Genomic DNA, 285774 nt, shown 5'->3' with positions numbered 1-285774 from the left:
CAACTTGGAATATCCACACCAATCTCATCTTCAGCCTGGTAATCTGCTCCTTGAAGCTTGCTCTCAAATTTTGGTGGTCCTTGGTACCTTTTGTACCCTGAGTAATGTTTTCTTTCTTTTTGTCCACATATTCCCAGGGCTTAGCATACTGCCTGCCATTTTATTTGCATAAATGAGAGAAGGAAGGAAACTTTGGGTGGTGGGCTGCTATTAAATTTTATTGGTAGGTGATCAGTAATGATCTTCAAGGGACTGGTTTTAATACAGAGGAGGTACTGAAAGCCACTTGCAGTAGGTTGAAGAATGAGTAGGAATTAAAGAATTAAGAGACATGAACGGCCAAGGCATTTGATGAAGAGATGATGACAACACAATTTCAGAGGCCAAATTAGAATTCAAGCAGCTTCCTGCCTCCCCACCCCTCCACCTGCCCCGCAGGAAGCCATAAGCCTGTTAGAAGTCAGAGAAGACAAAACTGCCTGGAAAAGGAAATTTGAACAAGAAAGCCGAATTCAATCAAGAGCACGTGTGGAGGTTTACTCATAGAAAGAGGGATATTGTTTCCTCCAAGAAGTTAATAGTAGCAAATACGAGAGAGGGTTTCGATATTAAAAACAAGAAATCTTCTCTTTATTTAGCATATATATTTTATTTAAGTATGGTGGTGGTTTAGTCGCTAAGTCATGTCCAACTCTTGCGACCCCATGACTATAGCCCACCAGGCTCCTCTGTCCGTGGGATTCTCCAGGCAAGATCACTGGAGTGGGTTGCCATTTCCTTCTCCATTTATTTAAATATAGTTGACTTAAAATATTTCAGGTGCAGAGCAAGGTGATTCAGTTATACATAAGACAAGAAATTTTAAGAGAACCCATAAGCTCAGTATAAAGAGGAGGCCAGGGGTAGCCTCAGGGTTTGGAGCTTAACAACAGACAAAATGTTTAATTAGCACTTAGGAAAATGTAGCAGGAAGGTTTAAAAAAAATGGATAAAAAGTGGTAAACAAGTAGCAAGGGCCTAGTTGAGGTTAGCGTATATCTGAAATGGACCCAATCAGAATACTTTGATGTCGTCCCCAAATACTTAACAGTCTTACAGCGAAGAAAGGCAAGCAGACAGTAGAGAGTACCCGGACTTTTAGGAAATAGACATGTCAGAAAACCCTGGGGTTGGTGCTCTGGGAGAGTGGGGCTCTTACCACCAGGTTCAGACCCAGAGAAGGCCAGCAGTAGGGTATTCTTAAGCCATGCGCTGGTCTCCTGGGGCAGGGCTTGGTGCCAATGAGGTTGTGCACGTGCACTAAACAGCCTCTTCTCAGGGCAGAGCCGAACAGGAGGTTGGTGGTGGTGGTGCCATACCAACCAAGAAGTTGGACCTCTCCCTGGTCCCAAGGGTTGCTTCCAACATTTAGGATTTTATGATTATATTAGGATTGCTGTAGAAGTTGACAATCCCCAGAATTCAAAACTGAGTGTGAAATGTAATAGACTATATGCAGAATTATTAAAATAAAATTCACAATAATCAAATTTCATATGTTGGTTTTCTTCCAGGGGTTTCTGTGTTCTCTCGTAAATAGTATCCCCTTAATTCTTTTTTTTTTTTTTTCCACTCAAAATATTTCTTGAGCCAGAGGTACTAGGCTATGATACGCTCTAGGGATACAGTTGGTTTTAAAACAGACATAGGTCCTTCTTTCTTAGAATTCATCCTTGAGTGATAGTGCTGACCATTGAACAAACAGTCCAGCAGTGACCATGCACTCATATCAAAAATCAGAGGAAGGAATTCTCTGGTGGTTCAGTGGTCAGGGCTCTAGGCTTCCATTCATGGGGTCTGGGGTTTGATCCCTGGTCAGGGAATTAAGCCCTGGAGAAGGAAATGGCAACCCACTCCAGTCCTCTTGCCTGGAAAATTCCAGGGGCAGAGGAGTCTGGCAGGCTACAGTCCATGGGGTTGCAAAGAGTTGAACACAACTGAGCGTGCTTGCACATCAGGGAATTAAGAGCCCACAAGCTTTGTGGCTTGGCCGAGAAAAAGAGTGCAGAAGAATATGTTTATCACCCTAGGGTAAGGAAAGTGTTTATAAGCAAAATGTAAGACCCAAAAGGAACAATACTGATTCATTTACTAAATCTAAATTTAAAACTTATAAAACAAACACTATAAACAAAATTAGATCAACAATAGGCTAGGGGAGAATCCTTGCCTCCTATGTATTAATAACCATAATCTAGCTGAGAACCCCCTGAAATGAAACAACAAAAAGTGCTACTGCTGAGTCCATGGCCTTGGGAAGACTGCCCTACCAGTGCCGGCCTCTTCATCCACACATCAAGATCTTTATGCTCATGTGGCCGTGAGGTTTGAATGAAATATTGTGAATGAGCATGCTTTGAAAAGGAAGTACAATGCAAATGCAAAGAAAGAGTGTGTAACGATTTACTGCTAATGTGCTTTCTTCTCCTGAAATACTGCTGTCACATGGCAGGCTGGTGGCTGGGAACGTGCGCGTACGCTTATGGTCATGTGGATTTCGTCAGTGTCAGTCAAGGAGCCTCCCAGACAGCCCTCCACAGGCCACACTGCATGTGGCTGTCACTCCCCCTGAGAATGGCACCCACAGTTTCCTTTCAAGAAGGCCTTCAGTTTAAGTGACTTCTAGGTTTGAATTCTGCTACCAACCCTCCTGGAGAAAAGCCACTGCTTTGGGTTTGATTGCCTCAGACAATCAAGATGACAGCTTTGAGTAATTACCCTTATTATATTTGACACTTAAAGAGCTTCTAATCATAAGCAGCTGTTGTGATAACCACTGTTATTCCAGGTTTTCATGTTGGGAGCAGATGCCCCTACACAGTATATGGAAGGGTATCTAAAGTGTGTTTCAGAATCCTGTATCTAAGAAGACTTTTAGGGACCACCAAATGTGTCCTTATATATCAAAGAAGGCTGGGACATCCCTGGTGGTTCAGTGACTAAGACTCTGTGCTTCCAATGCAGAAGGTATGGGTTCAATCCCTGGTCAGAGGACTAATATCCCACATGCAGCCAAAAAAAAAAAAAAGAAGGCTGAATTGTAACCCCACATAGATGGATGAATATTTTGCTTATTTATCCCTTGAATTTACATTTTACTAAGTACCCACCAGCTCAGTTCAATTCAGTCGGTCATTCGTGTCCGACTCTTTGTGACCCACCAGCTAGAATGCCCTAAAAGAAAGGAAAGGATGTGTTCTCAACCACTAAAGAAATCACAGGTTCAAAGGGGAGACTGACATCAATATTTCTTAAAGCATTTTGAATGAGAAATATAAGACATAATAGGAAGTACATAAAACCTAGATGTGCGCAGTGATCTAGTAACATGGTGGAGGGAGGGATTGGATCAGTATTGGAAGGACAAGGCCAACTTCCCCGGGGAAGAAACACAGAAGCTGGGCTTCAAAGGATGAGTAGGGCTTGCTAAGTGAAGACCAAAGGTTTGAAGGAGGGCACAAAGGACAGAGAGGATATGACATTCCAAGCAGAGGAGGCGGCAGGTGCAGGACACTTGAGAAAGGCATAGGAGGACTTACTTGGTGGTGTGGGAGTAGCAAGAAGTGGCACTGGAAAGGTAGGTGGCGGCCAGGTTTTGAAAGGCCTTGCTTGACCACCATGCTAAAGAGTGTGGATTTTCTTTTGTAGTCAGTGTGAAGGAGTCTTTTCATGTCTTAGAAAGGTAATTTGGATTGTATTGTACCAAAAGCATTGGAAAAGAAAAACAAGATGTAGTGTCTGTGTTGCTCAGTGGTGTCCGATGGACTGTAGCCCACCAGGCTCCACTGTCCACGGAATTCTCCAAGCAAGAATAGTGGAGTGGATTGCCAATTCCTTCTCCAAGGGATCTTCCAGACCCAGGGATTGAACTTGCATCTCCTGCATTGGCAGTTGGGTATTTTACCACTGCACCACCTGGGAAGCCCCAGACATAATGAAACCAGTTAAAACACGATTGCTGAATTGGAAGATTCGGTGCCGGGGTCCAGCCCCGGTGGAGTCAGGGGTTTCGAAGGGGAGAGGGCATTGGCGATCAGGAAACAGCAGCTTATTTAAATGTTAATTAAAGATATAAAGAGTGGTTAAATAAGGATAGCTCAGTGAGAAAATTTAATGGAGAAAAGAGGCTGAATAATTCAGCCAGAAGGTGAGAGAAAGAACAACATGGGGAGACCAAGCTTCGGTGAACAAGGCCCACACTTTATTTTCCAAAGTAGTTTTTATACCTAAGTTGTGCATAGAGGATAATGGGGGAAGGGGTAGAGTCATGCAGTAAGCCAGGCTTTCTTCCTGCAAACTTATCATATGCAAAAGTTTAGGTGATTTGCATCATCTTCTGGCCCAGAGGCCTGTTAACATTTTAAGACCCTTTCTTCAGAAAACTTATTTTTCTCTAAAGGTGATTAGTCAGGCGCCACCCTCCAAAAGCATTAGATAAAGTTGCATTCCTATAGGGCAAAGGTGTGGTGGACTATAACAAGAAAAAGAATTAACTCAAGGGTCCAAGGTTACAAACATTAAAGCTACTACTTAACACCAATTATATTAATCAATACACTGCCAGGAACACAGCAGGTAAGGGATATGGAAACTTAGCAGCAAACATTGGCCCAACAAGTGAAAAACCCTTCACCAATACAATTTCTAATCAATCTTTTAACTGCTCAAAGGAATCTGTATTTAGACAGTTTAGAACATCTCATGCCTCTCACAGTTGGGAGGCTCTAAACAATCATATGTGGCGGAAAAACCTATTCAGGCAGGCTAGAGGACTTCCAAAGGAGTTTGTAGGTTGAAACACTGTCACACCCAGGATTATTAACTGGACCTGTAAGTTAACTCTTTTTTCAGAGAGAGGTAGCGGGCGACAGCCCCCTGTAAAGTCAGAGGTGTAGGTGTGAGCACAAAGCAGAAAGTAGACAGACTCTGGTTTTGGGGGTAGATGTTCGAGAATTTCCAGGGGGACTCCTGAGGCTCGATCCCGCCTTTGCGTATGCCGAGCCTCCTTCCTCATGACCTTTGCCACGGGCGGAGCTCCTGCTCCCGGCAATTCGGGTTGACATTTATACACTATTGATACTGTGTATAAAATAGATAACTAATGAGAACCTAACATATAGCACAGAGAACTCTACTTAATGCTCTGTGGTGAGTAAAAGGGGAAGGAAGTAAAAAAAGAGCAGATATATGTATCTGTATAGCTGATTCACTTTTGCTGTACAGCAGAAAGTAACACAACATTGTAAAGCAACTATACTCCAATAAAAATTTAAAAAGAAATCATGAAAATTGTAAAAACTACTGAGAATAAGCCAGACGCAAAAGGGCAAATATTATATGATTCCACTTGCATGAGGGGCCTAACATAGTCAGAACCATAGAGAAAGTAGGATACTGATTACTAGGGCCTGGGGAAAGGGGGTGAGGAGTTTCTGTTGAATGGGTACCATTTCAGTTTGGGATGATGAGAAAGTTCTGAAGATGGATAGCACAGCAGTGTGAATGTACTCCATGCCACTGAACTGTATACTCAGAAAGGGTTCAAATGGTAAATTTTATGTTATGCATATTTGGCTTTTAAAAAAAAGAAAAACAAAGCATTTGTCCTGGTAAGAAAGTGCACATGAATCTGAATTGAAATAATGAGTTTAAAGAGAAAAAAAATAATTAAATTTTCCCCCTGTAAGAGTGATTTAAGTTGAGAAGACATTCCTGAGAGGTAATTGGCAGGACTTGTGTCTGGGTGAAAAGATCAAGGAAGAAGGAAGCAGAGATGACAGAGGTCTTTGGTTTCTACACAGCTGTGTGTGTATTGGCTGAAGAGGAAGGGAAGGAGGAGTTTGATGCTGGGTGATATCATCTACAGTGGACAAAATACATGAGTTCATGCACACACGTGCACGTGCACACACACACATATCAGGGAAGAGCATAGAGTTAGAGATGACACTTCAGGGTGGGTAGTATGGAACTGGAATCATTCAGGGATGAGTGAGGAGAAAAAAACAAAAAGCGAACCATAAGCAGGCTTTTGGAGAACACCAGCTTTGTGAGACTGGAGGACACAGACAGAAAAGAAGAACCAGGGTGGGGAAATGGCTTTATGGAAGCGAAGAGAGGAAAGAGTGTCATGGTCAATTAGGTCAAACGCTATGGAGGTTAGTTAGGATGAAGACAACACAGTTGGCAGACTAGATGTTTGGGGTCACTGATGACCTTTTTGGAGGGAAGGTAGCCGAGCGATCACAGCGGGGCAAGAAGTGCATGGGGTGTAAGGACATGGACGTGGTCAGCGGAGAGTAATTTCTCAGAAACACGTGTGAGATTCTTCATCTCCTTTGCAAATAACACTAGAGGTTTTATCATTAACCCTCACTCTTAATTGTATATGGCTTCACACGTCTGAGTTCAGTGAGAAGCCCACTCAGCAGGGTGAGGAAAGCTGAGGGTGGGGCTGGGAGTTGAGGCCCACTCTGCTCTGCCTGCGCATTTGAGCACAGACTCCCAGGAGGCAGAGAATCCTAAATGCAAGCCGGCTCCCAGGTGGTTATGAAGGTGCGTGTGTCAGGGTGGAATGACAGGACCGACTCATTCACAGCGCGCCAGCAGGATTTGTAACCCATCAGTGGACATGGGGTGTGTAGGCCTCCTTTTGTGTGTGTGCCCGGGGCTGCCCACGTCAAGGGTGCAGGGTCCCCCAGCCGTGCTCCTGACATGGGCAGACAGCCTGTCTTCTTTCTAGAGGTTTATAGGGACACAGAGTATCCTGTTCCTCATTCATCCTCATATCCTTAGGACATCTTCTTCCTTAAGTTCAGTTCCCTTAAGGCACAGGATGCGGTGAGTTAGAAAGATCTTTCTGTTAACATGGTGAACACTGCTGACGGGGACAGAGCCTGCAGTTGGATCTCGGCTGGGTGCTTGCTCTCTCCAGCCCATCCTAGGAGAGGTCTGGATTGGGCCCCACAGATGATGGGATGGAGAAGACAGGACGGATGGCTGAGTGAGCGACAGCTCCGTCTCCCACCTCGCTCACCAAAGAACCCGGGGTGGGGATGGGGGTGGGGGGAACGGGGAAAAGTCTCCACACGGCAGCCTGCCTAGGATACCTCCTTGCAGGTGGAGGGGGAGCCCAGGGCAGCAGGGATCATGCTGCTGCCCCTCCCAGCTTTCCGGGGATCCCGGCTCTCCTGGGTCCCAGCCCCGGGGAGGTGTGTCTTCTGAGACCTGAGCAGAGCGCAGGCCACTTGGCCCCTGGAGCTGCTGGCAGGGCCCCTGGTGAAGACTCCAGAGGGGAGACTCCGGCCTGCCAGTTGGCCTGAGGAGGCCTCCCTGGGATGAAGGATGAAGTGGGAGAGAAGGGAGGGAGGGAGATGTGAAGGACCCAGGATGCCATCTGTAGGGGCCCACTGCGGGGTTGAGTGTCTTGGCGCTCAGCGCTGTCTTGCTTTCCTGACTTGGATGTTTACTCTGCCTCTGGGGGGAGGGTGGACCTCCTCCCCCGTCTTCACCGGACTCAGGGATGGGCGCTTTCTCCTGCGGCATGTCCCTCCACTGCTTTCCCCTGCCTTTGAGGATAAAAGCCAGCAAGGGCAGTCTGCTGCCTGTTCTAGCCAATTTCCAGTCACTCATGGCACTCCCCACTCCTGTATCACCACGAACCCGTTTACCATCTAATGAGAGGCACTGATTGGCTATGGGAGTGAGGTCTGTTCACCCTGTCCCCCTGTCATCAGGCAAATGGAGTCCAGGTAGCCATCCGGTCACTGGGCATCGAGTGGGAAGAAAGGCCGGGACGTGGGGCCTTGAGGGAGCCCGCTCAAAGCCCAGGCACGGCTGAGAGCCTGGGTGCATAGGAGGAGTCAGCCAGCACCGCGGGCAGGGCAGGAGGGCGGCCGACAGGAGGCTGCTCCAGGGGAGGAAGCCCACCTCTGCAGGAGCTGAGTGATGTTGGCCACTGACAAGGGAAAACTGAGCTGGAGGACCCTAAGTCACCAGTAGAAAATATGGGGGCAAGAAACCGGTTACCAGATCCAGACTCTGGGCCACAGACAGCACTCAGCCCATCACTCCCTGGTGGTGGTGGTTTAGTTGCTGTCGTGTCTGACTCTTTGTGACCCCATGGACTGTAGCCTGCCAGGCTCCTCTGTCCATGGGATTCTCCAGGCAAGAATACTAGAGTGGGTTGCCATTTACTTCTCCAGGGGATCTTCCTGACCCCGGGGTTGAACCCGAGTCTCCTGTAGTGCAGGCAGATTCTTTACCAACAGAGCTATGAGGGAAGCCCACCACTTCCTGGCCTGAAGGAAAAATTCCATTATGGTAGCTTGACCTCAGAGTGACCAGGACTGCCACCTTGGTGGACTGCCCAGGCCTTCAGGCACAAAGATCAGGGCATGGTTCAGCTTGAGACATTCCCTCTGAAAGCCCCAGCTTATAGGGGTGGTGAGTTGATGGAATAAAGGGCAGGAAGGTAGCTCTGCGTCCCCAGTCCAGCCCTGTCCATCAGTCCCACATGCTTCTTCCTGTGTAGGGCCACCTCCCTGGGTAGTACCTGGGGAGAGCAGAGAGAAGAGGGCTGGTCCTCGGGGAGGCACTTGGGAGCCAGGAGTGGTTTTGTGGGCTTCCCTTGGGGCCACAGATGTCGCATGTCAAGCCCTTTTGGCACCTTCCAGTCAGCTTGCCTTTCCTCCCCACTCCAGGATGTCAGCACCATGGACAGGACTCAAGCCCAGAGCTGGGGAGGTGAGAAGTGTTCAGGGTTCAGACCAGGTGGAGCGAGATGGTGATGATTTCTCCACTGGGTGTCACTGCTCCCCTTGTTCTCCATTACACGGGCTCCGCCTGACTGCAAGTTCATGACGCAAAGGAGGCCCCTCCCTCTCCGCCAAGTAGGGAACAGGGAAGGAATTATCTGGGTCAGTCCGGAGAAGACTGGCTGGGAGCCCAGCAATGGCTTTTTAGTCTTTGATGCTACTTAGGAGGCAGGACCCCACTTGACCTCAGTGGTAAGATTAGGGTCGGTTGCACTCACTGCCCTGCGGAAAACATCCTCGGAGGGCTCAAGGGTTCCGTGAGGCCCTGGCCAGTCACAGTGCGCTGGCCCACCCTCAGGGACTCCAGATTTCAGCACTGCCTCCCCAGGGACAGAGCAGCACAGTGCAGCCTGTTACCTGACACCCCATTCAGCACCGCGGCCCAGAGAGTGGCTGAGCCTGCCTCGGTGATGTCAGAGCTGAAAGGAGAAAGGCAGTGGCCTGGGCCCTGGGGCTTGTTAGAAGGACTCAGAGGAAATGCCAGAACTAAGAGAACTCATGTCCAAGAGAACAGCCTGCCAGTCCTGCAGAAATCATATTTCTGAGCAGAAAAACCCACAGGCATTTGTATCACTGCTGCTGCTGCTAAGTCACTTCAGTCGTGTCCGACTCTGTGCGACCCCACAGACGGCAGCCCACCAGGCTCCCCCGTCCCTGGGATTCTCCAGGCAAGAACACTGGAGTGGGTTGCCATTTCCTTCTCCAATGCATGAAAGTGAAAAGTGAAAGTGAAGTCACTCAGTCGGGTCTGACCCTTAGCGACCCCATGGACTGCAGCCCACCAGGCTCCTCCGTCCATGGGATTTTCCAGGCAAGAGTGCTGGAGTGGGGTGCCATTTGTATCACAGAGCATCCCAAATGATCTCGGAAGTCACTTGGCAGTTCCCACTGTCCCCAAGTCAGGATGTGTGTCTGTTTCATCTTCATTGGCTAGGCCTAGAGCTGAATGAGGGGCTTCCCAGGTGGTGCTAGTGGTGAAGAACCCGCCTACCAAAGTAGGAGACATAAGAGACAAATGTTTGATCCCTGGATGGGGAAGATCCCCTGGAGGACAGCATGGCAGCCCACTCCAGTATTCTTGCCTGGAGAATCCCATGGACAGAGAAGCCTGGCGGGCTACAGTCCACAGGGTTGCAAAGAGTCAGACATGACTGAAGGGACTTAGCATGGATGCAGAGCTGAGTGAAACAATTTTTGTATCTCTATGCCAGGAAACAGTTATGGAAGAAAGTGTGTCATCAAGTGTAAAATCAGCCAAAGTTCCATCCGCTGGGACCATGACCTGGTTTCACCCCCAACAGAGCCAGCCTTTGACTGGCTATGGGAGCCGCCTCAATGGGGGCACATGGGACAACAGAAGAGGGAGCGGGTGGGCGTGCAGCTTCTGCGCCTTCAGCCCCACCCGCTCCAGTCCTCCCTGCACAGCCTCCCCCACCCCTCCCTGAACCCACAAGATCCGCACAGAGGCCACCCTCCCGGCAGGACATCTTTCTTTGTTCCCTCCAAAATCCATTTTGTTGGTTTTTTTTTTCATTCAAGTCATCTAAAGGGCTAAGGGCACAAATTGGGTTCCCAGAGTGGTCACTGGCCTGAGAACACTTTTCTAAGCTAATTACTGGAGGTGTGATGACGGTCCAGAGTGCCAGGCTGTTTCTCTGCTGGGGAGCAGGATACTGTGTTGCTGTTGCATGAAAACAACTCCCTCTGGGTTCAGCAGACAATAGGGGTCAGGGCTTCACTGCCAGAAGGGTGCCTTGTGAGGCTGCTGGTCGCCATGTCTGAGGCAGGAGGGAAGGTCAGGCCTGAGTGACAGGTCCCTCAAGAGGCTCTCACACAAGGGTTCTCCTGGCCTGGGTCCTAGTTTATTCAAATGCTCCTGCCATGACGTGGTCATTTTATGCCACTCTAATTCTGATTTGCCAGGCTTCTGAGCCTCCATGTACATTTTTAGAGTGTCTGGTTTCAGACTAAAAAAATTTGGAGAGGGGGAGCCTTGTAGTATATGGGATCTTAGTTCCTTGACCAAGGATTGAATCCATGTCCCCTCAGTGGAAGCATGGAGTCCTAAGTACTGGACCCTCAGGGAAGTCCTTCAGCCTAAAATTTAACATGCCTGCCCCAGACACATACTTTTACTGAAAGAGGTGTGGTAGGGTTGCTTGCCACTCAAAAACTAATCAACAGGCCAGGTTAGTGGAGAGGAGAGTTTGCTTTATTTCAGATGCCAGCAACTGGTGAGGGGCGGGGGGCAGATATCTGTGCAAAAGCCAGCTTCACCCTCACCCCCTAAAAAGCAGAGGTGAGAGCTTTTATAGACAGTTGGGGATGATGGGGCTTCATGCAGAAACAGCACCGCCATCTTTAACAGTCATCTTCAGATTGGTCATCAGTGGTCTGACCAGCATCATCTTGGTTGTTTTAGGTACAATTAACCTTCAGTTCCAGGGTCCATTTGTTCCTATTTCTTTGTGTCCAACTCAGAATTGTGGCGGCTCGTGTCCTGGGTACAGTCTGGTCATCATGTGGTTAACTTTCCCACCTGGCATTCCAGTACCTGTAAGACAGCTCCCAGGCTATGGCTCAGAATATTATCTATAGCCCTTTAGAAAGAACTCAAAGTCCTTGACTCTGCTTAATGACTACGTTTTTAGTCTCCTTTTGACTGTTCTCCTTTGTCTTTATATATTCTCATTTCTCTGATTAAATTATTCTTTGACTAGAGATTCTCCACTGACAGAAGGCAGGCAGAGGACATGGAAGGGGGGGGCAAGGACCATCAGACCCTGCTCTGTTTCACTGGCACTGAATCTACTGTTACAATGCCTTTTGATTTCTACCTGCTCTGCTCCATCATTTCACGTTTATCATCCTTCCCCTGCCCCCATCCTCCAAATACACTCACGGCATCCACCAGAGACCCTCTTGGTCATTGAGGGTGTCCTGGCCACTGAAGTCATTTCTCCCAGACTGTCTTAGGAGAAGTGTGCTTGACTTGATGACTCTGGACTTCTTAGACCCCCTCTGGGGACTTCTGAACCTACCCCTCAGATTCTTCTGAGTGTCGGTCCAGGAAGTGGCATTGCTCGGGAAACTTGTTCACATGTCCAGCAGCGATCAGAGTGGCTCTGAGATTTTTTCCAGGACACCAGACACAGAGTGGATGAGGGTCTAGCTCTTTGCACTTTCCTGATCCTGGGAAAGAAAAAAAAAGTCAAAACTGAAACCAGACAGTATCAGAAGGAGGGTGTGTAGACTTATGCAGGTGTGTGCAAGTTTTCTGAAAGGAAACTTCCATGAGACACGGACCTGACTAGACCTCCAAGTTCAGCCTGGGTGGCTCACTCTTCAATTACCCTCAACAGAACTGCCCTCTCCCACACCCCCCTCCTGTTTATAGTTTTCAGAGCTGTTGACACAATGTAATAGTTTCCCTCTCCTCCTTCTCCACAAAGCCAACTCACTAAGCCTGATTGTGCTGCTGCTTTTTGGGGGGTTGCAGTGGGGGTGAAGGGCAGGGATCTTAGTTCCCCAGCCAGGGTTTGAACCCATGCCCTTGGCAGTAAGAGTGCAAAGTCATAACCTCTGGACCACCAGGAGATTCCCTGTGCTGCTGCTTTGGTATCAGCAGCTGTGTCTCACCCCCCACTTCCCAGCCCTCTACACACCTTGCTCCTACCCAGAGCAGATCTGAGGGAAGGAAGGAAGCAGACATAAGTAAGGACTGACTTTTGTGACTGTTCAGTTGGATCCCAGACCAAAAGCCAGGTGACTAAGAAGTAGGCCCTCAAGCCCCAGGGCCGTCCTGAGCCGTCTAGCAGCCACTCTCCCCTGAGATCTCTGGTGCTTTCCCTCCCTCCTATCTCAGCTCCAACAGCAGTCTATTTTGTCCCACCAAAGTGCAAAGCTTGTTTAGAAAGGATGGCAAAGAAAAGTTCTAGTTCAGACTCACTTCTCTCTCCCAAAAGTCTCCTATGGTCCTTCTCCATGGGCCCTTTCCAGGGAAGAAGTGTCATTACAAAGGTGTGTGTGTGTGTGCTCAGTGGCTCAGTTGTGTCCAACTATTTGCTTCCCCATGGGCTTTGCTCACCAGTCTCCTCTGTCCGTGGGATTCTCCAGTCAAGAATACTAGAGTGGGTTGCCATTTCCTACTCCAGGGGATCATCCCAACCTAGGGATTGAACCTGAGTCTCTTACATCTCCTGCATTGGCAGGCAGATTCCTTATCACTGTGCCACTTGGGAAGCCCTCATTACAAAGGTGGCAAATGTAATACCCCTGAGGAGCTGCTCTGGTGAGCAGTGGGCTCTTGAGAAACTCCAAACCTCTCCATCCAGCATCATATTAACTGTCAGTTCAGTCAGTTCAGTCGCTCAGTCGTGTCCGACTCTTTGTGACCCCATGAATTGCAGCACGCCAGGCCTCCCTGTCCATCACCAACTCCTGGAGCTTGCTCAAACTCATGTCCATCGAGTCAGTGATACCATCCAACCATCTCATCCTCTGTCGTCCCCTTCTCCTCCTGCCCTCTATCTTTCCCAGCATCAGGGTCTTTTCCAATGAGTCAGCTCTTCACATCAGGTGGCCAAAGTATTGGAGTTTCAGCTTCAACATCAGTCCTTCCAATGAACACCCAGGACTGACCTCCTCTAGGATGGACTGGTTGGATCTCCTCAAGAGTCTTCTCCAACACCACAGTTCAAAAGCATCAATTCTTCTGTGCTCAGCATATTAACTGTATTTTCTTATTTTCTGGCATCTGGGGCTCACAGAAAGGCTGCCCCATGGAAGAGGAGGTATTGGAGTCTCCACCTCTTTGTGGACAAGAGTTCAAAGTCACAACTTAATGACTGAGACATACTGAATATGTCTGGAGAATGTGATTCAATCCGACTGTTCTTCGCAGAGGAGCTACTGTTGTGCGCCACTCAGAGTGATGGGGAGTGGTGAGCCATGGGGCTCTGAGAAGGCAAGTTGTGAAAGCCATCATAGGCCATGCCAAGGATTCACTTTACTGTAACCTTGGGGTACAGGTGAGTCAGGAAGAGTTTTAAAAAGGAGAATGACAAGACTAGATTTATGTTTTAAGAGATGACTCAATGAAGTTAACTTAGATGAAATTAATATAATACATTTGCTACTCCTGGACAACTGGACACACATGTGATGCATTTAGGAGGTGAATTGGACAGGACTTGAGAAGGACTGCGTATGGTGGACTGAGCTCTGGCTTGGTGTTGGTGGACATTAGTGTCCTTCACTGAGATGAGATGTGTGTGTCCTTGGAACCTTAGTTTCTTCTATAGTTATTTCCAGAGTTCATCATCTAGAATCCTTCCAGAAACTTCTCTGCAAGAAGATGAAGGGAAAAAAGAGAGAAGCAGTATTTACCCTGGTGGGCTCTGAAGTCAGCTACTGATATTTTGCCAGACCGGCATTCAGAGAAGGACTGAGTTCACATGGATCTTGGTCAGAGCTGGGCAGAAACCACCCCTGATGCCCACCTGGTGTGCCTCACAGGAGGAGCATTTTGATATGTAGCCCAAGCTCTGCTGCTTCTCAGTCTCCTTATAAATGTTTAACGGGAAGATGGATACCATGTGCAGGAAGTATTTAGGTCAAACACCTATTGAGAGAGATTGAGCAAAGAAAAGGCCAGAGGCTAAAGCCACTCTTTTCTTGTAAATCAAATCACAAGGGAATTCCACACATGCCAGATGGTCTTAGTCTATTTGGGCTGTAATAACAGAAATACCATAGACTGAGTGGCTTTAACAACAGTTCTGGAGGCCGAAAGTCCAAGATCAAGGTGCTGGTGGGCTCAGTGTCTGGTGAGGACCTGCTTACTGGTTCACAGGCAGTCATCTTCCTGCTGTGTCCTCACAGGCCAGAAGGGGTGAAGGAACTCTCTGGTGTCTCTTTAAAAAGGGCGTTAACTCCATTTATGAGGGCTCCACCCTTACATCCTAATCACTCCCTCAAAGGCCCCCACTTCCAAAGACCATCATGTTGGGCATCAGGATTCAACATATGAATTTGGGGGGAGCACAAGAGCACAGATCTTAGAAGGTCTCTGGCCCTAGGCTCCCACCCCCCACCCCTCGCTGCCATCAACCCCTGGATAGCAGAAGAGCTGCAATGGAGCCCAGTGCCAAGACACCACTGTCTCCAGTGTAACACTGGGGATGGTGCAAAGAACGGCCAACCATGGGCATCTCCATGATATCTATTCCCTGATTCAAGCTGGAAGGTGGAGTGTGGGGAAGACACTCACTCACTCTGCTTTGTCCGTGGCTCACACAACCACAGTTGCTACTCCTGGAGCAATTTTCTACTTGTGTAAAGCATCAGCCCTCCTCCTTAAGGTTTCCATAACAAGACTGAATTCCTATAAAAAAAAAAATGTAGGTGGGCAAAGAGGAAAAAACATTCATTTTTTTTTGTGACCCTCCATTCTACTAGGATGGTAGATGTTCAACCTTTCCAGCTGGGGTTTCCCCCTTTCCTGGAGTTTGTGGCTAAGTTCGGGAGCACATGGGTCATGCCAGGGCTTTAGGAGAGGCCCCATTTGGCCTCGAGTCACTTGTGCTCAGGGCTTCCCTGGTGGCTGAGATGGTAAAGAATCTGCCTACAACGCAGGAGACCTGGGTTCAATCCCTGGGTCGGGAAGATACCCTGGGCCAGGGAATGGCAACCCACTCCAGTATTCTTGCCTGGACAGAGGAGCCTGGCAGGCTGCAGTCCATGAGGTTGCATGACATGACTGAGCAACTAACAGCTGTGCTCAAAGGGGTCCTCGGAGATGTCTGTTTTCTGTTTGGTCCATGCTATTCAGTTCACATATGTCCCCATGAGAAGGCCCTCATCATTTCAGGCCATCAGCTATCATGACCACCCCTGATTCTCTGATTCTTTGGCTTGAGGACCCAGGAATTATTCTGGGTCCTCAGTCTCCTGCGAGGGTGCCGCTGGGTCCCTGCCACTTGGACCCATCATGCAGATGGTCCCTTCAGGGTCTTGCTGTCCTCTTGTGGGACTCTTTCCCCAGGAAGTGGGATTCAGCCACCTCTTGGAGATCCACAAGGCTCTGACATTTTCCATTTCCGCTCATCATCAACCCCCTCAACTACCTGCAGTGTGAAATCCTTCCCTTTATAAATGGTGAACATTTTTTTGTTTTAGTCTGAGGAACCCAGTATTATTATTATTTCTAAAACATTATTCTTCCACAGTGTCTTCCTAATAAATTTGATGTCCTCACAAAGGTGGGGACATTGGCTCTGCCCTGCACAATGAGTGCCTGGCTCTGTGGGTCAGTCACTCCTAGGGTCTCTTGAGGGCAGCTGGCTGAGACTGGATACTGGGCAAAGATCTCTTCTCCCTTCCTGGCATCATACCTGCTCCTCCCTCTCTCCTTCCCATACAGGGGCCCAGCATAACTTTCCCTGAATCTGGATAAGTCTCTGAGTGTCTTCCCTGAAAGCAGGGGTAGGGGGTGGGGCTTTATTCCCTGGGGTCTCGGCTTTAAAGGCAAGCAGTGAATGTGGGTGGCCACCTGCCCCCAGCCTCCAGCTGTATCTGCTTCTTCCAGTCCTTGTCCCTGAGTCTCAGCTATCTGCCATCATACGGGTGTAGGGTCAGCTGGGGGTAGGATTGTGTGGGACCCTCAGTGCTCCTGCCTGTGTGCCCCTGGTCTCCTGAGACCTTCCCAACCACACCTCACTTTCACACTTTCAACGGAGAGTTCACAACTCTATGGGTCAAACCACCCTTGAAAGGGCAGAAAGTCCTAGAAATACAGCAAAAAGGAAACCCATAGGCCCCAAATTCTGAAGAGATCTCTTGAAACTATACCTCATTTGCTCTAGCTTTCTTAGGAGTTCAGTATCCTCCCCAAGCTCAGTTCCTGCATTGAGCCTGGCCCCCGTCTTTGGGTGGGCACCTGGGACCTCTCCAGTAAAGTGCCCCCCTTTCCTACCTGATGGCTCATGACCCCTGCCTGGTCCCAGCCAGTGATACCAGGTCTGATAAATACCCTCTACCCGTGATGAAAGTGAAAGAGGAGAGTGAACAAGTTGGCTTAAATCTCAACATTCAGAAAACTAAGATCATGGCATCTGGTCCCATCACTTCATGGCAAATAGATGGGGAAACAGTGGAAACAGTGGCTGACTTTATTTTGAGGGGCTCCAAAATCACTGCAGACAGTGACTGCAGCCATGAAATTAAAAGATGCTTACTCCTTGGAAGGAAAGTTATGACCAACCTAGATAGCATATTCAAAAGCAGAGACATTACTTTGCCAACAAAGGTCTGTCTAGTCAAGGCTATGGTTTTTCCAGTGGTCATGTATGGATGTGAGTGTTGGACTATAAGGAAAGCTGAGCACTGAAGAATTGATGCTTTTGAACTGTGGTGTTGGAGAAGACTCTTGAGCGTCTTTTGGACTGCAAGAAGATCCAACCAGTCCATCCTAAAGGGGATCAGTCCTAGGTGTTCATTGGAAGGACTGATGCTGAAGCTGAAACTCCAGTACTTTGGCCACCTGATGTGGAGAGCTGACTCATTGGAAAAGACTCTGATGCTGGGAGGGACTCGGGGCAGGAGGAGAAGGAGACGACAGAGGATGAGATGGCTGGATGGCATCACCGACTCGATGAACATGAGTTTGAGCAAGCTCCAGGAGTTGGTGATGGACAGGGAGGCCTGTTGTGCTGCAATCCATGGGGTCGCAAAGAGTCAGACACGACTGAGTGACTGAACTGGACTGGTACTTCTTATTGATCACGTGGCCAGTTCACTTGCCTGCAATAGCACAGAACTTGCTTGGGAAAACTTGCTGGGCTCCTCCACCTGGATGCTCCCTATGGTGATGGTGCCAAGTGATCATCTCCTTTCTACACCTTCCTTCTGCTTTTCTTCCCTTTCATTTGGAAAAACCGCCCCTTCCCCATTCTAGTTGTCCCGCAGACAGCTGCCAGCTGTAGGACCCCACCACCACCCCAGTGCCATGGGCTGCCTGCAGGGGTGGGCACATAACCCAGGCGGGACCAATCAGATCCCGTCTCCTACAGTCTGACTTCTGAGTGATGGCACAAGGCAGACACAGTGGGTGGGGAAGGTAATACCCAAAAGGACAAAGTCCGTGTTCCTGCTGCTGTGATTCTAGATCCACAGCTGCTATCCTTCCCAGCTCTTGGTTGGTCAGTTCTTCATTCTCTGAGCTACCAGAGTTCTTCAAGTAAATGCCCATTTCTTGCTTAAGTTGGTCACAGTCCATTTCTGTTGTTTGCAACTAAGAATGCTAATTCATAGCATTTGATTTACCCCTACTAGGCATTCTCTGATCTCCCAGCTCCTCCAATGGCCAGGTAGTAGCAGGGTGCATCATGAGTTGCCAACAAATGCTCTGGAAGATAGCCCTCTGGCTATGTGGGCCACGAGGTGACCCACGAAGGCTGCCGAATGGTGCTCAGGCAGAGGAAAAGATCAGATGTGGCACCTCAAGCTGGTGGAGTCTGTAATCCCAGGACTGCTCATGCCAGAAGGGTCTCTGCATGAGAGCCCACCTAACTTTCAGTGGTGTCCTCCAGCCAGCCCCATGCTCTTCTCCCAGCCTTATTGACCTGATGGAGGTAGAGGGGTGGGGATTAGCAGAGCATGCCGTAGGAAGAGCTAGAATTGTGAAGGCACCAGAGCTGGCCGCAGGGCAATGGGCAGCTTGGAGCAGCCGTATTTTGGCAACGTGTTTTCCAACTCTGGAATCTGCCTGGTTGTATTAGAGTGTGCTTAGTCACTCAGTCGTGTCCAACTCTTTGCAACCCTGTGGTCTGTAGCCCAGCAGGCTCCTCTGTACATGGGGATTCTTTTCCAGGCAAGTACTGGACAGAGTAATACTCTATAATACTCCTCCTCCAGGGGATCTTCCCAACCCAGGGATCAAACCCAGGTCTCCTACATTGCAGGCAGATACTTCATCTTCTAAGCCACCAGGGAAGCCCTGTATCAGAGTAATAGTTTTCAATCCCACTCTCCAAAAGCTGGTTTTGGATTTTGGTTTTACAGACAACAGTCCCCTGGTCAGTACCATCTCTCCAGGTGGTCCAGCCCTGTCTCGCCTGATGCCACCTGGATCTTCTTCCCAGGGCCCTGCTTGCCCAACAGAAGGATGTGGACACGCAGAGACAGAGATGAGCTAAAGGATTAGCAGAAGCATTTAGTCTACACAAGAACAGAAAGAGAAAAGAGTGTAATTGGTAAATTGCCTGGTAGGTTCCTATTAAGCCACAACAGGTGACTGCTTCTGTCAAGCAGCTTTGGAAGAGAAAAACAAAGAGGGATAGCAACTGAAAAAGAGAAAATAAGACAGATACACAATACTGTATATAAAATGGAAAAACAGCAAGGACCTACTGTAGAGCAATATTTTGTAATAATCTATAATGGAACAGAATCTGAAAAGAATATATAAAAAAGAAGAGAAAAACAGAATTTTTAATGAGTTCTTAGCTAGACTTCATTTATTTAAATCGTACCTCCATTGTATCATTATAGATGAAAAAATTACATGCTGAAGACTTAATTTTCAGACTGATACTCTATACCAGCAATCAGCAAACTTTTTTTTCTTTATAAAGGGTGAAGTAGTAAATTAGTTTAGGCTTTCTATCTCATCACAACTATTCAACTCTGCCCTTGTAACACCAAAGTTGCAATAGAGAATATATAAATGAATGGGCCTGGATGTGTTCCAAGAAAACTCTATTTACATAAATGGACCATGGTCCAGGTTTGGTCTGTGAGTCAGTTTGCCAATCTCTGCATTATAACAGAGATTTAACTGAGTATGGCAATTATTAATATTTAGACCAGGAGGTCATACATTAAAAGCCACAATCCACGTGAAGCATTTTCCCAAGCTGCATGTATCAAAATTTGAAGTAAATAACTGCAAAATCAAACCTAAAAGTCTACACAGAATTCAACTTCTGTTAAAACAAGTCAGGACTTGATCATGAACATTTAGAAAATCCCCGCCTCCATGACTAATGTCGGTTTTTTGGCCTTTCACATCAAGAGTATAAAATTAACGAATCAGCATGTTGATGTTTGGCAGAAACCAACACAGTTCTGTGAAGCAATCATCCCTCAATTAAAATTTAAAAAAAAGATGAGCAAATCGGGTTTTCATTTGACTGAAGCATCTCAGAGACAAGTAGCCTTTACACTGCTTCCTCATTACTCTCTTGGGTTGTTTATGTCACATTTTAAACAATGGATTCTATTGTGTAGAAGCATGTTGAGGTTGGAGAAGGCAATGGCACCCCACTCCAGTACTCTTGCCTGGACAATCCCATGGACAGAGGAACCTGGTGGGCTGCAGTCCATGGGGTCGCTGAGGGTTGGACATGACTGAGCAACTTCACTTTCACTTCCCTTTCATGCATTGGAGAAGGAAATGACAACCCACTCCAGTGTTCTTGCCTGGAGAATCCCAGGGACGGGGGAGCCTGGTGGGCTGCTGTCTATGGGGTCGCACAGAGTCGGACACGACTGAAGCGACTTAGCAGTATGTTGAGGTTGTTTGCATTGGAATCAATTTTAAGTTATTTTCATTGCTTTTGAAATTTAACAATCATTATTCGTGAAGGGAAAAACCTTGGTTGGTAAATGTTGTATAAGTTATTCCAGAAAAAGAATCAGTCAAGGACTAGAGATAAAAGTGGAAGTTTGGGATTTTTCTTTTCTTCTTTTTTTGGCTTCAAATGACAGAAAAGGCGAAAATCAGATTGATTTAAGCCAAAAAGAGAACTTATTAGCTGAGGTATATGGCTTGATATATGGATTCATGTATGGACCAGACTAGGGCCTGGTCTCTCTTCTTCATATTGGCCTCCTTCACAGACTCCATGTGTCATGAGGTGGCTGTTGGCAGCCACATCCTATAGGTTCAGGTTTAGTGATGAAGAGAGAATCCCTCCCTTCCCCAAATCCCAGCAAAATTCCATTGCATCTGTTACTCTGGTTGGCTATCATGCCCATCACACATCCACGGCAGTAGCCAGAAGCTCGCAGCACTCCAACTGGCCTCTCACCTTCATGCCAGAGATGCAAGAGATGCAGATTCGATCCCTGGGTCCGGAAGAACCCCTGGAGTAGGAAATGCCAACCCACTCCACTATTCTTGCCTGGAAAATTCTATGGACAGAAGAGCTTGGCAGTCTACAGTCCATGGGGCTACAAAGATTCAGATACAACTGAGCAACTGAGTACACAACTGGCCTCTCACCCTCAAGCCGGGCAGCCAGGGGCAGAGTAAACTCTGCCTGAAGCCCATGGACTGGCTGCTGTGGGGCCAGCATGGTTCCGCTCCGAAAATCGGGGAAGACTAAACAGATTCTCAGTGGTAAAGCTCTTAGTTTAGCTTGACCTTCTGAGAAACTCTGTTGGGCCTCTTTCACTCTTGCCGTCAGGTGTGCCTTGCCCCATGGCTGTCTCCCAGCAGATTCCCTCCGACGACCGCCAACTACCAATTTATCTAACCTCAATCGGTCCAGCTCAAGCCTCCTTGTGTAGCCTATTCCACATACAAAGATGGTGCGTTCAGTGGGGCTATTATGCATTATAGATTGAGAGGCCCGGTGCCTTTCTCCTCCCAAAGTGGCCGGGGCCTGAGGAACTGTCTCAGATCTTGGATTAGAAGTTTATATGTGAAAATGTAATGGAAGAGTTTTTAACTCCTTCATGTGTTTGAGAAATCTTCATAGGTTCCTAGCTGCTGCTGCTACTAAGTCGCTTCAGTCGTGTCCGACTCTATGCGACCCCATAGACGGCAGCCCACCAGGCTCCCCCATCCCTGGGATTCTCCAAGCAAGAACACTGGAGTGGGTTGCCATTTCCTTCTCCAATGCATGAAAGGGAAGTGAAAGTGAAGTTGCTCAGTCATGTCCAACCCTCAGCGACCCCATGGACTGCAGCCTACCAAGCTCCTCCGTCCATGGGATTTTCCAGGCAAGAGTACTGGAGTGGGGTGCCATTGCCTTCTCCGATAGGTTCCTAGAGAGACCACATATTCTTAAAACCAGTTTCTTATTCTTATTTCATATTCTTAAAACTGTCATTGCTTGAATTAATTACTAGATTTCCATGGTGTTGGAGAAGACTCTCGAGAGTCCCTTGGACTGCAAGGAGATCAAACCAGGCAATCCTAAAGGAAATCAATTCTGAATATTCATTGGAAAGACTGATGCTGACACTCCAGTACTTTGGCCACCTGATGCAAAGAGCTGACTCATTAGAAAAGACCCTGATGCTGGGAAGGATTGAAGGCAGGAGAAGGGGACGACAGAGGACGAGATGGTTGGATGGCATCACCGACTTGATGGACAATAATTTGAACAAGCTCTGGGAGTTGGTGATGGACAGGGAGGCCTGGTGTGTTGCAGTCCATGGGGTCTCAAAGAGTCAGACACGACTGAGTGACTGAACAGCAAGATTTCTGTAACTTGAAACACAGGGTAGTAAATAATCATATGTGACTGTATTGAATGTGTAGTGGAGACTCTCAGACTAGTGTGTGTATAGGGTGGCAGGATCATTCTAATCAGGGAGGTAGGGCTGAGCCAACGTCTGGGACAGCTGAGGAAATGGGAGAGTTGGGGTACCACTGAGGCTTTGGGGTGAGAGATGGTAGCAGAAGCTGAAACCACATAACTCAGATGAGACTTGAACCCACTGTCTTTTAATTAAAATCACACACCTGGTCTCAAGAATTACTGAAGTTCAGGTTTTACGTCTCAGCACAGAAAGAACTCAGTGAGAGACAAAGCAATAGGTAATACACAGATTTATTTAGAGAAATACACATTCCCCAGACAGTATCCGGACAGTTTCAAAAGGCAAGAGCAGCTTGAGGGCGTGAGGTCATCTCAGAATGTGAGCGCTGTCATGGAAGAAGCACACTGCACAGAGTGTGGGCCATCTCAGGAGGCAAGAGGCCCCGAAACATGGGATGGTTAGTTTTTACCAACTGGGTAATTTCATAGGCTGGGGATTCCCTGGTGGTTCAGTGGTAAAGAATCTGTCTGCCAGTGCAGGAGATGCAGGTTCGATCCCTAGGTTGGGAAGATTCCCCTGGAAAAGGAAATGGCAACCCACTCCAGTATGCTTGCCTGAGAAATCCCATGGACAGAAAAACCTGGTGGGCTATAGTCCATAGGGCTGCAAAAAGTCTGACAGGACTTAGCAAATAAACAACAACAATTTTGTAGGTTAATGAGTGGGAGGTTTATTTCAACTATCTTGGAAAAGCGGTGGGGATTTCTAGGAATTGGGCCAGTGCCCATTTTTTGGCCTTTTATGGTCAGCCTCGGAAGTGTCATGGTGCCTGTGGGTGTGTCATCAGCATGTTAATATATTATAATGAGCCCCCAGGGGCTGCTGGGAGTCAGTTCTTCCACCATCTAGTCGGTTCTAGCCAGTCCTCAAGGGCCCTTCCCTCCTGTTTCAAAGCCAGGCCCAGTCAATGACGAGGGGAGGGACAAATCTGTCGAAGTAACTTAGTTTTTTTTTTCCTTTTTTGGCTCTCAGGGTGGTGAGATAGTTCCTTGACCAAGGATTGAACTGGAGCCCTTGGGATTGAAAGCACCAAGCCCTAACCACTGGACCACAGGGAATTTCCTGAAAATTACTTCTAATGTGCAGAAGGTGGAGGAAAAGTAGTGGGGGCTGGCTTGGCTCCTCACAGCACTGAGCGAGAAGGGAACAGCAGCAGAGACCACAGGCCAAGGGGCCAACGCTGGAAGGACACCCAACACAGAGCCTTGTGAGACAGAGTGTCAGCCCCGGAAGAGAGGTGCTGAGGTTGAAGAGGGAGGAAGACGCTGAGCATGCTGTACAGGCAGCCAGGCGAAGGGGTGAGAGGAGCCCATCTCTCTGCTTTGCCTTCCTTGTGTGGCTAACCCAGCGCCATTTTACCTCAGCCTATAGAAGAGCTTAATTGTACATCCAAGAAATTGGCAGCGAGAGGAAAGGGCAGAGTCTGGCGAGGCCAGACCTCCACTGTGGGGAGGGCAGAGTCTGAGAAGATGCCTCTTTCCTCACTGTCCCTGAAGGTGACCCCAACTCTGCCCTTGCCTGCAGGCCTGTGAGGGTAGGGGGGTGCGGGGACAGTACAGTCAACTCCCCACTCCTGGACTCTCCTAGCCCCCTCCTTAAGCCAGGGCTTCCTGGAGCAATGAACAGAGCTTGTGCTATTCATTGTCCTTGTAAATGTTGGCGCCGGCCCTCTGTCCTCACCTCCTGTCTCTCCCTGCCCTGGGGATTGCAGAATTAGCCTGCTCTGGGGATCCCAACCCCCTCAGGACCCATCCCCTTGAGCTGAGCAGCCTCACTTCCCCTTCTCTGGTGAACTTGGGGGCCCCTGGTGCCTTTTGGGGAAGAGTCACACTTCCTTACCGGGTAGTGTAGGGAAGTTTCTCTGACCACACTTCCTGGACTGTGTCCCCTGAGCCCTCTTCAAGCCCAGAACACTTGCCTGTCTCTGATGGTCATCTCCTTGAGCCCCGTGGGCTGTAGGACAAGACTGTCTGGGTTTGAATCTCAGCTCCTGCATTTGCTACAAATCTTGGGTAAATAGCTTAACGCATCTATACCCGTATTTCCTAATCTTAGAAAAATCTGAATTTATAGGATTTTTAATCCTTTTGTAAAATAAGGATATGAATGCTAGTTTGTAGTGAATATTTAGTAAGAAAAACAAAAAAGGTATGGTGCAATGCTCAGTTAGTATTCAGTAAAGGTCAACTACTTAATGGCCGTTGACTCTCTTCTGACCTTGGTTTTTCTATTATAGCTTAAGTCAGCTCTGTCCCCCCCATGTCAAACTTCTTGTTGTTCTGCTTTTCAGGGCCTCCTCTTGGACGGACTCCTATCAGTGTCTATGTAGGTCCCACTATGTGTTTCCTGAAACTTGGGTCCCAGTGTTATCCATTCCAGAACATTCCATCATTATGAATAACAGGTATTTGTTTACATTGGCCTTCATGTGCATACACGCTAAGTTGCTTCAGTTGTGTCTGACTTTTTGCAACCCTGTGGACTGTAGCCAGCAGGCTTCTCTGTCCATGGGATTCTCTGGGCAAGAATATTGGAGTCAGTTGCCATGCCCTCCTCCAGGGGATCTTCCCAACCCAGGGATTGAACCCACATCTCTTACATCTCCTGCATTGGCAGGCGGGTTCTTTACCACTAACACCACGTGGGAACCCCACTGAACTTCATAGAGTGGGGTTTATTGAGAGTTTTAGAGGAGCATTTTAGTACTCTGTGTGGGATAAGGCCAAGACTCTGCCTTCTTGGATTTGTCTCTCCAATAGGTAGCTTACTAGAAGTTTCTACATATTAGGGAGCCAGGCACCCAAGTTGTAGAAGCATTTTTTCTCAGCCTCTCACCTGAGGTCTTTGCTCCACCCATGAGCCTCAGTAGCCTCTCGAGGTCAGCATTTAGGGCCAGCAGTCCCTGCCTAACGACTGTGTCAGTGTATCTCAGGGGCCAGGCTGCTTGTGTCACTTTTGCAATGTTTACATTCCAGTTCAACCAGTCACTAGAAATGAGCTTTAGAAAACAGAAAAGCCCCTATGTCTGGCCCAGAGCCTCACCCCCTCTTCTCTTGCCCCTGGGAACCTGGTTTCTGGAAAGTGCTGTCCTGCCACATCTCAACAGGCTGCCCCCTGATTTGTTTCCTTGGTGCCATGGCGATCATTAACTTCTCTGCAACTACCCACACTTTTCAAATGATGCAACGCTAACTATCACTGAATGTACCTCGGTCCCCTGCAGTGACCGAATAGGGCTGGAGGGGGTGTCTGTTAGAGACCAGTAGGTGGGGCTTGGAGGCCCCACCCTCTTGGATCCTCGTCTTTCCCTCTCTCTTATTATTTTGGCAGGCTGTGAGAAGTTAATCTTCCTCTCCAGCAGCAGCTTTGTTTCGTTTCTGTTCTGAGAGGAAGCCAAAAGGAGAAGACCCCAAGCGGCCATGAGCTCTGCCATCACCACCTGTGAGCACCCCAACCCCTTGGTGAGTGCTGGTAGAAGAGAGGGGATGATAGAGGTGGGGTGTGGGTTAAGTGTTAGTCTCTCAGTCGTGTCCGACTCTTTGCAATGTCATGGACTGTAGCCCACCATGCTCCTCTGTCCATGGGATTCTCCAGGCAAGAATACTGGAGCAGGTTGCCATTCCCTTCTCCAGGACATCTTCCTGACCCAGGGATCACACCCAGGTCTCCTGCATTGCAGGCAGACTGGTGGGGTAGCCGAAAAGAGGAAAGACCCTGGAGAAAGGTCCCAGTGTGGAGTCCTAATGCAGATTCATGGGGAAGGTGGCTTGTGTTCTAAGTGAGACGTTGAATTTTCACAGCTGTTCTCCTGCTGCCACCTTCACAAGGCAAAAATCCCATCCTCAGTGCTGAACTCCGTGAATGAATTACAAAGGAAGAAGGGAGAGCTGAAAGGTCCTCTCTTTTACTCTGTTGAATCTAAGTGTTTGTTTTCCAGGTTTCTCAGCATTATGATTTCTTTGATCAGCAAGCCTTTCTGAAGCAAAGCAAAGAGAAAGAGGAAAGCAGAGAGAGAGAGAATGAGAGAGGGAGAGAGGCACGAAACTACTGTTTACCGAATGGCTGATATGTCCTAGTATTATGTACTTTATTTTCCTCCTTTAAGCCACTGAGGCATACACCTCTGTTCCCATTTTACATATAAGGAAGCTGAGGCCCAGAGAAGTAAAGTGACAATAACCCATCTGGAGGCCTCTCCAGCTAGTCCTTGAGCCCTGCTCCCACCATTCTTTCCTGCCTAGTTTGGCCACCTAAATACTAGGGCCGGGGGTGGGGGGAGCTGACTGAGTGGGGACCCTCTGCCCACCATAGCCAGACAGAGCCTCTCCCCACCAGGCCCAGCCATGGTATCTGTGCGACAGGTGCCATGCATGAGCCTGGGCTGGGCCCTCAGAACTGTCCCCTGGAGCCCGGCTGCCAGACCTTGCCCACTGCGAGTCAGTCTTCTGGTAAAGGGACTGTGGCTGACTCTTCTGGAAAATTTTGACAGGCACCTGAGAGAAATTTCCTCTCCTCTCAGAATTCCTATTGCTAAAAGTAAAAATTCAACTGGGTAAATTTAAAGCTTGCTGCTGCTGCTAAGTCACTTCAGTCGTGTCCGACTCTGTGTGACCCCATGGACTTGGCTTTATTTTTAAAATTGTTATTATTTCTTTTGGCCACACCTTGCAGCATGCAGGATCTTAGTTCGCCCACCAGGGTTTGGACCCAGGCCCCTGCAGTGATTGCACACGGTTAAGTGTGGAGTCTTAACCGATCGACTGCCAGGGAAGTCCACATAATTGGCTTTATTTAATGATTCATGAAATGGACAGCATACCATCATAGAAGGTAGAAGGGAGCTTTGAGGAGCTGTACAAAATGGAGGAGTTTTATAGGCAGAAGCAGGCATGGCAAAGTTATTCTATCAAAGAGTGGATTGTTTCAGGCCAGGTCATTTTCCTGAAAAGCAGGGGTCTACCAGGCAGATCACCTCACTAGTTCTGACCAGATAATTCGAGAAGGACTAGTGAAAAGTTACATCCCTGTGAGAAACCAAAACTGCATGCAATTAATTAGGTTAGATATTAGATTAGAACTTCCCTGGTGGCTCAGCGTGTAAAGCGTCTGCCTACGATGTGGGAGACCCAGTTCAATCCCTGGGTTAGGAAGATCTCCTGGAGAAGGAAATGGCAACTCATTCCAGTATTCTTTCCTGGAAAATCCCATGGACAGAGGAGTCTGGTAGGCTACAGTCCATGGGGTTGCAAAGAGTAGGACATGACTGAGCGACTTCACTTTCTTTCACTTTATTAAGTCTTGGTTGGCTGATATGGGCTTAGAATTAGTTACTCCATTTTGGACCTTTAAAAATTTTTTTAAACACTTCTGTCACCATCTCACGGAGAAGGCAATGGCACCCCACTCCAGTACTCTTGCCTGGAAAATCCCATGGACGGAGGAGCCTGGAAGGCTGCAGTCCATGGGGTCGCTGAGGGTTGGACACAACTGAGCGACTTCACTTTCACTTTCCACTTTCATGCATTGGAGAAGGAAATGGCAACCCACTCCAGTGTTCTTGCCTGGAGAATCCCAGGGACGGGGGAGCCTGGTGGGCTGCCGTCTATGGGGTCGCACAGAGTTGGACACGACTGAGGTGACTTGGCAGCGGCGGTCACCATTTCATAGAAGCAAAAAAAACACAACAACAACAACTTGGGAAATAAGTTTAAGACTCTATTTCTGAAAGCTGTGATTTTTTTCCACATCTTTAGCACACCTGAAGCCAGTAGGTAGGGTCTGGGCACATATCTGTCTTTATTCAGTGAACTGTCTTGTCATTTTCCTCAAAGCCTCGGTCTCAGCACCCAGATTAAAAGCCACTTTTCTGAGATGTTTTGGTTTTCATGTGCATATTGCTTTGTTAGAAACTTCTAGGGATATAAACATGGGGAAGACAGATTCCCCAGCCATGTTTGGAGAGACCTGGACAATCCCAAGGCTAGAGTCAGTTGACTGGAAGTGTTAGGAAACAAACCTAGGGGGCAAGTTGGGGAGCAGGAGGCTGTGTGGGGGGTGGATGGAGTTAGAGGGCCAAGGGATTCATTTCCCCCCAGGAATCCTCCTTCCCACTGCTCTTCCCTCTGTGCCAGCCTCCTCCTGCTCTGCTGCTCTGCTCCAGAGAGATGACAGGCTGTCCCTGTACACACAGGAATGCACCTGCCAGCAACTGCCCTCGACCAGGAGAGGAAAGTTCCATTCTCCCATTTACAAGGGGACCTGGGACAAGTCATGTAATCTCACTGAGCCTCAATCTCCTCTCTGGAAACTGGGTTGTGAGAATCAAATGAGAGGATGCATTGGAAGCTCTCTGCAAACTGTAAAGCACTATAAAATGCCACACCTCAACAGAATGCCTCTTTGAGCAAGTGTTTTGGTGAAATTACAGCCCGTTGAGCTGATAGACTCTTCCAATCAGAAGAAAAGCTTGTGGCCCGTCTTCTCATAACAGTGCTGACTCATGGGGAAGCTTCATTAAGAGTTTATTCTTCCTTCAAAAAGGGGCTTGTAGGCATTCTTCTGCCACTATAAGAGTCATAGACTTAAAAACAAATTATTTATTTGGCCATGCCACGTCTTAGTTGCAGCATGTGAACTCCTAGTTGAGGCATGTGGGATCTAGTTCCCTGACCTGGACGCCCTGCATTGGGAGCTCAGAATCTTAACCACTGGACCAGCAGGGAAGTCTGAGAGTTACAGAATTTTACTGACCAGGGATTCCCCTGGGATAAAGTCACTTCCCCCATCTGGATATGCCCTGAGGTGGGGCTTTTTCCACCTCCATCTGGGAAGCCCCTGCTCTACAACATCTCTGGGATGTCACATTTCTATGTATATCTTTAATATACTAGTGACTCATCTCTGACACACAGGAATCTTAGCCCACTGTGTACCTGCTTATTTGATTTTTTGCCCCAGCACTTTATGTGACACAAAGTGCTTTACAGCAAAAGATGTATTTTGATCAGGCTCTGTGCGTTCTACCAGCCACAGCTGACATGCTTCACAGAAGTCACACACTCTTATCAGAGTGAAGAACCAGCTGTTCTCAAGGAAGATAAGTTTTTCTCCACTCTTAAGTTCTAATTTTTTTTTCCATGTTGGGCCTCATACAAGGACAATTTCCCAGAAAAGTGTTGTAAAGCAATTACGGAAGTGGTTTCCATAGCCTCATCATGTCCAGATTGATATCCAAACAAAACTTAGAATATTTAGTCATGAGGCAGAGAACACTCTATGAGTCACTGACTTTTTTTTTTTAAGATCGTTTTCTGATGTTGACCAATTTCAAAGTCTTTATTGAATTTGTTATAATACTTCTTCTCTTTCATGTTTTGTTTTTTTGGCCACTGGGCATGTAGGATCTTAGCTCCCTAACCTGGGATCGAACCCTCACGCCCTTCATTGGAAGGCAATCTTAACCACGGGACCACCAGGGAAGTCCTGAGTCATTCAGTTCAGTTCAGTTCAGTGGCTCAGTCGTGTCCGACTCTTTGCAACCCCATGAATCGCAGCACACCAGGCCTCCCTGTCCATCACCAACTCCCAGAGTCCACCCAAACCCATGTCCATTGAGTCGGTGATGCCATCCAACCATCTCATCCTCTGTCGTCCCCTTCTCCTCCTGCCTTCAATCTTTCCTAGCATCAGGGTCTTTTCAAATGAGTCAGCTCTTCGCATGAGGTGGCCAAAGTATTGGAGTTTCAGCTTCAACATCAGTCCTACCAATGAACACCCAGGACTGATTTCCTTTAGGATGGACTGGTTGGATCTCTTTGCAGTCCAAGGGACTCTCAAGAGTCTTCCCCAACACCACAGTTCAAAAGCATCAATTCTTCGGCACTCAGCTTCCTTTATAGTCCAACTCTCACATCCATACATGACTACTGGAAAAACCATAGCCTTGACTAGACGGACCTTTGTTGACAAAGTAATAGCTCTGCTTTTTAATATGCTGTCTAGGTTGGTCACAACTTTCCTTCCAAGGAGTAAGCGTCTTTTAATTTCATGGCTGCAGTCACCGTCTGCAGTGATTTTGGAGCCCAGAAAAATATAGTCAGCCACTGTTTCCACTGTTTCCCTATCTATTTCCCATGAAGTGATGGGATCAGATGCCACGATCTTAGTGTTCTGAATGTTGAACTTTAAGCCAACTTTTTCACTCTCTTTCACTTGGATCAAGAGGCTCTTTAGTTCTTCTTTACTTTTTGCCATAAAGAATGAAGAGTCATTCCTTGACCCTTAAATGTCGGGAGTAGGGGGAAGGCCCCAAACTAACATCCCCCCTAATGTCCCCACCAAAACCTCCCCCCACCCCCCGCCGCTGCCCCTCACCTTTCTGAGAATTCCAAGGGGTCTTGGGAGAAGGTATGAGGTGAGTTTGCTAGAGCTGTATCTGCCCGAGTCGTGTGAGTTCATTCACAGGCGCACATAACAGGAAGCCACATACACTTTTGAGTATTTCTGCAACCTTCCCAGAGTCAGAAGGGGACACGGAGTCTGAGAGAGAGGAAGTGATGTGCTAATGGCTGCCAAGCAGGGGACTGACAGACCACCGCGGCCCCAGTTCAAACTGCGTGCTCTGCTGTTCTGTGTAGCCTACGCAGCGTCAATCAACCAGCCAGCCAATCAACAGCCATTCTTTCCCTTCTGCCCCTCCTCTTTTCTTCAGCCGGTTCTTCTGCGGTTGTGCTCAAGGCCTGCACCACGCGGTCACTAAAACCTCGCGATAAGTGCTCCGGAGTTCCCTTGGGCACCTCCAGGCTATCTTTGGCTTGGCCTTGACCTGCTTAGGCAAAACCACCCTTCTTTCACATCCAATCCAAGTACCAAAGCTGCATCAGGACAGCCTTCTTTTCAGGAATCCAAATAGGATCAGCATAATGTTTCCAAAGAGTTCTAACCAGTTATGGATTTATTTTAAAAAGTCGATGAGAGAATCTTTATGGTCATTAATTTATGCATGTGTTTGTTTATTTATTTATTTATTTATTTTTCACTCAACAGATTGTGCTGTGAGCACTAACTCTGTGCTAGCGATGGAGTAGAGAAGTTATGGGACTTAATGGGCTTTTGGATGAGGAAACCGCGTTATGGCTGTCAGGCATGCTGGGGCAGTAGTCCGGGAGTGGAGAGAAGTCAGGGAAGGCTTCCCGGAGCTGGTTTGGGAGGCATGCTTGCAGGCATTGCTGAATAGATGAGTAGAAGCAAAACTCTTACATTTAAGTTTCAGAAACTAAATAATAGATTCATGGGCAAACGCTGCACCGAGCCCCAGGAACAGGGTGACTCTGCAGGGCTGTGCTGTGGCTGACTCAGTGCACCCACTCTCTGCAAGCCTGACCGCAGCCCTGAGCTCCTCCCACTGCCTGGTCCTTAGCGCTCTGGGAAATTTTCTCCATCGCCAGTGGTGGGGCCCCTGCTTACTGGGAGAGTTGAGATCTGATTTGTGGTCCATCCCATGGAGGAGGAGGACTGGCTTCCTCTGTCTCCACGTGGAGATGGCACATCTATCCCACCCACTCTCCACGTCAGCCAGAATTGTCCTTAGTTGCAGCTTCCCTGGTGGGATCTGAACAACACCCTTAAAATGGCAGGTCTTAACTGGGAGTGATTTTTACCCTGCTGGTGACATTTGGCAATGTCTGGAGTCATTTTGGGTCGTCACAACTGAAGGTGAGGGCAGGAGCTTGCCAGTGGCATCTAGTGGGTCCAGGCCAAAGATGCTACTAAATATCCTAGGGTGCATGATACAGCCCCAACCCCTGCCATGAACATACACAACACAAGGAAGAATTACCCTGTCCAAAATGGCAATGGTGCTGAGGTTGAGAAACCCTGTCTTAGAATATGATGTTCGAGTGCTGTCCTGGAAGTGGTAGGGGACAAACACCCAGTTCTTGATCTGGTGGCTTTCTTGTCTCTGTCCACTTCAAAGCAACTGGTGACCCCTTGCCCCCTACTCATCTGCTTCTCCTACTTCTCCAGAGCAGGGCCACTGATCCTTAGGGAGAACAGCCATGGTGTCTGTGCCCACAATTTTGCTCCCATTTCTTTTAAAATCAGAAGGAAAAAAACAATAATTTTTAGACAAAAGAGAGATTTTTTAGTACATAATAATGTATCTTTATATCAATATAGTCACAAAAAATAGCAGATTTCTTGTATAGGAGAAGCTCATAGCATTGAAGTGATTAGCATTCCCAGGAATCATAGTGCAGCTTCAGTTCAGAAGTTGTTCTTTGAGGCTGTGGTGAGTAAAGGGTGCTTGACTATGGAGGTTGGTGTTGGTATGGGTACGTTTAACATCCTTTCCAGAACTTTCTCTGTGAGAAGCCCACACTATCTTCAGGGCACCCTGGCTGTGCCACTGTGCAGAACCTGCTATTCCTCTGTGGTCTGACCAGGGCCCAGGACCCTGCTGGGGCTTGTCACCTAATTGCCTGATCTTCATGCTGGTGGCCTTGCCCCATTCTGGCCACACCGAAGGCATTGTTTTCCTATTCCTCTCACCTACAGCTGCTCTAATGTCACTCCACCTACAGATGCTCTAATGTCACTGAAGTGTGAGTTAAAAGCCTTTGAAACATAGGACCAGAAGCTTATCATAATTATAGCAGCTAATACTTATTGGGGAGGTGCACCATGCAGGCAGGACACTGGACTATGTGCTTCATGCTCTGTTTTTCCCCAGGTTTATTAGATGTAATTGACATATAACATTGTGTAAGCTTAAACTGTCCAAGACATTGACCTGATACAATTATATGCTGCAAAATGATTACCACCATAGCAGTGATTAATAGATTCCTAGGTATCGCTAGTGATCAACAACTGCCTGCCAATGCAGGAGACTTAACAGATTTGGGTTGATCCCTGGGCGGGGTAGGTCCCCTGGAGGAGGGCATGGCTACCCACTCTAGTATTCTTGCCTGGAGAATCCCATGGACAGAGAAGCCTGGCAGGCTATGGCCCGTGGGGTCTCAAAGAGTCAGACATGACTGAAGTGACTTAGTGACTAGGCAGCAGTTCTTAGTAGTTAACCCCTCCATCACGGCATGCAGTCACCACTGCAACTTTCAAATATATAATACAGTATTATTAACTATAATCACCACACTGTACATTAGTTTTCCAGAACCTATTCATGTTATACTATTTGTTTATATCCTTTGAGCAACATCTCCGCATTTCTTCATGTTCCAATTTAATTTTTTCATCTATGAAGTAGGTGTTATTAACATTTTTGTTACATAGATCAGAAAAATAAGACTTATAAATGTTAATAATTTGCCCAAGTTTGGTAAACTATATAGCCAATAAATTGGAGGAGAGAGTTTATGATTCAAAGTTAATTTGGAGTAACCTCTTAGGAATGTAACTTGGCTATTGACCCTAGAGCATTCTATATACTCTACACTTGTTTACATTTGTGTTATGTCCATTCATTCCTCCATTTACTCGGTCTACACTGAACATTGGGGTTGTTCTAGAAGCTGGGACAACAAAGGAGAGTAAGGGACAGTGAATGCATTCTAGGAACTCAGTTCCAGTAGAAGAGATGGAGAAGGAAATAGTCCATTATAATAAACACACTATGATAAGGGCTTTGGCACAGGGCTGGCCTCTGGGAGCATAAACAAGGGCAGCTACACCATCTGGGTCAGAATCCCCATTTCCTTGCACATTTTCTGGAGAAACCCACTTTTTTTTTTGGCTACACCGTGTGGGATTTTAGTTCCCAGACAAAGGATTGAACCCATGCCCTTGGCAGTGAAAGCATGAAGTCCTAACCACTGAATGAGTCATCAAGGAATTCCTCTGCCCATTTTCTGACCATGGAGTTGATCCCCATTCATTCTTCCACAAACTTTATTTTCTGTTAGGGCTTGCTGCAGATGTATAACATAGAAAGTCACTGGTCTTTGAGTCTGAATCTAGAAACCACAAGCTGGCCAGAATATACCACAATACCATAGTTCTTACTTCTAGAAAGCTGTCCACCTGTCTGGTTGTAATAAGAAAGTGAAACTAAGCAGGAGCCTGTGGTGATCCTGGGCATAGAAGCCTTTCCATGTCTCTTGTTCCTTGTTTGTGGGGAACAGACTGCAGCCTCCAGCCTCCAGCCTCCATGACCTTCCCTGAGTCCCAAAGGTTAGATTCAAACAGTTGCTAATCAGGGAAAGGAGGGGATTCAGAGACAACAGAGAACAGCCTGAACAATAGTGCAGGCTTTGGGCAGGGTCCTGGTTCCACCTCAAGAGATAAAACAGTATCTTTATTTTCTTGGGTGCCAAAATCACTGTGGATGGTGACTGCAGCCATGAAATCAAAAGACATTTGCTCCTTGGAAGGAAAGCTATGACAAGCCTAGGCAGCATGTTAAAAAGCAGAGATATCACTTTGCCATCAAAGGTCCATGTAGTCAAAGCTATGGTTTTTCCAGTAGTCATGTACGGATGTGAGAGTTAGACCACAAAAAAGGCTGAGTGCCAAAGAATTGATGCTTTCAAGTTGTGGTGCTGGAGAAGACTCTTGAGAGTCCCTTGGACTGCAAGGAGATCAAACCAGTCAGTCCTAAAAGAAATCAATCCTGAAGATTAATTGGCAGGACTGATGCTGAAGCTCCAATACTCTGACCACTTGATGCAAGGAGCACACTCACTGGAAAGGACCCTGATGGTGGGAAAGATTGACAGCAAAAGGAAAAGAGAATGACAGAGGATGAGAGGGTTAGATAGCATCACTGACTCAATGGATATGGATTTGAGCAAACTCTGGGAGAGAGTGAAGGACAAGGAAGCCTGGCGCACTGCAGTGCATGGGGTCACAAAGAGTGGGACATGACTTAGTGACTGAACAACAATAAAAAAAGGACAAAACCCCCCAATAAATGAAACCATTCTTTTTATTTGTTTATTTGGTTTTTTAATTGAAGGAAAATTGCTTTACAGAATTTTATTGTTTTCTGTCACCCTCAATAGGAATCAGCCATAGCTATATATATATCTGCTCCCTCTTGACCCTCCCTCCCATCTTCCTCCCTATCCCACCCCTCTAGGTTGATACAGAGCCCCTGTTTGAGTTTCCTGAGACATACAGCAAATTCCCATTGGCTATCTATTTTACTTCATAGAAACACAGTAAGTTTCTATGTTAGTCTTTCCATACATCTCACCCTGTCCTCCCCTCTCCCCATGTCCATAAGTCTATTCTCTCTGTCTGTTTCTCCATTGCTGCCCTGCAAATAAATTCTTCAGTACCATTTTTCTAGATTCTGTATATATGCGTTAGTATATGATATTTATCTTCCTCTTTCTGACTGACTTCACTCTGTATAATAGGTTCTAGGTTCATCCACCTCATTAGAACTGACTCAAATGCATTCCTTTTTATGGCTAAGTAATATTCTATTGTGAATATATACCACAACTTCTTGATCCAGTCATCTGTCGATGGACATCTAAGTTGCTTCCATGTTTGAGCTATAGTAAATAGTGCTGTGATGAACAATGGGATACATATGTCTTTTTCAGTTTTGATTTCTGCAGGGTATATGCCTAGGAGTGGGATTGCTGGGTCATATGGTGGGTTTATTCCTAGTTTTTTAAGGAGGAAGATGTCACCATTCTTCACTCCAGATTAAAGGAACCTCAAACTCATCAGATCATGTGTGTTAGTCACTCAGTCATATCTGACTCTTTGCAACCCTATGGCCTGCTGACCACCAGGCTCCTGTGTCCATGGAATTCTCCAGGCAAGATTACTGTAATGGGTAGCCATTCCTTTCTCCAGGGGATCTTCCCAACCCAGGGATCAAACCTGGGTCTCCTGCACTGTAGGTGGATTCTTTACTATCTGAGCTACCAGGGAAGCCCAAGAACAAGGTTCTCATCAGATTACCTGCTGCTGCTGCTAAGCCACTTCAGTCATGTTCGACTCTGTGCGACCCCATAGACAGCAGCCCACCAGGCTCCCCTGTCCCTGGGATTCACCAGGCAAGAACACTGGATTGGGTTGCCATGTCCTTCTCTAATGCATGAAAGTGAAAAGTGAAAGTGAAGTCGCTCAGTCGTGTCCGACTCTTAGCCACCCCATGGACTGCAGCCCACCAGGCTCCTCCATCCATGGGATTTTTCCAGGCAAGAGTACTGGAGTGGGGTGCCAATGCTTTCTCCACAGATTACCTGAGACCAGATTAAAGCAATGCCCTGTACACAGCCTTCTCTTGTGTTGTTCGAAGAGGGTGTTTGCTGTGACCAGTGTGTTCTCTTGGCAAAAGTGTATTAGCCTTTGCCCTGCTTCATTCTATACTCCAGGGCCAAATTTTCCTGTTACTCCAGATATTCCTTGACTTTCTACTTTTGCATTCCAGTCCCCTATAATGAAAAAGACATCTTTTTTGGATGTTAGTTCTAGAAGGTCTTGTAGGTCTTCTTAGAACCGTTCAACTTCAGCTTCTTCAGCATTATTGGTGGGGCACAGACTTGGATTACTGTGATATTGAATGGTTTGCTGCTGGGATCCAGCGTGAGGAACTCCGCCCGTGGCAAAGGTCATGAGGAAGGAGGCTCGACATACGCAAAGGTGGGATCGAGCCTCAGGAGTCCCCCTGGAAATTCTCGAACATCTACCCCCATAACCAGAGTCTCCCTACTTTACTGCCTTGTGCTCTCACCTACACCTCTGACTTTATGGGGGCTGTCCCCCACCACCATCTCTTTCTCTGAAAAAGAGTTAACTTACAGCTCCAGTTAATAAAGTTCCTGGGCATGACAAGAGTGTTTTAGTTCACAAACCCCTCAGATGGCTCTCTAACTTGCCTGACAGGTTTACCTGGACTCCTACAGCTATGCATACGATTGTTTACAGTCTCCCAACCGCCTAGAGGCACGGGGAACTTAAGATATTCAAATAGTATAGAGCCTCTCGGAGAGTTAGAAATTGTCAGAATAGAACTAGTAGATTTCATTGTTGAGCCAATGCTTGCTGCCAAGTTTCCACATCCCCTGTACTGTATCCTTGGAAGTGTATTAATTAATATAGTTGGTACGTAGAAAAAATAAGTAGTGGCCTTGGTGTTAACAACTTTAGATCCTTAAGGTAATAAATTCTTTCCTTTGTTGTAAACCCACTGCACCTCTGCCCTATAGGAATGCAACTTTATCTAACACCTTTGGAGGATGGTGCCAAACTTTAAAATAATTATTCTTAGAGAAAATAAGTCTTATGGTTGACAAACCTTTGTCAGAGTCATAAAATGTTAACAGGCCTTCTGGCCAGAAGATGATGTAAATCACCTAAACCATTTGTATAGTTTGCAGAAAAGAAACCCTGGTTTCAATAAGGATCAAAGACTGCTGACTTTGCATGATTTCACACCCTCTATTATCCTCTATGTGCAACTTAGGGTATAAAAGCCCCTGTTGAAAATAAAGCCATGGGCCTTGCTCACCAAAACTTGGTCTCCCCATGTCGTTCTTTCTCTCACCTTTCGGATGAATTCCCATCTGGAGCGTGGAGGCTCCCAAGCCTACTAATTTTGCCTGGGCTTCTAAGATCTGACAGGGGAGGCCTTTGTGTCTCCTCTCCTTCGGGAGAACGGAAGGACGCCTGCGGCCTACGTAGGTGGTGCAAATTCCTTGTCTTGGAATTTTATTGGTTTTCCACATAAACCAAGTTATTCAGCCTCTTTTCTCCACTGAATTTTCTCACTGAGCTACCCCTATTTAACCACTCTTTATATCTCTAATTAATACTTAACTAAGCTATTGCTATTCTAATCACTGACTCCGTCATCCTGAGGAAATCCCTGGATCCAACCGGGGCAGGACCCCGACAGTTTGCCCTGGAAATGAACTGAAATCATTCTGTTGTTTTTGAGATTGCATCCAAGTACTGCATTTCAGACTCTTTTGTTGACTATGATGGCTACTGCATTTCTTCTAAAGGATTCTTGCCCACGGTAGTAGATATAATGGTCATCTGAGTTAAATTTACCCATTCCAGTCCATTTTAGTTCGCTGATCCCTAAAATTTTGATGTTCACTCTTACCATCTCTGTTTGACCACTTCCAGTTTGCCTTGATTCATGGACCTAACATTGCAGGTTCCTATGCAATATTGCTCTTACACCATCGGACCTTGCTTCCATCACGAGTCACATCCACAACTGGGTGTGGTTTTTGCTTTGGCTCCGTCTCTTCATTCTTTCTGGAATTAGTTTTCCACTGATTTCCAGTAGCATATTGGGCACCTACAGACCTGGAGGGTTCATCTTTCATTGTCCTATCTTTTTGCCTTTTTATTCTGTTCATGGGGTTCTCAAGGCAAGAATACTGAAGTACTTTGCCATTCCTTTCTCCAGTGGACCGTGTTTTGTCAGAACTCTCTGCACCATGACCTGTCCGTCTTGCGTAGCCCAACATGGCATGGCTCATAGTTTCATTGAGTTAGACAAGGCTGTGGTCCATGTGATCAGATTGGTTAGTTTTCTGTGTCATAGCATACACCTTCTTCCAACAACACAGAGAAAACTCTACACATGGACATCACCAGATGGTCAACACTGAAATCAGATTGATTATATTCTTTGCAGCCAAAGAAGGAGAAGCTCTATACAGTCAGCAAAAACAAGACCAGGAGCTGACTGTGGCTCAGATCATGAACTCCTTATTGCCAAATTCAGACTTAAATTGAAGAAAGTAGGGAAAACCACTAGACCATTCAGGTATGACCTAAATCAAATCCCTTACAGTGGAAAGGAGAAATAGATTCAAGTGATTAGATCTGATAGAGTGCCTGAAGAACTACAGGCAGTTTTGTGACATTGTACAGAAGACAGGAATCAAGACCATCCCCAAGAAAAAGAAATGCAAAAAGGCAAAATGGTTGTCTGAGGAGGCCTTACAAATAGCTGTGAAAAGAGAAATGAAAGGCAAAGGAGAAAAGGAAAGATATACCCATTTGAATGCAGAGTTCCAAAGAATAGCAGGAAATACAAGAAAACCTTCCTCAGTGATCAGTGCAAAGAAATAGAGGAAAGCAATAGAATGGGAAAGACTAGAGATCTCTTCAAGAAAATTAGAGATACAAAGGGGCCATTTCATGCAAAGATGGACATAATAAATGACAGAAATGGTATGGACCTAACAGAAGCAGAAGATATTAGGAAGAGGTGGCAAGAATACACAGAAGAACTATCCAAAAAAGATCTTCATGGCCCATATAATCATGATAGTATGATCACTCACCTAGAGCCAGACATCCTGGAATGTGAAGTCAAGTGGGCCTTAGGAAGCATCAGTATGAACAAAGCTAGTGGAGGTGATGGAATTCCAGTTGAGCTATTTCGAGTCCTAAAAGATGATGCTCTGAAAGTGCTGCACTCAATATGCCAGCAAATTTGGAAAACTCAGCAGTGGCCACAGGACTGGAAAAGGTCAGTTTTCATTCCAATCCCAAAGAAAGGCAATGCCAAAGAATGCCCAAGCTACCACACAATTGCACTCATCTCACACGCTAGCAAAGTAATGCTCAAAATTCTCCAAGCCAGGCTTCAACAGTATGTAAACCATGAACTTCCAGATGTTCAAGCTGGATTTAGAAAAGGCAGAGGAACCAGAGATCAAATTGCCAACAACCGTTAGATCATCAAAAAAGCAAGAGAGTGCCAGAAAAACATCTACTTCTGCTTTATTGACTATGCCAAAGCCTTTGACTGTGTGGATCACAACAAACTGTGGAAAATTCTGAAAGAGATGGGAATACCTGACCACCTGACCTGCCTCCTGAGAAGTCTGTATGCAGGTCAGGAAGCAGCAGTTAGAACTGGACATGGAACAACAGACTGGTTCCAAATAGGAAAAGGAGTACGTCAAGGCTGTATATTGTCACCCTGCTTATTTAACTTATTTACAGAGTACATCATGAGAAATGCTGGGCTGCATGAAGCACAAGCTGGAATCAAGATTGCCGGGAGAAATATCAAGAACCTCAGATACGCATATGACACCACCCTTATGGCAGAAAGCAAAGAAGAACTAAAGAGCCTCTTGATGAAAGTGAAAGAGGAGAGTGAAAAAGTTGGCTTAAAACTCAATATTTGGAAAACTAAGATCATGGCATCTGGTCCCATCTGCTGCTGCTGCTGCTAAGTTGCTTCAGTCGTGTCCAACTCTGTGCAACCCCAGAGACGGCGGCCCACCAGGCTCCCCCATCCCTGGGATTCTCCAGGCAAGAACACTGGAGTGGGTTGCCATTTCCTTCTCCAATGCATGAAAGTGAAAAGTGAACGTGAAGTCGCTCAGTCGTGTCTGACTCCTAGCGACCCCATGGACTGCAGCCTACCAGGCTCCTCCATCCATGGGATTTTCCAGGCAAGAGTACTGGAGTGGGGTGCCATTGCCTTCTCCGCTGGTCCCATCACTTCATGGCAAATAGATGGGGGAGCAATGGAAACAGTGGCTGACTTTATTTTGGGGGGCTCCAAGGTCACTGTAGATGGTGTCTGCTTCCATGAAATTAAAAGACACTTGCTCCTTGGAAGAAAAGCTATGATCAACCTAAACAGCATATTAAAAAGCAGAGACTTTACTTTGCCAACAAAGGTCCGTCTAGTTAAAGCTATGGTTTTTCCAGTGGTCATGTATGGATGTGAGAGTTGGACTAAAAAGAAAGCTGGGCACTGAAGAATTGATGCTTTTGAAATATGGTGTTGGAGAAGACACTTGAGAGTCTCTTGGCCTGCAAGGAGATCCAGCGAGTCCATCCTAAAGGAAATCAGCCCTGAGTATTCATGGAAGGACTGATGCTGAAGTTGAAACACTAATACTTTGGACACCTAATGGGAAGAACTGAGTCATTTGAAAAGACCCTGATGCTGGGAAAGATTGAAGGTGGGAGGCAAAGGGGATGACAGAGGATGAGATAGTTGGATGGCATCACTGACTCAATGGACATGAGTTTGATTAAGCTCCAGGGGTTGGTGATGGACAGGGAGGCCTGGCATGCAGCAGTCCAGGGGGTCACAGAGTCAGACACGACTGAGTGAGTGAACTGAACTGTACACGGCCTAATCTTATTAGCAGCCCCATGCTTGAGCCGTTGCTATAAAACTTCTCACCAAATCCCTCTGGGTGGATACACACAGTTTTCGAAGGCAGGAGCCACTGTGTTCCCCTTTGCCTGGCAAAGCATTAAGCTGTTCTTTTCTACTTCATCCAAAACTCTGTCTCCAAAATTTGATTTGACAATGGTACATAGAGGCCAAGCTTTTGGCATCAAAATGCACTTGATTCCTCTTGAAATGCTCAAACGTGTTTTTGTCTTTTTCCCAGCAGAGGGGTGATGGTGTGCTCAGCTCCCATGAAGGTGACCAAGGCAGGAAGAAGGATGGCCAGCTCAAGAGTCCCAGCAGGAGCCACCTGGCTTATGGTATCCTGGATAGCCCACCATGGTATCTCTGCATCTTCTTGGGGATCCAGGTAATGCCACACAGAAGCATTGGGTACAAGGAGGCTCTGTCTCAAAAGGCACATCGACACACACGGGTCAAATTAGTCAAGATCTAACTTCAGTTGCTCATGTTCTTGGCTTCCATGCTGTTGACCTTTAGGGGACTCAAGGCTCTCTTTTCTCTTTTTTTTCTCTCTTTTCTCTCAAGGAGTTTGAGGATGGGGGCAGGGAGTTAGGGGAAGATTCTTCCCCATACTAAGCTACTAGGTCACATCAAGGACACCAGCTGGGCCATTGTGAGTTTTTTTTTGTTTGTTTGTTTCAAGTTATCAATTATAATTTGTTTGGAAACAACTGATATGTTTGATAACCAGTGCTTGGGGAATATTGGAAAACAAGCATTGTCAAATACTTGTTGGAATGTTATCTGGTGCAACTTTTCTATTAACTTGTAAAACACATGTTATTTAACCCAGGCCCTAATGCTTAAGAATTTCTCTGTAGAGAATTACCCAGGGGTCCAGTGGTTAGGAGTCCATCATTTCACTGCCAAGGCATGGGTTCAATCCCTGGTGGGGGAACTAAGTTCCCACAAATTGCATGGCATGGCCAAATTAAAAAAAATTTTTTTTAAGAATTTCTCTCTAGATATGCTGGCAAGACTTGTTAAGATAAGTACAAAGATATTCTATTAATTAATCATAAAATCACAACAACAAACAAAACCCAGAAACACCCCCAAAATATCCATCTTAGAGAACTGTGGCATATTCTAACAAATAATTTTTTAATGTAGCTGTTAGAAATAAAAAGATATATTTACCTTGCAGTTAAAAAATAATCACCAACATAGATTAAGTGAAAAATGTCAAGTAAATAACTGTGTATAGTGTGATCTTTTTTTACATTAAAGACTAACAACAAAACTAGAGATAGAACAGCAGAAATAAGTATATGTAGTAATTTTTGCATGTCTTGAAGGAATCATAAGAAACTAATAGAGGTATTTAACCTTGGCTTTTGAACTGTGGTGTTGGAGAAGACTCCTGAGAGTCCCTTGGGCTGCAAGTAGAGCCAACCAGTCCATTCTAAAGGAGATCAGTCCTGGGTGTTCATTGGAAGGACTGATGCTAAAGCTGTAACTCCAGTACTTTGGCCACCTCATGCGAAGAGTTGACTCATTGGAAAATACCCTGATGCTGGGAGGGATTCGGGGCAGGAGGAGAAGGGGACGACAGAGGATGAGATGGCTGGATGGTATCACTGACTCAATGGACATGAGTTTGGATGAACTCCGGGAGTTGGTGATGGACAGGGAGGCCTGGCGTGCTGCGATTAATGGGGTCACAAAAGTCCGACACGACTGAGCGACTGAACTGAACTGAAGAACTAGGAAAAGGAAAGTAGCTTTCAAATTTCACTATTTGTTTTGTAACTTTTTGTAGCTTGAATCTTTAATCTCATAGATGGATTTATTTTCATTTTAATCCCAAAATGTTCAATGTGGACTATCAGGGATGAGATATACTTTTTTGTTTGCTTCCTTGTGCTTTTCCACAAAAGCAGAGAAGCAAATGGATTACTATTTTTAAAAATATTATTGTGAGCCAATAAAATGGATAATGTAGACACTTCATTATGAAAGGGTGTTGAATTTTGTCAAATGTTTTTTTCTGCATCCATTGGGGTGATAGGTTTTTGATTTTTCATTTTATTAATATGGTGTATCATATTTTCTGATTTGTATATATTTAACATTCCAGGGACAAAAATCCTACTTAACCATGGCATATGGCCCTTTTAATGTACTGTAGAATGCTGTTTGCTAGGATTTCATTGAGCAGTTTTGCATCTATATCCATGAGGAATATTGGCCTGTAATTTTCTTTCCCCGTAGGGTCTTTATCTTGCTGTGGTATCAGGGTTATGTGAAAGTTGCTCAGCTGTGTCCAACTCCTTGCAACCCCATGGACTGTAACCTGCTAGTCTCCTCTGTCCATGGGATTTTCCAGGCAAGAATACTGAAGTTGCTTGCCATTTCCTTCTCCAGGGGATCCTCCCAATCCAAGAATCAAACCTGGGTCTCCTGCATTGCGGGCAGATTCCTTACTGTCTGAGCCACAACCCCATCAGGGTTATGCTGGATTGTAAAATGAGTTTGGGAGTGGTCCCTCCTCTTCAATTTTTGGAGGAGTTTGGGAAGGCTTGGTGTTAATTCTTCTTTAGATATTTGATAGAATTTGCCAGTGAAACCATCTGGTCTTTGGCTTTTCTTTGTTGGGAAATTTTGATTACGGTTTTAGTCTCCTCACTAGTCATTGGTCTGTTCATATTTTCTATTTCTTCATGATTCAGCCTTGGTAAATTGTGTCTTTCTAGTAATCTATCCATTTCTTCTAGGTTATCCAATTTATTGGTGTGTAATGGTACTATTGTTTTATGGTACTTTGCATTCCTATCATATCATGTCTCATTTTATTTGAGTCCTCTCTCCTTTTTTCTGAGTTTAGCTAAGGGTTTGTTTATCTTTAAAAAGCTCTCATTTTGTTGATTTTTTTCCTATTGTTTTTCATTTCATTTATTCCTGTTCTGATCTGTATTTTTTCCCTCTCTTCTAACTTGAGACTCAGTTTGTTCTTCCTTTTCTAGTTCTTTGAGAAATAAACTTGTCTATTTAAGACCTTTTTTCTTTCTTAATGCAGGCATAGATTGTTATAAACTGTCCTCTTAGAACTGCTTTTGCTGCATCCCACTAGTTTTGGTATGTTGTATTTCCATTTTCATTTGTCTTAAGTTACTTTTTATTTCCCTTTTGATTTTTGCTTTGACCCATTGGTTGTTCAGGAGTGTGTTTCTTAATTTCCACCAGCTTGTGTCCAGTTTCCTTCCTCTTTTTGATTTCCAGTTTCAGACCATTGCGGACAGAAAAGATTGTTGGTTTGATTTCAGTCTTCTTATATTGCTGATGCTGTTTTGTGACCTAATGTATAATCCATCTTGAAGAATGTGCTCAGGCCTGGTCAATGGTCTTGCCCTCACCTTGTGCCTTATTTTAATAATGAGCCTCTTGTCATTCCTATTCTTAAGGCCACCTCCTTGGTTCCTGTTATGTCCTCCCACACTGCGTCCCTACCTTGGTTTCTTACCTAAAACAGCAGTTCTCAGCCCTGGGGTCCTGCCTTTGAACCCCAGACCTTCTGGTTGTGTCCCTGCTCCTTGCTGCCAGGCCTTCCTAGTTCCTGCCACTTGCCTGGATCTCCTCTGAGACCAAAGGTTGAGCCTCCAGTAGAAGGAATAGGATTAGGTGGAGTAGGCAGCCACAGCATCTCTAAGTTTGTCTCCTCTCTCTGCTCTGCCTACAGCACTTCCTCACGGCCCTAGGGGGGCTTGTGGCAGTGCCGCTCATCTTGGCTAAGGACCTGTGTTTGCAGCATGATCCCCTGACCCAGAGCTACCTCATCAGCACCATTTTCTTCGTCTCTGGCATCTGCACTCTCCTGCAAGTATTTTTAGGAATCAGGTAGGTAAAACTCCTCTCCATGGATTCTGACTTTTATCTCCCAGGGTAGCAATAAGGTTTACTTGGCTTGTAGCCTGAGATGAGTTAGAAAGCTGGTGTGACATGATAGAGGGAGCACAGGATCAGAAGTAAGCACATAAGTTCAAGTCCCAGCGCCAACATTTACTATCTACATTAGCCAGAGTTCTTCAGTAAAGTAATACAAATAGCTACAGATGGCCATGCTTGAAACCTTTTACCTTTGCAAATTCTACAAGGCTTGTGCTAGTGAACACGCTGTGGGGACTCCTCCCAGGACTTCAGAAGGAGCAGTGCAAGTGAGGGAATCTTCACTGTAAGTTACTTATGACCTAATCTGTGCCAAGTCTGTGCCCAGTTTTGGAGATGCAGAGGAAAATGGAAAACTTTCCCTATGATGTGCTTCTGCCCAACCTGTCTTATGAGAAAATGACTTGAGAGGAAAAATTACTATTTATTCTTTTTTTCCTTCCAGTTTCATTGAGATGTAATTGACAGACAACACTGTGTAAGTGTACAGCATAATGAATTGACTTACATACATCAAGAAATGATTAGCACAGTAGATTTAATGAACGTCCATCATCTCACATAGATACAAAAGTAAAGAAACAGAAAAAAAAATTTCTTTCTGATGAGAACTTTTTTCCTTTATCAATTATCTGAATCAAACTACAAGTGAAGGCTGTTACAAGGTAGCTGATTATTTCCAAGATAGGCTGCCTGTAGAGAGTGTCTAGCGGAGAAGGCAATGGCACCCCACTCCAGTACTTTTGCCTGGAAAATTCCATGGACGGAGGAGCCTCGTAGGCTGCAGTCCATGGGGTCGCTAGAGTCGGACACAACTGAGCGACTTCACTTTCATTTTTCACTCTCATACATTGGAGAAGGAAATGGTGACCCACTCCAGTGTTCTTGCCTGGAGAATCCCAGGGATGAGGAAGCCTGGTGGGCTGCCATCTATGGGGTTGCACAGAGTCGGACACGGCTGAAGTGACTTAGCAGCAGCAGCAGCAGAGAGTATCTAGAGAATATTCCTTCCTAACCTAGTCTTCTTGCCTAAATCAAATCAAAGGCTCTTTCCAAAGTGCTGCTTTTGCAAGTCATTTACAGGAGATATGCCAGTGCTTAAAGTCTCCCATTTTTTGTTGAAGAGAGGGGTTTAGAGCCTACATCTTTGTCAAATTATTTCCCTTCTCTCTCTTCCTTCTTCTGTCATCATCTTTGAGGCCAAGATTTTCCCCAATCCCCCACCGAGCACTGAGAGAGGTTTAAGGTTTGGTCTGGTCTGTTTCTCAAGTCCCTGATATCCAGGACCCCTCCTACCTTTCCGGGATCAGTCCCTGGAGTGACCGGTGCTGCAGTAGAGAGGGCTTGCAGCCACCTGCCTGGACACCCAGGAGGCCCCACCCCTGAGCTGCCCCATGCAGAGTTACATACACAAGGCTCTTCTGGGTGGGGAAGCTCCTTGCCTTAAAATTAGAAGGTGTTGACTATAATAATGGAAAAACATTGATCTTGGAAGCTGGGAGCCTGAATTCTAGTTCTGGCTTCTGTGTTGTGGGAAGCTGCACAAGCCATTCACCCTCTCTAAAACCCAGTGTTCTCATCTGTAAAATGAGGGAGTTGAAGTGTGTCATATCGATAAGTCCTTCCATCTCTAATATGTGGACACCTGTGTTGTTGACAGTAGAAGATGGTGCAGTACTATGTTCCAACCGGAATCTCAGTACTGAGGGTGCTTGTGGGCCTCGCCTTCTGGTAAACCCTGTGAGAGACAAAACAAAATCAGAAGATAGAGTTAAAAGAATCTGCAGCCTAATTAAACATGCAGAGAAACAGGGAAATAAAATTAAGAAAGAAAGCCATGCTAATGTCTTAGACTAAGTTGGGGACAGGAATACACCTGAGATTATTTCCCTGAAATAGGCTTCCTGTTTAGAGACTAACAAGTACAGTTGCTCATTAGAGACATTAGAAATTATAAAACTAGCTGATAGCCTGTGAATCAAAGGTCTAGTAGATTTGATTGATTGCAGGTTATCGAATAAACAGTATTTAATGATGTACTTTTAGACTCAAACACAAATGCTGATACTGCAATAAGATTTCAGAATATGTTAATGATTAAAACCATGTTAAATATTCAAAGGAAATGATAAGAGGCAAAAAAACAGCTTCCCTGATAAGAGCTGAAGAGTGCAGTGCCCATTGTGGGGCAGGCAGCTACAACCCTTGGCAGAGGGATGGCTGCCTCCCTGGTGTGACTTTAGGGGTCTTGGGTGTATCCCCCAAGGGCCTTCCCACTGAGGTGCTCAGTTCTGAATTTATGTAACCGTTCATTTCAAAAGAAAGCATTAAGTTTAAATGCAATCACTAAAGGAAATGAAATATTGACTGTGTAATTCTGGGTCTTAATTCCATTTCTGGAATAATTCTATTTCTAGAATTATTCATTTTTACCTGGGATTTTCTTTTTCTTGAGTGGTTCCAAGTGATACATCTCCCTTTTTATTTTCCTGGGAATGTCTCAAGTGTGGAGCCAGTATTTCTGCCCAAAGTACATTCAGACCTGGCTTCTATGTAGTCTTGCCCAAATCAGCCCGGGTCCTTTTCTTCCATGGACTTGCCTGCAGCTGGGCCCTGATCTGCCTGAGCTCTGTATCTGTTGCTAGGTTCTGCAGAAAGTCCATGCCCATCGCCAGAGGTCTGCAGCCACCTTGCCCTTGCCTCGATGACAAATCGCACAAGCACAAGCCACCAGATGTGCCACTGGAAGTCTGTGCGTGCTTGCTAAGTTGCTTTAGTCATGTCCCATTGTGACCTTATGGACTGTAGCCTGCTGGGCTCCTCCGTCCATGGGATTCTCCAGGCAAGAATACTTGAGTAGGTGGCCATGCCCTTCTCCAGGAGATCTACCAAACCCCGGGATCAAACTTGGGTCTTCTGCATTGCAGGCAGATTCTGTACTGCTAAGCCACCAGGGAAGCCCATGAGAGAAATACATCTTATGTATACTGATAATCATTTATCTAGTTAAAGATGGCAAAAGGAATCAAAGAAATATTAAAGGTTATTTCTGAGTGATACACATTGTATATGAAAAGTATGTACCAATATTGTACGTGTGCTGATAAAGTTTACCTACTCAAGGGTTAAAAAAAAATGATTAGAAAAAAATGTTAATAATTGTTTCTGGGTTGTGGAACTATGGTGATTTATGCTTTGTATTTTTATTTACCATTAATTTTTCTTCAGAGTCCATGTGTTGCTTTATAACTGGGAGAAATAAGAACCATTTAAAACTTTTTCTTAGAAAAGTATCAGGGCATGTTTCATGAGCCCCACACCCTTTGAATCTTTCAGTTCAGTTCAGTTCAGTCACTCAGTTGTGTCCGACTCTTTGTGATCCCATAGACTGCAGCATGCCAGGCTTCCCTGTCCCTTACCAAATTCCAGAGCTTACTCAAACTCATGTCCATCGAGTCGGTGATGCCATCCAACCATCTCATCCTCTGTTGTCCCCTTCACCTGCCACCTTCAATTTTTCCCAGCATCGGGGTCTTTTCCAATGAGTCAGTTCTTCTCATCAGGTGGCCATATATTGGAGTTTAAACTTCAGCATCAGTCCTTCCAATGAATATTCAGGACTGATTTCCTTTAGGATGGACTGGTTGTATCTCCTTGCATTCCAAGGGACTCTCAAGAGTCTTCTCCAACACCATAGTTCAAAAGCATCAATTCTTTAGCGCTCAACTTTCTTTATAGTCTAACTCTCACATCCATACATGACTACGGGAAAAACCATAGCTTTAACTAGACAGACTTTGTTGGCAAAGTAATGTCTCTGCTTTTTAATATGCTGTCTAGGTTGGTCATTGCTGTTCTTCCAAGGAGCAAGTGTCTTTTAATTTCCTGGCTGCAGTCACCATCTGCAGTGATTTTGGAGCCCAAAAAAATAAAGTCTGACACTGTTTCCACTGTTTCCCCATGTATTTGCCATGGAGTGATGGGACCAGATGCCATGATCTTAGTTTTCCAAATGTTGAGTTTTAAGCCAACTTTTTCACTCTCCTAGCTCACTTTCATCAGGAGGCTCTTTAGTTCTTCGCTTTCTGCCATAAGGGTGGTGTCATCTGCATGTCTGAGGTAATTGATATTTCTCCCGGCAATCTTGATTCCAGCTTGTGCTTCATCCAGCCCAGCATTTTGCATGATGTACTTTGTCTGAGAGCAAAACTCCAATAGACTTCCCATTACCATCTTGGAAGTGGGGCTGGGAGATATGGCTCAAGGCTCCAGGCTTGAGACAACCTCCCAGATTCTGCAACCTTTGTCTATTCACCTGCTTTTATCTCTGTTTCCCCAATCTGTTCCCCTGTGGTGGTCAGCATTAACGCCCTTAAAAGGAAAAAGAAAAGAATACGTGTGCAAATCTTTGGGGGAGATCAGAAGGGAGTACTAGAGCAATGTGGGTGGCTGTCAAAGGCACTCTCAAGGCAGTAGGTAGTGATGGGTTTAAAGAAGACAGACAAACAGCCTTCTCCTACCAGAGAAGGAGATCTATCCACCTTCCCTTTCTTCTAGGCAGAGGCAAGCACTCTCATCCCTCCAAGCTGATTATTTAGCTATTTTCCCCGGAGTCCCTAATTAATACACTTCTGTCTTATGCACTAGTGACTGAAGTGCCAATATGGATGACTGATTTCATTTTCTTTCACAGCCCCTCACTCCTACCACATATAAGCACATTTTCCATCTTCCTATAATCACATCCTCCCAGCATAGGTCAACATTGAGTGTTCACATTATAATGTTGTCGTTTAGTTCTAAGTAATGCCTGACTCTTTTGAGACCCCGTGGACTGTAGCCCACCAGGCTCCTCTGTCCATGGGATTTCCCAGGCAAGAATACTGGAGGGGGTTGCCATTTCCTTCCAGGGGATATTCCCAAACCAGGAATCGAACCCATGGCTCCCATCTTGCCAGGCAGATTTTTTACCACTGAGCCACTGGGGAAACCTGTTTGTTTTCTCTAAAATTAATATCTTAAAAAAAAAATTTTTAAGTTTCTGTTTATTTTCATTTCAACAATAAGCTCCCTGCCTGTTGTATAAATCTCTTCTTGATAATTTCATTGCATCAGGTAGCTATCAGCTTCATCTTCTTGATGAACTACCCCCTGGGGCTCTCTGACTTGCTGTAGTCTGGAACAGTCGCTACCTGTGCCTGGCGTATATTAGATGTGTCATCTTGAGATGCCTCTTTACCCTTTATCCTTTATCCTGGCAATTCTCTTCATGTCAGTTTTCAAGTCTAGATCTCTTGATCCCATGCCTTTCTCTTCTTTTTGGTGGAACATGATTACACAGTAGTTTACTGAGAGACCACATGGGAGATAAATTTTGTAAGACTCTCCATATGGGAAAATATCTTGATCCTATTCTCATACTTGATTGATAACTTGGCTGGCTATAGAATTTTAGGTTGGAAAATTTTTTTTTTTTTCAGAATTTTAAAATCACTGTTCTCTTGCCTTCTAGTTTCCAGTGTAGTTTTAGGAACTCCAGAGTCTTAGGCAACCTTCCCCCTTCTGCTGCAGAATTTTGTACAGGCCCACGTTGTGCTGAGTCTATTTAACTGGAAGAGATCCATTTAGTCATAGTGTCTAACATACAAGATTGACTATGATCATCCTACTGCTATATCCAATAAACAACTGTTCAACTAGGCTTGATTTTTGAGTGTCCATGTTGGTCTCTGCAAGGTCCAATTTTAACAAGAATCTTGCTCAATGCCTGTAGCCAGAATATCCACCCTCACTCTCTGATTGGGTTCCTCATTCTCCATCATCCCCAGGTGATGTCTCATCACCTTGTCCTGTCTTCATCCCGAATCCTCTCCTTACCATGATGCTTCCTCTTAGTAATTTTCTATCCACTGAACCCCACCCTCCTCCTTGGCTATGAATTCTCACCTTTCCTTGTCATATTGGGAGTTGAGCCTGATCTCTCTCCCCTATTACAAAATCCCATTGTAGTAGCCTCCTTGTAGTAAAGCCTGCCTTAACATCTAACAAGTGTCATGTATACTATTTTTATGAAGTGCATGAGAACTCAGAGAGGATTGAAGCTTAACTTCCCAATACTTCCGAAAGGTTAGCTGTTCCTACTTTATGGGCCCAAATGGAAGTATTCGTATATACTAAGAGAGGAGAAAAATTACATAATCATTACCATAAACTGTTTAAGAAGTTTGTTCTTACCACATGTCCTCTTATCAATTGTTCTTATAACAAACATACTGGGTCACAATTTGGCCCCATGACTCATACTTTCTGATCAGGGCTCTGTACTTCCCAGTTGAACCCTGCCACTGGCACCTCCCCCAGTATCAGTTTCCTCATACAGAGACAAAGCAGCATTGTGCTACACACCCTGCAGTACTCTTGAGATAAGGATGAGAAAATGCCGTGTAACTTTAAAACACTATATAAGCTTAGATGTTGATAGTACCCCTACGGATGCAGATCTGTTGCTTTGACCACTTAAAATACCAATCCTATCAAATTTCTAAAGATTGTTCCTGAGACTGTAGATTTTACAAGTTGTTGTAAAGGAAAATGGTGGGGAATGTTCTTCAGACTTGAGCATACAGATGAGATAGTAAAGACTGAAGGGAAGGGGAGAATGGACAGGGCGAGTCTTAGGAAGCACATCTTAGAGAACCAACTTCAAGAAATGGGAATGCCAGACAACAGCTTTAAAAACAAAACAAAACAAATAGCCCATACTACAACATCTGTTATTTAAGGAAACATTAAGAAAATGTTTTGGTATACATACTTTTTCCAACTCTTTGCAACCCCATTACAGTCCACAGAATTCTCCAGGCCACAATACTGGAGTGGGTAGACTTTTCCTTCTCCAGGGGATCTTCCCAACCTAGGGATCAGACCCAGGTGTCCCACATTGCAGGCGGATTTTTACCAGCTGAGCCACAAGGGAAGCCCAAGAATACTGGAGTAGGTAGTCTATCCCTTCTCCAGCAAATCTTCCTGTCTCAGGAATCAAACCAGGGTCTCCTGCATTGCAGATGGATTTTTAACCAACTGAACTATGAGGGAAGTCCTCACATGACTGAAGCCAGGCTTCAACAGTACATGAACCGTGAAATTTCAGATGTTCAAACTGGATTTAGAAAAGGCAGAGGAACCAGAGATCATATTGCCGATATTAGATGGATCGTAGAGAAAGCAAGGGAATTCCAGAAAAACATCTGTTTCTGCTTCATTGACTACACTAAGGCCTTTGACTGTGTGGATCACAACAAACTGTGGAAAACTCTTCAAGAGATGGGAATAACAGACCACCTTACCTGCCTCCTGAGAAACATGTATGCAGGTCAAGAAGTAACAGTTAGAAAAGGATATGGAGCAATGGGCTGGTTGCAAATTGGGAAAAGAGTACACAAAGGCTGTATACTATCACCCTGCTTATTTAACTTTATGCAAAGTACATGATGTGAAATGCCAGGTTGGATGAAACACAAGCAGGAATCAAGATTGCCAGGAGAAATATCAATAACCTCAGATATGCAGATGACACCAGCCCTATTGCAGAAAGTGAAGAGGAACTAAAGAGCCTCTTGATGAAAGTGAAAGAGGAGAGTGAAAAATCTGGCTTAAAGCTCAACATTCAGAAAACGAAGATCATGTCAACTGGTTCCATCACTTCCTGGCAAATAGATGGGAAAACAGTGAAAACAGTGGCAGACTTTATTTTCTGCAGATGGTGACTTGCAGCCATGAAATTAAAAAACGCTTGCTACTTGGAAGAAAAGTTATGACCAACCTAGATAGCATATTAAAAAGCAGAGACATGACTTTGCCAACAAAGTCTGTCTAGTTAAAGCTATGGTTTTTTCTGGTAGTCATGTATGGATGTGAGAGTTGGACCATAAAGAAGGCTGAGTGTTGAAGAACTAATGCCTTTGAACTGTGGTGTTGGAGAAGACTCTTGAGAGTCCCTTGGACTGCAAGGAGGTCAAACCAGTCCATCCTAAAGGAAATCAACCCTGAATATTCTTTGGAAGGACTGATGCTTGAGATGAAGCTCCAATACTTAGGGCACCTGATATAAAGAGCCGACTCATTAGAAAAGACCCTGATGCTGGGAAAGATTGAGGGCAGGAGAAGGGGACAACAGAAGATGAGATGGTTGGATGGCATCACTGACTCAGTGGACATGAGTTTGAGCAAGCTCCAGGAGTTTCCCTGATGGACAGGGAAGCCTGGCATGGTGCAGTCCATGGGGTCACAAAGAGTTGACATGATTGAGTGACTGAACTGACTGACTGACCCTTTCCAGAAGTAACCACACATTTCAGGGGGAATAATAATGAAAATTATTCTATTCATTGAGCTCTTCCCCAGGCATCATGCTAATCACTTACATATATTTTATCTTCACAGTTATTCCTTGGGAGATTACTACTATATTTTGTCAAAGAGGACACTGAGGCTTGCAGAAGTTGGGCAACATGCCTTGGTCACACAGCTGATAAGACAAAGTCATATTCAGACTTGCCTTTGGTCTATTCCATGCGCTTAACTGGTGTTATAGCGCCATGGTGAAAAACCCCAAGACATCCTGGTTAACTCTATGACCTTGGGCTCCAGATCCATTATCTATAAAATGATAAGGCCAGATTGGATATGCTTCAAATGGCCCTTCTATTTCTAAAGTGTTGAATTTTAAAAATCAACAATCTGTGGTTCACAAAGAATTAGAAGGCACATGTATAATAATAGTGAATCATATTGAAGGTAAAAATTTTAAAATAAGATGAAATTAATTGTGAAATTAAAAGCAGCTCTGAGATACACATAAAAGTCACCATAAAACGTAAAATGTATATAGAACAATGAAAGCCTTGTAGTGATACTGAATGCATATATCTTAAACATGTACCAAGAAAGTGAATAAAAGGAAAACTAGTAGAAATGCAAGAAATATACATAGATTTCTGTCAAAAGCGTATCAATAAGAAGTTATGAGCAAGGTGGTAATGCTCATAAAACAAGGTGGGGAGGGGACAGGAATGGATGGAAAATGGGATTGAAAGATCTGAGTATAGGAGAGGGAAGGAAGAATTTATGGATATGTTGTGTGAATCTAATTGTAGGACATAAGAATCAGTTCAGTTCAGTCACTCAGTCGTGTCCGACTCTTTGCGACCCCATGAATTGCAGCACGCCAGGCCTCCCTGTCCATCACCAACTCCCGGAGTTCACTCAAACCCACGTCCATCAATTCGGTGATGCCATCCAGCCATCTCATCGTCTGTTGTCCCCTTCTCCTCCTGCCCCCAATCCCTCCCAGCATCAGAGTCTTTTCCAATGAGTCAACTCTTCACATGAGGTGGCCAAAGTACTGGAGTTTCAGCTTTAGCATCATTCCTTCCAAAGAACACCCAGGACTGATCTCCTTTAGAATGGACTGGTTGGATCTTCTTGCAGTTCATGGGACTCTCAAGAGTCTTCTCCAACACCACAGTTCAAAAGCATCAATTCTTCAGCGCTCAGCCTTCTTCACAGTCCAACTCTCACATCCATACATGACCACTGGAAAAACCATAGCCTTGAGTAGACAGACCTTTGTTGGCAAAGTAATGTCTCTGCTTTTCAATATGCTATCTAAGTTGGACATAACTTTCCTCCAAGGAGTAAGCGTCTTTTAATTTCATGGCTGCAATCACGATCTGCAGGTATTTTGGAGCCCCCCGAAATAAAGTCTGACACTGTTTCCACTGTTTCCCCATCTATTTCCCATGAAGTGAGGTGACCGGATGCCATGATCTTTGTTTTCTGAATGTTGAGCTTTAAGACAACTTTTTCACTCTCCTCTTTCACTTTCATCAAGAGGATTTTTTTTAGGACATAGGAATATACTCTAGTAAATTAACGGAAACAATTCATCTTGCTCTTGAACATAAAATGTATTTAGTAGCTTCAAAACGGTAGAGGGAATTCCCTGGTTGTTCAGTGGTGAGGACTCGGTGCTTTAGATGCAAGTTCCCTTGGTGGGTGAACTAAGATTCTGCAAGCTGAGAGGTGCAATCAAAAAAAGAAAAAAAGGTAAAAAGTGCATCTATTATGTTAGTACATTATCCCAACTACATGTAATAATCTTGAAAAAAAAATAAATAACATGAACAGAGTTAGAAACATGTTGACCTAGTTGAAAATTTTGAAATATCCCTTAAATAAGTTCTAAGTTAGGGATATAATAACAGAAAATATTTTTTAAGTGAAAGCAAATCTCACCATCAGTAAAACTGTTTTAAATATATTTTGGCAGTGTCTAATTTCTATGTAATGAGTAAAACAGTTTATAGACAGGGAAAAACAGACATAAAAAATCACATCTTTTGTGACTTAATGAAATGCAAATTCACTTTTGTCAGGATTTCATTATATGCCTATTAAACTAAAAAAATGAAACAAGAAAACCCAATGTTGATAGATTGTGTAATACTAACCTCGGTGCTGGAGGGATGGAAGAGAAAACTAGACTTCTCTGCACTCAAGGAACCCAGTAATACTGAAATGGCTGAGGTCATGGTGATATAGCAATGATGGATTGTTTATAAGTATAACTGTAAACTGTTTAAAGAATCCCTGAGAGTGAGTTACTGTAAATGACTAGTTTGTTAGTACAAAGGCTAAACAGGAAATATGTAACTAGAATATAAGTGGGAGTTTTGTCTCACTCACTGTGGTATTTCAAATACCTGACAACCAGTGCCTCCCACAGAGCAAGTCCTCAGTAAATATTTGTTGAATGAATGAAATGTGCATATGGAATTACAGCAAAAAACTGAAACACAAATCTTGGATTACATACTGTCTGTACCTGTGATATGCAAAGGTGTCTATGTTCATTTTAAAAGCTCAAAAGGGATTTTGCAATGATATAGTGTGTTTCCCTTCTCTGTCAAGATATTTAGCTTCATAATTTCTATGAATTTTTAATTGAAGTATAGTTAATTTACAATGGGAATTTAAGAGGAACTAAAAAGCCTCTTGATGAAAGTGAAAGTGGAGAGTGAAAAAGATATCTGAGGTTATTGTAATGCTCAAAATTCTCCAAGCCGGGCTTCAGCAATATGTGAACCGTGAACTTCCAGTTGTTCAAGCTGGTTTTAGAAAAGGCAGAGGAACCAGAGATCAAATTGCCAACATCTGCTGGATCATCATAAAAGGAAGAGAGTTCCAGAAAAACATCTATTTCTGCTTTATTGACTATGCCAAAGCCTTTGACTATGCGGATCACAATAAACTGTGGACAATTCTGAAAGAGATGGGAATACCAGACCATCTGACCTGACTCTTGAGAAATCTGTATTTAGGTCAGGAAGCAGCAGTTAGAACTGGACATGGAAGAACAGACTGGTTCCAAATAGGAAAAGGAGTTCGTCAAGGCTATATATTGTCACCCTGCTTATTTAACTTATATGCAGAGTACATCATGAGAAACACTGGACTGGAAGAAACACAAGCTGGAATCAAGATTGCAGGGAGAAATATCAATAACCTCAGATAAGCAGATGACACCACCCTTATGGCAGAAAGTGAAGAGAAACTAAAAAGCCTCTTGATGAAAGTGAAAGAGGAGAGTGAAAAAGTTGGCTTAAAGCTCAACAGTCAGAAAACAAAGATCATGGCATCCGGTCCCATCACTTCATGGGAAATAGATGGGGAAACAGTGGAAACAGTGTCAGACTTTATTTTGGGGGGCTCAAAAATCACTGCAGATGATGACTGCAGCCATGAAATTAAAAGACACTTACTCCTTGGTAGGAAAGTTATGACCAACCTAGATAGCATATTCAAAAGCAGAGACATTACTTTGCCAGCAAAGGTCCATCTAGTCAAGGCTATGGTTTTTCCAGTGGTCATGTATGGATGTGAGAGTTGGACTGTGAGGAAAGCTGAGTGCCGAACAATTGATGCTTTTGACCTGTGGTGTTGGAGAAGACTCTTGAGAGTCCCTTGGACTGCAAAGAGATCCAACCAGTCCATTCTTAAGGAGATCAGTCCTGGGATTTCTTTGAAAGGAATGATGGTAAAGCCGAAACTCCAGTACTTTGGCCACCTCATGTGAAGAGTTGACTCATTGGAAAAGACTCTGATGCTGGGAGGGATTGGGGGCAGGAGGAGAAGGGGACAACAGAGGATGAGATGGCTGGATGTCATCACTGACTCGATAGACGTGAATCTGAGTGAACTCCGGGAGTTGGTGATGGACAGGGAGGCCTGGCACTCTGCGATTCATGGGGTCGCAAAGAGTTGGACAGGACTGAGCGAATGAACTGAATTTACAATGTTGTGTTACTTTCAAGTATATAGCAAATTGACTCAGTTATACATATATGTATATAAATGTATATTATATATATAGATTCTTTTCCATTATAGATTATTATAAAATAAATTATAATTCCCTGTGCTATACAGAACGTCCTTGTTGTTTACCTATTTTATATATATATTAGTGTATACATGTAAATCCCAAATTCCTAATTTATCTCTCCCCACCATAATTTTTTTAACTAAAAAATCATTCATACATACCCATTCCATCACCCATGTTTTCTGCCCTGTGTGTGCCATATATTCTAATCTATTTTGGAGCCTTATGGGTCTAGATTTATGAATCTAGATCAGTTGTTCTCAACCCTAGCAGATGTTAGAATCACCTGGAGGTCTAAGCTCTCTCCATGCCTGGGTGCACCTCTTGACCAGCCCGTGAACTCATCTGAGGCTGATGCTCAGCCCTTGCTAGTTCCTATGTTCAGCCAGGACAAAATCCAGTTAGGCAGTAAAACTCTTTCATATACTTTATATTTTCATTAAATAAAATGGGTTCGTTCTCAAGAAGACTCTTTAAGCTATCTTCGTGGAATCCTGATTTCAAAAGTACTCTTCTAGTATTGTTAAGAACAAGTATCTAAACTGGGTAAGGTATACTATGACAAACGCAAGCAAGAGGCTAAGATCCTGTTCCACTCTCCCTCCCCACCAGTTCTATTATAATATGCAGGTGAGGAGACTAGGTCAGCCTTAACAGCTTCTGACCTTCTAGTAAGACAGGGTTATTGGAGGTTGACTTATCAGGCTATGTTCACCTTGAAGGGAGACAAGTCAGATGGACACTGCTGGAAGTTCTCACAGAGGCCAGAGTGAGACACTGACCAGGAAGAAGGAAGGCTTGTGTGGGGGACACGCCCTGATAATGGACCTCAAGCATGTTCAGTCCATGTGATAGAAAGGAGCCTGGAGGTAGAGGTCTGGAATCGCCTTTCATTTTTGAAGGCGCAAAGGAATCTGGCCACCCAGATTCTAGGCTGTGCATCTCTTGTCAGTGGGGGAACTTGACGTGTGTGCACTGTGCTTTGATCCTGGGGTCTGGGGAAGTTTCTCTGGGACTGAGGAAGACAGTGGCAACCACCAAACGTGTTCCCTGAGCTCTGTGCTGCCCCAGATCGTTTCCCAGTATGTGACTCTCTGCTCCTGGGCTCGCATCTCCAGGACTGGGATTAGGTCTGCTGGTCTTATCCTCCCCACCTCTCCTACCTGACCAAAGTTTGGCACAGTTTGTGGATCTGACTTGGAGATTGATAGGAGTTCCCTCGGAGAAGGCAATGGCACCCCACTCCAGTACTCTTGCCTGGAAAATCCCATGGACAGAGGAGCCTGGTTGACTGCAGTCCATGGGGTCGCAAAGAGTCAGACACAACTGAATGACTTCACTTTCACATTTCCCTTTCATGCATTGGAGAAGGAAATGGCAACCCACTCCAGTGTTCTTGCCTGGAGAATCCCAGGGACGGGGGAGCCTGGTGGGCTGCCGTCTATGGTCTCGCACAGAGTCAGACACGACTGAAGCGACTTAGCAGCAGCAGCAGCAGGAGTTCCCTATAACTGAGAACTGTAGGACTCATGTATTGCCCTGAAACCAAGGGAGGACTTGGGATAAGGCCTCTGCTGGGGCCAGTGACAGGCCAGTGTTAAAGGGGCTAATGGTTAACTGTCTCCTTTCCCCTCCTCCAGGCTGCCCATTCTCCAGGGAGGGACCTTTGCTTTCTTGGGACCCTCCCTGGCCATGCTGTCTCTTCCCACCTGGAAGTGCCCCGCGTGGACACTCAATGCCAGCCAGGTGAACACCAGCTCACCTGAATTCACTGAGGAATGGCAGAAGAGGATCCGAGAGGTATTGGGTTGAGGGGTGGGGTGCGAGAAATGGGGTGGTCCTCAAAAGGGGCTTCGGAGTTGACTCATTTTCTCAGCTCACTGCTAGGCAAGATTCCAAACTTTAAGACACTGGTCCTTGTTTAATTCAGTTGTGTCATTCAGGGAAAGAAACTGGTGGCCTTGAAGCAGGCTTTAAAGTTTGGCCATGCTCCAGGATAAGTTGAGCTCAGTGAGTGTTAGTCGCTCAGTCGTGTCCGATTCTTTGCAACCCCCTGGACTGTAGCCCACCAGGCTCCTCTTTCCATGGAATTCCCCAGGCAAGAATCCTGGAGTGGGTAGCCATGCCTTCCTCCAGAGAATCTTCCCAACCTAGGGATGGAATCCTGATCTCCTGCACTGCAGGCAAATTCTGTACACTCTGAATCACCAGGAAGCCCGTGCTCCAGGTTGGCTTATCTAAATGATAGATTAGGAAGCCAGCACACAGGATTGTCAGCAGAAAGCCCAGCCACACCCTCAGGGACAGTAGGCCTCATAGCTTGCAGACTCTAACATCCTCACCTGGCTTCGGAGGTGAGGTGTCAAGCATGTCTCATGGGTGGAATAATATATGAGAGGGAAGGTCGCCTGAGATTTCTAGGAAGTCCAATCATCCCCCTCCCAGCTTGATCTTAAATATGTAAGCCTGGAGCGGCTCAAAGGCCCCCCTCCTCTGGAGCAGGAGCAGAGTTACACAAACACTATAAGGTGTGGGGTTCTTCTTGTTGTTGTTCAGTCGCACAGTCATGACTGACACTTTGTTACCCCATGGACTGCAGCATGCCAGGCCTCCCTGTCCATCACCAACTCCCAGAGTTGACTCAAACTCATGTCCATTGAGTCAGTGATGCCATCCAACCATCTCATCCTCTGTCATCCCCTTCTCCTCCTGCCTTCAATCTTTCCCAACATCAAGGTCTTTTCAAATCAGTCAGCTCTTCGCATCAGGTGGCCATAGTATTGGAGTTTCAGCTTCAGCATCAGTCCTTCCAAAGAATATTCAGGGTTGATTTCCTTTAGGATGAACTGGTTGGATCTCCTTGTAGTCCAAGGGACTCTAAAGAGTCTTCTCCAACACCACAGTTCGAAGGCATTAGTTCTTCAACTCTCAGCCTTTGTTATGGTCCAACTCTTACATTCATATATGACTACTGAAAAAACCATAGCTTTGACTAGATGGACCTTTGTTGGCAAAGTCATGTCTCTGCTTTTTAATATGCTGTCTAGGTTGGTCATAGCTTTTCTTCCAAGGAGCAAGCGACTTTTAATTTCATGGCTGCAGTCAACATCTGCAGTGATTTGGGAGCCCGAGAAAATAAAGTCTGTCACTGTTTCCATCATCTCCCCATCTATTTCCCATGAAGTGATGGAACCAGATGCCATGATCTTAATTTTCTGAATGTTGAGTTTTAAGCCAGCTTTTTCACTGTCCTCTTTCACTTTCATCAAAAGGCTCTTTAGTTTCTCTTCACTTTCCACCATAAGTGTGGTGTCATGTGCATATCTGAGGTTATTAATTTTCTCCCGGCAATCTTGATTCCATTTGTGCTTCATCCAACCTGGCATTTCACAACATGTACTCTTCTTGTAAGTTAAATAAGCAGGGTGACAGTATACAGCCTTGACGTACTCCTTTCCCAGTTTGGAATGAGTCCATTGTTCCGTGTCCAGTTCTAACTGTTGCTTCTTGACTTGCATACAGGTTTCTCAGGAGGCAGGTAAGGTGGTCTGGTATTCCCATCCCTTGAAGAATTTTCCACAGTTTTTTGTGATCCACACAGTCAAAGGTTCTAGTGTAGTCAATGAAGCAGAAGTAGATGTTTTTCTGGAATTCCCTTGCTTTTTCTATGATCCATCTAATATTGGCAATATGATCTCTGGTTCCTATGCCTTTTTTAAATCCAGCTTGAACATCTGGAAGTTCATGGTTCATGCACTGTTGAAGCCTGACTTGAAGGATTTTGAGCATTACCTTGCTAGCATGTAAAATGAATGCAATTGTTGGGTGGTTTGAACATTCATTGGCATTGCCCTTCTTGGGATTGAAATGAAAACTAACCTTTTCCAGTCCTTCTAGTACAAGGTAGTTTGCTCAGGCATTACTCTAGCCCTCACTTACTTAGTGTGCCTCCCCCAGGCTCACTAGGACCGGACCAAAGGCATTCCAAAATTCAGGGCTATGGACCTAGAGCAGAGTCTGTTAGTAGATATCCCTGGGAGTCTAGCTGACAAGCCTTAGTGAAGCCAGGGTCCATCCAGCATCCCACCCAATCCAAGTTCAGCAGCCTCATGGCTGCAGTAAGGGTCACACCCTCAGAACGTGACAGATGAAGGAAGAGGGAATACAGAGGAGACACATTCCTAACAAGATTCCTATTCTTACCCAAGTGTGACCAATGAGAGGGAATAGAATTGACAAAACACTCCAATGGGGGGTGGGGCGGAGGGACAATGATGTAACTCCTGATCTGACTCCAAAGGCCTGGAAACAGGAGTGCTGATATCTGGGGGCAGGAGAAGACAGATGTCCCAGCTCAAGCAGCAAGCGAAAATGTTCTTCCTCTGCCTTTTGGTTCTGCTGAGTCCCTCAAAGGATTGGATGGCACTCATTCACATTGGGTGGGCTTCCCAGGTGCCACTAATGGTAAAGAACCCGACTGCCAGTGCAGGAGACATAAGAGACATGGGTCCAATCCCTGGGTCAAGAAGATCCTCTGGAGAAGAGCACACCAGTATTCTTGCCTGGAATATAACCAGTACAAACCAGCTCCAATATTCTTGCCTGGAGAATCCCGTGGACAGAGGAGCCTGGTGGACTGCTGTCCATTGAGTTACTAAAAGTCTGACATGACTGAAGTGATTTAGCAGAGAGAGATGCTCATTTTGGATAGGGCCATCTGCTTCATTCAGTTCACCAATTCAAATACTAATCTCCTCTGGAAACACCGCAGAAATAATGTTTTATCAGCTGTCTGGGCATCCCTCAGTCCAGTTGACATGCAAAATTCACCATCAAATTGTTTATATGTTCCACTTTAGTAAACACTAGGAGAAGGCAATGGCACCCCACTCCAGTACTGTTGCCTGGAAAATCCCATGTTCGGAGGATCCTGATGCACAAAGTCCATGGGGTCGCTAAGAGTCGGACACGACTGAGCGACTTCACTTTCACTTTTCACTTTCGTGCATTGGAGAAAGAAATGGCAACCCACTCCAGTGTTCTTGCCTGGAGAATCCCAGGGACAGGGGAGCCATGTGGGCTGCGGTCTTGGGGTCGCACAGAGTCAGACACGACTGAAGCGACTTAGCAGCAGCAACAGCAAATAAATTTCTGAAATGGATGTTCCAGTTTACCCTCTTGCCAGCATCATATGTGAGTCCCAGTTACTCCACAATCTCACCAACATTTTCTAGATTTTTCATGTTAGCCACTCTACTGAGTGCATTATGGTAAACTTGTATCATTCTTTTATGATGCTATTGAATGATATAGAATTAACTGTAATTGTCCTCATCTTATAGGTCTATTTGAACACCTGGACTCATTTCTGCTCCTATGCTTGCCACATTAACAGGTGTGTTTGTGTGTGTGTGTATGTGTGTGTATGCTCAGTCGTGTATGATTCTTTGTGACCCCGTGGACTGTAGCCTGCCAGGCTCCTCTGTGCATGAAATGTTCCAGGCAAGAATACTGGAGTATGTTGCCATTTCCTAAACCAGCAGATCTTCCCCACCTAGAGATCAAACCCGAGTCTCTTGCATCTCCTTCATTGGCAGGCAGATTCTTTACTACTGTGCCACCTGGGAAGCCCTTTAACCAGTGACTAGACATTACCTTGCCAACAAGGTCCATCTAGTCAAGGCTGTGGTTTTTCTAGTAGTCATGTATGGATGTGAGAGTTGGACCGTTAAGAAAGCTGAGCGTCGAAGAATTGATGCTTTTGAACTGTGGTGTTGGAGAAGACTCTTGAGAGTCCCTTGGACTGCAAGGAGATCCAACCAGTCCATTCTGAAGGAGATCAGCTCTGGGATTTCTTTGGAAGGAATGATGCTAAAGCTGAAACTCCAGTTCTTTTGCCACCTCATGGGAGGTTGACTCATTGGAAGAGTTGACTCATTGAAAGAGTTGACTCATTGGAAAAGACTCTGATGCTGGGAAGGATTGGGGGCAGGAGGAGAAGGGATGACAGAGGATGAGATGGCTGGATGCCATCACTGAGTCAATGAACGTGAGTCTGAGTGAACTCCGGGAGTTGGTGATGGACAGGGAGGCCTGGCGTGCTGCGATTCATGGGGTTGCAAAGAGTCGGACACGACTGAGCGACTGAACTGAAATGAGAGTTTAATATAATATAGATTTTGTTATTTATCATTATTTCTGTGACTTTCATTTCATCAAGTATCATGTAAATCACCTGTGAGCTCATAGTTAGTCTATGACCTGTCTATGACCATTTAATCTCAAAGTTCACACAGACCACGTCCTAAATATGCCAGCATCACTGTCGGTACTGGCTACTTTCACAGTGTTCATTCCCTGTTGTCCATTCAGTACAGCCCAGTATACTTTGGGACTAGCTTTATTAGATGTGTTTCAGTTTCATAGAACTAACTATGATGCCAGCACCCCTCATCCCAGATTGAAGATGTATCTAGAAGTATGACTAAGAAATCATTTTCTTATTCCCATTTAAACACAATGGGCAAAAGTAGCATTATTTGATGCAAGATTGGTGACTCCATTCTTTCTGCCACCATCTTTTTTTTTTCCCCACGATGAGCCCTTCTCAACCCATTTTTTTGCTCCTAGAGGGGGTTTTGAGTTTTTCTCCCCTAACTTTTAATTAGTGGGCAGGAAAAATAACATTGCTAAACCTTCCTTTGTGTGTCCTTTCCCAAGGTACTTTCACATGAGTTAATAAATATATTGTCACTGGATTCTTTCCACGGGGTAGGATGCATGTCTTCTTCTGAAAAACACCAGACTTTCCAATCTGGCCCATAAATACCATCAGAATACCAGCAAGTCGAATTAAATTGATTCTAGTATTCCATCTTAAGGAACACAACCAAAGCTCTAGTCCTGGGAAAATAAGATTTCTTTACCCTCTGCTCCAACTGCTCCACTTGGCGACTCACTTTTGTGCCCCATTTTCAGCTTGATCTTGAGCTTACACTGTGTTACCCAGCAAAGCCTGCCCTTCTGTCTTTGTCACCCACATTTTATTGCTTCAAGCACATATCCTAATTTTGCTGTAATTTTACTGCTTTGGGGTGAAGTGTCATGAAATATGGAGAAGGCAATGGCACCCCACTCCAGTACTCTTGCCTGGAAAATCCCATGGATGGAGGAGCCTGGTAGGCTGCAGTCCATGGGGTCGCACAGAGTCGGACACGGCTGAAGCAACTTAGCAGCAGCAGCAGCAGTCATGAAGTATGAAAAGATCAATGGATATTGTATTTCTTGCTCCATTCCTGTCATGTTCATGCTGTGAACAGCGATCCTTGAGCTGTTTAATATATAAGTCGATCTTCATGGTGATTTCAGTCTGGGTTGCTAGTCTCTATATCGTAGCCTGGGCCAGGGCTTCAGTGATAGGATAAGCAAAGTTCACATCAGAAACACTGTCCATACCAGGTTTTTCTTGTTGTTCAGGCAGTAAGTCATGTCTGACTCTGCGACCCCATGGACTGCAGCAGGCCAGGCTTCCCTGTCCTTCACTGTCTCCTGGAGTTTGCTGAAACTCATGTCCATTGAGTTGGTGATGCCATCCAACCATCTCATCCTCTGTCACCCCCTTCTCCTCCTGTCCTCAATTTTTCCCCAGCATCAGGATCTTTTCCAATGAGTCAGCTCTTCACATCAGGTGGCCAAAGTATTGGAGTTTCAGCTTCCAATGAATATTCAGGGTTGATTTCCTTTAGGATTGATTGGTTTGATCTTGCTGTCCAGGGACTCTCAAGAGCCTTCTCCAGCACCACAGTTCTCCAGAACCACCAGGTTTTTAAAGAGTGTTAAAAACCTTCCCTACTCTGTGGATTGTCCAGTTCAGGCAGCCTACCAGCTCTGTGATGGGCCATTTATCCTCATGTTCTCCCACCAGAGGCACCTGTGCCCATCACTGTCATCAATCAATCAATCATTGTCATCAATCTGGATCATCCTGGGAAACACAAACAATGTCAGATAGAGATGGAGATTGTGCAGTTTGGGAGCCCACGTGTGCGTGGCTTGTGACCCGAGGTGTCATCTCCTGGACCCTAGTGACTATATTCAAAGTCATACTTCCCTCCTCTTTTGTAAGACACGGGGACATTGATATGAACCACCATTATTTGAGATTTGACTATTAAGTTCTGTCCCATAAAAGGTGAAATTTCAGTACAGCCTCTATGACCGACTTGCCAGACCAAACTGCTAGTCCATTGGCCACAGCTTGAGAACCTAAAATTCTAAAGGGATGATTCTGAGTAATTTCATGTCCACTGGCACATCACACACATTGTTCATTGGCTGGACTTAGACTTGCCTTCCTTCTCCATCAAAGCCCTTCTACTGAAATGTTACACTCTTTCAGTCTCAGTCTTTCTCAGGTGGGTGAGAAGCACCTTCAGCAAGACTGCAACTTGCTTTTTGAATTCAAAGACCCACATAGTGAGATCCAAATCTTGGTTGCTAGAGTTAGATTATCTTGTGAAGTAGTGCCCACCCAGGGAAGGCAGGGACTGTCACTTATTCATGGATCATATGAACTCCTCCTTGTGTAACCTTGTTTTCTTCTCCTGCATGTAACTATTTCCTTTTAATCAGCGAGTTCTGTTGATGAGACTTAGCATGCACACACGCCCCTTCCTTATTTGAATGTCTTTCTGACATCATTCAAGATATCATTGAGATTTCTGATCTTGGAGTTATTTGGTGCCAGTCAGTAGTGCTTTAATTCCAAGCAGTGCCAAGTAGCAGACTAGTTAGGAATGGCCTTTGAGAGGGAGAGTGGCTGAGTAGCTCCTTTGGGCCACCTCTGCACCAAATGCCCCACTCAGAGCTGAAGCATCTGGCATCTGCCAGGGTCAGCCCTCATTCAGCATGGACTCAACCACCAACACTTCTGTTATCTCAGGAGTGCTGTGCTGGTTGGGATGCTGGTCTCAGACCAGTCTGAGCCATAACTTGTGAATTTCAGCCAGAACTTTCTGCTGTTCTTCCCTTTCAAAAACAGCCTTTCTGCACATGCCTGTGCTCTGATGTGCAGTCCAAGAGCACACCAGACACAATGTACTTCAGTGATCTATCAAGTCCTTGTGCTTCCTTTCTTTTCTCAAGGTGGACTCAGAGTTAACAGGGGTTTTTAGTATTTAATAAACTTTTCCATGTACCTCTAGACCAAGACATACCTAAGGATATCACTTGTCAAGCTGGTGGGCCCTGGATTTTTGCCAGGTCAATTGGCTAACCTTCAAATGCCATTTGTTGAATCACTTTTTTCAAAGCAGGGTGTATTTCTTCTTCAGTGCAGCCTATTTGTATTATATCATCAATAGAATCACAAAACACATGTGGTTTGAGGTTTGGTTTTATTTCTACTCTCCCCCAGGGAGGCAATACTTGGCTTTGGTAAATGCAAATTAAAACTAAGCAAACTACATATGGTGACTGCAGCCATGAAATTAAAAGACACTTACTCCATGGAAGGAAAGTTATGACCAACCTAGATAGCATATTCAAAAGCAGAGACATTACTTTGCCAACCAAGGTCCATCTAGTCAAGGCTATGGTTTTTCCAGTGGTCATGTATGGATTTGAGAGTTGGACTGTGAAGAAGGCTGAGAGCTGAAGAATTGATGCTTTTGAACTGTGGTGTTGGAGAAGACTCTTGAGAGTCCCTTGGACTGCAAGGAGATCCAACAAGTCCATTCTTAAGGAGATCAGCCCTGGGATTTCTTTGGAGGGAATGATGCTGAAGCTGAAACTCCAGTACTTTGGCCACCTCATGCAAAGAGTTGACTCATTGGAAAAGACTCTGATGCTGGGAGGGATTGGGGGCAGGAGGAGAAGGGGACAACAGAGGATGAGATGGCTGGATGGCATCACTGACTTGATGGACGTGAGTCTGAGTGAACTCTGGGAGTTGGTGATGGACAGGGAGGCCTGGCGTGCTGCAATTCATGGGGTCGCAAAGAGTCGTGACACGACTGAGCGACTGAACTGAACTGAACTGAACTGAAAGAATAAGAAGTGGAAATTTTAATTAACTATCAAGTTAAGAAAAAAAAGGGGGGGATTTTATTCGAGCCAAACTGAGGATTATAACCCAGGGAGAAGATTGTTAGGAAGCTCTGGGAACTGTTTCACCTGTTAGAAGTCAAAGGCATAGTCATATACATTTTTGAGAAAAAGGATCATATGTTAAAATGACATACTGATATTTCATGTAAAGTTCACCAGGGATACATTGTCCAGGTAAGCACATAGAAGGGAGCAGCAGGTCACCATGACTCCCAACAGAGCTGAGAAAGAACACTATTCTTTCAAGAAGTTACCTTGCTTCAACCTAGAGGGGTGGGATTGGCAGGAAGATGGGAGAGAGGTTCAAGAGGGAGGGAACATATGTATACCTATGGCTGATTCATGTTGATGTTTGGCAGAAACCAACACAATTCTATAAAGCACTAATCCTTCAATTAAAAGATAAATAAAAAATTAAAGATGTTACATTGTTACCATCAGAAGAAAGAAAAAAAAACACACTGCTTTACAGTTTATCTGGCCCTTCCATCTTTGAAGAGCTCCAGTTAATGTGTAATGTGGGTGGACACTGCACTTTAGGGAGGCAGGAGGCCCAAAAAAACAGAAGGAATTTAATATTTAATTTTTTTCTTGTCTTCCTTTGTTGTTGTTGTTCAGTCACTCAGTTGTGTCTGAGTCTTTGTGACCCCATGGACTGCAGCATGCAGGCTTCCCTGTCCTTCACCATCACCCAGAGTTTGCTCAAACTCATGTCCATTGAGCTGGTGATGCCATCCATCCATCTCATCCTCTGCCGTCCCCTTCTCCTCCTGCCTCCAATCTTTCCCAGCATCAGGGTCTTTTCCAGTGTGTCAGCTCTTCACATCAGGTGACCAAAGGATTGGAGCTTCAGCTTCAGCATCAGCCTTTCCAATGAATATTCAGGATTTATTTCTTTTATAAATCCTGGTTTGATCTCTTTGCAGTCCAAGGGACTCTCAAGAGTCTTTTCCAGCACCACAGTTCAAAAGTATCAATTCTTTGGTGCTGAGCCTTCTTTATGGTCCAGCTCTCACATCCATACATGACGACTGGAAAAACCACAGCTTTGACTATATAGACCTTTGTTGGCAAAGTAATGTCTCTGCTTTTTTAATATACTGTCTTAAGTTTATTATAGCTTTTCTTCCAAGGAGCAATCATCTTTTGTATTTAATTTTTTTTCTTGTCTGCCTTAAAATATGAATTTTATTTCATCAGTTTCTTTACCCTGATCTGCTAGATGCCAGGGGCACGATTTCCCTTTCACTTAGGCTTACTGAGAACTGCCGGGGGTCCAGCCCCGGTGGAGTCAGGGGTTTCAAAGGGGAGAGGGCATTGGCGATCAGGAAACAACAGCTTATTTAAATGTTAATTAAAGATATAAAGAGTGGTTAAATAAGGATAGCTCAGTGAGAAAATTCAGTGGAGAAAAGAGGCTGAATAATTCAGCCAGAAGTTGAGAGAAAGAACAACATGGGGAGACCAAGCTTCGGTGAACAAGGCCCGCACTTTGTTTTCCAAAGTAGTTTTTATACCTTAAGTTATGCATAGAGGATAATGGGGGAAGGGGTAGAGTCATGCAGTAAGCCAGGCTTTCCTCCTGCAAACTTATCATATGCAAAAGTTCAGGTGATTTGCATCATCTTCTGGCCTGGAGGCCTGTTAACATTTTAAGACCCTTTCTTCAGAAAACTTAGTTTTCTCTAAAGGTGATTAGTCAGGCGCCACCCTCCAAAAGCATTAGATAAAGTTGCATTCCTATAGGGCAAAGGTGTGGTGGACTATAACAAGAAAAATAATTAACTCCAGGGTCCAAGGTTACAAACATTAAAGCTACTACTTACACCAATTATATTAATCAATACACTGCCAGGGACACAGCAGGTAAGGGATATGGAAACTTAGCAGCAAACATTGGCCCAACAAGTGAAAAACCCTTCACCAATACAATTTCTAATCAATCATTTTTTTTTTTTTAAACTTTACAAAATTGTATTAGTTTTGCCAAATTTCAAAATGAATCCGCCACAGGTATACATGTGTTCCCCATCCTGAACCCTCCTCCCTCCTCCCTCCCCATACCATCCCCTTGGGTCGTCCCAGTGCAGTAGCCGCAAGCATCCAGTATCGTGCATTGAATCTGGACTGGCAACTCGTTTCATACATGATATTATACACGTTTCAATGCCATTCTCCAAAATCTTCCCACCCTCTCCCTCTCCCACCGAGTCCATAAGACTGTTCTATACATCAGTGTCTCTTTTGCTGTCTCTTACACAGGGTTATTGTTACATCTTTCTAACTTCCATATATATGCGTTAGTATACTGTATTGGTGTTTTTCTTTCTGGCTTACTTCACTGTGTATAATAGGCTCCAGTTTCATCCACCTCATTAGAACTGATTCAAATGTATTCTTTTTAATGGCTGAGTAATACTCCATTGTGTATATGTACCACAGCTTTCTTATCCATTCGTCTGCTGATGGACATCTAGGTTGCTTCCATGTCCTGGCTATTATAAACAGTGCTGCGATGAACATTGGGGTACACGTGTCTCTTTCCCTTCTGGTTTCCTCAGTGTGTATGCCCCGCAGTGGGATTGCTGGATCATAAGGCAGTTCTATTTCCAGTTTTTTTTTCTAATCAATCTTTTAACTGCTCAAAGGCGTCTGTATTCAGACAGTTTAGAACATCTCACACCTCTCAGGGTTGTGAACTAAAACACTCTTGTCACGCCCAGGACAGCCCCCCTGTAAAGTCAGAGGTGTAGGTGAGAGCACAAAGCAGTAAAGTAGGCAGACTCTGGTTTTGGGGGTAGATGCTAGAGAATATCCAGGGGGACTCCTGAGGCTCGATCCCGCCTTTGCGTATGCCGAGCCTCCTTCCTCATGACCTTTGCCATGGGCGGAGCTCCTGCTTCCGGCAGAGAACTATCACTCCTTTTTTTCAAACTTATTTTTGGCTGGGCTGGGCCTTCGTCGCTGCGCATGGGCAAGCAGGGGCTACTCTTTAGTTGTGGTGCGTGGGCTTCTCGTTTCAGTGGCTTCTCTTGTTGCAGAGCGTGGGCTCCAGGGTACCTGGGCTTCAGTAGGTGAGGCACGTGGGGTCAGTAGTTGCGGCTCCCGGGCTCTAGAGCACAGGTTCAATAGTTGTGGCCCATGGGCTTAGTTGCTCTGCGGCATGTGGGATCTTCCTGGATCAGGGATGGAACCCGTGTGTCCTGCACTGGCAAGTGGATTCTTTGTCACTGAGTGACCAGGGAAGACCCAAGCACTATAATTTCTTATACAAGAATCTCTTGTCTTCGTACTATCTGAGAAGAAAGGTCCAACAAGTTAATTTGTCTCCTCTCCTGCCCGAGCTCTTCTGTTGCTCAAATCCTTCCTGTGTTCTAATGACGTGGCTGCTCTAACACTGTAATAGTCAGAAGCCGTTACCTTGTTCTGAGGACGCAGTACTAGTAGTGAGAGGATGTTTAGGGATGTGGGTCATGCTGAGCCTGCACCGAGCACAGGATCCCAAGCGACAGACATAACCGTGTTTCTTTAGTGCGTTCACTATTCTTGTGTTTCTGAGTCCTCTAAAGCAAGAGTCAGCAAGCTGTGGCTCTTGGACCAAATCTAGCCTGTAATCTGTTTTGTGCTGTGCTCAGTCGTGTCTGACCCTTTGTGACCCCGTGGACTGTAGCCCACCAGGCTCCTCTGTCCATGGGGATTCTCCCGGCAAGAACACTGGAGTGGGTTGCTATGCCCTCCTCCAGGGGATTTTGCCAACTCAGGGATTGAACCCAGTTCTCCTGCATTGCAGGTGGATTCTTCACTGTCTGAGCCACCAGGGAAGCCCAAGAATACTAGAGTGGGTAGCCTATCCCTTGTCCAGGGGCTCTTCCTGACCTAGGAATCAAACTGGGGTCGCCTGCATTGCAAGTGGTTTCCTTACCAGCTGAGTTACCAGGGAAGTTACCCAATCCGTTTTCTACTCCTTACCAATTAAGAATAGTTTTTACATTTTATTTATTTATTTACTATTGGCTACACCATGCTGCCAGGTGTGTGGGGTTGAACCTTTGTCTCCTGACATGGAAGGGTGGAGTTGTAACCGCTGGACTGCCAGGGAAGTCCTGGGTTTTACATTTTTAAGTTGTTTAAAATTTAAAAAAGAATATGTGACAGAAACTATATGTGGCCCAAAAAACCTGAAATGTTTACTATCTGACCAGTTACAGAAAAAGTTTGCCAACCCCTGCTCTAAAGCACAGGGCCCAGGGTAGGGGTTCCTCTTGCCCAGATCCAGAACAGTAGCCTCCACTCTTTCACCACATCACTTCAAAGTGCCTGAGAGTGAGCGCAAACCCAGAGTCGTAGCTGTGGTATTTTAGCTCCATCTGCTGGTCCAGGGCTTTTCACCAGTGCTGAAAACATGGGAAAGTTTTTGCAAGTTTCAGCTTCCTTTCACTGATCAATGGATTGGTTTAATTCACTGAGCCAGCCTATTGGAATTCAAGGTAGATTTTTCCATGTTTCACTGGGTTCTATTTGTTGACACACATCTCAAGTCTTGAAACCACCAATGGTTAGCAGTCCAACTCTACATCACAATAGTAGCCACAAATGAAAGTGAGGCATATACAGGACCAATAGTCATGTCATTTCTTTCTGGGAGATAAGAAGTAATAGAGAGGACAGGTAAATAGTCATTATGTTGTAAGAAAATGGTGGTAGGGAAGAGATGGCGAGCTCAGGTTTCAACACATTAGACCAATTTAAACTTCACCTTCTGGTATTATGGTAGTTTAAAAATTCTTATATTCTTGTGTATGCTTATTTATAAGTGAAATGAATGACAGCAATGATAAAATGGCTAGGTGGGAGAAATTAGGATTGTTTTGTTACTATAAGTTATTCATGCGACTCAGGAAGTGGTATAGTGTTATTTGAAAGTGGACTTGAGTTCACTGTAAATGTTTATTGCAAACTCTAGGGCAACCACTAAAGGGAAAACAATGGATAATAGTTATGCTAAGAAAGGAGAGAAAATGGAGTCATATAAAAATGTCAGTTAAAACCACCAACGGCAGAAAAAGAGTAGAAGACAGAAAAAGAAATGAAGACCAAGGGCCACAAATAGAAAATAGTAATGGATATGGTGAATATTCATCCAACTAGATCAATAATTACTGTGAACATCATTGCTCTAAAGGCACTGATTACAAGACCAGAGATTGTCAGAGTGGATCAAAAAATAAGACCCCACCTTATGTTGTCCAGATGAAACCTACTTTGATTATTAAAAAATTTTATTGGAGTAGAGTTGATTTACAATGTTGTGTTAGTTTCAGATGTACAACAAAGTGAATCAGTTATACATATATCCACTCCTTATGTATAGACCATTACAGAGTACTGAGTCGTGCTCCCCATGCTATACAGCAGGTCTTTATTAGTTATCTGTTTTATATATAGTAGTGTGTATATGTCATCCTCAGTCTTCTAATTTACCCCTCCCCTATCAGGGGATATCCCCTGATAACCATAAATTTGTCTGCTACATCTGTGACTCTATTTCTGTTTTGTAAATAAGTTCATTTGTACACTTTTATAAAAGATCTATATATAAGTGATATCATATTATATTTGTCTTTCTCTAGAAACCTACTTTAAATATAAAAATACATGTAGATTAAAAGTAAACAGATGGAGAGGAATATATTAACACTAATCAAAAGAAAGCAGGAATCAGACTTCTTTCTTTCTTTTCTGGGAAATCAGACTTCAAAGCAAGGGATAAAAAAAGAAAGTACAACACCCAAATAAGTAAAGTAAAAAAAGAGAAGTAAACTCAGTGAGTCCCATAGCTCAGGGGTTGGCAAACTACAGCCTATGAGCCAAATCTGGCCGGTTGCCTGTCTTCTGTTTGTTTTTTGAATGGTCCGCAAGCTAAAAATGGTTTTATATTTTAAATGGTTGAAAAAAATCAAAAGAAGAATATTTCATGACAAGTCCAAATTGTACAAAATACAAATTTCAGGGCCTGCCCATGGAGTTTAATTGGAACATGGGCAAGCTCATTTGTTCCCATCTTGTCTGGAAAAGTTTCGACTGAGCCTGGACAGCCCACAGAACCTCAACAATTCACTCTCTGTCCCCTTTGCCAGCCTCTGAGTCAGAAAGTAGGAAAACAGAGAAAAGTAAAGCAGCAAGACGGTCAATACACTACTGGGTAACACCAGTATTACAAGTCACCAGCATTCTCACCATGATAACCTTGAAGTCTACTTTCTGAAAAACTTCACATAAGGTGAAAATGTCCAACAGACAGTTGGCAATAGAGGACTGGAGAGAGGAATGAGGTAGGAGCTTGCCTTCCATTGGTTCCTTTAGGGTCCAGCTTTGTCCCTTGCCCTGCCTCTGAAGGTACCACCGATCCTGGTGGCCTGGGCAGGGCTGAGGTCCCCGCCCCGCCGCAGGCCCCACCCAGCCACAGGCCCCGCCCCGCCGCGGCCCGCTCTCAGTCAATGAGCCCCACTCTTCCTCTTCAGCTGCAGGGAGCCGTCATGGTTGCCTCCTGTGTCCAGATGCTGGTGGGCTTCTCAGGCCTCATTGGCTTCCTCATGCGCTTCATCGGCCCCTTGACCATTGCTCCCACAATCTCCCTGATGGCCCTGCCTCTCTTCGATTCTGCGGGTGATGACGCCGGGACCCACTGGGGGATTGCTGCCACGTAAGTACCCTCCTGGGTGGGAGGGCCATTTGAGTTCCCTCTAGAGGAAGGTTACCCAGTTAAAAGAGTGAGTCCTGGATATTGGCAAGCTCAGGTGGTTTACAAGTACTTTCATGAACATTTGTTGTTGTTCAGTGGCCAAGTTGTGTCGGACTCTCCCTGACCCCATGGACTGCAACATGCCAGGCTTCCCTGTATATCTCACCATCTCCTGGAGTTTGCCCAAGGTCATGTCCATTGAATAGATGATGCCATCCAACCATGTCATCCTCTGTTACCCTCTTCTCCTTCTGCCTTCAATCTTTCCCGTGTCAGGGTCTTTTCCAATGAGTCAGCTGTTCGCATCAGGTGGCCAAAGTACTGGAGCTTCAGCTTCAGCATCAGTCCTTCCAAAGAGTATTCAGGGTAGATTTCCTTTAAGATTGACTGGTTTGGTCTTGCTTTCCAAGGGACTCTCAAGAGTCTTCTCCAACACCACAGTTTGAAAGCATCAATTCTTCAGCACTCTGCCTTCTTTATTGTCCAGCTCTCACACCCATACATGACTACTGGAAAGACCATAGCTTGGACTAGATGGACCTTTGTCAGCAAGATGATGTCTTTGCTTTTTAACACACTGTCTAGTTTTGTCATAGCTCTCCTGCCAAGAAGCAATTGTCTTCTAATTTCATGGCTGCAGTCACCATCTGAAGTGATTTTAGAGCCCAAGAAGAGGAAATCTGTCACTGCTTCCACATTTCCCCCTTCTATTTGCCATGAAGTGATGGGACCAGACGACATGATCTTAATTTTTTTAATATTGAGTTTTCAGCTGACTTTCACTCTCCTCTTTCACCCTCATCAAGAGGCTCTCTAGTTCATGTACATTATAATACCTTAAAAAGCAGTGAAATGGCTATTTAGAATGTATTATTCCGATTTATTTGTTATTAGTCCTCACAGACAATGAGTTCATCACAGGCAGTGTCTAAACATATTTAGTGCAGGGTTCACAGATGGCTGATGCTACCTGTCCCTTGCCTCCTAGGTTTTCACTGAGCAAATATTTGCACACCTCCAGCTCCTGGGAAGGGTACAGAGACATAGCCCAGCTCTCAAGCATTTGGTAGTTTAGCAGAGGGTTAAGACTTGAGTCCAAGTACCTGTGATACTAGGAGACACTGATGAGGGTCCCAGAGTGTCAAGCTTGTACAGGGAATGGGGCGGTGACAGCCAGCTTGTGGGGGATGGAGAGGGCAGGGGAAGAGTGTCAGGAAGGCTTAGGAGTGGGGTGGGGAAGAGGCCCTCAACATTTAAACAGAGCTTTGGAGGAATTTGGCAACAACAGATGGATGTGTTCATTCACATGGGCTTTGACCCTGGCCTCAGTGGCTCCAGTCTGGATCTATGCAGCTGTCATGCTCATTTCTCAGGTCCCAAGGAATAGTAGTCCTCTGCCCACTCTTCCTCTTCAGCCACCGGCAGCCTCTGAAAGGGGCCTGCCCACCTGTTCCCAGCTGGCAGGATGCAGAGCAGGGCCTAGATGAGGACCTTCCTAGCACAGCCCCTGCTCCCCAGACCCAGAGGCACACGGTAGCCCAGCTTCCTGGAGCCTCGCTCTGGATGTGCCCCAGCTCACGAGGTTGGGTGTGGTTTGTTTCTGTTTCAGGACCATCTTCCTCATCGTGCTGTTTTCTCAGTACCTGAAAAACATCGCAGTGCCCGTGCCCGTTTATGGACGAGAGAAGAAGTCTCACGCCTCTAAGTTCTACCTGTTTCAGATCTTCCCTGTAAGAAGCACTCCCCACCCGCTGCCATTCTTAGCTGACTCAACTGGAGAGTGAGGGGCAGCTTCTTGCTCACCCAGATGGGCCTCAAGTCAAATGCTCTCTACCTGCAGTGGCCTCTCCTCCTTGGCCTCCCCTAACTGCTCCTCCCCACCCTGCCCATGGGTGGTGGGAGCATTGGCTTAATGCCCTACAACTCCTCCCTCAATGCTTCTCTCCTGCGGGAGCAGAGCGCTTGCCCCAGGTTGCTACAGCGGTCGCCAGTGTGGGACGGCTTCCTCATGTTTCCCGGGATGTCCTCAGAGCATGGCCCTGGGGGAGGTAGCCAGAATCACCACTATGGGTACAAAACGAAGGGCCAAGATGCTTAGGTTCTTTCTCATTGGTGCTTTCTCATTGGTTCCTGGATGATTCAGATGGTGCCTCCTTTTTCAGAGCCTTCTCTGTTGAATTTCTTCCAATCTGTCAAGCAGGCGCAGTTGCCAACCCCATAAAGGTGTTTTCAGGTTTGATTCACCTATGACCTACATTCTGCATTATAAAAAAGATACTTCCATGTAATGATCTCATTGATCCTTCCACAACCCTGTGGGCCAGTGGTTCAGAAGTTCAGTGTGCATAAGATTCACTTGGGAACGTTGCTAAAAATACAGATGTCTGGAGTTCTACCACCAGAGATTAAAATCAATACATCTGAGGACCCCACTTTAAGAAATCCTGCTTCAGGCTCTGCAGAGCAATGGCTGAAATTCCATTGTACAGATGAGCAAACTGAGGCTCAAAGAGTTTGAAGCAAGTCATGTGATCAGCAAACAGTAGAAAGGGAGTCAGCTTGCAGTCCTTCTGACCCAGGCCTTGTCTACTTTCCTGGACATTTCTGCCTCTACCTGGCATGAGGTCTCCCTAAGGTTTACTGTCTGTGTTCCTTTACTGTGTTACTTATCCACTGACACACAGATTTCTGTTGTCACTGGGAGGGTTCCTAATCCAACACTTCCTCATTTTGAAGAGCTTTCCTGAATTCTCTCTTTTGTCCAACCTTGCTGGGAGGTGTGGACAGGGGCAGGGAGTGGGACCAGGTGTGAAGGGCACCTCCCTTCCGCAGGTACTGCTGGGGCTCTGCATCTCGTGGCTGCTCTGCTTTGTGCTCACAGTCAGCGACGCCCTCCCTTCAGCACCCACAGCCTACGGGTATCTGGCCCGCACTGACACCAAAGGCAACGTCCTGAGCCAGGCTCCGTGGTTTCGCTTCCCTTACCCAGGTAATGAGCAGACTGGGCCCTTGCTGCCTGGGACACATGCTTCCTAGGTCTGTCCATGGGGCTCAGGGCACCAGAGCGGGTGGTGAATAGCGCCACGGGGTAGGGCGAAGAATCTTCTTCAAGGGATCTGACAACAGCCTGTGGGGGGGGAAAGCACAGAGGAACCCCGACCTCTAGCCAGCATCTGGGTCTCCTCCTGGACTTGGTGGGTCCCACACAAGGGAGGCTCGGGACTGAATGAGAACATTTCTGGGTTGGAGGTCAAGGCCATCCCTTAGGCCTCTTCTGGTCTCCTTTCCCTGCAGTTCTTGGCTCAGGTTGTGTGAATAAGCACGTTTCAGTGGTGATAGGCAGGGGTGGCCTCAGGGGCTAGGGAGCTACGGCCTCCCTGAGTAAGTATCTGGACTTCAGAATGCTTCAGGGCCTTCCTGGGAAAAGGCCGGGCTGCTGGTTCTTTGTGCGCGCTATGACCTCAAGGTCAGGGCATGGGACCCACCCCCAGGGAGGCACGGGTAAGGCAGGGGTTCAAGACAAAGTCTCAGGACAGTTGTGGGGCTGGAAGATGTGTTGCCTAGTGTTTAAAGCCTTCCGGAGAATCCTCTCGGAAAGAAATTATTTGGGGTCCAGTAACCTGTTGTCTTCTGGGTTAATATTCCCTCTGCATTGCATTTTCAGGACAGTGGGGCCTCCCCACCGTCAGCCTGGCTGGGGTCTTTGGGATCATTGCAGCGGTAATCTCCTCAATGGTGGAGTCAATAGGCGATTATCATGCCTGTGCCCGCCTGGTGGGGGCACCACCCCCTCCAAAGCATGCCATCAACCGAGGCATCGGCATCGAGGGCCTGGGCTGCCTGCTGGCAGGGGCCTGGGGGACAGGGAATGGCACCACCTCCTACAGCGAGAATGTGGGTGCACTCGGCATCACCAGGGTAAGGCTGAAGACAGTGGTCCATGGGTATGTGTGTGTGGCAGGGGTGGGTGGTGGGTGTGCAGGCTAAGTACCTGGATCTGTCATCCATGTCTTAGTCTCTTATTGTTGCTGCAACAAATTACCACAAACATAATGGCTTTCAATAACGCAAATGTATTATCTTACCAATCTGGAGATCAGAACTCCAACACAGGTCTCACAGGACTTCAGTAAAGGTATTAGCGGGGCTATGTTCCTGCCTGGAGGCTCCAGGGGAGAATCCATCGCCCTGCTTTTTCCATCATCTAGAGGCTTCCCACATCCTTGGCTATGGCCTCTTTCCCCCATCTTAAAGCCAGCAACATTGCATCTCTCTGACGTTTCTTCCCTTGTCATGTCTCCCTTTGACTACACCTGGGAAAGACTCTGCTTATGTGGGTATGTGTAATTAGATTGGGCCACATGGCTAATTCAGGATACTCTCTCCATCTCAAAATCCTTAAGTCCCCTTTGCCATGTGAGTTTGGGATCAGATGTGGACATCTCTGAGGAGCCATTATTCTGCTACTGTTCTGACCTTCTTGGCTGCGGTCACCTGTGCCTGCGTGTCCCAAGGGTGCCTCTCACTCAGCATGGCCTCTGTGATGTTCAGCCCATGCCCCCGTCTTACCTCTCCTCCTTGTAAACCTTGTCCTGTGGATTCACCCAGGGCATCCTTATCGTCTCTGACCTGCACCCCTCACAGTGGATTCTGTCTTCTCTGTGTGCCTGTGGCCCTCCTGTCCTCTTGTCTCCCAGCAGGACCACAGCTTGATCAATCATCTCTCACCTGAACATGGCAGCATCCCTATCTCTTCCCAGGATCTTGCCCATCTCTCATCAGGCTGCCACCTGGCTGCCCAAGGATCTTTCTAGAACCCAATTAAATTAGTTCCTACTTAAAATCTCTTCTGGGCTCCCATTTTCCACAGGAAAGCCCCATAAGTTCAGCACGAATTCTTCAAGATGGTGTTTTCTAAGAAGGCTTAGAAAAGCATATTATTACGATGTTGCTTTCCTGTCTGCTTCAGTGCAGAGGTGTGGTGTTTCCCAGAACAAGTGAAGTCAGCTTTGGAGAATACAGAGCCCGCTATTCATTCCCCTCGCTGCATTTTCTGATCGCGCCCTCAGACCTACCCACCTCTGTGTCTGCACGGCCTCGGGCCCACAGGGGGAGCTCAAACGCGTGGGCAGCAGCAGAGCCAGCGCCCAGCCCTGCAGCAACTGACACCGTGGACGCCTGGGTACTTTCCCAAAGTTTCCAAACCTTAGTGCAAGTGAAAGGAATGTTTTTCCATGTGAGGACCACTGACCCACACAGAAATATAACAGGAATGGGCTACATGAGTAAAAAGCAGCAACTATTTTTCCTGCTAAAGGAAGCAAATATCATGCAGAACAGAAAATTATACTTAATAAATGGAACAAAAAATTTTTTTGATGTATTATTTCTAAATTAAGGCTGTTTAGAGTAGAAGGAAAGAGTGGGGCAGAAAGGTACATGAGCAGGCTGCAAATCGAGTTGTTCAGTTGCTCAGTTGTATCCTACCCATTGCGACCCTGTGGACTACAGTTCAGTTCAGTCCAGTTGCTCAGTTGTGTCTGAATCCTTGTGACCCCATGGACTGGAGCACACCAGGCCTCCCTGTCCATTACCAACTCCAAGAGTTTACTCAAACTCATGTCCATCGCGTCTGTGATGTCATCCAATCATCTCATCCTCTGTCATCACCTTCTCCTCCTGCCTTCAATCTTTCCCAACATTGGGGTCTTTTCCAATGAGTCAGTTCTTCCCATCAGGTGGCCAAAATATTGGAGTTTCAGCTTCAGTATCAGTCCTTCCAGTGAAGATTCAGGACTGATTTCTTTTAAGATTGACTGGTTGAATCTCCTTGCAGTCCAAGGGACTCTCAAGAGTCTTCTCCAACACCACGGTTCAAAAGCATCAATTCTTTGGCACTCAGCTTTCTGTAGTCCAACTCTCATATCCATACGTGACTACTGGAAAAACCATAGCTTTGACTATACAGACTTTTGTGGACAAAATAATGTCTCTGCTTTTTAATATGCTATCTAGGTTGGTCATAGATTTTATTCCAAGGTGCAAGCATCTTTTAATTTCATGGCTGCAGTCACCATCTGCAGTGATTTTGGAGTCCAAGAAAATAAAGTCTGCCCTTGTTTCCATTGTTTCCCCATCTGTTTGCCATGAAGTGATGCGACCAGATGCCATGATCTTTGTTTGCTGAATGTTAAGTTTTAAGCCAGCTTTTCCACTCTCCTCTTTCACTTTCATCAAGAGGCTCTTTAATTCCTCTTTGCTCTCTGCAATAAGGTGGTGTCATCTGCATATCTGAGGTTATTGATATTTCTCCCGACAATCTTGATTCCAGGTTTTGCTTCATCCAGTCCGGCATTTCGCATCATGTGCTTTGCATATATGTTAAGTAAGCAGGGTGACAATATACAGCCTTGATGTACTCCTTTCCCAATTTGGAACTAGTCCGTTTTTCCATGTCCAGTTCTAACTGCTGCTTCTTGACCTGCATACAGGTTTCTCAGGAGGAAGGTAAGGTGGTCTGATATTTCTGTCTCTTTAAGAAAATTCCAGTTTGTTGTGATCCACACAGTCAAAGGCTTTAGCATAGTCAGTGAAGCAGAAGTAAATGTTTTTCTGGATTTTTCTTGCCTTTTCTGTGATCCAGTGGATGTTGGCAATTTGATTTCTGGTTCCTCTGTCTTTTCTAAATCCAGCTTGTGTATCTGGAAGTTCACGGTTCACGTACTGTTGTTGAAACCTGGCTTAGAGAATTTTGAGCATTACTTTGCCAGCATGTGAAATGAGTGCAATTGTGCAGGAGTTTGAACATTTTTGGTTTGCCCTTCTTTGGGATTGGAATGAAAACTGACCTTTTTCAGTCCTGTGGCCACTGCTGAGTTTTCCAAATATTGGCATATTGAGTGCAGCACTTTCACAGCTTCATCTTTTAGGATTTGAAATAGCTCAGCTGGAATTCCTTCACCTCCACTAGCTTTGTTCATAGTGATGCTTCCTAAGGCCCACTTGACTTCACACTCCAAGATGGCTGGCTCTACATGAGTGATCACAGCATTGTGGTTATCTGGGCCATTAAGTCCTTTTTTGTATACTACTATTACTAAGTCACTTCAGTCATGTCCGACTCTGTGTGACCCCATAGATGGCAGCCCACCAGGCTCCCCGATCCCTGGGATTCTCCAGGCAAGAACACTGAAGTGGGTTGCCATTTCCTTCTCCAATGCATGAAAGTGAAAAGTCAAAGTGAAGTCGCTCAGTCCTGTCTGACTCTTCGCAACCCCATGGACTGCAGCCTACCAGGCTCCCCCATCCATGGGATTTTCCAGGCAAGAGTACTGGAGTGGGGTGCCATTGCCTTCTGTGTATTCTCACCACCTCTTCTTAATATCTTCTGTGTCTATTAGATCCATACTGTCCTTTATTGTGCCCACCTTTGCATGAAATGTTCCCTTAGTATCTCTAATTTTCTTGAAGAGATCTCTAGTCTCTCCCATTCTTTTGTTTTCCTCTATTGTTTGCATTGTTCACTTTGGAAGGCTTTCTTATCTCTCCTTGCTATTCTTTGGAACTCTGCATTCATATGGGTATATCTTTCCTTTTCTCCTTTGCCTTTCACTAGTTTTTGGTTCTTTCCTAGTTGGTGGGGTGGGAAGTGGGGGACAAGTGGAGGTGTGGGGGGAGGAATTAGTTTGGTCAGAGGCTTCCCATCACTTCTCTAGGGTGTGATGGGATGTCACAACAGCCCAGATGTCAGTCCTGAGACCAAAAGAGACCCAGGGCTGCATGGTAAATTCTGTGGGAGTAGGATTTGAGATGATCTGCCATTCATGAGATCATAAGTATATCCAAAGGGCGTTGGTTGAACCTGAAAAGTTGATTCACTGTGCTTAGATTCATGCTTAGTTCCCACAGTTCATTGTTAGGCTTGTAAACAAAACAGAAGTTTCCTTTGATGTGGTAAATTCTTTTTTTTTTTTTTTTTTTTGATAGGCAAGAAGTAGCTTTATTAATATAGGATAACTTTAAGAGCTGCAGCGGGCAGGTGAGGGAGGCCTGCTGATGTGGTAAATTCTTATCACATGTTTTCTTATGAAGTCAGTTAAATAAATTGTGCTCATGGTCTTCTCAAGGCAAGAATACTGAAGTGGTTTGCCATTCCGTTCTCCAGTGGACCATGTTTTGTTAGGCCCTGAATAGCGGGGGCATGCCCTTCAGCCACTCCATGTGGCCAGAGGATGTGGCTGGTGCCCTGGTTGTGCCACTGCTGGTCCTCGCTGAGTGTGTCAACCTTCACCAGCTGCCAGGTGGCAGTCAGTGGTCAATGTGCTCTTAAGCTGGGAAGAAAACTAAGCAAAGGTGAAATCTGCTACTCTATCACTGCATTAACAGACTTCAAGTTGTTGACATTGGAGTATCTTAAAATTTTTAAACATTGTGGTAGAAGACACATAACATAAAATCTACCATCTTAATATTTTTGAAGTGTACAGTTCAGTACTATTAAGTGTATCCACCCACAATGCTGTGCAACAGATCCCCAGAGCTTTTTATTCCTACAAAACAAACTACCCTGGAGTATCATTTTAATGTTTTTGTTCATTTCTTTGTTTTTTTTTTTACATTTTGGCTGGACCACATGGCATGTGGGATGTTCCTTCCATGACCAGGGATGAAGCTTGCACCCTGGGAAGCCCTGTCAAACATTGCCCATATACCCATGGACTTATTTATGGGCTCTCAATTCTGTCCCCTTGGTGTATGTGTCTGTTTTTATGCGAGCACCATACTGTTTTGATTACTATAGTTTTGTAGTATAGTTTGAAATCAGGAATTGAGATGCCTTCAGCTTTATTTTTCTTTTTCAGAATTGCTTTATATATTTGGCATCTCTTGTGTTTACATAAGCATTTTAGGGGCTTCCCTGGTGGTTCAGATGATAAAGAATCCCCCTGCAATGCAGGAGATCTGGGTTTGATCCCTGGGTTGGGAAGATCCCCTGGAGAACGGACCGGCTACCCACTCCAGTAGTCTTGCCTGGAGAATTCCATGGACAGAGGGTCCTGGTGGGCTACAGTCCATGGGGTTGCAAAGAGTGGACACAACTGAACAACTGACACTATACTACTATATGTAAGCATTTAGCATTTTTTTTTCTATTCCTGTGAAAATGCTGTTGAAAATTTGATACGGATTGCATTGAATCCGTAGATGGCTTCAGTAATATGGACAGTTAGCAATACTAATTCTTCAAGTCATGACATAATATACCTTTGCATTTATTTGTGTCTTCTTCAGTTTCTTTCCTCAAAGTCTTATAGTTTCCACCTCCTTGTTTAAATTCATCTTTAAATATTTTATTGTTTTTGATGCTATTATGAACGGGTATGTTTTATTTCTTTTTCAGATGTTTTATTATTAGTGTGGGAAAATGTGACATTTCTGTACATTCATTTTATATCCTGTAACTTTACTGAATTCACTGATTAGTTCTAAGAGTTTCTTACTGGAGTCTTAGGATTTTCTACATATGAGATCATATCATCTGTAAATAAAGATAATTTTACTCCTACCTTTTTATTTGGGTGCCTTTTATTTCTTTATGTTACCTGGTTCCTATGGCTGTGGACTTCCAGTAATGTGTTGAATAGGAGTGGTGAGGTTGTCACCCTAGTCTTGGTTCTGATCTGATCGTAGAAGAAAAGTTTCCCACCTTTCAGCCTTGAGCATGATGTGAGTTGTGGGCTTTTTATATTTGCCTTTAGCTACATTCTTTCTCTATTTGATTTGTGGAAAGGTTTTTTTTAATCAACAAAGGATGTTCAATTTTGTCCAGTGCTTTTTCTGCATCTGTTGAGATGATCATATATTTTTATCTTTCATTCTATTAATGTGGTGTATCACATTTACTGATTTGCATATGTCGAGACATCCTGGCATCCCAGAGATAAATTCCACTTGATCATGGTGTATGATCCTTTTAATGTGCTGTTAAATTAGGTTTGCTAATATTTTGTTGATAGTTTTTCTATCTATATTCATCAAGGATATTGGTCTGTACAGTTGACCCTAGAATAATATGGGAAATGGGGTGGGATTAGGTGCACCAACCCTCCTCACAGCCAAAAGCCCTTGCATAACTTATAGTTGGATCTTTGTACATGTGGTCCGTCCATATCCGTGGTTCCATCATATCTGTGGTTCCATCATATCTGTGGTTCCATCATATCCATGGTTCCACATTCACAGATTCAGCCTACCATGGACTGTTTAGTGCTACAGTGTTTACTGTTGAAAAATATCTGCATGTAAAAGAACCTGCTGCTACTGCTAAGTCGCTTCAGTCGTGTCTGACTCTGTGTGACCTAGAGACGGCAGCCCACCAGGCTCCCTCATCCTTGGGATTCTCCAGGCAAGAACACTGGAGTGGGTTGCCATTTCCTTCTCCAATGCATGAAAGTGAAGTTGCTCAGTTGTGTCCGACTCTTTGCGAACCCATGGACTGCAGCCTACCAGGCTCCTCCGTCCATGAGATTTTCCAGGCAAGAGTACTGGAGTGGGTGCCATTGCCTTCTCCGGTAAAGGAACCTACACAGTTCCAAATCATTGTTCAAGTTTCACCTGTACTTTCTTTGCTTGTAGTGTCCTTATCTGGCTTTGGTACTGCCAGGGTAATGCTGGCCTCCTATAATAAGCTTGTGAAGTAAGTATTATTAATTCCACCTGATAAATTTGAAGGCTGATATTTGGAGAGGTTAGATAACATGCGTAAAAAGCACAGCTAGTTAGAGGCAGAGTTGGAACTGGCTCTCAAACTCCATTCTTAAGCATTGGGCCACTCCTTCCCAAAAGAGACTTCTTGCCACTTCTTCACAAAAAGCTGCCCAGAGAAGGAGCACTGGAGTCAGGACTTGAAGATAGGTATGAGAGCAGCAGAGAGGAGAGGTGAGGGCAGAGGCTGGGACCCAAGATCACACCCTCATCCTTTCCCTATCCCCATGAGACGTAGAGGGGCTCCTCCTGCAGGTCCCCTGGAGCTGTTGTTTGTGATTCCCCAGGAAGAGCGCAGAGGTCTCCAGGGCATGTAGCCTGGTTGGAGCTCAGCCACCATCTCTATCCCTTCTCCCTGCGTGCTGCAGGTAGGAAGCAGGGTGGTGATTGTCGCTGCGGGCTGCGTGCTGCTCCTGATGGGCATATTTGGGAAGATCGGGGCTGCATTTGCCACCATCCCGACACCCGTGATCGGAGGCATGTTCCTGGTGATGTTCGGGGTCATCACTGCCGTGGGGATTTCCAATCTCCAGGTGAGGCAAAGCACCCTTGGAAAAGCAGCAGCACTGCATCTCCTGAGAGGAGCCCATGGGGATGGAGATGAATGGAACAGCCCGGGGACAAGGGAGGAGAAGGGCATCCTCCAGTCCAAATGCACCGGCCCCAAATGGAGGGAAGAAGTAACCAGGAACATCCAAACTTCTGAAAAACAAAATTGGATCCGTTTGGATCGGATTATCCAAACCACTCAGCTCTCAGGGCCAGGGGGGAGTGGGACTTGACTGGGAGCCTGTGCCCTCTGAATCCAACCTCCCCCTCCAGCCTCCAGTGATGGGCGAACAGGGGGCACTTTAGTGGGGTGCTGGGTGTTCACTATAGGGGCTGATGGCTCCGGGCCTCTCTCTTGCAGTACGTGGACTTGAACTCACCCAGAAACCTCTTCATCTTCGGCTTCTCCATCTTCTGTGGGCTTGCCATTCCCAACTGGGTGAACAAGAACCCAGAGAGGCTCCACACAGGTGATTCTCCATCCTCTAGACTGTGACCATTCCAGGAGCAGAGCCGGTGGGGCCCTTGGTTCCCGGGAAATTCCTGTCACTTCTTTTAAATTAACTATAGTCACCATGTTGTACATTACATCGCCATTACTTATTTCCAGTTTTGTTGAGATATAACTGGCATACATCACTGTATGATTCCAGGTATACAGCATAAAGTTTTGATGTACATCCATTGTGAAATGATTACCAAAATAAATCTAGTTAACACCCATCATCTCATATGGATACAATAAAAAGAAGTGGGGGGAAAGAGAAAAACATTTCTCCTTGTAGTGAGAACTCTTAGGGTTTATTCTGTTAAGAACTGTATGGTTAACATACAGCAGCATTAACCATAGTTTTCATGTTGTACATTACACTGCTCATCCTTATCTCATAACTGGAAGTGTGTACCTTTTGATCACCTTCCTCCAGCACCTGGTTCTTCTCCCACATCCTGCTTCTGGTAACTGCAAATCTGATCTCTTTTTCTATGAGTTTTTTTTTTTTTTTTTTAAGACTCTACATATAATAAGTGAGATCATACATATTTGTTTTTCTCTCTCTGATTTATTTCACAGCACAATGCCCTCAAGGTCTATCCATGTTGTGTAAATAGCAACATTTCATTCTTTTCCTTATGGCTGGATAATATCCATTGTAAACATACACATTTTCTTTAGTTGCTCATCCACTGAAGAACACTTAGGTTGTTTCGATATCTTGGCTGTTGTAAATTATGCTACTGTGAATGTGGCTGTGCATGTGTCTTGTTGAGTTGGTATTTTCATTTTCTTTGAATAAATATCCAGAAGTGGAATTGCTGGGTCATATGGATGGACAGGGAGGCCTGGTGTGCTGCAATTCATGGGGTTGCAGAGTCGGACACGACTGAGTGACTGAACTGAACTGAATGGTAGTTCTATTTTCAATTTTTTAAGGAACATCCATGCTGTTTTCCATATGGCTGCACTAATTTACAGTCCCATTGATGATGCATAAGGGTTTCCATTTTTCCACACCCTTGCCAACACTTCTCAGTTCTTTTTGGGAAAAGCCATCCTCACAGGTGTGAGATGACTACCTCACTGTGGTTTTGATTTGCATTTCCCTGCTGTCAGCGATGCTGAACACCTTTCATGTACTCGTTGGTCATCTGGACATCTTCTTTGGGAAAGTCTCTGCCAAGATCCTCTGCCCATTTTGTAATCCCTGTCACTTTCGTCTCCACCGTAGGGATTCTTCAGCTGGACCAAGTCATCCAGGTGCTGCTGACCACGGGCATGTTTGTTGGTGGATTTCTGGGATTCCTGTTGGACAACACCATCCCTGGTAGGGCTCATCTCTGCCCTGTAAGCTGGCAGTGTGGGTAGACGGTCAGCATTAGGGCCAGCCGCGTTGCTTCCCTAGCCCCAGTTCCCATGTGAGGCTGGGCACAGTATACCCTGAGTGGGTCCAGGGTCTGGGTGGGGTGATTTAAAGTCCCTGTCTACAAATATAGTCACATTCTGAGGAACGTGAGGAGGGCGGTTAGGGCTTCAACATATGATTTTGTGAGTGGGTGGGTGAGCACAGATCAGCCCATAGAAGGACCCTAAGGTGGGAAATATACCAGAAGCAAAGCGCAAAAGGCACAGCCCCAGCTCTCTTAGAGCCTGCAGTCTAGCTGGGGAGGGAGAGAACACAGTATAGATTCATATCTCAGCAAAAGCCATAGCTGGTGTGCTGTGCTCCAGGTGCTCTGTACTGAGCGTACAGAGAGCAGCAGGACATGCCCGGCCTTCTGGAGCCTGACAGGCTCGTAGGAAAGGGAGACACAACCACAGACCCTTACAATACAGGGCACTGAGTGTGGCGGTGAGCACACCAAACCCATCAGTGCTGAGGATGTGTCCGGTGAAGGCTGCAGAGTTGTCCTCACTGGTGGCTTTCCGTGCTCCCTTCTTGGTCCTCCGACAGTTTCTTGAAAGGACCTCTGTAATAACTCCTGCTTATTCTGATATTCTGTTTTCCACATTTCTTCTCTCCACCAAATACAAAAGACACCTGCATTCTAGAAACATTGAAACATAGAAAGGTCTACCCTGGAAGAGGAGGAAAGAACAGTGGTTCATAGAAGGTCGTACCCTAGAGCTCAGAAAACTCCTGGTGATGAGCTGAGTTGTTGTTGTTGTTTAGTCACTCAGTCACCTATGACTCTTTGTGACCCCATGGACTGCAGCACACCAGGCCTCCCTGTCCATCACCAACTTCCGGAGCTTACTCAAAATCATGTCCATGAGTAGGTGATGCCATCCAAACATCTCATCCTGTGTCCCCTTCTCCTCCTGCCTTCAATCTTTCCCAGCATCAGGGTCTTTTCCAGTGAGTCAGCTCTTCTCATCAGGTGGCCAAAGTACTGGGGCTTCAGCTTCAGCATCAGTCTTTCTAATGAATATTCAGGGTTGATTTCCTTTAGGATCGACTGGTTGGATCTCCTTGCTGTCCAAGGGACTCCCAAGAGTCTTCTCCAGCACTATAGCTCTAAAGCGGCAGTTCTTTGGCACTCAAGCTTTCTTTATGGTCCAACTCTCACATCCATTGAGTTGAATTGGGTGGAGTTGAGCTGAGCTGATTCTTGGGGTGGGCTGGGAGAAGGAGAAGGACGACCTGCCGGCTGGATCAAGGCATTGTGAACTGGCCTCTCCAGACGTTCCTCCTGCCCAGGTCCGCCAGCTCCCTTGGGGCCCAGTCCCGACCTCGCTCTCTGTCTCCTATTAGGAAGTCTGGAGGAGAGAGGCCTTCTGGCATGGAGTCAAGTCCAGGAGGAGTCTGAGGAGACTACGAAGGCCTTGGAGGTCTACGGCCTCCCCTGGGGGATCGGCACCAGGTTCTGCACGTCCTCCTGTGCCCAGTACCTCCCCTTCTGGCCCAAGGAAGGCGAGGTGGGAGTGCGCGACCTCTCGCTCTGCCCCTGGGACTCAGAAGAGGGGCCCCGGAGGGCCACAGACACCCGGATGTGAGAAGGCTCCTTCTGCACCGCCCCCACCCAGTGTGCTCCTCGCCCCACCCACCATGGGAGGTACCCTGTCGACCTGAGCGTCTCTGCACCCCACACGTGGTGGCAGAGTTAGATAAGTGTTAGATTAAGGCCAGGGCAAGCGTGCTGTGACCCCCGTCAGCGAGTCACTGAGGTCTAGACTCAAGCTACATCCTTACACCGTGCTCAGCCCTCCCGTCTCCAGGGTAAACCAGGGCAGCCCGGTGTCCACGCAGAAAGCCTCTAGGCAGTATTTTGATGCGTTGGGAGGCAGAGGCTTTGGGTGGGGTAGGGAACAGAGATGGGGCTGTTAGCTGAAAGGTGACAGTAACATTTCTCTTCCTCCGCAAAGAAGTATGAGGCCTGCTGACCCCTCCCATGCAGGTTCCTCCCATCCAGATTCCTCCCAATCAGGCCCCTCCCCTCCAGGCCCCTGCCACTGGGAAACGCTGAGCTTGTGCTAAGTCATTCCGTCGTGTCCGACTCTGTGCAACCCTATGGACTGTAGCCCGCCAGGCTCCTCTGTCCATGGGACTCTCCAGGCAAGAATACTGGGGTGGGTTGCCATTTCCTCCCCCAGGGGATCTTTGCCCCCAGGGATGGAACCCACCTCTCTTACCTCCCCTGCTTCGGCAGGCAGGTTCTTTTCCAGTAGTGCCACCTGGGAAGCCCCTGTAAACACTGAAGGGTCTGCAAAGCTACACTCCCTGCATATGCCCAGTGCTAGTCCTTGGAGTCAGATTGTGCATCACAGGATGGTATGGTGAGGCAGTGAGCACTGGGGGTGTGGGTCAGATGGCACCAGGTTTGGACCCTAAGACTTAACCTGCACTTCAGGTTCTCACAGGGACGTGAAACAGCCAAAGCCTTGGAGAGGCCTTCAGTGGAGGGGAGCCGCTGTTGCCATGATTTATAAACTGTTCAGAGCAGGTGAGCCTGCTCTCTCTGCATCCTCAGTGGATTAGTCAGGATTCTCTAGAGAGACAGAGCCAATAGGGGGTGTGTACATACATATATATCTATGTATATACATATATGTCTACAGAGAGATATATATATGTACACACACACACACATATGGGGAAGGCAGATGGAGAGATTGACTTCAGGATTGGGTTCAGGTGATTGTGGAGGCTGGCAAGTCTGAAGTCTGCAGGGCAGGCCATGCAGGCTGGGACGAATTGCAGCTGGAATCTGAAGGCAGTCACTGGAAGAATTCCCTCTTCCTGAGGGAGGTTAGGCCTTCTCTGATAGCTCAGCTGGTAAAGAATCTGCCTGCAATATGGGAGACTTGGGTTCGATCCCTGGGTTTGGATGATCCAAGGTGAACGGCTCCAGTACTCTGGCCTGGAGAATTCAGGGACAAGGGGTCGCAAGTGTGGTCTATTCGGTCCTTCAACTTATTCGGTGAGGCCCACCCATCTATGGAGGGTAATCTGCTTTACTCAAAGTCTGCTGATTTAAATGTTAATCTCTTCTAAACACACACACACACACACCTAAAACCTTCATAAAATATCTATAAAAATGTGTGACCAAGTACCTGGGTACCATGGCCTTGCCAAGCTGACATGTAATAATAACCATCACTCCCAGTACACAGGCCCAAGTGCACTGACGCATTCTGCCCAGCAGCCTCAGCAAAAAGCATTTCGAGCACTGCGGGACCTGACATGGACTCCATTCAGGAGTCTTTATTGTCAGAAGAAGCAGATATAGCTGATTCTGCCTTGGTGTCCTGGAGCACAAGATTGAGGTCAGCATTGCTCCTGGGCTTTTAGAGCTTGCGGGATGTGGGGTGGACGCCAGAGCTTCTAGAACGAATCAACACAGTGCCCTGAAGCAGGTGAGCTGCAAGTGCCCAGTGTCATGGGACAGATCCTGGCCGTCCTGTTCTTGACAGACTCACGGCCTGGTCCTCAGGTGCATCTGGTACCCCGTGAAGAGGAGCACAGTGGGAGCATGTGTGTGTCCTGCAGCAGGCCAGCGCCTCATTCAAAACAACCCCGAAAGACCGACACACAACCCCACTATTCTTAAATACTTTATAACAACCAGAAACTACAACCATCAAAATGCTTTCAGGGCAGCCCACTCCAAAACGCCAAGGCAGGGGCAACTTGGGCTGCCAGAACTCAAAGCCGGAGACCACCAGCCTCCTCCATCCCCTCCTGCTTCCAGCCCTCCCGCATCACAGATCTTCATCGTCAAACTTCTCCGTGCACCTCAACATTATCATCTCATTGTCGACAGAAAGGTCCGGTTCTTGCAAAACACCGGTAGAAGAGGATTCAAGTTTTATCTGAGGGCTCCAGGCCTCAGGCGGGGGAGATGGCCCCACCATCTCAGGCATGCCTCCTCCCTCTGCTTCTCCGCCACATCTCTTCAGTGGTATCTTCTCCTCCAGCTTCCAGCCAGGAAGTTACAAGCAATGAGGGGCAGGGAGTCCATTTCCATTTCACTCGACTCCGTACTCTACCGTCTCCAGAAGGCTTCTCCTGGATACAGTAGAACTGGCTTCTCTCCTCTCCTGGGGATTTCTAAGAACCCATGAGCGAGACAGGGGCAATCTTAAAGCTTTATCCAAATGCCCTCAACAGAGGATGATGAATTATACCAAGATGCACCCACCCATGGAATACTCTGCAGCTGCTTCCAATAAAACGAATGGGCTCCTTCTCTGTGGGACACATGATTTCAAAAGAGCGCGGTCCACAGCAGTGTGTATAGTGGGTGACAATTTGCATCTGATGTGTGTGTGCTCAGTTGTGCCTGACTCTTTGCGATCCCATGGACTGTAGCCTGCTAGACTTCTCTGTCCCTGGGATTTTCCAGGCAAGAATATTGGAGTGGGTTGCTATTTCCTTCTCCAGGAGATCTTCCCAACCCAGGGGTCAAACCTGGGTCTCCTGCATTGCAGGCAGATTCTTTACCACTAGCCCCACCTGGGAATACCATTTGTATTTGATAGATTATATAAGTAGCTGGAGAACATTTGTGGATGACTGAATAAGAAACTGGTCATGATCATTGCCTTTGGGGGAGGGAATGCCATAGGAACAAGGGACATTGGTTAGCTATTTGGGGATCCTTTTGAGAAGAAACAGCATTATGTTAATTTAGCAAGTGTTTCTCATTCCCTTAACAATGACACTAGCTAACCTGATTCCCCATTACCCCTTCCCCTAAAAGTACATTCCTGGGTTTGTGTTCTTCCTGCATATCCCCACCCCAGCAGAAAATCACCCCTGTAGTTCATTAGCGCTGCTCGTTAGGGGTTGATTCCCTTGGGCCTTGGGAAGCACCCCTAATCCAGCCAACCATCTCATGGATGTGGGACCAGATTGGGGGTGACTCTGAGAATGAAGCTCCAGAGAATGGTCCTCATCTGCCATGCCCTCCTGATAGGGGTGGGGCACATCAGAGCCAGAGTATCCAAGAGAGGTATGAACTGGTCAAAGGGAAATCACCAGACCCCTTGTTATGGTGAGAATGATGGCAAAGGTTGAGAAAAGGGGGAGCTGGAATGTGGAGGACGCCCCGAGGCCAAACATCTGGGGAGGGAGCCACACACTGGAGCCTGTCACAGAGTGCCTGAATGTCATTCCAAATGTTCTGCTTCCTTCAGTCAGTTCAGTTCAGTCGCTCAGTCGTGTCCGACTCTTTGCGACCCCATGAACCGCAGCACACCAGGCCTCCTTGTCCATCACCGGCTCCCGGAGTTCACCCAAACTCATGTCCATTGAGTTGGTGATGCCATCCACCATCTCTAAGCCCCTGCAAATGATGATGAGGGACTCTCCAGCTGCAGATCTGTGAAATTGCCAGGCTGCTAGAGGTGTCTGCTGGGACTGGGTGCTGAGGTGTGTTGAGTAGCAGTCCCCCAGTTCACGCCCACCTGGAGCCTATTTGAAACTAGAGTCTGTGCAGATGTGATTAACTAAGGCTGTAAGCTGAAGTCATCCTAGATTTGGGGTGTGCCCTCGATCCAAACGATAGGTGTCCTTACACGGTGAGAGGACACAGAGATCACAGAAGACGGAGGCAGCGATGCAGCTACAAGTGCAGGGGTCTCCGGCACTGCTGGGAGCCACCGGGAGCTAGGAAAAGGCAGGAGAAATCCTCCCCTAGAGCTTTCAGGGGGAGCATGGCGGGTCAACACCGAAACTGGGCCTTCTGGGAGAATAAATTTTTGTTGTTTTAAGCCCCTGAGTTTGAGGTAATTTGTTACATGAGTCCTAGGAAACCAATACAGGCACTGGGATGAACGGGGAAGAGAATGCAGTTGCCCTCTTTACACACCCTGTACCAAGGCCTGAGGCCTCCTGCATGAGGACACTCTTGGGCAGCTTGTTCAAGACACAGATTCCTGGGGCCACATCTCACAACACTGAATGGAAATCTTGAGTGTGGGGACATCAGGAATCTGCATTCCAATGAGCTCCCAAGGTGAGTCAAGTCTGAGCACCTCTGCTTTACACGAGCTCCAGTCCTGCCAGTTCTTTCTTTCCTGCTCTGTGTAAGTAACAAAGTGGGGAAAACAAAGACTGTCCCGTCCATCTGCTCTTAAAGCCTTGGTAAAGTGACCTGACTTCACTGTGCCCAGAGCAAGGGACTCAGTGGTCAGGGTTTGGCAGCCAAGGGTTGGTGGGGGGTGCAGAGAGCAAACTGCAGGAAACGGCCTTGGCTCCAGGTAGTCTCAGCAGAGGGAAGTGAAGGGTAAGCAGGAAAAGGGCCACATTGGAAAGCTGCCCTGATTATTTTTGGACATTTTCATAACTATCACGTACCTTTTAAAATAAACAGCTATATTTTTGCTAAATCAGTGGGAAAATCCATGGCTCTGAATCTGAAAGGGGCTGTCTCCTTGGCAGCTCATCAATAACCCCCTCCCTCTATGGAAACTTCCAGGAATGGGCCTTCTAACCAAGACCCCAACAATGCATGTCACGGTGGGCTGCACAGTCAGCTTTTTGGAAGCAGAATTAATATCCTTCAAAAGCTGACAGCAAATATTACCCCAGCATCTCAGAAAATGATGAACTAGTTCAGCCTCTCAGAAAGGCATCAAGAAATCACACATGTAGGAATGCCTGCCAAGGGCCAGGCCTCTGAGGTCTGGTCCCTGCCTCGAGGCTCCCAGGCTCGGATGTGCCCTGAAGAGCATCCCTCTGCCTCTTCCCTGGACATCCTCCTTCACAAGATGCATTAGACTCAAGTCAACTATCCATGGAAGAGCGTCCCCCCGTAGTGTGAACTGGGGGACCTGCAGCCAGTGCTCCCCACCAGAGCCCACCATTTGAGGGGAGGCGAGCCAAGGCCTGACTGCACCCTGCTCCATCCTACCTGTTTGACCTGAGTGTTAACACAGCAAAAGCCTTTGAAAAAATTGGCGATCTGCACGTACAGCTGAAACTTGTCCTCGGGATTTTTTGAGTTGCAAGCAGCCAACGAGGAACCAACGGCAGAAAGGAGGAAGAAACAGCAGTTAGAGGTAAAACTAACTTTCTACCTCTGCTTTGTTGTTCAGTCACTAAGTCGTATCTGACTCTTTGTGACCCCATGGACTGCAGCACGCCAGGCTTCGCTGTCATTCAACATCTCATGGAGTTTGCTCAAAGACATGTCCATTCATTCGGTGATGCCATCCAACATCTCATCCTCTGTTGCCCGCTTCTCATCCTGCCCTCAATCTCCACCTCTGCTTGCACCCTCTAAAAATATCTGGATTACAATGAGAACCAAACACTTTGAAGCAGGCAGCTGAACCCTCCAGAAGGTGGCCCAGCGCCTTCTGTGGAAGGTTTGCACAGCCCCAGTTCCAGAATCATGTTTGGAAGCTGCTGGGGAAGCAAGACTACAGGGAGGCTGGCCCATGGGTCCTAGTTCAGTGTTCTGAGCTGTGGCCTGGGGAACAAGGGCAAGATTTCCTCTCCGCCTAAAGTCAGGCTCTGCGCCCACCCGTGACTGCCCAGGCTAAGGGAGCACAGGGCATGATCGAGGTCAGTCCCTTGACATGCCTCTGGCTCAGGAGGTCTAAAGTGAAACACCAGCCCTGGCACAGATGGCTGCCCTGAGGATTCTTTTCCTGCTGTTTTCCTGGAACAAGGAGAGACGCCTACCAATAGGACTGTGAATCAGGCCTGGACAGCTTGTGGTGCTTTGACCTCAGTTCCTGCTGGAATGAGGCCTCACAGTCAGCTTGGGATCTCTGGCAGCAATCCTCTGCCTTTTCCAGGGAAAGATTAAAAAAAAAAAAAAAAAAAAAAAAAATTTTTTTTTTTTTTCTCCCTGATTGGTTGTTTTCTGTTCCACCAGCAGGATGAGGAGTTAACAAAATTATTTGCCAAGTACACTTTGGCCACTTTTCACAGAAATTGTTTACATAGCGAAGCCAAACAAAGAGATAGCAATCTCTGTCTCCAGCCGGTTTCCGCAAAATCAAACTTTATACAGCCGGGAAGAGTCACCACGGAAAATCGCTTTGAGATTTTGGGCAAGTCTGGCTGGGCTGGGGTGGGGGATTGGGGTGGCAGCTGAGTTGCTGACCTCTCATCTGCCTGCAGGCCGCCAGGGCTCTGGGCTGGAGCCACAGGCCTCAGAACGAATGGAGATGTTCTTTGGGATCATGAGAAGATGAATGTCACCTCATTCCCAAGGCAGAAAGCTACATGTTCTTACTTCTTAAAGAAAAAAAAAATGTTGTTTATTTGGCTGTGTGGGTTTTACTAGGAACACGCAGGATCTACTTCCCTGACCAGGGCTCGATCCCGGCCCCCTGCTTTGAGAGTGTGGAGTCTTAACCACTGGTCGCCTCTTTTTAACCAGGTATCTGAGGAGGCTGTGCCTTTAGGCTGTAAGACCACAGCTTTTCAAAGTAGCAAGGACATTTTAGTCCTAAACTCTCTCTTTCTGAGAAAACACAACTGGTTTTTATGTGTGTGTGTGTGTTTAAAAAAACCAAGCTGCTTCTTGTTTTAAAATCTCCCCAGATGCTCTTCTGACTTCAGGGGGTCATCCCTCCTTCTACATCCTTCCCATCAGCACTGTGAAAACAGCTTCTCCCCTTGTGCAGCTCAGAGACTCTGTCACTCACCCCAAGGCTCAGGCATGGGGCCTGTTTCCATGTTGGCCCAGACTCTCTCTGTCCACCTCTCAAACCAGACTGACTACTGAAACCCACCCACGGCCACCTCACCCCAGGAGACAGTGCAAACCACCTAGAGTTGACAACTCATTGATGTATCTCAGCCCTGGGTCACATCGGGAGAACTGTCTCTGCTGAAGAAGCCCCAGAGAAGATCCTCCCCAGGGCAATGGCACAATCCTAGGACCAGCCTTTTCTGAATCACAGGAAAAAGTGGATTTCCAAGAACTTCCACTGAATTATGCTCCCCTCTGAGAAGCTGCCCTAAACACCCCAACAGGGACACCCACACACCCACACAGTCTCATACCCCTCCTCACCTGGGGCTAGATGTGCCTGGAGCTTCACTTTTGTCCAGGAAACTTGCCACATCGAAGGCATCTTCAAAAAGGATCTGAAAGAAACCACAAAACTTCACGTGTCAGAAATCCGCCACACTCTGATGTTTGCTCTGGGCTGCCGAGGGATAGAAAGGCTCCCTACCTCTTGTCCCCAAAGGGGTGCATGTTAAAGCTGAGGCCCAAACCCAGGGTCTCTGCTTGGTGACCTTTACAGGGGATGAATATTAAGTTCTTGACCACCCAGAAAAAACTGCCAACCCCAGAGAGTGGCTGAGAGAGGGGAAGCACTGGGGACAACCGTCTCCTCTTTCTAAAGAGGGTGGGAGCTTAGGCGGGAGAGGCAACAGCCAGAGGTGAGCCTCTGTTTACACAGGAAAGGGCTCATCTACACCGCCCGAGGGACAGACTGAGCCCAGCATCCACAATCTAGCAGTTTCATTCCAGGGGAACAGAGGTTCAGGGGCTCGGGGGTTGGGTTGCAGAGAGTCCACTCCCAGGGTGGATATGCCACAGTCAACCCGCTCCCTCCCACGTCCCTGCCCCAACCTCACTCCACCTTGGGAGTGCCTTGCAGTCACACCAGTCACTTGGGGTGCTTGTTAAAAACACAGATTCTGAGCCATCCCCCCGAAGACTCGGATTCAGTGGGTCTAGAGTAATAGCCAAGCGCCTGCCTTTTAACTAAACTCCACTTGAGAAGCCTGGAGGGTCAACAATAAACTAGAGACCAAAGGGCCGAGATTTGAAGAAAAAAAAAAATCTGTGATAAGGGATGCAGTCCTTAGAGCAGGAACTAGGCATCCTGGATAGGTCCTCCCACACACTGGGCTCGTCTGTGAATTGGAAGGACTGGATGAGGCGGAAGTAGTTTTCCATGCCTGGGTCCTGGTGTCTAGGAAGCCTCCCAGAGAATGGGCCATCCAGGGCTGTCCACTGGATCATCGAAAAAGCTAAAGAATTCCAGAAAAGCATCTGCTTCATTGACTACTTTAAAGGTAAAGCCTTTGACTGTGTAGATCACAACAAACTGTGGAAAATTCTTAGAGATGGGAATACCAGACCACCTTACCTGCCTCCTGAGAAACCTGTATGCAGCTCAAGAAGCAACAGTCAGAACTGGAGCTGCAACAATGGACTGGTTCCAAATTGGGAAAGGAGTACATCAAGGCTGCATACTGTCACCCTGCTCATTTAACTTACATGCAGAGTACATGTGAAATGCCGGGCTGGATGAAGCACAAGCTGGAATCAAGATTTCTGGGAGAAATATCAATAACTTCAGATATGCAGATGACACCACCCTTATGGCAGAAAGGAAAGAGGAATTAAAGAGCCTCTTGATGAAGGAGAAAGAGGAGAGTGAAAAAGCTGGCTTAAAACTCAATATTCAAAAAATGAAGGTCATGGCATCTGGTCCCATCACTTCATGGCAAATAGCTGGGGAAACAATGGACACAGTGAGAGAATTTACTTGGGAGGTTCTAAGCTGAGAAACACTGGACTGGAAGAAACACAAGCTGGAATCAAGATTTCTGGGAGAAATATCAATAGCCTCAGATATGCAGATGACACCACCCTTATGGCAGAAAGTGAAGAGGAACTAAAAAGCCGCTTGATGAAAGTGAAAGAGGAGAGTGAAAAAGTTGGCTTAAAGCTCAACATTCAGAAAACGAAGATCATGGCATCTGGTCCCATCACTTCATGGGAAATAGATGGGGTAACAGTGGAAACAGTGTCAGACTTTATTTTTCTGGGCTCCAAAATCACTGCAGATGGTGACTGCAGCCATGAAATTAAAAGATGCTTACTCCTTGGAAGGAAAGTTATGTCCAACCTAGATAGCATATTCAAAAGCAGAGACATTAGTTTGCCAACAAAGGTCCATCTAGTCAAGGCTATGATTTTTCCAGTGGTCATGTATGGATGTGAGAGTTGGACTGTGAAGAAAGCTGACCACTGAAGAATTGATGCTTTTGAACTGTGGTGTTGGAGAAGACTCTTGAGAGTCCCTTGGACTACAAGGAGATCCAACCAGTCCATTCTGAAGGAGATCAACCCTGGGATTTCTTTGGAAGGAATGATGCTAAAGCTGAAACTCCAGTACTTTGGCCACCTCATGGGAAGAGTTCCCTCATTGGAAAAGACTCTGATGCTGGGAGGGATTGGGGGCAGGAGGAGAAGGGGACGACAGAGGATGAGACGGCTGGATGGCATCACTGAGTCGATGGACGTGAGTCTGAGTGAACTCGAGGAGTTGGTGATGGACAGGGAGGCCTGGCATGCTACAATTCACGGGGTTGCAAGGAGCTGGACACGACTGAGCGACTGAACTGAACTGAACTGAAAGGTCAACTACTTAATGACCGTTGACTCTCTTCTGACCTTGGTTTTTCTATTATAGCTTAATCAGCTCTGTCCCCTCCCATGTCAAACTTTTCATTGTTTTGCTTTGCACGGCTTCCTCTTGGACGGACTCCTATCAGTGTCTATGCAGGTCCCACTATGTGTTTCCTGAAACTTGGGTCCCAGTGCTATCTGTTCCAGAACATTCCATCATTATGAATAAGAGGTATTTGTTTGCATTGGCCTTCATGTGCATACACGCTAAGTTGCTTCAGTTGTGTCTGACTCTTTGCAACCCTGTGGACTGTAGCCAGCAGGCTTCTGTGTCCATGGAATTCTCTGGGCAAGAATATTGGAGTCGGTTGCCACGCCCTCCTCCAGGGGATCTTCCCGACCCAGGGATTGAACCCACATCTCTTACATCTCCTGCATTGGCAGGCGGGTTCTTTACCACTAGCACCACCTGGGAACCCCATTGGACTTCACAGAATGGGGTTTATTGAGACTTTTAGAGGAGCATTTTATTTTATTTTATTTTCCTTTTTTTTTAAATTTAATTTTTTTTAATTTTATTTTATTTTTAAACTTTACAATATTGTGTTAGTTCTGCCAAACATCGAAATGAATCCGCCACAGGTATACTCGTGCTCCCCATCCTGAACCCTCCTCCCTCCCTCCTCCCTCCCCATATCCTCCCTCTGGGTCGTCCCAGTGTACCAGCCCCAAGCATCCAGTATCGTGCATTGAACCTGGACTGGCAACTCGTTTCATACATGATATTATACACGTTTCAATGCCATTCTCCAAAATCTCCCCACCCTCTCCCTCTCCCACAGAGTCCATAAGACTGATCTATACATCAGTGTCTCTTTTGCTGTCTGGTACACAGGGTTATTGTTACCATCTTTCTAAATTCCATATATATGCGTTAGTATACTGTATTGGTGTTTTTCTTTCTGGCTTACTTCACTCTGTATAATCGGCTCCAGTTTCATCCACCTCATTAGAACTGATTCAAATGTATTCTTTTTAATGGCTGAGTAATACTCCATTGTGTATATGTACCACAGCTTTCTTATCCATTCGTCTGCTGATGGGCATCTAGGTTGCTTCCATGTCCTGGCTATTATAAACAGTGCTGCGATGAACATTGGGGTACACGTGTCTGTTTCCCTTCTGGTTTCCTCAGTGTGTATGCCCAGCAGTGGGATTGCTGGATCATAAGGCAGTTCTATTTCCAGTTTTTTAAGGAATCTCCACACTGTTCTCCATAGTGGCTGTACTAGTTTGCATTCCCACCAACAGTGTAAGAGGATTCCCTTTTCTTCACACCCTCTCCAGCATTTATTGCTTGTAGACTTTTGGATCGCAACCATTCTGACTGGCGTGAAATGGTACCTCATAGTGGTTTTGATTTGCATTTCTCTGACAATGAGTGATGTTGAGCATCTTTTCATGTGTTTGTTAGCCATCTGTATGTCTTCTTTGGAGAAATGTCTATTTACTTCTTTGGCCCATTTTTTGATTGGGTCATAGAGGAGCATTTTAGTACTCTGTGTGGGATAAGACTGAGACTCTGCCTTCCTGGAGTTGTCTCTCCAATAGGTAGGTTACTAAATGTTTCTACATATTGGGGAGCCAGGCACCCAAGTTGTAGAAGCATTTTTTCTCAGCCTCTCACCTGAGGTCTTTGCTCCACCCATGAGCCTTAGTAGCCTCTCGAGGTCAGCATTTAGGGCCAGCAGTCCCTGCCTAACGACTGTGTCAGTGTATCTCAGGGGCCAGGCTGCTTGTGTCACTTTTGCAATGCTTTCATTCCAGTTCAACCAGTCACTAGAAATGAGCTTTAGAAAACAGAAAAGCCCCTATGTCTGGCCCAGAGCCTCACCCCCTCTTCTCTTGCCCCTGGGAACCTGGTTTCTGGAAAGTGCTGTCCTGCCACATCTCAACAGGCTGCCCCCTGATTTCTTTCCTTGGTGCCATGGGGGATCATTAACTTCTCTGCAACTACCCACACCTTTCAAATGATGCGACGCTTACTATCACTGGATGTACCTCGGTCCCCTGCAGTGTCCGAAGAGGGCTGGAGGGGTGTCTGTTAGAGACCAGTAGGTGGGGCTTGGAGGCCCCACCCTCTTGGATCCTCGTCTTTCCCTCTCTCTTATTATTTTGGCAGGCTGTGAGAAGTTAATCTTCCTCTCCAGCAGCAGCTTTGTTTCGTTTCTGTTCTGAGAGGAAGCCAAAAGGAGAAGACCCCAAGCGGCCATGAGCTCTGCCATCACCACCTGTGAGCACCCCAACCCCTTGGTGAGTGCTGGTAGAAGAGAGGGGATGATAGAGGTGGGGTGCGTGTTAAATGTCAGTCTCTCAGTCGTGTCCGACTCTTTGCAATGTCATGGACTGTAGCCCGCCAGGCTCCTCTGTCCATGGGATTCTCCAGGCAAGAATACTGGAGCAGGTTGCCATTCCCTTCTCCAGGAGATCTTCCTGACCCAGGGATCACACCCAGGTCTCCTGCACTGCAGGAAGATTGGTGGGGTAGCTGAAAAGAGGAAAGACCCTGGAGAAAGGTCCCAGTGTGGAGTCCTAATGCAGATTCATGGGGAAGGTGGCTTGTGTTCTGAGACGTTGAATTTTCACAGCTATTCTCCTGCTGCCACCGTCGCAAGGCACAGATCCCATCCTCAGTGCTGAACTCCGTGAATGAATTACAAAGGAAGAAGGGAGAGCTGAAAGGCCCTCTGTTTTACTCTGTTGAATCTAAGTGTTTGTTTTCCAGGTTTCTCAGCATTATGATTTCTTTGATCAGAAAGCCTTTCTGAAGCAAAGCAAAGAGAAAGAGGAAAGCAGAGAGAGAGAGGATGAGAGAGGGTGAGAGGCACGGAACTACTGTTTACCGAATGGCTGATATGTCCTAGTATTATGTACTTTATTTTCCTCCTTCAAGCCACTGAGGCATACACCTCTGTTCCCATTTTACATATAAGGAAGCTGAGGCCCAGAGAACTAAAGGGACAATAACCCATCTGGAGGCCTCTCCAGCTCGTCCTTGAGCCCTGCTCCCACCATTCATTCCTGCCTAGTTTGGCCACCTAAAAACCAGGGCTGGGGGTGGGGGGAGCTGACTGAGTGGGGACCCTCTGCCCACCATAGCCAGACAGAGCCTCTCCCCACCAGGCCCAGCCATGGTATCTGTGCAACAGGTGCCACGCATGAGCCTGGGCTGGGCCCTCAGAACTGTCCCCTGGAGCCCAGCTGCCAGACCTTGCCCACTGCTAGTCAGTCTTCTGGTAAAGAGACTGTGGCTGACTCTTCTGGAAAATTTTGACAGGCACCTGAGAGAAACTTCCTCTCCTCTCAGAATTCCTATTGCTAAAAGTAAAAATTTAACTGGGTAAATTTAAAGCTTGCTGCTGCTGCTAAGTCACTTCAGTCGTGTCCGACTCTGTGTGACCCCATGGACTTGGCTTTATTTTTAAAATTGTTATTATTTCTTTTGGCCACACCTTGCAGCATGCAGGATCTTAGTTCGCCCACCAGGGTTTGGACCCAGGCCCCTGCAGTGATTCCACACAGTTAAGTGTGGAGTCTTAACCGATCGACTGCCAGGGAAGTCCACATAATTGGCTTTATTTAATGATTCATGAAATGGACAGCATACCATCATAGAAGGTAGAAGGGAGCTTTGAGGAGCTGTACAAAATGGAGGAGTTTTATAGGCAGAAGCAGGCATGGCAAAGTTATTCTATCAAAGAGTGGATTGTTTCAGGCCAGGTCACTTTCCTGAAAAGCAGGGGTCTACCAGGCAGATCACCTCACTAGTTCTGACCAGATAATTCGAGACGGACTAGTGAAAAGTTACATCCCTGTGAGAAACCAAAACTGCATGCAATTAATTAGGTTAGATATTAGATTAGAACTTCCCTGGTGGCTCAGCCTGTAAAGCGTCTGCCTACGATGCGGGAGACCCAGTTCAATCCCTGGGTTGGGAAGATCTCCTGGAGAAGGAAATGGCAACTCATTCCAGTATTCTTTCCTGGAAAATCCCATGGACGGAGGAGTCTGGTAGGCTACAGTCCATGGGGTCGCAAAGAGTAGGACATGACTGAGCGACTTCACTTTCTTTCACTTTATTAAGTCTTGGTTGGCTGATATGGGCTTAGCATTAGTTACTCCATTTTGGACCTTTAACAATTTTTTTAAACACTTCTGTCACCATCTCACGGAGAAGGCAATGGCACCCCACTCCAGTACTCTTGCCTGGAAAATCCCATGGACGGAGGAGCCTGGAAGGCTGCAGTTCATGGGGTCGCTGAGGGTCGGACACGACTGAGTGACTTCACTTTCACTTTCCACTTTCATGCATTGGAGAAGGAAATGGCAACCCACTCCAGTGTTCTTGCCTGGAAAATCCCAGGGACGGGGGAGCCTGGTGGGCTGCCGTCTATGGGGTCGCACAGAGTTGGACACGACTGAGGTGACTTGGCGGCGGCGGTCACCATTTCATAGAAGCAAAAAAAACACAACAACAACAACTTGGAAAATAAGTTTAAGACTCTATTTCTGAAAGCTGTGATTTTTTTCCACATCTTTGGCACACCTGAAGCCAGTAGGTAGGGTCTGGGCACATATCTGTCTTTATTCAGTGAACTGTCTTGTCATTTTCCTCAAAGCCTCGGTCTCAGCACCCAGATTAAAAGGCCACTTTTCTGAGATGTTTTGGTTTTCATGTGCATATTGCTTTGTTAGAAACTTCTAGGGATATAAACATGGGGAAGACAGATTCCCCAGCCATGTTTGGAGAGACCTGGACAATCCCAAAGGCTAGAGTCAGTTGACTGGAAGTGTTAGGAAACAAACCTAGGGGGCAAGTTGGGGAGCGGGAGGCTGTGTGGGGGGTGGATGGAGTCAGAGGGCCAAGGGATTCATTTCCCCCCAGGAATCCTCCTTCCCACTGCTCTTCCCTCTGTGCCAGCCTCCTCCTGCTCTGCTGCTCTGCTCCAGAGAGATGACAGGCTGTCCCTGTACACACAGGAATGCACCTGCCAGCAACTGCCCTCTACCAGGAGAGGAGAGTTCCATTCTCCCATTTACAAGGGGACCTGGGACAAGTCATGTAATCTCACTGAGCCTCAATCTCCTCTCTGGAAACTGGGTTGTGAGAATCAAATGAGAGGATGCATTGGAAGCTCTCTGCAAACTGTAAAGCACTATAAAATGCCACACCCCAACAGAATGCCTCTTTGAGCAAGTGTTTTGATGAAATTACAGCCCGTTGAGCTCATACTCTTCCAATCAGAAGAAAAGCTTGTGGCCCTTCTTCTCATACCAGTGCTGACTCATGGGGAAGCTTCATTAAGAGTTTATTCTTCCTTCAAAAAGGGGCTTGTAGGCATTCTTCTGCCACTATAAGAGTCATAGACTTAAAAACAAATTATTTATTTGGCCATGCCACATCTTAGTTGCAGCATGTGAACTCCTGGTTGAGGCATGTGGGATCTAGTTCCCTGACCTGGACGCCCTGCATTGGGAGCTCAGAATCTTAACCACTGGGCCACCAGGGAAGTCTGAGAGTTACAGAATTTTACTGACCAGGGATTCCCCTGGGATAAAGTCATTTCCCCCATCTGGATATGCCCTGAGGTGGGGCTTTTTCCACCTCCATCTGGGAAGCCCCTGCTCTACAACATCTCTGGGATGTCACATTTCTATGTATATCTTTAATATACTAGTGACTCATCTCTGACACACAGGAATCTTAGCCCACTGTGTACCTGCTTATTTGATTTTTTGCCCCAGCACTTTATGTAAGTGACACAAAGTGCTTTACAGCAAAAGATGTATTTTGATCAGGCTCTGTGCGTTCTACCAGCCACAGCTGACATGCTTCACAGAAGTCACACACTCTTATCAGAGTGAAGAACCAGCTGTTCTCAAGGAAGATAAGTTTTTCTCCACTCTTAAGTTCTAATTTTTTTTTTCCATGTTGGGCCTCATACAAGGACAATTTCCCAGAAAAGTGTTGTAAAGCAATTACAGAAGTGGTTTCCATAGCCTCATCATGTCCAGATTGATATCCAAACAAAACTTAGAATATTTAGTCATGAGGCAGAGAACACCCTATGAGTCACTGACTTTTTTTTTTTAAGATTGTTTTCTGATGTTGACCAATTTCAAAGTCTTTATTGAATTTGTTATAATACTTCTTCTCTTTCATGTTTTGTTTTTTTTTGGCCACTGGGCATGTAGGATCTTAGCTCCCTAACCTGGGATCGAACCCTCACTCGCTTCATTGGAAGGCAATCTTAACCACGGGACCACCAGGGAAGTCCTGATTCATTCAGTTCAGTTCAGTGGCTCAGTCCTGTCCGACTCTTTGCAACCCCATGAATTGCAGCACACCAGGCCTCCCTGTCCATCACCAACTCCCAGAGTCCACCCAAACCCATGTCCATTGAGTCGGTGATGCCATCCAACCATCTCATCCTCTGTCGTCCCCTTCTCCTCCTGCCTTCAATCTTTCCTAGCATCAGGGTCTTTTCAAATGAGTCAGCTCTTCGCATGAGGTGGCCAAAGTATTGGAGTTTCAGCTTCAACATCAGTCCTACCAATGAACACCCAGGACTGATCTCCTTTAGGATGGACTGGTTGGATCTCTTTGCAGTCCAAGGGACTCTCAAGAGTCTTCCCCAACACCACAGTTCAAAAGCATCAATTCTTCGGTGCTCAGCTTCCTTTATAGTCCAACTCTCACATCCATACATGACTACTGGAAAAACCATAGCCTTGACTAGACGGACCTTTGTTGACAAAGTAATAGCTCTGCTTTTTAATATGCTGTCTAGGTTGGTCACAACTTTCCTTCCAAGGAGTAAGCGTCTTTTAATTTCATGGCTGCAGTCACCGTCTGCAGTGATTTTGGAGCCCAGAAAAATATAGTCAGCCATTGTTTCCACTGTTTCCCTATCTATTTCCCATGAAGTGATGGGATCAGATGCCACGATCTTAGTGTTCTGAATGTTGAACTTTAAGCCAACTTTTTCAGTCTCTTTCACTTGGATCAAGAGGCTCTTTAGTTCTTCTTTACTTTTTGCCATAAAGAATGAAGAGTCATTCATTGACCCTTAAATGACGGGGGTGGGGGGAAGGCCCCAAACTAACATCCCCCCTAATGTCCCCACCAAAACCTCCCCCCACCCCCCGCCGCTGCCCCTTCACCTTTCTGAGAATTCCAAGGGGTCTTGGAGAAGGTATGAGGTGAGTTTGCTAGAGCTGTATCTGCCCGAGTCGTGTGAGTTCATTCACAGGCGCACATAACAGGAAGCCACATACACTTTTGAGTATTTCTGCAACCTTCCCAGAGTCAGAAGGGGACACGGAGTCTGAGAGAGAGGAAGTGATGTGCTAATGGCTGCCAAGCAGGGGACTGACAGACCACCGCGGCCCCAGTTCAAACTGCGTGCTCTGCTGTTCTGTGTAGCCTACGCAGCGTCAATCAACCAGCCAGCCAATCAACAGCCATTCTTTCCCTTCTGCCCCTCCTCTTTTCTTCAGCCGGTTCTTCTGCGGTTGTGCTCAAGGCCTGCACCACGCGGTCACTAAAACCTCGCGATAAGTGCTCCGGAGTTCCCTTGGGCACCTCCAGGCTATCTTTGGCTTGGCCTTGACCTGCTTAGGCAAAACCACCCTTCTTTCACATCCAATCCAAGTACCAAAGCTGCATCAGGACAGCCTTCTTTTCAGGAATCCAAATAGGATCAGCATAATGTTTCCAAAGAGTTCTAACCAGTTATGGATTTATTTTAAAAAGTCGATGAGAGAATCTTTATGGTCATTAATTTATGCATGTGTTTATTTATTTATTTTTCACTCAACAGATTGTGCTGTGAGCACTAACTCTGTGCTAGCGATGGAGTAGAGAAGTTATGGGACTTAATGGGCTTTTGGATGAGGAAACCGCGTTATGGCTGTCAGGCATGCTGGGGCAGTAGTCCGGGAGTGGAGAGAAGTCAGGGAAGGCTTCCTGCAGCAGGTTTGGGAGGCATGGTTGCAGGCATTGCTGAATAGATGAGTAGAAGCAAAACTCTTACATTTAAGTTTCAGAAACTAAATAATAGATTCATGGGCAAACGCTGCACCGAGCCCCAGGAGCAGGGTGACTCTGCAGGGCTGTGCTGTGGCTGACTCAGTGCACCCACTCTCTGCAAGCCTGACCGCAGCCCTGAGCTCCTCCCACTGCCTGGTCCTTAGCGCTCTGGGAAATTTTCTCCATCGCCAGTGGTGGGGCCCCCGCTTACTCGGAGAGCTGAGATCCGATTTGTGGTCCATCCCATGGAGGAGGAGGACTGGCTTCCTCTGTCTCCACGTGGAGATGGCACATCTATCCCACCCACTCTCCATGTCAGCTAGAATTGTCCTTAGTTGCAGCTTCCCTGGTGGGATCTGAACAACACCCTTAAAATGGCAGGTCTTAACTGGGGGTGATTTTTACCCTGCTGGTGACATTTGGCAATGTCTGGAGTCATTTTGGGTCATCACAACTGAAGGTGAGGGCAGGAGCTTGCCAGTGGCATCTAGTGGGTCCAGGCCAAAGATGCTACTAAATATCCTAGGGTGCATGATACACCCCAACACCTGCCATGAACACACACAACACAAGGAAGAATTATCCTGTCCAAAATGGCAATGGTGCTGAGGTTGAGAAACCCTGTCTTAGAATATGATGTTCCAGTGCTGTCCTGGAAGTGGTAGGGGACAAACACCCAGTTCTTGATCTGGTGGCTTTCTTGTCTCTCTCCACTTCAAAGCAACTGGTGACCCCTTGCCCCCCACTCATCTGCTTCTCCTACTTCTCCAGAGCAGGGCCACTGATCCTTAGGGAGAACAGCCATGGTGTCTGTGCCCACAATTTTGCTCCCATTTCTTTTAAAATCAGAAGGAAAAAAACAATAATTTTTAGACAAAAGAGAGATTTTTTAGTACATAATAATGTATCTTTATATCAATAAAGTCACAAAAAATAGCAGATTTCTTGTATAGGAGAAGCTCATAGCATTGAAGTGATTAGCATTCCCAGGAATCATAGTGCAGTTTCAGTTCAGAAGTTGTTCTTTGAGGCTGTGGTGAGTAAAGGGTGCTTGACTATGGAGGTTGGTGTTGGTATGGGTACGTTTAACATCCTTTCCAGAACTTTCTCTGTGAGAAGCCCACACTATCTTCAGGGCACCCTGGCTGTGCCACTGTGCAGAACCTGCTATTCCTCTGTGGTCTGACCAGGGCCCAGGGCCCAGGACCCTGCTGGGGCTTGTCACCTAATTGCCTGATCTTCATGCTGGTGGCCTTGCCCCATTCTGGCCACACCGAAGACATTGTTTTCCTATTCCTCTCACCTACAGCTGCTCTAATGTCACTCCACCTACAGATGCTCTAATGTCACTGAAGTGTGAGTTAAAAGCCTTTGAAACATAGGACCAGAAGCTTATCATAATTATAGTAGCTAATACTTATTGGGTAAGTGCACCATGCAGGCAGGACACTGGACTATGTGCTTCATGCTCTGTTTTTCCCCAGGTTTATTAGATGTAATTGACATATAACATTGTGTAAGCTTAAACTGTCCAGACATTGACCTGATACAATAATATCTGCAAAATGATTACCACCATAGCAGTGATTAATAGATTCCTAGGTATCGCTAGTGATCAACAACTGCCTGCCAAGGCAGGAGACTCAACAGATTTGGGTTGATCCCTGGGCAGGGTAGGTCCCCTGGAGGAGGGCATGGCTACACACTCTAGTATTCTTGCCTGGAGAATCCCATGGACAGAGAAGCCTGGCAGGCTATGGCCCGTGGGGTCTCAAAGAGTCAGACATGACTGAAGTGATTTAGTGACTAGGCAGCAGTTCTTAGTAGTTAACCCCTCCATCACGGCATGCAGTCACCGCTTCTTTTTTGTGCTGAGAACATTTAGGATTTACTATCTTTAGTTCAGTTCAGTTTCTCAGGAGTGTTCGACTCTTTCCGACCCCATGAATCGCAGCACACCAGGCCTCCCTGTCCATCACCAACTCCTCGAGTTCACTCAGACTCCTGTCCATCAAGTCAGTGATGCCATCCAGCCATCTCATCCTCTGTCGTCCCCTTCTTGTCCCGCCCCCAATCCCTCCCAGCATCAGAGTATTTTCCAATGAGTCAACTCTTCCCATGAGGTGGCCAAAGTACTGGAGTTTCAGCTTTAGCATCATTCCTTCCAAAGAAATCCCAGGACTGTCTCCTTCAGAATGGACTGGTTGGATCTCTTTGTAGTCCAATGGACTCTCAAGAGTCTTCTCCAACACCACAGTTCAAGAGCATCAATTCTTCGGCGTTCAGCTTTCTTCACAGTCCAACTCTCACATCCATACATGACCACTGGAAAAACCATAGCCTTGACTACACAGACCTTGGTTGGGAAAGTAATGTCTCTGCTTTTGAATATGCTATCTAGGTTGGTCATAACTTTCTTTCCAAGGAGTAAGCGTCTTTTAATTTCATGGTTGCAGTCACCATCTGCAGTGATTTTGGAGCCCAAAAAAATAAAGTCTGACACTGTTTCCACTGTTTCCCCATCTACTTCCCATGAAGTGATGGGACCGGATGCCATGATCTTTGTTTTCTGAATGTTGAGCTTTAAGCCAACTTTTTCACTCTTCACTTTCACTTTCATCAAGAGGCATTTTAGTTCCTCTTCACTTTCTGCCATAAGGGCGGTGTCATCTGCATATCTGAGGTTCTTGATATTTCTCCAGGCAATCTTGATTCCAGCTTGTGTTTTTTCCAGTCCAGTGTTTCTCATGATGTACTCTGCATATAAGTTAAATAAGCAGGGTGACAATATACATGATGAACTCCTTTTCCTATTTGGAACCACTCTGTTGTTCCATGTCCAGTTCTAACTGTTGCTTCCTGACCTGCATACAGATTTCTCAAGAGGCAGGTCAGATGGTCTGGTATTCCCATCTCTTGAAGAATTTTCCACAGTTTATTGTGATCCACACAGTCAAAGGCTTTGGCATAGTCAATAAAGCAGAAATAGATGTTTTTCTGGAACTCATTTGCTTTCTCGATGATCCAGCAGATGTTGGCAATTTGATCTCTGGTTCCTCTGCCTTTTCTAAAACCAGCTTGAACATCAGGAAGTTCACGGTTCACGTATTGCTGAAGCCTGGCTTGGAGAATTTTGAGCATTACTTAGTAGCGTGTGAGATGAGTGCAATTGTGTGGTAGTTTGAGCATTCTTTGGCATTGCCTTTCTTTGGGATTGGAATGAAAACTGACCTTTTCCAGTCCTGTGGCCACTGCTGAGTTTTCCAAATTTGCTGGCCTATTGAGTGCAGCACTTTCACAGCATCATCTTTTAGGACTCGAAATAGCTCAACTGGAATTCCATCACCTCCACTAGCTTTGTTAGCAACTTTCAAATATATAATACAGTATTATTAATTATAATCACCACACTGTACATTAGTTTCCCAGAACCTATTCATGTTATACTATTTGTTTATATCCTTTGAACAACATCTCCGCATTTCTTCATGTTCCAATTTAATTTTTTCATCTATGAAGTAGGTGTTATTAACATTTTTGTTACATAGATCAGAAAAATAAGACTTATAAATGTTAATAATTTGTCCAAATTTGGTAAACTATATAGCTGATAAATTGGAGGAGAGGGTTTATGATTTAAAGTTAATTTGGAGTAACCTGATAGGAATGTAACTTGGCTATTGACCCTAGAGCATTCTATATGCTCTACACTTATTTACATTTGTGTTATGTCCATTCATTCCTCCATTTACTCAGTCTGCATGAGCATTGGGTTGTTCTAGAAGCTGGGACAACAAAGGAGAGTAAGGGACAGCGAATATGTTCTAGGAACTCAATTCCACAATTCCAGTAGAAGAGATGGATAAGGAAATAGTCCATTATAATAAACACACTATGATAAGGGCTTTGGCACAGGGCTGGCCTCTGGGAGCATAAACAAGGGCAGCTACACCATCTGGGTCAGAATCCCCATTTCCTTGCACATTTTCTGGAGAAACCCACTTTTTTTTTTTTTGGCTACACCGTGTGGGATCTTAGTTCCCAGACAAAGGATTGAACCCATGCCCTTGGCAGTGAAAGCATGAAGTCCTAACCACTAAATGAGTCATCAAGGAATTCCTCTGCTTATTTTCTGACCATGGAGTTGATCCCCATTCATTCTTCCACAAACTTTATTTTCTGTTAGGGCTTGCTGCAGATGTATAATATAGAAAGTCACTGGTCTTTTGAGTCTGAATCTAGAAACCACAAGCTGGCCAGAATATACCACAATACCATTGTTCTTGCCTCTAGAAAGCTGTCCATCTGTCTGGTTGTAATAAGAAAGTGAAACTAAGCAGGAGCCTCTGGAGATCCTGGGCATAGAAGCCTTTCCATGTCTCTTGTTCCTTGTTTGTGGGGAACAGACTCCAGCCTCCAGCCTCCATGACCTTCCCTGAGTCCCAAAGGTTAGATTCAAACAGTTGCTAACCAGGGAAAGGAGGGGATTCAGAGACAACAGAGAACAGCCTGAACAATAGTGCAGGCTTTGGGCAGGGTCCTGGTTCCACCTCAAGAGATAAAACAGTATCTTTATTTTCTTGGGCGCCAAAATCACTGTGGATGGTGACTGCAGCCATGAAATCAAAAGACATTTGCTCTTTGGAAGGAAAGCTATGACAAGCCTAGGCAGCATGTTAAAAAGCAGAGATATCACTTTGCCATCAAAGGTCCATGTAGTCAAAGCTATGGTTTTTCCAGTAGTCATGTACGGATGTGAGAGTTAGACCACAAAGAAGGCTGAGTGCCAAAGAATTGATGCTTTCAAGTTGTGGTGCTGGAGAAGACTCTTGAGAGTCCCTTGGACTGCAAGGAGATCAAACCAGTCAGTCCTAAAAGAAATCAATCCTGAAGGTTAATTGGAAGGACTGATGCTGAAGCTCCAATACTCTGGCCACTTGATGCAAGGAGCACACTCATTGGAAAGGACCCTGATGGTGGGAAAGATTGACGGCAAAAGGAAAAGAGAATGACAGAGGATGAGAGGGTTAGATAGCATCACTGACTCAATGGATATGGATTTGAGCAAACTCTGGGAGAGAGTGAAGGACAAGGAAGCCTGGCGCACTGCAGTGCATGGGGTCACAAAGAGTGGGACATGACTTAGTGACTGAACAACAATAAAAAAAGGACAAAACCCCCCAATAAATGAAACCATTCTTTTTATTTGTTTATTTGGTTTTTTAATTGAAGGAAAATTGCTTTAAAGAATTTTGTTGTTTTCTGTCAAACCTCAATAGGAATCAGCCATAGCTATATATATATCTGCTCCCTCTTGACCCTCCCTCCCATCTTCCTCCCTATCCCACCCCTCTAGGTTGATACAGAGCCCCTATTTGAGTTTCCTGAGACATACAGCAAATTCCCATTGGCTATCTATTTTACTTCATAGAAACACAGTAAGTTTCTATGTTAGTCTTTCCATACATCTCACCCTGTCCTCCCCTATTCCCATGTCCATAAGTCTATTCTCTCTGTCTGCTTCTACATTGCTGCCCTGCAAATTCTTCAGTACTATTTTTCTAGATTCTGTATATATGCGTTAGTATATGATATTTATCTTTCTCTTTCTGACTGACTTCACTCTGTATAATAGGCTCTAGGTTCATCCACCTCATTAGAACTGACTCAAATGCATTCCTTTTTATGGCTAAGTAATATTCTATTGTGAATATGTACCACAACTTCTTGATCCAGTCATCCGTCGATGGACATCTAAGTTGCTTCCATGTTTGAGCTATTGTAAATAGTGCTGCGATGAACAATGGGATACATGTGTCTTTTTCAGTTTTGGTTTCCACAGGGTATATGCCTAGGAGTGGGATTGCTGGGTCCTATGGTGGGTTTATTCCTAGTTTTTTAAGGAGGAAGATGTCACCATTCTTCACTCCAGATTAAAGGAACCTCAAACTCATCAGATCATGTGTGTTAGTCACTCAGTCATATCTGACTCTTTGCAACCCTATCACCTGCAGACCACCAGGCTCCTGGTGTCCATGGAATTCTCCAGGCAAGATTACTGTAATGGGTAGCCATTCTCTTCTCCAGGGGATCTTCCCAACCCAGGGATCAAACCTGGGTCTCCTGAATTGTAGGTGGATTCTTTACTATCTGAGCTACCAGGGAAGCCCAAGAACAAGGTTCTCATCAGATTACCTGCTGCTGCTGCTAAGCTACTTCAGTCATGTCCGTCTCTGTGCGACCCCATAGACAGCAGCCCACCAGGCTCCCCCATCCCTGGGATTCTCCAGGCAACAACACTGGAGTGGGTTGTCATTTCCTTCTCCAATGCATGAAAGTGAAAAGTGAAAGTGAAGTCTCTCATTCGTGTCAGACTCTTTGCGACCCCATCAACTGCAGCCTACCAGGCTCCTCTGTCCATGGGATTTTCCAGGCAAGAGCACTGGAGTAGGTGCCATCGCCTTCTCCACAGATTACCTGAGACCAGATTAAAGCAGTGCCCTGTACACAGCCTTCTCTTGTGTTGTTCAAAGAGGGTGCTTGCTGTGACCAGTGCATTTTCTTGGCAAAACTATATTAGCCTTTGCCCTGCTTCATTCTATACTCCAAGGCCAAATTTGCCTGTTACTCTAGGTATTCCTTTACTTTCTACCTTTGCATTCCAGTCCCCTATAATGAAAAGGACATCTTTTTTGGGTGTTAGATCTAGAAGGTCTTGTAGGTCTTCATAGAACTGTTCAAATTCAGCTTCTTCAGCATTATTGGTGGGGCACAGACTTGGATTACTGTGATATTGAATGGTTTGCCTTGGAAATGAACTGAGATCATTCTGTAGTTTTTGAGATTGCATCCAAGTAGTGCATTTCAGACTCTTTTGTTGACTATGATGGCTACTGCATTTCTTCTAAATGATTCTTGCCCATGGTAGTAGATATAATGGTCATCTGAGTTAAATTTACCCATTCCAGTCCATTTTAGTTTGCTATCCCTAAAATTTTGATACTCACTCTTACCATCTCCTGTTTGACCACTTCCAATTTGCCTTGATTCATGGACCTGACATTCCAGGTTCCTATGCAATACTGCTCTTACACATCCACAACTGGGTGTTGTTTTTACTTTGGCTCCGTCTCTTCATTCTTTCTGGAGTTAGTTTTCCACTGATCTCCAGTAGTATATTGGGCACCTATGGACCTGGAGGGTTCATCTATCAGTGTCCTACCTTTTTGCCTTTTCATACTGTTCATGGGGTTCTCAAGGCAAGAATACTGAAGTAGTTTGCCATTCCTTTCTCCAGTGGACCATGTTTGTCAGAACTTTTCACCATGACCTGTCTGTCTTGTGTAGCCCTACATGGCATGGCTTATAGTTTCATTGACTTAGACAAGGCTGTGGTCTGTGTGGTCATATTGGTTAGTTTTCTGTGTCATAGCAAACACCTTCTTCCAACAACACAGAGAAGACTCTACACATGGACATCACCAGATGGTCAACACTGAAATCAGATTGATTATATTCTTTGCAGCCAAAGAAGGAGAAACTCTATACAGTCAGCAAAAACAAGACCAGGAGCTGACTGTGGCTCAGATCATGAACTCCTTATTGCCAAATTCAGACTTAAATTGAAGAAAGTAGGGAAAACCACTAGACCGTTCAGGTATGACCTAAATCATATCCCTTACAGTGGAAATGAGAAATAGATTCAAGAGGTTATATCTGATAGACAGAGTACCTGAAGAACTACAGACACAGGTTTGTGACACTGTACAGGAGACAGGAATCAAGACCATCCCCAAGAAAAAGAAATGCAAAAAGGCAAAATGGTTGTCTGAGGAGGCCTTACAAATAGCTGTGAAAAGAGAAATGAAAGGCAAAGGAAAAAAGGAAAGATATACCCATTTGAATGCAGAGTCCCAAAGAATAGCAGGGAGAGACAAGAAAGGCTTCCTCAGTGATCAGTGCAAAGAAATAGAGGAAAGCAATAGAATGGGAAAAACTAGAGATCTTTTCAAGAAAATTAGAGATACAAAGGGGCAATTTCATGCAAAGATGGGCACAATAAATGAAAGAAATGGTATGGACCTAACAGAAGCAGAAGATATTAAGAAGAGGTGGCAAGAATACACAGAAGAACTATACAAAAAAGATCTTCATGACCCAAATAATCATGATGGTATGATCACTCACCTAGAGCCAGACATCCTGGAATGTGAAGTCAAGTGGGCCTTAGGAAGCATCACTACAAATAAAGCTAATGGAGGTGATAGAATTCCGATTGAGCTACTTCAAGTCCTAAAAGATGATGCTGTGAGAGTGCCGCTGTCATTATGCCAGCAAATTTGGAAAACTCAGCAGTGGCCACAGCACTGGAAAAGGTCAGTTTTCATTCCAATCCCAAAGAAAGGCAATGCCAAAGAATGCTCAAGCTACCGCACAATTGCACTCATCTCACATGCTAGTAAAGTAATGCTCAAAATTCTCCAAGCCAGGCTTCAGCACTATGTGAACCATGAACTTCCTGATGTTCAAGCTGGTTTTAGAAAAGGCAGAGGAACCAGAGATGAAATTGCCAACATCCACTGGATCATGGAAAAAGCAAGAGAGTTCCAGAGAAACATCTATTTCTGCTTTATTGACTATGCCAAAGCCTTTGACTGTGTGGATCACAATAAACTGTGGAAAATCCTGAAACAGATTGGAATACCAGACCACCTGATCTGCCTCTTGAGAAATTTGTATGCAGGTCAGGAAGCAACAGTTAGAACTGGACATGGAACAACAGACTGGTTCCAAATAGAAAAAGGAGTTCGTCAAGGCTGTATATTGTCACCCTGCTTATTTAACTTCTATGCAGGGTACATCATGAGAAACGCTGGGCTGCATGAAGCACAAGCTGGAATCAAGATTGCCGGGAGAAATATCAAGAACCTCAGATACGCAGATGACACCACCCTTATGGCAGAAAGCGAAGAAGAACTAAAGACCCTCCTGATGAAAGTGAAAGAGGAGAGTAAAAAAGTTGGCTTAAAACTCAATATTCGGAAAACTAAGATCATGGCATCTGGTCCCATCACTTCATGGCAAATAGAGGGAAAAACAATGGAAACAGTGGCTGACTTTATTTTGGGGGGCTCCAAAGTCACTGTAAATGGTGTCTGCAGCCATGAAATTAAAAGACCCTTGCTCCTTGGAAGAAAGGCTATGATCATCCTAGACAGCATATTCAAAAGCAGAGACATTACTTTGCCAACAAAGGTCCATCTAGTTAAAGCTATGTTTTTTCCAGTGGTCATGTATGGATGTGAGAGTTGGACTATAAAGAAAGCTGAGTGCCAAAGAATTGATGCTTTTGAACTGTGGTGTTGGAGAAGACTCTTGAGAGTCTCTTGGGCTGCAAGGAGATCCAGGCAGTCCATCCTAAAGGAAATCAGTCCTGAGTATTCATTGGAAGGACTGAGCTGAAGCTGAAACGCCAATACTTTGGCCACCTAATGGGAAGAACTGAGTCATTTGAAAAGACCCTGATGCTGGGAAAGATTGAAGGTGGGAGGCGAAAGGGATGGCAGAGGATGAGATGGTTGGATGGCATCACTGACTCAATGGACATGAGTTTGATTAAACTCCAGGAGTTGGTGATGGACAGGGAGGCCTGGCATGCTGCAGTCCAGGGGGTCACAGAGTCGGACACGATTGAGTGACTGAACTGAACTGTACACTGCCTAATCTTATTAGCAGCCCCATGCTTGAACTGTTTCTATGAAACTTCTCACCAAATCCCTCTGGGTGGATACACACGGTTTTCGAGGGCAGGAGTCACTGTGTTCCCCTTTGCCTGGCAAAGCAATAAGCTATTCTTTTCTACTTCATCCAAAACTCTGTCTCCAAGATTTGATTTGACACTGTATATAGAAGCCAAGCTTTTGGCATCAAAATGCACTTGATTCCTCTTGAGATGCTCAAACGTGTTTTTGTCCTTTTCCCAGCAGAGGGGTGATGGTGTGCTCAGCTCCCATGAAGGTGACCAAGGCAGCAAGAAGGATGGCCAGCTCAAGAGTCCCAGCAGCAGCCACCTGGCTTATGGTATCCTGGATATCCCACCATGGTATCTCTGCATCTTCTTGGGGATCCAGGTAATGCCACACAGAAGCATTGGGTACAAGGAGGCTCTGTCTCAAAAGGCACATCGAACACACATGGGTCAAATTAGTCAAGATCTAACTTCAGTTGCTCATGTTCTTGGCTTCCATGCCTTTGACCTTTAGGGGACTCAAGGCTCTCTTTTCTCTTTTTTTTCTCTCTCTTCTCCCAAGGAGTTTGGGGATGGGGTCAGGGAGTTAGGGGAAGATTGTTCCCTGTGCTAAGCTACTAGGGAACATCAAGGACACCAACTGGGCCATTGTGAGTTTTTTTTTGTTTGTTTGTTTCAAGTTATCAATTATAATTTGTTTGGAAACAACTGATATTGTTGATAACCAGTGCTTGAGGAATATTGGAAAACACACATTGTCAAACACTTGTTGGAATGTTATCTGGTGCAACTTTTCTATTAACTGGTAAAACACATGTTATTTAACCCAGGCCCTAATGCTTAAGAATTTCTCTGTAGAGAATTACCCAGTGGTCCAGTGGTTAGGAGTCCATCATTTCACTGCCAAGGCACGGGTTCAATCCCTGGTGGGAGAACTAAGTTCCCACAAATCTTGTGGCATGGCCAAATTAAAAAAAAACTTTTTTAAGAATTTCTCTCCAGATATGCTGGCAAGACTTGTTAAGATAAGTACAAAGATGTTCCATTAATTAATCATAAAATCACAACAACAAACAAAACCCAGAAACATCCCCAAAATATCCATCTTAGAGAATTGTAGCATATTCTAACAAATAATTTTTTAGTGTAGCTGTAGAAAGAGAAAGATATATTTACCTTGCAGTTAAAAAATAATCACCAACATAGATTAAGTGAAAAAAGTCAAGTAAATAACTATGTATAGTGTGATCTTTTTTTACCTTAAAGACTAACAAACAAAAAGAGAGGGAGAACAGCAGAAATAAGTATATGTAGTAATTTTTGCATGTCTTGAAGGAATCATAAGAAACTAATAGAGGTATTTAACCTTGGCTTTTGAACTGTGGTGTTGGAGAAGACTCCTGAGAGTCCCTTGGGCTGCAAGGAGATCCAACCAGTCCATTCTAAAGGAGATCAGTCCTGAGTGTTCTTTGGAAGGAATGATGCTAAAGCTGAAACTCCAGTACTTTGGCCACCTCATGCAAAAAGTTGACTCATAGAAAAAGGCTCTGATGCTGGGAGGGATTGGGGGCAGGAGGAGAAGGGGACGACAGAGGATGAGATGGCTGGATGGCATCACCGACTCGATGGACGTGAGTTTGAGTGAGGAATTGGTGATGGACAGGGAGGCCTGGCGTGCTACAATTCATGGGGTCGCAAGAGTCCGACACGACTGAGCGACTGAACTGAACTGAAGAACTAGAAAAAGAAAGATCAGATCAGATCAGTCACTCAGTCGTGTCCGACTCTTTGCGACCCCATGAATCGCAGCACGCCAGGCCTCCCTGTCCAAGACCAACTCCAAGGGTTCACTGAGACTCACGTCCATCGAGTCAGTGATGCCATCCAGCCATCTCATCCTCTGTAGTCCCCTTCTCCTCTTGCCCCCAATCCCTCCTAGCATCAGAGTCTTTTCCAATGAGTCAACTCTTTGCACGAGGTGGCCAAAGTACTGGAGTTTTAGCTTTAGCATCATTCCTTCCAAAGAAATCCCAGGGGTTGATCTCCTTCAGAATGGACTGGTTGGATCTCCTTGCAGTCCAAGGGACTCTCAAGAGTCTTCTCTAACACCACAGTTCAAAAGCATCAATTCTTCAGCGCTCAGCCTTCTTCACAGTCCAACTCTCACATCCATACATGACCACTGGAAAAACCATAGCCTTGACTAGACGAACCTTTGTTGGCAAAGTAATGTCTCTGCTTTTGAATATGCTATCTAGGTTGGTCATAACTTTCCTTCCAAGGAGTAAGCATCTTTTAATTTCATGGCTGCAATCACCATCTGTAGAGATTTTGGAGCCCAGAAAAATAAAATCTGACACTGTTTCCACTGTTCCCCCATCTCTTTCCCATGAAGTGGTGGGACCGGATGCCATGATCTTCGTTTTCTGAATGTTGAGCTTTAAGCCAACTTTTTCACTGTCCACTTTCACTTTCATCAAGAGGCTTTTTAGTTTCTCTTCACTTTTTGCCATAAGGGTGGTGTCATCTGCATATCTAAGGTTATTGATATTTCTCCCGGCAATCTTGATTCCAGCTTGTGTTTCTTCCAGTCCAGCGTTTCTCATGATGTACTCTGCATATACGTTAAATAAACAGGGTGACAATATACAGCCTTGACGAACTCCTTTTCCTATTTGGAACCAGTCTGTTGTTCCATGCCCAGTTCTAACTGTTGCTTCCTGACCTGCATACAAATTTCTCAAGAGGCAGATCAGGTGGTCTGGTATTCCCATCTCTTTCAGAATTTTCCACAGTTTATTGTGATCCACACAGTCAAAGGCTTTGGCATAGTCAATAAAGCAGAAATAGATGTTATTCTGGAACTCTCTTGCTTTTTCCATGATCCAGAAAAAGGAAAGTAGCTTTCAATTTTCACTATTTGTTTTGTAACTTTTTGTAGCTTGAATCTTTACTGTCATAGATGGATTCATTTTCATTTTAATCCCAAAATGTTCAATGTGGAATATCAGGGATATACTTTTTTGTTTGCTTCCTGGTGCTTTTCCACAAAAGAAGAGAAGCAAATGGATTACTATTTTTAAAAATATTATTGTGAGCCAATAAAATGGGTAATGTAGATACTTCATTATGAAAGGGTGTTGAATTTTCTCAAATGTTTTTTTCTGCATCCATTTGGGTGATAGGTTTTTGATTTTTCATTTTTAATATGGTGCATCATATTTTCTGATTTGTATATATTTAACATTCCAGGGACAAAAATCCTACTTAATCATGGCATATGGCCCTTTTAATGTACTGTAGAATGCAGTTTGCTAGGATTTCATTGAGCAGTTTTGCATCTATATCCATGAGGGAAATTGACCTGTAATTTTCTTTCCTTGTAGGATCTTTATCTTTCTGTGGTATCAGGGTTATGTGAGAGTTGCTCAGTTGTGTCGGACTCCTTGTGACCCCATGGACTGTAACCTTCTAGGCTCCTCTGCCCATGGAATTTTCCATGCAAGAATACTGAAGTTGCTTGCCATTTCCTTCTCCAGGGGATCCTCCCAACCCAAGGATCAAACCTGGGTCTCCTGCATTGCGGGCAGATTCCTTACTGTCTGAGCCACAACCCCATCAGGGTTATGCTGGATTGTAAAATGAATTTGGGAGTGGTCCCTCCTCTTCAATTTTTGGAGGAGTTTGGGAAGGCTTGGTGTTAATTCTTCTTTAGATATTTGATAGAATTTGCCAGTGAAACCATCTGGTCTTTGGCTTTTCTTTGTTGGGAAATTTTGATTACGGTTTTAGTCTCCTCACTAGTCAATTGTCTGTTCATATTTTCTATTTCTTCATGATTCAGTCTTGGTAAATTGTGTCTTTCTAGTAATCTACCCATTTCTTCTAGGTTATCCAATTTATTGGTGTGTGATGTTACTACTGTTTTATGGTACTTTGCATTTCTATCATATCATGTCTCATTTTATTTGAGTCCTCTCTCCTTTTTTCTGAGTTTAGCTACGGGGTTGTTTATCTTTAAAAAGCTCTCGTTTTGTTGATTTTTCCTATTGTTTTTCATTTCATTTATTCCTGTTCTGATCTGTATTTTTTCCCTCTCTTCTAACTTGAGACTCAGTTTGTTCTTCCTTTTCTAGTTCTTTGAGAAATAAACATAAGTTGTTTATTTAAGACCTTTTTTCTTTCTTAATGCAGGCATAGATTGTTATAAACTGTCCTCTTAGAACTGCTTTTGCTGCATCCCACTAGTTTTGGTAAGTTGTATTTCCATTTTCATTTGTCTTAAGTTATTTTTTATTTCCCTTTTGATTTCTTCTTTGACCCATTGGTTGTTCAGGAGTGTGTTTCTTAATTTCCACCAGCTTGTGTCCAGTTTCCTTCCTCTTTTTGATTTCCAGTTTCAGACCATTGCGGACAGAAAAGATTGTTGGTTTGATTTCAGTCTTCTTAAATTTGCTGATGCTGTTTTGTGACCTAATGTATAATCAGTCTTGAAGAATGTGCTCAGGCCTGGTCAATGGTCTTGCCCTCACCTTGTGCCTTATTTTAATAATGAGCCTCTTGTCTTATTCTTATTAAGGCCACCTCCTTGGTTCCTGTTATGTCCTCCCACACTGCGTCCCTACCTTGGTTTCTTACCTAGAACAGCAGTTCTAAGCCCTGGGGTCCTGCCTTTGAACCCCAGACCTTCTGGTTGTGTCCCTGCTTCTTGCTGCCAGGCCTTCCTAGTTCCTGCCACTTGCCTGGATCTCCTCCGAGACCAAAGGTTGACCCTCCAGTAGAAGGAATAGGATTAGGTGGAGTAGGCAGCCACAGCATCTCTAAGTTTGTCTCCTCTCTCTGCTCTGCCTACAGCACTTCCTCACGGCCCTAGGGGGGCTTGTGGCAGTGCCGCTCATCTTGGCTAAGGACCTGTGTTTGCAGCATGATCCCCTGACCCAGAGCTACCTCATCAGCACCATTTTCTTCGTCTCTGGCATCTGCACTCTCCTGCAAGTACTTTTAGGAATCAGGTAGGTAAAACTCCTCTCCGTGGATTCTGACTTTTATCTCCCAGGGTGGCAATAAGGTTTGCTTGGCTTGTAGCCTAAAATGAGTTAGAAAGCTGGTGTGACATGATAGAGGGAGCACAGGATCAGAAGTAAGCACATAAGTTCAAGTCCCAGCGCCAACATTTACTATCTACATTAGCCAGAGTTCTTCGTTAAAGTAATACAAATAGCTACAGATGGCCATGCTTGAAACCTTTTACCTTTGCAAATTCTACAAGGCTTGTGCTAGTGAACACGCTGTGGGGACTCCTCCCTGGACTTCAGAGGGAGCAGTGCAAGTGAGGGAATCTCCCTGTAAGTCTGCTTGTGACCTAATCTATACCAAGTCTGTGCCCAGTTTTGAAGATGCAGAGGAAAATGGAAAACTTTCCCTATGATGTGCTTCTGCCCAACCTGTCTTATGAGAAAATAACTTGAGAGGAAAAATTACTATTTATTCTTTTTTTCCTTCCAGTTTCATTGAGATGTAATTGACAGACAACACTGTGTAAGTGTACAGCATAATGAATTGACTTACATACATCAAGAAATGATTAGCACAGTAGATTTAATGAACGTCCATCATCTCACATAGACAAAAAGTAAAGAAACAGAAAAAAAATTTCTTTCTGATGAGAACTTTTATCCTTTATCAATTATCTGAATCAAACCCCAGGTGAAGGCTGTTACAAGGTAGCTGATTATTTCCGAGATAGGCTGCCTGTAGAGAGTATCTAGAGGAGAAGGCAATGGCACCCCACTCCAGTACTTTTTCCTGGAAAATTCCATGGACGGAGGAGCCTGGTAGGCTGCAGTCCATGGGGTCGCTAGAGTCGGACACGACTGAGCGACTTCACTTTCATTTTTCACTCTTATGCATTGGAGAAGGAAATGGTGACCCACTCCAGTGTTCTTGCCTGGAGAATCCCAGAGACGGGAAGCCTGGTGGGCTACCGTCTATGGGGTCCCACAGAGTCGGACACAACTGAAGCGACTTAGCAGCAGCAGCAGCAGCAGCAGCAGCAGCAGCAGAGAGTATCTAGAGAATATTCCTTCCTAACCTAGTCTTCTTGCCTAAATCAAATCAAAGGCTCTTTCCAAAGTGCTGCTTTTGCAAGTCATTTACAGGAGATATGCCAGTGCTTAAGGTCTCCCATTTTTTGTTGAGGAGAGGGGTTTAGAGCCTACATCTTTGTCAAATTATTTCCCTTCTCTCTCTTCCTTCTTCTGTCATCGTCTTTGAGAGCCAAGATTTTCCCCAATCCCCCACCAAGCGCTGAGAGAGGTTTAAGGTTTGGTCTGGTCTGTTTCTCAAGTCCCTGATATCCAGGACCCCTCCTACCTTTCCGGGATCAGTCCCTGGAGTGACCGGTGCTGCAGTAGAGAGGGCTTGCAGCCACCTGCCTGGACACCCAGGAGGCCCCACCCCTGAGCCGCCCCATGCAGAGTTACATACACAAGGCTCTTCTGGATGGGGAAGCTCCTTGCCTTAAATTGAGGTGGTCTTGACTATAATAATGGAAAAACATTGATCTTGGAAGCTGGGAGCCTGAATTCTAGTTCTGGCTTCTGTGCTGTGGGAAGCTGCACAAGCCATTCACCCTCTCTAAAACCCAGTGTTCTCGTCTGTAAAATGAGGGAGTTGAAGTGTGTCATATCGGTAAGTCCTTCCATCTCTAATATGTGGACACCTGTGTTGTTGACAGTAGAAGATGGTGCAGTACTATGTTCCAACCGGAATCTCAGTACTGAGGGTGCTTGTGGGCCTCGCCTTCTGGTAACCCTGTGAGAGACAAAACAAAATCAGAAGATAGAGTTAAAAGAATCTGCAGCCTAATTAAACATGCAGAGAAACAGGGAAATAAAATTAAGAAAGAAAGCCATGCTAATGTCTTAGACTAAGGTGGGGACAGGAATACACCTGAGATTATTTCCCTGAAATAGGCTTCCTGTTTAGAGACTAACAAGCACAGTTGCTCATTAGAGACATTAGAAATTATAAAACTAGCTGATAGCCTGTGAATCAAAGGTCTAGTAGATTTGATTGATTAGAGGTTATCAGATAAACAGTATTTAATTATGTACTTTTTGTTTTTATTTATTTTATTTTTCTCCCAAATCATCCCACTCTCTCCCTTTCCCACAGAGTCCAAAAGACTGTTCTATACATCAGTGTCTCTTTTGCTGTCTCATATACTGGGTTATTGTTAGCATCTTTCTAAATTCCATATATATGCATTAGTATACTGTATTGGTGTTTTTCTTTCTGGCTTACTTCACTCTGTATAATAGGTTCCAGTTTCATCCACCTCATTAGAACTGATTCAAATATATTCTTTTTAATGGCTGAGTAATACTCCATTGTGTATATGTACCACAGCTTTCTTATCCATTCATCTGCTGATGGACATCTAGGTTGCTTCCACGTCCTGGCTATTATAAACAGTGCTGCGATGAACATTGGGGTACACGTGTCTCTTTCCCTTCTGGTTTCCTCAGTGTGTATGCCCAGCAGTGGGATTGCTGGATCATAAGGCAGTTCTATTTCCAGTTTTTTAAGGAATCTCTGCACTGTTCTCCATAGTGGCTGTACTAGTTTGCATTCCCACCAACAGTGTAAGAGGATTCCCTTTTCTCCACACCCTCTCCAGCATTTATTGCTTGTAGACTTTTGGATCGCAGCCATTCTGACTGGCATGAAATGGTACCTCATAGTGGTTTTGATTTGCATTTCTCTGATAATGAGTGATGTTGAGCATCTTTTCATGTGTTTGTTAGCCATCTGGATGTCTTCTTTGGAGAAATGTCTATTTAGTTCTTTGGCCCATTTTTTGATTGGGTCATTTATTTTTCTGGAATTGAGCTGTAGGAGTTGCTTGTATATTTTTGAGATTAGTTGTTTGTCAGTTGCTTCATTTGCTATTATTTTCTCCCATTCTGAAGGCTGTCTTTTCACCTTGCTTATAGTTTCCTTTGTTGTGCAGAAGCTTTTAAGTTTAATTAGGTCTCATTTGTCTATTTTTGCTTTTATTTCCAATATTCTGGGAGGTGGGTCATAGAGGATCCTGCTGTGATGTATGTCAGAAAGTGTTTTGCCTATATTCTCCTCTAGGAGTTTTATAGTTTCTGGTCTTACGTTTAGATCTTTAATCCATTTTGAGTTTATTTTTGTGTATGGTGTTAGAAAGTGTTCTAGTTTCATTCTTTTGCAAGTGGTTGACCAGTTTTCCCAGCACCACTTGTTAAAGAGATTGTCTTTAATCCATTGTATATTTCTGCCTCCTTTGTCAAAGATAAGGTGTCCATATGTGCATGGATTTATCTCTGGGCTTTCTATTTTGTTCCATTGATCTATATTTCTGTCTTTGTGCCAGTACCATACTGTCTTGATGACCGTGGCTTTGTCGTAGAGCCTGAAGTCAGACAGGTTGATTCCTCAAGTTCTATTTTTCTTTCTCAAGATTGCTTTGGCTAGTTGAGGTTTTTTGTATTTCCATACAAACTGTGAAATTATTTGTTCTAGCTCTGTGATCTTACCGTTGGTAGCTTGATAGGGATTGCATTGAATCTATAAATTGCTTTGGATAGTATACTCATTTTCACTATATTGGTTCTTCCAATCCATGAACATGGTATATTTCTCTATCTATTACTGTCCTCTTTGGTTTCTTTCACCAGTGTCTTATAGTTTTCTATATATAGGTCTTAAGTTTCTTTAGGTAGATATATTCCTAAGTATTTTATTTTTTTCGTTGCAATGGTGAATGAAATTTTTTCCTTAATTTCTCTTTCTATTTTCTCATTATTAGTGTATAGGAATGCAAGGGATTTCTGTGTGTTGATTTTATATCCTGCAACTTTACTATAGTCATTGATTAGTTCTAGTAATTTTCTGGTGGAGTCTTTAGGGTTTTCTATGTAGAGGATCATGTCATCTGCAAACAGTGAGAGTTTTACTTCTTCTTTTCCAATTTGGATTCCTTCTATTTCTTTTTCTTCTCTGATTGCTGTGGCCAAAACTTCCAAAACTATGTTGAATAGTAATGGTGAAAGTGGGCACCCTTGTCTTGTTCCTGACTTTAGAGGAAATGCTTTCAATTTTTCACCATTGAGGATAATGTTTGCTGTGGGTTTGTCATATATAGCTTTTATTATGTTGAGGTATGTTCCTTCTATTCCTGCTTTCTGGAGAGTTTTTATCATAAATGGATGTTGAATTTTGTCAAAGGCTTTCTCTGCATCTATTGAGATAATCATATGGTTTTTATTTTTCAATTTGTTAATGTGGTGTATTACATTGATTGATTTGCAGATATTGAAGAATCCTTGCATCCCTGGGATAAAGCCCACTTGGTCATGGTGTATGATCTTTTTAATGTGTTGTTGGATTCTGATTGCTAGAATTTTGTTAAGGATTTTTGCATCTATGTTCATCAGTGATATTGTCCTGTAGTTTTCTTTTTTGTGGGATCTTTGTCAGGTTTTGGTATTAGGGTGATGGTGGCCTCATAGAATGAGTTTGGAAGTTTACCTTCCTCTGCAATTTTCTGGAAGAGTTTGAGTAGGATAGGTGTTAGCTCTTCTCTAAATTTTTGGTAGAATTCAGCTGTGAAGCCGTCTGGACCTGGGATTTTGTTTGCTGGAAGATTTCTGATTACAGTTTCAATTTCCGTGCTTGTGATGGGTCTGTTAAGATTTTCTATTTCTTCCTGGTCCAGTTTTGGAAAGTTGTACTTTTCTGAGAATTTGTCTATTTCTTCCACATTGTCCATTTTATTGGCATATAATTGCTGATAGTAGTCTCTTATGATCCTTTTTATTTCTGTGTTGTCTGTTGTGATCTCTCCATTTTCATTTCTAATTTTATTGATTTGATTTTTCTCCCTTTGTTTCTTGATGAGTCTGGCTAATGGTTTGTCCATTTTATTTATCCTTTCAAAGAACCAGCTTTTGGCTTTGTTGATTTTTGCTATGGTCTCTTTTGTGTTTTTTTTTTTTGCACTTATTTCTGCCCTAATTTTTAAGATTTCTTTCCTTCTACTAACCCTGGGGTTCTTCATTTCTTCCTTTTCTAGTTGCTTTAGGTGTAGAGTTAAGTTATTTATTTGACTTTTTTCTTGTTTCTTGAGGTATGCCTGTATTGCTATGAACTTTCCCCTTAGGACTGCTTTTACAGTGTCCCATAGGTTTTGGGTTGTTGTGTTTTCATTTTCATTCATTTCTATGCAAATTTTGATTTCTTTTTTGATTTCTTCTGTGATTTGTTGGTTATTCAGCAGTGTGTTGTTCAGCCTCCATATGTTGGAATTTTTAATAGTTTTTGTCCTGTAATTGAGATCTAATCTTACTGCATTGTGGTCAGAAAAGATGCTTGGAATGATTTCAATTTTTTTGAATTTACCAAGGCTAGATTTATGGCCCAGGATGTGATCTATCCTGGAGAAGGTTCCATGTGCGCTTGAGAAAAAGGTGAAATTCACTGTTTTGGGATGAAATGTCCTATAGACATCAATTAGGTCTAACTGGTCTATTGTATCGTTTAAGATTTGTGTTTCCTTGTTAATTTTCTGTTTAGTTGATCTATCCATAGGTGTGAGTGGGGTATTAAAGTCTCCCATTATTATTGTGTTATTGTTAATTTCTCCTTTCATACTTGTTAGCATTTGTCTTACATATTGCGGTGCTCCTATGTTGGGTGCATATATATTTATAATTGTTATATCTTCTTCTTGGATTGATCCTTTGATCATTATGTAGTGACCTTCTTTGTCTCTTTTCACAGCCTTTGTTTTAAAGTCCATTTTATCTGATATGAGTATTGCTACTTCTGCTTTCTTTTGGTCTCTATTTGCATGGAAAATCTTTTTCCAGCCCTTCACTTTCAGTCTGTATGTGTCCCCTGTTTTGAGGTGGGTCTCTTGTAGACAACATATGTAGGGGTCTTGTTTTTGTATCCATTCAGCCAGTCTTTGTCTTTTGGTTGGGGCATTCAACCCATTTACGTTTAAGGTAATTATTGATAAGTATGATCCCGTTGCCATTTACTTTATTGTTTTGGGTTCAAATTTATACACCCTTTTTGTGTTTCCTGTCTAGAGAAGATCCTTTAGCATTTGTTGGAGAGCTGGTTTGGTGGTGCTGAATTCTCTCAGCTTTTGCTTGTCTGTAAAGCTTTTGATTTCTCCTTCATATTTGAATGAGATCCTTGCTGGGTAGAATAATCTGGGCTGTAGGTTATTTTCTTTCATCACTTTAAGTATGTCTTGCCATTCCCTCCTGGCTTGAAGAGTTTCTATTGAACGATCAGCTGTTATCCTTATAGGAATTCCCTTGTGTGTTATTTGTTGTTTTTCCCTTGCTGCTTTTAATATTTGTTCTTTGTGTTTGATCTTTGTTAATTTGATTAATATGTGTCTTGGGGTGTTTCACCTTGGGTTTATCCTGTTTGGGACTCTCTGGGTTTCTTGGACTTGAGTGATTATTTCCTTCCCCATTTTAGGGAAGTTTTCAAGTATTATCTCCTCAAGTATTTTCTCATGGTCTTTCTTTTTGTCTTCTTCTTCTGGGATTCCTATGATTCGAATGTTGGGGCATTTAATATTGTCCTGGAGGTCTCTGAGATTGTCCTCATTTCTTTTAATTCATTTTTCTTTTATCCTCTCTGATTCATTTATTTCTACCATTCTATCTTCTAATTCACTAATCCTATCTTCTGCCTCTGTTATTCTACTATTTGTTGCCTCCAGAGTATTTTTGATCTCATTTATTGCATTATTCATTATATATTGACTCTTTTTTATTTCTTCTAGGTCCTTGTTAAACCTTTCTTACATCTTCTCAATCCTAGTCTGCAGGCTATTTATCTGTGATTCCATTTTGATGGAATTAAGAAAGAAAGCCATGCTAATGTCTTAGACTAAGGTGGGGACAGGAATACACCTGAGATTATTTCCCTGAAATAGGCTTCCTGTTTAGAGACTAACAAGTACAGTTGCTCATTAGAGACATTAGAAATTATAAAACTAGCTGATAGCCTGTGAATCAAAGGTCTAGTAGATTTGATTGATTAGAGGTTATCAGATAAACAGTATTTAATGATGTACTTTTTAGACTGCAAACACAAATGCTGATACTGCAATAAGATTTCAGAATATGTTAATGATTAAAACCATGTTAAATATTCAAAGGAAATGATAAGAGGCAAAAAAACAGCTTCCCTGATAAAAGCTGAAGAGTGCAGTGCCCATTGTGGGGCAGGCAGCTACAACCCTTGGCAGAGGGATGGCTGCCTCCCTGGTGTGACTTTAGGGGTCTTGGGTGTATCCCCCAAGGGCCTTCCCACTGAGGTGCTCAGTTCTGAATTTATGTAACCGTTCATTTCAAAAGAAAGCATTAAGTTTAAATGCAATCACTAAAGGAAATGAAATATTGACTATGTAATTCTGGGTCTTAATTCCATTTCTGGAATAATTCTATTTCTAGAATTATTCATTTTTACCTGGGATTTTCTTTTTCTGGAGTGGTTCCAAGTGATATATCTCCCTTATATTTTCCTGGGAATGTCTCAAGTGTGGAGCCAGTATTTCTGCCCAAAGTACATTCAGACCTGGCTTCTATGTAGTCTTGCCCAAATCAGCCCGGGTCCTTTTCTTCCATGGACTTGCCTGCAGCTGAGCCCTGATCTGCCTGAGCTCTGTATCTGTTGCTAGGTTCTGCAGAAAGTCCATGCCCATCGCCAGAGGTCTGCAGCCACCTTGCCCTTGCCTGGATGACAAATCGCACAAGCCACCAGATGTGCCACTGGAAGTCTGTGCGTGCTTGCTAAGTCGCTTTAGTCATGTTCCATTGTGACCTTATGGACTGTAGCCCGCTGGGCTCCTCTGTCCATGGGATTCTCCAGGCAAGAATACTTGAGTAGGTGGCCATGCCCTTCTCCAGGAGATCTTCCAAACCCCAGGATCAAACTTGGGTCTTCTTCATTGCAGGCAGATTCTGTACTGCTAAGCCACCAGGGAAGCCCATGAGAGAAATACATCTAATGTATACTGATAATCATTTATCTAGTTAAAGATGGCAAAAGGATCAAAGAAATGTTAAAGGTTATTTCTGGGTGATACACATTATATATGAAAGGTATGTACCAATATTGTACATGTGCTGATAAAGTTTACCTACTCAAGGGTTAAAAAAAATGATTAGAAAAAAATGTTAATTATTTCTGGGTTGTGGAATTGTGGTGATTTATGCTTTGTATTTTTATTTACCATTAATTTTTATTTAGAGTCCATGTGTTGCTTTATAACTGGGGGAAATAAGAACCATTTAAAACTTTTTCTTAGAAAAGTATTAGGGCATGTTTCATGAGCCCCACACCCTTTGAATCTTTCAGTTCAGTTCAGTTCAGTCACTCAGTTGTGTCCGACTCTTTGTGATCCCATAGACTGCAACATGCCAGGCTTCCCTGTCCATTACCAACTTCCGGAGTTTCAAACTCATGTCCATTGAGTCGGTGATGCCATCCAACCAGCTCATCCTCTGTTGTCCCCTTCATCTCCTACCTTCAATCTTTCCCAGCATCGGGGTCTTTTCCAAGAAGTCAGTTCTTCTCATCAGGTGGCCATATATTGGAGTTTAAACTTCAGCATCAATCCTTCTAATGAATATTCAGGACTGATTTCCTTTAGGATGGACTGGTTGGATCTCCTTGCAGTCCAAGGGACTCTCAAGAGTCTTCTCCAACACCATAGTTCAAAGCATCAATTCTTCATCGCTCAACTTTCTTTATAGTCTAATTCTCACATCCATACATGACTATGGCAAAAACCATAGCTTTAACTAGACAGACTTTGTTGGCAAAGTAATGTCTCTGCTTTTTAATATGCTGTCTAGGTTGGTCATAGCTGTTCTTCCAAGTAGCAAGCATCTTTTAATTTCATGGCTGCAATCACCATCTGCAGTGATTTTGGAGTACCCAAATATAAAGTCTGACACTGTTTCCACTGTTTCCCCATCTATTTGCCATGGAGTGATGGGACCAGATGCCATGATCTTAGTTTTCCAAATGTTGAGTTTTAAGCCAACTTTTTCACTCTCCTAGTTCACTTTCATCAGGAGGCTCTTTAGTTCTTCGCTTTCTGCCATAAGGGTGGTGTCATCTGCATGTCTGGGGTTATTGATATTTCTCCCGGCAATCTTGATTCCAGCTTGTGCTTCACCCAGCCCGGCATTTCACATGATGTACTTTGCCTGAGAGCAAAAGTCCATAGACTTCCCATTACCATCTTGGAAGTGGGGCTGGGAGATATGGCTCAAGGCTCCAGGCTTGAGACAACCTCCCAGATTCTGCAACCTTTGTCTATTCACCTGCTTTTATCTCTGTTTCCCCAATCTATTTCCCTGTGGTGGTCAACATTAAAGCCCTTAAAAGGAAAAAGAAAAGAATAAGTGTGCAAATCTTTGGGGGAGATCAGAAGGGAGGACTAGAGCAATGTGGGTGGCTGTCAAAGGCACTCTCAAGGCAGTAGGTAGTGATGGGTTTAAAGAAGACAGACAAACAGCCTTCTCCTACCAGAGAAGGAGATCTATCCACCTTCCCTTTCTTCTAGGCAGAGGCAAGCACTCTCATCCCTCCAAGCTGATTATTTAGCTATTTTCCCCGGAGTCTCTAATTAATACACTTCTGTCTTATGCACTAGTGACTGAAGTGCCAATATGGATGACTGATTTCATTTTCTTTCACAGCCGCTCACTCCTACCACATATAAGCACATTTTCCATCTTCCTATAATCACATCCTCCCAGCATAGGTCAACATTGAGTGTTCACATTATAATGTTGTCGTTTAGTTCTAAGTAATGCCTGACTCTTTTGAGACCCCGTGGACTGTAGCCCACCAGGCTCCTCTGTCCATGGGATTTCCCAGGCAAGAATACTGGAGGGGGTTGCCATTTCCTTCCAGGGGATATTCCCAAACCAGGAATCGAACCCATGGCTCCCGTCTTGCCAGGCGGATTTTTTTTACCACTGAGCCACTGGGGAAGCCTGTGTGTTTTCTCTAAAATTAATATCTTTAAAAAAATATTTTAAAGTTTCTGTTTATTTTCATTTCAACGATAAGCTCCCTGCCTGTTGTATAAATCTCTTCTTGATAATTTCATTGCATCAGGTAGCTATCAGCTTCATCTTCTTGATGAACTATCCCCTGGGGCTCTCTGATTTGCTGTAGTCTGGAACAGTCGCTACCTGTGCCTGGCGTATATTAGATGTGTCATCTTGAGATGCCTCTTTACCCTTTATCCTTTATCCTGGCAATTCTCTTCATGTCAGTTTTCAAGTCTAGATCTCTTGATCCCATGCCTTTCTCTTCTTTTTGGTGGAACATGATTACACAGTAGTTTACTGAGAGACCACGTGGGAGATAAGTTTTGTAAGACTCTCCATATGGGAAAATATCTTGATCCTATTCTCATACTTGATTGATAACTTGGCTGGCTATAGAATTTTAGGTTGGAAAATTTTTTTTTTTTTTTCAGAATTTTAAAATCACTGTTCCCTTGCCTTCTAGTTTCCAGTGTAGTTTTAGGAACTCCAGAGTCTTAGGCAACCTTCCCCCTTCTGCTGCAGAATTTTGTACAGGCCCACGTTGTGCTGAGTCTATTTAACTGGAAGAGATCCATTTAGTCATAGTGTCTAACATACAAGATTGACTATGATCATCCTACTGCTATATCCAATAAACAACTGTTCAACTAGACTTGACTTTTGAATGTCCATGTTGGTCTCAGAAAGGTCCAATTTTAACAAGAATCTTGCTCAATGCCTGTAGCCAGAATATCCACCCTCACTCTCTGATTGGGTTCCTCATTCTCCATCATCCCCAGGTGATGTCTCATCACCTTGTCCTGTCTTCATCCCGAATCCTCTCCTTACCCTGATGCTTCCTCTTAGTAATTTTCTATCCACTGAACCCCACCCTCCTCCTTGGCTATAGATTCTCACCTTTCCTTGTCATATTGGGAGTTGAGCCTGATCTCTCTCCCCTATTACAAAATCCCATTGTAGTAGCCTCCTTGTAGTAAAGCCTGCCTTAATGTCGTTAACAAGGGTCATGTATACTATTTTTATCAAGTGCATGAGAACTCAGAGAGGAGGATTGAAGCTTAACTTCCCAATACTTCTGAAAGGTTAGCTGTTCCTACTTTATGGGCCCAAATGGAAGTATTCATATATACTAAGAGAGGAGAAAAATTACATAATCATTACCATAAACTGTTAAGAAGTTTGTTCTTACCACATGTCCTCTTATCAATTGTTCTTATAACAAACATACTGGGTCACAATTTGGCCCCATGACTCATACTTTCTGATCAGGGCTCTGTACTTCCCAGTTGAACCCTGCCACTGGCACCTCCCCCAGTATCAGTTTCCTCATACAGAGACAAAGCAGCATTGTGCTACACACCCTGCAGTACTCTTGAGATAAGGATGAGAAAATGTAACTTTAAAACACTGTATAAGCTTAGATGTTGATAGTACCCCCACGGACACAGATCTGTTGCTTTGACCACTTAAAATACCAATCCTATCAAATTTCTAAAGGCCGTTTCTGAGACTGTAGATTTTGCAAGTTGTTGTAAAGGAAAATAGTGGGGAATGTTCTTCAGACTTGAGCATACAGATGAGATAGTAAAGACTGAAGGGAAGGGGAGAATGGACAGGGAGAATCTTAGGAAGCACATCTTAGAGAACCAACCTTCAAGAAATGGGAATGCCAGACAACAGCTTTAAAAACAAAACAAAACAAAAAGCCCATACTATAACATCTGTTATTTAAGGAAACATTAAGAAAATGTTTTGGTATACATACCTTTTCCAACTCTTTGCAACCCCATTACAGTCCATAGAATTCTCCAGGCCACAATACTGGAGTGTGTAGACTTTCCCTTCTCCAGGGGATCTTCCCAACCTAGGGATCAGACCCAGGTCTCCCACATTGCAGGCAGATTTTTACCAGCTGAGCCACAAGGGAAGCCCAAGAATATTGGAGTAGGTACTCTATCCCTTCTCCAGCAGATCTTACTGACTCAGGAATCAAACCAGGGTCTCCTGCATTGCAGATGGATTCTTTACCAACTGAACTATGAGGGGAGTCCTCACATGACTGAAGCCAGGCTTCAACAGTACATGAACCGTGAAATTTCAGATGTTCAACTGGATTTAGAAAAGGCAGAGGAACCAGAGATCATATTGCCAGTATTAGATGGATCATAGAGAAAGCAAGGGAATTCCAGAAAAACATTTGCTTCTGCTTCATTGACTACACTAAAGCCTTTGACTGTGTGGATCACAACAAACTGTAGAAAACTCTTCAAGAGATGGGAATAACAGACCACCTTACCTGCCTCCTGAGAAACATGTATGCAGGTCCAGAAGTAACAGTTAGAACAGGATATGGAGCAATGGACTGGTTCCAAATTGGGAAAAGAGTATGCAAAGGCTGTATACTATCACCCTGCTTATTTAACTTTATGCAAAGTACATGATGTGAAATGCCAAGTTGGATGAAGCACAAGCTGGAATCAAGATTGCCAGGAGAAATATCAATAACCTCAGATATGCAGATGACACCACCCTTATTGCAGAAAGTGAAGAGGAACTAAAGAGCCTCTTGATGAAAGTGAAAGAGGAGAGTGAAAAATCTGGCTTAAAGCTCAACATTCAAAAAACTAAGATCATGGCATCAGGTCCCATCACTTCATGGCAAATAGATGGGGAAACAGTGGAAACAGTGGCAGACTTTATTTTCTGCAGATGGTGACTTGCAGCCATGAAATTAAAAGATGCTTGCTACTTGGAAGAAAACTTATAACCAACCTAGATAGCATATTAAAAAGTAGAGACATGACTTTGCCAACCAAGTCTGTCTAGTTAAAGCTATGGTTTTTCCAGTAGTCATGTATGGATGTGAGAGTTGGACCATAAAGAAGGCTGAGTGTTGAAGAACTAATGCCTTTGAACTGTGGTGTTGGAGAAGACTCTTGAGAGTCCCTTGGACTGCAAGGAGATCCAACCAGTCCATGCTAAAGGAAATCAACCCTGAATATTATTTGGAAGGACTGATGCCTGAGATGAAGCTCCAATACTTAGGGCACCTGATCCAAAAAGCCAACTCATTAGAAAAGTCCCTGATGCTGGGAAAGGTTGAGGGTAGGAGAAGGGGATGACAGAGGATGAGATGGTTGGATGGCATCACTGACTCAGTGGACATGAGTTTGAGCAAGCTCCAGGAGTTGGTGATGGACAGGGAAGCCTGGCATGGTGCAGTCCATGGGGTCACAAAGAATTGACATGATTGAGTGACTGAACTGACTGACTGACCCTTTCCAGAAGTAACGGCACATTTCAGGGGGAATAATAATGAAAATTATTCTATTCATTGAGCTCTTCTCCAGGCATCATGCTAATCACTTACATATATTTTATCTTCACAGTTATTCCTTGGGAGATTACTACTATATTTTGTCAAAGAGGACACTGAGGCTTGCAGAAGTTGGGCAACATGCCTTGGTCACACAGCTGATAAGGCAAAGTCGTTTTCAAACTTGCCTTTGGTCTATACCATGCTCTTAACTGGTGTTATAGCACCGTGGTGAAAAACCCCAAGACATCCTGGTTAACTTTATGACCTTGGGCTCCAGATCCGTTATCTATAAAATGATAAGGCCAGGTTGGATATGCTTCAAATGGCCCTTCTATTTCTAAAATGTTGAATTTTAAAAATCAACAATTTGTGGTTCACAAAAGAATTAGAAGACACATGTATAATAATAGTGAATCATATTTAAGGTAAAAATTTTAAAATAAGATGAAATTAATTGTGAAATTAAAAGCAGGTCTGAGATACACATAAAAGTCACCATAAAAGGTAAAATGTATATAGAACAATGAAAGCCTTGTAGTGATACTGAATGCATATATCTTCAACATGTACCAAGAAAGTGCATAAAAGGAAAACTAGTAGAAATGCAAGAAATATACATAGATCTCTGTCAAAAGAGTATCAATAAGGAGTTATGAGCAAGGTGGTAATGCTCATAAAACAAGGTGGGGAGGGGGACAGGAATGGATGGAAAATGGGATTGAAGATCTGAGTATAGGAGAGGGAAGGAAGAATTTATGGATATGTTGTGTGAATCTAACTGTAGGACATAGGAATCAGTTCAGTTCAGTTCAGTCGCTCAGTCGTGTCCGACTCTTTGCGACCTCATGAATTGCAGCACGCCAGGCCTCCTTGTCCATCACCAACTCCCGGAGTTCACCCAAACCCACGTCCATCGAGTCGGTGATGCCATCCAGCCATCTCATCCTCTGTCGTCCACTTTTCCTCCTGCCCCCAATCCCTCCCAGCATCAGAGTCTTTTCCAATGAGTCAACTCTTCGCATGAGGTGGCCAAAGAACTGGAGTTTCAGCTTTAGCATCATTCCTTCCAAAGATCTCCTTTAGAATGGACTGGTTGGAACTCCTTGCAGTCCAAGGGACTCTCAAGAGTCTTCTCCAACACCACAGTTCTAAAGCATCAATTCTTTGGTGCTCAGCTTTCTTCACAGTCCAACTCTCACATCATACATGACTGCTGGAAAAACCATAGCCTTGACTAGATGGACCTTTGTTGGCAAAGTAATGTCTCTGCTTTTCAATATGCTATCTAGGTTGGTCATAACTTTCCTACCAAGGAGTAAGAGTCTTTTAATTTCATGGCTGCAATCACCATCTGCAGTGATTTTGGAGCCCCCAAAAATAAAGTCTGACACTGTTTCCACTGCTTTCCCATCTATTTGCCATGAAGTGATGGGACCAGATGCCATGATCTTTGTTTTCTGAATGTTGAGCTTTAAGACAACTTTTTCACTCTCCACTTTCACTTTCATCAAGAGGCTTTTTTTTTAGGACATAGGAATACACTCTAGTAAATTAATGGAAACAATTCATCTTGCTCTTGAACATAAAATGTATTTAGTAGTTTCAAAAAGGTAGAGGGAATTCCCTGGTGGTTCAGTGGTGAGGACTCAGTGCTTTTGATGCAAGTTCCCTTGGTGGGAACTAAGATTCTGCAAGCTGAGAGGTGCAACCAAAAAAAAAAAAAAAAAAAAGATAAAAAGTGCATCTATCATGTTAGTACATTATCCCAACTACATGTAATATCTTGAAAAAAATAACATGAACAGACTTAGAAAAATGCTGAACTCCTTGAAAATTTTGAAATATCCCTTAAATAAGTTCTAAGTTAGGGATATAATAACAGAAAATATTTTTTAAGTGAAAACAAATCTCACCATCAGTAAAACTGTTTTAAATATATTTTGGCAGTGTCTAATTTCTATGTAATGAGTAAAACAGTTTATAGACAAGGAAAAACAGACATAAAAATCACATATTTTGTGACTTAATGAAATGCAAATTCACTTTTGTCAGGATTTCATTATATGCCTATTAAACTAAAAAAATGAAAGCGAGAAAACCCAGTGTTGATAGATTTCGTAATACTAACCTTGGTGCTGGAGGGATAGAAGAGAAAACTAGACTTCTCTGCCCTCATGGAACCCAGTAATACTGAAATGGCTGGGGCCACGGTGGTATAGCAATGATGGATTGTTTATAACTGTAAACTGTTTAAAGAATCCCTGAGAGTGAGTTACTGTAAATGACTAGTTAGTATAAGGGCTAACCAGGAAATATGTAACTAGAATATAAGTGGGAATTTTGTCTCACTCACTGTGGTATTTCCAATACCTGACAACCAGTGCCTCCCACAGAGCAAGTCCTCAGTAAATATTTGTTGAATTAATGAAATATGCATATGGAATCACAGCAAAAACCTGAAACACAAATCTTGGATTACATACTGTCTGTACCTATGATATACAAAGGTGTCTATGTCCATTTTAAAACCTCAAAAGGGATTTTGCAATGATATAGTGTGTTTCCCTTCTCTGTCAAGATACTTATCTTCATAATTTCTATGAATTTTTAATTGACGTATAATTAATTTACAATGGGAATTTACAAGAGGAACTAAAAAGCCTCTTGATGAAAGTGAAAGTGGAGAGTGAAAAAGTTGGCTTAAAGCTCAACATTCAGAAAACGAAGATCATGGCATCTGGTCCCATCACTTCATGGCAAATAGATGGGGAAACAGTGGAGACAGTGTCAGACTTTATTTTTTTGGGCTCCAAAATCACTGCAGATGGTGACTGCAGCCATGAAATTAAAAGACGCTTACTCCTTGGAAGAAAAGTTATGACCAACCTAGATAGCATATTGAAAAGCAGAGACATTACTTTGCCAACAAAGGTTCATCTAGTCAAGGCTATGGTTTTTCCAGTGGTCATGTATGGATGTGAGAGTTGGACTGTGAGGAAAGCTGAGCGCCAAAGGATTGATGCTTTTGAACTGTGGTGTTGGAGAAGACTCTTGAGAGTCCCTTGGACTGCAAGGAGATCCAACCAGTCCATTCTGAAAGAGATCAGCCCTGGGATTTCTTTGAAAGGAATGATGCTAATGCTGAATTCCAGTACTTTGGCCACCTCATGCGTCTCACTGGAAAAGACCCTGATGCTGGGAGGGATTGGGGGCAAGAGGAGAAGGGGACGACAGAGGATGAGATGGCTGGATGGCATCACTGACTTGATGGACATGAGTCTGAGTGAACTCCAGGAGCTGGTGATGGACAGGGAGGCCTGGCATGCTGCAATTCATGGGGTCGCAAAGAGTCAGACACGACTGAGTGACTGAACTGAACTGAATTTACAATGTTGTTACTTTCAAGTATATAGCAAATTGATTCAGTTATACATATATATATATAAATGTATATTATATATATAGATTCTTTTTCATTATAGATTATTATAAAATAGATTATAGTTCCCTGTGCTATACAGAACGTCCTTGTTGTTTACCTATTTTATATATATAATAGTGTATACATGTTAATCCCAAATTCCTAATTTATCTCTCCCCACCATAATTTTTTTAACTAAAAAATCATTCATACATACCCATTCCATCACCCATGTTTCCTGCCCTGTGTGTGCCATATATTCTAATCTATTTTGGAGCCTTATGGGTCTAGATTTATGAATCTAGATCAGTTATTCTCAACCCTGGCTGATGTTAGAATCACCTGGAGGTCTAAGCTCTCTCCATGCCTGGGTGCACCTCTTGATCAGCCGGTGAACTCATCTGAGGCTGATGCTCAGCCCTTGCTAGGTCCTATGTTCAGCCAGGACAAAATCCAGTTAGGCAGTAAAACTCTTTCGTATACTTTATATTTTCATTAAATAAAATGGGTTCGTTCTCAAGAAGACTCTTTAAGCTATCTTCATGGAATCCTGATTTCAAAAGTACTCTTCTAGTATTGTTAAGAACAAGTATCTAAACTGGGTAAGGTATACTATGACAAATGCAAGCAAGAGGCTAAGATCCTGTTCCACTCTCCCTCCGCACCAGCTCTATTATAATATGCAGGTGAGGAGACTAGGTCAGCCTTAACAGCTTCTGACCTTCTAGTAAGACAGGGTTATTGGAGGTTGATTTATCAGGCTATGTTCACCTTGAAGGGAGACAAGTCAGATGGACACTGCTGGAAGTTCTCACAGAGGCAGAGTGAGACACTGACCAGGAAGAAGGAAGGCTTGTGTGGGGGACACGCCCTGATAATGGACCTCAAGCATGTTCAGTCCATGTGATAGAAAGGAGCCTGGAGGCAGAGGTCTGGAATCACCTTTCATTTTTGAAGGCGCAAAGGAATCTGGCCACCCAGATTCTAGGCTGTGCATCTCTTGTCAGTGGGGGAACTTGACGTGTGTGCACTGTGCTTTGATCCTGGGGTCTGGGGAAGTTTCTGTGGGACTGAGGAAGACAGTGGCACCCACCAAATGTGTTCCCTGAGCTCTGTGCTGCCCCAGATCATTTCCCAGTATGTGACTCTCTGCTCCTGGGCTCACATCTCCAGGACTGGGATTAGGTCTGCTGGTCTTATCCTCCCCACCTCTCCTACCTGACCAAAGTTTGGCACAGTTTGTGGATCTGACTTGGAGATTGATAGGAGTTCCCTTGGAGAAGGCAATGGCACCCCACTCCAGTACTCTTGCCTGGAAAATCCAGTGGACAGAGGAGCCAGGTAGGCTGCAGTCCATGGGGTCGTGAAGAGTCAGACATAACTGAGTGACTTCACTTTCACTTTTCCCTTTCTTGCATTAAAGAAGGAAATGGCAACCCACTCCAGTGTTCTTGCCTGGAGAATCCCAGGGACGGGGGAGCCTGGTGGGCTGCCGTCTATGGGCTTGCACAGTGTCAGACACGACTGAAGCGACTTAGCAGCAGCAGCAGCAGCAGGAGTTCCCTATAACTGAGAACTGCAGGACTCATGTGTTGCCCTGAAACCAAGGGAGGACTTGGGATGAAAAAGCCTCTGCTGGGGCCAGTGACAGGCCAGTGTTAAAGGGGCTAATGGGTAACTGTCTCCTTTCCCCTCCTCCAGGCTGCCCATTCTCCAGGGAGGCACATTTGCTTTCTTGGGACCCTCCCTGGCCATGCTGTCTCTTCCCACCTGGAAGTGCCCCGCGTGGACACTCAATGCCAGCCAGGTGAACACCAGCTCACCTGAATTCATTGAGGAATGGCAGAAGAGGATCCGAGAGGTATTGGGTTGAGGGGTGGGGTGCGAGGAATGGGGTGGTCCTCAAAAGGGGCTTCGGAGTTGACTCATTTTCTCAGCTCACTGCTAAGCAAGATTTCAAACTTTAAGACACATGGTCCTTGTTTAATTCAGTTGTGTCATTCAGGGAAAGAAACTGGTGGCCTTGAAGCAGGCTTTAAAGTTTGGCCATGCTCCAGGATAAGTTGAGCTGAGTGAGTGTTAGTCGCTCAGTCGTGTCCGATTCTTTGCAACCCCCTGGACTGTAGCCCACCAGGCTCCTCTTTCCATGGAATTCCCCAGGCAAGAATCCTGGAGTGGGTAGCCATGCCTTCCTCCAGGGAATCTTCCCAACCTAGGGATGGAATCCTGATCTCCTGCACTGCAGGCAGATTCTGTACACTCTGAATCACCAGGAAGCCCGTGCTCCAGGTTGGCTTATCTAAATGATAGATTAGGAAGCCAGCACACAGGATTGTCAGCAGAAAGCCCAGCCACACCCTCAGGGACAGTAGGCCTCATAGCTTGCAGACTCTAACATCCTCACCTGGCTTCGGAGGTGAGGTGTCAAGCATGTCTCATGGGTGGAATAATATATGAGAGGGAAGGTCACCTCAGATTTCTAGGAAGTCCAATCATCTCCCTCCCAGCTTGACCTTAAATATGTAAGCCTGGAGCGGCTCAAAGGCCCCCCTCCTCTGGAGCAGGGGCAGAGTTACACAAACACTATAAGGTGTAGGGTTCTTGTTGTTGTTCAGTCGCACAGTCATGACTGACACTTTGTTACCCCATGGACTGCAGCATGCCAGGCCTCCCCATCCATCACCAGCTCCCAGAGTTGACTCAAACTCATGTCCATTGAGTCAGTAATGCCATCCAACCATCTCGTCCTCTGTCATCCCCTTCTCCTCCCACCTTCAATCTTTCCTAGCATCAGGGTCTTTTGAAATCACTCAGTTATTCACATCAGGTGGCCATAGTACTGGAGTTTCAGCTTCAGCATCAGTCCTTCCAAAGAATATTCAGGGTTGATTTCCTTTAGGATGGACTGGTTGGCTCTCCTTGCAGTCCAGGGGACTCTTAAGAGTCTTCTCCAACACCACAGTTCGAAGGCATTAGTTCTTCAACTCTCAGCCTTCATTATGATCGAACTCTTAAATTCATACATCACTACTGGAAAAACCATAGCTTTGTGTAGATGGACCTTTCTTGACAAAGTCATGTCTCTGCTTTTTAATATGCTGTCTAGGTTGGTCATACTTTATCTTCCAAGAAGCAAGCATCTTTTAATTTCATGGATGCAGTCACCATCTGCAGTGATTTGGGAGCCCAAGAAAATAAAGTCTGTCACTGTTTCCATCATCTCCCCATCTATTAGCCATGAAGTGATGGAACCAGATGACACAATTTAGTTTTCTGAATGTTGAGCTTTAAGCCAGCTTTTTCATTCTCCTCTTTCACTTTCATCAAAAGGCTCTTTAGTTTCTCTTTACTTTCCACCGTAAATGCGGTGTCATCTGCATATCTGAGGTTATTAATATTTCTCCTGGCACTCCTGAGTCCATTTGTGCTTCATCCAACCTGGCATTTCACAACATGTACTGTGCATGTAAGTTAAATAAGCAGGGTGACAGTATACAGCCTTGACATACTCCTTTCCCAATTTGCAACCTGTCGTTGTTCTGTGTCCGGTTCTAACTGTTGCTTCTTGACTTGCATACAGGTTTCTCAGGAGGTAGGTAAGGTGGTCTGGTATTCCCATCCCTTAAAGAATTTTCCACAGTTTGTTGTGATCCACACAGTCAAAGGTTCTAGTGTAGTCAATGAAGCAGAAGTAAATGTTTTTCCGGAATATCCTTGCTTTCTCTATGATCCATCTAATATTGGCAATATGGTCTCTGGTTCCTATGCCTTTTCTAAATCCAGCTTGAACATCTGGAAGTTCACGGTTCACGCATTGCTGAAGCCTGACTTGAAGGATTTTGAGCATTACCTTGCTAGCATGTAAAATGAGTGCAATTGCGGGGTGGTTTGAACTTTCTTTGGCATTGCCCTTCTTTGGGATTGAAATGAAAACTGACCTTTTCCAGTCCTTCTAGTACAAGGTAGTTTGCTCAGGCATTACTCTAGCCCTCACTTACTGTCTTAGTGTGCCTCCCCCAGGCTCACTAGGACTGGACCAAAGGCATTCCAAAATTCAGGGCTATGGACCTAGAGCAGAGTCTGTTAGTAGATATCCCTGGGAGTCTAGCTGACAAGCCTTAGTGAAGCCAGGGTCCATCCAGCATCCCACCCAGTCCAAGTTCAGCAGCCTCATGGCTGCAGTAAGGGTCACACCCTCAGAACGTGACAGATGAAGGAAGAGGGAATACAGAGGAGACACATTCCTAACAAGATTCCTATTCTTACCCAAGTGTGACCAATGAGAGGGAATAGAATTGACAAAACACTCCAATGGGGGGTGGGGCGGAGGGATAATGATGTAAGTCCTGATCTGACTCCAAAGGCCTGAGAACCAGGAGTGTTGATATCTGGGGGCAGCAGAAGACAGATGTCGCAGCTCAAGCAGCAAGCGAAAATGTTCTTCCTCTGCCTTTTGGTTCTGCTGAGTCCCTCAAAGGATTGGATGGCACTCATTCACATTGGGTGGGCTTCCCAGGTGCCACTAATGGTGAAGAACCCGACTGCCAGTGCAGGAGACATAAGAGACATGGGTCCAATCCCTGGGTCAAGAAGATCCCCTGGAGAAGAGCACACCAGTATTCTTGCCTGGAATATAACCAGTACAAACCAGCTCCAATATTGTTGCCTGGAGAATCCTGTGGACAGAGGAGCCTGGCGGACTGCTGTCCATTGAGTCACAAAAAGTCTGACATGACTGAAGTGATTTAACAGAGAGAGATGCTCATTTTGGGTAGGGCCATCTGCTTCATTCAGTTCACCAATTCAAATACTAATCTCCTCTGGAAACACCGCAGAAATAATGTTTTATCAGCTGTCTGGGCATCCCTCAGTCCAGTTGACGTATAAAATTCACCATCAAATTGTGTATATGTTCCAATTTAGTAAACACTCGGAGAAGGCAATGGCACCCCACTCCAGTACTCTTGCCTGGAAAATCCCATGGACGCAGGATCCTGATGCGCAAAGTCCATGGGGTCGCTAAGAGTCAGACATGACTGAGCGACTTCAGTTTCACTTTTCACTTTCATGCATTGGAGAAGGAAATGGCAACCCACTCCAGTGTTCTTGCCTGGAGAATCCCAGGGTTGGGGGAGCCATGTGGGCTGCCATCTTGGGGTCGCACAGAGTCAGACATGACTGAAGTGACTTAGCAGCAGCCGCAGCAGCAGCAAATACATTTCTGAAATGGATGTTCCAGTTTACCCTCCTGCCAGCATCATATGTGAGTCCCAGTTACTCCACAATCTCACCAACATTTTCTAGATTTTTCATGTTAGCCACTCTACTGAGTGCACTATGGTAAACTTGTATCATTCTTTCATGATGCTATTGAATGATACAGAATTAACTGTAATTGTCCTCATCTTATAGGTCTATTTGAACACCTGGACTCATTTCTGCTCCTATGCTTGCCACATTAACAGGTGTGTTTGTGTGTGTGTGTATGTGTGTGTATGCTCAGTCGTGTATGATTCTTTGTGACCCCGTGGACTGTAGCCTGCCAGGCTCCTCTGTGCATGAAATGTTCCAGGCAAGAATACTGGAGTATGTTGCCATTTCCTAAACCAACAGATCTTCCTCACCTAGAGATCAAACCCGAGTCTCTTGCATCTCCTTCATTGGCAGGCAGATTCTTTACTACTGTGCCACCTGGGAAGCCCTTTAACCAGTGACTAGACATTACTTTACCAACAAAGGTCTGTCTAGTCAAGGCTATGGTTTTTCCAGTGGTCATGTATGGATGTGAAAGTTGGATTGTGAAGAAAGCCGAGTGCAGAAGAATTGATGCTTTTGAACTGTGGTGTTGGAGAAGACTCTTGAGAGTCCCTTGGACTGCAAGGAGATCCAACCAGTCCATTGTGAAGGAGATCAGTCCTGGGTGTTCTTTGGAAGGAATGATGCTAAAGCTGAAACTCCAGTTCTTTGGCCACCCCATGCGAAGAGTTGACTCATTGGAAAAGACTCTGATGCTGGGAGGGATTGGGGGCAGGAGGAGAAGGGGACGACAGAGAATGAGATGGCTGGATGGCATCACTGATTCGATGCACGTGAGTCTGAGTGAACTCTGGGAGTTGATGGACAGGAAGCCCTGGCGTGCTGCGATTCATGGGGTCGCAAAGAGTCGGACACGACTGAGCGACTGAACTGAAATGAGAGTTCAATATAATATAGATTTTGTTATTTATCATTATTTCTGTGACTTTCATTTCATCAAGTATCATGTAAATCACCTGTGAACTCATAGTTAGTCTATGACCTGTCTATGACCTTTTAATCTCAAAGTTCACACAGACCACGTCCTAAGTATGCCAGCATCACTGTCGGTACTGGCTACTTTCACAGTGTTCATTCCCTGTTGTCCATTCAGTACAGCCCAGTATACTTTGGGACTAGCTTTATTAGATGTGTTTCAGTTTCATAGAATCAACTATGATGCCAGCACCCCTCATCCCAGATTGAAGATGTATCTAGAAGTATGACTAAGAAATCATTTTCTTATTCCCATTTAAACACAATGGGCAAAAGTAGCATTATTTGATGCAAGATTGGTGACTCCAATTCTTTCTGCCACCATCTTTTTTTTTCCCATGATGAGCCCTTCTCAACCCATTTTTTTTGCTCCTAGAGGGGGTTTTGAGTTTTCTCCCATAACTTTTAATTAGTGGGCAGGAAAAATAACATTGCTAAACCTTCCTTTGTGTGTCCTTTCCTAAGGTACTTTCACATGATTTAATAAATATATTGTCACTGGATTCTTTCCACGGGGTAGGATGCATCCTGAAAAACACCAGACTTTCCAATCTGGCCCATAAATACCATCAGAATACTAGCAAGTCAAATTAAGTTGATTCTAGTATTCCATCTTAAGGAACCCAACTAAAGCTCTAGTCCTGGGAAAATAAGATTTCTTTACTCTCTGCTGCAACTGCTCCACTGGCGCCTCACTTTTGTGCCCCATTTTCAGCTTCATCTTGAGCTTACACTGTTACCCCGCAAAGCCTGCCCTTCTGTCTTTGTCACCCACATTTTATTGCTTCAAGCACATATCCTAATTTTGCTGTAGTTTTGCTGCTTTGGGGTGAAGTGTCATGAAATATGGAGAAGGCAATGGCACCCCACACTAGTACTCTTGCCTGGAAAAGCCCATGGACGGAGGAGCCTGGTAGGCTGCAGTCCATGGGGTCGCAAAGAGTCAGACATGACTGAGCAACTTCACTTTCCCTTTTCCCTTTCATCCATTGGAGAAGGCAATGGCAACCCACTCCAGTGTTCTTGCCTGGAGAATCCCAGGGACAAGGGAGCCTGGTGGGTTGCCGTCTATGGGGTCACACCGAGTCGGACACGACTGAAGCAACTTAGCAGTAGCAGCAGCAGTCATGAAGTATGAAAAGATCAATGGATATTGTATTTCTTGCTCCATTCCTGTCATGTTCATGCTGTGAACAGCGATCCTTGAGCTGTTTAATATATAAGTCGATCTTCATGGTGATTTCAGTCTGGGTTGCTAGTCCCTATATCGTAGCCTGGGCCAGGGCTTCAGTGATAGGATAAGCAAAGTTCAAATCAGAAACACTGTCCATACCAGGTTTTTCTTGTTGTTCAGGCAGTAAGTCATGTCTGACTCTGCGACCCCATGGACTGCAGCAGGCCAGGCTTCCCTGTCCTTCACTGTCTCCTGGAGTTTGCTGAAACTCATGTCCATTGAGTTGGTGATGCCATCCAACCATCTCATCCTCTGTCACCCCCTTCTCCTCCTGTCCTCAATTTTTCCCCAGCATCAGGATCTTCTCCAACGAGTCAGCTCTTCACATCAAGTGGCCAAAGTATTGGAGTTTCAGCTTCCAATGAATATTCAGGGTTGATTTCCTTTAGGATTAACTGGTTTGATCTCCTTGCTGTCCAAGGGACTCTCAAGAGTCTTCTCCAGCACCACAGTTCTCCAGAACCACCAGGTTTTTAAAGAGTGCTAAAAACCTTCCCTACTCTGTGGAATGTCGGGTTCGGGCAGCCTACCAGCTCTGTGATGGGCCATTTATCCTCATGTTCTCCCACCAGAGGCACCTGTGCCCATCACTGTCATCAATCAATCAATCATTGTCATCAATCTGGATCATCCTGGGAAACACAAACAATGTCAGATAGAGATGGAGATTGTGCAGTTTGGGAGCCCACGTGTGTGTGGCTTGTGACCCGAGGTGTCATCTCCTGGACCCTAGTGACTACATTCAAAGTCATACTTCCCTCCTCTTTTGTAAGACACAGGGACATTGATATGAACCACCAGTATTTGAGATTTGACTATTAAGTCCTGTCCCATAAAAGGTGAAATTTCAGTACAGCCTCTATGAACGACTTGCCAGACCAAACTGCTAGTCCATTGGCCACAGCTTGAGAACCTAAAATTCTAAAGGGATGATTCTGGGCAATTTCATGTCCACTAACACATCACACACATTGTTCATTGGCTGGACTTAGACTTGCCTTCCTTCTCCATCAAAGCCCTTCTACTGAAATGTTACACTCTTTCAGTCTCAGTCTTTCTCAGGTGGGTGAGAAGCACCTTCAGCAAGACTGCAACTTGCTTTTTGAATTCAAAGACCCACATAGTGAGATCCAAATCTTGGTTGCTAGAGTTAGATTATCTTGTGAAGTAGTGCCCACCCAGGGAAGGCAGGGACTGTCACTTATTCATGGATCCTATGAACTCCTCCTTGTGTAACCATGTTTTCTTCTCCTGAATGTAACTATTTCCTTTTAATCAGCAAGTTCTGTTGATGAGACTTAACATGCGTGCAGGCCCCTTCCTTATTTGAATGTCTTTCTGACATCATTCAAGATATCATTGAGATTTCTGATCTTGGAGTTATTTGGTGCCAGTCAGTAGTGCTCTAATTCCAAACAGTGCTGAGTAGCAAACTAGTTAGGAATGGCCTTTGAGAGGGAGAGTGGCTGAGTAGCTCCTTTGGGCCACCTCTGCACCAAATGCCCCACTCAGAGCTGAAGCATCGGGCATCTGCCAGGGTCAGTCCTCATTTGGCATGGACTCAACCACCAACACTTCTGTTATCTCAGGAGTGCTGTGCTGGTTGGGATGCTGGTATGAGACCAGTCTGAGCCATAACTTGTGAATTTCAGCCAGAACTTTCTGCTGTTCTTCCCTTTCAAAAACAGCCTTTCTGCACATGCCTGTGCTCTGATGTGCAGTCCAAGAGCACACCAGACGCAATGTACTTCAGTGATCTATCAAGTCCTTGTGCTTCCTTTCTTTTCTCAAGGTGGACTCAGAGTTAACAGGGGTTTTTAGTATTTAATAAACTTTTCCATGTACCTCTAGACCAAGACATACCTAAGGATTCACTTGTCAAGCTGGTGGGCCCTGGATTTTTGCCAGGTCAACTGGCTAACCTGCGAATGCCTTTTGTCGAACCACTTTTTTCAAAGCAGGGTGTATTTCTTGTTCAGTGCAGCCCATTTGTATTATATCATCAATAGCATGAATCACAAAACACATGTGGTTTGAGGTTTGGTTTTATTTCTACTCTCCCCCAGGGAGGCAATACTTGGCTTTGGTAAGTGCAAATTAAAACTAAGCAAACTACAGATGGTGACTGCAGCCATGAAATTAAAAGACGCTTAGTCCTTGGAAGGAAAGTTATGACCAACCTAGATAGCATATTCAAAAGCAGAGACATTACTTTGCCAACCAAGGTCCATCTAGTCAAGGCTATGATTTTTCCAGTGGTCATGTATGGATGTGAGAGTTGGACTGTGAAGAAAGCTGAGTGCCGAAGAATTGATGCTTTTGAACTGTGGAGTTGGAGAAGACTCTTGAGAGTCCCTTGGACTGCAAGGAGATCCAACAAGTCCATTCTGAAGGAGATCAGCCCTGGGATTTCTTTGGAGGGAATGATGCTGAAGCTGAAACTCCAGTACTTTGGCCACCTCATGCGAAGAGTTGACTCTTTGAAAAAGACTCTGATGCTGGGAGGGATTGGGGGCAGGAGGAGAAGGGGACGACAGAGGATGAGATGGCTGGATGGTATCACTGAGTCGATGGACATGAGTCTGAGTGAACTCTGGGAGTTGGTGATGGATAGGGAGGCCTGGTGTGCTGCGATTCATGGGGTCGCAAAGAGTCGTGACACGACTGAGAGACTGAACTGAACTGAAAGAATAAGAAGTGGAAATTTTAATTAACTATCAAGTTAAGAAAAAAAAGGGGGGGATTTTATTCGAGCCAAACTGAGGATTATAACCCAGGGAGCAGATTGTCAGGAAGCTCTGTGAACTGTATCACCTGTTAGAAGTCAAAGGCATAGTCATATACATTTTTGAGAAAAAGGATCATATGTTAAAATGACATACTGATATTTCATGTAAAGTTCACCAGGGATACATTGTCCAGGTAAGCACATAGAAGGGAGCAGCAGGTCACCATGACTCCCAACAGACCTGAGACAGAACACTATTCTTTCAAGAAGTTACCTTGCTACAACCTAGAGGGGTGGGATGAGCAGGAAGATGGGAGAGACGTTCAAGAGGGAGGGAACATATGTGTACGTATGGCTGATTCATGTTGATGTTTGGCAGAAACCAACACAATTCTGTAAAGCACTAATCCTTCAATTAAAAGATAAATAAAAAATTAAAGAAGTTACATTGTTACCATCAGAAGAAAGAAAAAAAAAACACACTGCTTTACAGTTTATCTGGCCCTTCCATCTTTGAAGAGCTCCGGTTAATGTGTAATGTGGGTGGACACTGCATTTTAGGGAGGCAGGAGGCCCAAAAAAACAGAAGGAATTTAATATTTAATTTTTTTTCTTGTCTTCCTTTGTTGTTGTTGTTCAGTCGCTCAGTTGTGTCTGAGTCTTTGTGACCCCATGGACTGCAGCATGCAGGCTTCCCTGTCCTTCACCATCACCCAGAGTTTGCTCAAACTCATGTCCATTGAGCTGGTGATGCCATCCATCCATCTCATCCTCTGCCGTCCCCTTCTCCTCCTGCCTCCAATCTTTCCCAGCATCAGGGTCTTTTCCAGTGTGTCAGCTCTTCACATCAGGTGACCAAAGGATTGGAGCTTCAGCTTCAGCATCAGCCTTTCCAATGAATATTCAGGATTTATTTCTTTTATAAATCCTGGTTTGATCTCTTTGCAGTCCAAGGGACTCTCAAGAGTCTTTTCCAGCACCACAGTTCAAAAGTATCAATTCTTTGGTGCTGAGCCTTCTTTATGGTCCAGCGCTCACATCCATACATTAGGACTGGAAAAACCACAGCTTTGACCATACAGACCTTTGTTGGCAAAGTAATGTCTCTGCTTTTTTAATATACTGTCTAAGTTTATTATAGCTTTTCTTCCAAGGAGCAATCATCTTTTGTATTTAATTTTTTTTCTTGTCTGCCTTAAAATATGAATTTTATTTCATCAGTTTCTTTACCCTGATCTGCTAGATGCCAGGGGCACTATTTCCCTTTCACTTAGACTTACTGAGAACTGCTGGGGTCCAGCCCCGGTGGAGTCAGGGGTTTCGAAGGGAAGAGGGCATTGGCGATCAGGAAACAACAGCTTATTTAAATGTTAATTAAAGATATAAAGAGTGGTTAAATAAGGATAGCTCAGTGAGGAAATTCAGTGGAGAAAAGAGGCTGAATAATTCAGCCAGAAGTTGAGAGAAAGAACGACGGGGAGACCAAGCTTCGGTGAACAAGGCCCGCACATTGTTTTCCAAAGTAGTTTTTATACCTTAAGTTATGCACAGAGGATAATGGGGGAAGGGGTAGAGTCATGCAGTAAGCCAGGCTTTCTTCCTGCAAACTTATCATATGCAAAAGTTCAGGTGATTTGCATCATCTTCTGGCCCAGAGGCCTGTTAACATTTTAAGACCCTTTCTTCAGAAAACTTAGTTTTCTCTAAAGGTGATTAGTCAGGCGCCACCCTCCAAAAGCATTAGATAAAGTTGCATTCCTATAGGGCAAAGGTGTGGTGGACTATAACAAGAAAAAGAATTAACTCAAGGGTCCAATGTTTCAAACATTAAAGCTACTACTTACACCAATTATATTAATCAATACACTGCCAGGGACACAGCAGCAAACTTAGCAGCAAACATTGGCCCAACAAGTGAAAAACCCTTCACCAATACAATTTCTAATCAATCTTTTAACTGCTCAAAGGAATCTGTATTTAGTCAGTTTAGAACATCTCATGCCTCTCAGGGTTGTGAACTAAACCACTCTTGTCATGCCCAGGACAGCCCCCCGCCCCGTAAAGTCAGAGGTGTAGGTGAGAGCACAAAGCAGTAAAGTAGGCAGACTCTGGTTTTGGGGGTAGATGCTCAAGAATTTCCAGGGGGACTCCTGAGGCTCGATCCCGCCTTTGCGTATGCCGAGCCTCCTTCCTCATGACCTTTGCCACGGGCGGAGCTCCTGCTTCCCGCAGAGAACTACCATTCCTTTTTTTAAAACTTATTTTTGGCTGGGCTGGGCCTTCGTCGCTGCGCATGGGCAAGCGGGGGCTACTCTCTAGTTGTGGTGCGTGGGCTTCTCGTTTCAGTGGCTTCTCTTGTTGCGGAGCGTGGGCTCCAGGGTACCTGGGCTTCAGTAGGTGAGGCACGTGGGGTCAGTAGTTGCGGCTCCCGGGCTCTAGAGCACAGGTTCAATAGTTGTGGCCCATGGGCTTAGTTGCTCTGCGGCATGTGGGATCTTCCTGGATCAGGGATGGAACCCGTGTGTCCTGCACTGGCAAGTGGATTCTTTGTCACTGAGTGACCAGGGAAGACCCAAGCACTATAATTTCTTATACAAGAATCTCTTGTCTTCGTACTATCTGAGAAGAAAGGTCCAACAAGTTAATTTGTCTCCTCTCCTGCCCGAGCTCTTCTGTTGCTCAAATCCTTCCTGTGTTCTAATGACGTGGCTGCTCTAACACTGTAATAGTCAGAAGCCGTTACCTTGTTCTGAGGACACAGTACTAGTAGTGAGAGGATGTTTAGGGATGTGGGTCATGCTGAGCCTGCACCGAGCACAGGATCCCAAGCGACAGACATAACCGTGTTTCTTTAGTGCGTTCACTATTCTTGTGTTTCTGAGTCCTCTAAAGCAAGAGTCAGCAAGCTGTGGCTCTTGGACCAAATCTAGCCTGTAATCTGTTTTGTGCTGTGCTCAGTCGTGTCTGACCCTTTGTGACCCCGTGGACTGTAGCCCACCAGGCTCCTCTGTCCATGGGGATTCTCCCGGCAAGAACACTGGAGTGGGTTGCTATGCCCTCCTCCAGGGATCTTCCCAACCCAGGGATCGAACCCAGTTCTCCTGCATTGCAGGTGGATTCTTTACTGTCTGAGCCACCAGGGGAGCCCAAGAATACTGGAGTGGGTAGCCTATCCCTTGTCCAGGGGCTCTTCCTGACCCAGGAATCAAACTGGGGTCGCCTGCATTGCAAGTGGTTTCCTTACCAGCTGAGTTACCAGGGAAGTTACCCAATCTGTTTTCTACTCCTTACCAATTAAGAATAGTTTTTACATTTTATTTATTTATTTACTATTGGCTACACCATGCTGCCAGGTGTGTGGGATTGAACCTTTGCCTCCTGACATGGAAGGGTGGAGTTGTAACCACTGGACCGCCAGGGAAGTCCTGGGTTTTACATTTTTAAGTTGTTTAAAATTTAAAAAAGAATATGTGACAGATATTACACGTGGCCCACAAAACCTGAAATGTTTACTATCTGACCAGTTACAGAAAAAGTTTGCCAACCCCTGCTCTAAAGCACAGGGCCCAGGGTAGGGGTTCCTCTTGCCCAGATCCAGAACAGTAGCCTCCACTCTTTCTTTCTCACATCACTTCCAAGTGTCTGAGAGTGAGCGCAAACCCAGAGTCGTAGCTGTGGTATTTTAGCTCCATCTGCTGGTCCAGGGCTTTTCACCAGTGCTGAAAACATGGGAAAGTTTTTGCAAGTTTCAGCTTCCTTTCACTGATCAATGGATTGGTTTAATTCACTGAGCCAGCCTATTGGAATTCAAGGTAGATTTTTCCATGTTTCACTGGGTTCTATTTGTTGACACACATCTCAAGTCTTGAAACCACCAATGGTTAGCAGTCCAACTCTACATCACAATAGTAGCCACAAATGAAAGTGAGGCATATACAGGACCAATAGTCATGTCATTTCTTTCTGGGAGATAAGAAGTAATAGAGAGGACAGGTAAATAGTCATTATGTTGTAAGAAAATGGTGGTAGGGAAGAGATGGCGAGCTCAGGTTTCAACACATTAGACCAATTTAAACTTCACCTTCTGGTATTATGGTAGTTTAAAAATTTTTATATAGTTGTGTATGCTTATTTATAATTGAAATGAATGACAGCAATGATAAAATGGCTAGGTGGGAGAAATTAGGATTGTTTTGTTACTATAAGTTATTCATGCGACTCAGGAAGTGGTATAGTGTTATTTGAAAGTGGACTTGAGTTCACTGTAAATGTTTATTGCAAACTCTAGGGCAACCACTAAAGGGAAAACAATGGATAATAGTTATGCTAAGAAAGGAGAGAAAATGGAGTCATATAAAAATGTCAGTTAAAACCACCAACGGCAGAAAAAGAGTAGAAGACAAAAAAAGAAATGAAGACCAAGGGCAACAAATAGAAAATAGTAATGGATATGGTGAATATTCATCCAACTAGATCAATAATTACTGTGAACATCATTGCTCTAAAGGCACTGATTACAAGACCAGAGATTGTCAGAGTGGATCAAAAAATAAGACCCCACCGTATGTTGTCCAGATGAAACCTACTTTGATTATTAAAAAATTTTATTGGAGTAGAGTTGATTTACAATGTTGTGTTAGTTTCAGATGTACAACAAAGTGAATCAGTTATACATATATCCACTCCTTATGTATAGACCATTACAGAGTACTGAGTCGTGTTCCCCATGCTATACAGCAGGTCTTTATTAGTTATCTGTTTTATATATAGTAGTGTGTATATGTCATCCTCAGTCTTCTAATTTACCCCTCCCCTATCAGGGGATATCCCCTGATAACCATAAATTTGTCTGCTACATCTGTGACTCTATTTCTGTTTTGTAAATAAGTTCATTTGTACTTTTTAAAAAAGATCTATATATAAGTGATATCATATTATATTTGTCTTTCTCTAGAAACCTACTTTAAATATAAAAATACATGTAGATTAAAAGTAAATAGATGGAGAGGAATATATTAACACTAATCAAAAGAAAGCAGGAATCAGACTTCTTTCTTTCTTTTCTGGGAAATCAGACTTCAAAGCAAGGGATAAAAAAAGAAAGTACAACACCCAAATAAGTAAAGTAAAAAAAGAGAAGTAAACTCAATGAGTCCCATAGCTCAGGGGTTGGCAAACTACAGCCTATAAGCCAGATCTGGCCCATTGCCTGTCTTCTGTTTGTTTTTTGAATGGCCCACAAACTAAAAATGGTTTTATATTTTAAATGGTTGAAAAAAATCAAAAGAAGAATATTTCATGACAAGTCCAAATTGTACAAAATACAAATTTCAGGGCCTGCCCATGGAGTTTAATTGGAACATGGGCAAGCTCATTTGTTCCCATCTTGTCTGGAAAAGTTTTGACTGAGCCTGGACAGCCCACAGAACCTCAGCAATTCACTCTCTGTCCCCTTTGCCAGCCTCTGAGTCAGAAAGTAGGAAAACAGAGAAAAGTAAAGCAGCAAGACGGTCAATACACTACTGGGTAACACCAGTATTACAAGTCACCAGCATTCTCACCATGATAACCTTGAAGTCTACTTTCTGAAAAACTTCACATAAGGTGAAAATGTCCAACAGACAGTTGGCAATAGAGGACTGGAGAGAGGAATGAGGTAGGAGCTTGCCTTCCATTGGTTCCTTTAGGGTCCAGCTTTGTCCCTTGCCCTGCCTCTGAAGGTACCACCGATCCTGGTGGCCTGGGCAGGGCTGAGGTCCCCGCCCCGCCGCAGGCCCCACCCAACCACAGGCCCCGCCCCGCCGCGGGCCCGCTCTCAGTCAATGAGCCCCACTCTTCCTCTTCAGCTGCAGGGAGCCGTCATGGTTGCCTCCTGTGTCCAGATGCTGGTGGGCTTCTCAGGCCTCATTGGCTTCCTCATGCGCTTCATCGGCCCCTTGACCATTGCTCCCACAATCTCCCTGATGGCCCTGCCTCTCTTCGATTCTGCGGGTGATGACGCCGGGATCCACTGGGGGATTGCTGCCACGTAAGTACCCTCCTGGGTGGGAGGGCCATTTGAGTTCCCTCTAGAGGAAGGTTACCCAGTTAAAAGAGTGAGTCCTGGATATTGGCAAGCTCAGGTGGTTTACAAGTACTTTCATGAACAATTGTTGGTGTTCAGTGGCCAAGTTGTGTCGGACTCTCCCTGACCCCATGGACTGCAACATGCCAGGCTTCCCTGTATATCTCACCATCTCCTGGAGTTTGCCCAAGGTCATGTCCATTGAATAGATGATGCCATCCAACCATGTCATCCTCTGTTACCCTCTTCTCCTTCTGCCTTCAATCTTTCCCGTGTCAGGGTCTTTTCCAATGAGTCAGCTGTTCGCATCAGGTGGCCAAAGTACTGGAGCTTCAGCTTCAGCATCAGTCCTTCCAAAGAGTATTCAGGGTAGATTTCCTTTAAGATTGACTGGTTTGGTCTTGCTTTCCAAGGGACTCTCAAGAGTCTTCTCCAACACCACAGTTCGAAAGCATCAATTCTTCAGCACTCTGCCTTCTTTATTGTCCAGCTCTCACACCCATACATGACTACTGGAAAGACCATAGCTTGGACTAGATGGACCTTTGTCAGCAAAATGATGTCTTTGCTTTTTAACACACTGTCTAGTTTTGTCATAGCTCTCCTGCCAAGAAGCAATTGTCTTCTAATTTCATGGCTGCAGTCACCATCTGAAGTGATTTTAGAGCCCAAGAAGAGGAAATCTGTCACTGCTTCCACATTTCCCCCTTCTATTTGCCATGAAGTGATGGGACCAGATGACATGATCTTAATTTTTTTAATATTGAGTTTTAAGCTGACTTTCACTCTCCTCTTTCACCCTCATCAAGAGGCTTTCTAGTTCATGTACATTATAATACCTTAAAAAGCAGTGAAATGGCAATTTAGAATGTATTATTCCGATTTATTTGTTATTAGTCCTCACAGACAATGAGTTCATCACAGGCAGTGTCTAAAGATATTTAGTGCAGGGTTCACAGATGGCTGATGCTACCTGTCTCTTGCCTCCTAGGTTTTCACTGAGCAAATATTTGTACACCTCCAGCTCCTGGGAAGGGTACAGAGACATAGCCCAGCTCTCAAGCATTTGGTAGTTTAGCAGAGGGTTAAGACTTGAGTCCAAGTACCTGTGATACCAGGAGACAGTGATGAGGGTCCCAGAGCGTCAAGCTTGTTCAGGGAATGGGGCGGTGACAGCCAGCTTGTGGGGGATGGAGAGGGCAGGGGAAGAGTGTCAGGAAGGCTTAGGAGTGGGGTGGGGAAGAGGCCCTCAACATTTAAACAGAGCTTTGGAGGAATTTGGCAACAACAGATGGATGTGTTCATTCACATGGGCTTTGACCCTGGCCTTAGTGGCTCCAGTCTGGATCTATGCAGCTGTCATGCTCATTTCTCAGGTCCAAGGAATAGTAGTCCTCTGCCCACTCTTCCTCTTCAGCCACCGGCAGCCTCTGAAAGGGGCCTGCCCACCTGTTCCCAGCTGGCAGGATGCAGAGCAGGGCCTAGATGAGGACCTTCCTAGCACAGCCCCTGCTCCCCAGACCCAGAGGCACACGGTAGCCCAGCTTCCTGGAGCCTCGCTCTGGATGTGCCCCAGCTCACGAGGTTGGGTGCGGTTTGTTTCTGTTTCAGGACCATCTTCCTCATCGTGCTGTTTTCTCAGTACCTGAAAAACATTGCAGTGCCCGTGCCCGTTTATGGACGAGAGAAGAAGTCTCACGCCTCTAAGTTCTACCTGTTTCAGATCTTCCCTGTAAGAAGCACTCCCCACCTGCCGCCATTCTTAGCTGACCCAACTGGAGAGTGAGGGGCAGCTTCTTGCTCATCCAGATGGGCCTCAAGTCAAATGCTCTCTACCTGCAGTGGCCTCTCCTCCTCGGCCTCCCCTAACTGCTCCTCCCCACCCTGCCCATGGGTGGTGGGAGCATTGGCTTAATGCCCTACAGCTCCTCCCTCAATGCTTCTCTCCTGCGGGAGCAGAGCGCTTGCCCCAGGTTGCTACAGCGGTCGCCAGTGTGGGACGGCTTCCTCATGTTTCCCGGGATGTCCTCAGAGCATGGCCCTGGGGGAGGTAGCCAGAATCTCCACTATGGGTGCAAAATGAAGGGCCAAGATGCTTAGGTTCTTTCTCATTGGTGCTTTCTCATTGATTCCTGGATGATTCAGATGGTGCCTCCTTTTTCAGAGCCTTCTCTGTTGAATTTGTTCCAATCTGTCAAGCAGGCGCAGTTGCCAACCCCATAAAGGTGTTTTCAGGTTTGATTCACCTATGACCTACATTCTGCATTATAAAAAAGATACTTCCATGTAATGATCTCATTGATCCTTCCACAACCCTGTAGGCCAGTGGTTCAGAAGTTCAGTGTGCATAAGATTCACTTGGGAACATTACTAAAAATACAGATGTCTGGAGTTCTACCACCAGAGATTATAAATCAATACATCTGAGGACCCCACTTTAAGAAATCCTGCTTCAGGCTTGAAGAGCAATGGCTGAAATTCCATTGTACAGATGAGCAAACTGAGGCTCAAGGAGTTTGAAGCAAGTCATGTGACCAGCAAACAGTAGAAAGGGAGTCAGCTTGCAGTCCTTCTGACCCAGGCCTTGTCTACTTTCCTGGACATTTCTGCCTCTACCTGGCATGAGGTCTCCCTATGGTTTACTGTCTGTGTTCCTTTACTGTGTTACTTATCCACTGACACACAGATTTCTGTTGTCACTGGGAGGGTTCCTAATCCAACACTTCCTCATTTTGAAGAGCTTTCCTGAATTCTCTCTTTTGCCCAACCTTGCTGGGAGGTGTGGACAGGGGCAGGGAGTGGGACCAGGTGTGAAGGGCACCTCCCTTCCGCAGGTACTGCTGGGGCTCTGCATCTCGTGGCTGCTCTGCTTTGTGCTCACAGTCAGCGACGCCCTCCCTTCAGCACCCACAGCCTACGGGTACCTGGCCCGCACTGACACCAAAGGCAACGTCCTGAGCCAGGCTCCGTGGTTTCGCTTCCCTTACCCAGGTAATGAGCAGACTGGGCCCTTGTTGCCTGGGACACATGCTTCCTAGGTCTGTCCATGGGGCTCAGGGCACCAGAGCGGGTGGTGAATAGCGCCACGGGGTGGGGGGAAATATCTTCTTCAAGGGATCTGACAACAGCCTGTGGGGGGGGGAAGCACAGAGGAACCCCGACCTCTAGCCAGCATCTGGGGCTCCTCCTGGACTTGGTGGGTCCCACACAAGGGAGGCTCGGGACTGAATGAGAACATTTCTGGGTTGGAGGTCAAGGCCATCCCCTAGGCCTCTTCTGGTCCCCTTTCCCTGCAGTTCTTGGCTCAGGTTGTGTGAATAAGCACGTTTCAGTGGTGATAGGCAGGTGTGGCCTCAGGGGCTAGGGAGCTACGGCCTCCCTGAGTAAGTATCTGGACTTCAGAATGCTTCAGGGCCTTCCTGGTAAAAGGCCGGGCTGCTGGTTCTTTGTGCGCACTGTGACCCCAAGGTCAGGGCATGGGACCCATCCCCAGGGAGGCACGGGTAAGGCAGGGGTTCAAGACAAAGTCTCAGGACAGTTGTGGGGCTGAAAGACGTGTTGCCTAGTGTTTAAAGCCTTCCGGAGAATTCTCTCGGAAAGAAATTATTTGGGGTCCAGTATCCTGTTGTCTTCTGGGTTAATATTCCCTCTGCATTGCATTTTCAGGACAGTGGGGCCTCCCCACCGTCAGCCTGGCTGGGGTCTTTGGGATCATCGCAGCGGTAATCTCCTCAATGGTGGAGTCAATAGGTGATTATCATGCCTGTGCCCGCCTGGTGGGGGCACCACCCCCTCCAAAGCATGCCATCAACCGAGGCATCGGCATCGAGGGCCTGGGCTGCCTGCTGGCAGGGGCCTGGGGGACAGGGAATGGCACCACCTCCTACAGCGAGAATGTGGGCGCACTCGGCATCACCAGGGTAAGGCTGAAGACAGTGGTCCATGGGTATGTGTGTGTGGCAGGGGTGGGTGGTGGGTGTGCAGGCTAAGTACCTGGATCTGTCATCCATGTCTTAGTCTCTTATTGTTGCTGCAACAAATTACCACAAACATAATGGCTTTCAATAACGCAAATGTATTATCTTACCAATCTGGAGGTCAGAACTCCAACACAGGTCTCACAGGACTACAGTAAAGGTATTAGTGGGGCTACGTTCCTGCCTGGAGGCTCCAGGGGAGAATCCATCGCCCTGCTTTTTCCATCATCTAGAGGCTCCCCACATCCTTGGCTATGGCCTCTTTCCCCCATCTTAAAGCCAGCAGCATTGCATCTTCTGACCTTTCTTCCTTTGTCACGTCTCCCTTTGACTACACCTGGGAAAGACTCTGCTTATGTGGGTATGTGTAATTAGATTGGGCCACCTGGCTAATTCAGGATACTCTCTCCATCTCAGAATCCTTAAGCTCCCTTTGCCATGTGAGTTTGGGATCAGGATGTGGACATCTCTGAGGAGCCGTTATTCTGCTACTGTTCTGACCTTCTTGGCTGCAGTCACCTGTGCCTGCGTGTCCCAAGGGTGCCTCTCACTCAGCATGGCCTCTGTGATGTTCAGCCCATGCCCCCGTCTTACCTCTCCTCCTTGTAAACCTTGTCCTGTGGATTCACCCAGGGCATCCTTATTGTCTCTGACCTGCACCCCTCACAGTGGATTCTGTCTTCTCTGTGTGCCTGTGGCCCTCCTGTCCTCTTGTCTCCCAGCAGGACCACAGCTTGATCAATCATCTCTCACCTGAACATGGCAGCATCCCTATCTCTTCCCAGGATCTTGCCCATCTCTCATCAGGCTGCCACCTGGCTGCCCAAGGATCTTAGTTCCTACTTAAAATCTCTTCTGGGCTCCCATTTTCCACAGGAAAGCCCCATAAGTTCAGCACAAATTCTTCAAGATGGTGCTTTCTAAGAAGGCTTAGAAAAGCATATTATTACAATGTTGCTTTCCTGTCTGCTTCAGTGCAGAGGTGTGGTGTTTCCCAGAACAAGTGAAGTCAGCTTTGGAGAATACAGAGCCCGCTATTCATTCCCCTCGCTGCATTTTCTGATCGCGCCCTCAGACCTACCCACCTCTGTGTCTGCACGGCCTCGGGCCCACAGGGGGAGCTCAAACGCGTGGGCAGCAGCAGAGCCAGCGCCCAGCCCTGCAGCAACTGACACCGTGGACGCCTGGGTACTTTCCCAAAGTTTCCAAACCTTAGTGCAAGTGAAAGGAATGTTTTTCCATGTGAGGACCACTGACCCACACAGAAATATAACAGGAATGGGCTACATGAGTAAAAAGCAGCAACTATTTTTCCTGCTAAAGGAAGCAAATATCATGCAGAACAGAAAATTATACTCAATAAATGGAACAAAATTTTTTTGATGTATCATTTCTAAATTAAGGCTGTTTAGAGTAGAAGGAAAGAGTGGGGCAGAAAGGTACATGAGCAGGCTGCAAATTGAGTTGTTCAGTTCCTCAGTTGTATCCTACCCATTGCGACCCTGTGGACTACAGTTCAGTTCAGTCCAGTTGCTCAGTTGTGTCTGAATCCTTGTGACCCCATGGACTGGAGCACACCAGGCCTCCCTGTCCATCACCAACTCCAAGAGTTTACTCAAACTCATGTCCATCGTGTCTGTGATGTCATCCAATCATCTCATCCTCTGTCATCGCCTTCTCCTCCTGCCTTCAATCTTTCCCAACATTGGGGTCTTTTCCAATGAGTCGGTTCTTCCCATCAGGTGGCCAAAATATTGGAGTTTCAGCTTCAGTATCAGTCCTTCCAGTGAAGATTCAGGACTGATTTCTTTTAAGATTGACTGGTTGAATCTCCTTGCAGTCCAAGGGACTCTCAAGAGTCTTCTCCAACACCACAGTTCAAAAGCATCAATTCTTTGGCACTCAGCTTTCTGTAGTCCAACTCTCATATCCATACGTGACTACTGGAAAAACCATAGCTTTGACTATACAGACTTTTGTGGACAAAATAATGTCTCTGCTTTTTAATATGCTATCTAGGTTGGTCATAGATTTTATTCCAAGGTGCAAGCATCTTTTAATTTCATGGCTGCAGTCACCATCTGCAGTGATTTTGGAGTCCAAGAAAATAAAGTCTGCCCTTGTTTCCATTGTTTCCCCATCTGTTTGCCATGGAGTGATGGGACCAGATGCCATGATCTTTGTTTGCTGAATGTTAAGTTTTAAGCCAGCTTTTCCACTCTCCTCTTTCACTTTCATCAAGAGGCTCTTTAATTCCTCTTTGCTCTCTGCAATAAGGTGGTGTCATCTGCATATCTGAGGTTATTGATATTTCTCCCGACAATCTTGATTCCAGGTTTTGCTTCATCCAGTCCGGCATTTCGCATCATGTGCTTTGCATATATGTTAAGTAAGCAGGGTGACAATATACAGCCTTGATGTACTCCTTTCCCAATTTGGAACTAGTCCGTTTTTCCATGTCCAGTTCTAACTGCTGCTTCTTGACCTGCATACAGGTTTCTCAGGAGGAAGGTAAGGTGGTCTGATATTTCTGTCTCTTTAAGAAAATTCCAGTTTGTTGTGATCCACACAGTCAAAGGCTTTAGCATAGTCAGTGAAGCAGAAGTAAATGTTTTTCTGGATTTTTCTTGCTTTTTCTGTGATCCAGTGGATGTTGGCAATTTGATTTCTGGTTCCTCTGTCTTTTCTAAATCCAGCTTGTGTATCTGGAAGTTCACGGTTCACGTACTGTTGTTGAAACCTGGCTTAGAGAATTTTGAGCATTACTTTGCCAGCATGTGAAATGAGTGCAATTGTGCAGGAGTTTGAACATTCTTTGGTTTGCCCTTCTTTGGGATTGGAATGAAAACTGACCTTTTTCAGTCCTGTGGCCACTGCTGAGTTTTCCAAATATTGGCATATTGAGTGCAGCACTTTCACAGCTTCATCTTTTAGGATTTGAAATAGCTCAGCTGGAATTCCTTCACCTCCACTAGCTTTGTTCATAGTGATGCTTCCTAAGGCCCACTTGACTTCACACTCCAAGATGGCTGGCTCTACATGAGTGATCACAGCATTGTGGTTATCTGGGCCATTAAGTCCTTTTTGGTATACTACTATCACTAAGTCACTTCAGTCATGTCCGACTCTGTGTGACCCCATAGATGGCAGCCCACCAGGCTCCCCGATCCCTGGGATTCTCCAGGCAAGAACACTGAAGTGGGTTGCCATTTCCTTCTCCAATGCATGAAAGTGAAAAGTCAAAGTGAAGTCGCTCAGTCGTGTCTGACTCTTCGCAACCCCATGGACTGCAGCCTACCAGGCTCCCCCATCCATGGGATTTTCCAGGCAAGAGTACTGGAGTAGGGTGCCATTTCTTCTGTGTATTCTCACCACCTCTTCTTAATATCTTCTGTGTCTATTAGATCCATACTGTCCTTTATTGTGCCCACCTTTGCATGAAATGTTCCCTTAGTATCGCTAATTTTCTTGAAGAGATCTCTAGTCTCTCCCATTCTTTTGTTTTCCTGTATTGTTTGCGTTGTTCACTTAGGAAGGCTTTCTTATCTTTCCTTGCTATTCTTTGGAACTCTGCATTCATATGGGTATATCTTTCCTTTTCTCCTTTGCCTTTCACTAGTTTTTGGTTCTTTCCTAGTTGGTGGGGTGGGAAGTGGGGGACAAGTGGAGGTGTGGGGGGAGGAATTAGGTTGGTCAGAGGCTTCCCATCACTTCTCTAGGGTGTGATGGGATGTCACAACAGCCCAGATGTCAGTCCTGAGACCAAAAGAGACCCAGGGCTGCATGGTAAATTCTGTGGTGGTAGGATTTGGGATGATCTGCCATTCATGAGATCATAAGTATATCCAAAGGGCGTTGGTTGAACCTGAAAAGTTGATTCACTGTGCTTAGATTCATGCTTAGTTCCCACAGTTCATTGTTAGGCTTGTAAACAAAACAGAAGTTTCCTTTGATGTGGTAAATTCTTTTTTTTTTTTTTTTGATAGGCAAGAAGTAGCTTTATTAATATAGGATAACTTTAAGAGCTGCAGCGGGCAGGTGAGGGAGGCCTGCTGATGTGGTAAATTCTTATCACATGTTTTCTTATGAAGTCAGTTAAATAAATTGTGCTCATGGTCTTCTCAAGGCAATAATACTGAAGTGGTTTGCCATTCCGTTCTCCAGTGGACCATGTTTTGTTAGGCCCTGAATAGCGGGGGCATGCCCTTCAGCCACTCCATGTGGCCAGAGGATGTGACTGGTGCCCTGGTTGTGCCACTGCTGGTCCTCGCTGAGCGTGTCAACCTTCACCAGCCGCCAGGTGGCAGTCAGTGGTCAATGTGCTCTTAAGCTGGGAAGAAAACTAAGCAAAGGTGAAATCTGCTACTCTATCACTGCATTAACAGACTTCAAGTTGTTGACATTGGAGTATCTTAAAATTTTTAAACATTGTGGTAGAAGACACATAACATAAAATCTACCATCTTAATATTTTTGAAGTGTACAGTTCAGTACTATTAAGTGTATCCACCCACAATGCTGTGCAACAGATCTCCAGAGCTTTTTATTCCTACAAAACAAACTACCCTGGAGTATCATTTTAATGTTTTTGTTCATTTCTTTGTTTTTTTTTTTTACATTTTGGCTGGACCACATGGCACGTGGGATGTTCCTTCCATGACCAGGGATGAAGCTTGCACCCTGGGAAGCCCTGTCAAACATTGCCCATATATGCATGGACTTATTTATGGGCTCTCAATTCTGTCCCCTTGGTGTATGTGTCTGTTTTTATGCAAGCACCATACTGTTTTGATTACTATAGTTTTGTAGTATAGTTTGAAATCAGGAATTGAGATGCCTCCAGCTTTATTTTTCTTTTTCAGAATTGCTTTATATATTTGGCATCTCTTGTGTTTACATAAGCATTTTAGGGTCTTCCCTGGCGGTTCAAATGATAAAGAATCCCCCTGCAATGCAGGAGATCTGGGTTTGATCCCTGGGTTGGGAAGATCCCCTGGAGAAGGGACTGGCTACCCACTCCAGTAGTCTTGCCTGGAGAATTCCATGGACAGAGGGTCCTGGTGGGCTACAGTCCATGGGGTTGCAAAGAGTGGGCACAACTGAACAACTGACACTATACTACTATATGTAAGCATTTAGCATTTTTTTTCTATTCCTGTGAAAATGCTGTTGAAAATTTGATACGGATTGCATTGAATCTGTAGATGGCTTCAGTAATATGGACAGTTAGCAATACTAATTCTTCAAGTCATGACATAATATACCTTTGCATTTATTTGTGTCTTCTTCAGTTTCTTTCCTCAAAGTCTTATAGTTTCCACCTCCTTGTTTAAATTCATCTTTAAATATTTTATTGTTTTTGATGCTATTATGAATGGGTATGTTTTATTTCTTTTTCAGATGTTTTATTATTAGTGTGGGAAAATGTGACATTTCTGTACATTCATTTTATATCCTGTAACTTTACTGAATTCACTGATTAGTTCTAACAGTTTCTTAGTGGAGTTTTAGGATTTTCTACATATGAGATCATATCATCTGTAAATAAAGATAATTTTACTCCTACCTTTTTATTTGGGTGCCTTTTATTTCTTTATGTTACCTGGTTCCTATGGCTGTGGACTTCCAGTAATGTGTTGAATAGGAGTGGTGAGGTTGTCACCCTAGTCTTGGTTCTGATCTGATCGTAGAAGAAAAGTTTCCCACCTTTCAGCCTTGAGCATGATGTGAGTTGTGGGCTTTTTATATTTGCCTTTAGCTACATTCTTTCTCTATTTGATTTGTGGAAAGGTTTTTTTTAATCAACAAAGGATGTTCAATTTTGTCCAGTGCTTTTTCTGCATCTGTTGAGATGATCATATATTTTTATCTTTCATTCTATTAATGTGGTGTATCACATTTACTGATTTGCATATGTCGAGACATCCTGGCATCCCAGAGATAAATTCCACTTGATCATGGTGTATGATCCTTTTAATGTGCTGTTAAATTAGGTTTGCTAATATTTTGTTGATAGTTTTTCTATCTATATTCATCAAGGATATTGGTCTGTACAGTTGACCCTAGAATAATATGGGAAATGGGGTGGGATTAGGTGCACCAACCCTCCTCACAGCCAAAAGCCCTTGCATAACTTATAGTTGGATCTTTGTACATGTGGTCCGTCCATATCCGTGGTTCCCTCATATCTGTGGTTCCATCATATCTGTGGTTCCATCATATCCAGGGTTCCACATTCACAGATTCAGCCTACCATGGACTGTTTAGTGCTGCAGTGTTTACTGTTGAAAAATATCTGCATGTAAAAGAACCTGCTGCTACTGCTAAGTCGCTTCAGTCGTGTCTGACTCTGTGCGACCTAGAGACGGCGGCCCACCAGGCTCCCCCATCCTTGGGATTCTCCAGGCGAGAACACTGGAGTGGGTTGCCATTTCCTTCTCCAATGCATGAAAGTGAAGTTGCTCAGTTGTGTCCGACTCTTTGCGAACCCATGGACTGCAGCCTACCAGGCTCCTCCGTCCATGAGATTTTCCAGGCAAGAGTACTGGAGTGGGTGCCATTGCCTTCTCCGGTAAAGGAACCTACACAGTTCCAAATCATTGTTCAAGGTTCACCTGTACTTTCTTTGCTTGTAGTGTCCTTATCTTGCTTTGGTACTGCCAGGGTAATGCTGGCCTCCTATAATAAGCTTGTGAAGTAAGTATTATTAATTCCACCTGATAAATTTGAAGGCTGATATTTGGAGAGGTTAGATAACATGCGTAAAGCCGCACAGCTAGTTAGAGGCAGAGTTGGAACTGGCTCTCAAACTCCACTCTTAAGCATTGGGCCACTCCTTCCCAAAAGAGACTTCTTGACACTTCTTCACAAAAAGCTGCCCAGAGAAGGAGCACTGGAGTCAGGACTTGAAGATAGGTATGAGAGCAGCAGAGAGGAGAGGTGAGGGCAGAGGCTGGGACCCAAGATCACACCCTCATCCTTTCCCTAGCCCCATGAGAAGTAGAGGGAGCTCCTCCTGTAGGTCCCCTGGAGCTGTTGTTTGTGATTCCCCAGGAGGAGCGCAGAGGTCTCCAGGGCATGTGGCCTGGTTGGAGCTCAGCCACCATCTCTGTCCCTTCTCCCTGCGTGCTGCAGGTAGGAAGCAGGATGGTGATTGTCGCTGCGGGCTGCGTGCTGCTCCTGATGGGCATATTTGGGAAGATCGGGGCTGCATTTGCCACCATCCCGACACCCGTGATCGGAGGCATGTTCCTGGTGATGTTCGGGGTCATCACTGCCGTGGGGATTTCCAATCTCCAGGTGAGGCAAAGCACCCTTGGAAAAGCAGCAGCACTGCATCTCCTGAGAGGAGCCCATGGGGATGGAGATGAATGGAACAGCCCGGGGACAAGGGAGGAGAAGGGCATCCTCCAGTCCAAATGCACCGGCCCCAAATGGAGGGAAGAAGTAACCAGGAACATCCAAACTTCTGAAAAACAAAATTGGATCCGTTTGGATCGGATTATCCAAACCTCTCAGCTCTCAGGGCCAGGGGGGAGTGGGACTTGACTGGGAGCCTGTGCCCTCTGAATCCAACCTCCCCCTCCAGCCTCCAGTGATGGGCGAACAGGGGGCACTTTAGTGGGGTGCTTGGTGTTCAGTATAGGTGCTGATGGCTCCGGGCCTCTCTCTTGCAGTACGTGGACTTGAACTCACCCAGAAACCTCTTCATCTTCGGCTTCTCCATCTTCTGTGGGCTTGCCATTCCCAACTGGGTGAACAAGAACCCAGAGAGGCTCCACACAGGTGATTCTCCATCCTCTAGACTGTGACCATTCCAGGAGCAGAGCCGGTGGGGCCCTTGGTTCCCGGAAATTCCTGTCACTTCTTTTAAATTAACTCTAGTCACCATGTTGTACATTACATCGCCATTACTTATTTCCAGTTTTGTTGAGATACAACTGGCATACATCACTGTATGATACCAGGTATACAGCATAAAATTTTTATGTACATCCATTGTGAAATGATTACCAAAATAAGTCTAGTTAACACCCATCATCTCACATGGATACAATAAAAAGAAGTGGGGGAAAAAAGAAAAACATTTCTCCTTGTGGTGAGAACTCTTAGGGTTTATTCTGTTAAGAACTGTATGGTTAACATACAGCAGCATTAACCATAGTTTTCATGTTGTACATTCCACTGCTCATCCTTATCTCATAACTGGAAGTGTGTACCTTTTGATCACCTTCCTCCAGCACCTCCTTCTTCTCCCACATCCCGCTTCTGGTAATTGCAAATTGATCTCTTTTTCTATGAGTTTTAATTTTTTTTAAGAGTCTACATATAATAAGTGAGATCATACATATTTGTTTTTCTCTCTCAGATTTATTTCACAGCACAGTGCCCTCAAGGTCTATCCATGTTGTGTAAATAACGACATTTCATTCTTTTCCTTGTGGCTGGATAATATCCATTGTAAACATACACATTTTCTTTAACTGCTAATCCACTGAAGAACACTTAGGTTGTTTTGATATCTTGGCTGTTGTAAATAATGCTACTGTGAATGTGGCTGTGCGTGTGTCTTTTTGAGTTGGTGTTTTCATTTTCTTTGAATAAATATCCAGAAGTGGAATTGCTGGATCATATGGGTGGACAGGGAGGCCTGGCGTGCTGCAAATCATGGGGTTGCAAAGAGTCGGACATGACTGAGTGACTGAACTGAACTGAATGGTAGTTCTATTTTCAATTTTTTAAGGAACATCCATGCTGTTTTCCATATGGCTGCACTAATTTGCAGTCCCATCAATGATGCATAAGGGTTTCTATTTTTCCACACCCTTGCCAACACTTGTCAGTTCTTTCTGGGAAAAGCCATCCTCACAGGTGTGAGATGACTACCTCACTGTGGTTTTGGTTTGCATTTCCCTGCTGTCAGCGATGCTGAACACCTTTCATGTACTCGTTGGTCATCTGGACATCTTCTTTGGGAAAGTCTCTGCCAAGATCCTCTGCCTATTTTGTAATCCCTGTCACTTTCGTCTCCACCGTAGGGATTCTTCAGCTGGACCAAGTCATCCAGGTGCTGCTGACCACGGGCATGTTTGTTGGTGGATTTCTGGGATTCCTGTTGGACAACACCATCCCTGGTAGGGCTCATCTCTGCCCTGTAAGCTGGCAGTGTGGGTAGACGGTCAGCATTAGGGCCAGCCGCGTTGCTTCCCTAGCCCCAGTTCCCATGTGAGGCTGGGCACAGCATACCCTGAGCGGGTCCAGGGTCTGGGTGGGGTGATTTAAAGTCCCTGTCTACAAATATAGTCACATTCTGAGGAACCTGAGGAGGGCGGTTAGGGCTTCAACATATGATTTTGTGAGTGGGTGGGTGAGCACAGATCAGCCCATAGAAGGACCCTAAGGTGGGAAATATACCAGAAGCAAAGCGCAAAAGGCACAGCCCCAGCTCTCTTAGAGCCTGCAGTCTAGCTAGGGTGGGAGAGAACACAGTATAGACTCATATCCCAACAAAAGCCATAACTGGTGTGTTGTGCTCCAGGTGCTCTGTACTGAGCATACAGAGAGCAGCAGGACATGCCCGGCCTTCTGGAGCCTCACAGGCTTGTAAGAAAGGGAGACACAACCACAGGCCCTTACAATACAGGGCACTGAGTGTGGCGGTGAGCACACCAAACCCATCAGTGCTGAGGATGTGTCCGGTGAAGGGTGCAGAGTTGTCCTCACTTGTGGCTTTCTGTGCTCCCTTCTTGGTCCTCCGACAGTTTCTTGAAAGGACCTCTGTAATAACTCCTGTTTATTCTGATATTCTGTTTTCCACATTTCTTCTCTCCACCAAATACAAAAGACACCTGCATTCTAGAAACCTTGAAACATAGAAAGGTCCACTCCGGAAGAGGAGGAAAGAACAGTGGTTCATAGAAGGTCATACCCTAGAGCTCAGAAAACTCCTGGTGATGAGCTGAGTTGTGGTTGGTGTTCAGTCACTCAGTCACCTATGACTCTTTGTGACCCCATGGACTGCATCATGCCAGGCCTCCCTGTCCATCATCAACTCCTGGAGCTTACTCAAACTCATGTCCATTGAGTAGGTGATGCCATCCAACCATCTCATCCTCTGTCTTCCCCTTCTCCTCCTGCCTTCAATCTTTCCCAGCATCAGGGTCTTTTCCAGTGAGTCAGCTCTTATCAGGTGGTCAAAGTATTGGAGCTTCAGCTTCAGCATCAGTCCTTCTAATGAATATTCAGGGTTGATTTCCTTTAGGATCGACTGGTTGGATCTCCTTGCTGTCCAAGGGACTCCCAAGAGTCTTCTCCAGCACTATAGCTCTAAAGCATCAGTTCTTTAGCACTCAAGCCTTTTTTATTTTCCAACTCTCACATCCATTGAGTTGAGTTGGGTGGAGTTGAGCTGAACTGATTCTTGGGATGAGCTGGGAGGAGGAGAAGGACGAGCTGCCGGCAGGACCAGGGCATTGTGAACTGGCCTCTCCAGACGCTCCTCCTGCCCAGGTCCGCCAGCTCCCTTGGGGCCCAGTCCTGACCTCGCTCTCTGTCTCCTATTAGGAAGTCTGGAGGAGAGAGGCCTTCTGGCATGGAATCAAGTCCAGGAGGAGTCTGAGGAGACTACGAAGGCCTTGGAGGTCTACGGCCTCCCCTGGGGGATCGGCACCAGGTTCTGCACGTCCTTCTGTGCCCAGTACCTCCCCTTCTGGCCCAGGGAAGGCGAGGTGGGAGTGCGCCAGCTCTCGCTCTGCCCCTGGGACTCCTCAGGAGAGGGGCCTTGGAGTGCCCAGGACACCCAGCTGTGAGAAGACTCCTTCTGCACCGCCCCCACCCAGTGTGCTCCTCGCCCCACCCACCATGGGAGGTACCCTGTCGACCTGAGCATCTCTGCATCCCACACGTGGTGGCAGAGTTAGATAAGTGTTAGATTAAGGTCAGGGCAAGTGTGCTGTGACCCCCGTCAGCGAGTCAGCAAGGTCTAGCCTCAAGCTACATCCTTACACCGTGCTCAGCCCTCCCGTCTTCAGGGTAAACCAGGGCAAACCAGGGCAGCCTGGTGTCCACACAGAAAGCCTCTAAGCAGTATTTTGATGCATTGGGAGGCAGAGGCTTTGGGTGGGGTAGGGAACAGAGATGGGGCTGTTAGCTGAAAGGTGACAGTAACATTTCTCTTCCTCCGCAAAGAAGTATGAGGCCTGCTGACCCCTCCCATGCAGGTTCCTCCCATCCAGATTCCTCCCAATCAGGCCCCTCCCCTCCAGGCCCCTGCCACTGGCAAACGCTGAGCTTGTGCTAAGTCATTTCCGTCGTGTCCGACTCTGTGCAACCCTATGGACTGTAGCCCGCCAGGCTCCTCTGTCCATGGGACTCTCCAAGCAAGAATACTGGGGTGGGTTGCCATCTCCTCCTCCAGGGGATCTTTGCCCCCAGGGATGGAACCCACCTCTCTTACCTCCCCTGCTTCGGCAGGCAGGTTCTTTTCCACTAGTGCCACGTGGGAAGCCCCTGTAAACACTGAAGGGTCTGCAAAGCTACAGTCCCCGCATATGCCCAGTGCTAGTCCTTGGAGTCAGATTGTGCATCACAGGATGGTATGGTGAGGCAGTGAGCACTGGGGGTGTGGGTCAGATGGCACCAGGTTTGGACCCTAAGACTTAACCTGCACTTCAGGTTCTCACAGGGACGTGAAACAGCCAAAGCCTTAGAAAGGCCTTCAGTGGAGGGGAGCCGCTGTTGCCATGATTTATAAACTGTTCAGAGCAGGTGAGCCTGCTCTCTCTGCATCCTCAGTGGATTAGTCAGGATTCTCTAGAGAGACAGAGCCAATAGGGGGTGTGTACATACATATATCTATGTATATACATATATGTCTACAGAGAGATATATATACATACATACACACACACACACACACACACACATATATATATATACACACACACACATATGGGGAAGGCAGATGGAGAGATTGACTTCAGGATTGGGTTCAGGTGATTGTGGAGGCTGGCAAGTCTGAAGTCTGCAGGGCAGGCCATGCAGGCTGGGATGAATTGCAGCTGGAATCTGAAGGCAGTCACTGGAAGAATTCCCTCTTCCTGAGGGAGGTTAGGGCTTCTCTGATAGCTCAGTTGGGAAAGAATCTGCCTGCAATGCAGGAGACTCTGGTTCGACTCCTGGGTTAGGAAGCTCTGCTGGAGAAGGGACAGACTACCCACTCCAGTATCTTGGACTTCCTCTGTGGCTCAGCTGGTAAAGAATCTGCCTGCAATATGGGAGACCTGGGTTCGATCCCTGGGTTGGGATGATCCAAGGTGAAAGGCTCCTGTATTCTGGTCTGGAGAATTCAGGGCAATGGGGTCTCAAGTGTGGTCTGTTCGGTCCTTCAACTTATTCAATGAGGCCCACCCACACTATGGAGGGTAATCTGCTTTACTCAAAGTCTGCTGATTTAAATGTTAATCTCTTCTAAACACACACACACACACACACACACACACACACACACACACCTAAAACCTTCATAGAAATATCTATAAAAATGTGTGACCAAGTACCTGGGTACCATGGCCTTGCCAAGCTGACATGTAATAATAACCGTCACCCCCAGTACGCAGGCCCAAATGCACTGATGCATTCTGCCCAGCAGCCTCAGCAAAAAGCATTGCGAGCGCTGTGGGACCTGACATGGACTCCATTCAGAAGTCTTTATTGTCAGAAGCAGCAGATAAGGCTGATTGTGCCTTGGCATCCTGGAGCACAAGATTGAGGTCAGCATTGCTCCCGGGTTTTTAGAGCTTGCAGGATGTGGGGTGGACGCCAGAGCTTCTAGAATCCATCAACTCAGTGCCTGGAAGCAGGTGAGCTGCAAGTGCCCAGTGTCATGGGACAGATCCTGGCCGTCCTGTTCTTGACAGACTCACGGCCTGGTCCTCAGGTGCATCTGGTACCCCGTGAAGAGGAGCACAGCGGGAGCATGTGTGTGCCCTGCAGCAGGCCAGCGCCTCATTCAAAAGAACCCCACAAGACCGACATACAACCCCACTATTCTTAAATACTTTATAACAACCAGAAACTACAACCATCAAAATGCTTTCAGGGCAGCCCACTCCAAAACGCCAAGGCAGGGGCAACTTGGGCTGCCAGAACTCAAAGCCGGAGACCACCAGCCTCCTCCATCCCCTCCTGCTTCCAGCCCTCCCGCATCACAGATCTTCATCGTCAAACGTCTCCGTGCACCTCAACATTATCATCTCATCGTTGACAGGAAGGTCCGGTTCCTGCAAAACAGCAGTAGAAGAGTATTCAAGTTTTATCTGAGGGCTCCAGGCCTCAGGCGGGGGAGATGGCCCCACCATCTCAGGCATGCCTCCTCCCTCTGCTTCTCCCCCACATCTCTTCAGCAGTATCTTCTCCTCCAGCTCCAGCCAGGAAGTTTCGACTAATGAGGGGCAGGGAGTCCATTTCCATTTCGTTCGTCTCCGTACTCTACCATCTCCAGAAGGGCTTCTCCTGGATACAGTAGAACTGGCTTCTCTCCTCTCCTGGGGATTTCTAAGAACCCATGAGCGAGACAGTGGCAATCTTAAAGCTTTATCCAAATGCCCTCAACAGAGGATGATGAATTATACCACGATGCACCCACCCATGGAATACTCTGCAGCTGCTTCCAATAAAACGAATGGGCTTCTTCTCTGTGGGACACATTATTTCAAAAGATCACGGTCCAGAGCAGTGTGTATAGTGGGTGACAATTTGCATCTGATGTGTGTGTGCTCAGTTGTGCCTGACTCTTTGCGATCCCATGGACTGTAGCCTGCTAGACTTCTCTGTCCCTGGGATTTTCCAGGCAAGAATATTGGAGTGGGTTGCTATTTCCTTCTCCAGGAGATCTTCCCAACCCAGGGGTCAAACCTGGGTCTCCTGCATTGCAGGCAGATTCTTTACCACTAGCGCCACCTGGGAATACCATTTGTATTTGATAGATTATATAAGTAGCTGGAGAATATTTCTGGATGACTGAATGAGAAATTGGTCATGATCATTGCCTTTGGGGGAGGGAATGCCATAGGAACAAGGAACATTGGTTAGCTATTTGGGGATCATTTTGAAAAGAAACAGCATTATATTAATTTAGCAAGTGTTTCTCATTCCCTAACAATGACACTAGCTAACCTGATTCCCCATTACCCCTTCCCCTAAAAGTACATTCCTGGGTTTGTGTTCTTTAAGCATATCCCACCCCAGCAGAAAATCACCCCTGTAGTTCATTAGCGCTGCTCGTTAGGGGTTGATTCCCTTGGGCCTTGGGAAGCACCCCTAATCAAGCCAACCATCTCATGGATGTAGAGCAAGATTGGGGGTGATTCTGAGAATGAAGCTCCAGAGAATGGTCCTCATCTGCCATGCCCTCCTGATAGGGGTGGGGCACATCAGAGCCAGAGTATCCCAGAGGGGGAAGAACTGGTCAAAGGAAAATCACCGGACCCCTTGTTTAGGGTGAGTATGATGGCAAAGGTTGAGAAAATGGGGAGCTGGAATGTGGAGGATGCCCCGAGGCCAAACATCTGGGGAGGGAGCCACACACTGGAGCCTGTCACAGAGTGCCTGAAGGTCATTCCAAATGTTCTGCTTCCTTCAGTCAGTTCAGTTCAGTCGCTCAGTCGTGTCCGACTCTTTGCGACCCCATGAACCACAGCACGCCAGGCCTCCATCACCAGCTCCTGGAGTTCACCCAGACTCAAGTCCATTGATTCGGTAATGCCATCCAACCATCTCTAAGCCCCTGCAAACGATGATGAGGGACTCTCCAGCTGCAGATCTGTGAAATCGCTGGGCTGCTAGAGGTGTCTGCTGGGACTGGGTGCTGAGGTGTGTTGAGTAGCAGTCCCCCAGTTCACGCCCACCTGGAGCCTATTTGAAACTAGAGTCTGTGCAGATGTGATTAACTAAGGCTGTAAGCTGAAGTCATCCTGGATTTGGGGTGTGCCCTCGATCCAAACGATAGGTGTCCTTACACGGTGAGGGGACACAGAGATCTGTGAAGAAGACAGAAGACAGAGGCAGCGATGCAGCTACAAGTGCAGGGGTCTCCAGCACTGCTGGGAGCCACCGGGAGCTAGGAAAAGGCAGGAGAAATCCTCCCCTAGAGCTTTCAGGGGGAGCATGGCGGGTCAACACCAAAACTGGGCCTTCTGGGAGAATAAATTTTTGTTGTTTTAAGCCCCTGAGTTTGTGGTAATTTGTTACATGAGTCCTAGGAAACCAATACAGGCACTGGGATGAACGGGGAGGAGAATGCAGTTGCCCTCTTTACACACCCTGTACCAAGGCCTGAGGCCTCCCACATGAGGACACTCTTGGGCAGCTTGTTCAAGACACAGATTCCTGGGGCCACATCTCACAACACTGAATGGAAATCTTGAGTGGGGGGATGTCAGGAATCTGCATTCCAATGAGCTCCCAAGGTGAGTCAAGTCTGAGCGCCTCTGCTTTACATGAGCTCCAGTCCTGCCAGTTCTTTCTCTCCTGCTATGTGTAAGTAATGAAGTGGGGAAAACAAAGACTGTCCTGTCCATCTGCTCTCAAAGCCTTGGTAAAGTGACCTGACTTCACTGTGCCCAGAGAAAGGGACTCGGTGGTCAGGGCTGGCGGCCAAGGGTTGGTGGGGGGTGCAGAGAGCAAACTGCAGGAATCGGCCTTGGCTCCAAGTGGTCTCAGCAGAGGGAAGTGAAGGGTAAGCAGGAAAAGGGCCACTTTGAAAAGCAGCCCTGATTATTTTTGGACATTTTCATCATTATCACGTACCTTTTAAAATAAACAGCTATATTTTTGCTAAATCAGTGGGAAAAATCCATGGCTCTGAATCTGAAAGGGGCTGTCTCCTTGGCAGCTCATCAATAACCCCCTCCCTCTATGGAAACTTCCAGGAATGGACCTTCTAACCAAGACCCCCACAATGCATGTTCACTGTGGGCTGCACAGTCAGCTTTTTGGAAGCAGAATTAATATCCTTCAAAAGCTGACAGCAAATATAACCCCAGCATCTCAGAAAATGATGAACTAGTTCAGCCTCTCAAAAGGCATCGAGGAATCACACATGTAGGAATGCCTGCCAAGGGCCAGGCCTCTAAGGTCTGGTCCCTGTCTCGAGGCTCCCAGGCTCGGATGCGCCCTGCAGAGCTCCCCCTGCCTCTTCCCTGGACATCCTCCTTCACAAGATGCATTAGACTAAAGTCAACTATCCATGGAAGAGCGTCCCCCCGTGGTGTGAACTGGGGGAGCTTCAGCCAGTGCTCCCCTCCAAGCCCACCATCTGAGGGAAGGCGAGCCAAGGCCTGACTGCACCCTGCTCCATCCTACCTGTTTGAACTGAGTGTTAACACAGCAAAAGCCTTTGAAAAAATCGATGATATGCACATACAGCTGAAACTTGTCCTCGGGATTTTTTGAGTTGCAAACAGCCAGCTAGGAACTAAGGGCAGAAAGGAGGAAGAAACAGCAGTTAAAGGTAAAACTAACTTTTTATCTCTGCTTTGTTGTTGCTGTTCAGTCACAAAGTCGTATCTGACTCTTTGTGACCCCATGGACTGCAGCACGCCAGGCTTCGCTGTCATTCACCATCTCACGGAGTTTGCTCAAATGCATGTCCGTTCATTCAGTGATGCCATCCAACCATCTCATCCTCTGCTGCCCGCTTCTCATCCTGCCCTCAGTCTCCACTTCTGCTTGCACCCTCTAAAAATGTCTGGATTACAGTGAGAACCAAACACTTTGAAGCACACAGCTGGACCCTCCAGAAGGTGGCCCAGCGCCTTCTGTGGAAGGTTTGCACAGCCCCAGTTCCAGCATCATGTCTGGAAGCTGCTGGGGAAGCAAGACTACAGGGAGGCTGGCCCATGGGTCCTAGTTCAGTGTTCTGAGCTGTGGCCTGGGGAACAAGGAGCAAGATTTCCTCTCCACCCAAAGTCAGGCTCTGCTCCAACCCATGACCTCCAAGGCTCAGGAAGCACAGGGCATGATCGAGGTCAGTCCCTTGACATGCCTCTGGCTCAGGAGGTCTAAAGTGAAACGCCAGCCCTGGCACAGACGGCTGCCCTGAGGATTCTTTTCCTGCTGTTTCCTGGAACAAGGGGAGAAACCTACCAACAGGACTATGAATCAGGCCAGACAGCTAGTGGTGCTTTGACCTCAGTTCCTGCTGGAATGAGGCCTCACTGTCAGCTTGGGAACCCTGGCAGCAACCCTCTGCCTTTTCTAGGGAAAGATTAAAAAAAAAAAAAAATTTTTTTTTCGTGATTGGTTGGTTTCTGTTCCACCAGCAGGGTGAGGAGTTAACAAAATTATTTACTAAGTACACTTTGGCCACTTTTCAAAGAAATTGTTTACATAGCCCAAGCCCAACAAAGAGATAGCAATCTCTGTCTCCAGCCGGTTTCCCAAAATCAAACTTTATATAGCCGGGAAGAGTCACCACGGAAAATCGCTTTGAGATTTTGGGCAAGTCTGGCTGGGCTGGGGTGGGGGAGGGGGATGGCAGCTGAGTTGCTGACCTCTCATCTGCCTGCAGGCCGCCAGGGCTCTGGGCTGGAGCCACAGGCCTCAGAACGAATGGAGATGTTCTTTGGGATCATGAGAACATGAATGTGACCTCATTCCCAAGGCAGAAAGCTACATGTTCTTGCTTCTTAAAGAAAAAAAAAATGTTGTTTATTTGGCTGTGTGGGTCTTACTAGCAGCACGCAGGATCTAGTTCCCTGACCAGGGCTCAATCCCGGCCCCCTGCTTTGAGAGTGTGGAGTCTTAACCACTGGTCGCCCCTTTTTAACCAGGTATCTGAGGGGGCTGTGCCTTTAGGCTGTAAGACCACAGCTTTTCAAAGTAGCAAGGACATTTTAGTCCTAAACTCTCTCTTTCTGAGAAAACACAACTGTTTTTTATGTGTTTGTGTGTGTGTGTGTTTAAAAAAACCAAGCTGCTGCTTCTTTTAAAATCTCCCCAGATGCTCTTCTGACTTCAGGGGGTCATCCCTCCTTCTACATCCTTCCCATCAGCACTGTGAAAACAGCTTCTCCCCTTGTGCAGCTCAGAGACTCTGTCACTCACCCCAAGGCTCAGGCATGGGGCCTGTTTCCATGTTGGCCCAGACTCTTTCTGTCCACCTCTCAAACCAGACTGACTGCTGAAACCCACCCACGGCCACCTCACCCCAGGAGACAGTGCAAACCACCTAGAGTTGACAACTCATTGATGTATCTCAGCCCTGGGTCACATCGGGAGAACTGTCTCTGCTGAAGAAGCCCCAGAGAAGATCCTCCCCACGGCAATGGCACAATCCTAGGACCAGCCTTTTCTGAATCACAGGAAAAAGTGGATTTCCAAGAACTTCCACTGAATTATGCTCCCCTCTGAGAGGCTGCAAGGGAGAGGGTCCTAAACACCCAACAGGGACACCCACACACCCACACAGTCTCATACCCCTCCTCACCTGGGACTAGATGTGCCTGGACCCTCACTTTTGTCCAGGAAACCTGCCACATCGAAGGCATCTTCAAAAAGGATCTGAAAGAAACCACAAAACTTCACGTGTCAGAAATCCGCCACACTCTGATGTTTGCTCTGGACTGCCGAGGGATAGAAAAGCTACCTACCTCTTGTCCCCAAAGGGGTGCATGTTAAAGCTGAGGCCCAAACCCAGGGTCTCTGCTTGGTGACCTTTACAGGAGATAAATATGAAGTTCTTGACCACCCAGAAAAAACTGCCAACCCCAGAGAGTGGCTGAGAGAGGGAAAGCACTGGGGACAACCGTCTCCTCTTTCTAAAGAGGGTGGGAGCTTAGGCGGGAGAGGCAACAGCCAGAGGTGAGCCTCTGTTTACACAGGAAAGGGTTCATCTACACCGCCCAAGGGACAGACTGAGCCCAGCATCCACAATCTAGCAGTTCCATTCCAGGGGAACAGAGGTTCAAGGGCTCGGGGGTTAGGTTGCAGAGAGTCCACTCCCAGGGTGGATATGCCACAGTCAACCCGCTCCCTCCCACGTCCCTGCCCCAACCTCACTCCACCTTGGGAGTGCCTTGCAGTCACACCAGTCACTTGGGGTGCTTGTTAGAAACACAGATTCTGAGCCATCCCCTCCAAGACTCGGATTCAGTGGGTCTAGCGTAATAGCCAAGCACCTGCCTTTTAACTAAACTCCACTTGAGAAGCCTGGAGGGTCAACAATAAACTAGAGACCAAATGCCGAGATTTGAAAAAAAAAAAAAAATCTGTGATAAGGGATGCAGTCCTTAGAGCAGGAACTAGGCATCCTGGATAGGTCCTCCCACACACTGGGCTCGTCTGTGAATTGGAAGGACTGGATGAGTCGACAGTAGTTTTCCATGCCTGGGTCCTGGTGTCTAGGAAGCCTCCCAGAGAATGGGCCATCCAGGGTTGTCCACTGGATCATCAAAAAAGCTAAAAAATTCCAGAAAAGCATCTGCTTCATTGACTACTTTAAAGGTAAAGCCTTTGACTGTGTAGATCACAACAAACTGTGGAAAATTCTTAGAGATGGGAATACCAGACCACCTTACCTGCCTCCTGAGAAACCTGTATGCAGGTCAAGAAGCAACAGTCAGAACTGGAGCTGCAACAATGGACTGGTTCCAAACTGGGAAAGGAGTACATCAAGGCTGCATACTGTCACCCTGCTTATTTAACTTATATGCAGAGTACATGTGAAATGCCGGGCTGGATGAAGCACAAGCTGGAATCAAGATTTCTGGGAGAAATATCAATAACTTCAGATATGCAGATGACACCACCCTTATGGCAGAAATGAAAGAGGAATTAAAGAGCCTCTTGATGAAGGAGAAAGAGGAGAGTGAAAAAGCTGGCTTAAATTCAACATTCAAAAAATGAAGGTCATGGCATCTGGTCCCATCACTTCATGGCAAATAGCTGGGGAAACAATGGACACAGTGAGAGAATTTATATGGGGCTTTCCAAAGCTCCAGAACTTTGGCCACCTCATGCGAAGAGTTGACTCATTGGAAAAGACTCTGACGCTCGGATGGATTGGGGGCAGGAGGAAAAGGGGACGACAGAAGATGAGATGGATGGATGGCATCACCGACTCGATGGATGTGAGTTTGGGTGAACTCCGGGAGTTGGTGATGGACAGGGAGGCCTGGCGTGCTGCAATTCATGGGGTTGCAAAGAGTAGGACACTACTGAGTGACTGAACTGAATGGTAGTTCTGTTTTTAATTTTTTAAGGAACATCCATGCTGTTTTCCATATGGCTGCACTAATTTACATTCCCATCAATGATGCATGCTAATGCTAAGTCACTTCAGTCGTGTCCGACTCTGTGCGACCCCATAGACGGCTGCCCACCAGGCTCCACCGTCCCTGGGATTCTCCAGGCAAGAACACTGGAGTGGGTTGCCACTTCCTTCTCCAATGCATGAAAGTGAAAAGTGAAAGTGAAGTCACTCAGTCGTGTCCAACCCTCAGCGACCCCATGGACTGCAGCCCTCCAGGCTCCTCCATCCATGGGATTTTCCAGGCAAGAGTCCTGGAGTGGGTTGCCATTGCCTTCTCTGTCACATCCATACAAGACCACTGGAGAAACTATAGCCTTGACTAGACGGACCTTTGTTAGCAAAGTAATATCTCTTCTTTTCAATACACTATTTGGTCAGATCTTTTCTTCCAAGGAGTAAGCGTCTTTTAATTTCATATCTGCAATAACCATCTGCAGTGATTTTGGAGCCCCCCAAAACAAAGTCTGACACTGTTTCCACTGTTTCCCCATGCATAAGGGTTTCTATTTTTCCACACCCTTGCCAACACTTCTCAGTTCTTTCTGGGAAAAGCCATCCTCACAGGTGTGAGATGACTACCTCACTGTGGTTTTGATTTGCATTTCCCTGCTGTCAGCAATGCTGAACACCTTTCATGTACTCGTTGGTCATCTGGACATCTTCTTTGGGGAAGTCTCTGTCAAGATCCTCTGCCCATTTTGTAATCCCTGTCACTTTTGCCTCCCTGTAGGGATTCTTCAGCTGGACCAAGTCATCCAGGTGCTGCTGACCACGGGCATGTTTGTTGGTGGATTTCTGGGATTCCTGTTGGACAACACCATCCCTGGTAGGGCTCATCTCTGCCCTGTAAGCTGGCAGTGTGGGTAGACGGGCAGCATTAGGACCAGCTGCATTGCTTCCCTAGCCCCAGTTCCCATGTGAGGCTGGGCACAGCATACCCTGAGCGGGTCCAGGGTCTGGGTGGGGTGATTTAAAGTCCCTGTCTACAAATATAGTCACATTCTGGGGAACGTGAGGAGGGTGGTTAGGGCTTCAACATATGATTTTGGGGGTGGGTGGGTGAGTACAGTTCAGCCCATAGAAGGACCCTAAGGTGGGAAATATACCAGAAGCAAAGCGCAAAAGGCACAGCCCCAGCTCTCTTAGAGCCTGCAGTCTAGCTGGGGAGGGAGAGAACACAGTATAGATTCATATCCCAACAAAAGCCATAACTGGTGTGCTGTGCTCCAGGTGCTCTGTACTGAGCGTACAGAGAGCAGCAGGACATGCCCGGCCTTCTGGAGCCTGACAGGCTCGTAGGAAAGGGAGACACAACCACAGACCCTTACAATACAGGGCACTGAGTGTGGTGGTGAGCACACCAAACCCATCAGTGCTGAGGATGTGTCCGGGGAAGGGTGCAGAGTTGTCTTCACTGGTGGCTTTCCGTGCCCTTCTTGGTCCTCCGACAGTTTCTTGAAAGGACCTCTGTAATAACTCCTGCTTATTCTGTTTTCCACATTTCTTCTCTCCACCAAATATAAAAGACACCTGCATTCCAGAAACATAGAAACATTGAAAGGTCCACTCCGGAAGAGGAGGAAAGAACAGTGGTTCATAGAAGGTCATACCCTAGGGCTCAGAAAACTCCTGGTGATGAGCTGAGTTGTTGTTGTTGTGTAGTCACTCAGTCATGTCTGGCTCTTTGTGACCCCATGGACTGCAGCACTCCAGGCCTCCCTGTCCATCACCAACTCCTGGAGTTTACTCAAACTCATTTCCATCGAGTAGGTGATGCCATCCAACCACCTCATCCTCTGTCGTCCCCTTCTCCTGCCTTCAATCTTTCCCAACTTCAGGGTCTTTTCCAGTGAGTCAGCTCTTCTCATCAGGTGGTCAAAATATTGGGGCTTCAGCTTCAGCATCAGTTCTTCTAATGAATATTCAGGGTTGATTTCCTTTAGGATTGACTGGTTGGATCTCCTTGCTGTCTAAGGGACTCCCAAGAGTCTTCTCCAGCACTATAGCTCTAAAGCGTCAGTTCTTTGGCGCTCAAGCCTTCTTTGTGGTCCAACTCTCACATCCATTGAGTTGAATTGGGTGGAGTTGAGCTGAGCTGATTCTTGGGGTGGGCTGGGAGAAGGAGAAGGACGACCTGCCGGCTGGATCAAGGCATTGTGAACTGGCCTCTCCAGACGCTCCTCCTGCCCAGGTCCGCCAGCTCCCTTGGGGCCCAGTCCCGACCTCGCTCTCTGTCTCCTATTAGGAAGTCTGGAGGAGAGAGGCCTTCTGGCATGGAATCAAGTCCAGGAGGAGTCTGAGGAGACTACGAAGGCCTTGGAGGTCTACGGCCTCCCCTGGGGGATCGGCACCAGGTTCTGCACGTCCTCCTGTGCCCAGTACCTCCCCTTCTGGCCCAGGGAAGGCGAGGTGGGAGTGCGCGACCTCTCGCTCTGCCCCTGGGACTCAGAAGAGGGGCCCCGGAGGGCCACAGACACCTGGATGTGAGAAGGCTCCTTCTGCACCGCCCCCACCCAGTGTGCTCCTCGCCCCACCCACCATGGGAGGTACCCTGTCGACCTGAGCGTCTCTGCATCCCACACGTGGTGGCAGAGTTAGATAAGTGTTAGATAAAGGCCAGGGCAAGCCTGCTGTGACCCCCATCAGCGAGTCAGCGAGATCTAGCCTCAAGCTACATCCTTACACCATGTCAGCCCTCCCGTCTTCAGGGTAAACCAGGCAAACCAGGGCAGCCTGGTGTCCACACAGAAAGCCTCTAGGCAGTATTTTGATGCATTGGGAGGCAGAGGCTTTGGGTGGGGTAGGGAACAGAGATGGGGCTGTTAGCTGAAAGGTGACAGTAACATTTCTCTTCCTCCGCAAAGAAGTATGAGGCCTGCTGACCCCTCCCATGCAGGTTCCTCCCATCCAGATTCCTCCCAATCAGGCCCCTCCCCTCCAGGCCCCTGCCACTGGCAAACGCTGAGCTTGTGCTAAGTCATTTCCGTCGTGTCCGAGTCTATGCAACCCTATGGACTGCAGCCCGCCAGGCTCCTCTGTCCATGGGACTCTCCAGGCAAGAATACTGGGGTGGGTTGCCATTTCCTCCCCCAGGGGATCTTTGCCCCCAGGGATGGAACCCGCCTCTCTTACCTCCCCTGCTTCGGCAGGCAGGTTCTTTTCCACTAGTGCCACCTGGGAAGCCCCTGTAAACACTGAAGGGTCTGCAAAGCTACAGTCCCCGCATATGCCCAGTGCTAGTCCTTGGAGTCAGATTGTGCATCACAGGATGGTATGCTGAGGCAGTGAGCACTGGGGGTGTGGGTCAGACGGCACCAGGTTTGGACCCTAAGACTTAACCTGCACTTCAGGTTCTCACAGGGACGTGAAACAGCCCAAGCCTTGGAAAGGCCTTCAGTGGAGGGGAGCCGCTGTTGCCATGATTTATAAACTGTTCAGAGCAGGTGAGCCTGCTCTCTCTGCATCCTCAGTGGATTAGTCAGGATTCTCTAGAGAGACAGAGCCAATAGGGGGTGTGTACATACATATATCTATGTATATACATATATGTCTACAGAGAGATATATATACATACATACACACACACACACACACACACACATATATATATATACACACACACACATATGGGGAAGGCAGATGGAGAGATTGACTTCAGGATTGGGTTCAGGTGATTGTGGAGGCTGGCAAGTCTGAAGTCTGCAGGGCAGGCCATGCAGGCTGGGATGAATTGCAGCTGGAATCTGAAGGCAGTCACTGGAAGAATTCCCTCTTCCTGAGGGAGGTTAGGGCTTCTCTGATAGCTCAGTTGGGAAAGAATCTGCCTGCAATGCAGGAGACCCTGGTTCGATTCCTGGGTTGGGAAGCTCTGCTGGAGAAGGGATAGACTACCCACTCCAGTATTCTTGGACTTCCTCTGTGGCTCAGCTGGTAAAGAATCTGCCTGCAATATGGGAGATCTGGGTTCGATCCCTGGGTTGGGATGATCCAAGGTGAACGGCTCCAGAACTCTGGCCTGGAGAATTCAGGGCCAAGGGGTCGCAAGTGTGGTCTGTTTGGTCCTTCAACTTATTCAATGAGGCCCACCCACACTATGGAGGGTAATCTGCTTTACTCAAAGTCTGCTGATTTAAATGTTAATCTCTTCTAAACACACACACACACACACACCTAAAACCTTCATAAAATATCTATAAAAATGTGTGACCAAGTACCTGGGTACCATGACCTTGCCAAGCTGACATGTAATAATAACCATCACTCCCAGTACACAGGCCCAAGTGCACTGATGCATTCTGCCCAGCAGCCTCAGCAAAAAGCATTGAGAGCACTGTGGGACCTGACATGGACTCCATTCAGGAGTCTTTATTGTCAGAAGAAGCAGATAAGACTGATTCTGCCTTTGTGTCCTGGAGCACAAGACTGAGGTCAGCATTGCTCCTGGGCTTTTAGAGCTTGCGGGATGTGGGGTGGACGCCAGAGCTTCTAGAACCCATCAGCACAGTGCCCGGAAGCAGGTGTGCTGCAAGTGCCCAGTGTCATGGGACACATCCTGGCCGTCCTGTTCTTGACAGACTCACGGCCTGGTCCTCGGGTGCATCTGGTACCCCGTGAAGAGGAGCACAGCGGGAGCATGTGTGTGTCCTGCAGCAGGCCAGCGCCTCATTCAAAACAACCCCGAAAGACCGACACACAACCACACTATTCTTAAATACTTTATAACAACCAGAAACTACAACCATCAAAATGCTTTCAGGGCAGCCCACTCCAAAACGCCAAGGCAGGGGCAACTTGGGCTGCCAGAACTCAAAGCCGGAGACCACCAGCCTCCTCCATCCCCTCCTGCTTCCAGCCCTCCCGTATCACAGATCTTCATCGTCAAACGTCTCCGGGCACCTCAACATTATCATCTCATCGTCGACGGGAAGGTCCGGTTCCTGCAAAACACCGGGAGAAGAGGATTCAAGTTTTATCTGAGGGCTCCAGGCCTCAGGCGGGGGAGATGGCCCCACCATCTCAGGCATGCCTCCTCCCTCTGCTTCTCCCCCACATCTCTTCAGCAGTATCTTCTCCTCCAGCTTCCAGCCAGGAAGTTACAAGCAATGAGGGGCAGGGAGTCCATTTCCATTTCACTCGACTCCGTACTCTACCGTCTCCAGAAGGCTTCTCCTGGATACAGTAGAACTGGCTTCTCTCCTCTCCTGGGGATTTCTAAGAACCCGTGAGCGAGACAGGGGCAATCTTAAAGCTTTATCCAAATGCCCTCAACAGAGGATGATGAATTTTACCTTGATGCACCCACCCATGGAATACTCTGCAGCTGCTTCCAATAAAAGGAATGGGCTTCTTCTCTGTGGGACACATTATTTCAAAAGAGCACGGTCCAGAGCAGTCTGTATGGTGGGCTACCATTTGCTTCTGATGTGTGTGTGCTCAGTTGTGCCTGACTCTTTGTAATCCCATGGACTGCAGCCTGCTAGACTTCTGTGTCCCCGGGATTTTCCAGGCAAGAATATTGGAGTGGGTTGCTATTTCCTTCTCCAGGAGATCTTCCCAACCCAGGGGTCAAACCTGGGTCTCCTGCATTGCAGGCAGATTCTTTACCACTAGCCCCACCTGGGAATACCATTTGTATTTGATAGATTATATAAGTAGCTGGAGAATATTTCTGGATGACTGAATAAGAAACTGGTCATGATCATTGCCTTTGGGGGAGGGAATGCCATAGGAACAAGGAACATTGGTTAGCTATTTGGGGATCATTTTGAAAAGAAACAGCATTATGTTAATTTAGCAAGTGTTTCTCATTCCCTTAACAACGACACCAGCTAACCTGATTCCCCCTTACCTCTTCCCCTAAAAGTACATTCCTGGGTTTGTGTTCTTCTTGCATATCCCCACCCCAGCAGAAAATCACCCATGTAGTTTGTTAGCGGTGCTCGTTAGGGGTTGATTCCCTTGGGCCTTGGGAAGCACCCCTAATCCAGCCAACCATCTCATGGATGTGGGGCCAGATTGGGGGAGATTCTGAGAATGAGGCTCCAGAGAATGGTCCTCGTTTGCCATGCGCACCTGATAGAGGTGGGGCACATCAGAGCCAGAGTATCCCAGAGGGGGAAGAACTGGTCAAAGGAAAATCACCGGACCCCTTGTTTAGGGTGAGAATGATGGCAAAGGTTGAGAAAATGGGGAGCTGGAATGTGGCAGATGCCCCAAGGCCAAACATCAGGGGAGGGAGCCACACACTGGAGTCTGTCACAGGGTGCCTGAATGTCATTCCAAATGTTCTGCTTCCTTCAGTCAGTTCAGTTCAGTCGCTCAGTCGTGTCCGACTCTTTGCGACCCCATGAACCACAGCACGCCAGGCCTCCATCACCAGCTCCTGGAGTTCACCCAGACTCAAGTCCATTGATTTGGTAATGCCATCCAACCATCTCTAAGCCCCTGCAAATGATGATGAGGGACTCTCCAGCTGCAGATCTGTGAAATCGCTAGGCTGCTAGAGGTGTCTGCTGGGACTGGGTGCTGAGGTGTGTTGAGTAGCATTCCCCCAGTTCACGCCCACCTGGAACCTATTTGAAACTAGAGTCTGTGCAGATGTGATTAACTAAGGCTGTAAGCTGAAGTCATCCTGGATTTGGGGTGTGCCCTCGATCCAAACCATAGGTGTCCTTACACGGTGAGAGGACACAGAGATCACAGAAGACAGAGGCAGCGATGCAGCTACAAGTGCAGGGGTCTCCGGCACTGCTGGGAGCCACCGGGAGCTAGGAAAAGGCAGGAGACATTCTCCCCTAGAGCTTTCAGGGGGAGCATGGCGGGTCAACACCGAAACTGGGCCTTCTGGGAGAATAAATTTTTGTTGTTTTAAGCCCCTGAGTTTGTGGTAATTTGTTACATGAGTCCTAGGAAACCAATACAGGCACTGGGTTGAATGGGGAAGAGAATGCAGTTGCCCTCTTTACACACCCTGTACCAAGGCCTGAGGCCTCCCACATGAGGACACTCTTGGGCGGCTTGTTCAAGACACAGATTCCTGGGGCCACATCTCACAACACCGAATGGAAATCTTGAGTGTGGGGACGTCAGGAATCTGCATTCCAATGAGCTCCCAAGGTGAGTCAAGTCTGAGCACCTCTGCTTTACACGAGCTCCAGTCCTGCCAGTTCTTTCTTTCCTGCTCTGTGTAAGTAACGAAGTGGGGAAAACAAAGACTGTCCCGTCCATCTGCTCTCAAAGCCTTGGTAAAGTGACCTGACTTCACTGTGCCCAGAGCAAGGGACTCAGTGGTCAGGGTTTGGCGGCCAAAGGTTGGTGGGGGGTGCAGAGAGCAAACTGCAGGAAACGGCCTTGGCTTCAGGTAGTCTCAGCAGAGGGAAGTGAAGGGGTAAGCAGGAAAAGGGCCACATTGAAAAGCTGCCCTGATTATTTTTGGACATTTTCATAACTATCACGTACCTTTTAAAATAAACAGCTATATTTTTGCTAAATCAGTGGGAAAATCCATGGCTCTGAATCTGAAAGGGGCTGTCTCCTTGGCAGCTCATCAATAACCCCCTCCCTCTATGGAAACTTCCAGGAATGAACCTTCTAACCAAGACCCCCACAACGCATGTCACGGTGGGCTGCACAGTCAGCTTTTTGGAAGCAGAAGTTAATATCCTTCAAAAGCTGACGGCAAATATAACCCCAGCATCTCAGAAAATGATGAACTAGTTCAGCCTCTGAGAAGGCATCAGGGAATCACACATGTAGGATTGCCTGCCAAGGGCCAGGCCTCTAAGGTCTGGTCCCTGCCTCGAGGCTCCCAGGCTCGGATGTGCCCTGAAGAGCATCCCCCTGCCTCTTCCCTGGACATCCTCCTTCATAAGATGCATTAGACTCAAGTCAACTATGCATGGAAGAGCGTCCCCCCGTGGTGTGAACTGGGGGAGCTGCAGCCAGTGCTCCCCTCCAGAGCCCACCATCTGAGGGGAGGCGAGCCAAGGCCTGACTGCACCCTGCTCCATCCTACCTGTTTGAACTGAGTGTTAACACAGCAAAAGCCTTTGAAAAAATTGATGATATGCACATACAGCTGAAACTTGTCCTCGGGATTTTTTGAGTTGCAAACAGCCAGCTAGGAACTAAGGGCAGAAAGGAGGAAAAAACAGCAGTTAAAGGTAAAACTAACTTTTTATCTCTGCTTTGTTGTTGCTGTTCAGTCACTAAGTCGTATCTGACTCTTCGTGACCCCATGGACTGCAGCACGCCAGGCTTCGCTGTCATTCACCATCTCACAGAATTTGCTCAAAAGCATGTCCATTCATTCGGTGATGCCATCCAACCATCTCGTCCTCTGTTGCCTGCTTCTCATCCTGCCCTCAATCTCCACCTCTGCTTGCACCCTCTAAGAAGGACTGGATGAGGCTGCCAGGAACCGGCATATTGCATATTGAGTGCAGCACTTTCCACAGCATCATCTTTCAGGATCTGGAATAGCTCAACTGGAATTCTATCACTGCCGGGAGCCAGCGTGAGGAACTCCGCCCATGACAAAGGTCATGAGGAAGGAGGCTCGGCATACGCAAAGGCGGGATCGAGCCTCAGGAGTCCCCCTGGAAATTCTCGAGCATCTACCCCCAAACCAGAGTCTGCCTACTTTCTGCTTTGTGCTTTCACCTACACCTCTGACTTTATGGGGGGCTGTCCCCCACTACCTCTCTCTGAAAAAAGAGTTAGCTTACAGCTCCAGTTAATAATTCCTGGGTGTGACAGTGTTTAACCTACAAACTCCTTTGGAAATCCTCTAGCCTGCCTGAATAGGTTTTTCCGGCCACATGTGATTGTTCAGAGCCTCCCAACTGTGAGAGGCAGGAGATGTTCTAAACTGCCTAAACACAGATTCCTTTGAGTAGTTAAAAGATTGATTAGAAATTGTATTGGTGAAGGGTTTTTCACTTGTTGGGCCAATGTTTGCTGCTAAGTCTCCATACTCCTTACCTACTGTGTCCTTGGCAGTGTATTGATTGATATAATGGGTGTATAGAAATGTAAAATGCAGCTTTGTCCAGTGCTTTTTTGGAGGCTGGTGCCTGACTTTGGAGTAATCACCTTTAGAGAAAAATAAGTTTCTTAAAATGTTAACAGGCCTCCGGGCCAGAAGATGATATAAATCACCTGAACTTTTGCATATGATAAGTTTGAAAGCCTGGCTTCGATTAGGACCAGGAACTGCGGTCCTTGCATGACTCCACCCCTTCCCCCATTATCCTCTATGCACAACTTAAGGTATAAAAACTACTTTGGAAAATAAAGTGCGGGCCTTGTTCACTGAAACTTGGTCTCCCCATGTCGCTCTCTCTTTCAAATTCTGGCTGAGTCTCCATCTGGAGCGCGGAACCCGCCATGCTTGCTAATTATGCCTGGGCTTCTAAGATCCGACCGGGGAGGCCTCAGTGTCTCCTCTCCTTCTGGAGAATGGAAGGACGCCTGCGGCCTACGTAAGTGGTGCAAACTTCTTGTCTTGAAGTTTTATTGGTCTCCCGCGTAAACCAAGCTACTCAGCCTCTTTTCTCCACTGAATTTTCCTACTGAGCTATCCTTATTTCAGCCGCTTTTCTCCACTGAATTTCCTCACTGAGCTATCCTTATGCTATTACTCTTTGTATCCTTAATTAAAGTGTAATTAAGCAGTTGTTTCCTGACCCTCGCCTATGCCGTCTCTCCTTCGAATACCCTGGATCAGCTGGGGCTGGACCCCGGCAGGTGGCGCCCGAGACAGGCTATTCGAAGGTAAGCTCCCTGCAATTAGGGCCATCAGCCCTATTGTCCCCCCTTCTCGGAACAACTGGGTCATCAGCCCTCTTGGTCCCCACGGAGCAGTTTGGGTCATCAGCCCTACTGCTCCTCCCTCGGAACAGTAGTTTTCCATGCCTGGGTCCTGGGGTCTAGGAAGCCTCCCAGAGAATGGGCCATCCAGGGCTGTCCACTGGATCATCGAAAAAGCTAAAGAATTCCAGAAAAGCATCTGCTTCATTGACTACTTTAAAGGTAAAGCCTTTGACTGTGTAGATCACAACAAACTGTGGAAAATTCTTAGAGATGGGAATACCAGACCACCTTACCTGCCTCCTGAGAAACCTGTATGCAGGTCAAGAAGCAACAGTCAGAACTGGACATGGAACAATGGACTGGTTCCAAATTGGGAAAGGAGTACATCAAGGCTGCATACTGTCACCCTGCTTATTTAACATACATGCAGAGTACATGTGAAATGCCGGGCTGGATGAAGCACAAGTTGGAATCAAGATTTCTGGGAGAAATATCAATAACTTCAGATATGCAGATGACACCACCCTTATGGCAGAAAGGAAAGAGGAATTAAAGAGTCTCTTGATGAAGGAGAAAGAGGAGAGTGAAAAAGCTGGCTTAAAACTCAATATTCAAAAAATGAAGATCATGGCATCTGGTCCCATCACTTCATGGCAAATAGCTGGGGAAACAATGGACACAGTGAGAGAATTTATTTGGGGCGTGCTAAGCTGAGAAACACTGGACTGGAAGAAACACAAGCTGGAATCAAGATTTCTGGAGAAATATCAATAACCTCAGATATGCAGATGACACCACCCTTATGGCAGAAAGTGAAGAGGAACTAAAAAGCCGCTTGATGAAAGTGAAAGAGGAGAGTGAAAAAGTTGGCTTAAAGCTCAACATTCAGAAAACGAAGATCATGGCATCTGGTCCCATCACTTCATGGGAAATAGATGGGGTAACAGTGGAAACAGTGTCAGACTTTATTTTTTGGGGCTCCAAAATCACTGCAGATGGTGACTGCAGCCATGAAATTAAAAGACGCTTACTCCTTGGAAGGAAAGTTATGTCCAACCTAGATAGCATATTCAAAAGTGGAGACATTACTTTGCCGACAAAGGTCCGTCTAGTCAAGGCTATGGTTTTTCCAGTGGTCATGTATGGATGTGAGAGTTGGACTGTGAAGAAAGCTGAGCACCGAAGAATTGATGCTTTTGAACTGTGGTGTTGGAGAAGACTCTTGTGAGCCCCTTGGATGGCAGGGAGATCCAACCAGTCCATTCTGAAGGAGATCAATCTGGGATTTCTTTGGAAGGAATGATGCTAAAGCTGAAACTCCAGTACTTTGGCCACCTCATGCAAAGAGTTGACTCATTGGAAAAGACTCTGATGCTGGGAGGGATTGGGGGAAGGAGGAGAAGGGGACAACAGAGGATGAGATGGCTGGATGGCATCACTGACTCGATGGACGTGAGTCTGAGTGAACTCCTGGAGTTGGTGATGGATAGGGAGGCCTGGCATGCTGCAATTCACGGGGTTGCAAGGAGCTGGACACGACTGAGCGACTGAACTGAACTGAACTGAAAGGTCAATTACTTAATGACCGTTGACTCTCTTCTGACCTTGGTTTTTCTATTATAGCTTAATCAGCTCTGTCCCCTCCCATGTCAAACTTTTCATTGTTTTGCTTTGCACGGCTTCCTCTTGGTCGGATTCCTATCACTGTCTATGCAGGTCCCACTATGTGTTTCCTGAAACTTGGGTCCCAGTGCTATCTGTTCCAGAACATTCCATCATTATGAATAACAGGTATTTGTTTACATTGCCCTTCATGTGCATACACGCTAAGTTGCTTCAGTTGTGTCTGACTCTTTGCAACCCTGTGGACTGTAGCCAGCAGGCTTCTGTGTCCATGGAATTCTCTGGGCAAGAATATTGGAGTCGGTTGCCACGCCCTCCTCCAGGGGATCTTCCCGACCCAGGGATTGAACCCACATCTCTTACATCTCCTGCATTGGCAGGCGGGTTCTTTACCACTTGCACCACCTGGGAACCCCATTGGACTTCATAGAATGGGGTTTATTGAGAGTTTTAGAGGAGCATTTTAGTACTCTTTCTCTCCAATAGGTAGGTTAGTAGAAGTTTCTACATATTAGGGAGCCAGGCACCCAAGTTGTAGAAGCATTTTTTCTCAGCCTCTCACCTGAGGTCTTTGCTCCACCCATGAGCCTTAGTAGCCTCTCGAGGTCAGCATTTAGGGCCAGCAGTCCCTGCCTAACGACTGTGTCAGTGTATCTCAGGGGCCAGGCTGCTTGTGTCACTTTTGCAATGCTTTCATTCCAGTTCAACCAGTCACTAGAAATGAGCTTTAGAAAACAGAAAAGCCCCTATGTCTGGCCCAGAGCCTCACCCCCTCTTCTCTTGCCCCTGGGAACCTGGTTTCTGGAAAGTGCTGTCCTGCCACATGTCAACAGGCTGTCCTCTGATTTGTTTTCTTGGTGCCATGGGGGATCATTAACTTCTCTGCAACTACCCACACTTTTCAAATGATGCAACGCTTACTATCAATGGATGTACCTCGGTCCCCTGCAGTGTCCGAAGAGGGCTGGAGGGTTGTCTGTTAGAGACCAGTAGGTGGGGCTTGGAGGCCCCACCCTCTTGGATCCTCGTCTTTCCCTCTCTCTTATTATTTTGGCAGGCTGTGAGAAGTTAATCTTCCTCTCCAGCAGCGGCTTTGTTTCGTTTCTGTTCTGAGAGGAAGCCAAAAGGAGAAGACCCCAAGCGGCCATGAGCTCTGCCATCACCACCTGTGAGCACCCCAACCCCTTGGTGAGTGCTGGTAGAAGAGAGGGGATGATAGAGGTGGGGTGCGTGTTAAATGTTAGTCTCTCAGTCGTGTCTGACTCTTTGCAATGTCATGGACTGTAGCCCACCATGCTCCTCTGTCCATGGGATTCTCCAGGCAAGAATACTGGAGCAGGTTGCCATTCCCTTCTCCAGGAGATCTTCCTGACCCAGGGATCACACCCAGGTCTCCTGCATTGCAGGAAGATTGGTGGGGTAGCCGAAAAGAGGAAAGACCCTGGAGAAAGGTCCCAGTGTGGAGTCCTAATGCAGATTCATGGGGAAGGTGGCTTGTGTTCTAAGTGAGACGTTGAATTTTCACAGCTGTTCTCCTGCTGCCACCGTCGCAAGGCAAAGATCCCATCCTCAGTGCTGAACTCCGTGAATGAATTACAAAGGAAGAAGGGAGAGCTGAAAGGCCCTCTGTTTTATTCTGTTGAATCTAAGTGTTTGTTTTCCAGGTTTCTCAGCATTATGATTCCTTTGATCAGAAAGCCTTTCTGAAGCAAAGCAAAGAGAAAGAGGAAAGCAGAGAGAGAGAGGATGAGAGAGGGAGAGAGGCATGGAACTACTGTTTACTGAATGGCTGATATGTCCTAGTATTATGTACTTTATTTTCCTCCTTCAAGCCACTGAGGCATACACCTCTGTTCCCATTTTACATATAAGGAAGCTGAGGCCCAGAGAACTAAAGGGACAATAACCCATCTGGAGGCCTCTCCAGCTTGTCCTTCAGCCCTGCTCCCACCATTCTTTCCTGCCTAGTTTGGCCACCTAAATACTAGGGCCGGGGGTGGGGGAGCTGACTGAGTGGGGACCTTCTGCCCACCATAGCCAGACAGAGCCTCTCCCCACCAGGCCCAGCCATGGTATCTGTGCAACAGGTGCCACGCATGAGCCTGGGCTGGGCCCTCAAAACTGTCCCCTGGAGCCTGGCTGCCAGACCTTGCCCACTGCTAGTCAGTCTTCTGGTAAAGGGACTGTGGCTGACTCTTCTGGAAAATTTTGACAGGCACCTGAGAGAAATTTCCTCTCCTCTCAGAATTCCTATTGCTAAAAGTAAAAATTCAACTGGGTAAATTTAAAGCTTAGTTGGCTTTATTTTTTAAATTGTTATTATTTCTTTTGGCCACACCTTGCAGCATGCAGGATCTTAGTTCGCCCACCAGGGTTTGGACCCAGGCCCCTGCAGTGATTCCACACAGTTAAGTGTGGAGTCTTAACCGATCGATTGCCAGGGAAGTCCACATAATTGGCTTTATTTAATGATTCATGAAATGGACAGCATACCATCATAGAAGATAGAAGGGAGCTTTGAGGAGCTGTACAAAATGGAGGAGTTTTATAGGCAGAAGGAGGCATGGCGAAGTTATTCTATCAAAGAGTGGATTGTTTCAGGCCAGGTCACTTTCCTGAAAAGCAGGGGTCTACCAGGCAGATCATCTCACTAGTTCTGACCAGATAATTCAAGACGGACTAATGAAAAGTTACATCCCTGTGAGAAACCAAAACTGCATGCAATTAATTAGGTTAAGCGTTAAGTTAGAACTTCCCTGGTGGCTCAGACTGTAAAGTGTCTGCCTACAATGCAGGACACCTGGGTTCAATCCTTGGGTTGGGAAGATCTCCTGGAGAAGGAAATGGCAACCCACTCCAGTATTCTTTCCTGGGAAATGCCATGGACGGAGGAGTCTGGTAGGCTACAGTCCATGGGGTCGCAAAGAGTAGGACACGACTGAGCGACTTCACTTTCTTTCATTTTATTAAGTCTTGGTTGGATGATATGGGCTTAGCATTAGTTACTCCATTTTGGACATTTTTAAATTTTTTTAAACACTTCTATCCCCATCTCATAGAAGCAAAAAAAAACAACCAACTTGGGAAATAAGTTGAAGACTCTATTTTTGAAAGCTGTGATTTTTTTCCACATCTTTAGCACACCTGAAGCCAGTAGGGAGTGGTAGGGTCTGGGCACATATCTGTCTTTATTCAGTGAACTGTCTTGTCATTTTCCTCAAAGCCTCGGTCTCAGCACCCAGATTAAAAGGCCACTTTTCGGAGATGTTTTGGTTTTCATGTGCATATTGCTTTGTTAGAACCTTCTAGGGATATAAACATGGGGAAGACAGATTCCCCAGCCATGTTTGGAGAGACCTGGACAATCCCAAAGGCTAGAGTCAGTTGACTGGAAGTGTTAGGAAACAAACCTAGGGGGCAAGTTGGGGAGCAGGAGGCTGTGTGGGGGGTGGATGGAGTCAGAGGGCCAAGGGATTCATTTTCCCCCAGGAATCCTCCTTCCCACTGCTCTTCCCTCTGTGCCAGCCTCCTCCTGCTCTGCTGCTCTGCTCCAGAGAGATGACAGGCTGTCCCTGTACACACAGGAATGCACCTGCCAGCAACTGCCCTCGACCAGGAGAGGAGAGTTCCATTCTCCCATTTACAAGGGGACCTGGGACAAGTCATGTAATCTCACTGAGCCTCAATCTCCTCTCTGGAAACTGGGTTGTGAGAATCAAATGAGAGGATGCATTGGAAGCTCTTTGCAAACTGTAAAGCACTATAAAATGCCACACCCCAACAGAATGCCTCTTTGAGCAAGTGTTTTGGTGAAATTACAGCCCGTGTGTTGAGCTCATAGACTTTTCCAATCAGAAGAAAAGCTTGTGGCCCATCTTCTCATACCAGTGCTGACTCATGGGGAAGCTTCATTAAGAGTTTATTCTTCCTTCAAAAAGGGGCTTGTAGGCATTCTTCTGCCACTATAAGAGTCATAGACTTAAAAACAAATTATTTATTTGGCCATGCCACGTCTTAGTTGCAGCATGTGAACTCCTGGTTGAGGCATGTGGGATCTAGTTCCCTGACCTGGACGCCCTGCATTGGGAGCTCAGAATCTTAACCACTGGGCCAGCAGGGAAGTCTGAGAGTTACAGAATTTTACTGACCAGGGATTCCCCTGGGATAAAGTCACTTCCCCCATCTGGATATGCCCTGAGGTGGGGCTTTTTCCACCTCCATCTGGGAAGCCCCTGCTCTACAACATCTCTGGGATGTCACATTTCTATGTATATCTTTAATATGCTAGTGACTCATCTCTGACACACAGGAATCTTAGCCCACTGTGTACCTGCTTATTTGATTTTTTGCCCCAGCACTTTATGTAAGTGACACAAAGTGCTTTACAGCAAAAGATGTATTTTGATCAGGCTCTGTGAGTTCTACCAGCCACAGCTGACATGCTTCACAGAAGTCACACACTTTTATCAGAGTGAAGAACCAGCTGTTCTCAAGGAAGATAAGTTTTTCTCCACTCTTAAGTTCTAATTTTTTTTCCATGTTGGGCCTCATACAAGGACAATTTCCCAGAAAAGTGTTGTAAAGCAATTACAGAAGTGGTTTCCATAGCCTAATCATGTCCAGATTGATATCCAAACAAAACTTAGAATATTCAGTCATGAGGCAGAGAACAGTCTTTGAGTCACTGACTTTTTTTTTTAAGATTGTTTTCTGATGTTGACCAATTTCAAAGTCTTTATTGAATTTGTTATAATACTTCTTCTCTTTCATGTTTTGTTTTTTTGGCCACTGGGCATGTAGGATCTTAGCTCCCTAACCTGGGATCGAACCCTCACTCGCTTCATTGGAAGGCAATCTTAACCACGGGACCACCAGGGAAGTCTGAGTCATTCAGTTCAGTTCAGTTCAGTGGCTCAGTCGTGTCCAACTCTTTTCGACCCCATGAATCGCAGCACACCAGGCCTCCCTGTCCATCACCAACTCCCAGAGTCCACCCAAACCCTTGTCCATTGAGTCGGTGATGCCATCCAACCATCTCATCCTCTGTCATCCCCTTCTCCTCCTGCCTTCAATCTTTCCCAGCATCAGGGTCTTTTCAAATGAGTCAGCTCTTCGCATCAGGTGGCCAAAGTATTGGAGTTTCAGTTTCAACATCAGTCCTACCAATGAACACCCAGGACTGATCTCGTTTAGGATGGACTGGTTGGATCTCTTTGCAGTCCAAGGGACTCTCAAGAGTCTTCTCCAACACCACAGTTCAAAAGCATCAATTCTTCGGCACTCAGCTTTCTTTATAATCCAATTCTCACATCCATACATGACTACTGGAAAAACCATAGCCTTGACTAGATGGACCTTTGTTGACAAAGTAATAGCTCTGCTTTTTAATATGCTGTCTAGGTTGGTCACAACTTTCCTTCCAGGGAGTAAGTGTCTTTTAATTTCATGGCTGCAGTCACCATCTTCAGTGATTTTGGAGCCCAGAAAAATATAGTCAGCCACTGTTTCCACTGTTACCCCATCTATTTGCCATGAAGTGATGGGACCAGATGCCATGATCTTAGTTTTCTGAATGTTGAACTTTAAGCCAACTTTTTCACTCTCTTTCACTTGGATCAAGAGGCTCTTTAGTTCTTCTTTACTTTTGGCCATAAAGAATGAAGAGTCATTAATTGACCCTTAAATGACGGGGGTGGGGGGAAGGCCCCAAACTAACATCCCGCCTAATGTCCCCACCAAAACCTCCCCCCACCCCCCGCCGCTGCCCCTCACCTTTCTGAGAATTCCAAGGGGTCTTGGGAGAAGGTATGAGGTGAGTTTGCTAGAGCTGTATCTGCCCGAGTCGTGTGAGTTCATTCACAGGCACACATAATAGGAAGCCACATACACTTTTGAGTATTTTTGCAACCTTCCCAGAGTCAGAAGGGGACACGGAGTCTGAGAGAGAGGAAGTGATGTGCTAATGGCTGCCAAGCAGGGGACTGACAGACCACCGCGGCCCCAGTTCAAACAGCAAGCTCTGCTGTTCTGTGTAGCCTACGCAGCGTCAATCAACCAGCCAGCCAATCAACAACCATTCTTTCCCTTCTGCCCCTCCTCTTTTCTTCAGCCGGTTCTTCTGCGGTTGTGCTCAAGGCCTGCACCACGCGGTCACTAAAACCTCGTGATAAGTGCTCCGGAGTTCCCTTGGGCACCTCCAGACTATCTTTGGCTTGGCCTTGACCTGCTTAGGCAAAACCACCCTTCTTTCACATCCAATCCAAGTACCAAAGCTGCATCAGGACAGCCTTCTTTTCAGGAATCCAAATAGGATCAGCATAATGTTTCCAAAGAGTTCTAACCAGTTATGGATTTATTTTAAAAAGTCGATGAGAGAATCTTTATGGTCATTAATTTATGCATGTGTTTATTTATTTATTTATTTATTTTTCACTCAACAGATTGTGCTGTAAGCACTAACTCTGTGCTAGCGATGGAGTAGAGAAGTTATGGGACTTAATGGGCTTTTGGATGAGGAAACCGCGTTATGGCTGTCAGGCATGCTGGGGCAGTAGTCCGGGAGTGGAGAGAAGTCAGGGAAGGCTTCCTGCAGCAGGTTTGGGAGGCATGCTTGCAGGCATTGCTGAATAGATGAGTAGAAGCAAAACTCTTACATTTAAGTTTCAGAAACTAAATAATAGATTCATGGGCAAACGCTGCACCGAGCCCCAGGAGCAGGGTGACTCTGCAGGGCTGTGCTGTGGCTGACTCAGTGCACCCACTCTCTGCAAGCCTGACCGCAGCCCTGAGCTCCTCCCACTGCCTGGACCTTAGGGCTTTGGGAAATTTTCTCCATCGCCAGTGACCGGGTCCCCGCTTACTGGGAGAGTTGAGATCTGATTTGTGGTCCATCCCATGGAGGAGAACTGGCTTCCTCTGTCTCCACGTGGAGATGGCACATCTATCCCACCCACTCTCCACATCAGCCAGAATTGTTCTTAGTTGCAGCTTCCCTGGTGGGATCTGAACAACACCCTTAAAATGGCAGGTCTTAACTGGGGGTGATTTTTACCCTGCTGGTGACATTTGGCAATGTCTGGAGTCATTTTGGGTCATCACAACTGAAGGTGAGGGCAGGAGTTTGCCAGTGGCATCTAGTGGGTCCAGGCCAAAGATGCTACTAAATATCCTAGGGTACATGATACAGCCCCAACCCCTGCCATGAACACACACAACACAAGGAAGAATTATCCTGTCCAAAATGGCAATGGTGCTGAGGTTGAGAAACTCTGTCTTAGAATATGATGTTCCAGTATTGTCCTGGAAGTGGTAGGGGACAAACACCCAGTTCTTGATCTGGTGGCTTTCTTGTCTCTCTCCACTTCAAAGCAGCTGGTGACCCCTTGCCCCCCACTCATCTGCTTCTCCTACTTCTCCAGAGCAGGGCCACTGATCCTTAGGGAGAGTAGCCATGGTGTCTGTGCCCACAATTTTGCTCCCATTTCTTTTAAAATCAGAAGGAAAAAAACAATAATTTTTAGACAAAAGAGAGATTTTTTAGTACATAATAATGTATCTTTATATCAATAAAGTCACAAAAAATAGCAGATTTCTTGTATAGGAGAAGCCCATAGTATTGAAGTGATTAGCATTCCTAGGAGTCACAGTGCAGCTTTAGTTCAGAAGATGTTCTTTGAGGCTGTGCTGAGTAAAGGGTGCTTGACTATGGAGGTTGGTGTTGGTATGGGTACGTTTAACATCCTTTCCAGAACTTTCTCTGTGAGAAGCCCACACTATCTTCAGGGCACCCTGGCTGTGCCACTGTGCAGAACCTGCTATTCCTCTGTGGTCTGACCAGGGCCCAGGGCCCAGGACCCTGCTGGGGCTTGTCACCTAATTGCCTGATCTTCATGCTGGTGGCCTTGCCCCATTCTGGCCACACCGAAGGCATTGTTTTCCTATTCCTCTCACCTACAGCTGCTCTAATGTCACTCCACCTACAGATGCTCTAATGTCACTGAAGTGTGAGTTAAAAGCCTTTGAAACATAGGACCAGAAGCTTATCATAATTATAGCAGCTAATACTTATTGGGTAAGTGCACCATGCAGGCAGGACACTGGACTATGTGCTTCATGCTCTGTTTTTCCCCAGGTTTATTAGATGTAATTGACATATAACATTGTGTAAGCTTAAACTGTCCAGACATTGACCTGATACAATTATATGCTGCAAAATGATTACCACCATAGCAGTGATTAATAGATTCCTAGGTGTCGCTAGTGATCAACAACTGCCTGCCAATGCAGGAGACTTAACAGATTTGGGTTGATCCCTGGGCGGTGTAGGTCCCCTGGAGGAGGGCATGGTTACCCACTCTAGTATTCTTGCCTGGAGAATCCCATGGACAGAGAAGCCTGGCAGACTATGGCCCGTGGGGTCTCAAAGAGTCAGACATGACTGAAGTGACTCAGTGACTAGGCAGCAGTTCTTAGTAGTTAACCCCTCCATCACGGCATGCAGTCACCGCTTCTTTTTTGTGCTAAGAACATTTAGGATTTACTCTCTTAGCAAGTTTCAAATACATAATACAATATTAAAGCTAGAGGAGGTGATAGAATTCCAGTTGAGCTATTCCAAATCCTGAAGGATGATGCTGTGAAAGTGCTGCTCTCAATATGCCAGCAAATTTGGAAAACTCAGCAGTGGCCACAGCACTGGAAACGGTCCGTTTTCATTCCAATCCCAAAGAAAGGCAATGCCAAAGAATACTCAAGCTACCGCACAATTGCAGTGACACAATGGCAGTGAAAGCATGAAGTCCTAACCACTGAATGAGTCATCAAGGAATTCCTCTGCCCATTTTCTGACCATGGAGTTGATCCCCATTCATTCTTCCACAAACTTTATTTTCTGTTAGGGCTTGCTGCAGATGTATAATATAGAAAGTCATGGTCTTTTGAGTCTGAATCTAGAAACCACAAGCTGGCCAGAATATACCACAATACCATTGTTCTTGCCTCTAGAAAGCTGTCCATCTGTCTGGTTGTAATAAGAAAGTGAAACTAAGCAGGAGCCTCTGGCGATCCTGGGCACAGAAGCCTTTCCATGTCTCTTGTTCCTTGTTTGTGGGAAACAGCCTCCAGCCTCCAGCCTCCATGACCTTCCCTGAGTCCCAAAGGTTAGATTCAAACAGTTGCTAATCAGGGAAAGGAGGGGATTCAGAGACAACAGAGAACAGCCTGAACAATAGTGCAGGCTTTGGGCAGGGTCCTGGTTCCACCTCAAGAGATAAAACAGTATCTTTATTTTCTTGGGCGCCAAAATCACTGTGGATGGTGACTGCAGCCATGAAATCAAAAGACATTTGCTCCTTGGAAGGAAAGCTATGACAAGCCTAGGCAGCATGTTAAAAAGCAGAGATATCACTTTGCCATCAAAGGTCCATGTAGTCAAAACTATGGTTTTTCCAGTAGTCGTGTATGGATGTGAGAGTTAGACCACAAAGAAGGCTGAGTGCCGAGGGATTGATGCTTTCAAGCTGTGGTGCTGGAGAAGACTCTTGAGAGTCCCTTGGACTGCAAGGAGATCAAACCAGTTAGTCCTAAAAGAAATCAATCCTGAAGATTAATTGGAAGGACTGATGCTGAAGCTCCAATACTCTGGCCACTTGATGCAAGAAGCACACTCACTGGAAAGGACCCTGATGGTGGAAAAGATTGACGGCAAAAAGAAAAGAGAATGACAGAGGATGAGAGGGTTAGATACATCACTGACTCAATGGATATGGATTTGAGCAAACTCTGGGAGAGAGTGAAGGACAAGGAAGCCTGGCGTGCTGCAGTGCATGGGGTCACAAAGAGTGGGACATGACTTAGTGACTGAACAACAATAACAAAAGGACTAAACCCCCCAATAAATGGAAGATGACACCATTCTTTTTATTTGGTTTTTTAATTGAAGGATAATTGCTTTACAGAATTTTGTTGTTTTCTGTCAAACCTCAATAGGAATCAGCCATCAGTTCAGTTCAGTCACTCAGTCATGTCCGACTGTTTGAGACCCCATGAATCGCAGCACGCCAGGCCTCCCTGTCCATCACCAACTCCCGGAGTTCACTCAGACTCACGTCCATCGAGTCAGTGATGCCGTCCAGCCATCTCATCCTCTGTCGTCCCCTTCTCCTCCTGCCCTCAATCCCTCCCAGCATCAGAGTCTTTTCCAATGAGTCAACTCTTCACATGAAGTGGCCAAAGTACTGGAGTTTCAGCTTTAGCATCATTCCTTCCAAAGAAATCCCAGGGCTGATCTCCTTCAGAATGGACTGGTTGGATCTCCTTGCAGTCCAAGGGACTCTCAAGAGTCTTCTCCAACACCACAGTTCAAAAGCATCAATTCTTCGGTGCTCAGCTTTCTTCACAGTCCAACTCTCACGTCCATACATGATCACAGGAAAAACCATAGCCTTGACTAGACGGACCTTGGTTGGCAAAGTAATGTCTCTGCTTTTCAATATTCTATCAAGGTTGGTCATAACTTTCCTTCCAAGGAGTAAGCGTCTTTTAATTTCATGGCTGCAGTCACCATCTGCAGTGATTTTGGAGCCACAAAAAATAAAATCTGACACTGTTTTCACTGTTTTCCCATCCATAGGTATATGTATATCTGCTTTCTCTTGAACCTCTGTCCCATCTTCCTCTCTATCCCACCCCTCTAGCTTGATACAGAGCCCCTGTTTGAGTTTCCTGAGACATACAGCAAATTCCCATTGGCTATCTATTTTACTTCATAGAAACACAGTAAGAGTCTATGTTACTCTCTCCATACATCTCACCCTGTCCTCCTCTCTTCCCATGTCCATAAGTCTATTCTCTCTGTCCATTTCTCCATTGCTGCCATGTAAATAAATTCTTCAGTACCATTTTTCTAGATTCTGTATATATGCATTAGTATATGATATTTATCTTTCTCTTTCTGACTGACTTCACTCTGTATAATAGGCTCTAGGTTCATCCACCTCATTAGAACTGACTCAAATGCAGTCCTTTTTATGGCTAAGTAATATTCTATTGTGAATATGTACCACAACTTCTTTATCCTTTCATCTGTCGATGAATATCTAGGTTGCTTCCATATTCTAGCTATTGTAAACAGTGCTGCAATGAACAATGGGATACATGTATCCTTTTCAATTTTGGTTTCTGCAGGGTATATGCCTAGGAGTGGGATTGCTGGATCATATGGTAATTTTATTCCTAGTTTTTTAAGGAGGAAGATGTCACTATTCTTCATTCCAGATTAAAGGAACCTCAAACTCATCAGATCGTGTGTGTTAGTCACTTAGTCATATCTGACACTTTGCAACCCTATGGGCTGCAGACCACCAGGCTCCTGTGTCCATGGAATTCTCCAGGCAAGATTATTGTAATGGGTAGCAATTCCCTTCTCCAGGGGATCTTCCCAACCCAGGGATCAAACCTGGGTCTCCTGCACTGTAGGTGGATTCTTTACTATCTGACCTACCAGGGAAGCCCAAGAACAAGGTTCTCATTATATTACCTGAGACCAGATTAAAGCAGTGCCCTGTACACAGCCTTCTCTTGTGTTGTTTGAAGAGGGTGCTTGCTGTGACCAGTGCGTTTTCTTGGCAAAACTCTATTAGCCTTTGCCCTGCTTCATTCTGTACTCCAAGGCCAAATATGCCTGTTACTCCAGGTATTCCTTGACTTTCTACTTTTGCATTCCAGTCCCCTATAATGAATAAGTGAAGTCGCTCAGTTGTGTCCAACTCTTTGCGACCCCATGGACTGTAGCCTAGAGGCTCCTCCATCCATGGGATTTTCCAGGCAAGAATACTGGAGTGGGTTTCCATTTCCTTCTCCAGGAGATCTTCACAACCTAGGGATTGAACTGGGTATCCCGCATCATAGGCAGACGCTTTACCATCTGAGCCACCAGGGAAGTCCTCCTATAATGAAAAGGACATCTTTTTTAGGTGTTAGTTCTAGAAGGTCTTGTAGGTCTTAATAGAACCGATCAACTTCAGCTTCTTCAGCATTATTGGTCGGGGCACAGACTTGGATTACTGTGATTTGAATGGTTTGCCTTGGAAATGAACTGAGATCATTCTGTTGTTTTTGAGATTGCATCCACGTACTGCATTTCAGACTCTTTTGTTGACTATGATGGCTACTGCATTTCTTCTAAGGGATTCTTGCCCATGGTAGTAGATATAATGGTCATCTGAGTTAAATTCACCCATTCCAGTCCATTTTAATTCGCTGATCCCTAAAATTTTGATGTTCCCTCTTACCACCTTCTGTTTGACTACTTCCAATTTGCCTTGATTCATGGACCTAACATTCCAGGTTCCTACACAATATTGCTCTTTACAGCATAGGACCTTACTCACATCACCAGTCACATCCACAACTGGGTGTTGTTTTTGCCTTGGCTCTATCTCTTCATTCTTTCTGGAGTTAGTTTTCCACTGATCTCCAGTAGCATATTGGACACCTACGGACCTGGAGGGTTCATCTTTCAGTGTCCTGTCTTTTTGCCTTTTTATACTGTTCATGGGGTTCTCAAGGCAAGAATAGTTTGCCATTCCTTTCTCCAGTGGACCATGTTTTGTCAGAACTCTCCACTGCCGGGGTCCAGCCCCGGCTGATCCAGGGTATTCGAAGTGGGGACGGCGTCGGCGACCTATTTAATTATTTATTCATCAAAGATATAAAGAGTAATAGAATGAGGATAGCTCAGTAGGAAAATTCAGTGGAGAAAAGAGGCTGAGTAGCTTGGTTTACGCGGGGGACCAATAAAACTTCAAGACAAGAAGCTTGCACCACTTATGTAGGCCACAGGCGTCCTTCCATTCTCCCGAAGGAGAGGAGACACTGAGGCCTCCCCGGTCGGATCTTAGAAGCCCAGGCATAATTAGTAAGCATGGTGGGTTCTGCGCTCCAGATGGAGACTCAGCCAGAGTGAGAGAGAGACATGGGGAGACCAGTCTTTCGAGGAACTGATCCCCATTCTTTATTTTCCATGGTCTACTTTTATACACTGAGATGTTATGCAAAAGTCACGTGGGGTCAGCAGTCCTGACTTTTATCAAAGTCAGGTGCTTCATACAAATGTATACAGAGGTCTTAGGGGTGTTACATCATCTTCTGGCCAGGGGGCCTGCTGACAATTTATGACCCTCTCCTTGTGACAGCAGTCAGTCAACCAGGACACTTATTTCTCCAGGGTGATTATTCTTAAAACAGACGCCACCCAAATAAAGTTACATTCCTATAGGGTGAGGGTATAGTGGGTTTTAGTTAAGGAAAGAATTTACTTAGCCTAAGGTCTAACGTGATTTATATCAAAGGTTAATACTTATTTCTTCTATATATTCATTAATGTGTGTTAAGGGCAGGGGATATGGAGACTTAGCAACAAACATTGGCTCAAAAAATGAAAAACCCTTCACCAATACAATTTCTAATCAGCCCACTATACTTATATTAATGGTTTTCTAACTTCTCTAAAGAACCTGTTTTTAGAAGGTTTAAAGCATCTCGTGCCTCTCACGGTTGGGAGGCTGTGAGCAATCACATGTGGCCAGACAAGCCTGTCAGGCAGGCTAGAGAAACTTCAGAGGAGTTTGTAGGTTGAAACACTCCTATCACTCCCAGGAATTATTATTAACTGGAGCTCTAAGTTAACTCCTTCTCCGAAAGAGGTGGTGGGGGACAGTCCCCCGTAAAGCCAGAGGTGTAGGTGAGAGCACAAAGTAGTAAAGTAGGCAGGCTCTGGTTATGGGGGTAGATACTTGAGGATTTCCAGGGGGACTCCTGAGGCTCGATCCCGCCTTTGCGTATGTCGAGCCGTCTTCCTCATGACCTTTGCCACGGGTGGAGTGCCTCACTCTGGCCCCCAACACTCCACCATGAACTATCCGTCTTGGGTAGCCCTACATGGCATGGCTCATAGTTTCACTGAGTTAGACAAGGCTGTGGTCCATGTGATCAGATTGGTTAGTTTTCTGTGTCATAGCAAACACTTTCTCCCAACAACACAGAGAAGACTCTACACATGGACATCACCAGATGGTCAACACTGAAATCAGATTGATTATATTCTTTGCAGCCAAAAAAGAAGAAGCTCTATACAGTCAGCAAAAACAAGACCAGGAGCTGACTGTGGCTTAGATCATGAACTCCTTATTGCAGAATTCAGACTTAAATTGAAGAAAGTAGGGAAAACCACTAGACCATTCAGGTATGACCTAAATCAAATCCCTTACAGTGGAAATGAGAAATAGATTCAAGGGATTAGATATGATAGACAGAGTACCTGAAGAACTACAGACGCAGGTTTGTGACATTGTACACGAGACAGGAATCAACACCACCCCCAAGAAAAAGAAATGCAAAAAGGCAAAATGGTTGTCTGAGGAGGCCTTACAAACAGCTGTGAAAATAGAAATGAAAGGCAAAGGAGAAAAGGAAAGATATACCCATTTGAATGCAGAGTTCCAAAGAAGAGCAGGGAAAGATAAGAAAGCCTTCCTCAGTGATCAATGCAAAGAAATAGAGGAACACAATAGAATGGGAAAGACTAGAGATCTCTTCAAGAAAATTAGAGATCAGATCAGATCAGTCACTCAGTCATGTCTGACTCTTTGCGACCCCATGAATCGCAGCAAGCCATGCCTCCCCGTCCATCACCAACTCCTGAAGTTCACTGAGACTCACGTCCATTGAGTCAGTGATGCCATCCAGCCAATACCAAGGGCCAATTTCATGCAAAGATGGGTACAATAAAGGACAGAAATGGTATGGACCTAACAGAAGCAGAAGATATTAAGAAGAGGTGGCAAGAATACACAGAAGAACTATCCAAAAAAGATCTTCATGACCCAGATAATCATGATGGTGTTAACACTCACCTAGAGCCAGATATCCTGGAATGTGAAGTCAAGTGGGCCTTAGGAAGTATCACAACGAACAAAGCTAGTGGAGGTAATGGAATTCCAGTTGAGCTATTTCAAGTCCTAAAAGATAATGCTGTGAAATGCTGCACTCAATATGCCAGCAAATTTGGAAAACTCAGCAGTGGCCACAGGACTGGAAAATAACAGTTTTAATTCCAATCCCAAAGAAAGGCAATGCCAAAGAATGCTCAAACTACTGCACAAATGCACTCATCTCATACACTGACAAGGTAATGCTCAAAATTCTCCAAGCAAGGCTTCAACAGTATATAAACCATGAACTTCCAGATGTTCAAGCTGGATTTAGAAAAGGCAGAGGAACCAGAGATCAAATTGCCAACAACCATTGGATCATCGTAAAAGCAAGAGAGTGCCAGAAAAACGTCTGCTGTGAAGTCGCTTCAGTAGTGTCTGACTCTGTGTGACCCCATAGACGGAAGCCCACCAGGCTCCCCCGTCCCTGGGACTCTCCAGGCAAGAACACTGGAATGGGTTGCCATTTCCTTCTCCAATGCATGAAAGTGAAAAGTGAAAGTGAAATCGCTCAGTCGTGTCCGACTCTTAGCGACCCCATGGACTGCGGCCCACCAGGCTCCTCCGTCCATGGGATTTTCCAGGCAAGAGTGCTGGAGTGGGGTGCCATTGCCTTCTCTACTTCTGCCTTATTGATTATGCCAAAGCCTTTGACTGTGTGGATCACAACAAACTGTGGAAAATTCTGAAAGAGATGGGAATACCTGACCACCTGACCTGCCTCCTGAGAAATCCTGAGAAATCTCCTGAGTATGCAGCTCAGGAAGCAACAGTTAGAACTGGACATGGAACAACAGACTGGTTCCAAATAGGAAAAGGAGTACGTCAAGGCTGTATATTGTCACCCGGCTTATTTAACTTATATGCAGAGTACATCATGAGAAACGCTGGGCTGGAAGAAGCACAAGCTGGAATCGAGATTGCCAGGGGAAATATCAATAACCTCAGATATGCAGATGACACCACCCTTATGGCAGAAAGCAAAGAAGAACTAAAGAGACTCTTGATGAAAGTGAAAGACGAGAGTGAAAAAGTTGGCTTAAAACTCAACATTCAGAAAACAAAGATCATGGCATCCGGTCCCATCACTTCATGGCAAATAGATGGGGAAGCAATGGAAACAGTGGCTGACTTTATTTTGGGGGGCTCCAAAGTCACTGTAGATGGTGTCTGCAGCCATGATATTAAAAAACACTTGCTCTTTGGAAGAAAAGCTATGACCAACCTAGACAGCATATTAAAAAGCAGAGACATTGCCAACAAAGGTCCGTCTAGATAAAGCTATGGTTTTTTCAGTGGTCATGTATGGATGTGAGAGTTGGACTATAAAGAAAGCTGAGTGCCAAAGAATTGATGCTTTTAAACTGTGGTATTGGAGAAGACTCTTGAGAGTCTCTTGGGCTGCAAAGAGTTCCAGCCAGTCCATCCTAAAGGAAATCAGTCCTGAGTATTCATTGGAAAGACTGATGCTGTAGCTGAAACGCCAATACTTTGGCCACCTAATGGGAAGAACTGAGTCATTTAAAAAGACTCTGATTCTGGGAAAGATTGAAGGCAGGAGGAGAAGGGATAACAGAGGATAAGATGGTTGGATGGCATCACCGACTCGATGGATATGAGTTTGAGTAAGCTTCAGGAGTTGGTGATGGACAGTGAGGCCTGGCGTGCTGCAGTCCATGGGGTCACAAAGAGTCGGACAGGACTGAGTGAACTGAACTGTACACGGCCTAATCTTATTAGCAGCCCCATGCTTGAGCCGTTGCTATAAAACTTCTCACCAAATCCCTCTGGTTGGAGACACACAGTTTTCGAGGGCAGGAGCCACTGTGTTCCCCTTTGCCTGGCAAAGCAATAAGCTATTCTTTTCTACTTCATCCAAAACTCTGTCTCCGAGATTTGATTTGACACTGGTGCATAGAGGCCAAGCTTTTGGCATCAAAATGCGCTTGATTCCTCTTGAGATGCTCAAACGTGTTTTTGTCTTTTTCCCAGCACAGGGGTGATGGTGTGCTCAGCTCCCATGAAGGTGACCAAGGCAGCAAGAAGGATGGCCAGCTCAAGAGTCCCAGCAGCAGCCACATGGCTTATGGCATCCTGGATATCCCACCATGGTATCTCTGCATCTTCTTGGGGATCCAGGTAATGCCACACAGAAGCATTGGGTACAAGGAGGCTCTGTCTCAAAAGGCACATCGACACACACGGGTCAAATTAGTCAAGATCTAACTTCAGTTGCTCATGTTTTTGGCTACCATGCTGTTGACCTTTAGGGAACTCAAGGCTCCTCCAGGCTCTCTTTTCTCCCACGGAGTTTGGGGATGGGGTCAGGGAGTTAGGGGAAGATTCTCCCCCATGCTAAGCTACTAGGTCACATCAAGGACACCAACTGGGCCATTGTGAGTTTTGTTTTGTTTTGTTTCCCCAAGATAGCAATTATTATTTTTTTGGCAACAACTGAAATGTTTCATAACCAGTGCTTGGGGAATATTGGAAAACAAGCATTGTCAAACACTTGTTGGAATGTTATCTGGTGCAACTTTTCTATTAACTTGTAAAACACATGTTATTTAACCCAGGCCCTAATGCTTAAGAATTTCTCTGTAGAGAATTACCCAGGGGTCCAGTGGTTAGGAGTCCATCATTTCACTGCCAAGGCATGGGTTCAGTCCCTGGTAGGGGAACTAAGTTCCCACAAATCGTGTGGCATGGCCAAATGAAACAAATTTTTTTTTTAAAAGAATTTCTCTCTAGATATGCTGGCAAGACTTGTTAAGATAAGTACAAAGTGGTTCTATTGATTAATCGTAAAATCACAACAACAAACAAAACCCAGAAACACCCCCAAAATATCCATCTTAGAGAACTGTGATATATTCTAACAAATAATTTTTTAATGTAGCTGTTAGAAAGAGAAAGATATATTTACCTTGCAGTTAAAAAATGATCACCAACATAGATTAAATCAATTAAGTCAAGTAAATAACTGTGTATAGTGTGATTTTTTTATGTTAAAGACTAATAAGCAAAAAGAGAGATAGAATAGCAGAAATAAATATATGTAGTAATTTTTACATGTTTTGAAGGAATCATAGAAACTAATAAAGGTATTTAACCTTGGGTTGAGGAACTAGAAAAAGGAAGGGAGCTTTCAACTTTTACTATTTGTTTTGTAACTTTTGGTAGCTTGAATCTTTAATCTCATAGATGGATTCATTTTCATTTTCATCCCAAAATGTTCAATGTGGAATATTAGGGATGGGATATACTTTTTTGTTTGCTTCCTGGTGCTTTTCCACAAAAGAAGAGAAGCAAATGTCATACTATTTTAAAAAATATTATTGTGAGCCAATAAAATGGATAATGTAGATACTTCATTATGAAAGGGTGTTGAATTTTGTCAAATGTTTTTTACTGCATCCACTGAGGTGATGGGATTTTTATTTTTCATGTTATTAATATGGTGTATCATATTTTCTGGTTTGTATATATTTAACATTCCAGGGGTAAAAATCCTACTTAATCATGGCATATGGCCCATTTAATGTACTGTAGAATGCTGTTTGCTAGGATTTCATTGAGCAGTTTTGCATCTATATCCATGAGGGATATTGGCCTGTAATTTTCTTTCCCTGTAGGGTCTTTATCTTGCTGTGGTATCAGGGTTATGTGAAAGTCGCTCCGTTATGTCCGACTCCTTGCAACCCCATGGACTGTAACCTGCTAGTCTCCTCTGTCCATGGGATTTTCCAGGCAAGAATACTGGAGTTGCTTGCCATTTCCTTCTCCAGGGGATCCTCCCAACCCAAGGATCAAACCTGGGTCTCCTGCATTGCGGGCAGATTCCTTACTGTCTGAGCCACAACCCCATCAGGGTTATGCTGGATTGTAAAATGAGTTTGGGAGTGGTCCCTCCTCTTCAATTTTTGGAGGAGTTTGGGAAGGCTTGGTGTTAATTCTTCTTTAGATATTTGATAGAATTTGCCAGTGAAACCATCTGGTCTTTGGCTTTTCTTTGTTGGGAAATTTTGATTACGGTTTTAGTCTCCTCACTAGTCGTTGGTCTGTTCATATTTTCTGTTTCTTCATGATTCAGTCTTGGTAAATTGTGTCTTTCTAGTAATCTATCCATTTCTTCTAGGTTATCCAATTTATTGGTGTGTAATGGTACTATTGTTTTATGGTACTTTGCATTCCTATCATATCATGTCTCATTTTATTTGAGTCCTCTCTCCTTTTTTCTGAGTTTAGCTAAGGGTTTGTTTATCTTTAAAAAGCTCTCATTTTGTTGATTTTTTTCCTATTGTTTTTCATTTCATTTATTCCTGTTCTGATCTGTATTTTTTCCCTCTCTTCTAACTTGAGACTCAGTTTGTTCTTCCTTTTCTAGTTCTTTGAGAAATAAACGTAAGTTGTTTATTTAAGACCTTTTTTCTTTCTTAATGCAGGCATAGATCGTTATAAACTGTCCTCTTAGAACTGCTTTTGCTGCTTCCCACTAGTTTTGGTATGTTGTATTTCCATTTTCATTTGTCTTAAGTTATTTTTTATTTCCCTTTTGATTTCTTCTTTGACCCATTGGTTGTTCAGGAGTGTGTTTCTTAATTTCCACCAGCTTGTGTCCAGTTTCCTTCCTCTTATTGATTTCCAGTTTCAGACCATTGTGGACAGAAAAGATTGTTGGTTTGATTTCAGTCTTCTTAAATTTGCTGATGCTGTTTTCTGACCTAATGTATAATTAGTCTTGAAGTGGAGAAGGCAGTGGCACCCCACTCCAGTACTCTTGCCTGGAAAATCCCATGGACGGTGGAGCCTGGTGGGCTGCCGACCGTGGGGTCGCTAAGAGTCGGACATGACTGAGTGACTTCACTTTCACTTTTCACTTTCCTGCATTGGAGAAGGAAATGGCAACCCACTCCAGTGTTCTTGCCTGGAGAATCCCAGGGACGGGGGAGCCTGATGGGCTGCCATCTATGGGATCGCACAGAGTTGGACACGACTGAAGCGACTTAGCAGCAGCAGCAGCAGCAGTCTTGAAAAATGTGCTCAGGCCTGGTCAATGGTCTTGCTCTCACCTTGTGCCTTATTTTAATAATGAGCCTCTTGTCATTCCTATTCTTAAGGCCACCTCCTTGGTTCCTGTTATGTCCTCCCACACCGCATCCCTACCTTGGTTTCTTACCTAAAACAGCAGTTCTCAGCCCTGGAGTCCTGCCTTTGAACCCCAGACCTTCTGGTTGTGTCCCTGCTCCTTGCTGCCAGGCCTTCCTAGTTCCTGCCACTTGCCTGGATCTCCTCTGAGACCAAAGGTTGAGCCTCCAGTAGAAGGAATAGGATTAGGTGGAGTAGGCAGCCACAGCATCTCTAAGTTTGTCTCCTCTCTCTGCTCTGCCTACAGCACTTCCTCACGGCCCTAGGGGGGCTTGTGGCAGTGCCGCTCATCTTGGCTAAGGACCTGTGTTTGCAGCATGATCCCCTGACCCAGAGCTACCTCATCAGCACCACTTTCTTCGTCTCTGGCATCTGCACTCTCCTGCAAGTACTTTTAGGAATCAGGTAGGTAAAACTCCTCTCCATGGATTCTGACTTTTATCTCCCAGGGTAGCAATAAGTTTTGCTTGGCTTGTAGCCTGAGATGAGTTAGAAAGCTGGTGTGACATGATAGAGGGAGCACAGGATCAGAAGTAAGCACATAAGTTCAAGTCCCAGTGCCAACATTTACTGTCTACATTAGCCAGAGTTCTTCGTTAAAGTAATACAAATAGCTACAGATGGCCATGCTTGAAACCTTTTACCTTTGCAAATTCTACAAGGCTTGTGCTAGTGAACACACTGTGGGGACTCCTCCCTGGACTTCAGAGGGAGCAGTGCAAGTGAGGGAATCTCCCTGTAAGTCTGCTTGTGACCTAATCTGTGCCAAGTCTGTGCCCAGTTTTGGAGATGCAGAGGAAAATGGAAAACTTTCCCTATGATGTACTTCTCCCAATCTGTCTTATGAGAAAATGACTTGAGAGGAAAAATTACTATTTATTCTTTTTTTCCTTCCAGTTTCATTGAGATGTAATTGACAGACAACACTGTGTAAGTGTACAGCATAATGAGTGACTTACATACATCAAGAAATGATTAGCACAGTAAATTTAATGAACATACATCATCTCATATAAATATAAAATTAAAGAAACAGAAAAAAAATTCTTTCTGATGAGAACTTTTATCCTTTATCAATTATCTGAATCAAACTACAAGTGAAGGCTGTTACAAGATGGCTGATTATTTCCAAGATAGGCTGCCTGTAGAGAGTATATAGCAGAGAAGGTAATGGCACCCCACTCCAGTACTCTTGCCTGGAAAATCCCATGGACGGGGGAGCCTGGAAGGCTGCAGTCCATGGGGTCGCTAAAGTCGGACACGACTGAGTGACTTCACTTTCCCTTTTCCCTTTCATGCATTGGAGAAGGAAATGGCAACCCACTCCAGTGTTCTTGCCTGGAGAATCCCAGGGACGGGGAAGCCTGGTGGGCTACCGTCTATGGGGTCCCACAGAGTCGGACACAACTGAGGTGACTTAGCAGCAGCAGCAGCAGAGAGTATCTAGAGAATATTCCTTCCTAACCTAGTCTTCTTGCCTAAATCAAATCAAAGGCTCTTTCCAAAGTGCTGCTTTTGCAAGTCATTTACAGGAGATATGCCAGTGCTTAAGGTCTCCCATTTTTTGTTGAGGAGAGGGGTTTAGAGCCTACATCTTTGTCAAATTATTTCCCTTCTCTCTCTTCCTTCTTCTGTCATCGTCTTTGAGAGCCAAGATTTTCCCCAATCCCCCACCGAGCGCTGAGAGAGGTTTAAGGTTTGGTCTGGTCTGTTTCTCAAGTCCCTGATATCCAGGACCCCTCCTACCTTTCCGGGATCAGTCCCTGGAGTGACCGGTGCTGCAGTAGAGAGGCCTTGCAGCCACCTGCCTGGACACCCAGGAGGCCCCACCCCTGAGCCGCCCCATGCAGAGTTACATACACAAGGCTCTTCTGGGGGGGGAAGCTCCTTGCCTTAAATTGAGATGGTGTTCACTATAATAATGGAAAAACATTGATCCTGGAAGCTGGGGGCCTGAATTCTAGTTCTGGCTTCTGTGCTGTGGGAAGCTGCACAAGCCATTCACCCTCTCTAAGACCCAGTGTTCTCGTCTGTAAAATGAGGGAGTTGAAGTGTGTCATATTGGTAAGTCCTTCCATCTCTAATATGTGGACACCTGTGCTGTTGACAGAGAAGATGATGCAGTACTATGTTCCAACTGGAATCTCAATACTGAGGGTGCTTGTGGGCCTCGCCTTCTGGTAACCCTGTGAGAGACAAAGCAAAATCAGAAGATAGAGTTAAAAGAATCTGCAGCCTAATTAAACATGCAGAGAAACAGGGAAATAAAATTAAGAAAGAAAGCCATGCTAATGTCTTAGACTAAGGTGGGGACAGGAATACACCTGAGATTATTTCCCTGAAATAGGCTTCCTGTTTAGAGACTAACAAGTACAGTTGCTCATTAGAGACATTAGAAAGTATAAAACTAGCTGATAGCCTGTGAATCAAAGGTCTAGTAGATTTGATTGATTGCAGGTTATCGAATAAACAGCATTTAATGATGTACTTTTTAGACTGCAAACACAAATGCTGATACTGCAATAAGATTTCAGAATATGTTAATGATTAAAACCATGTTAAATATTCAAAGGAAATGATAAGAGGCAAAAAAACAGCTTCCCTGATAAGAGCTGAAGAGCGCAGTGCCCATTGTGGGGCAGGCAGCTACAACCCTTGGCAGAGGGGTGGCTGCCTCCCTGGTGTGACTTTAGGGGTCTTGGGTGTATCCCCCAAGGGCCTTCCCACTGAGGTGCTCAGTTCTGAATTTATGTAACCATTCATTTCAAAAGAAAGCATTAAGTTTAAATGCAATCACTAAAGGAAATGACATATTGACTGTGTAATTCTGGGTCTTAATTCCATTTCTGGAATAATTCTATTTGTGGAATGATTAATTTTTACCTGGGATTTTCTTTTTCTGGAGTGGTTCCAAGTGATACATCTCCCTTTTTATTTTCCTGGGAATGTCTCAAGTGTGGAGCCAGTATTTCTGCCCAAAGTACATTCAGACCTGGCTTCTATGTAGTCTTGCCCAAATCAGCCCGGGTCCTTTTCTTCCATGGACTTGCCTGCAGCTGGGCCCTGATATGCCCGAGCTCTGTATCTGTTGCTAGGTTCTGCAGAAAGTCCATGCCCATCACCAGAGGTCTGCAGCCACCTTGCCCTTGCCTCAATGACAAATCGCACAAGCCACCAGATGTGCCACTGGAAGTCTGTGCGTGCTTGCTAAGTCGCTTTAGTCATGTCCCATTGTGACCTTATGGACTGTAGCCCGCTGGGCTCCTCTGTCCATGGGATTCTCCAGGCAAGAATACTTGAGTAGGTGGCCATGCCCTTCTTCAGGAGATCTACCAAACCCCGGGATCAAACTTGGGTCTTCTGCATTGCAGGCAGATTCTGTACTGCTAAGCCACCAGGGAAGCCCATGAGAGAAATACATCTTATGTATACTGATAATCATTTATCTAGTTAAAGATGGCAAAAGGAATCAAAGAAATGTTAAAGGTTATTTCTGGGTGATACACATTATATATGAAAGGTATGTACCAATATTGTATGTGTGCTGATAAAGTTTATCTACTCAAGGGTTAAAAAAATGATTAGAATGAAATGTTAATAATTATTTCTGGGTTGTGGAATTGTGGTGATTTATGCTTTGTATTTTTATTTACCATTAATTTTTATTTAGAGTCCATGTGTTGCTTTATAACTGGGAGAAATAAGAGCCATTTAAAACTTTTTCTTAGAAAAGTTTTAATGGTTAACTTTAACATCAGGGCATGTTTCATGAGCCCCACATCCTTTGAATCTTTCAGTCCAGTTCAGTTCAGTCACTCAGTCATGTCCGACTCTTTGTGATCCCATAGTTTCTCCAGGCCACAATACTGGAGTGGGTAGACTTTCCCTTCTCCAGAGGATCTTCCCAACCTAGGGATCAGACCCAGGTCTCCTGCATTGCAGGTGGATTTTTACCAGCTGAGCCACAAGGGAAGCCCAAGAATATTGGAGTAGGTAGTCTATCCCTTCTCCAGCAGATCTTCCTGACTCAGAAATCAAACCAGGGTCTCCTGCAATGCAGATGGATTCTATACCAACTGAGCTATGAGGGAAGTCCTCATATGACTGAAGCCAGGCTTCAACAGTACGTGAACCGTGAAATTTCAGATGTTCAAACTGGATTTAGAAAAGGCAGAGGAACCAGAGATCATATTGCCAATATTAGATGGATCATAGAGAAAGCAAGAGAATTCCAGAAAAACATCTGCTTCTGCTTCATTGACTACACTAAAGCCTCTGACTCTGTGGATCACAACAAACTGTGGAAAACTCTTCAAGAGATGGGAATAATAGACCACCTTACCTGCCTCCTGAGAAACATGTATGCAGGTCAAGAAGTAACAGTTAGAATAGGATATGGAGCAATGGACTGGTTCCAAATTGGGAAAAGAGTACGCAAAGGCTGTATACTATCACCCTGCTTATTTAACTTGTATGCAAAGTACATGATGTGAAATGCCAGGTTGGATGAAGCACAAGCTGGAATCAAGATTGCCAGGAGAAATATCAATAACCTCAGATATGCAGATGACACCACCCTTATTGCAGAAAATGAAGAGGAACTAAAGAGACTCCTGATGAAAGTGAAAGAGGAGAATGAAAAAGCTGGTTTAAAGCTCAACATTCAGAAAACGAAGATCATGTCATCTGGTCCCATCACTTCCTGGCAAATAGATGGGAAAACAGTGGAAACAGTCGCAGACTTTATTTTCTGCAGATGGTGACTTGCAGCCATGAAATTAAAAGATGCTTGCTACTTGGAAGAAAACTTATAACCAACCTAGATAGCATATTAAAAAGCAGAGACATGACTTTGCTGACAAAGGTCCATATAGTAAAGCTATGGTTTTTCCAGTAGTCATGTATGGATGTGACAGTTGGACCATAAAGAAGGCTGAGTGTCGAAGAACTAATGCCTTTGAACTGTGGTGTAGGAGAAGACTCTTGAGAGTCCCTTGGACTGCAAGGAGGTCAAACCAGTCCATCCTAAAGGAAATTAACCCTGAATATTCTTTGGAAGGACTGATGCTTGAGATGAAGCTCCAATACTTTGGGCACCTGATCCAAAGAGCCGACTCTTTAGAAAAGACCCTGATGCTTGGAAAGATTGAGGGCAGAAGAAGGGGACAACAGAGGATGAGATGGTTGGATGGCATCACTGACTCAGTGGACATGAGTTTGAGCAAGCTCCAGGAGTTGGTGATGGACAGGGAAGCCTGGTGTGCTGCAGTCCATGGAGTCACAAAGAGTTGACATGATTGAGTGATTGAAGTGACTGATTGACCCTTTCCAGAAGTAACCACACATTTCAGAGGGAATAATAATGAAAATTATTCTATTTATTGAGTTCTTCCCCAGGCATCATGCTAATCACTTACATATATTTTATCTTCACAGTTATTCCTTGGGAGATCACTACTATATTTTGTCAAAGAGGACACTGAGGCTTGCAGAAGTTGGGCAACATGCCTTGGTCACACAGCTGATAAGACAAAGTCATATTCAGACTTGCCTTTGGTCTATTCCATGCTCTTAACTGGTGTTATAGTGCCGTGGTGAAAAAACCCAAGACATCCTGGTTAATTCTATCACTCTGGGCTCCAGACCTGTTATCTATAAAATGATAAGGCCAGGTTAGATATGCTTCAAATGGGCCATTCTATTTCTAAAATGTTGAATTTTAACAATCAACAATCTGTGGTTCACAAAAGATTTAGAAGGCACATGTATAATAATAGTGAATCATATTTAAGGTAAAAATTTTAAAATAAGATGAAATTAATTGTGAAATTAAAAGCAGCTCTGAGATACACATAAAAGTCACCATAAAAGGTAAAATGTGTATAGAACAATGAAAGCCTTGTAGTGATACTGAATGCATATATCTTCAACATGTACCAAGAAAGTGCATAAAAGGAAAACTAGTAGAAATGCAAGAAATATACATAGATCTCTGTCAAAAGAGTATCAATAAGAAGTTATGAGCAAGGTGGTAATGCTCATAAACAAGTTGGGGAGGGGGACAGGAATGGATGGAAAATGGGATTGAAGATCTGAGTATAGGAGAGGGAAGGAAGAATTTATGGATATGTTGTGTGAATCTAACTGTAGGACATAGGAATCAGTTCAGTTCAGTTCAGTCGCTCAGTCGTGTCCGACTCTTTGCGACCCCATGAATTGCAGCACGCCAGGCCTCCCTGTCTATCACCAACTCCCCGGAGTTCACTCAGACTCATGTCCATCGAGTTAGTGATGCCATCCAGCGATCTCATCCTCTGTCTTCCCCTTCTCCTCCTGCCCCCAATCCCTCCCAGCATCAGAGTCTTTTCCAATGAGTCAACTCTTCACATGAAGTGGCCAAAGTACTGGAGTTTCAGCTTCAGCATCATTCCTTCCAAAGAAATCCCAGGGTTGATCTCCTTCAGAATGGACTGGTTGGATCTCCTTGCAGTCCAAGGGACTCTCAAGAGTCTTCTCCAACACCACAGTTCAAAAGCATCAATTTTTCAGTGCTCAGCTTTCTTCACAGTCCAACTCTCAAATCCATACATGACCACTGGAAAAACCATAGCCTTGACTGGACGGACCTTGGTTGGCAAAGTGATGTCTCTGCTTTTCAATATGCTATCTAGGTTGGTCATAACTTTCCTTCCAAGGAGTAAGCGTCTTTTAATTTCATGGCTGCAGTCACCATCTGCAGTGATTTTGGAGCCCCCAAAAATAAAGTCTGACACTGTTTCCAATGTTCCCCATCTATTTCACATGAAGTGATGGGACCAGATACCATGATCTTTGTTTTCTGAATGTTGAGCTTTAAGCCAACTTTTTCACTCTCCACTTTCACTTTCATCAAGAGGCTTCTTTTTTTAGGACATAGGAATGCACTCTAGTAAATTAATGGAAACAATTCATCTTGTTCTTGAACATAAAATGTATTTTGTAGTTTCAAAAAGGTAGAGGGAATTCCCTGGTGGTTCAGTGGTGAGGATTCAGTGCTTTTGATGCAAGTTCCCTTGGTGGGTGAACTAAGATTCTGCAAGTTAAGAGGTGCAGCCAAAAAAAAAAAAAAGGTAAAAAGTGCATCTATCATGTTAGTACATTATCCCAACTACATGTAATAATCTTGAAAAAAATAACATGAACAGAGTTAGAAAAATGCTGAACTTCTTGAAAATTTTGAAATATCCCTTAAATAAGTTCTAAGTTAGGGATATAATAACAGAAAATATTTTCTAAGTGAAAACAAATCTCACCATCAGTAAAACTGTTTTATATATATTTTGGCAGTGTCTAATTTCTATGTAATGAGTAAAACAGTTTATAGACAAGGAAAAACAGACATAAAAATCACATCTTTTGTGACTTACTGAAATGCAAATTCACTTTTGTCAGGATTTCATTATATGCCTATTAAACTATAAACATGAAATGAGAAACCCCAGTGTTGATAGATTTTATAATACTAACCTCGGTGCTGGAGGGACGGAAGAGAAAACTAGACTTCTCTGCCCTCAAGGAACCCAGTAATACTGAAATGGCTGAGGCCATGGTGGTATAGCAATGATGGATTGTTTATAACTGTAAACTGTTTAAAGAATCCCTGAGAGTGAGTTACTGTAAATGACTAGTTTGTTAGTACAAGGGCTAACCAGGAAATATGTAACTAGAATATAAGTGGGAGTTTTGTCACACTCACTGTGGTATTTCCAATACCTGACAACCAGTGCCTCCCACAGAGCAAATCCTCAGTAAATATTTGTTGAATGAATGAAATGTGCATATGGAATTACAGCAAAAAACTGAAACACAAATCTTGGATTACATACTGTCTGTACCTATGATATGCAAAGGTGTCTATGTTCATTTTAAAAGCTCAAAAGGGATTTTGCAATGATATAGTGTGTTTCCCTTCTCTGTCAAGATACTTAGCTTCATAATTTCTATGAATTTTTAATTGAAGTATAGTTAATTTAAAATGTTGTGTTAGTTTCAAATATATAGCAAATTGATTCAGTTATACATATATATATATAAATGTATATTATATATAGATTCTCTTTCATTATAGATTATTATAAAATAGATTATAGTTCCCTGTGCTATATAGAAGGTCCTTGTTGTTTACCTATTTTATATATATATTAGTGTATACATGTTAATCCCAAATTCCTAATTTATCTCTCCCCACCATAATTTTTTTAACTAAAAAATCATTCATACATACCCATTCCATCACCCATGTTTCCTGCCCTGTGTGTGCCATATATTCTAATCTATTTTGGAGCCTTATGGGTCTAGATTTATGAATCTAGATCAGTTGTTCTTAACCCTAGCAGATGTTAGAATCACCTGGAGGTCTAAGCTCTCTCCATGCCTGGGTGCACCTCTTGACCAGCCCGTGAACTCATCTGAGGCTGATGCTCAGCCCTTGCTAGTTCCTATGTTCAGCCAGGACAAAATCCAGTTAGGCAGTAAAACTCTTTCGTATACTTTATATTTTCATTAAATAAAATGGGTTTGTTCTCAAGAAGACTCTTTAAGCTATCTTCATGGAATCCTGATTTCAAAAGTACTCTTCTAGTATTGTTAAGAACAAGTATCTAAACTGGGTAAGGTATACTATGACAAATGCAAGCAAGAGGCTAAGATCCTGTTCCACTCTCCCTCCGCACCAGCTCTATTATAATATGCAGGTGAGGAGACTAGGTCAGCCTTAACAGCTTCTGACCTTCTAGTAAGACAGGGTTATTGAAGGTTGACTTATCAGGCTATGTTCACCTTGAAGGGAGACAAGTCAGATGGACACTGCTGGAAGTTCTCACAGAGGCCAGAGTGAGACACTGACCAGGAAGAAGGAAGGCTTGTGTGGGGGACACGCCCTGATAATGGATCTCAAGCATGTTCAGTCCATGTGATAGAAAGGAGCCTGGAGGTAGAGGTCTGGAATCGCCTTTCATTTTTGAAGGCACAAAGGAATCTGGCCACCCAGATTCTAGGCTGTGCATCTCTTGTCAGTGAGGGAACTTGATGTGTGTGCACTGTGCTTTGATCCTGGGGTCTGGGGAAGTTTCTCTGGGACTGAGGAAGGCAGTGGCAACCACCAAACGTGTTCCCTGAGCTCTGTGCTGCCCCAGATCGTTTCCCAGTACGTGACTCTCTGCTCCTGGGCTCGCATCTCCAGGACTTGGATTAGGTCTGCTGGTCTTATCCTCCCCACCTTGCCTACCTGTCCAAAGTTTGGCACAGTTCGTGGATCTGACTTGGATATTGATAGGAGTTCCTTTGGAGAAGGCAATGGCACCCCACTCCAGTACTCTTGCCTGGAAAATCCCATGGACAGAGGAGCCTGGTAGGCTGCAGTCCATGGGGTCGCAAAGGATCAGACACAACTGAGTGACTTCACTTTCACTTTTCTCTTTCATGCATTGGAGAAGGAAATGGCAACCCACTCCAGTGTTCTTGCCTGGAGAATCCCAGGGACAGGGGAGCCATGTGGGCTGCGGTCTATGGTGTTGCACAGAGTCGGATATGACTGAAGTGACTTAGCAGCAGCAGCAGCAGCAGGAGTTCCCTATAACTGAGAACTGCAGGACTCATGTGTTGCCCTGAAACCAAGGGAGGACTTGGGATGAAAAGGCCTCTGCTGGGGCCAGTGACAGGCCAGTGTTAAAAGGGCTAATGGGTAACTGTCTCCTTTCCCCTCCTCCAGGCTGCCCATTCTCCAGGGAGGCACATTTGCTTTCTTGGGACCCTCCCTGGCCATGCTGTCTCTTCCCACCTGGAAGTGCCCCGCGTGGACACTCAATGCCAGCCAGGTGAACACCAGCTCACCTGAATTCATTGAGGAATGGCAGAAGAGGATCCGAGAGGTATTGGGTTGAGGGGTGGGGTGCGAGGAATGGGGTGGTCCTCAAAAGGGGCTTCGGAGTTGACTCATTTTCTCAGCTCACTGCTAGGCAAGATTTCAAACTTTAAGACACATGGTCCTTGTTTAATTCAGTTGTGTCATTCAGGGAAAGAAACTGGTGGCCTTGAAGCAGGCTTTAAAGTTTGGCCATGCTCCAGGATAAGTTGAGCTGAGTGAGTGTTAGTCGCTCAGTCGTGTCCGATTCTTTGCAACCCCCTAGACTGTAGCCCACCAAGCTCCTCTTTCCATGGAATTCCCCAGGCAAGAATCCTGGAGTGGGTAGCCATGCCTTCCTCCAGGGAATCTTCCCAACCTAGGGATGGAATCCTGATCTCCTGCACTGCAGGCAGATTCTTTACACTCTGAGTCACCAGGAAGCCCGTGCTCCAGGTTGGCTCATCTAAATGATAGATTAAGAAGCCAGCACACAGGATTGTCAGCAGAAAGCCCAGCCACACCCTCAGGGACAGTAGGCCTCATAGCTTGCAGACTCTAACATCCTCACCTGGCTTCGGAGGTGAGGTGTCAAGCATGGCCCATGGGTGGAATAATATATGAGAGGGAAGGTCGCCTGAGATTTCTAGGAAGTCCAATCATCTCCCTCCCAGATTGACCTTAAATATGTAAGCCTGGAGCGGCTCAAAGGCCCCCCTCCTCTGGAGCAGGGGCAGAGTTACACAAACACTATACGGTATGGGGTTCTTCTTGTTGTTCAGTCTCACAGTCATGACTGACACTTTGTTACCCCATGGACTGCAGCATGCCAGGCCTCCCCATCCATCACCAGCTCCCAGAGTTGACTCAAACTCATGTCCATTGAGTCAGTGATGCCATCCAACCATCTCATCCTCTGTCATCCCCTTCTCCCACCTTCAATCTTTCCCAACATCAGGGTCTTTTCAAATCAGTCAGTTCTTCGCATCAGGTGGCCATAGTATTGGAGTTTCAGCTTCAGCATCAGTCCTTCCAAAGAATATTCAGGGTTGATTTCCTTTAGGATGAACTGGTTGGATCTCCTTGCAGTCCAAAGGACTCTAAAGAGTCTTCTTCAACACCACAGTTCGAAGGCATTAGTTCTTCAACTCTCAGCCTTTGTTATGGTCCAACTCTTACATTCATATATGACTACTAGAAAAACCATAGCTTTGACTAGATGCACCTTTGTTGGCAAAGTCATGTCTCTGCTTTTTAATATGCTGTCTAGGTTGGTCATAGCTTTTCTTCCAAGGAGCAAGCAACTTTTAATTTCATGGCTGCAGTCACCATCTGCAGTGATTTGGGAGCCCTAGAAAATAAAGTCTGTCACTGTTTTCATCATCTCCCCACCTATTTCCCATGAAGTGATGGGACCAGATGCCATGATCTTAGTTTTCTGAATGTTGAGTTTTAAGCCAGCTTTTTCACTCTCCTCTTTCACTTTCATCAAAAGGCTCTTTAGTTTCTCTTCACTTTCCACCTTAAGTGTGGTGTCATCTGCATATCAGAGGTTATTAATATTTCTCCTGGCACTCTTGAGTCCATTTGTGCTTCATCCAACCTGGCATTTCACAACATGTACTGTGCATGTAAGTTAAATAAGCAGGGTGACAGTATACAGCCTTGACATACTCCTTTCCCAATTTGCAACCAGTCCATTGTTCCACGTCTGGTTCTAACTGTTGCTTCTTGACTTGCATACAGATTTCTCAGGAGGCATGTAAGGTGGTCTGGTATTCCCATCCCTTGAAGAATTTTCCACAGTTTGTTGTGATCCACACAGTCAAAGGTTCTAGTGTAGTCAATGAAGCAGAAGTAGATGTTTTTCTGGAATTCCCTTGCTTTCTCTATGATCCATCTAATATTGGCAATATGATCTCTGGTTCCTCTGCCTTTTCTAAATCCAGCTTGAACATCTGGAAGTTCATGGTTCACGCACTGTTGAAGCCTGACTTGAAGGATTTTGAGCATTACCTTGCTAGCATGTAAAATGAGTGCAATTGCGGGGTGGTTTGAACTTTCTTTGGCATTGCCCTTCTTTGGGATTGAAATGAAAACTGACCTTTTCCAGTCCTTCTAGTACAAGGTAATTTGCTCAGGCATTACTCTAGCCCTCACTTACTGTCTTAGTGTGCCCCCCCCAAGCTCACTAGGACTGGACCAAAGGCATTCCAAAACTCAGGACTATGGACCTAGAGCAGAGTCTGTTAGTAGATATCCCTGGGAGTCTAGCTGACAAGCCTTAGTGAAGCCAGGGTCCATCCAGCATCCCACCCAGTCCAAGTTCAGCAGCCTCATGGCTGCAGTAAGGGTCACATCCTCAGAACGTGACAGATGAAGGAAGAGGGAATACAGAGGAGACACATTCCTAACAAGATTCCTATTCTTACCCAAGTGTGACCAATGAGAGGGAATAGAATTGACAAAACACTCCAATTGGGGGGTGGGGCGGAGGGATAATGATGTAAGTCCTGATCTGACTCCAAAGGCCTGAGAACCAGGAGTGTTGATATCTGGGGGCAGCAGAAGACAGATGTCCCAGCTCAAGCAGCAAGCGAAAATGTTCTTCCTCTGCCTTTTGGTTCTGCTGAGTCCCTCAAAGGATTGGATGGCACTCATTCACATTGGGTGGGCTTCCCAGGTGCCACTAATGGTGAAGAACCCGACTGCCAGTGCAGGAGACATAAGAGACATGGGTCCAATCCCTGGGTCAAGAAGATCCCCTGGAGAAGAGCACACCAGTATTCTTGCCTGGAATATAACCAGTACAAACCAGCTCCGATATTGTTGCCTGGAGAATCCTGTGGACAGAGGAGCCTGGCGGACTGCTGTCCATTGAGTCACAAAAAGTCTGACATGACTGAAGTGATTTAACAGAGAGAGATGCTCATTTTGGGTAGGGCCATCTGCTTCATTCAGTTCACCAATTCAAATACTAATCTCTTCTGGAAACACTGCAGAAATAACGTTTTATCAGCTGTCTGGGCATCCCTCAGTCCATTGACATATAAAGTTCACCATCACATTGTGTATATGTTCCACTTTAGTAAACACTAGCAAATACATTTCTGAAATGGATGTTCCAGTTTATCCTCCTGCCAGCATCATATGTGAGTCCCAGTTACTCCACAATCTCACCAACATTTTCTTGTTGCCACTCTACTGAGTGCATTATGGTAAACTTGTATCATTCCTTTATGATGCTCTTGAATGATATAGAATTAACTGTAATTGTCGTCATCTTATAGGTCTATTTGAACACCTGGACTCATTTTTGCTCCTATGCTTGCCACATTAACAGGTGTGTGTGTGTGTGTATGTGTGTATATGCTCAGTCGTGTATGATTCTTTGTGACCCCATGGACTGTAGCCTCCCAGGCTCCTCTGTGCATGAAATGTTCCAGGCAAGAATACTGGAGTATGTTGCCATTTCCTAAACCAGCAGATCTTCCCGACCTAGAGAGCAAACCCGAGTCTCTTGCGTCTTATTCACTGGCAGGCAGATTCTTTACTACTGCGCCACCTGGGAAGCCCTTTAACCAGTGACTAGAGTTCAATCCCCAATGTAGATTTTGTTATTTATCATTATTTCTGTGACTTTCATTTCATCAAGTATCATGTAAATCACCTGTGAGCTCATAGTTTGTCTATGACCTGTCTATGACCTTTTAATCTCAAAGTTCACACAGGTCACGTCCTAAATATGCCAGCATCACTGTCGGTACTGGCTACTTTCACAGTGTTCATTCCTCGTGTGGGGATTTTCTCCCTGGGACTTGGAAATGGCGAACCTGAAAGAACAACACTCGGACAGTCTCTGCAAGGACTGACAATTTTATTCCTGCAGTCAAGCCTTTTTATAGGAGCAGGGAACAAAGAGCTTGGAGCATACAGCCAGCAGAGCACATACAAGGCTAAGGTATAATCAGTAAAAGATACTTCAAGGACCAGCGCGTTCTTAATGGCCCATGTGTTTATCTCTTGACCCGTTTTTCTCAAGCAACGTCTTTAATGTTTAATTGTTAAATCTTGGCACCGAGCATAGCCAAAGGCAGGAAATGTTCTTCAGCAATCAGTACACAATGCCTGGGTACTTCTGGCTCTTCACCTTTTCCCCCCCAAGGACCTTCTCCTTCAAGGCTATTTTGCACTGTGCCTCCTAACATATCCTCCTTTTGTTTTTAGTTTAAGCACGGCAGCTGCTAGTTGGACTCCATTGTGAGAGGCATGGAGTCTTGAGTAGAGACATCTGTATCCTATAAACAATGACAGAAAAAGCAGAGCAATTAATACATATATTAAAAGGTTGCCTCCTGAAAACCAAGTTCCGGGATCCAAAGAGGATAATGTTTTGGTTAAAGTATAATAAAATTGGGTGCTATACAATTCCTTAGGTATTTTAACTTGAAAATTAGCAATTTGTTGTTTTAGAAGGTTAATGTCCAAACTTGAGTTATCCGTGAGATCCTGAAAATGTGCTTTAACTTTATCCCAAGGATACTCAGTGCCATTACAGGGCATGTTAGTCAGACAGAAAGAAGTAAAATTCCAGTGACAACGTGTATGTGTTTGTAAAGTAAGTTGCTGTATTTGATCTCCTATATTAATTACCACTGCTTGTAATTCATTAATTCGTGTTTGCAATCACTGATCTATTTGAGCTTGTCGAGTCCAGAGATCATGGGAATCTTTGTGCCAAGCAGTTATAAAATCATGATTCTGTATAAAATTGTGTAGTGCCATACCAGATAGGTTTCCTACTGTAACAATAGATATTAGACTAAGAATGCCAGCAATAACCCATCCTATTATGCGCTTTGACCTCTTTAAGCCATTTTTGAGCAGAACTGGGAGAAATACAGAGTCGGTCCATGGTTCTGTGAGGTTAACAGGAAGCCACAATTCAGATCTCTGCTTGACTATTGCAATATTGACATTATGATGTGAAATAGTATGGTTTAAACATGTATACAAGGCACATGCTATACCGTTAACAATCTTAGCAGAAAGATCTATATCAAAGTTACCTACAATAAACATGTACAGGAAGTGCACACAAGATTGGATATAACCTGTACTGTTGGTGATGGACAGGGAGGCCTGGCGTGCTACGATTCATGCGGTCGCAAAGAGTTGGACACGACTGAGCAACTGATCTGATCTGATCTGATCTGATTGTATAAAAAGGTACAGTTCTGAGGTTTTAAGGCTTTTGCAGTCCCATACACACTGGCAAAGCGCTCCAATGCAGCAGGAATCTTCCACACATGCCATTGCTCAGGTCCAGGGTTCAGACGTTGACGTTTTCTCTTCGGCTCCTCTATGGTCATTGACGAGACCCTTCATGTCAGCTGCGTCACCTGTCGGGGGAGTCCAGTCTCGGGGTCCTTCTCAGTAATGGACATGGCGAAGTGGAACCCAGATTTCTTCTCCATCTGCAACAACAAGACCATAACCTTTGCCTAGGAGTCGTAAGATTCCTGGCAGCCATTGATTAAACTGTTTATACCATGTTGGTGTTTTGGCTTCTAACAGTTTCTTACTGTTTTCTTCTACAAAATGTAGTCTGCATGAGTATTAGAACTATCTTTTATTAATATTTAAAAAATTTAAGGAATAAAGAGTTAAAGATAATAACAATTGAGGGTTCATAGGATAAGAAGTGTATCTTCTCTTCCATATTCTCCCTTTTTGTTTTAATAAATGAGTTTTAAGAGTACGATGGGCTCTTTTGATAATTGGTTGACCCTGGGGATTATAGGGTATCCCCATGATGTGTGTTATATTCCATTCCAGTATAAATGAATGAAATGAGTGAGAGGTAAATGCAGGCCCATTATCTGTTTTTAAGACCGAAGGTATCCCCATAACAGGGAAGGTGAGTAAAAGTGTGGAAATGGCGTGTTTGTTGGATTCTGAAGAGATAGGCAGTGCCCATATAAAACCTGAAAATGTATCAGTTGAGACATAAAGCAAAGAAAACTTTCCTAAGGAGCAATGAGTGAAGTCAGATTGTCAAAGGGAGTTAGGCTGTTGCCCATGAGGATTAACTCCCGAAATTGTGGTATGTAAGTGCAGAGGAGCGCAGATGTCATAAGATTTAATGATATGTCTCGCTTCAGTGAGGGGAATATGGTATTTAGAGTGCAATATTTTAGCATTGGTATGAAGATTAGCATGTTCGTCAATAGCAGACGTAAAGACACGAGAAACTATCAATAGCATCATTTCCTGCTGCCAGGGGGCCAGGTAAACCTGAATGAGCACGTATATGTGCAATGAAGAAGGGTTCCGTACGTGATTGAATTAAGGCTTGAGTCTTTGAAAAGAGAATATATAATTCTTCATCTAGGTTGTATAAAAGGGCAGTAACAAAATCGGGGAAAAGGGAAGCAAGGTATCTGTTATCAGTATATATATTAAAGGGTAATGGTTGAAGAGACAGAAGAGCATATAAAGCATATAATTCAACTCTTTGTATTGAAGAATAGGTAGTAGGTAATTTCTCTTTGATATCAGGGCCAACAATCCCAGCTATGCCTTTCTTGTTGCCATCAATGAAATAGGTAGGTGCATTTGAAATAGGCTGGGATGCAATGATATTAATTACTATAAATTTAGTAAATTGTAGGAAGTCCCATAATTTTCCTTTCGGCAAATGGAATGAGATAACATTCTGAAAATCATTTAATGCTATTTGCATGGTCATGTTATATTGTAAGGCAATTTGTAATTCTCTTTTTGTCAAGGGACATGTATTGCATATGGATTAAATCCAGTTAAGGTTTGTATATGGTTCCTTCCTGATACAATTAGTTGCCCTATTTTCTCAATGTATGATACGATTTCTTTGACCTTTTAGTATGTAGATATACCCATTCTATTGGGCTTTTTTGAGCTATGATTGCAGTAGGTGAATGTTTAGTGAGAAATATATATAAATAAATCGGTTGGGTATGATCCAGCCGACTTGAGAAAGATTGTTGAATGTGTTTTTCAACAAATTTTAGTTCTTCTTTTGCTTCTGTTATTAGCTGTCTAGGACTATTAGGGTCAGGAGGTCCCTCTAAAATTTTAAATAAATTTTGTAATGCATAGGTGGGAATGCCAATGGATGGCCAAAGCCAATTAATATCTCCTATCAATTTTTGAAAATCATTTAATGTACGTAGAGAATGCATAGAGATTTGAGGTTTTTGAGGTTTTATCTTGGACTCTTCCATAACATGTTCTAAGTAATTAAAGGGTGCTTTCAATTGAATTTTATCTGGTGCAACAAGCAGGCCATGATTTTGAAGAGTGGTAGTGATTTCGTCATATAACAGTTGTAAACAGAGTTCAGATTGCATGGAGAGGAGTATATCATCCATATAATGAATTATGATAGCAGTAGGATATTTATCTCTAATGGGTTGTAATAAAACAGATATGAGATATTGGCAAATGGTAGGAGAGTTCATCATTCCCTGAGGTAAAACCTTCCATTGAAATCTTTAATAGGAGCCATGTGATTTATAGAAGGAACTGAAAAAGCAAAACGTTTTCTATCTTTAGGATGTAAAGGTATAGTAAAAAAGCAATCTTGTAAATTAGTAATAATTATAGACCATTCTTTTGGCACCATGGAAGGGAAGGGCAATCCAGGTTGTAAAGGCCCCATAGGAATCATGGTATTATTAACATTTCTTAAATCTATCAACATTCGCCATTTTTCTGATTTCTTTTTTATTACAAAAATGGGAGATTCTATGGGGAAAATGAAGGCTCTATATGATTTTTCTGTAGTTGCTCAGTTATTAATTGTGCGAGAGCTGCCAACTTTTCTTTAGTCAGGGGCCATTGAGGTGTCCATATTGGGGTATTAGATTCCCAATCAAGAGGCAGCGGTGTTAACCTAATCGCCCCCATTAAAAAGGCTCATTCAGAGAAATCGTGGCTTTTGTTTGTTCAAGAAAACCCTTCCCTATAAATTAATAGGGATATTGGTAATATATGGTTTGATGTAAGCTACAATTTGATCAGGACCATAAGCTTGTAAATAGGATGAATTGACGAAAGTTTGTGTAGCATTAGCCTTGCTTACCCCTAACAGTCTGGAAGGAGCCAAAGTCTTACCCCATTCAAGGGGCTATTCTTCAGTTCTAATAATGGAAATGTTGGCTCCTGTATCCAACACACCTGTGAAATTTTTTCCCCGTATCTTTAGAGTAAGCATAGGCTTTTGACGTTCCTTTAATAAGGTAGATAGTGCGGCGGTAAGATTGGTGCTACCAAACCCCCCCTGCCTAATTTTATCAGATGCCCTCAATGGTCTGACATATGGCAAAAGTAATAATTGTGCAAAGCGCTCCCCTTTTTGTAAGTATATATTTCCTAATTTTACGACATTCACCATGACATGTATCTCTCCTTCATAATCTTCATCCATAACTCCAGTCAACACTACTAAACCTTTCATGGTACAACCGCTACGTCCTAAAATTAGTCCCATTGTTCCGGAAGGGACTGGACCATAATATCCAGTGGGGATTTTATGAGGATTGTATAATTCTATTAAGTCCACGTCATAAGGACTAGGTGTATCAATGCAGGCACTCTTAGATGTAGCTGCTTGTAGTGTCATGATGTGGGGTCCTCCTTTTGTAGTGGGGCTAGGGGATAGCCCCTTTATTAGTTTCCTTGTTGTTTTTGTTGTGCCTCTGTAGTTAATGCACTTCCATCCTTATCGAATTTGGAATGACATTCATTCAACCAATGGAATCCCTTTTTACATTTTGGGCAAACTCCTGGGGGCCTTTTTTTTTTTTTTAGAAGTAGTATTATTTTTAGCTGTTTTCACTGGCATGAGGCATTGTTTTTTCATATGGTTGGCCTTCCCGAAGTTAAAACATTTAGCATTGGTAACCTTTTGCACATTAAAAGTTTCTAGTGTTGCTAATTTTGCTCTATGGGATGTAGATCCGATATCTCTATAAGCTTTCCAATACTCCATAAGAGAACCGGTTTCTCGAATTGGTCTAAGCATGGATTGACATTCCTCATTGGCATTTTCACAGGCAAGTTGTTTTAAAATAATATTTTGTAAGGTTTCATCTTTGATAGATTTTTCAATGGCATCCTTTAATTTTCCTATAAATTGGGAATATTCCTCTTCATGTCCTTGGGTAATCTTAACAAATGAACCATCAGAGTTAACATTATCGACCTTTGCCCATGCTCTGCAAGAAATTTCTTTAATGAAATGCAGCATTTGAGGGGTAATATTAGCTAATTGCATAGTCATATCAGCCATGGCTCCCGTTCCAGTAAGTATATCATAGGTTAAATTGGCGGGGTTACCATGAGATTGCTGGTCAATCATCATCTGTGGGGCTTCATCGTTAACGTACATTTGCCATTGAAGTAATTGTTGAGGATTTAGAATTATCTTCGCTACTTGAAAAAAATCATATGGCATCCAATGATCAGCCCATCCTCTGAGGAATTCTACACAGTAAGGAGACATAGGTCCATACAGAGTGCATGCTTTCTTAAAGCTAGACAACATACCAAAATCTAAACCAGCCCAAGCATTCTCACCTTGGGCAGATTGATCAAACTGTATTGGAAAAGCAAAATCGCAAGCAGGCATCTCCCGAGGAGGAGTGAAATGGTTAGTACAAGCAAAGTTAGCAACTGCTGTTACAGGCGGAGCAGAAGGGAAAACCTCAGATTTGGGCTGTCCGTTGAATGAAATGACTTCCGCTGTAAGTGGTTTCAGTTTTGATACATCCTGTATACATATGTCTCCAAGCTGTTTTCCTAGGGATTGTGTCTGATTGAGCATAACATTCTTATATTTCAAAGCACCTTGCATATCTTGTTCCTTAAGCTCATATTCATGTAAAGACTGAACAGTTTCCACTTCCAAATCAATATTATGCCCTTCAATTTGTTCTATGACAGCCTGTATGAGTGACCATGTAACACACCATTGAGGTGGAACATGGACTCCTTGCCGATATGCTCGCAAAACATTATTCTTAACCCTTTTCCATATGTCTAGATTGAGCGTCCCTTCCTCTGGGAACCATGGATTATGTTCCAGTAAAATATGATAGCAGTCATTCAACTGATCTCTTGAAACATTAACGCCATTTTGTTTCAAAAAGTGATGCATTATAGAAATGAAAGGAATCTTACTGCTATGTTGTCCCATCCTGCTTACTTCTTTCTGCAGGGCTCGCCACTTTGTTCAGTCTTCCTATCAACTCCCTGTTCGGGCGCCACCTTGTGGGGATTTTTATCCCTGGGACTTGGAAATGGCGAACCTGAAAGAACAACACTCGGACAGTCTCTGCAAGGACTGACAATTTTATTCCTGCAGTCAAGCCTTTTTATAGGAGCAGGGAAAAAAGAGCTTAGAGCATACGGCCAGCAGAGCACGTACAAGGCTAAGGTATAATCAGTAAAAGATACTTCAAGGACCAGTGCCAGGGTCCAGCCCCAGCTGATCCAGGGTATTCGAAGGAGAGACGGCGTAGGCGAGGGTCAGGAAACAACTGCTTAATTAAACGTTAAGTAAGGATATAAAGAGTAATAGAATGAGGATAGCTCAGTAGGAAAATTCAGTGGAGAAAAGAGGCTGAGTAGCTTGGTTTACACGGGAGACCAATAAAACTTCAAGACAAGAAGTTTGCACCACTTACGTAGGCCGCAGGCGTCCTTCCATTCTCCAGAAGGAGAGGAGACACTGAGGCCTCCCCGGTCGGATCTTAGAAGCCCAGGCATAATTAGCAAGCATGGCGGGTTCCGCGCTCCAGATGGAGACTCAGCCAGAATTTGAAAGAGAGAGCGACATGGGGAGACCAAGTTTCAGTGAACAAGGCCCGCACTTTATTTTCCAAAGTAGTTTTTATACCTTAAGTTGTGCATAGACGATAATGGGGGAAGGGGTGGAGTCATGCAAGGACAGCAGTTCCTGGTCCTAATCGAAGCCAGGCTTTCAAACTTATCATATGCAAAAGTTCAGGTGATTGACATCATCTTCTAGCCAGGAGGCCTGTTAACATTTTAAGAAACTTATTTTTCTCTAAAGGTGATTACTCCAAAGTCAGGCACCAGCCTCCAAAAAAGCACTGGACAAAGCTGCATTTTACATTTCTATACACCCATTATATCAATCAATACACTGCCAAGGACACAGTAGGTAAGGAGTATGGAGACTTAGCAGCAAACATTGGCCCAACAAGTGAAAAACCCTTCACCAATACAATTTCTAATCAATCTTTTAACTACTCTAAAGAATCTGTGTTTAGACAGTTTAGAACATCTCCTGCCTCTCACAGTTGGGAGGCTCTGAACAATCACATGTGGCCGGAAAAACCTATTCAGGCAGGCTAGAGGATTTCCAAAGGAGTTTGTAGATTAAACACTGTCACGCCCAGGAATTATTAACTGGAGCTGTAAGCTAATTCTTTTTTTCAGAGAGAGGTAGTGGGGGACAGCCCCCCATAAAGTCAGAGGTGTAGGTGAAAGCACAAAGCAGAAAGTAGGCAGACTCTGGTTTGGGGGTTGATGCTCGAGAATTTCCAGGGGGACTCCTGAGGCTCGATCCCGCCTTTGCGTATGCCGAGCCTCCTTCCTCATGACCTTTGTCATGGGCGGAGTTCCTCACGCTGGCTCCCGGCAGTGATAGAATTCCAGTTGAGCTATTCCAGATCCTGAAAGATGATGCTGTGGAAAGTGCTGCACTCAATATGCAATATGCACTCAATATGCAATATGCTGGCTCCTGGCAGACCAGCATGTTCTTAATGGCCCATGTGTTTATCTCATGACCCATTTTTCTCAAACAACGTCTTTAATGTTTAATTGCTAAATCTTGGTGCTGAGCATAGCCAAAGGCAGGAAATGTTCTTCAGCAATCAGTACACAATGCCTGGGTACTTCTGGCCCTTCGCAGTTTCCCCAAGGACCTTCTCCTTCAAGGCTATTTTGCACTGTGCCTCCCAATACCTCGTTGTCCATTCAGTACAGCCCACTATACTTTGGGTCTAGCTTTATTAGATGTGCTTCAGTTTCATAGAACCAACTATGATGCCAGCACCCCTCATCCCAGATTGAAGATGTATCTAGAAGTATGACTAAGAAATAATTTTCTTATTCCCATTTAAACACAATGGGCAAAAGTAGCATTATTTGATGCAAGATTTGGTGACTCCAATTCGTTCTGCCACCATCTTTTTCTTTTTTCCCATGATGAGCTCTTCTCAACCCATTTTCTTGCTCCTAGATGGGGTTTTGAGTTTTCCTCCCCTAACTTTTAATTAGTGGGCAGGAAAAATAACATTGCTAAACCTTCCTTTCTGTGTCCTTTCCCAAGGTACTTTCACATGATTTAATAAATATATTGTCACTGGATTCTCTCCACTGGGTAGGATGCATCCTGAAAAACACCAGACTTTCCAATCCGGCCCATAAATACCATCAGAATACCAGCAGGTCAAATTAAATTGATTCTAGTATTCCATCTTAAGGAACCCAACTAAAGCTCTAGTCCTGGGAAAATAAGATTTCTTTACCCTCTGCTCCAACTGCTCCACTGGCGCCTCACTTTTGTGCCCCATTTTCAGCTTGATCTTGAGCTTACACTGTTACCCGGCAAAGCCTGCCCTTCTGTCTTTGTCACCCACATTTTATTGCTTCAAGCACATATCCTAATTTTGCTGTAATTTTACTGCTTTGGGGTGAAGTGTCATGAAATATGGAGAAGGCAATGGCACCCCACTCCAGTACTCTTGCCTGGAAAATTCCATGGACGGAGGAGCCTGATAGGCTGCAGTCCATGGGGTCGCTAGGAGTGAGCAGGACTGAGTGACTTCACTTTCACTTTTCACTTTCATGCATTGGAGAAGGCAATGGCAACCCACTCCAGTGTTCTTGCCTGGAGAATCCCAGGGATGGCGGAGCCTGGCGGGCTGCCGTCTATGGGGTCACACAGAGTCGGACACGACTGAAGCGACTTAGCAGTAGCAGCAGCAGTCGTGAAGTATGAAAAGATCAATGGATATTGTATTTATTGCTCTATTCCTGTCATGTTCATGCTGTGAAAAGTGATCCTTGAGCTGTTTAATATATAAGTCGATCTTCATGGTGATTTCAGTCTGGGTTGCTAGTCCCTATATCGTAGCCTGGGCCAGGGCTTCAGTGATAGGATAAGCAAAGTTCAAATCAGAAACACTGTCCATACCAGGTTTTTCTTGTTGTTCAGTCAGTAAGTCATGTCTGTCTCTGCAACCCCATGGACTGCAGCAGGCCAGGCTTCCCTGTCCTTCACTGTCTCCTGGAGTTTGCTGAAACTCATGTCCATTGAGTTGGTGATGCCATCCAACCATCTCATCCTCTGTCACCCCCTTTTCCTCCTGTCCTCAATTTTTTCCCAGCATCAGGATCTTTTCCAATGAGTCAGCTCTTCACATCAAGTGGCGAAAGTATTGGAGTTTCAGCTTCCAATGAATATTCAGGGTTGATTTCCTTTAGGATTGACTGATTTGATCTCCTTGCTGTCCAAGGGACTCTCAAGAGTCTTCTCCAGCACCACAGTTCTCCAGAACCACCAGGTTTTTAAAGAGTGTTAAAAACCTTCCCTACTCTGTGGATTGTCCAGTTCAGGCAGCCTACCAGCTCTGTGATGGGCCATTTATCCTCATGTTCTCCCACCAGAGGCACCTGTGCCCATCACTGTCATCAATCAATCAATCATTGTCATCAATCTGGATCATCCTGGGAAACACAAACAATGTCAGATAGAGATGGAGATTGTGCAGTGTATGAGCCCACGTGTGCGTGGCTTGTGACCCAAGGTGTCATCTCCTGGACCCTAGTGACTACATTCAAAGTCATACTTCCCCTCTCTTTTTTAAGACACGGGACATTGATATGAACCACCAGTATTTGAGATTTGACTATTAAGTCCTGTCCCATAAAAGGTGAAATTTCAGTACAGCCTCTATGAACGACTTGCCAGACCAAACTGCTAGTCCATTGGCCACAGCTTGAGAATCTAAAATTCTAAAGGGATGATTCTGGGTAATTTCATGTCCACTGCCACATCACACACATTGTTCATTGGCTGGACTTAGACTTGCCTTCCTTCCTCCATCAAAGCCCTTCTACTGAAATGTTACACTCTTTCAGTCTCAGTCTTTCTCAGGTGGATGAGCAGCACCTTCAGCCAAACTCCAACTTGCTTTTTGAATTCAAAGACCCACATAGTGAGATCCAAATCTTGGTTGCTAGAGTTAGATTATCTTGTGAAGTAGTGTCCACCCAGGGAAGGCAGGGACTGTCACTTATTCATGGATCCTATGAACTCCTCCTTGTGTAACCTTGTTTTCTTCTCCTGCATGTAACTATTTCCTTTTAATCAGCAAGTTCTGTTGATGAGACTTAGCATGCATGCACACCCTTTCCTTATTTGAATGTCTTTCTGACATCATTCAAGATATCATTGAGATTTCTGATCTTGGAGTTATTTGGTGCCAGTCAGTAGTGCTCTAATTCCAAACAGTGCTGAGTAGCAGACTAGTTAGGAATGGCCCTTTCAGAGGGAGAGTGGCTGAGTAGCTCCTTTGGGCCACCTCTGCACCAAATGCCCCACTCAGAGCTGAAGCATCGGGCATCTGCCAGGGTCAGCCCTCATTTGGTGTGGACTCAACCACCAACACTTCTGTTATCTCAGGAGTGCTGTGCTGGTTGGGATGCTGGTATGAGACCAGTCTGAGCCATAACTTGTGAATTTCAGCCAGAACTTTCTGCTGTTCTTCCCTTTCAAAAACAGCCTTTCTGCACATGCCTGTGCTCTGATGTGCAGTCCAAGAGCACACCAGACGCAATGTACTTCAGTGATCTATCAAGTCCTTGTGCTTCATTTCTTTTCTCAAGGTGGACTCAGAGTTAACAGGAGTTTTTAGTATTTAATAAACTTTTCCGTGTAGCTCTAGACCAAGACATATCTAAGGATTTCATTTGTCAAGCTGGTGGGCCCTGGATTTTTGCCAGGTCAATTGGCCAACCTTCAAATGCCATTTGTCAAACCACTTTTTTCAAAGCAGGGTATATTTCTTGTTCAGTGCAGCCTATTTGTACTGTATCATCAATAGCATGAATCACAAAACACATGTGATTTGAGGTTTGGTTTTGTTTCTGCTCTCCCCCAGGGAGGCAATACTTGGCTTTGGTAAATGCAAATTAAAACTAAGCAAAGAATAAGAAGTGGGAATTTTAATTAACTATCAAGTTAAGAAAAAAAAAAAAAGAAAAAGAGGGATTTTATTCGAGCCATACTGAGGATTATAACCTAGGGAGCAGATTGTCATGGGAACTGTTTCACCTGTTAGTAGTCAAAGGCATAGTCATATACATTTTTGAGGAAAAGGATCATATGTTAAAATGACATACTGATATTTCATGTAAAGTTCACCAGGGATACATTGTCCAGGTAAGCACATAGAAGGGAGAAGCAGGTCACCCAACAGACTCCCGAAAGAGCTGAGAAAGAACACTATTCTTTCAAGAAGTTACCTTGCTATAACCTAGAGGGGTGGGATGGGGAGGAAGATGGGAGAGAGGTTCAAGAAGGAGGGAACATATGTATACCTATGGCTGATTCATGCTGATGTTTGGCAGAAACCAACACAATTCTGTAATGCACTAATCCTTCAATCAAAAGATAAATAAATTAAAGAAGTTACATTGTTAACATCAGAAGAAAGAAAAAAACTCTGCTTTACAGTTTATCTGGCCCTTCCATCTTTGAAGAGCTCCGGTTAATGTGTAATGTGGGTGGACACTGCATTTTAGGGAGGGAGGAGGCACAAACAAACAGAAGGAATTTAATATTTAATTTTTTTCTTGTCTTCCTTTGTTGTTGTTGTTCAGTCGCTCAGTTGTGTCTGACTCTTTGCAACCCCATAGACTGCAGCATGCAGGCTTCCCTGTCCTTCACCATCACCCAGAGTTTGCCCAAACTCATGTCCATCGAGTTGGTGATGCCATCCAACCATCTCATCCTCTGTCATCCCCTTCTCCTCCTGCCTCCAATCTTTCCCAGCATCAGGGTCTTTTCCAGTGTGTCAGCTCTTCATAGCAGGTGACCAAAGGATTGGACAAAGGATTGGAGCTTCAGCTTCAGCATCAGCCCTTCCAATGAATATTCAGGATTTATTTCTTTTATAAATCAAATTATAAAATAATTTGATCTCTTTGCAGTCCAAGGGATTCTCAAGAGTCTTTTCCAGCACCACAGTTCAAAAGTATCAATTCTTTGGGGTCAAGCCTTCTTTATGGTCCAGCTCTCACATCCATACATGACTGGGAAAACCACAGCTTTGACTATACGGACCTTTGTTCGCAAAGTAATGTCTCTGCTTTTTAATATACTGTCTAAGTTTGTTATAGCTTTTCTTCCAAGGAGCAATCATCTTTTATATTTAATTTTTCTTCTTGTCTGCCTTAAAATATGAATTTTATTTCATCAGTTTCTTTACCCTGATCTGCTAGATGCCAGGGGCACGATTTCCCTTTCACTTAGACTTACTGAGAACTATAATTCCTTTTCTTAAAACTTATTTTTGGCTGGGCTGGGCCTTCGTCGCTGCGCATGGGCAAACAGGGGCTACTCTCTAGTTGTGGTGCGTGGGCTTCTCGTTTCAGTGGCTTCTCTTGTTGCGGAGCGTGGGCTCCAGGGTACCTGGGCTTCAGTAGGTGAGGCACATGGATCAGTAGTTGCGGCTCCCGGGCTCTAGAGCACAGGTTCAATAGTTGTGGCCCATGGGCTTAGTTGCTCTGCGGCATGTGGGATCTTCCTGGATCAGGGATGGAACCCGTGTGTCCTGCACTGGCAAGTGGATTCTTTGTCACTGAGTGACCAGGGAAGACCCAAGCACTATAATTTCTTATACAAGAATCTCTTGTCTTCGTACTATCTGAGAAGAAAGGTCCAACAAGTTAATTTGTCTCCTCTCCTGCCCGAGCTCTTCTGTTGCTCAAATCCTTCCTGTGTTCTAATGACGTGGCTGCTCTAACACTGTAATAGTCAGAAGCCGTTACCTTGTTCTGAGGACACAGTACTAGTAGTGAGAGGATGTTTAGGGATGTGGGTCATGCTGAGCCTGCACCGAGCACAGGATCCCAAGCGACAGACATAACCGTGTTTCTTTAGTGCGTTCACTATTCTTGTGTTTCTGAGTCCTCTAAAGCAAGAGTCAGCAAGCTGTGGCTCTTGGACCAAATCTAGCCTGTAATCTGTTTTGTGCTGTGCTCAGTCGTGTCTGACCCTTTGTGACCCCGTGGACTGTAGCCCACCAGGCTCCTCTGTCCATGGGGATTCTCCCGGCAAGAACACTGGAGTGGGTTGCTATGCCCTCCTCCAGGGATCTTCCCAACCCAGGGATCGAACCCAGTTCTCCTGCATTGCAGGTGGATTCTTTACTGTCTGAGCCACCAGGGGAGCCCAAGAATACTGGAGTGGGTAGCCTATCCCTTGTCCAGGGGCTCTTCCTGACCCAGGAATCAAACTGGGGTCTCCTGCATTGCAAGTGGTTTCTTTACCAGCTGAGTTACCAGGGAAGTTACCCAATCTGTTTTCTACTCCTTACCAATTAAGAATAGTTTTTATATTTTATTTATTTATTATTGGCCACACCATGCTGCCAGGTGTGTGGTATTGAACCTTTGCCTCCTGACATGGAAGGGTGGAGTTGTAACCACTGGACCACCAGGGAAGTCCTGGTTTTTACATTTTTAAGTTGTTTAAAATTAAAAAAAGAATATGTGACAGATATTACACGTGGCCCACAAAACCTGAAATGTTTACTATCTGACCAGTTACAGAAAAAGTTTGCCAACCCCTGCTCTAGAGCACAGGGCCCAGGGTAGGGGTTCCTCTTGCCCAGATCCAGAACAGTAGCCTCCACTCTTTCACCACATCACTTCCAAGTGTCTGAGAGTGAGCACAAACCCAGAGTCGTAGCTGTGGTATTTTAGCTCCATCTGCTGGTCCAGGGCTTTTCACCAGTGCTGTAAACATGGGAAAGTTTTTCCAAGTTTCAGCTTCCTTTCACTGATCAATGGATTGGTTTAATTCACTGAGCCAGCCTATTGGATGGAGAAGGCAATGGCACCCCACTCCAGTACTCTTGCCTGGCAAATCCCATGGACGGAGGAGCCTGGTAGGCTGCAGTCCATGGGGTCGCTGAAAGTCGGACATGACTGAGTGACTTCACTTTCACTTTTCACTTTCATGCATTGGAGAAGGAAATGGCAACCCACTCCAGTGTTCTTGCCTGGAGAATCCCAGGGACGGGGGAGCCTGGTGGGCTGCCGTCTATGGGGTCGAACAGAGTCGGACACGACTGAAGCGACTTAGCAGCAGCAGCAGCAGCCTATTGGAATTCAAGGTAGATTTTTCCATGTTTCACTGGGTTCTATTTGTTGACACACATCTCAACTCTTGTAACCACCAATGGTTAGCAGTCCAACTCTACATCACAATAGTAGCCCACAAATGAAAGTGAGGCATATACAGGACCAATAGTCATGTCATTTCTTTCTGGGAGATAAGAAGTAATAGAGAGGACAGGTAAATAGTCATTATGTTGTAAGAAAATGGTGGTAGGGAAGAGATGGCAAGCTCAGGTTTCAACACATTAGACCAATTTAAACTTCACCTTCTGGTATTATGGTAGTTTAAAAAATTTTTATATAGTTGTGTATGCTTATTTATAATTGAAATGAATGACAGCAATGATAAAATGGCTAGGTGGGAGAAATTAGGATTGTTTTGTTACTATAAGTTATTCATGCGACTCAGGAAGTGGTATAGTGTTATTTGAAAGTGGACTTGAGTTCACTGTAAATGTTTATTGCAAACTCTAGGGCAACCACGAAAAGGGAAAACAATGGATAATAGTGATGCTAAGAAAGGAGAGAAAATGGAGTCATATAAAAATATCAGTTAAAACCACCAAAGGCAGAAAAAGAGTAGAAGACAAAAACAAAGAGTAGAAGACAAAAAAAGAAATGAAGACCAAGGGCAATAAGTAAAAAATAGTAATGGATATGGTGGATATTAATCCAACTAGATCAATAATTACTGTGAATGTCATTGCTCTAAAGGCACTGATTAAAAGACCAGAGATTGTCAGAGTGAATAAAAAAATAAGACCCCACTGTATGTTGTCCAGATGAAACCTACTTTGATTATTAAAAAATTTTATTGGAGTAGAGTTGATTTACAATGTTGTGTTAGTTTCAGATGTACAGCAAAGTGAATCAGTTATACATATATCCACTCCTTATGTATAGACCATTACAGAGTACTGAGTCGTGTTCCCCATGCTATAGAGCAGGTCTTTATTAGTTATCTGTTTTATATATAGTAGTGTGTATATGTCATCCTCAGTCTTCTAATTTCCCCCGCCCCTATCAGGGGATCTCTTATCCCCTGATAACCATAAGTTTGTCTGCTACATCTGTGACTCTATTTCTGTTTTGTAAATAAGTTCATTTATACCCTTTTAAAAAAAGATCTATATATAAGTGATATCATATTATATTTATCTTTCTCTAGAAACCTACTTTAAATATAAAGATACATGTAGATTAAAAGTAAATAGATGGAGAGGAATATACTATATTAACACTAATCAAAAGAAAGCAGGAATCAGACTTCTTTCTTTCTTTTCTGGGAAATCAGACTTCAAAGCAAGGGATAAAAAAAGAAAGTATAACACCCAAATAAGTAAAGTAAAAAAAGAGAAATAAACTCAATGAGTCCCATAGCTCAGGGGTTGGCAAACTACAGCCTGTGAGCCAGATCTGGCTGGTTGCCTGTCTTCTGTTTGTTTTTTGAATGGTCCGCAAGCTAAAAATGGTTTTATATTTTAAATGATTGAAAAAAATCAAAAGAATATTTCACGACAAGTCCAAATTGTACAAAATACAAATTTCAGGGCCTGTCCATGGAGTTTAATTAGAACATGGGCAAGCTCATTTGTTCCCATCTTGTCTGGAAAAGTTTCGACTGAGCCTGGACAGCCCACAGAACCTCAACAATTCACTCGCTGTCCCCTTTGCCAGCCTCTGAGACAGAAAGTAGGAAAACAGAGAAAAGTAAAGCAGCAAGACGGTCAATACACTACTGGGTAACACCAGTATTACAAGTCACCAGCATTCTCACCATGATAACCTTGAAGTCTACTTTCTGAAAAACTTCACATAAGGTGAAAATATCCAACAGACAGTTGACAATAGAGGACTGGAGAGAGGAATGAGGTCAGAGATCGCCTTCCATTGGTTCCTTTAGGGTCCAGGTTTGCCCCCTTCCCTGCCTCTGAAGGTACCACCGATCCTGGTGGCCTGGGCTGGGCTGAGGCCTCGCCCCACCGCAGGCCCCACCCAGCCACAGGCCCCGCCCCGCCGCGAGCTCTCACTTGATGAGCCGCACTCTTTCTCTTCAGCTGCAGGGAGCCGTCTTGGTTGCCTCCTGTGTCCAGATGCTGGTGGGCTTCTCAGGCCTCATTGGCTTCCTCATGCGCTTCATCGGCCCCTTGACCATTGCTCCCACAATCTCCCTGATGGCCCTGCCTCTCTTCGATCCTGCGGGTGATGACGCCGGGATCCACTGGGGGATTGCTGCCACGTAAGTACCCTCCTGGGTGGGAGGGCCATTTGAGTTCCCTCTAGAGGAAGGTTACCCAGTTAAAAGAGTGAGTCCTGGATATTGGCAAGCTCAGGTGGTTTACAAGTACTTTCATGAACATTTGTTGTTGTTCAGTGGCCAAGTTGTGTCGGACTCTTCCTGACCCCATGGACTGCAACATGCCAGGCTTCCCTGTATATCTCACCATCTCCTGGAGTTTGCCCAAGGTCATGTCCATTGAATAGATGATGCCATCCAACCACGTCATCCTCTGTTACCCTCTTCTCCTTCTGCCTTCAATCTTTCCCGTGTCAGGGTCTTTTCCAATGAGTCAGCTGTTCGCATCAGGTGGCCAAAGTACTGGAGCTTCAGCTTCAGCATCAGTCCTTCCAAAGAGTATTCAGGGTAGATTTCCTTTAAGATTGACTGGTTTGGTCTTGCTTTCCAAGGGACTCTCAAGAGTCTTCTCCAACACCACAGTTTGAAAGCATCAATTCTTCAGCACTCTGCCTTCTTTATTGTCCAGCTCTCACACCCATACATGACTACTGGAAAGACATAGCTTGGACTAGATGGACCTATGTCAGCAAAATGATGTCTTTGCTTTTTAACACACTGTCTAGTTTTGTCATAGCTCTCCTGCCAAGAAGCAATTGTCTTCTAATTTCATGGCTGCAGTCACCATCTGAAGTGATTTTAGAGCCCAAGAAGAGGAAATCTGTCACTGCTTCCACATTTCCCCCTTCTATTTGCCATGAAGTGATGGGACCAGATGACATGATCTTAATTTTTTTAATATTGAGTTTTAAGCTGACTTTCACTCTCCTCTTTCACCCTCATCAAGAGGCTCTCTAGTTCATGTGCATTATAAAACCTTAAAAAGCAGTGAAATGGCAATTTAGAATGTATTATTACTATTTATTTGTTAGGCAATGGCACCCCACTCCAGTACTCTTGCCTGGAAAATCCCATGGATGGAGGAGCCTGGCAGGCTGCAGTCCATGGGGTCGCGAAGAGTTGGACACGACGGAGCGACTTCACTTTCACTTTTCACTTTCATGCATTGGAGAAGGAAATGGCAACCCACTCCAGTGTTCTTGCCTGGAGAATCCCAGGGACGGGGGAGCCTGGTGGGCTGCCGTCTCTGGGGTTGCACAGAGTCAGACACGACTGAAGTGACTTAGCAGTATTTGTTATTAGTCCTCTCAGACAATGAGTTCATCACAGGCAGTGTCTAAACATATTTAGTGCAGGGTTCACAGATGGCTGATGCTACCTGTCTCTTGCCTCCTAGGTTTTCACTGAGCAAATATTTGTACACCTCCAGCTCCGGGGAAGGGTACAGAGACATAGCCGAGCTCTCAAGCATTTGGTAGTTGAGTGGAGGGTTAAGATGAGTCCAAGTACCTGTGATACCAGGAGACACTGATGAGGGTCCCAGAGCATCAAGCTTGTTCAGGGAATGGGGCGGTGACAGCCAGCTTGTGGGGGATGGAGAGGGCAGGGGAAGAGTGTCAGGAAGGCTTAGGAGTGGGGTGGGGAAGAGGCCCTCAACATTTAAACAGAGCTTTGGAGGAATTTGGCAACAACAGATGGATGTGTTCATTCACATGGGCTTTGACCCTGGCCTCAGTGGCTCCAGTCTGGATCTATGCAGCTGTCATGCTCATTTCTCAGGTCCCAAGGAATAGTAGTCCTCTGCCCACTCTTCCTCTTCAGCCACCGGCAGCCTCTGAAAGGGCCCATCCACCTGTTCCCAGCTGGCAGGATGCAGAGCAGGGCCTAGATGAGGACCTTCCTAGCACAGCCCCTGCTCCCCAGACCCAGAGGCACACGGTAGCCCAGCTTCCTGGATCCTAGCTCTGGATGAGTACCAGCTCGCCAGGTTGGGTGTGGTTTGTTTCTGTTTCAGGACCATCTTCCTCATCGTGCTGTTTTCTCAGTACCTGAAAAACATCGCAGTGCCCGTGCCCGTATATGGACGAGAGAAGAAGTCTCACACCTCTAAGTTCTACCTGTTTCAGATCTTCCCTGTAAGAAGCACTCCCCACCCGCCGCCATTCTTAGCTGACTCACCTGGAGAGTGAGGGACAGCCTCTTGCTCACCCAGATGGGCCTCAAGTCAAATGCTCTCTACCTGCAGTGGCCTCTCCTCCTCGGCCTCCCCTAACTGCTCCTCCCCACCCTGCCCATGGGTGGTGGGAGCATTGGCTTAATGCCCTACAGCTCCTCCCTCAATGCTTCTCTCCTGCGGGAGCAGAGCGCTTGCCCCAGGTTGCTACAGCGGTCGCCAGTGTGGGACGGCTTCCTCATGTTTCCCGGGATGTCCTCAGAGCATGGCCCTGGGGGAGATAGCCAGAATCTCCACTATGGGTGCAAAATGAAGGGCCAAGATGCTTAGGTTCTTTCTCATTGGTGCTTTCTCATTGGTTCCTGGATGATTCAGATGGTGCCTCCTTTTTCAGAGCCTTCTCTGTTGAATTTGTTCCAATCTGTCAAGCAGGCGCAGTTGCCAACCCCATAAAGGTGTTTTCAGGTTTGATTCACCTATGAACTACATTCTGCATTATAAAAAAGATACTTCCATATAATGATCTCATTGATTTTCCACAACCCTGTAGGCCAGTGGTTCAGAAGTTCAGTGTGCATAAGATTCACTTGGGAACATTGCTAAAAATACAGATGTCTGGAGTTCTACCACCAGAGATTAAAATCAATACATCTGAGGACCCCACTTTAAGAAATCCTGCTTCAGGCTCTGCAGAGCAATGGCTGAAATTCCATTGTACAGATGAGCAAACTGAGGCTCAAGGAGTTTGAAGCAAGTCATGTGACCAGCAAAGAGTAGAAAGGGAGTCAGCTTGCAGTCCTTCTGACCCAGGCCTTGTCTACTTTCCTGGACATTTCTGCCTCTACCTGGCATGAGGTCTCCCTATGGTTTACTGTCTGTGTTCCTTTACTGTGTTACTTATCCACTGACACACAGATTTCTGTTGTCACTGGGAGGGTTCCTAATCTAACACTTCCTCATTTTGAAGAGCTTTCCTGAATTCTCTCTTTTGCCCAACCTTGCTGGGAGGTGTGGACAGGGGCAGGGAGTGGGACCAGGTGTGAAGGGCACCTCCCTTCCGCAGGTACTGCTGGGGCTCTGCATCTCGTGGCTGCTCTGCTTTGTGCTCACAGTCAGCGACGCCCTCCCTTCAGCACCCACAGCCTACGGGTACCTGGCCCGCACTGACACCAAAGGCAACGTCCTGAGCCAGGCTCCGTGGTTTCGCTTCCCTTACCCAGGTAATGAGCAGACTGGGCCCTTGTTGCCTGGGACACATGCTTCCTAGGTCTGTCCATGGGGCTCAGGGCACCAGAGTGGGTGGTGAATAGAGCCAGGGGGTGGGGGGGAGAATCTTCTCCAAGGGACCTGACAACAGCCTATGGTGGGTAAAAGCACAGAGGAACCCCAACCTCTAGCCAGCATCTGGGTCTCCTCCTAGACTTGGTGGGTCCCACACAAGGGAGGCTCAGGACTGAATGAGAACATTTCTGGGTTGGAGGTCAAGGCCATTCCTTAGGCCTCTTCTGGTCTCCTTTCCCTGCAGTTCTTGGCTCAGGTTGTGTGAATAAGCACGTTTCAGTGGTGATAGGCAGGGGTGGCCTCAGGGGCTAGGGAGCTACGGCCTCCCTGAGTAAGTATCTGGACTTCAGAATGCTTCAGGGCCTTCCTGGGAAAAGGCCGGGCTGCTGGTTCTTTGTGCGCGCTGTGACCTCAAGGTCAGGGCATGGGACCCCCCTCCCCCCCCAGGGAGGCACGGGTAAGGCAAGGGTTCAAGACAAAGTCTCAGGACAGTTGCGGGGCTGGAAGACGTGTTGCCTAGTGTTTAAAGCCTTCCGGAGAATCCTCTCGGAAAGAAATTATTTGGGGTCCAGTAACCTGTTGTCTTCTGGGTTAATATTCCCTCTGCATTGCATTTTCAGGACAGTGGGGCCTCCCCACCGTCAGCCTGGCTGGGGTCTTTGGGATCATCGCAGGGGTAATCTCATCAGTGGTGGAGTCAATAGGTGATTATCATGCCTGTGCCCGTCTGGTGGGGGTACCACCCCCTCCGAAGCACGCCATCAACCGAGGCATCGGCATCGAGGGCCTGGGCTGCCTGCTGGCAGGGGCCTGGGGGACAGGAAACGGCACCACCTCCTACAGCCAGAATGTGGGAGCACTGGGCATCACCAGGGTAAGGCTGCAGACATTGGTCCATGGGTATGTGTGTGTGGCAGGGGTGGGTGGTGGGTGTGCAGGCTAAGTACCTGGATCTGTCATCCATGTCTTAGTCTCTTATTGTTGCTGCAACAAATAGCCACAAACTTAATGGCTTTCAACAACCCAAATTTAGTATCTTACCAACCTGGATGTCAGAACTCCAACACAGGTCTCACAGGACTACAGTAAAGTTATTAGCGGGGCTACGTTCCTGCCTGGAGGCTCCAGGGGAGAATCCATTGCCCTGCTTTTTCCATCATCTAGAGGCTCCCCACATCCTTGGCTATGGCCTCTTTCCCCCATCTTAAAGCCAGCAGCATTGCATCTTCTGACCTTTCTTCCCTTGTCACGTCTCCCTTTGACTACACCTGGGAAAGACTATCTGCTTACGTGGGTATGTGTAATTAGACTGGGCCACCTGGCTAATTCAGGATACTCTCTCCATCTCAAAATCCTTAAGTCCCCTTTGCCATGTGAGTTTGGGATCAGGATGTGGACATCTCTGAGGAGCCGTTATTCTGCTACTGTTCTGACCTTCTTGGCTGCGGTCACCTGTGCCTGCGTGTCCCAAGGGTGCCTCTCATTCAGCATGGCCTCTGTGATGTTCAGCCCATGCCCCCGTCTTACCTCTCCTCCTTGTAAACCTTGTCCTGTGGATTCACCCAGGGCATCCTTATTGTCTCTGACCTGCACCCCTCACAGTGGATTCTGTCTTCTCTGTGTGCCTGTGGCCCTCCTGTCCTCTTGTCTCCCAGCAGGACCACAGCTTGATCAATCATCTCTCACCTGAACATGGCAGCATCCCTATCTCTTCCCAGGATCTTGCCCATCTCTCATCAGGCTGCCACCTGGCTGCCCAAGGATCTTTCTAGAACCCAATTAAATTAGTTCCTACTTAAAATCTCTTCTGGGCTCCCATTTTCCACAGGAAAGCCCCATAAGTTCAGCATGAATTCTTCAAGATGGTGCTTTCTAAGACGGCTTAGAAAAGAATATTATTACAATGTTGCTTTCCTGTCTGCTTCAGTGCAGAGGTGTGGTGTTTCCCAGAACAAGTGAAGTCAGCTTTGGAGAATACAGAGCCCGCTATTCATTCCCCTCGCTGCATTTTCTGATCGCGCCCTCAGACCCACCCACTTCTGTGTCTGCATGGCCTCGGGCCCACAGGGGGAGCTCAAACGCGTGGGCAGCAGCAGAGCCAGAGCCCAGCCCTGCAGCAATGGACACCATGGACGCCTGGGTACTTCCCCAAAGTTTCCAAACCTTAGTGCAAGTGAAAGGAATGTTTTTCCATGTGAGGACCACTGACCCACACAGAAATAGAACAGGAATGGGCTACATGAGTAAAAAGCAGCAACTATTTTTCCTGCTAAAGGAAGCAAATATCATGCAGAACAGAAAATTATACTCAATAAATGGAACAAAAATTTTTTTGATGTATCATTTCTAAATTAAGGCTGTTTAGAGTACAAGGAATGATGCTAAAGCTGAAACTCCAGTACTTTGGCCACCTCATTCGAAGAGTTGACTCAATGGAAAAGACTCTGATGCTGGGAGGGATTGGGGGCAGGACGAGAAGGGGACGACAGAGGATGAAGGATGAGATGGCTGGATGGCATCACCGACTCAATGGACGTGAGTCTGAGTGAACTCCGGGAGGTGGTGATGGACAGGGAGGCCTGGCGTGCTGCAATTCATGGGGTCGCAAAGAGTTGGACACGACTGAGCGACTGAAGTGAACTGAGAGTAGAAGGAAGGAGCAGGAAAGAAAGGTACATGAGCAGGGTGCAAATCCAGTTGTTCAGTTGCTCAGTTGTATCCTACCCATTGCAACCCTGTGGACTACAGTTCAGTTCAGTCCAGTTGCTCAGTTGTGTCTGAATTTTTGTGACCCCATGGACTGGAGCACACCAGGCCTCCCTGTCCATCACCAACTCCAGGAGTTTACTCAAACTCGTGTCTATCACGTCTGTGATGTCATCCAATCATCTCATCCTCTGTCATCACCTTCTCCTCCTGCCTTCAGTCTTTCCCAACATTGGGGTCTTTTCCAATGAGTTGTTTCGTCCCATCAGGTGGCCAAAATATTGGAGTTTCAGCTTCAGCATCAGTCCTTCCAGTGAAGATTCAGGACTGATTTCTTTTAAGATTGACGGGTTGGATCTCCTGTAGTCCAAGGGACTCTCAAGAGTCTTCTCCAACACCACAGTTCAAAAGCATCAATTCTTTGGCCCTCAACTTTCTTTATAGTCCAACTCTCACATCCATACATGACTACTGGAAAAACCATAGCTTTAACTAAATAGACCTTTGTTGGTGAAGTAATGTCTCTGCTTTTTAATATGCTGTCTAGGTTGGTCATAGATTTTCTTCCAAGGAGCAAGTGTCTTTTAATTTCATGGCTGCAGTCACCATCTGCAGTGATTTTGGAGCCCAAGAAAATAAAATCTGTCACTATTTCCATTGCTTTCCCATCTATTTGCCATGAAGTGATGGGACCGGATGCCATGATCTAGTTTTCTGAACATTGAGTTTCGAGCCAACTTTTTCACTCTCCACTTTCACTTTCATCTGGAGGCTTTTTAGTCCTTCCCCTTCTGCCATAAGGGTGGTGTCATCTGCATATGAGGTTATTGATACTTCTCCTGGCAATCTTGATTCCAGCTTGTGCTTCATCCAGCCCAGCGTTTCTCATGATGTGCTCTGCATATAAGTTAAATAAGCAGGGTGAAAGTTACTCAGTCATGCCCGACTCTCTGTGACCCCATGGACTGCAGCATGCCAGGCCTCACCATCTCCCAGAGTTTGCCCAAACTCATGTCCATTGAGTCAGTGATGCCATCCTACCATCTCATCCTCTGTTGTCCCCTTCTTCTCCTGTCTTCAGTCTTTCCCAGCATCAGGGTCTTTTCTAATGAGTCAGCTGTTCGCATCAGGTGGCCAAAGTATGGGAGCTTCAGCTTCAGCATCAGCCCTTCTAATGAATATTCAGGGTTAATTTCCTTTAGGATGGACTGGTTTGATCTCCTTGCAGTCCAAGGGACTCTCAAGAGTCTTCTCCAACACCACGGTTCAAAAGCATCAGTTCCTTGGTGTTCAGCCTTCTTTATGATCCAACTCTCACATCCATATATGACTACTGGAAAAACCATAGCTTTGACTATACAGACTTTTGTGGACAAAATAATGTCTCTGCTTTTTAATATGCTATCTAGGTTGGTCATAGATTTTCTTCCAAGGTGCAAGCATCTTTTAATTTAATGGCTGCAGTCACCATCTGCAGTGATTTTGGAGTCCAAGAAAATAAAGTCTGCCCTTGTTTCCATTGTTTCCCCATCTGTTTGCCATGAAGTGATGGGACCAGATGCCATGATCTTTGTTTTTTGAATGTTAAGTTTTAAGCCAGCTTTTCCACACTCCTCTTTCACTTTCATCAAGAGGCTCTTTAATTCCTCTTTGCTCTCTGCAATAAGGTGGTGTTATCTGCATACCTGAGGTTATTGATATTTCTCCTGGCAATCTTGATTCCAGCTTTTGATTCATCTAGTCCGGCATTTCGCATCATGTGCTCTGCATATAAGTTAAATAAGCAGGGTGACAATATACAGCCTTGATGTACTCCTTTCCCGATTTGGAACTAGTCCGTTTTTCCATGTCCGGTTCTAACTGCTGCTTCTTGACCTGCATACAGGTTTCTCAGGAGGAAGGTAAGGTGGTCTGATATTTCTGTCTCTTTAAGAATTTTCCAGTTTGTTGTGATCCACACAGTCAGAGGCTTTAGCATAGTCAGTGAAGCAGGAGTAAATGTTTTTCTGGGTTTTTCTTGCTTTTTCTGTGATCCAGTGGATGTTGGCAATTTGATTTCTGGTTCCTCTGTCTTTTCTAAATCCAGCTTGTGTATCTGGAAGTTCATGGTTCACGTACTGTTGTTGAAACCTGGCGTAGAGAATTTTGAGCATACTTTGCCAGAATGTGAAATGAGTGCAATTGTGCAGTAGTTTGAACATTCTTTGGCATTGCCCTTCTTTGAGATTGGAATGAAAACTGACCTTTTTTAGTCCTGTGGCCACTGCTGAGTTTTCCAAATATTGGCATATTGAGTGCAGCACTTTCACAGCTTCATCTTTTAGGATTTGAAATAGCTCAGCTGGAATTCCTTCACCTCCACTAGCTTTGTTCATAGTGATGCTTCCTAAGGCCCACTTGACTTCACACTCCAAGATGTCTGGCTCTACATGAGTGATCACAGCATTGTGGTTATCTGGGCCATTAAGTCCTTTTTTGTATAGATCTGTGTATTCTCTCCACCTCTTCTTAATATCTTCTGTGTCTATTAGATCCATACTGTCCTTTATTGTGCCCACCTTTGCATGAAATGTTCCCTTAGTATCTCTAATTTTCTTGAAGAGATCTCTAGTCTTTCCCATTCTTTTGTTTTCCTGTATTTGTTTGCGTTGTTCACTTAGGAAGGCTTTCTTATCTCTCCTTGCTATTCTTTGGAACTCTGCATTCAGATGGGTATATCTTTCCTTTTCTCCTTTGCCTTTCACTAGTTTTTGGTTCTCTCCTAGTTGGTGGGGTGGGAAGTAGGGGACAAGTGGTGGAGTAGGGGGAGGAATTAGGTTGGTCAGAGACTTCCCATCACTTCTCTAGGGTGTTGTAGCTTCCAGCCCAGATGTCAGTCATGAGACCAAAAGAGGCCCAGGGCTACATGGTAAATTCTGTGGTGGTAGGATTTGGGATGACCTGCCATTCATGAGATCATCAGTGTATCCAAAGGGCGTTGGTTGAACCTGAAAAGTTGATTCACTGTGCTTAGATTCATGCTTAGTTCCCACAGTTCATTGCTAGGCTTGTAAACAAAACAGAAGTTTCCTTTGATGCGGTAAATTCTTTTTTTTTTTTTTTTTGATAGGCAAGAAGTAGCTTTATTAATATAGGATAACTTTAAGAGATGCAGCGGGCAGGCGAGGGAGGCCTGCTGATGTGGTAAATTCTTATGACATGTTTTCTTATGAAGTCAGTTAAATAAATTGTGCTCATGGTCTTCTCAAGGCAAGAATACTGAAGTGGTTTGCCATTCCGTTCTCCAGTGGACCATGTTTTGTTAGGCCCTGAATAGCGGGGGCATGCCCTTCAGCCACTCCATGTGGCCAGAGGACTTGACTGGTGCCCTGGTTGTGCCGCTGCTGGTCCTCGCTGAGCGTGTCAACCTTCACCAGCCGCCAGGTGGCAGTCAGTGGTCAATGTGCTCTTAAGCTGGGAAGAAAACTAAGCAAAGGTGAAATCTGCTACTCTATCACTGCATTAACAGACTTCAAGTTGTTGACATTGGAGTATCTTAAAATTTTTAAACATTGTGGTAGAAGACACATAACATAAAATCTACCATCTTAATATTTTTGAAGTGTACAGTTCAGTACTATTAAGTGTATCCACCCACAATGCTGTGCAACAGATCTCCAGAGCTTTTTATTCCTACAAAACAAACTACCCTGGAGTATCATTTTAATGTTTTTGTTTGTTTCTTTGTTTTTTTTTTTTACATTTTGGCTGGGCCACATGGCATGTGGGATATTCCTTCCATGACCAGGGATGAAGCTTGCACCCTGGGAAGCCCTGTCAAATATTGCCCATATATGCATGGACTTATTTGTGGGCTCTCAATTCTGTCCCCTTGGTGTATGTGTCTGTTTTTATGCGAGCACCATACTGTTTTGATTACTATAGTTTTGTAGTATAGTTTGAAATCAGGAATTGAGATGCCTCCAGCTTTATTTTTCTTTTTCAGGATTGCTTTATCTATTTGGCATCGCTTGTGCTTACATATGGAGAGGGCAATGGCACCCCACTCCAGTACTCTTGCCTGGAAAATCCCATGGATGGAGGAGCCTGGTGGGCTGCAGTCCATGGGGTCACACAGTGTCGAACACAACTGAGCGACCTTCCTTTCACTTTTCACTTTCATGCATTGGAGAAGGAAATGGCAACCCACTCCAGTGTTGTTGCCTGGAGAGTCCCAGGGATGGGGGAGCCTGGTGGGCTTCTGTCTAGGGGTTCGCACAGAGTTGGACATGATCGAAGCGACTTAGCAGCAGCAGCAGCAGTGCTTACATAAGCATTTTAGGGGCTTCCCTGGTGGTTCAGATGATAAAGAATCCCCCTGCAATGCAGGAGATCTGGGTTTGATCCCTGGGTTGGGAAGATCCCCTGGAGAAGGGAATGGCTACCCACTCCAGTAGTCTTGCATGGAGAATTCCATGGACAGAGGGTCCTGGTGGACTACAGTCCATGGGGTTGCAAAGAGTGGACACAACTGAACAACTGACACTATACTACTATATATAAGCATTTAGGATATTTTTTTTCTATTACTGTGAAAATGCTGTTGAAAATTTGATAGGGATTGCATTGAATCCGTAGGTGGCTTCAGTAATAAGGACAGTTAGCAATACTAATTCTTCAAGTCATGACATAATATACCTTTGCATTTACTTGTGTCTTCTTCATTTTCTTTCCTCAAAGTCTTATAGTTTCCACCTCCTTGTTTAAATTCATCTTTAAATATTTTATTGTTTTTGATGCTATTATGAATGGGTATGTTTTATTTCTTTTTCAGATGTTTTATTATTAGATTGGAATGTGGCATTTATGTACATTGATTTTCTATTCTGTAACTTTACTGAATTTACTGATTAGTTCTAACAATTTCTTAGTGGAGTCTTAGGATCTTCCACATATGAGATCATATCATCTGCAAATAAAGATAATTTTACTCCTACCTTTTTTATTTGGATGCCTTTTATTTCTTTATGCTACCTGGCTCCTATGGCTGTGGACTTCCAGAAATGTGTTGAATAGGAGTGGTGAGGTTGTCACCCTAGTCTTGGTTCTGATCTGATCGTAGAGGAAAAGTTTCCCACCTTTCAGCCTTGAGCATGATGTGAGTTGTGGGCTTTTTATATTTGCCTTTAGCTACATTCTTTCTCTATTTGATTTGTTGAAAGTTTTTTTTTTTAATCAACAAAGGATGTTCAATTTTGTCCAGTGCTTTTTCTGCATCTGTTGAGATGATCATATATTTTTATCTTTCATTCTATTAATGTGGTGTATCACATTTACTGATTTGCATATGTCGAGACATCCTGGCATCCCAGAGATAAATTCCACTTGATCATGGTGTATGATCCTTTTAATGTGCTGTTAAATTAGGTTTGCTAATATTTTGTTGATAGTTTTTGTATCTATATTCATCAAAGATATTGGTCTGTACAGTTGACCCTGGAACAATATGGGAAATGGGGTGGGAGTAGGTGCGCCAACCCTCCTCACAGCCAAAAACCCTTGCATAACTTATAGTTGGATCTTTGTACATGTGGTCCCTCCATATCCGTGGTTCCCTCATATCTGTGGTTCCACATTCACAGATTTAGTCTACCATGGACTATTTAGTGCTGCAGTGTTTACTGTTGAAAAATATCTGCATGTAAAGGAACCTGCTGCTGCTGCTAAGTCGCTTCAGTAGTGTCCCACTCTGTGTGACCCCATAGACAGCAGCCCACCAGGCTCCCCCATCCCTGGGATTCTCCAGGCAAGAACACAGGAGTGAGTTGCCATTTCCTCCTCCAATGCATGAAAGTGAAAAGTGAAAGGGAAGTCACTTAGTTGTGTCTGACCCTCAGCGACCCCATGGACTGCAGCCTACCAGGCTCCTCCATCCATGGGATTTTCCACACAAGAGTACTGGAGTGGGTTGCCATTGCCTTCTCCGGTAAAGGAACCTGCTGCTACTGCTGCTAAGTCATGTCAGTCGTGTCCGACTCTGTGCGACCCCATAGACAGCAGCCCACCAGGCTCCCCCATCCCTGGGATTCTCCAGGCAAGAACACTGGAGTGGGTTGCCATTTCCTCCTCCAATGCATGAAAGTGAAAAGTGAAAGGGAAGTCACTTAGTTGTGTCTGACCCTCAGCGACCCCATGGACTGCGGCCTACCAGGCTCCTCCGTCTATGGGATTTTCCAGGCAAGAGTACTGGAGTGGGTTGCCATTGCCTTCTCCGGTAAAGGAACCTATGCAGTTCCAAATCATTGTTCAAGGTTCACCTGTACGTTCTTTGCTTGTAGTGCCCTTATCTGGCTTTGGTCCTGCCAGGGTACCAATGCTGGCCTCCTATAATAAGCTTGTGAAGTAAGTATTATTAATTCCACCTGATAAATTTGAAGGCTGATATTTGGAGAGGTTAGATAACATGCGTAAAGCCGCACAGCTAGTTAGAGGCAGAGTTGGAACTGGCTCTCAAACTCCACTCTTAAGCATTGGGCCACTCCTTCCCAAAAGAGACTTCTTGCCACTTCTTCACAAAAAGCTGCCCAGAGAAGGAGCACTGGAGTCAGGACTTGAAGATAGGTATGAGAGCAGCAGAGAGGAGAGGTGAGGGCAGAGGCTGGGACCCAAGATCACACCCTCATCCTTTCCCTAGCCCCATGAGAAGTAGAGGGAGCTCCTCCTGCAGGTCCCCTGGAGCTGTTGTTTGTGATTCCTCAGGAAGAGCGCAGAGGTCTCCAGGGCATGTGGCCTGGTTGGAGCTCAGCCACCATCTCTATCCCTTCTCCCTGCGTGCTGCAGGTAGGAAGCAGGGTGGTGATTGTCGCTGCGGGCTGCGTGCTGCTCCTGATGGGCATATTTGGGAAGATCGGGGCTGCATTTGCCACCATCCCGACACCCGTGATCGGAGGCATGTTCCTGGTGATGTTCGGGGTCATCACTGCCGTGGGGATTTCCAATCTCCAGGTGAGGCAAAGCACCCTTGGAAAAGCAGCAGCACTGCATCTCCTGAGAGGAGCCCATGGGGATGGAGATGAATGGAACAGCCCGGGGACAAGGGAGGAGAAGGGCATCCTCCAGTCCAAATGCACCGGCCCCAAATGGAGGGAAGAAGTAACCAGGAACATCCAAACTTCTGAAAAACAAAATTGGATCCGTTTGGATCGGATTATCCAAACCACTCAGCTCTCAGGGCCAGGGGGGAGTGGGACTTGACTGGGAGCCTGTGCCCTCTGAATCCAACCTCCCCCTCCAGCCTCCAGTGATGGGCGAACAGGGGGCACTTTAGTGGGGTGCTTGGTGTTCAGTATAGGTGCTGATGGCTCCGGGCCTCTCTCTTGCAGTACGTGGACTTGAACTCACCCAGAAACCTCTTCATCTTCGGCTTCTCCATCTTCTGTGGGCTTGCCATTCCCAACTGGGTGAACAAGAACCCAGAGAGGCTCCACACAGGTGATTCTCCATCCTCTAGACTGTGACCATTCCAGGAGCAGAGCCGGTGGGGCCCTTGGTTCCCGGAAATTCCTGTCACTTCTTTTAAATTAACTATAGTCACCATGTTGTACATTACATCGCCATTACTTATTTCCAGTTTTGTTGAGATACAACTGGCATACATCACTGTATGATTCCAGGTATACAGCATAAAGTTTTGATGTACATCCATTGTGAAATGATTACCAAATAAGTCTAGTTGACACCCATCATCTCACATGGATACAATAAAAAGAAGTGGGGGAAAAAAGAAAAACATTTCTCCTTGTGGTGAGAACTCTTAGGGTTTATTCTGTTAAGAACTGTATGGTTAACATACAGCAGCAATAACCATAGTTTTCATGTTGTACATTCCACTGCTCATCCTTATCTCATAACTGGAAGTGTGTACCTTTTGATCACCTTCCTCCAGCACCTCCTTCTCCCACTTCCCGCTTCTGGTAACTGCAAATCTGATCTCTTTTTCTATGAGTTTTTTTTTTTTTTTTTAAGAGTCTACATATAATAAGAGAGATCATACATATTTGTTTTTCTCTCTCTGATTTATTTCACGGCACAATGCCCTCAAGATCTATCCATGTTGTGTAAATAGCGACATTTCATTCTTTTCCTTATGGCTGGATAATATCCATTGTAAACACACATTTTCTTTAGTTGCTCATCCACTGAAGAACACTTAGGTTGTTTCGATATCTTGGCTGTTGTAACTAATGCTACTGTGAATGTGGCTGTGCATGTGTCTTGTTGAGTTGGTGTTTTCATTTTCTTTGAATAAATACCCAGAAGTGGAATTGTTGGGTCATAATGATGGACAGGGAGGCCTGGCGTGCTGCAATTCATGGGGTTGCAAAGAGTTGAACACAACTGAGTGACTGAACTGAACTGAATGGTAGTTCTATTTTCAATTTTTTAAGGAACATCCATGCTGTTTTCCATATGGCTGCACTAATTTACAGTCCCATCAATGATGCATAAGGGTTTCCATTTTTCCACACCCTTGCCAACACTTCTCAGTTCTTTCTGGGAAAAGCCATCCTCACAGGTGTGAGATGACTACCTCACTGTGGTTTTGATTTGCATTTCCCTGCTGTCAGCGATGCTGAACACCTTTCATGTACTCGTTGGTCATCTGGACATCTTCTTTGGGAAAGTCTCTGTCAAGATCCTCTGCCCATTTTGTAATCCCTGTCACTTTTGTCTCCACCGTAGGGATTCTTCAGCTGGACCAAGTCATCCAGGTGCTGCTGACCACGGGCATGTTTGTTGGTGGATTTCTGGGATTCCTGTTGGACAACACCATCCCTGGTAGGGCTCATCTCTGCCCTGTAAGCTGGCAGTGTGGGTAGATGGTCAGCATTAGGGCCAGCCGCGTTGCTTCCCTAGCCTCAGTTCCCAGGTGAGGCTGGCCACAGCATACCCTGAGTGGGTCCAGGGTCTGGGTGGGGTGATTTAAAGTCCCTGTCTACAAGGTCTACATCCTTACACCGTGCTCAGCCCTCCCGTATCCAGGGTAAACCAGGGCAGCCCGGTGTCCACACAGAAAGCCTCTAGGCAGTATTCTGAGGAGTGTGAGGAGGGGGGTTAGGGCTTCAACATATGATTTTGTGGGTGGGTGGGTGAGCACAGTTCAGCCCGTAAAAGGACCCCAAGGTGGGAAACACCAGAAGCAAAGCGCAAAAGGCACAGCCCCAGCTCTCTTAGAGCCTGCAGTCTGGCTAGGGTGGGAGAGAACACAGTATAGATTCATATCCCAACCAAAGCCATAGCTGGTGTGCTGTGCTCCAGGTGCTCTGTTCTGAGCGTACAGAGAGCAGCAGGACATGCCCGGCCTTCTGGAGCCTCACAGGCTCATAGGAAAGGGAGACACAACCACAGACCCTTACAATACAGGGCACTGAGTGTGGCGATGAGCACACCAAACACATCAGTGCTGAGGATGTGTCCGGTGAAGGGTGCAGAGTTGTCCTCACTGGGGGCTTTCTGTGCTCCCTTCTTGGTCCTCCAACAGTTTCTTGAAAGGACCTCTGTAATAACTCCTGCTTATTCTGATATTCTGTTTTCCACATTTCTTCTCTCCACCAAATACAAAAGACACCTGCATTCCAGAAACATTGAAACATAGAAAGGTCCACCCTGGAAGAGGAGGAAAGAACAGTGGTTCATAGAAGGTCATACCCTAGAGCTCAGAAAACTCCTGGTGATGAGCTGAGTTGTTGTTGTTGTTTAGTCACTCAGTCACCTATGACTCTTAGTGACCCCATGGACTGCAGCATGCCAGGCCTCCCTGTCCATCACCAATTCCCGGAGCTTACTCAAACTCATGTCCATCGGGTCGGTGATGCCATCCAACCATCTCATCCTCTGTGTCCCCTTCTCCTCCTGCCTTCATTCTTTCACAGCATCAGGGTCTTTTCCAGTGAGTCAGCTCTTCTCATCAGGTGGTCAAAGTATTAGAGCTTCAGCTTCAGCATCAGTCCTTCTAATGAATATTCAGGGTTGATCTCCTTTAGGATTGACTGGTTGGATCTCCTTGCTGTCCAAGGGACTCCCAAGAGTCTTCTCCAGCACTATAGCTCTAAAGCGGCTGTTCTCTGGCTCTCAAGCTTTCCTTATAGTCCAACTCTCACATCCACTGAGTTGAGTTGGGTGGAGTTGAGCTGAGCTGATTCTTGGGGTGGGCTGGGAGGAGGAGAAGGATGAGCTGCCGGCAGGACCAGGGCATTGCGAACTGGCCTCTCCAGAGGCTCCTCCTGCCCAGGTCCGCCAGCTCCCTTGGGGCCCAGTCCCGACCTCGATCGCTGTCTCCTATTAGGAAGTCTGGAGGAGAGAGGTCTTCTGGCATGGAATCAAGTCCAGGAGGAGTCTGAGGAGACTACGAAGGCCTTGGAGGTCTACGGCCTCCCCTGGGGGATCGGCACCAGGTTCTGCACGTCCTCCTGCGCCCAGTACCTCCCCTTCTGGCCCAGGGAAGGCAAGGTGGGAGTGCACCAGCTCTCGCTCTGCCCCTGGGACTCAGAAGAGGGGACCCGGAGGGCCACAGACACCCGGATGTGAGAAGGCTCCTTCTGCACCGCCCCCACCCAGTGTGCTCCTCGTCCCACCCACCATGGGAGGTACCCTGTCAACCTGAGCGTCTCTGCATCCCACACATGGTGGCAGAGTTAGATAAGTGTTAGATTAAGGCCAGGGCAAGTGTGCTGTGACCTCCGTCAGCGAGTCAGCGAGGTCTAGCCTCAAGCTACATCCTTACAACTTGTCAGCCCTCCCGTCTCCAGGGTAAACCAGGACAAACCAGGGCAGCCCAGTGTCCACACAGAAAGCCTCTAGGCAGTATTTTGATGCATTGGGAGGCAGAGGCTTTGGGTGGGGTAGGGAACAGAGATGGGGCTGTTAGCTGAAAGGTGACAGTAACATTTCTCTTCCTCCGCAAAGAAGTATGAGGCCTGCTGACCCCTCCCATCCAGGTTCCTCCCAATCAGGCCCCTTCCCTCCAGGCCCCTGCCACTGGCAAACGCTGAGCTTGTGCTAGGTCATTTCCGTCGTGTCCGACTCTGTGCAACCCTATGGACTGTAGCCCGCCAGGCTCCTCTGTCCATGGGACTCTCCAGGCAAGAATACTGGGGTGGGTTGCCATTTCCTCCCCCAGGGGATCTTTGCCCCCAGGGATGGAACCCGCCTCTCTTACCTCCCCTGCTTCGGCAGGCAGGTTCTTTTCCACTAGTGCCACCTGGGAAGCCCCTGTAAACACTGAAGGGTCTGCAAAGCTACACTCCCTGCATATGCCCAGTGCTAGTCCTTGGAGTCAGATTGTGCATCACAGGATGGTATGGTGAGGCAGTGAGCACTGGGGGTGTGGGTCAGACGGCACCAGGTTTGGACCCTAAGACTTAACCTGCACTTCAGGTTCTCACAGGGACGTGAAACAGCCAAAGCCTTGGAAAGGCCTTCAGTGGAGGGGAGCCACTGTTGCCATGATTTATAAACTGTTCAGAGCAGGTGAGCCTGCTCTCTCTGCATCCTCAGTGGATTAGTCAGGATTCTCTAGAGAGACAGAGCCAATAGGGGGTGTGTACATACATATATCTATGTATATACATATATGTCTACAGAGAGATATATATACATACATATATACACACACACACACACACACACACACATGGGGAAGGCAGATGGAGAGATTGACTTCAGGATTGGGCTCAGGTGATTGTGGAGGCTGGCAAGTCTGAAGTCTGCAGGGCAGGCCATGCAGGCTGGGACGAATTGCAGCTGGAATCTGAAGGCAGTCACTGGAAGAATTCCCTCTTCCTGAGGGAGGTTAGGCCTTCTCTGATAGCTCAGTTGGTCAAGAATCTTCCTGCAATGCAGGAGACACTGGTTCAATTACTGGGTTGGGAAGCTCAGCTGGAGAAGGGATAGACTACCCATTCCAGTATTCTTGGATTTCCTCTGTGGCTCAGCTGGTAAAGAATCTGCCTGCAATATGGGAGATCTGGGTTCGATCCCTGGGTTGGGATGATCCAAGGTGAACGGCTCCAGAATTCTGGCCTGGAGAATTCAGGGCAATGGGGTCTCAAGTGTGGTCTGTTTGGTCCTTCAACTTATTCGATGAGGCCCACTCACACTATGGAGGGTAATCTGCTTTACTCAAAGTCTGCTGATTTAAATGTTAATCTCTTCTAAACACACACACACACACACACACACACACACACCTAAAACCTTCATAAAATATCTATAAAAATGTGTGACCAAGTACCTGGGTACCATGGCCTTGCCAAGCTGACATGTAATAATAACCGTCACCCCCAGTACACAGGCCCAAGTGCACTGATGCATTCTGCCCAGCAGCCTCAGCAAAAAGCATTGTGAGCACTGTGGGACCTGACATGGACTCCATTCAGGAGTCTTTATTGTCAGAAGAAGCAGATAAGGCTGATTGTGCCTTGGTGTCCTGGAGCACAAGACTGAGGTCAGTATTGCTCCTGGGCTTTTAGAGCTTGCGGGATGTGGGGTGGACGCCAGAGCTTCTAGAACCCATCAGCACAGTGCCCGGAAGCAGGTGAGCTGCAAGTGCCCAGTGTCATGGGACAGATCCTGGCCGTCCTGTTCTTGACAGACTCACGGCCTGGTCCTCGGGTGCATCTGGTACCCCGTGAAGAGGAGCACAGCGGGAGCATGTGTGTGCCCTGCAGCAGCCCAGCACCTCATTCAAAACAACCATGAAAGACTGACACACAACCCCACTATTCTTAAATACTTTATAACAACCAGAAACTACAACCATCAATATGCTTTCGGGGCAGCCCACTCCAAAACGCCAAGGCAGGGGCAACTTGGGCTGCCAGAACTCAAAGCCGGAGACCACCAGCCTCCTCCATCACCTCCTCCTTCCAGCCCTCCCACATCACAGATCTTCATCGTCAAACGTCTCCGTGCACCTCAACATTATCGTTTCATCGTCGACAGGAAGGTCCGGTTCCTGCAAAACACCGGGAGAGAGGATTCAAGTTTTATTTGAGGGCTCCAGGCCTCAGGTGGGGGAGATGGCCCCACCATCTCAGGCATGCCTCCTCCCTCTGCTTCTCCCCCACATCTCTTCAGTGGTATCTTCTCCTCCAGCTCCAGCCAGGAAGTTACAAGCAATGAGGGGCAGGGAGTCCATTTCCATTTCACTTGCCTCTGTACTCTTCGGTCTCCAGAAGGGCTTCTCCTGGATACAGTAGAACTGGCTTCTCTCCTCTCCTGGGGATTTCTAAGAACCCATGAGCGAGACAGGGGCAATCTTAAAGCTTTATCCAAATGCCCTCAACAGAGGATGATGAATTATACCACGATGTACCCACCCATGGAATACTCTGCAGCTGCTTCCAATAAAACGAATGGGCTTATTCTCTGTGGGACACGATTTCAAAAGAGCGCGGTCCAGAGCAGTGTGTATGGTGGGCTACCATTTGCATCTGATGTGTGTGTGCTCAGTTGTGTCTGACTCTTTGTGATCCCATGGATTGTAGCCTGCTAGACTTCTCTGTCCCCAGGATTTTCCAGGTAAGAATATTGGAGTGGGTTGCTATTTCCTTCTCCAGGAGATCTTCCCAACCCAGGGGTCAAACCTGGGTCTCCTGCATTGCAGGCAGATTCTTTACCACTAGCGCCACCTGGGAATACCATTTGTATTTGATAGATTATATAAGTAGCTGGAGAATATTTCTGGATGACTGAATAAGAAACTGGTCATGATCATTGCCTTTGGGGGAGGGAATGCAATAGGAACAAGGAACACCCGGAGGCCAGAGACTATGTTTTCTTTGTACATCTTTTGGTAACATTTAAACTTTAAACCACGTTCATGGGTTAGCTATTTGGGGACCATTTTGAATAGAAATAGCATTATGTTAAATTAGCAAGTGTTTCTCATTCCCTTAACGATGACACTAGCTAACCTGATTCCCCATTACCCCTTCCCCTAAAAGTACATTCCTGGGTTTGTGTTCTTCCTGCATATCCCCACCCCAGCAGAAAATCACCCCTGTAGTTTGTTAGCACTGCTTATTAGGGGTTAATTCCCTTGGGCCTTGGGAAGCACCCCTAATCCAACCAACCATCTCATGGATATGGGGCCAGATTGGGGGTGATTCTGAGAATGAAGCTCCAGAGAATTGTCCTCATCTGCCGTGCCCTCCTGATAGGGGTGGGGCACATCAGAGCCAGAGTATCCCAGAGGGGGAAGAACTGGTCAAAGGAAAATCACCGGACCCCTTGTTTAGGGTGAGTATGGTGGCAAAGGTTGAGAAAAGGGGGAGCTGGAATGTGGAGGATGCCCCGAGGCCAAACATCTGGGGAGGGAGCCACACACTGGAGCCTGTCACAGAGTGCCTGAAGGTCATTCCAAATGTTCTGCTTCCTTCAGTCAGTCCAGTTCAGTGGCTCAGTCGTGTCCGATTCTTTGCGACCCCATGAACCACAGCACGCCAGGCCTCCCTGTCCATCACCACCTCCCGGAGTTCACCCAAATCATGTCCATTGAGTTGGTGATGCCATCCAACCATCTCTAAGCCCCTGCAAATGATGATGAGGGACTCTCCAGCTGCAGATCTGTGAAATCGCTGGGCTGCTAGAGGTGTCTGCTGGGACTGGGTGCTGAGGTGTGTTGAGTAGCATTCCCCCAGTTCACGCCCACCTGGAGCCTATTTGAAACTAGAGTCTGTGCAGATGTGATTAACTAAGGCTGTAAGCTGAAGTCATCCTGGATTTGGGGTGTGCCCTCGATCCAAACGATAGGTGTCCTTACACGGTGAGAGGACACAGAGATCACAGAAGACAGAGGCAGCGATGCAGCTACAAGTGCAGGGGTCTCCGGCACTGCTGGGAGCCACCGGGAGCTAGGAAAAGGCAGGAGACATTCTCCCCTAGAGCTTTCAGGGGGAGCATGGCGGGTCAACACCGAAACTGGGCCTTCTGGGAGAATAAATTTTTGTTGTTTTAAGCCCCTGAGTTTGTGGTAATTTGTTACATGAGTCCTAGGAAACCAATACAGGTACTGGGTTGAATGGGGAAGAGAATGCAGTTGCCCTCTTTACACACCCTGTACCAAGGCCTGAGGCCTCCTGCATGAGGACACTCTTGGGCAGCTTGTTCAAGACACAGATTCCTGGGGCCACATCTCACAACACTGAATGGAAATCTTGAGTGTGGGGACATCAGGAATCTGCATTCCAATGAGCTCCCAAGGTGAGTCAAGTCTGAGCACCTCTGCTTTACACGAGCTCCAGTCCTGCCAGTTCTTTCTCTCCTGCTCTGTGTAAGTAACGAAGTGGGGAAAACAAAGACTGTCCCATCCATCTGCTCTCAAAGCCTTGGTAAAGTGACCTGACTTCACTGTGCCCACAGCAAGGGACTCAGTGGTCAGGGCTGGCGGCCAAGGGTTGGTGGGGGGTGCAGAGAGCAAACTGCAGGAATCGGCCTTGGCTCCAAGTGGTCTCAGCAGAGGGAAGTGAAGGGTAAGCAGGAAAAGGGCCACATTGAAAAGCTGCCCTGATTACTTTTGGACATTTTCATCACTATCAAGTACCTTTTAAAATAAACAGCTATATTTTTCCTAAATCAGTGGGAAAATCCATGGCTCTGAATCTGAAAGGGGCTGTCTCCTTGGCAGCTCATGAATAACCCCCTCCTTCCATGGAAACTTCCAGGAATGGACCTTCTAACCAAGACCCCCACAATGCATGTTCACTTTGGGCTGCACAGTCAGCTTTTTGGAAGCAGAAATTAATATCCTTCAAAAGCTGACAGCAAATATTACCCCAGCATCTCAGAAAATGATGAACTAGTTCAGCCTCTCAAAAGGCATCGAGGAATCACACATGTAGGAATGCCTGCCAAGGGCCAGGCCTCTGAGGTCTGGTCCCTGCCTCAAGGCTCCCAGGCTCTCGGATGTGCCCTGAAGAGCATCCCCCTGCCTCTTCCCTGGACATCCTCCTTCCACAAGGTGCATTAGACTAAAGTCAACTATCCATGGAAGAGCGTCCCCCCGTGGTGTCAACTGGGGGAGCCTCAGCCAGTGCTCCCCTCCAGAGACCACCATCTGAGGGGAAGCGAGCCAAGGCCTGACTGCACCCTGCTCCATCCTACCTGTTTGACCTGAGTGTCAACACAGAAAAAGTCTTTGAAAAAATCGACGATCTGCACGTAGAGCTGAAACTTGTCCTCGGGATTTTTTGAGTTGCAGACAGCCAGCAAGGTACTAACGGCAGAAAGGAGGAAGAAACAGCAGTTAGAGGTAAAACTAACTTTTTACCTCTGCTTTGTTGTTCAGTCACTAAGTCATATCTGACTCTTTGTGACCCCATGGACTGCAGCACGCCAGGCTTCGCTGTCATTCACCATCTCACGGAGTTTGCTCAAATGCATGTCCGTTCATTCAGTGATGCCATCCAACCATCTCATCCTCTGTTGCCCGCTTCTCATCCTGCCCTCAATCTCCACCTTTGCTTGCACCCTCTAAAAATATCTGGATTACAATGAGAACCAAACACTTTGAAGCATGCAGCTGAACCCTCCAGAAGGTGGCCCAGAGCCTTCTGTGGAAGGTTTGCACAGTCCCAGTTCCAGCATCATGTCTGGAAGCTGCTGGGGAAGCAAGACTACAGGGAGGCTGGCCCATGGGTCCTAGTTCAGTGTTCTGAGCTGTGGCCTGGGGAACAAGGGCAAGATTTCCTCTCCACCCAAAGTCAGGCTCTGCTCCCACCCCTGACTGCCCAGGCTCAGGAAGCACAGGGCACGATCGAGGTCAGTCCCTTGACATGCCTCTGGCTCAGGAGGTCTAAAGTGAAACGCCAGCCCTGGCACAGATGGCTGCCCTGAGGATTCTTTTCCTGCTGTTTCCTGGGACAAGGGGAGAAGCCCACCAACGGGACTGTGAATCAGGCCTGGACAGCTGGTGGTGCTTTGACCTCACTTCCTGCTGGAATGAGGCCTCACAGTCTGCTTGGGAACCCTGGCAGCAACCCCTCTGCCTTTTCTAGGGAAAGAAAGAAAAAAAAACAATTTTTTTTTTCCTGATTGGTTGTTTTCTGTTCCACCAGCAGGATGAGGAGTTAACAAAATTATTTGCCAAGTACACTTTGGCCACTTTTCAACCAAATTGTGTTCACAGCCCAATCCCAACAAAGAGATAGCAATGTCTATCTCCAGATGGTTTCAGGAAAATCAAACTTTATACAGCCGGGAAGAGTCACCACGGAAAATCGCTTTGAGATTTTGGGCATGTCTGGCTGGGCTGGGGGTGGGGGAGGGGTGGCAGCTGAGTTGCAAATGCTGACTTCTAATCTGCCTGCAGGCCGCCAGGGCTCTGGGCTGGAGCCACAGGCCTCAGAAAGAATAGAGATGTTCTTTGGGATCATAAGAACATGAATGTCACCTCATTTCCAAGGCAGAAAGCTACATGTTCTTGCTTCATTGGAAAAAAAAAATAACAATGTTATTTATTTGGCTGTGTGGGTCTTACTAGCAGCACGCAGGATCTAGTTCCCTGACCAGGGCTCGATCCCGGCCCCCTGCTTTGCGAGTGTGGAGTCTTAACCACTGGTCACCTCTTTTTAACCAGGTATCTGAGGGGGCTGTGCCTTTAGGCTGTAAGACCACAGCTTTTCAAAGTAGCAAGGACATTTTAGTCCTAAACTCTCTCTTTCTGAGAAAACACAACTGGTTTTTATGTGTGTGTGTGTGTTTAAAAAAACCAAGCTGCTGCTTCTTTTAAAATCTCCCCAGATGCTCTTCTGACTTCAGGGGGTCATCCCTCCTTCTACATCCTTCCCATCAGCACTGTGAAAACAGCTTCTCCCCTTGTGCAGCTCAGAGACTCTGTCACTCACCCCAAGGCTCAGGCATGGGGCTTGTTTCCATGTTGGCCCAGACTCTCTCTGTCCACCTCTCAAACCAGACTGACTGCTGTAACCCACCCATGGCCACCTCACCCCAGGAGACAGTGCAAACCACCTAGAGTTGACAACTCATTGATGTATCTCAGCCCTGGGTCACATCGGGAGAACTGTCTCTGCTGAAGAAGCCCCAGAGAAGATCCTCCCCAGGGCAATGGCACAATCCTAGGACCAGCCTTTTCTGAACCACAGGAAAAAGTGGATTTCCAAGAACTTCCACTGAATTAATGCTCCCCTCTGAGAGGCTGCAAGGGAGAGGGTCCTAAACACCCCAACAGGGCACCCACACACCCACACACAGTCTCATACCCCTCCTCACCTGGGGCTAGATGAGCCTGGAGCCTCACTTTTGCCCAGGAGACTTGCCACATGGAAGGCATCTTCAAAAAGGATCTGAAAGAAACCACAAAACTTCACGTGTCAGAAATCCGCCACACTCTGATGTTTGCTCTGGACTGCCGAGGGATAGAAAGGCTCCCTACCTCTTGTCCCCAAAAGGGTGCATGTTAAAGCTGAGGCCCAAACCCAGGGTCTCTGCTTGGTGACCTTTACAGGGGATGAATATTAAGTTCTTGACCACCCAGAAAAAACTGCCAACCCCAGAGAGTGGCTGAGAGATGGGGAAGCACTGGGGACCACGGTCTCCTCTTTCTAAAGAGGGTGGGAGCTTAGGCGGAAGAGGCAACAGCCAGAGGTGAGCCTCTGTTTACACAGGAAAGGGCTCATCTACACCGCCCGAGGGACAGACTGAGCCCAGCATCCACAATCTAGCAGTTTCATTCCAGGGGAACAGAGGTTCAGGGGCTCGGGGGTTGGGTTGCAGAGAGCCCCCTCCCAGGGTGGATATGCCACAGTCAACCCGCTCCCTCCCACGTCCCTGCCCCAACCTCACTCCACCTTGGGACTCCCTTGCAGTCACACCAGTCACTTGGGGTGCTTGTTAAAAACACAAATTCTGAGCCATCCCCCCGAAGACTCGGATTCAGTGGGTCTTGAGTAATAGCCAAGAGCCTGCCTTTTAACTAAACTCCACTTGAGAATCCTGGAGGGTCAACAATAAACTAGAGACCAAAGGGCCGAGATTTTGGAAAAAAAAATCTGTGATAAGGGATGCAGTCCTTAGAGCAGGAACTAGGCATCCTGGATAGGTCCTCCCACACACTGGGCTCATCTGTGAATTGGAAGGACTGGATGAGGCGGAAGTAGTTTTCCATGCCTGGGTCCTGGTGTCTAGGAAGCCTCCCAGAGAATGGGCCATCCAGGGCTGTCCACTGGATCATCGAAAAAGCTAAAGAATTCCAGAAAAGCATCTGCTTCATTGACTACTTCAAAGGTAAAGCCTTTGACTGTGTAGATCACAACAAACTGTGGAAAATTCTTAGAGATGGGAATACCAGACCACCTTACCTGCCTCCTGAGAAACCTGTATGCAGGTCAAGAAGCAACAGTCAGAACTGGACATGGAACAATGGACTGGTTCCAAATTGGGAAAGGAGTACGTCAAGGCTGCATACTGTCATCCTGCTTATTTAACTAATATGCAGTACATCATGTGAAATGCCAGGCTGGATGAAGCACAAGCTGGAATCAAGATTTCTGGGAGAAATATCAATAACTTCAGATATGCAGATGACACCACCCTTATGGCAGAAAGGAAAGAGGAATTAAAGAGCCTCTTGATGAAGGAGAAACAGGAGAGTGAAAAAGCTGGCTTAAAACTCAACATTCAAAAAATGAAGATCATGGCATCTGGTCTCATCACTTCGTGGCAAATAGCTGGGGAAACAATGGACACAGTGAGAGACTTTATTTGGGGCTTTCCAAAGCTCCGGTACTTTGGCCACCTCATGCAAAGAGTTGACTCATTGGAAAAAGACTCTGACGCTGGGAGGGATTGGGGGCAGGAAGAAAAGGGGACAACAGAGGATGAGATGGCTGGATGGCATCACTGACTCGATGGTTGTGAGTTTGAGTGAACTCTGGGAGTTGGTGATGGGCAGGGAGGCCTGGCATGCTGCGATTCATGGGGTCGCAAAGAGTCAGACACGACTGAGCGACTGAACTGAACTGAAAATCACTGCAGAGGGTGACTGCAACCATGAAATTAAAAGACAGTTGCTCCTTGGAAGAAAACCTATAACAAACCTAGACAACAGAGACATTACTTTGCCAACAAAGGTCTGTCTAGTCAAAGCTATGGTTTTTCCCATAGGGATGTGCGAGCTGGACAATAAAAAAGACTGCTGAAGAACTGATGCTTTCTAACTATGGTGCTAGAGAAGACTCTTGAGAGTCCTTTGGACACCTAGGAGATTAAACCAGTCTGTTTTAAAGGAAATCAACCCTTAATATTCATTGGAAGGACTGATGAAGTTCAGGCTCCAATGCTTTGGCCACCTGATGCGAAGAGCCAATTCGTTGGAAAGACCCTGATACTAAGGAAGGATAGAAGGCAGGAGAAGGGGACAACAAAGGATGAGATGGTTGGATGGCGTCACCGACTTAAGGGACATGAGTTTGAGCAAACTTCAGGAGATAGTGAAGAACACGGAAGCCTGGCGTGTGCAGTCCAGGGGGTCACAAAGAGTCGGATACAACTGAGTGACTGAACAACAAGGGCTGTTTCCCCAGCATCAGAGGCACCTGGAGGTTCTCTGGCTCCAAGACTCCCCAGAGAGACACCGGACATCTCAAAGAAACCACCTGCTGAGGAACGTCTGAAAAGTCAGGGCAAAGCAGGGGGGTGGTGCCATGCAAGCTGAATGTCCTGCAAAGCACTAGATTAGGAGCAGAGAAGCAAAGAACTGCCCGCCCCGCTAGAGCAGGGAAAGAGAGATGCGGCCCTAAGTGGGAGCAGCAGCCTTCCGCGGCTGTCCTAATTCTGGAATAGAAGCGGAGGAGCCCACTTTGATCTCAGCGCTCAGCGACCGCTAACGCCCACCAGCGCTCCGCTTCGCTGACCATGGCCGGGGTTAACAGCTTGAACTCCAAGCATTTACAGTAAAGGCGTGGGTACCTCCGCTCTATTCCCTAATACTCTGTGGGGTGGGAGGGAACTGACCCGCTCTCAGGTATTGGTCCTGATTGGTCCAAACGGGATTCTATCTCGGTTATTCATTGGCTCAGTAACCTGACAATCTAGACAATTCTGACCAATGAGAGGGCAGGAGAGGGAGGGTGGAAATTTCTGGAGATGTTCCTCCTTGATGCTTAAGAAAGAGCCAGAGGCAGTCTTTTCTCTTGCCTGATGTAGAGGATGTATGGATGTGAGAATTGGACTACAAAGAAACCTGAGCACCGAAGAATTGATGCTTTTGAACTGTGGTGTTGGAGAAGACGCCTGAGAGTCCCTTGGACTACAAGGAGATCCAACCAGTCCATCCTAAAGGAAATCAGTCGTTAATATTCAATGGAAGGACTGATGCTGAAGCTTAAACTCCCAATACTTTGGCCACCTGATGCGAAGAACTGACTCCTTGGAAAAGATCCTGATGCTGAGAAAGAGTGAAGGCAGGACGAGAAGGGGATAACAGAGGATGAGATGGTCGGATGGCATCACCGACCCAATGGGCATGAGTTTGAGTAAACTCCGGGAGTTGGTGATGAACAGGGAGGCCTGGCGTGCTGCAGTCCATAGGGTCGCAAAGAGTTGGACACAGCTGAGCAACTGAACTGAACTGAACTGATGCAGAGGAGGAGGAATAATAACTTGATTGCTACCAGCCGCCATTCCACAATTATACCCTGTGCGGGAAATGGGGAGGGCGGGAAAGGTGAGATGCCAGCCTTGAGAGGAGGCAGAGCAGGGAAAAGGAAAGAACCGAATCTACGGCCACATGGCTGGGAGACGTAGCGGAAGTCCTCCTGCCATGCTGGCCCTCCCGGGTGGGCAGAGTACATCACCTCTTGGTTTAATGAGCGAGTACTTAAAGCTGAAAAAATCCGAGTGGATACAGGCTTCTAAGCCATCTCTTCTATAATCCCCATGGAAAGGCCAGGAAGGTAACAGGAGAAAAACAAATGTTCTGTGGTTGTGCATATATGTCGGGAAAATCAGAAACGTACCGCGCCAGCATCCAGACAGCACCTCCAGGTGGCTGTGGGAACCCTGCTAACTTCCCCGGGCGTCTCCAGGCACAGGTGATGGAGTCATTTCTATCCACCCTTTCTCACCCGTGGGTTGGCTCACCTCCTCAGGGGTGGAGACCAGCGAGCAGCTGGCCCCCTGGCTGTCAACCCCGCTGTCCTTCACACTGCCCTCGGGGCAGGCCGGCTCTGGACAGGACCCCACGAGGCCCTTCTGTGTCCGCTCCCAGGCCTGCAAGATGATGGTCTTTCTCTCCTCCGAGAAGGTCTGCCACAGATGGGAGATGGCCGCGGACACGATGGGGAGTGTCACCTCCTTGGAGGAGATGATCTTGTTCCTGAGCAGAAAGTCCATCGTCCGCTTGTAAAAGTTGAGGTATCTGCAACCGAAAGGGCAGTGACCCCCAGACTTGAACCAGCAGTCCAAGGTCCCCCGACCCGGGGCGGCTCCTTGGGATCCCGTGGTGGGGAGGGGGGGCGGTGAAGAGCACAGGCCTTGCCCTGGGCTGTGGTTCACCAGGGACTCAGCCTCACTAGTCTCCGCCAGCCCTGACTCTAGCAGTGCAGAGCCAGCTTGGGGGCCATGGGCGACTTCGTTTTGTGTTTTGGGGTCCCTTCCTAAGTCCTCCCAGCGCCCTCTGTGAAGCTCACTGCCTGACAGAAGAGAGGATGAGAGGCAGGGCAGGCTGACTCTCTCACCAGGGGAACATGGCTTCAAATTTAGAGCCCAGGAATATGCAGATATGATATGAGCTCGCTTAAATTTGGAAGCTGTGGAGTAAGCCTCTTTCTGTTGGGCCAGCTCCTCCAAGCCCACATACAAGGATGTGTTCAGCCTTGAGTTTGCAGAGGAGCAGTGACTAGCAGGTGGAATCTGGGTTAGCCATTCACTGCTTCCCTTGCTCCAAAACCAGTAATGCTGAGGGGGTGGGGAGGCACTTTAGCCCTCAAATCCCAACAGACCCCCACAGTGTCACCCCAGATAAAGTCAGTCTAAGGAAATACAGTGCATGTGCTGTGCAAATGTGGTTTCAAGACTATTTCTCTAGCCCCTCTGCCAGCCCCATCCCCGAGCCCTTCCTGTGTGGAAATCTGGAGGGCCCGTGACTCAGGGCCTGCAGGGTGCTCCCGCTGGAGCACTTGTCCCCTTCCCCATGGGCACCAGGCCTTTCACACCGTTCAAATTCCAACAGGTCTGGCAGCAGAGTGACGGAGGGGTGTGAGAGCTCCACTTTTTTCTCCTGTTCCTGCTCCACCGCCTCATCCTCTTCCTCCTCTTCTTGGTCTTCCACCTCCTCCTCCTCTTCTTCTTCCCCCTCAACATCCTTCCCGGCTGCCTCGATGGAGCACCAAGTGTCTGAGCCTTTCCAATGAACTTTATTTGACACCAGACTGGGGAGGAAATAGAAACAAGACATTTACAGACTAATTTCCCTCATGAACATCAAGACTAAACATTTTAACACAGTTTTAGCTTATTTTATATATGGCAATGGCACCCCACTCCAGTACTTTTGCCTAGAAAATCCCATGGACAGAGGAGCCTGGTAGGCTGCAGTCCATGGGGTCGCTAGGAGTCGGACACGACTGAGTGACTTCACTTTCACTTTTCACTTTCATGCATTGGAGAAGGAAATGGCAACCCACCCCAGTATTCTTGCTTGGAGAATCCCAGAGACAGAGGAGCCTAGTGCGCTGCCGTCTATGGGGTCGCACAGAGTCGGACACGACTAATGTGACGCAGCAGCAGCAGCATATATATTATATCTATGCATAAGTGGGCTTCCCCATTGGCTCAGTGGTAAAGAATCCGCCTGCCAATGCAGGAGACACAAGACACACAGGTTTGATCCCTGGGTCAGGAAGACCCCCTGGAGTAGGAAATGGCAACCCGCTTCAATACTTTTGCCTGGAAAATCCCATGGACAATGGAGCCTGGTGAGCTACAGTCCGTGGGGTCGCAAAGAGTTGGACCTGAGCATGCAGGCAACACGGTCCTCTTACCCTACCTACTCTACCCTGCTGCTGCTGCTGCTGCTAAGTCACTTCAGTCGTGTCCGACTCTGTGCGACCCCATAGATGGCAGCCCACCAGGCTCCCTCGTCCCTGGGATTCTCCAGGCAAGAACACTGGAGTGGGCTGCCATTTCCTTCTCCAATTTATGAAAAGTGAAAAGTGAAAGGGAAGTTGTTCAGTCATGTCTGACTCTTTGCGACCCCATGGATTGTATCCCACCAGGCTCCTCCATCCATGGGATTGTCCAGGCAAGAGTACTGGAGTGGGGTGCCATCACCTTACATATGTATAAATACATTATGACCCAGTGAGGTTTATCCTAGGAATATAAGATGGTTTATTCAAGCTTTGAAAATCAATCGGTGTAGCTTACCATATCAACAGACTAAAGGAAAAATATTAATTTCAATATGTGCAGAAAAGCACTTGGCAAAATTCAACATTCATTCATGGCTTTTAAAAACTCTCAGCAAACTAGGAATAGAAGGGAATTTCTTCAACCTGATAAAGAGCATCTATAAAAAGCCTATAGCTAACAGCATACTTAATAGTAAAAGATTGTTTATCTGCCAAGATCAGGAACAAGAGAAAGATGTCCTCTCTTACCACTTCTATTCAAAATTATGCTGGAGATTATAGCCCATCCTATAAGGTGAACTAAAGAAATGAAAGGTGTACAGACTGGATAGGAGGAAATAGAACTGTGTTTGCCGACAATGTGATTATCTATGCAGAAAATCCCAAAGAAACTAAAAATATGTGGCCAGAACTAAGAAGGAAGCAAGGTTTCAGAATACAAAGTCGATATACAAAACCCAATAGTATTTCTGTATACTAGGAATGAATAACTGGAAATTGAAATTTTAAAAAGTAGCATTTACAGTAGCACCCAAAATCATGGTTAAATATTTGGGTTTAAACTAAAAGCTCCACCTAGAAAAGAAAGCAATGAATAAATTGGACTTCGAAGTTTTTAATTCTGCTCTTCAGAAGACAGTTTTAAGAGAATGAAACAATATGACACAATTTGGAAAACCAGGACTTGTACCCAGAATCTCTTCATACTGATAGGAATAATCCCCAAGGCATCAGATTGAGTTAAAAAGCAAGTGCACCAGAAGGAAACATAGGAGGGGTCTCAGTCTCTCGCTCTGTCTTTCTGTTTAATTTCAGAGTGGAAGAAGTCTTTCTGCTATTTACCTGACATCAGGTGCCATTGTAGATAGACAGATTAGACTTCATTTTTGCATGGACAAAACAAAAAACAGAAATGCTGGAATAGTAAAACAACCAACCAAGGTATGATTGTTTGTAATCTATATACTAGAAGGAGAGCTGATTTCTCATGATATGTAAAGTGCTTCTACCACTAAATAAGAAAAAGACCAGCAACCGAACAGGAAAATGGGCAAAAAATAGGCCAAAAAAAGCTTCCAGGAAGGGAAATACAAATGACCCTGAACAAAGGCACTTAAGCTTACTCATAATTTAATTAATTAATTAAAAATATAATAATTATAAAATGCGATTAGTCCTCTACTAGTTTTAATTATTGCAGTTTTATAATTCTAGTGAAAAATCTTCCCTAATTAATATGATTCTGAAAGAAATTTAGCCATCCACATGCAGGTGATACAAGTATTAATCAGATTTTAGTATGTGATAGTGTTCATATGTTAAATCAGGAGGGAGAGCATGGCTTATGTAATAAATGGGGGGTGGAGTCAATAGCTAACATCTGCCTCACTGAGATCAACTCCCAGGCTGATTTCTAGGTGGGGCCAGTCTGATTTGTAAAACGTGGCCACAAATACCCTGCCACGTATACTCAATTCACACATGCACGTGCGCGCACACACACACACACACCATTTGCCTTTTCCCCTCCACATGACCAGTGTGGATTATGATTATAGGTGATTACATCCTTCTTAATACTTTTCTGTATTCCCACAGTGTCTGCAATGTGAATTTAATTAAATCATTTCTCTCCTGATTATTTCCTTTAGGATATAGTACACACTCGCTGTTTAAAAAAACTGGAAATACAGAAAAACACAGAGAAGACAATATAAGAAATCAGTAACCCCGCCCCAAACGAGGGGAAACAACATCACTTGGCCTCCACGGGTTGTCGGGAGATTCTGATCACAAGCCGTGTGCAGTCCCCTTTTCAGAGTGAGTAAAATTGTTTACACACATACTCTGGCGCCTCCTCGGAGGCCGGTCTGAGCGCACACCGTGCTGGGAACACCCTGGCGCCACCAGAGGTGACGAGGGCCCGGCCACTGTGCCCAGAGTCCAGGCCGCGCTTGGAGGAGCTGCGCAGGGTAAGGTGGCGCGGGGCCTGGGCCACCCTTTGAGAGCACAGCAAAGACGGAGGCTACAAAGTGCACGTCAAAAGGTTTGAGCATTAAATGTCCCACGTGAGATCACAGAAGTGTGGGAGAGACGTTGCTCAGGCAGCCTCTCTTGTCTGAGTGTGCTGTTATAAATGAGGTTCCCCTTTCAGCATCCCTTCCCCTTGAAGCACCCACATCTACTACTTTTTCCTTTCTTCTCTCACTCCTTTTTAGCTTTTCTTAGGTTCCTGTGAAGCTAGAAAGTAGCAGAGATTTAGATTTCCCTTATCTTCTTATGTATCCTTCAGTAAAACCATTAGGTAAGTTTTTTCAAAAGCTATAGTACTATATGAATACTGTGATCTCATTTCTCTAGAAAATAATGTGCAAAAAAAAATGAGGATATTCTTTACGGTTAACATTGATTTTCTTTGAGTGGTGAGATAAATACTTTCATGTTCTTTTTTTGGGTACTTCTGTTCTTTTTGACATTTTCTGTTAATAAGTAGCATTATTTTTATATTCAGGAAAAATCCAATACATATGATTAGGATAAAACAGAGAAGAGAACTCTCCAGCACAAAGCTGTTCTAAATAGATAAGCAGTGCCTCTCACTCTGTTCTGCATTCTGGAGGGGAGCGTGGGCTGCCGAGCCACAGCAGAACTGTGGTAGAAGAGCGGCACGTCCTGGATTTCCTGGTGCTTGGGGGTCTTACCTGGGGTTTCTGGAGTACATGCTGGCATATTTTTTCTTGGCCTCCTCTAAGCTGTTTGCATTCCCATCCTCCAGGTTGAAAGATCCTATCAAGGAGTTGAAGGCAAGGGTCACATGTGATAAAGTTGGGACTTGGTCCAGTCTCTCCTGCCTTTCTGGACTGTATGGACTATGGATGGTCGCTGAGCCCACCCAGGTTCACTGTTAGGGGTCAAGAGCCCAGTTTCACCTCTCTTTTTAGATGGGAGGGGACAGGGACAGGGGAAGAGCTTCTTGATCTGGCCCTTCTCAGTCAAGGCATGGAGAGCACCCCTTTGAGAATTCAGCTTCCACTGACTCATGAAACCCCAATGTCCAGCCTGAGGTCCAAAGAAGGGAGACAGCTTCTGCCCTTTGCTTTCGAGTTGGACAGCCCCGGTCCATTTCTCTGGCCTCTCAAGAGGAGGTCAAGCACCTGGGAAGAACTCCTCTTGCTCACACAGCCTGCTGACATTTGTCCGTCCTGCCAGACCCTAAGCTCACTGAGGACAGGGGCATGGATCTCATCGTACCCTTGGCCCAAGCACAGTGCCTGGCACACAGTAGGCTCTCAGTAAATATATGTTCACTTGGCTTACCCCAATCTCTCTGTTTTCAACAGAAAAAACCAACAAGCCCTACCTTGGGAGGCAGAGGGGTGACAGGTATGGATTGCTTACCTTTCAGCTTCAGCAGATTATCCAAAGTTTGTTCCAGTTCCTGAATATGATTCTTCGCCTTATTCAAAACTTGCCACTGAGGACAGAGACAGACAGTGCGGAGAAGCCAGCCTCCCCCCACAGAGTTGGTTTTGTGGACATGGAAGCCCCTTTCCTGGCCTAGAGCCACCCCACCTCAGGTGCGAAGTCTCAGTCTTTGACATCGTCGACAGAAAGGGTAGGAGTTAGTTCCGAGCCACAGAAGGCACATCATTTACTTTGTATTCTGGGAATGGTTCTCACAGAAATACCAAAGCATTTGGAAACCATTAAGCTGTGTTCAGCAGACAGTTAGGGCTGCAAACGACTATAGACGCGCTGTGAAGTTGGGATGGACAATGTCTGTAGAGGCGGCACAAAGCCCCCTCCTCCCCCCATTAACTTCTGATCACTTCGCACAGTGTGCTACAGGCGGGTTAACAGTAAATGTACTAGTTTAGTACTAGTAAATGTACTGCCGCTGCTGCTGCTAAGTCGCTTCAGTCGTGTCTGATTCTGTGCGACCCCATAGACGGCAGCCCACCAGGCTCCCCTGTCCCTGGGATTCTCCAGGCAAGAACACTGGAGTGGGTTGCCATTTCCTTCTCCAGTGCATGAAAGTGAAAAGTGAAAGTGAAGTCGCTCAGTCGTGTCTGACTCCTGGCCACCCCATGGACTGCAGCCTACCAGGCTCCTCTGTCCATGGGATTGTCCAGGCAAGAGTACTGGAGTGGGGTGCCATTGCCTTCTCCCAGTAAATGTACTAGTTAGTAAAAATACAAAAATGTATTTTTGTTTGCCAAATGCATACATTCTAGTTGACCTAAAGTCTTGTCAAGTGCTCTGTCAACTTGAAATATGAATTTCCTGTCCTGCAAAAATAGAAGCACAAGCATTTCCTTGCTCCCTCCTTCCCTTTCTTCACCACTGGATATAACATTATTCAAGTCAAAATGGTAACTGCAAGATTATGCAACAATGAGAAACGCTGAATATTGTGTATTATGCAGACCGCCCAGTGCCTGTGAGGAGTCCCAGACCTTCCTCAGGCACGCACAAAGGCAAAGAGCTGCGTGCCCAACCCGGGGTCACAGAGTAAACAAAACTGCCCTGCTTTAAGGCCGCTGACATTCTAATAGGGAAGGTGAGCGTGGAGACAACCACTCATCACACAGAACACACAACAGCTCCTCTTAACAGGAAAATTCAGTAAGCACCGCAGAGGACTGTGGGAGCACCCTGCAGGGGAGGTGGAGGGACCCACCCTCCTGGAGGGCCCAACTGAGCCCCACTGGTGCGTGAAAGGGAGACTGGAGGGCGACTAAAGGTACCCCACTCTGCAGACCCATGGGACGGCGACAGGAGACCCAGCAGATCATGGGGATCTCGGACTGCTCCTTTAGAGCAGGGCGCCGCCATCCTACACCATCTGCTGGCCCCCGTCCTGGGCTCAGAATTACACTGTTGGGTCAGCAAGGATTCTGTCCACTCTCAGGATACCTGGGGCCAACAAGCTGCCCGAACCCCAGGCTTGGGAGGTGAGGACTTTCCATCCCTCTGGTCTAGGATGGTCACCTGTGTCCGTGCAGCACGGCCACCCCATGCCCACCTTGCAGTCTGACTGCATCACCTGGGCCAGAACAGAGCCACATAGGCCAGGTGCCGTTCACTGAAACTCTGTTTCTACAACATTTTTGGCAGGCTGGTTTTCTTAGGACCTTTGTCTGAGTTGAATTATGTCCCCCTAAAAAAAGATGTGTTGAAGTTCTAACCCCAGGCCTGTGAGCGTGACCTTTTTGGGAAGCAGGGCCTTTCTTGAGGTAATCAAGTCAACGTGTGGTCATGAGGGTGGGCTCTAACACAGTATGACCAGTGTCCTTATAAAAGGGGAAATTCGGACACAGAGACAGACACACACAGTGACTGGAGTGACGCCTCTGTAAGCCAGGGAACGCCAAGGATTGCCAGCAAATGGCAGAAGCCAGAAGGGGCAGGAAGTGTTCTCCCCTAGGGCAGTCAGAGCGAGCCCGGCACCTGGATTTTGAACCTCTAGAGGCTAGACCTTGAGACATTTCTGTTGTTCCAAGCCACCTCGTGTATGGTATTTTGTTTTGGCAGCCACAGAAAACTAGTAAGACCTTGCTGCCACACATGTGTGCATCTCACTCTTGGAAGGCAAATCCTTTCTGCATGGACACTACAGATGCAAAATTCAGTGTTCTCCCTCCAGGAGGAGCACAAAGGAAGGACAGGACAGAAGATATTTGATTTCCAGGCTGCCCCCTGGCTGTGCCATCCTAGGCAAATAGTCTAACTTTCTGAAGCCTCAGTTTGCTCCTCTGCAGAGTGAGGGTGACGTGAACAGAGGTGGGAGGAATAAATGAGGTGATGCACGGGGAAACGATACTAGCATTCTAAACCACCTAGGACCGTGCTATGCTTTTCATGCTCTTTCTTCTTAAACGCCACGGCAGGCCTCAGGAAGCCGTGACTGGTGTCCCTGTTTAACCGGTGTGTTAACTGAAGCTTAGCCAGGAACCTACCTCACGTGGACTGACGCCACTTAACAGCCAGGCTCTCCACCACCACATCGTGAGGTATAAATTTTCAGGGGTGCAGAGGGTTTTCCTCTAGATTTACTTGCACTCCTTACTGCCAGCCCCCAGTACCTGTTTTTTTCTTCAGTCATGCTGCCTGTCTGCACACTTCTTCACTGGCCAGGGGCCTTGGGGTTGTTGTGCACCCCTGGATGCATGTCACCCAGGGGACACGGAGCAGAGTTGTTCTGGACAGGCTCTTTGCTGAGAGGCCCAGATGTGGGCCTCTGAGGTCAGGCTAGTGTGCAGTGGGTAGGTAAGGCGCGGCTCTCAGGCTTTAGCCACATGCAGCAGCAGAGTGCTGTGAGGCGTCCACAGCTGGGTGTCGGGCAGAGGAGCAGCCCTCCCCAACCCCTCACCCCCTACACCCTTCTAAAGGAGCAGGTGGGAGCTCTGTTGAGATTCTTCCTGCCCCCCTTGGATCAGGGCACAAGGGCACTTGGGGCACCTTCCTCTGTTTTCCACAGAGGCTCTGGCCCTGTGCCCACCGGTGGTGGGGGGCAGTGCTCTTCTGTTCACCTGCTCTGGAAACAGCACCAGCCCAGACGGAAACCCACAGTTGCAGGGCAATGGGCTGGTCCAGAGAGATGGACAGTGGAAAGAGGGCCTGGCCTGGATCCCCAAACCTGGCCTCTCCCTGGCAGCTGGCAGGTCCTGTCTGAATTCCAGTTCCCTCTGTTAAAGAGGGTGAGGGGCCGTGAGGCTACTGCGACCTCCCCCATGTTAGAGACCTCCTGACTGCTCCCTCTGGTGATACCAACTCCATCCTTCCATCACCACCCTAACCCGCGCGAACCTTCTGTGCTCCGCCAGAGACACCAATCAGCAGTACAGTAGCCCAGGAAGGAGAAAGGCAGAATTAAGATCAGGAAAAGACAAATGCTTACCGGGAGAGTCCTGCCACCTGGGGAAAGACCTGGTTAGTGCATGAAACCTGAGGGACTCACATCCGCCTGTAGTGGGGGGTATGCTTTGGGGTAGAGGGAATTGTGTGTATTGCAGTGGGAATGCAGGGTCCAGGCAGTGGCTGAAGGCTCACCACGGCCCACGAGAGGGATGGGCATTGGTATGGCCGGCTCACCCAGCCTCTCAGTGGGTCATTTCCCTCCTGAGGCCAGGCTTGTCAGCAGCGGGTAGGAAGGGCCCAGAGCAGACAGAGCCCCGTGAGGTGTCCACTGCGGGCTGCTGACCCACCCGAGCCGCAGGCCTCGAGGGTGGAGCTCCGGGCCAGTCCCCACCCTGGCTCCACAGTCTTCCCAGGTGTGGGAGCTTTTCCTCCCTACCCTCGGGTCCCCGTACCTTTGAGGCTGTGAGATCAGAGTGGGAGTAAACAGCCTTCCTGAGGTTGCCGAAGAGCCCTGACAGGGTGGCTCGGTGGCGGGCCTGGGACAGGCGTCTGCGGGCCACCCGCTGCTCCAGCTCCTGGAGGGGCCGGGGCATCATTCTGCTGCCGGCGTTGCCGCCTTCTCTTGCAGTCTCCATGAGAAGCTGCAAGGTGCTAGGCTTGGCTTGGCCCTAAATAGTAAAGGTAAAATATTAAAGAGAAAGGAAGGTAGATTGAAGCCAAAAGGGGAACCAATTCCCAAGTAAAAGTTCCCAAACCAATGAGTATAATCGACAACAGATACACAATCAACCATAGGTGATACAAAACCTGTTATCGAAGCTTGACTCCCGAAAACCCAAGGTGCTCATACCTGACTGACAGTCAAAGAGCACTGCTGCTTTACAGCAGGAAGTCTCCAGGACCTTGCAGGTTCTCACTAGATACTTGTTAATTGACCACGGTGGCCAAGGAGGCCAAGGAGGGCAGGCCACACCCTGAGGTGTCATTCTTTACAGTCTGTGAGAGGTGGGGCAGGTGTCTCCCAGCCCTGTGAGGTCTTTCCTACCCTGAGAAGGCACCCCTCTTTGGGTTGGGAGGACAGCCACAGAATCAGAGGCCCATCCAGCCTGAGGGCTAGTTTACATCAGAGGCCACCTTTTATAGTCTCCAATTTCCAGACACGGACAAATCTTTAATAGGAAGCAAAGTGAAACAGTGAAGTGAACAGGAAGCCCAGAGAAAAACAAGTGTTTCCCAGCTGGTACTAGTGGTAAAGAATCTGCCTGCGATGCGGGAGACCTGGGTTTGAACCCTGTGTCAGGAAGATCCCCCGGAGGAGGAAATGGCAACCCACGCCAATATTCTTGCCTGGAGAATCCCATGAACAGAGGAGCCTGGTGGGCTAGAGTCCATGGCGACGCAAAGAGTCAGATATGACTGAGGGACTAAAGACAGCACACAGTACAGGGAAAAACAAGAACCTTTCGAACTTAAGAATATGAGTCTTCTTTACCTGTTTAAATGAAAAAGAAATGCATGTGCCTGGATACCAGGGCATTTAGGTTGACATTTAGGCTGAGGTAAAAAACACCAAGGCCCTCCCAGGATCTCAAATTCTCTAAATAAGTCTAGGAATATGAAAGCCAAAGGCCTCTGGGCTTGTGGGGAGTCTAGAGCTCTCCTGTGCCAATGCTGGTAATTTGACTTTCCTCTCAGGTTTCTTACCCAAACACATTCCTCTGGAAAGATCTGCCCGGCTGTGGAGAAGTTTGCCGCACCGGATGAGGGTGCAGTCCTCCGCCTCTCCTATAGGGGGCAGACGCTCCCATGAGTTGCTGCCTCCAGAGGCTGCCTCCACTGCCTGTCTCCCTTTTCTTTCCTCCTCCTTAGAATGCCATCCCCCTCCCCCACCGCCCCCCCGCCGCGACCTCCCACCCCTGGTTTATACCTGTCTAGAGTCAGCTTGTCCTTCAGTTCTCAATTTAAGCCCCAATTTCTCTGAGAATCTTTTCAGACCCTGGTCACACTGGCTTTTCATTTGAATCTTGTTTTGTCAACAAATCAGTAAGATCCTTTGTCAGGATCCATGTATTCAGCCTCTTAAGTGTCTCTCCGAGAGTGCATCAGAATAGATATAAGACAGGATAGCAGGTGGCAGAGGATGAGAGGGTTAGATAGCATTCTGACTCAATGCACATGAATTTGAGCAAACTCTGGGAGATAGTGAAGGACTGGGAAGCCTGGAGTGCTGCAGTCTATGGGGTCACAAAGAGTTGGACACAACTTAGCGACTGAACAACAACAAGGACAGCATTAAGAGAAAACCTTGGGGGCAGGGAGTAATAGTGCGTTGGACACTGACCCCACAGTTCTCTCTGGATCCTAAGCATTTGCAATCTCATGAATTCAGTTCTTGACAAGATTCACAGTGAGAAGCACATAGTTGAGAAACTTCAAAAACAATCTTTGAAGGTGATGCTAGCCAGCTCCATGTGAGACAGGTAGGGAAGGATTATACAGGGGCAAGAACCTGGATACCTTATTCTGACTCAGAAAACAGGGTGTGTTTGGAGGGTGAGTGTGAATGTCTGGGCGCCTGATACATGTGAGAATTGGGGAACTCATTACAGGGACAGTAGGTGAAAGGAAGCTAGTCATATGAATCCACAGTGGGTAGGATGATGGAAGGTTGCTCCTAGAGATGGTACCCGGCCAATGAGACGAACCAGTGTGGGAAAAGCAGATGGATTATGGATTGGCACAAGACTAGAGCTCTAACTTTATGTTAACCAGCAATGTGACTATTCTGTGAGCCAGAAAACCTGAAATCTTAATTTTTTTATCTGGATAAAGGAGGTGAAAAAGCCTTTAACTAGATTATAGTTTTAAGCTGTTCACCTTTAAGGTCACTGTCACGAGTCTGTGATCATTTGGAGCAAGGGCAAGCAACACAAGCTGCTCATTCTCCAGCAGAAGTGGAGTTAGAGCACACGGCAGCATGGGCAGCTGATGTGAAGGAATTCTGGGGACTGTGGCTCCTCAAACAAATGTTTACCGGGCACTTTGTGCACAGCCCATCCATTCTGCAGGAAACTAGGGCCAAAAATAGTATCAGGCATTTCAGAATGACCATAACTCTGAAATCTTTTCCTTTTAAAAAACTTTTTACTGTGCCTTCAGACCTGTTCATTAGATCAGCCTGCTACGCATAACCTTCAGTCTCACAAAGTTAGAAGACAGCTTCATTGATGCATTCTTCTAAAAAGACATTTTGTGGAGGTTTGTATTCTCGTGCCACAATTTTTTTTTTATCATTATCACCTCTCATATATAAAGCATACATTCACTATCAAAGACTTTCCTACTGAAACACCGCTTAATACCCACCTAGAGTTAAACTTAAAAAAAAAAAAAAAAACTCCCTAGGCTAAACTTAAAAAAAAAAACTATGACTTCACCCTTTCCAAGTTTCGAAGTAACTTTCAATCATTTTAAATTATCAATCCCTAAAACATTTAAGTGTGAGCCAGTTGCATTAGAGCTTCCCAGGTAGCACTAGCAGTAAAGAACCCCGCTGTCAATGCAGGAGACTTCGGTTTGATCCCTGAGTGGGGAAGATGCCCTGGCGGCGGGCAGCCTGTCAGGCTACAGTCCACAGGATGGCAAAGTCGGACAGGACTGAAGTGATTTCTCACACACATACAGTCTCATTAGCAAACCCTAAGCAAATGCATACAAGACACTGGATGTTTTTCAACCCGCCAGTAGCTTCCTTTGGTACCCTATGCTTATAAGATCGTGCTAAAAAAAAAAAAAAAAAAAACCTCAGAATCATTCTCAGAAATCTGTTGGGTGTCAGGATGACATGTACAAATGTACATTAGTTTGGACCCAGACCTAAATGGCCACCTGTTTGGACCCACAAGTTTCAGTCAGTCGCATGTATTACATAAACCACCCACAAGGCCAGTGCACTATTCTGGAGGTGAATGCGTGGCGTTTAGTCGACTCTCACCCTCGCAGGGAGATGAACACCTGGGCACACGGGCCGCGGGAAGCCATGCCAGTGGTGGCAGTGGGTCACCAGCCTCACATGCCACAGTGTCGTTCCCACTGGGCCCGACAGACCTCAGCACAGGCGCGCGGACCAATCGCAGGGTGTCCCTGAGCCCACAGCCAATGAGGATGCGCGGTGGTGGACCAATGAGGTGCAGGCAGTGGAAGAAACTGTAACATATTGTCCGAAGGTGACACGAGGCAGCGGGGAGGGGGGCGGGGTGGGTTGACCTTTTCACCTTGCCGCCGACTCTTTTCCAAGTGAGGTCGAAGGGGGTCAGGGAGCGGATCCCTGTGTCACCACACGGGCTGTATGCACCCACCGAGGACTAAACGGATGTCCTTCGACTGGGTCCGCTGGCCTGACCTACAGCCCCAGTATCCTCATCCCTCAAACGGGGCTCTGACACCAGCCTGAACAGGGTTTCCCTGAGGCTTAGAGAGGACGTTGTCAGTACAGGGTCCAGAGCACAGGTTCCCTGTCTCGGGGGAAAGATGAGAGCAGGCAGATGTAAGGAAATAGACAGACACAAAGCGGGGGTTGTTGTGGGGGCGGGGGGCGGGGGGGCGGAGAGGAGACCGGGGGATTGATGTTTTAAACCAGGGAAGAAGAAAAAGGGGTGGGCCGTGAGAGAGGTTGCACAGAAGCGGCCTTTGAAGGTGGGATCAAAATAGCAAGAAGAAAAGAGAAACGGTGCTTACTTTCTGAGACAAGAGGAAACAGGTATTCTTCCAGCTTAGGCAAAAAATAAATAAATAAATAAATAAAATTCATTTTTCCCCCAAATAGAGATTCGTGTGTCTAGGTGTCTTTCTACTTGAATTCCTGCTCCCCTGAATGTTTCAGGGATGGTCTGCTCCCACTCCTTCAGTTTGAGGCTAGAAGGTCCCAGCAGCCAGGCGCCCCTTGCTGCTCCTGAAACAAGCTGCTTCACCCCGGGGAGGGGTGAACCTGAGGTCGAAAGGCCTCCTTCAGGGGAACTAGAGGCACTTGGAGTTGGATTCTGACTGGGAATTTACCTCACAGTGAACGTGAGGACCATGAGATCTACCTAACACAGACAGACAGGGTACCTGGCCCCCCGGTGGATGCTCCTGAACTTCAGCTTCAGAGTTTGGTGGAACACTAAATTAAACCGTGTTTTATGTAGAAAGAAACTGTCACATGGAAAGCACCCAGGAAGAGCAAATTCTCCTCCTCCTTTTCAAGATAAATATTAAATATTCGTTTTAAAACAAAATTCTCCCTAGCCTGAGGCTCTGTCCCTTCTGGCTGTCCAGGACCCTGTGACCTAGGGTCATGGAGGATCCCTGAGGAACTGCTTTTCTCCCCTGCCCCCTCCTTTGTTTCCCCTCCCTGCCCCTGCTCCTCGCCTCCCAACACCAGTCTCAGAGTTGTTGAGACCCCTGTGTGACTGAGGGCATTCAAGAGCCTGTACGGTACTCTTGCCTAGAAAATCCCATGGACGGAGGAGCCTGGTAGGCTACAGTCCATGGGGTCGTGAAGAGTCAGACACGACTGAGCGACTTCACTTTCATTTTTCACTTTCATGCATTGGAGAAGGAAATGGCAACCCACTCCAGTGTTCTTGCCTGGAGAGTCCCAGGGACGGGGGAGCCTGGTGGCTGCCGTCTATGGGGTCACACAGAGTCGGACACAACTGAAGCAACTTAGCAGCAGCAGCAGCACACCTCTGTCTTGGAGAGCTTTATCTTTGCACTAAGAGGGCACACAGAGGTCCAGAAACCAACCTGCCCAGCCCTTTGTCTAGTCATCCCCTCTCCACCACTACCACACATGTCTGGCTCCCCTGATGTGGCCATTGAGGAGCAGGTCTGCACCCAGAAAAAATGCAGTCCTGGGGTGGGACGTTGCTGAGAGGGTTCCTTACCTGCCACAGCCATATTTCTTTCTTGAAAATGAAGACCTCTGGCCCACCTCAGTCAGCCTTCCTCACTGCCGTGAGGCAGAAGCCTCTGCTCACGAACTCTGGGACCTCTAGGTGGCTTCTCACCAGTTTTGGATACAATCAGAGTTCTCCCCGGTAACAGCCACACACAGACACAGCGTCACCTTCTGACCCTGACTCCTCCCTCCCAGTACCAGAGATCCTGCCGTGAAATATCCCTCCTCATAGTAACATGGGTCCTGCCCCAAATACCTCCCCTGCCAAAGGAGCATAGATCCCACCCTGAAATACCCTCCCCTCCACCAGCCCGAGAGCATTTCTTTCCCTCAGATAAGCTCTACAGCAGTCCCAACAGGGAGCCTTCTAAGGTTTCTGCATGATGCCAGCCCACTATGGCCACCCGTGTTCTGCATCCTCAGCCCTAACTTTCTGGTTGGAGAAACAGCCTTTTTCACTTGTTCTCCATTGTTGGGGATGACATGGTTAAGATCATTTAAAAATCAAAATGGAGGAACTGTGATTCAGACATCTA

At 45.8% G+C, this 285774-nt stretch overlaps 5 protein-coding genes and 3 long non-coding RNA genes across 21 annotated transcripts; 5 read left to right on the top strand and 3 right to left on the bottom strand.

Annotated features, from left to right (window-relative positions):
* The first annotated feature begins 23437 nt into the window (after positions 1–23437).
* On the top strand, positions 23438–90243 carry LOC123327516 (solute carrier family 23 member 1). 5 transcript variants are annotated; one of them, XM_044946904.1, is made up of 14 exons: positions 23439–23767; positions 24760–24873; positions 25800–25930; positions 41846–41992; positions 45326–45483; positions 59617–59776; positions 74605–74786; positions 76435–76555; positions 77658–77814; positions 78490–78743; positions 85958–86122; positions 86500–86608; positions 87866–87961; positions 89390–90243. In XM_044946904.1, exons 3-14 carry the CDS (start codon positions 25889–25891, stop codon positions 89629–89631), a joined length of 1833 nt encoding a protein of 610 aa, XP_044802839.1. In that variant the 5' UTR covers positions 23439–23767; positions 24760–24873; positions 25800–25888; the 3' UTR covers positions 89632–90243. The 5 variants fall into 5 exon arrangements, with proteins under 5 accessions (XP_044802842.1, XP_044802843.1, XP_044802839.1 ...); XM_044946906.1 differs by having other exon boundaries at positions 23440–23767; positions 41849–41992; XM_044946905.1 differs by lacking the exon at positions 23439–23767 and adding an exon at positions 24364–24481.
* Positions 90244–101099: 10856 nt separating this feature from the next.
* Positions 101100–170835, top strand: LOC123327572 (solute carrier family 23 member 1). Of its 6 annotated transcripts, none has more exons than XM_044946892.1 (12): positions 101560–101786; positions 117549–117695; positions 122168–122325; positions 140886–141045; positions 155284–155465; positions 157113–157233; positions 158336–158492; positions 159168–159421; positions 166613–166777; positions 167155–167263; positions 168517–168612; positions 170042–170835. In XM_044946892.1, the coding sequence occupies exons 1-12, from the start codon at positions 101745–101747 to the stop codon at positions 170284–170286; spliced, it is 1836 nt and encodes a 611-aa protein (XP_044802827.1). In that variant the 5' UTR covers positions 101560–101744; the 3' UTR covers positions 170287–170835. The 6 variants fall into 6 exon arrangements, with proteins under 6 accessions (XP_044802829.1, XP_044802832.1, XP_044802827.1 ...); XM_044946893.1 differs by having other exon boundaries at positions 101569–101786; positions 117552–117695; XM_044946895.1 differs by lacking the exon at positions 122168–122325 and having other exon boundaries at positions 101621–101786; positions 117552–117695.
* Positions 170836–171006: 171 nt separating this feature from the next.
* LOC123334809 lies at positions 171007–178729 on the top strand. The gene is made up of 2 exons (XR_006552942.2): positions 171007–175988; positions 177480–178729. It is a non-coding gene; the product is annotated as an uncharacterized LOC123334809 (long non-coding RNA).
* LOC123466064 lies at positions 171940–184085 on the bottom strand. Its single transcript, XR_006641333.1, has 2 exons — positions 183956–184085; positions 171940–171990 (listed from the first exon to the last, which is right to left on the bottom strand). It is a non-coding gene; the product is annotated as an uncharacterized LOC123466064 (long non-coding RNA).
* On the top strand, positions 179556–185137 carry LOC123334808 (solute carrier family 23 member 2). The gene is made up of 3 exons (XM_044946903.1): positions 179556–179607; positions 180520–180615; positions 182035–185137. Exons 1-3 carry the CDS (start codon positions 179577–179579, stop codon positions 182274–182276), a joined length of 369 nt encoding a protein of 122 aa, XP_044802838.1. The 5' UTR covers positions 179556–179576; the 3' UTR covers positions 182277–185137.
* On the bottom strand, positions 184492–185997 carry LOC123334810. 2 transcript variants are annotated; one of them, XR_006552944.1, is made up of 2 exons: positions 185862–185997; positions 184492–184726 (listed from the first exon to the last, which is right to left on the bottom strand). It is a non-coding gene; the product is annotated as an uncharacterized LOC123334810 (long non-coding RNA). The 2 variants fall into 2 exon arrangements; XR_006552945.1 differs by lacking the exon at positions 185862–185997 and adding an exon at positions 185078–185219.
* A 5357-nt stretch (positions 185998–191354) lies between these two features.
* On the top strand, positions 191355–259988 carry LOC102399127 (solute carrier family 23 member 2). 4 transcript variants are annotated; one of them, XM_044946898.2, is made up of 13 exons: positions 191373–191393; positions 192283–192413; positions 208208–208354; positions 211611–211768; positions 221112–221271; positions 241787–241968; positions 243881–244001; positions 245103–245259; positions 245941–246194; positions 254846–255010; positions 255388–255496; positions 256748–256843; positions 258351–259988. In XM_044946898.2, exons 2-13 carry the CDS (start codon positions 192372–192374, stop codon positions 258590–258592), a joined length of 1833 nt encoding a protein of 610 aa, XP_044802833.1. In that variant the 5' UTR covers positions 191373–191393; positions 192283–192371; the 3' UTR covers positions 258593–259988. The 4 variants fall into 4 exon arrangements, with proteins under 4 accessions (XP_044802835.1, XP_044802833.1, XP_044802836.1 ...); XM_044946899.2 differs by lacking the exon at positions 191373–191393 and having other exon boundaries at positions 208213–208354; XM_044946901.2 differs by lacking the exons at positions 191373–191393; positions 211611–211768 and having other exon boundaries at positions 192277–192413.
* Positions 259989–260785: 797 nt separating this feature from the next.
* On the bottom strand, positions 260786–285380 carry STRA8 (stimulated by retinoic acid 8). Its single transcript, XM_044946902.1, has 9 exons — positions 285225–285380; positions 279750–279965; positions 275836–275911; positions 275139–275223; positions 271240–271455; positions 270167–270443; positions 266297–266370; positions 264170–264281; positions 260786–261020 (listed from the first exon to the last, which is right to left on the bottom strand). Exons 2-9 carry the CDS (start codon positions 279930–279932, stop codon positions 260946–260948), a joined length of 1098 nt encoding a protein of 365 aa, XP_044802837.1. The 5' UTR covers positions 279933–279965; positions 285225–285380; the 3' UTR covers positions 260786–260945.
* Positions 285381–285774: the final 394 nt, after the last annotated feature.

This window comes from Bubalus bubalis, chromosome 8, assembly GCF_019923935.1.
Source record: "Bubalus bubalis isolate 160015118507 breed Murrah chromosome 8, NDDB_SH_1, whole genome shotgun sequence".
NCBI classification, from domain to species: Eukaryota; Metazoa; Chordata; class Mammalia; order Artiodactyla; family Bovidae; genus Bubalus; species Bubalus bubalis.
This window is presented reverse-complemented; position numbering and strand designations above follow the sequence as displayed.

Bases quoted from the DNA above. Each gene is read 5' to 3' on its own strand.
- LOC123327516 (XM_044946904.1), top strand. From the start codon at position 25,889: ATGAGCTCTGCCATCACCACCTGTGAGCACCCCAACCCCTTG. The intron at 59,777-74,604 runs GTATTGGGTTGA...CTTCCTCTTCAG, and splicing joins GGCAGAAGAGGATCCGAGAG to CTGCAGGGAGCCGTCATGGT. The intron at 86,123-86,499 runs GTGAGGCAAAGC...TCTCTCTTGCAG, and splicing joins TGGGGATTTCCAATCTCCAG to TACGTGGACTTGAACTCACC.
- LOC123327572 (XM_044946892.1), top strand. From the start codon at position 101,745: ATGAGCTCTGCCATCACCACCTGTGAGCACCCCAACCCCTTG. The intron at 159,422-166,612 runs GTAAGGCTGAAG...TGCGTGCTGCAG, and splicing joins GCGCACTCGGCATCACCAGG to GTAGGAAGCAGGATGGTGAT. The intron at 168,613-170,041 runs GTAGGGCTCATC...GTCTCCTATTAG, and splicing joins GTTGGACAACACCATCCCTG to GAAGTCTGGAGGAGAGAGGC.
- LOC123334808 (XM_044946903.1), top strand. From the start codon at position 179,577: ATGGATGGATGGCATCACCGACTCGATGGAT. The intron at 179,608-180,519 runs GTGAGTTTGGGT...GCCTCCCTGTAG, and splicing joins GCATCACCGACTCGATGGAT to GGATTCTTCAGCTGGACCAA. The intron at 180,616-182,034 runs GTAGGGCTCATC...GTCTCCTATTAG, and splicing joins GTTGGACAACACCATCCCTG to GAAGTCTGGAGGAGAGAGGC.
- LOC102399127 (XM_044946898.2), top strand. From the start codon at position 192,372: ATGAGCTCTGCCATCACCACCTGTGAGCACCCCAACCCCTTG. The intron at 192,414-208,207 runs GTGAGTGCTGGT...TCTTTTTCCCAG, and splicing joins GTGAGCACCCCAACCCCTTG to CACAGGGGTGATGGTGTGCT. The intron at 221,272-241,786 runs GTATTGGGTTGA...CTTTCTCTTCAG, and splicing joins GGCAGAAGAGGATCCGAGAG to CTGCAGGGAGCCGTCTTGGT.
- STRA8 (XM_044946902.1), bottom strand. From the start codon at position 279,932: ATGGAGACTGCAAGAGAAGGCGGCAACGCCGGCAGCAGAATGATGCCC. The intron at 266,371-270,166 runs GTGAGCCAACCC...GGTTTCTTTCAG, and splicing joins TGGTCTCCACCCCTGAGGAG to ATCCTTTTTGAAGATGCCTT. The intron at 264,282-266,296 runs GTGAGGAGGGGT...TTCTGCCGTTAG, and splicing joins CCAGGCTCATCTAGCCCCAG to TACCTTGCTGGCTGTCTGCA.